The sequence below is a fragment of the Anomaloglossus baeobatrachus genome, chromosome 6, assembly GCF_048569485.1.
Source record: "Anomaloglossus baeobatrachus isolate aAnoBae1 chromosome 6, aAnoBae1.hap1, whole genome shotgun sequence".
In the NCBI taxonomy this organism is placed as follows: Eukaryota; Metazoa; Chordata; class Amphibia; order Anura; family Aromobatidae; genus Anomaloglossus; species Anomaloglossus baeobatrachus.
The window spans coordinates 74629785-74918142 of NC_134358.1; the positions used below are offsets into that span (position 1 = coordinate 74629785).

Below are 288358 nucleotides of genomic sequence, written 5' to 3' on the forward strand. Positions count from 1 at the left end.
CTCCTGCTGCCTGCACATTTAGTTGTTGCTGTCTCGCTGTCACACACAGCGATGTGTGCTTCACAGCGGGACAGCAACAACTAAAAAATGGCCCAGGACATTCAGCAACAACCAACGACCTCACAGCAGGGGCCAGGTTGTTGCTGGATGTCACACACAGCAACATCGCTAGCAACGCCACAAAAGTTGTTCGTTAGCAGCGATGTTGCTAGCGATGTTGCTTAGTGTGACGGGGCCTTAAGGGAAGGAAGGGACAAAAGTGTAATGGCAACACAGATAAAGAGAAACAGGGAAAAAAACCTCAGACACACTCAAACTCACAGTAATATATAGTAAGAGAGAAAGGAGAAAAGCAAGAGCAGTAAGGCAGCAACAAAAAGGCTACAAGGGTTAACACCACAACCGCTCACAGCAATGATGCACAACAACTACCAGTAAGTCTGTATCACAACACCTCACCAGACCAGTATAGGTAAGCTTTAGCTGGCATTAATGGAATAGTCCAGCCAGCATATATAGGAGAGGAGTGAACATGATTGGCTCCCCCACAGCATATGATCAAAGAGACCAATAAGCAGCCCAGCAGACTTTAACTCTTGCTAGCCTGCCCAAGTCTGTGGGTCTAAGCCTGCATCACCCCGGCGCTGATCACAGACCTCAGAGAAGTTAGCAGGCAGAGTGACAGAATCTGTAGTCTCCACGGATCCTGATGCCACCATGACGGTTGGCAATGCCGCAAAAATCTCCTTGTGACTGCTAGCCTCAGATGTTTGAATCTATTGATTTGTCTCAAGAGATAACTCCCATGTCATCCCATGACTCACTACTACTGATGTTCGTATATTGATTTATACAACATCTTGTACCGTAAAAACAGTTTGATAATTGTTTCGCTGTTTTAAAATACCTGTGAAATTTCTGCCTTAGGCACATTGCCTGTAGGTAAATCTAGCACTATTAGGCATTTGGAAATTGGTCCGCCGCTTTCTTTGCATTAGTGTAGACAATGCAGTATTTAGGGGATGATAATCACAAAGTGAGCATCTATTAAAATGCTTGTTCAAATTCTAATTGGCCCCTGTAAGCATGTGTCTCCTATATTTGCCAGTTTTGTTATTTGTAGGTGGAAGATGTTGGCTAAAAAGCTGAAAACTGCTGCACTGGGCTACAAAATATTCCAACGGTAGGCTAAAAACGTTGAGGGAGACAAAAAGAGCAGATAGGGTCTTATCTGAGTAGGGTAGTGAATATGAAGGGATCAGGAAGGCTCACCTCTAATAGTTGTGAAAGTGACAACCACTGGTAAAATGTGTACCAACTATCTGGTGACAGATGATAGGTGCAGATCAGGGAAAGGGTTAAATGTTGCGATGCCGTTGAAGAAAATAGAAGACCAAATGGATAGGAATCATAATCTTTATTTGTCTACGCATTTCAGAGATTATTCTCCTTCTTCAGGACCAAATATCATATGAATGTAATTTCTGGTCCTGAAGAAGGAGAATAATCTCTGAAACACGTAGACGAATAAAGATCACAATTCCTATCCATTTGGTCTTGGATTTTCTTAAACAGCAGAGCACTGTTGAACCCTGTGCTTGATCTGCACCTGTCATCTAACTTGGATAGCATTGTCCTCTCTTGGACTTACCCAATTTCATGATTACATTGCTGTAGAAGAATAGGGCAATCTTTACAATTTAATCCAGGATAAATTCATATAATTATTATTTTTTTAAAAAGCTTTTAAGGCTTTTTTTCACATCTCTATTGAGATATCATTTCATAATTAAAGCCACAAATCTATAATAATCCATCTTACAACAGAAATTGGCATTATCCAACCAACCCAATTCATTATAATGGGGACCATCAGGATTATCCCCATTGAATTAGTTAATTCAAGGCTCAGAAATTGCCCCTCAACAGAAGTGAGAACAGGAGATAAGAAAAATATAATCATATGTTTAAACAATGGTAATATATCTTTGCTAATTTTATTCATTACCATATTCTTCAAAAATGTTTAATCGTGTCCAAACAGTATATGAACTGATAGACTAAATACCACAAAGCACTGAAATCAAAAGGCAGAGGAGCAGTATAACTTCTGTAGTCTGTGAATATGATTTGTACCTATTTTTTCCTAGAAATAAAAAAAATTGTTTTTTTTGCCCAAAAACCTAAACTTATGAGAATTCTCTAATGAAATTAATACAAAAATTCATAAAATTAGCAAAAATTGTATTAAAAATGTCATATAAAGTTAAGTAAAGATTCTGGAATCAGCTGATACTTTTAGCTCTAGACATTCACATAGAGCTGCTCAGGTAAAAGCTATGTAGATCACACCCACCCTATGAATTAATGGATAACTAACCTACTGGGCTGGGATCAGTTCGTAGGATTCATTTACTGTCATTTCCTTATAGTTGCCTATGTTAAGACATATCGGCTCACCCAGCCTCTCCGAGCTCAACTTTTGAACCTTGGTTATATGTGATTCACCAATAGATGGCTTTCTTCTTTTGAGTCAACGTCCAAAGGCACACGTCTCCGGATTACCCTTAACCTATGCCTCTTTCTTTAGGACTTCCATGAAGTAACTTAAGATGTTGAAGCTTAAAGATTTTCTTATTCTATTATGCTGTATTCAGGTAATTATTTTAAACTTTTATATCTGTTTTATACTGTAAGGATTGGCAGGGATTTTTATTCTTCACCTTTAGAGCAGAAAAGACTTTGACCCCACCGTGTCTTTTATGATAATAGGGGTGGATGTGAGCATTGATCTGTCTGTGATGGCTTCCTCAGGTCCTACAGTTTACATAAATCAGATTACATTGAATAATATCACCGCCCTAAATCCTAGATAGACCCATCCTCAGTATAGATACCACAATGAGGTCTTTGAATTGTTTATGACATTTTTTTTTGTATTGCTAAACCTTTGATGAAAATGAAAACTACACTTGGTATATAGAACAATGCCATGGTGGCAAAATTAAGGCATCATAGTCTCTTGTAAGGAAGGCTCAGGATGAAGATGAAAAAAATGGGCAATTTAAAAACATTCTTGCATCTTCTTTTAGACAGCTACCCAAAAATAGCACTGAATCATTGTTTTCTAGAGAGAGGTCAAAGAATGTGGTCTGAATACAAAGGAAATGGTGCAGCACCATGGAAGGTGTTGCCTAAATCAAATATGATCTTCTCAAAGTGGTGGTCTTTAAGAGAGTTCACTATTATTTGATCTATCAAATGGAAAAAAAATTATAATTTATGACTTTTAACTGGGATATTTGTATTTAGAGTTGTGACGTGAAGCCACCAGACCCCAATGCAATATCTGTACCAAGGTTCCCACCTAAAATATGAGGCTTACATTACTGTTGGCTTCTTATGTGACAAAGCAGGGTTTGGGCATCTTTGGTAACTGCTAGGAGCTGAAAAGAGACAGTGTGAAGATAAATAGATGTTTCCTCTATTTGCTATTGCTTTATATATAACACTATTGTATCACGTAAATTAACTACAGGGCTAGACTAAAGTGCGGGAAGCCATATTGATTGACATGATACTCAGTGACTAAGGAGTGGTTGATAGATACTGACTAAGGTGTGGTCCGGTCTTATCTCTTATGTACCCTATGGCCGACTTCTTTTCATTGAATGAACATAGTCTAACATTTTTAATGGTCACCAGACACATGGAATTAAAGAAAATCAACCTATATTTGCATTTCAATTTTCTTGCTAAATATTTGGTGCATGCTTGAAATTTATTCTGCCTTTGATGAGCCATTACCAAATGATCAACGGATTGATGAGAACTCAATTGGTTAGTCATAGAGTTCATTTTATGTCTTTTATTTGCCTACCATGTCAACTAACTGTTATCTGTAATGTTGGTGATTGAACCTGATAAATGGGACTGTGGTACAAATGAATGATCAATTATATTGGACTATCTTTGTTGATTGGGGGTTAGCTGGAACATTGGTAGAAGTTGGTGATCAATCACAAAATTTTTATTTGTTTGGCTTAAAATTTGGTAATCTAAAATGCTGCACATTTAGGCATTTTTACTGCAGTCTCGCCAAGATCTGCCAACTTTTTGAAAAGTAGTTGGAGCTAATGTGGAGTGGGGCGTAGCCAAGTAAGCCCGAGAATTTCATCATAATTTACAGCACAGGAGTGGTGCAAATTACGTCAGAAACAAACCACAGCCCCTGGCTAGAGTACATGTCTGGCGGCACACAGCAGTTATAAGACAAAGGCGGGTGCTTCAAAATGACGAATTGACGCATCTTACTCAAGTGCAAACTTTGTAAAGACTAGGATACAAAACACCAGTCTTGATTACTTGGGGATTATCTTTTTTTGCTTTAGTGTTTTTGAAGAAATATGATTTTATAACGAGTTGGGCACAGGGAGAGGTGTTATGATCCAGTAACCATGGAAGATTACAAAAAACTCCCATTGGTGAAAAAGGACCAAGAGTAGTTGGAACCTGGGCTGACCGAAATCCCTTATCAGACCACACTAGAAGTAGCCGTGGAGCATTCCTAAAAACCTAGACACCTTGTCACAGCCGGAGAAACTAGCTACGCCTCACAGAAAGAAATGAGGAACTCTACCTTGCCTCAGAGTAGTCCCCAAAGGAGTAGATAGCCCCCACATATAAAGATTTCGGTGATGTAGGAAAACACAATACACAGATAGGAAAAATAGATTTAGCAAAGGCGAGGCCCAACTAACTTGATACAATGAAAAGGAAAGGAAACAGATTGTGACCAGTGCAAAATCCCTATAGAAAAATACAAAACTCCTGATAGTAAAAAATGGCCCTGGAGGTCGAATGACCTCACCCCCACTATATCAGGTACTCCTGTAAATAATGGGAGAATAAAATAAAAAAAAAACCCAGAAAAATACACATGAGCAAATAATCAAATTAGACAGGGAGAAAATCCCTTTTCCTGCAGGTGAGCTAGAAAAGGGGGAACCCTCATGCTCACAACACAAAAGAATCCAAACATCACCTGCAAGAAAACAGATACAAAGCAAAACAAGGAAAACAACCACCCTAAGGTATAAACCAGAAAGCAAGGAAAAAAAACTGAGACCTTATCTGCAGAAGTCTTGCTCAGGGAAACAAGGATGGACAGAACTCCAAGCCAGGAACAGAGACTGAGGAAAATACAATTATAACCGTCACCAGCAAAGCAAAAAATGCTCTCCTATATAGACCAGACTTGTCTGCAATAGACTTCCCTAATTCCCAATTAATGCTGACACCTGTCTGAGTTACAGGCTCAGATTCAGCTCCACTGCCATTCTTGGCCACAAGAGGTAGCTGCAAAACAGCACCCACACACACAGACGACATTCACAACAGAGAGGTATCCGTGTAGTGAGTCGCCTTCTGCCTCCCAGACTTGGTTGATTGACAGGTATCTTCCAATGCAGAAATAAAAAGAAGAGCTGTCAACCAAACCAATCTAATTTTAAACTTTTCCTCTAGGCCTTTTAAAAAATTGTGACCCACCTTTACTCACTCTATCTAATAGTTATTCCGACGAAACTTAAGCGGGCTTTACACACTACGATATTGCTAGCAATTGCTAGCGATGTCGAGCGCGATAGCACCCGCCTCTGTCGTGTGTGCAATATTGTGTGATCGCTGCCGTAGCGAAAATTATCGCTACGGCAGCGTGACACGCACATACCTGTGCTGCGACGTCGCTGTGACCGCCGAACAATCCCTCCTTCAAGGGGGAGGTGCATTTGGCGTCATAGCGACGTCACTGCGGAGTCACTAAGCGGCATGAAAATAGAAGCGGAGGGGCGGAGATGAGCGGGACGTAACATCCCGCCAACCTCCTTCCTTCTGCATTGCCGGTGGACGCAGGTAAGGAGATGTTCCTCGTTCCTGCAGGGTCACACATAGCGATGTCTGCTGCCGCAGGAACGACAAACAACATCGCTAATCAATTTTTTGTTACAGGACCATCTCTCCATGGTCAACGATTTTGACTACTTTTGCGATCGTTTAAGGTCGCTAATAGGTGTCACACGCTGCGATGTCGCTAATGGCGTCAGATGTGCGTCACAAACACCGCGACCCCGACGATAATACGTTAGCGATATCGTAGCGTGTAAAGCCTGCTTTAGTCCAGACACTAAGAAGATGTGCACAATTTATACCATTAGTTCACGCCCCAAAGTGCGTTAGCTATATGTTACGTATTAAAAAGCTAAAAGGCAGATGTGATACAACTGCGTGTTAAAAAATAATAAAATGATACCCCCACCCTCCAATAGGAAACAACTGGTAGTCGTAAAAAAAAATGTAATACTCAATTAACACATATTATACTACAAAGAACACAGTTAAAAGGGGTTATCCACTACTAGGAAAACTACCAGTTAAAATAAGACCTTCTACTCACCTTCCATTCTGGCGCCATTCCAGCACTGTTGGTAACCGCGTTTTGGGACTCATGTGACATTGTGATGCCACGCGAGCCTTGAGTGCAATCACCACTGGCTTCTCTCGCAACACCTTGGGACCAAATGACCAATCAACAGGAAGTGAGTGGAGCCACAGCGTCACTTCCTGTTGATTAACACATTTGATCCGAAAGCATTGCAAGAGAAGTCAGCACTGATTGGACACGGGGCTCGCGTGACATCACAATGTCATATGAGCCCGGAACCACAGTTACCGACAAGTGGAATCAGAAGGGGTTGTCCTAGTAGTGGACAACCCCTTTAAATTCCATGAAATTGCACCCAATCAATACACTGATAAGTGTTCAAAACCCAATACCCAAACCCCAAAAGTAACTGATATTGTTCAGGCAATATCCAGCAAAATCCTTATCTGCACGGAAATTAAACACAATTTAATACAAACAATAAATCTACACCATCTGCTTACAAAAAATAAATCGCTATAAGGAAAGGAAGATAGTAGAATCAAACCAAAAGCTTTAAAATAAATTAAAAAAGACCTGTCACCAGGTGCCAAGGTTTAGCTCTTACTTCATTATCGCTGCTCCCCTAACTATTAGGCCCTGTGCGCACACTGCAGGTTTTACTGCGGTTTTGCTGCAGAAAATGTTCAGAACCTTTCTGCAGTCCTTCCCCAGCAAAACCTATGGTAAAAAAAAAAACGCTGTGCGCATAGTGCGTTTTTTTCACCAATGGATTTTGCTGCATGTTTTCTGCAGCAAAAAGAATGAGCATGTCACTTCTTTTCCGCAAGTACGTGCGGTATTTTACCCCATTGACTGTAATGTAATCATGAAATATTGCAGGGAATAACGCAGGTAGAAAATTATGTGCGTTTCATTGCGTTTTCCTGCATTATTCCTGCAGTATTTTGCTTTTTTCGGGACATAACAATCATCACTACCCTGCGTTTTGCAGGGAAGTGATGTCATTAGGAGAGGAAGAGGAAATTGAGCAGAGAGTAAACACACACATATCACACACAGACATATACTGTACATATATAATGCACAAACACATAGAAATCAGAAACATACATTATTAAAATAAAAATATGTATTAAAAATAAAAAACGAAAAAAAAACAACAAAAAAAAAAAATGTGGGCTCCGCCATATCTTTACCGTCCAGCCAAGGTAAGCACACAGCAGCGGCCCGGTATTCTCAGGCTGGGGAGGGCGAGGGCCATGGTTAATGCCCTTGCCTCCCGCAGCCAAGAATATCAGCCCGCAGCTGCCCTGATAATGTCACAACCATTATCCGACAGTCCCGACGTGTTACCGGCTCTTCCCAATTGACGTGATGCAGTGACAATCGGGGTAATAAGGAGTTAATGGCAGCCCATTAGTGCCACTAAGTCCAAGATCCAAGATTAGTAATGGCAGTGTCTATGACACGCCGTCACTAATCTATAAGTGAAAGTGGATAAACAAATACACCGAAAAATCCTTTATTTGAAATACAACACAAAAAAGACCCCTCTTAAACCACTTTATTAACCCACCAAGCACCCAGCTCCGACATAATCCACACAAGGTCCCACGACGCTTGCAGACTGATCCAGCGGCGTCTGACACATAGTACTCAATGCAGCCCCGTGAACGAAGCTGCAGGGGTATTTAGGACATTTCTCACAGTCGGTGATGTCAACATATTACTGCTCGCGAGAACTTCAGGGCCTCACAAGCGGTAATAGAGTGACGTCACCGACCGGCAGTGACCCTGCGAGAACTCAGACCCAAGGTCCCGCAGACACATCAGAAATAAAAGCTGTAATATCTATCAACCTATCCATCATCTATCTATCTATCTATCTATCTACTGTATCTATCCAACTATTATCTATCTATTATCTATCTATCTATCTATCTATCCATGTATCTATCTATTTATCTACCTCTCTATCCATTATCTATCTATCCCTCTATCTATCTATTATCTATCTATCTATCTATCTATCTATCTACTGTATCTATCCAACTATTATCTATCTATTATCTATCTATTATCTATCTATCTATCCATCCATCCATCTATCCATGTATCTATCTATTTATCTACCTCTCTATCCATTATCTATCTATCCCTCTATCTATCTATTATCTATCTATCTATCTATCTATCTATCTATTATCTATCTATCTATCTATTATCTATCTATCCATCCCTCTATCTATCTATTATCTATCTATCTATCTACTGTATCTATCCATCTATTATCTATCTATCTATCTATCAGAAAGAAATGACAACACATATTTTTTTTTTCAATGTGCTTTATTGCATTGAATGCATAAAAACACAGGTACCAACCTGCGGAAAAACCACGGCAATACCGCGGCAAAACCACATGCAGTTTTTGGGTGCGGTTTGCTGCGGTTTTATACCGCAGATGCAGTAATCCTTCAGAGGGTGCGGAATTTCACAGGGTCTATGGTTCCAGAGATTGCTGCCTTTTTATTTAGTGTATTTAATGCTAATTGTTATGATCTTTACAAGGGGGGCATGACTCTTATGCGGGCGTCACACGATGCGATCTATCGTGCGATCGCATGTGCGATCGTACCCGCCCCCGTCGTTTGTGCGTCACGGGAAAATCGCTGCCCGTGTCGCACAAAGTCGTTAAACCGCCGTTACATGTACTTACCTGCTGAGCGACCTCGCTGTGGGCGGTGAACATCCTCTTCCTGAAGGGGGAGGGATGTTCGGCGTCACAGTGACGTCAAACAGCCGCCGGCCAATAGAAGCAGAGGGGCGGAGATAAGCGGGACGTAAGCATCCCGCCCACCTCCTTCCTTCCGCATAGCCGATAGGTGCCGCGGGACGCAGGTAAGTTGTGTTCATCGTCCCCGGGGTGTCACACGGAGCGATGTGTGCTGCCCCGGGTACGATGAACAACCAGCGCCATGAAAAATAAACGATTTTTTAAAAATAAGCGACATGTACACGACTCAAGATTTGTGACCGATTCAGCGTCACTCGGAGGTGTCACACGAAACGACGTCGCAAACGATGCCGGATGTGCGTCACGAAAACCGTGACCCCGACGATGTATCGCACGATAGCTCATCTCGTGTGACGCCCGCATTAGATTCTCTGTGGGCATGTCTCTAGGCTGCTTGGCATAATTCCTCTGTGAGCACCACCCCTTTGGTAAAGACCAAAAAAGGTAGCACTAAATAAAAAGGTCCATATCTGCAGATTTCAAAAACAAAAAAATAAAAATCAGAATACTCAGAGGAGCAAAGAGAATGAGAAAAAAAATAAAGAGCAAAAAACTGAACCCTTTGGACCTGGAGACAGGTGTTCTTTAAGTTGAATGAGTATGTCAAGGGAGGAGAAAACGGGAAGGAGTTCCCCACATGTTCCGCCACTACCTGTGTGGATCTCTTTCTGTCTTTCCTGATTTTGCCATACTTCCCTCTCAGTTGAGCCTCGTTTCAATCAATAATTACACGAAGCTCATTTCCTTCCTCTTTTGTAAGACATTTCGCATACCACATATCCATAAACCTTTTGTCAATTAATTTATAATTCATTGACTAACAGCTGCGGCTTTGCAATTCATAACCTATGTTCAGGGGCTGCTGCAGAACCTCTCTGAAAAAAAATAGGTTGCGGAAATAATAGACTGAAATTTTTGTCCTCCATCTGCAAAAGGAGTTTCAGTATTATTTACATCCACACTATACAGTTAATACAATATATATTCACATACTGTAATGCATATATATATGTATATATATATATATATATATATATATACACACCGTGCTGTGAAAAAGAGTTTGCCCCTTCCTGATTTCCTGTTCTTTTGCTACTTAAATGTTTCAGATCGCCAAACAAATTAAAGTATTAGACACAGATAACACAAGTAATCACACAGTGCAGTTTATAGGTGAGGGCATTATTGTTAAGGGAAAAAGAAATCCAAACCTTCAGGGCCCTGTGTGTAAAAAGTGATTGCCCCCCTCTTAAAACATAAATTAACTGTGGTTTATCGCATTTTTGGGAAGCTGAGTTCAATTCCCTAGCCACGTCTAGACCTGATTACTGTAACACATGTTCTCAATCAATAGATCACATAAATAGGACCTGCCTGACAAAGAGAAGTAGACCAAAAGATCCTCGAAAGCTAGACATCATGCTGCGATCCAAAGAAATTCAGGAACAAATGATAAACAAAAGTAATCAAGATCTATCAGTTTGGAAAAGGCTATAAAGCCATTTTTAAAGTTTTGGGACTCCAGTGAACTACAGTGAGAGCCCTTATCCACGAATGGCAAAAATATGGAACAGTGGTGCACCTTCCCATGAATGGCCAGCAGACCAAAACTACCCCCAAGATCGCAACGACAACTCAGCAAAGAGGTCAAAAAAGACCCCACAACAACATCCAAAGAACTGCAGACCTCACTTGATTCAGTTAACGTTAGTGTTCATGACTCCACCATAAGAAACAGACTGGGCAAAAATGGCCGGCCTGGCAGAGTTTCAAGACAAAAACCACTGCTGAGCAAAAAAAACCCCATAAAGGCTCATCTCAGTTTTGCCAGAAACATCTTGATGATCCCCAAGACTTTTGGAAAATATTCTGTGGACTGACAGAACAAAAGTTGAACTTTTTTGGAAAGTGTATGTCCCATTACAACTGACGTAGAAGTAACACAGCATTCAGAAAAGGAACATCATACCAACAGTAAAATATGGTGGTAGTAGTGTGATGGTCTGGGATTATTTGCTGCTTCAGGACTCGCTGTGGTAAATGGAACCACAAATTCAGTTGTCTACCAAAAATTCCTGAAGGAGAATGTCCGTCCATCTGTTTGTGACCTCAAGCTGAAGTGCGCTTGGGTTATGCAGCAGGACAATGGTCCAAAATACACCTGCAAGTCCACCTTTGAAAGGCTAAAGAAAAACAAAATAAAGACATTGGAGTGGGCTAGTCAAAGTCCTGACCTTAATCTGATTGAGATGCTGTGGCCGGACCTTAAAAAGGTGGTTAATGCCCAGAAACCCTGCAAAATGACTGAATTAGAACAATTATGCAAAGATGAGTAGCCAAAATTCCTCAAGAGCGTTGTAAAAAGACTCATTGCCAGTTATTGCAAACACTTGATTGTAGTTGTTGCTGCTAAGGGCGGCCCAACCAGTTATTAGAGTCAGGAAGCAATCACTTTTTCACACAGGGCCCTGTAGGTTTGGATTTCTTCTTCTCTTAATAATAAAGACCTTCATTTATAAACTGCTTTTTGTGTTTACTTGTGCTATCTTTGTCTAATATTTATATTTGCTTGGTTATCTGAAACATTAAGTGTGACATACATGCAAAAGAATATATACCACTGTATATCTATATCTATATATATATATTCATATATATACAGTGGTACCTCAGTTTTCGTTGACGTCGATTATCGTTGGCTTCGCTTTTCATTGATTTTTTTTTACTAAAAATTTGCCCCGGTTTTCGTTTGTTTTTAGCAGCATTGCCCACATGACTATGCTGCTATTTTTGCGACAACAAAGAGTGATCCACACTGCTCTGTATGGCATTATGTATCACCCTGCTCGTCAGTTTCAAAATGTATGTAGCAAATGTAAGATAAAATGTATTTATTCCTTACATTAGTGTTTTATATTCATTTAATATTCATTTTATATTCATTTTCTATTTTTTTTGTATTAAACACTATCTATATTCTCAATAAAATGTGATTTTGGTATGTATTTTAGAGTGCCTAAAACAAATTAATTGAATTTACATTGAATCCTATGGAAATAATTGCCTTGGTTTTCATTGGTTTCAATTTTCATTGATTCTATTCAGACGGCTTATCAACAAAAACCGAGGTATCAATGTATACAGTATGTATACATATACAGTATATATATATACACTGTGTGTATATATATATATACACATATATATATATATATATATATATATACACACACACACTATATATATATATATATATTTAAAATATATATTTATATATATATATATATATATAGATATATATATATCTATATATATATATATATATATATATCTACCTTCTTGTACTAGAAGGTAGATGTGACCCATCATGTATCTAAATTATATATACATATATATATATATATATATATGTATATATATATATATATATATATATATATATATATATACTGTGTATGTATTCTGTGTGTATATATATATATATATATATATACGGTATATACACATATACAGTGATACCTCGGTTTTTGTTGACAGATCAATAGAATCAATGAAAATCGAAACCAATGAAAACTGAGGCAATTGTTTCCATAGGATTCAATAGTTTATTGTCCGTGACGCCACCCACGGTTATGGTGATTTGTTGGCACCACCGCTGCTCTGTATGAGGATCCCGGGAATGATGGTAGGGAGCAGCTAGTTGTTGTGTTGCCCCTCCGTGGGTAGGGGTTGGTGATCCCGGGGCCCAGTGATGAGGTCGGAGATGCAGGGCTTGGTGGGCGCAGGGACGCGGGGGCAGCGCTGTGCCTTGCGGCACTGTGGTACTCACTCAGCCTGAGACGATGACACAGTTCTCGGTAAAACATACGGCTGGAAAGACGGTTCCCACGGACGGCTGCACTTGCTTTCCCCAGTAGGTGACGGTGATGGTTCCTCTGTCCTGCACCTAAGTTGATAGTGGTTGCGATGGGTTCCCACCGGTAACCCGCTCCCCGGCTTGGATATGGGCCGGAGGAGCCCTACTTTGCCCGCAGGCGCTGGCCCTGAGAAACTGGTGCCCTGGCGGTGGCGGTGTCTCTCTGTAACGGTCGGACTGTTGCCTTCAATCGGGACTTGGTTGTTGGGAGACAGTCGTCCCCTTCACTGACGGATTTGGCAAATTATGGCGACTCCTAGCCTTGCCGGGATCCGAAAGGCCCCTGCCCTGGTGCTGACTGTTCTTCGTATACTGCTCCAGACCACCGGGCCACTACCCGTCCGCGGTCCTTCCAGCAACCTCCGAGCAGTCACCGCCGTCTGCTGACCTTGCTGTCTCTCAGCCCGGGGCACACACCCGGGCTAACTTCAGGCTTTACAAGCTGTTTCTTTTTCATTTTACTTCAGCTTCTCTCCTAAGCTCCACTACCACTTCACTTCTTCTACTTTCACTTCCTTAACTCAACTTCATGTTTACTCCTTCACCTCCCTAACTGAACTAACTGATCTGCCTGGTTCTTCCCGCCTCCAGGGCTGTGAACTCCTCGGTGGGCGGAGCCAACCGCCTGGCCCACCCCCTGGGGTGAACATCAGCCCCTGGAGGAAGGCAACAAGGATTTCTGGGTAGCTTTGATGTTCCTAACTGGGGTGTAGGGTGTGGTGGTGTGATGACCTGTGACCCCTGGCTTGCCCAGGGCGTCACATTATATATATATATATATATATATATATATATACACTAGCTATAGTACCCGGGCGTTGCCCGGGATAGTAACTGTCTCTCTGTCTCTCTCCCAGTCTCTGTCTGTGTGTCGCTGTCTGTGTGTCGCTGTCTGTCTGCCTCTCTGTCTGTCTCTTTCCTTGTCTGCCTGTGTCTATGTCTCTGTCTGTCTATTTCTATCTCTGTCTATATTTCTATCAGTCTGTCTCCATCTCTGTGTCTGTCTGTCTCTCTCTATCTCCGTCTCTATGTGTGTGTGTCTGTATGTCTCTTTCCCGTCTGTCTTTGTCTGTGTCTTTCCCCGTCTGTCTTTGTCTGTCTCTTTCCAGCGCTGTCTCTTTCCAGGGCTGTATCTTTCCAGGGCTGTCTCTTTCCAGGGCTGTCTCTTTCCACGGCTGTCTATTTCCCTGGCTGTCTCTTTGCCTGGCTGTCTTTTTCCAGGGCTGTCTCTTTCCAGGGCTGTCTCTTTGCCCGGCTGTCTCTTTCCAGGGCTGTCTCTTTCCAGTGCTGTCTCTTTCCAGCGCTGTCTCTTTCCAGGGCTGTCTCTTTCCCCATCTGTCTCTGTCTGTCTTTTTCTGTCTCTGTATCCATGTCTCCACCGACATCATATAACCTCACGCATAAGCTTCCACTAACAGTTTATTTTGTTCCTATAGCAACCACTGACAGTTGCTATTAATAACCTATAGCTCCCACCTCCGTTCAGTTTAATGGCGGCAGGACTTTAGAGACTAACTGTAAAGCACGGGGTTACATTTTTCTGTCAAAACATAGTCTACGACACTCCCTGGGTCACATGGGGCGTCTGTGCAAAATTTCGTGATTGTAAATGCAACGGTGCGGATTCATTTAGCGGATACACACACATACACACACACACACACATACACACACACACATACACATACTGGACTTTATATATTAGATATACTGTATATACAGTATATATATATATATATATATATATATATATATATAAAAATTCAGACACACATGTATATACATCTATTACAAGTTGAAACTAGATTATTGATTTAAACCTTGTTATTTTATCTGAAAAAATCGACAGTGAGTAATAGGTAAACAGAGTATAATAACTTTTACAGCCTGACACTACTATGAGGGAGAGGAGAATATGTGTTGCCTTGATACCAGTCGCAGACTTTGAACTTTAGAAGTCTCCAGGCTTTGTCAGGTGTATTTAAAGGAAGAGGAGGCTGCAATAAATTGGTCATCGCCATTACTAAGCTAGTACAAATCGGCCAGAGCAATAAAAATATTTCATATTACGGATAATAAACCCCAGGGGCGGTCATATTGGAAGCGGAACAAGAGAAATGTTTGCTCAACAATAATTCTCTGTTGTGTTGCTATGGCGAAGAGGTTTTTTGGAGGTTGGAAAAGGTTTAAAGCCGGAGAGCCGCAGGGCCGCAGGGCGGGAACAGTACATGGGCCCGTTTCTCCCTAACAGCTTGTGATAGAGAGTTCTCTTATGTCTCCGTAATAATCCACTACTAATAAATCATGAGATGTATAGGCACAGTCCATCTCATGATATATCATCTGAGAAAGTCCCGGAAATGGGGAGACCTCTAGGACTTCTACAAGAATTAGCAAATCTCTAAGGCGGCAAAAAAACCTTCTTGAAAGCAGCACTCCAGAATATTCTTTGCCATAATGCACAAAGGCACATTCAAGGCGTATGGATAGGCAATGGCTTATTGTAAATAAAAGCGTACTCGTGGCTATTTCCATGTCAATCCCCCAATTGCCACAGAGAAGTTTTTAAAAAGTTGTTATGCATGTGTTACATGCAATATAGATAGATAATGGGCTGTAGAAAGCTGCCTTAAATGGAGAAATGGGCCATTTTATCAACTAGGCCCTCAGTTGCCCATGTCACACTTATAGTACGTCGGCCAATACTTCAAACACAGTTTGTATAACACATTTGTAAAACACTTTGGTCCCCATTCAGTAAGTGAGAGTCGTGAAGGAGTAAGATGCGCCGAGTTTGCCCCTTAATAAATTCGGTGCCTCTATCCAGGTGCGTGCTCCTCAGAGACTGGAGTGATATTTCTGGTGTAAGAAATGCCAACACTTTTGTTGAATTTGATGGGTTTTGTGTACCACGGCTTGTAGCCATGCCTTGTCCCACCCACTCCAGTTCTGATATTTTGGCAGAGCTGCTTCAAACTGGTGTAAAAATCACCAAAAGTCACAAAATTCTGAAGCCACTCTGTGTTGCGCAAAAAAATTTACAACCATTCAAACTGTTTTATACTGTTTTTCTAGTGTAATCAATTTGATGTATTCCCCTCAGAATTTTTTATATTTTATTTATCTCACAATTCAGGATTGCCACAAGCACCGATGGATGTAGGTTTTTTTGCGAGGAGGGTGGGATGGGGCACCTTAGAATCATAGATCCTCAGTAATGTCGAGAAAAAGCTTGTCTTCACACAGATTTGGTCCTCATGGTAGTGAGTGTAATGAGAGATCAGGCTTCTTCTTAGGATAGTTGGTAGTTGTGCTCTAATCAGACTTAAGATGGCTATACACATTAGACAGTTGTTGGCCTATCGTTTGATTGCGCTGTCCAGAGTTCTCTATGAAAGAGCCACTGCCAGAATCATCTGGCAGCAGCTTATCTACCCTCTTAACCAAAAGCATTGAATCCCTGGGCTCGATCTTTATGTTCCTTGTCATATAATCTGTTAGTGGCCAGTCATAAGGACCTCATACACATTAGGTGGATGGCCAATCTCACCAAAATCGGTAGGTTAAGTCAACTTTTGTCTAATGCGTATAGGGGTCCTTAATCTGGGCAGATTGTAGGAGATCTTTCGAAGACAACAAACAACCACAAAAGCACCACTTCTCCCTGAATAATGACAACATATAGTAATTGTGAAAACAGATTATTACCTATCCACATAATATGTGATAATTTATTGTGGGGATCTGACCCATGGTAACCGCACTGACTGACTGAACATGGAGCTTTCTAGCCACCTTAGAATGGAGCAGCAGTGTGAATTGCCGACCAAAACTCCATTCATTCTCCATGTACCTGCCGAAATAAGCCGGATGTGTCGCGGGCGGGGAGGAGGGTGTCAGCACACCGCGCTCGCCCCCTTCTGCTCGGGTCCGGCGGCCGCTGCTCAGTGGTGGCTCGAGCCGTAGGCCGGATCCCGGGGGTTTCTCGAGCGGCACTCCTCGCCCGTGAGTGAAAGGGGTTTGTTGGGTGTGGGGATTGTTATAGTTCGTGACGCCACCCACGGTTGTGGTGATTGCACCACCGCTGCTCTATGCGGGGGTCCCGGGGATGGTGATGCGGAGCAGCCAGGTGTTGTGTTGCCCCTCCGTGGGCAGGGGTTGGTGATCCCGGGGCCCGGTGATGGTTTGTGAGGTGCGGGGCCTGGTGGGCGCAGGGACGCGGGGGCAGCGCTGTGCCTTGCGGCACTGTGGTACTCACTCAGCCTGAGACACGGACACAGTTTGTACGGTAAACCAAACGGCTGGTAGGACGGTCCCACAGACGGCTGCACCTGCACTCCCGGTAGTTGACGGTGATGTCCCTCTTCCTTGCACCTATGGTTGACTTGTGGTAGCGGTGGATTCCCTCCGGTTACCCGCTCCCCGACTACAATCTGGGCCGGAGGAGCTCTACACTTTGCCCGCAGGCGCTGGCCCTGAGAAACTGGTGCCTTGGCGGTGGCGGTATCTCTCTGCTTCAGGTTGAGCTGTTGCCTTCAATCGGGACTTGGTTGTTGGGAGATCTACGTCCCCTTCACTGACGGATTCGGCAAATTTGGCGACTCCTAGCCTTGCCGGGGTCCGAGAGGCCCCTGCCCTGGTGCTGACTGTCCTTCGGAACACTGCTCCAGACCACCGGGCACACAGCCAACGGGGTCCTTCCAGGAACTTCCAAACGGTCCCCCTCCAGACAGTCTCCGCCGTCGCTGACCTTGCTGATCTGGCCCTACACAAAGCTGGACCCTTCAGGCTTTCCTTCCTTCTTGTCACCTCACTTGCTTTCCTCCTTTTCCACTTTGCTACTTTCACTTAGTTGTTTACTCCTTTCTAGCCCTCAGCTAGACTTCACTCTTGCCCTGCCTGGGCTTAACTGCCTGGTTTCTCCCGCCTCCAGAACTGTGATCTCCTTGGTGGGCGGAGCCAACCGCCTGGCCCACCCCCTGGTGTGAATCATCAGCCTCTGGAGGAAGGCAACAAGGATTTGTAGTTTAGCTGTGATGTGCCTACCTGGAGTGTGGGGTGTGGTGGTGTTGTGACCTGTGACCCCTGGCTTGCCCAGGGCGTCACATTCCCCCTTAGCAAAATGCAGACCGTCCGCGGGCTGCCGTCCTACACCGGTTTTATTTTTCTGAAAAAGGGGATAACAGGGTTAAACATAACATATTCACATTTTTAATAACTCTTCCCAAGACGGGAGGCACATTTCTTAAACGTTGCAACGGTTTACGGTTACGGTTTCCGCTCTCTCCCACCCAAGCAACCTGGCCCTGATGCTGCCCCTAAAGCCCAGGCAGCACCCCTTGACCCACAGTCCAGCACAAGTTACCCGAGCGGGATCTGTCCTTCCCTCCAGAGGGTAGCCACCGGTTCCTTTGGTGGCTGGGCCCCAGCCTGCTCTGCTGAGGGCCCTCCCTCCAACCTGCCTCTCCAGAGGCGGCACTGCGGAAACGGTAACGGTAACCAACATATTTACAAGCCACTAACGTCTGTGGTTGCCCTGCAAGTTCACGGGCTTGTCCATGGATAGTTCCCATGCATTTTTAAACGGTCCCCACGGGGACAACGGTGCCGGCTCCTGCCGGTTGCAAATCACAACTGACAATCTGGTGAAAACTCGGTAATCATCATTTTCATTTTCAAACTTTCAACAAACAAACAACCACTCTGCACATTCCCGGACCCCTTTTATCACAGAACGGTCTCCCTGTACCTAAGTGGGGGTCTACCTAGGTTGGAACGGGTGGACCTTCGGGGCCCGGTGTCAGTGGTGCTGGGCAGTGGGGCAGAGGGAACAACTGGTTCCACCTCCCGGCTTTCGTGTGGGACAGGTGGAGGCATAGGGGAGCTGGGCATAGGTTCATCCCTGGGCACTGGCATCGGTTCTGGCTCACGGTTTACCTCTTCCACTACTTCTTCATCCACAGGTTGTGGGAACAGTATCACTGGAAGAATCACCGCGCCGTTCTGCATAGGCCAGTTTGCGGGGAAGTCACCCATCACCGTGTGGATCACCTCTTTTTCCTTTTCCGCTGGGGGAGGAGCTGGCACCTCCGGCATTGTCCTCAAGGCTGGTGGGCACCTTTTCAAGTGGTCCCGAGAAACCGTGGCCAAAGTGCCCCCTTGGTCGCGACTGATCTGGTAAGTCTTTCCATTTTCCCATCCGGTGGGCTGAATGACGTAGGGGGTTTGTTCCCACTGATCATCCAGCTTGTGGGTTTTTCTCTTCCGCTTCAACACCACATCCCCAGGCTGGAAAGGCCCGGCAGCCGCTCTCTGATTGAAGTGCAGCTCCTGCTGTTTTCGACTCTGCCCCAGGTTCTTCTCCACATACTCCTGAATCTGTCGGTACTGCACCTTCCGCCGGGCATCCCATTCAGCCGTTGCGGGGAGCGTCTCTGGGGCTTCCAATCCCATTTCCAAATCCACTGGCAGCCGGCCAGGTCGAGCTCTCATCAGATACGCTGGGGTGCAGTTTGTCGAGCTGGACGGGATATTATTGTACATATTGACCAAGTCAGGCAGCTTCTCCGGCCACAGGTTCCGTTCCTCTAGTGGCAACGTCTTGAGGAGACCCAGGACGAGATGGTTCATCTTCTCACACATACCGTTGGTCTGGGCATGGTAAGGAGTGGTCCGGATCTTCTTGCAACCATACAGCTGACAAAACTCATGGAATACCTCCGCTTCAAAGGCTGGGCCTTCGTCGGTGAGCACCCTCTCAGGGTATCCATGGGGCCGACAGAAGTACGCCTGGAACGCTCTCGCAGCGGTACGGCCGGTTAAGTCCTTGACCGGGACAACCACCATGAACCGAGAATAATGGTCCACTATGGTCAGAGCGTAGGTATACCCACTTCGGCTGGGGGTGAGCTTCACATGGTCCAAGGCGACCAGCTCCAACGGTTGGTGTGTAACGATGGGGTGCAGGGGGGCCTTCTGGCTAGCTTCATCCTTCCTCCTCAACGTACAAGGACCACATTCTCGACACCAGGCTTCTACCGATTCCCGCATCCCACTCCAATAGAACCGCTCTCTTAACAGCATCTCCAGCTTCTTCCATCCGAAGTGGCCGGCTCCATCATGGTACGCCTGCAGAATGGTGGGTACATAAGCCTGGGGAATAACCAGCTGGCGGGTCTTCTCGTGGGTCTTCGGGTTAATCAGCTCCCGGTACAGCCTCCCCTGATGCAGGCACAGTCGGGCTCGTTCTTTCCACAAGCGTTGGGCCTCTGCTGGGGCGGCAGGGTCCATCCCGGCGGCGCCTTGCTCTACCAAGTTCTTGACCAAGCGGACCGCAGGCGCCTGATTTTGAGCTTCTTGCCACTTCTGACTAGGTAGCGGATCCAGATTCACCCGTTGTTGATGGACATGGATCTTCTCACCTGATGGCCGGTGGAATGCAGGCAACTCGATCTCGTCGAGGTCATCATCCTTGCACTCACCTTCGGACAAGTGGGGCATTCGAGAGAGGGCATCAGCATTGATGTTGACACGACCGGCCCTATATTTGATGGTGAAGTCGTAGTTGGCCAGTCTGGCCACCCACCGCTGTTCTAATGCACCCAGTTTGGCCGTGTCCAGGTGAGTCAACGGATTGTTATCCGTAAAAGCGGTGAACTTTGCGGCGGCCAGGTAGTGGCGGAACCGCTCGGTGATAGCCCACACCAGTGCCAGGAGCTCAAGCTTGAAAGAGCTATAGTTCTCAGGGTTCCTTTCGGTCGGCCGGAGTTTTCAACTAGCATAGGCAATCACTTTCTCCTTGCCTTCCTGGACCTGGGATAGGACTGCCCCTAAACCCACATTGCTGGCATCAGTGTGGAGAATGAATGGGCAGCCGTAGTCCGGATACGCCAGGACCTCTTCTCCGGTCAAAGCCTCCTTCAGCTGACGGAAGGACTCCTCATGCCTGTCCTCCCACACCAGTGGGGCTGGTCTTCCCCCTTTGGTCTGTCCCACGAGGAGGTCTTGCATGGAGGCAGCCATCTTCGTGTACCCCTTGATGAAGCGCCGGTAGTACCCCACCAGACCCAGGAACTGCCTTACTTCTCTTACTGTAGTTGGTCTCGGCCAGCTCTGGATGGCAGTGATCTTCTCAGGGTCGGGAGCGACACCATCCGCACTCACCACGTGTCCGAGATACTGCACCCTGGGCTTCAGCAGGTGGCACTTAGAGGGCTTCAATTTCATCCTGTACTTGGCAAGGGACGCGAACACCTCGGCCAGGTGCTCCAGATGGGCTTCATACGTCTGGGAATAAACAATCACATCATCCAAGTACAGCAGGACGGTCTCGAAGTTTAAATGTCCCAAACAGCACTCCATCAGCCGTTGGAAGGTCCCAGGGGCATTGCACAGCCCAAACGGCATGCTATTGAATTCGCAGAGCCCTATCGGGGTGGTGAAGGCGGTCTTCTCCCGGTCTTCTGGGGCCACGGCCACTTGCCAGTAACCACTGGTGAGGTCCAGGGTAGAGAAATAATTTGCCGTCCGCAGCGCGGCCAGCGATTCTTCAATACGGGGCAGCGGGTAGGCATCTTTGTGGGTTATCTGATTAATCTTCCGGTAGTCCACACACATCCGCATGGTACCATCCTTCTTCTTGACAAGTACCAACGGAGCGGCCCAGGGACTACAGCTATCCCGAATGACCCCTGCCTCCTTCATATTCCTCAACATATCTTTGGCACACTGGTAATGTGCAGGGGGAATAGGCCGGTACCTCTCTTTGATAGGGGGGTGTTCACCAGTGGGGATGTGATGTTGGACCCCTTTGATCTGCCCGAAGTCTAGTGGGTGCTTACTGAATACCTGTTCATACTCCTGCACCACCCTGTATACCCCCGCTTTGTGATGTGTAGGGGTATCGTCAGTGCCCACATGTAGCTGTTGGTGCCACTCTTTCACCTCCCCCTGCGGTGGGGAAGTGCTGGTAGCAGGTGGGGAAATTGAGGGACTGGTTTCATGGATGGTGTGAGGATCTAGGGTGAGCAGTTTGGCGATGGTAGCATACCGGGGGAGCCTGACCTCCTCCTCCCCACAATTCAACACTCTCACGGGCACCCTCCCCTTTTTCACGTCTACCACCCCTCGGGCGGCTATTACGGTGGGCCAGTGCTCGGAGGGTATGGGCTCCATCATGGCAGGGTAGTCACGCCCCTGAGGTCCTACGGCTGCCCTACACCAAATCATCATCTCACTTCTGGGGGGCACAAGCAACGGGGCCGCATCCATCACTCTCACACCACCAATCTCTCCTCCTGTTGAATTTACATGCTGGCGGTACATCAAGGCACGAATTTCACGCTGCACAGCTCTCTGTCGGCTCCCTGCCGCCGTGGCGGCCAGCTGTTGCAATAGGGCCAACACATCACCCATACAGTGCTCCATCACATTGGTTCCCAGCACTATCTTCGGGTTATGATCACTGGGCTCATTCATGATCACAATCATACCCTGGTGTTGCAGTTCAGCTTGCCCGACTGTCATGGCCACCTGCTTATACCCCACTTGGGTCAAAGGGAGTCCATTGGCAGCAATCAGTGTTATACTAGTATCTGGGGGTGCCAGCTCGTCCGTTCCCCAATACCGCTGGTACAATGTGTATGGTATGGTGGTTACCTGAGATCCAGTGTCCAAGAGAGCCATCACCGGTATACCGTCCACAACCACGGGAATGATGGGTCGAGCTCCGATATACCGATCCCGCCAGTCCGAGGGGCCATGGGGTTCTACTCCTGAGGATTGGCCCGGGGCCCCAGGGGTTGCTTGTTTAACGGGCACTCTCGATAGTAATGCCCCGGCTTACGGCACTTGTAGCAGATGGGAGGCCTGCTCCGCGGGGGATTAGCACCTCTCCGCTGCATCCAGGGTACATCTTCAGGGCTGTCAGCAAGCTGTATCTGTGCCGAAGGCTGAGATCTGGTCAGAGGTTGTAGTGCAGCAAGGATTTTGGCAAGGTCTCCGTCCATACGACGGACCTGGGCTGCCAGTTCTTCCACCGTGCTGCTCGGGGCTGCAGGTATTGGAGAGTTTGGTTTGGCTGAGGCCGCCACAACGGGAGCCGCCTCAACGGGCCACGGGGCGGGTTCCAGAACTTCGGCAGCTGGGGGCTGTAGTGCTTTAATGGCCCGCTCCTTTAACACAGCAAAGTCCACATCAGGGTGTTCCAGGGCCCACAGCCGGAGTTGTTTACGATCCTCAGGGGACCTCATCCCCTGCGCAAATTGCTCCACTAACATCTTGTTGATATCCGCCTCATTAATAGGGTTCACCCACTTCAGCGTGCGGAGGGCGGTCTGCAGACATAGAGCATAGTCCCGAATACTATCCCCAGCTCGTTGCCGGCACTGGTAAAACTGCATCCTCAGCTCAGCTTCAGTCCGGGTCTCGAAGGCAGTCTGTAGCTTCTCAAAGATGGTGGCTACAGAGAGCCGGTCCCCCTCGGCCCAGGTCTCCGCTTCCTACTCCGCCGCACCGGTTAGCTGGCCTAGCACTATCGCTGCACGTGGCTTATCAGTCAGGGGGTACAGCTCTAGCAACGGGTTAAGCTTTTTCCGGAAGGCCTGTAGGGCATCCAGTTTCCCGTCATACTGCGGTAGCCAGGCAGCTCCGGGCGCATAGGGCAAGGAGAACGGCATGACCTGAGCGAGCGCGGGGGCCGCGGCACCTCCCGCCGGTACGGCCGGGACCTGGGCAGGCCCATTCCCATCCACGGGTGCCGCTGCGGCTGCGACCACCGCTCCTCCAGCGGCTCCGTCGGGCGCAGACATCTTGTTTCCGTCCCCCTTAGCTCTTTCCGGCCCTTCCTCTCTCGGGGCGGGGTCTTGGCCTTCGCGCCTCTACTGCTCGAGAAAACGCTCGAGCGGGAACTTTTCGCACCAAAGATGGCGGCTTCTGCAATTTTTCTGCCGGATACCTCCGGCGGTAACAAGGCGCACCTCTACCAGACGGCAGAGCGGTAAGATCCTGTTCGTGACGCCAAGTTGTCGCGGGCGGGGAGGAGGGTGTCAGCACACCGCGCTCGCCCCCTTCTGCTCGGGTCCGGCGGCCGCTGCTCAGTGGTGGCTCGAGCCGTAGGCCGGATCCCGGGGGTTTCTCGAGCGGCACTCCTCGCCCGTGAGTGAAAGGGGTTTGTTGGGTGTGGGGATTGTTATAGTTCGTGACGCCACCCACGGTTGTGGTGATTGCACCACCGCTGCTCTATGCGGGGGTCCCGGGGATGGTGATGCGGAGCAGCCAGGTGTTGTGTTGCCCCTCCGTGGGCAGGGGTTGGTGATCCCGGGGCCCGGTGATGGTTTGTGAGGTGCGGGGCCTGGTGGGCGCAGGGACGCGGGGGCAGCGCTGTGCCTTGCGGCACTGTGGTACTCACTCAGCCTGAGACACGGACACAGTTTGTACGGTAAACCAAACGGCTGGTAGGATGGTCCCACAGACGGCTGCACCTGCACTCCCGGTAGTTGACGGTGATGTCCCTCTTCCTTGCACCTATGGTTGACTTGTGGTAGCGGTGGATTCCCTCCGGTTACCCGCTCCCCGACTACAATCTGGGCCGGAGGAGCTCTACACTTTGCTCGCAGGCGCTGGCCCTGAGAAACTGGTGCCTTGGCGGTGGCGGTGTCTCTCTGCTTCAGGTTGAGCTGTTGCCTTCAATCGGGACTTGGTTGTTGGGGGATCTACGTCCCCTTCACTGACGGATTCGGCAAATTTGGCGACTCCTAGCCTTGCCGGGGTCCGAGAGGCCCCTGCCCTGGTGCTGACTGTCCTTCGGAACACTGCTCCAGACCACCGGGCACACAGCCAACGGGGTCCTTCCAGGAACTTCCAAACGGTCCCCCTCCAGACAGTCTCCGCCGTCGCTGACCTTGCTGATCTGGCCCTACACAAAGCTGGACCCTTCAGGCTTTCCTTCCTTCTTGTCACCTCACTTGCTTTCCTCCTTTTCCACTTTGCTACTTTCACTTAGTTGTTTACTCCTTTCTAGCCCTCAGCTAGACTTCACTCTTGCCCTGCCTGGGCTTAACTGCCTGGTTTCTCCCGCCTCCAGAACTGTGATCTCCTTGGTGGGTGGAGCCTACCGCCTGGCCCACCCCCTGGTGTGAATCATCAGCCTCTGGAGGAAGGCAACAAGGATTTGTAGTTTAGCTGTGATGTGCCTACCTGGAGTGTGGGGTGTGGTGGTGTTGTGACCTGTGACCCCTGGCTTGCCCAGGGCGTCACAGATGCAGCACTCATAAGCTCCATAGAGAATGAATAGAGCGGTGGTCAGGCATGAGCATTTCAGACTTATTCTAATGGGGATAAAAATTCCATGTTCTGCCAATCAGTGGAGTTCTAACGTTTGGACCCCGACAATGATTTCTCATTTATTTTATGGATAGGTGATAACTTGTTTTCACCGAAGAACCTCTTTAATTTAAAGAGTTGTCCCACAAAGAGAAATTATTATTTCTAAAACAAATAAAAGCCAAAAAAATGGGTTAAGACCATGATTGGTTGTGACTGTCAAATGTCTATGTGGCGGGGATGTCATTGCTGTACCAGAAAAGAGTAGTGGGGGAACCAGGCAGCATAAAATGGCACAGGGAACGGATTATTCAGGGTAGAATGTCTATATTACTTTCATACATCATTCTGAGTGGTTGTATAGGTTTTGTTCACTGGATAACCACTTTATTAATTATTTTACCACACGGTTACAGTCAAGTTGCAAATTGATATCCGTGTGCCACTTTTTATAAAAAGGATGGTAATACATGCTGCAATTTTTTTCCAGATGGACCTTAGATCTGTGTGGGCAATGACTCATATGCGCTTGCACTTTGACTAACATCCGTCGGTTTAACTGAAAATATGCTTGTCTGAACTTGGCCTTAGCCTGGGAGCAGCAGGCTGTTTTTACTACAGGTTTTTTTTAGACATGGGGAATTTATTAAAGGGACTCTGTCAGCTGTCTGTTTTTGCTATGTAAGCTGAAACCAGCATGCTGCGAGGGTTAACCTAGAAATTTCAGGGATGCCTGTTTTGTCAAGGTTCAATCTGTTTTATATTTGCTATGTTTGTTTAAGCAGCAGGACCCTTTATCATTGTTTGGACTACTGCACACAGGGCAGTCTGGGACCCCCCTCACTGTCAATGTACAATCTCTATAAAGAGCTTGGTGTGGGCGGGGACAGCTCTCTCAGCTCTGCTACATGGCTAAGTCTAAACATTCTGATTGTGTCAGAATGACTGCACCCAGAAATCTTAATGATAAATCCTTGGATTCAGGATTAGAGATGAGTGAACCCAACATTCAGTGTTCGGTGTTTGCGCCAAATATAGACTTTCCTAAAAAAATAGAGTTCAGGTACCTTACGTATGCAAGCCACTCACGTGAGCATTGCTGTGCTCAGGTACGCTCGGTGTTCGGCCCAGATTGTGGTGTTTGAACAGTTCAGACAACAGCGTGATCAGTTGCAGTGGGAACCAAACAAAAAAAAAAGGAAAAACTCCGCCCTCCCGCCCCAGAAATGATCTCTTTATGGATGGCTGCATGTGGACGAAGACCCAAATTGCCTAATTAGTGACTTCCATTGGGGTTCAAGTCAAGTTCGGGTCCCAAACTGATCTTTAGGCCTTCTTCACACGTCCGTGTCTCCGGTACATGTTTGGTCAGTTTCCTCACGTACCGGAGACACGGGCACACGTAGACCCATTAAAATCAATGGGTCTGCGCTCACATGCGTATTATGCCATGGACCGTGTGTATGTGTGGAGCATACGTGTGCCCGTGTGCTCCAAACGTAGACATGTAAGTTTTTCTCTGGCATCACGGGTGTCACATGGAACGCAAATGGGTCACACGGAACGCAAACGGACCACACGGCTGTGTTCTGTGTGACACGCACCGGAGAAAACACATGTGTCTGCGAGAAAAAAAAAATCTTTACCCACCTTCTCCAGCCCTGCTGTCTCAGCCGCTGCTGTCACTTGCTTCCGACCACCGCTCATTGAATATTCACTTCTCTGCGGCCGGAAGCAGCAGCAGCGGGGAGTCGGCAGTACCGGAGACCGAAGATCAGCACCACGGACAGCGAAGCCAGGGACAGGTGAGTCGAAAGTACCCGTTCTCTGTGTGTTATCACGGATAACACACGGAGAACACTTGTGTGCCATAAACACAGCTCACGAAGGGCAATACGCACCTTTGACACGTCCGTGAAAAACGTGCATGATTTTCATTGACGTGTGAAAGAGGCCTAATCTAAAGTCCAGCTGAACGCGCGGAACCGAATTACAAAGGATCCACTCATCTCTATTCCGGGTCTTTTTGCAAACATTATACTGCTCTCAGATGAAGTAGCAAACACCTGCTGACAGATTAATTTTAATGGCTTTGCGACAGTTTTCTGGCATAATAATGTAGCAAAATATGGTGTAGTAATTTGCAACTTTTTCCTCCTATCTATATTGCAATGTTTTAAAAACTGACCAGTGCTGAGCAAGGAGAGTCATCCCTTCCACAACTTGACTTATTTACTAACATTTACTCCATAAATTAGTGTAAATTGCAGAGTAAATCTGAACTAAGGACTGATATTTTCCATTTTGATCTGGTTATTTATTGTAAATTTATAAAGCAAAATGCACCAAAATGGAGTACGTGATAATCATCAAACTTACTGTGCTGTAAATATTTTCAGCACTTTTATTGACAATTTTTGACATTGTGACTTTGACAAAGTGTCTTGAAAAATCATAAATTATGCAAAATTTATAAACATTGTGCACCATTTTTTAGACTAAAGCCTGCTTTACATGTTACGATTCTGCATACGATATCGTATGCGATTTGCAACGCCCCCATCGTATGTGCGGCACGTTTAATTTGTTGAATGTGCCGCACATACGAGTAACCCCCCGTCACACATACTTACCATCCATACGACCTCGATGTGGGCGGCGAACGTCCACTTCCTGGAGTGGGAGGGACGTTCGGCGTCACAGCGATGTCACACGGCAGGCGGCCAATAGAAGCAGAGGGGCAGAGCTGAGCGGGACGTAAACATCCCGCCCACCTCCTTCCTTCCGCATTGCCGGCGGGAGCCGCAGGACGCAGGTAAGATCTGTTCATCGTTCCCGGGGTGTCACACACTGCGATGTGTGCTACCCCGGGTACGTTGAACAACCTGACGTTCAATTCATGAGAAATGAACGACGTGCGTGCGATGAACGTTTTACCGTTCAATCGCAATCGCACATAGCTGTTACACACTGCAATGTACCTTACGATGCCGGATGTGCGTCACTTACGACGTGACCCCGCCGACACATCGTAAGATACATTGCAGCGTGTAAAGCGGGCTTAAGCATTCTAAAGTTTACCAGCAATGATTTGTTTAAGGGTACGAAAAGCGTATTGGGTGGTGCCAAATTTATAATTTTTCGCAACTGTGTCAATTTTGTACATTTGGTCCAATTTACACAATTTTATACATTTTATGACATTATTAATTATTCCCTCAATTTACTTTAATGGAATGGCAACTTATTATTTTTAATTAGATAGTGTAGCAAGTAAATTATTTGCACCTTCATATACAGTGAATATACAATAAAATTGAAATAATATTTGCATAATATTTTTTTCAGGCAATAGTAGCTTTCGAGAAGGGACCCCTTACAAGCAAGACTTTTCATGTTGAAGAAGGAAGTGGAGCAATAACAATATATCAGGTATTTATGTGACATTTGCATCTACTTTTTTTTATTTCAGTGGTTAATACTTTCATTATTCGGAAAAATCTGTCTAATAATAGGTTTTTGAGCAAAACTGTGCAACATACTGTAAAATACTAAAATAATGTGCCCTTTTAAGGCACATACGTGTGTCAACAAGAATATTGATCATATGTTTAAAAAAATGGAAAAAATTACAATAACCACTTTCCAATGCCTTGTTAAGGCAGATAATATACCAACCAACTCTTTTTTAAACATTTAGAAGGTTCCTGGACAAAAGGGAGACGTTCCAGAGCCTACAAAAAGTTGTCAAATCTACTGGGTGCCATTGAGGTAGCTCCCAGAAAGCAAAACTTCTGGATTGTTTCTGTCACAATGTGACTGCAGGATAGCAAGGGATAGGGGGCTTGTATACTATCCCTCATGCTAGGGGACCCTAGGCTATCCCTAACTTCAGGGTCACCCCTAATGGTGGAGAAGCCAAAATCCCGTGGCTGGCTATTCTCCTGACCTGAGCTAATCTGTTCCCCCCCGCCCAGGGAAGGAAGGGGTAGGGGTGTGATGGGAACACAGATTTAGACAGAGAGGGAAAAAACAAAACTCAGACACACTGTTATCTAAAAGGAACAAACAGTTAGAAACTAAGGAGGAAAGCAAGAGATGTAAGGAAGCAAGAAAAAGACAATGGTTAACACCACAATCGCATACTACCACCAGTGAGTCTGGATCAAACCACCTCTCCAGACCAGTAAAGATAAACTATAGCTGCCACTAATAGAAGTGTCTAGCCAGCATACATAGGAGGGGAGTGAATGTTATTGGCTCTCTCGCAGCATGTGACCAAAGGAGATTAACAAGCAGCCCAACAGAGATGAACTACTTATGGGTTGATGCCCGAGTCTCCCGGCAGTGATCACAGACATAAGAGAAGTTAGCAGGCAGAGTGAAAGAATCTGTAGTTTCCACAGATCCTGACACCGCCATGACAGTCAACGATGCTTTAAAAACCTCCGGTGTGATCCGACAAAACATTGAATCGTGCTTGAACCAATGTTATTCAATGAGGTGCTGCTCATATCTGATTTTGTCTTCAGACCGGGTGATCCAAGGAATAACATAGCAGAATGCAGTATTTGCCCTTGTAAACTGAATGGCACTTGGCCATTGAAGAATAAGGTCTTGTAAAAAAAATTGGATCACACTCTGATGACCTCTTTGTGCAGTCCGTTTTTCACAAACTGACAGAAGGGAGAAGATGGAAGCATTTTTTTTATTCTTTTCCATATCCACGATCAAACTCTAATCAGAGCGTAATTAGCATAATCGGACTCTTTATTTCAGATGGAGAAAATACTATGGTGTGACCCGTCTAGCTCAGAGTATATCAGCCTCACCGTGTTGGGCTAGTCTCCAATAAGGTCTCTGATCATAACCCTTGCAGAATATCTTCTAAGAGATTCCAGCTTGGTTTACGACATTGGAGGTTTTGTAATGTGTGTATGGCCGTTTCATTTATTGGCCTCATAAATGTTGGGCGTGCGAGATCCGTCCTTTCTTGGTGGAGAGAAAAATGTACTGGAAAAGGTATTGAGAAATAGGATTCATAAAACCCTTCCATGTGTTTACTCACCTGTGAACCATCCCTCTTCTTTGGGTGATGGCATTGTTGCTGAAATTGTTCCAAAAATCCCTTTTATAAGTTTGTATAATATGTCATTTACAATTGTGGAGGCCACATAATGAAATCTATTGTGTGATGTAACACACGCTCCTGGCAGTAAATTGGCATTAGATTATACGGTATCTACATCCTAAAAGCTAATAAAAAAGGGTATATGTGTTTTCCTGTACCAGCTGTGAATCAGGGTAAGGGTAGGGTCACACGAGCGGATAAAAAAATCACTCCGATTTTCATCTAGAAAAGTGAGACGATTTTTTTCTTACTTGGCATCCGTGTGATGTTTGTTTTGTTCTGTTTTGTTTTTTCTGTTTTTTTTTTTGTTACGGTAAAAGCTTTTAATAATTTACAGGACCATTTATAGTTTCCTATGTTACGAAACTGCAACGTATCCCAAAAAAATTGGATGCGGGATGCCATACTGTGACATCCGATGTTTTCCCTGCATCCATATACTTGAATCCAATTTCTGGTGAAAAATTGTGTATGGTGCAATTTTTTTCCCACAGAATTGGTAGGTGAAAGAAATCGGTTAGCTGCACTGCCCCTTTGAATAATATTGCACCGAGTGCTGTCCGTTTTTTTCACGGCTAACACTTGGACAGAGAATACAGTTGTGTTAATGAGCCCTAAGGGAAAGGTCAGGGTAAGAATTTGAGCCAAAGGCGTACCGGAGAGACAGTCACATGTATAATAATTAAAATTTATCTTGATCTTCACACTCCCCCATTTTCATGTGGACTGTGTGTCCCTGTGAAACAGACGTGTCCATGTGAACTACACGGGGACATGACGGTTTTCACAGTTGACATTGATCACATGGACCAAAGACTATGTGCCCACAAATTGGATGACACTGCGTTCTAGACGCGAGTGTTCTCCATTCTCCCTTCACAATCAGTGTTCTGGACGCTGCAGACTTTCGCTGTGTTCTCCCCGCTGAGAACACTCATGTCTCCGCAACATAAACTAACATGCTGCGGACATGTGGTGGCTCGGATTGCCATGCTGCAGGTGGGTTTACACTGCTTACAATAGAAGCACAGTGGGCATGGGATGTATAAATCCCTTACATTGTGCTTGTACTGTACAACGCAGCGTTTTGAATGCAGCAACAACACATTGCGTCCAAAACGCTGCTAATCCTGATTGTGGGAACCGGCCATACAAGTCATCGGGTCCGTGAAAAACATGTTCAGCACACGGATGATATCCATGTGATATCTGTGTGCTGTCCATGTGGCACGAACCAGAATTAAATGTATTCAAAGAATTACTGATTTTTAAGTGTTAAATATGCACAAAGATTATAAAAAAAAAAAGATGTGGGGTCCCCTCTATTTTTCATAACCATTAAAGGTAAAGCAGACAGCTTGGGGCTGATATTATCAGGCTGAGAAGGTCCTTCGTTATTGGCTCTTTCCATCCTAAAGATAGCAGCCCTCAGCCACCCCAGAAGTGGCACTTCATTGCGGCTTTTCCCAATTGCCCTGGTGCATTGGCAATCGGGGTAATAGTAGTTACTAGTCATGAGCTAGCGGGCTCGCCACTGCTTGTTACTTGATCAAGCATCGGGGTTCTCAGGCGTGAATCAAGTTCCAAGTATAATGGAAGTCAATGGGAAACTCAAGCATTTTTAAACTTTGATGCTCGATACTAGATCGAGTAATGAGCAGTGGCGAGCAAACTCACCAATCACTACTAATTGGAGTTGATGTCAGCTGTGTCCAAAAACATAGACACACCTATTAAAAACCTTACAAACCCAGTATCTAAAAAGAAATAATCACACACACAGATCCCTGACACTTTCCGTGGTCCACCAATTTATTAAAAAACAAACAACCCATGCAGGTCTGATGTAGTCCAGTGAATCCGACGTAGTTCAGGGAATCCAACGTAGTTCACAAAAGGAAACATGAAAAACATAAAAGAGAGAAATAAAAAGAAGACACTGCCCCTCATTCACCAATTTATTGGAAAGAAAAGTTCCCATGCAGGTTCGACGTAGTCCAGCGCTTACTATGATGTTACTCAACCATTAAAGGCTGTGGTGCATCATTCTGAGGCGCCATAGGTTTGAGCAGCAGCCATTCCCGGCTCACGTTGCGCTCCTCTGCACATCCCCGCTCATCTGAGTCAATGAGTCTCGTGGAGCACAGCGTGAACTGGAAGTGGCTGCTGCTCAAACTTTTGGAGCCTCAGAATGATGTTTTACCTTGCCGGTCATCAAAAATGGGGGGACCCCACATAATTTATTTCCATTTAATTATTTATTTAGTTAATATCTGCACTATCTATCTATCTATCTATCTATCTATCTATCTATCCCTCTATCTATCTATCTATCTATCTATCCATCTTTCCATCCATCCATCCATCCATCCATCCATCTATCTATTTCTCTATCCATCGTTGCACAGTTTATCACATAAGAACCATTATCTTCATTGTCATGCCTTTTTTTGTGTTATGTGTCACATGGACAACACAGTTAAAAAGTAATAAAGATAAAAGCCAGTATGGCATAGGGGACAGTGGACCTACGTGTTTCGAGTCTGCATAGGACTCTTACACATGATACAATTTTTTACTTTTTTCTAGTAAATGTGAGTTTTAATATATCTTTACCTGCTCTGTAAATACTCACTGTGGGAACGTAACCTTCCTTTGAAATGTCATGGTCATACAAACACTAAAAATTGGCTAAGGATCATGCCACGTAGATGACTGGTCTAAGGGGTACTTTACACACTACGACATCGCAGCTGCAATGTCGGTGGGGTCAAATCGAAAGTGACACACATCCGGCGTCGCTGTCGATATCGTAGTGTGTAAAGCGTTTTTGATACTATTATCGAGCGCAAAAGCGTCATAATCGTATCATCGGTGTAGTGTCCGACATTTTCATAATTGCGCGGCAGCGACGGTACGATGTTGTTCCTCGTTCCCCTGCGGCAGCACACATCGCTGTGTGTGAAGCCGCAGGAGCGAGGAACATCAGCTTACCTGCGTCACCGAGGCTCACACCGGCTATGCGGAAGGACGGAGGTGGGCGGGATGTTTACGTCCCGCTCATCTCCGCCCCTCCGCTTCTATTGGCCGCCTGCCATGTGACGTCGCTGTGACGCCACATGACCCGCCCCCTTAGGAAGGAGGCGGGTCGCCGGCCAGAGCGACGTCGCAGGGCAGGTGAGTGCATGTGAAGCTGCCGTAGCGATAATGTTTGCTACAGCAGCGATCACAAGATATCGCTGCTGCGACGGGGGCGGGTACTATCGCGCTCGGTATCGCAAGCATCGGCTTGCGATGTCGTAGTGTGCAAAGTACCCCTAAGACCAGGTCTCCTGTGGTTTCGCCTGGTCCGCTCCCATTGAGTGACAGGTCTTTCCTGATGTGCATATAAAGGAGAGCCCTGTCACTCAAGTTGAGCAGGTGGGGAGAAGCCACAGGGAACCGGCCTCTTGGATTAGTCACCCGAGAAGTGAGTTGATACACACAGCACTCCTGGGGTGGTGCACAAGTAAGGTCCAAAACTGTCTCAAGTAGATGGCACTCAAGATCAATGTGAAAAGTGTTTTTTATTGTGAAGAACTTGTAGGACCAGCACAAGCACAGACGTTGCGGTCAAAGACCTTCATCTGTGTGCGTGCAGAGGGTCCTCAGAAAGTATCTTGAGTGCCAAGTTCTACATCTAATCACCTGAGAAGACACTACGGCCCATCGAAAGCATCTATATTCTTTCACTAGGATCGGAAATGGAAAATTGATTCCTTATTGACCCACATATATGGTACTTTTTAGAAACTGTTTTAACTGGAAGTATTAATAGCTATATTAATTTATGCCTAAGAGGTAAGATCTAATTCCACAAAACAGCCTAATATCTAATAAGAATATTGTTCTTTTTTTCTTCTAGTTTGAGAAAAGCAATTCTAGGTCTGTAACCTTTTTATTGGATGGTGAAAAAGATGATATCATTGAGATTGAGCCTAATAATGGACTCCTACGTACATTGCAATCGTTGAGGTGGGATAAGAGAAAACTCCACACATTACAGGTAATGAGAATAAGAATGTTTTCTATTCTAAGGGTATGTTCACAAATTGAGTTTTTTTTTCTTTCTACTGCAAAAATGCTGCATTTTACAGTACCAGCAAATTATATGTCAAAAGTCTCATGCACGCACGTTTTTCATTCCCCTTGTGATTTTTTTTTTATAGCTGATTGGCGTTTTTTGAAATTTGCAGCATGTCAATTATTTCAGTAGTTTTGCAGTTTTTCACCGATTCTAATGAATAGGAAAAAAATGCAGCCAAACGCAAATTGTGAACAAAAATCCTAACACTGTTTTGTAAAAGTGTCCATGAAATGTATGCATTAAAAGGGTTTTCCTGATTTAGAAACTGTGGGGGAAGTACTGGTTCTCTTTGAATAGATTTGAAGCAAAAAGGAGAAGGGATGGACCCAGCACCAACGAGCGTAAGAATAAAATCCAAGGCTTTATTGGGTCCTCTTAAAAACATTATTCATACAAAGGCTCCATGGTATGCGCCCAAGCATAAAACTTGACGCGTTTCGGACTAGAAAATAAAAACAAAGTCCTTAATCATAAGTCTTATGATTAAGGACTTTGTTTTTATTTTCTAGTCCGAAACGCGTCAAGTTTTATGCTTGGGCGCATACCATGGAGCCTTTGTATGAATAATGTTTTTAAGAGGACCCAATAAAGCCTTGGATTTTATTCTTACGCTCATTGGTGCTGGTTCCATCCCTTCTCCTTTTTGCTTCAAATCTATTCCTGGACTGGCCCGTCCAGTGGACCGCGAGCACTCCAGCTAAAGTCCTGGGACAACTCTATACTGGGTGAGCTGAAAAAACTTTTTCTTCTCTTTGAATAGACCAGCTGAGTAAGAAGTCTTATTAGCAATGCTTCATTGGAAAAAAATATGCAAATTAGCTCTTTTGCAGAACAACAATAATGTATTTCATAAGTACCAACTAGAAATAGCAGCTATCCCATAAGGTAAAATCTGAAGGCTTAAAAGGAATTTTTCAGTAGGATCAACCCTCCTTAGCCATCTATATGGGCATGTAGGTCATGGAAAGTTTAATAAAAGGATCCATTGATATCTACTATCTGATGTGTTATTCTAGAAAAATCCATGTTTTTCTTAATATGTAAATGCGCTGTTAAGCTCTATGGGTTGGAAATAGATCTCCCTGAGAATCTGCTTCTAAAGTTTATTATAAATGAAAAGTATGAGAAATGTAATGCCTGACAGTCTCCTCTCCTGACATACATGTCTCCCACTTGTAAAGCCCATTCATTTATAATAATCTTTGAAGGCAGATTCTCAGGGAGATCTAGGTCCCGCCTATAGATCTTAATAGATCATTTACATATTAACAAAAACATGGATTTTTTTCTGGAATAAGTAATTGAATAGCAGATATCAAGGTACCATTTTATTCAACTTTTTATGACCTGCATACCCATATATATGGCTTAAAAGAGTTAATCCTACTGATGGATTCCCTTTAACAGGCCTTGCAATACGACCAAGTTTTTGGGGCTTGCTCCTCATCAAGGTAAACCAGAGTCTGACAGGTTGAGTGTAACACCCTTGATGTAATATGATAGTATATTGCTCTAGTATGGCATCACATCTTTTTTGGTGGGTTTGTGATTGCCGTACTCCAACCATTGCTCTAGTATGCCATCACTTCCTTATTGGGGGATTTCTAATTGCCGTACTCCCACCATTGCTCTAGTATGCTATTGAGTCGCCCAGGGTTATGGGGTACTCGGTCCCGGGCAGTGTATAACTGGGGAATGTCACATTGGTGGCCATTGCCCGGTCTCGTGCCCTGGGTGCTTTTTAAACGCGGAATATTTACAGGGGATTTTTTAATAAAGTTCACACGTGACACTACTTGTGGTTTGCGGCTATGTGGATGGAGCCGCCGCTGCACAGTTCTCATTGCTGGGGCTGGTGTTAGTGGCAGCCTGGATGTTAGGCCCTCCGCAAGCAGGGCTAGGCCCCAGAGGATAGGTGAGGTGGACGGGTGTTGAAAGAAGGTAGGCCACACAAGGGGTTTCAGTGTAACTGGTTCCTTTACTCACAGTAAGCTGGAAACTGATCACCCGAGGCCAGCTGGTCTCAACCACAGGTCCCCTTATTCCCAGTGCCGGTTTAGTGACCTGGTGGCTTCTTTCCCCTGCACCTGTCTTTGGTTGGTGGGTCCCCGTGGCTTGGAGCGGCTGGGGGTCCCCTCCTGGTTATCTTTTACAGCAGTCCGTATGACGGTAGCGTGAACCCTGTGGGGTTGGAGTCTCTGGTCCTGTCCCCCATTCTCCAGTTACTACTGTGTCCCGAACTTCAAGGTCAGATCAGGTCTGTTTGGAGCATTTGCCTGACCTAGGATTCTGTACCCCGTTGGAGCGTAGTTCCGGGAGTACTCCACCGTACTGCACCGGCAACTAACCGCCTGGGCCCTCAGGTCACTGTTTCACTCGTGTCAGTGCTTCTGCTCGCTTCCTAACTCTGTTAATGACTCCTGCCGACTACTGTCTGACTGTCCACTGTTTGCCCCTCCCATCTGGTCGTCTAGTGGACTGGATTGGCTCCACCTCTAGGTGGCCATCTATTGGTCCAACCCTAGTCTGGTACCATTCTATGGGGGAAAACAGGGATTATCTGGAGTGTTTGTGTTGTTACTGGCACTGGCCTTCTGGGTCCCTAGGGGGTAGGCCCTGCATCCTGGTGGGGATGCAGTACCTTGTAGCTCCCTGATGGCTTCAGGGGCGCTACACTATCACATCCTTACTGTATTATTTCTGACTGCCATACTCCCACTTTGCTCTAGTATGCCATCACCTCCTTGATGAGAGGTTTCTGATTCCTGCACTCCCACCATTTCTCTATAATACCATCACCTCCTTATTGGGGGTTTCCGATTACTGTACTCCCACGATTTCTCTAGTATGCCATCACCTCCTTATTGGGGGTTTCCGATTACTTTACTCCCACGATTTCTCTAGTATGCCATCACCTCCTTATTGGCGGGTTTCCAATTGCCATACTACCACCATTTCTCTAGTATGCATTCACCTCCTTATTGGTGGGTTTCTGTTTGCTGAAATCCCACTATTTCTCTAGTATGCCATCGCCTCCTTATTGGATTATTTCTGAATGCCATACTCCCACCACTGCTTTAGTGTGCCATCACCTCCCTATTTGGGAGTTTTTGATTGCCATATAAATAGACTTCAAAAAAGTGCAAAATATCAAAAACTCAACACCAAAAACGTGCGCAAGAGCAATGGTGACTTTTGACTTGCAAAAAAAGTCGATATGTGGTGGTATTGTCAATAGCAAAATATCTTGTTTTAACAAGGCAAAAAATTGAAAGAGGTAACCCAGGACTTTAATACTAGTGCATCCTTGGATAGGTTAACAAAATCAGATTCGTTGGAGTCCGATTCCACCAATTCACCCACCAGTCATCTGATTTATGGGGCTGCGACACATTAGAAGGGCACAGTACAGTACACTTTGTGAATAGTACTGCAATCTCTCATTGTTTCACTTAATCGAGAAAAAACTTGTAGTACCAGTCACAACCATTACACTATATATGACACTGTGCCAATTCTTGTGCACCACAATCCATTCAATCAGCTGATCGGTGGGGTTGCTGTTATTTGGTCCCCACAATCTAACTGCTGATCTGTGTAGTACAGGGGCTGTGCCCCACTGTGTCCACGTACCATGTTTTATAGATTGTTGAATACTATCTATATATTAGTATCAACGGCTGCCATCTAGCGGTGAGTTGACTTTAGATTAAATGTTATATAAGATAGCGTTAAGGTAGTGGAAGGAAAGAGTGGCAGATGGTAATAAAGAGAACAGGAGGGAAAGCTCAAGAGGGGACCAGTAGAGAATAGGGTTCAAGTGTGAGAAGACGTAGTCTTGGTGCTAGGGCCAGACAGGGAACCCTGACGTAACCTCGAGAGGTTTGGAGCCTACGGCTCACCCTGGCAGGCTTAGAGAGTCGTCCGGCTAGAGAGCCACCTGGGCCCAGAATCGGACAAAGGTGAACGGAGTTAGGGGAAAGGAGACACAGACCCGGAGCTTCAGGACGAGACCCAATATAGCGGGGGACAGGTCGAGGAGCAGTACCCCAAACTGAGAGGAAGGAAGGCATGGAAGGCCATGTCTGTCATAACGGTGTGAAGAATAAAAGTGAACGATTCTGGTTGGCTAAGTGAACTCTGGTGTGGTGTGTGTTACTAAATGTCTATGACGACGACGGCTGGACACCAGCCTGAAGAAACCAGTAAGTGTCATGCACCCCACCCGAAGTCACGCTCGCACACAGAGTCTCCTTGGCGAAGGAGTGCAGCGCCCGAGCGGCCCGGTGCCCTCCTCCTTCACCTTATCTAAGGATGGGCCACTAATATTAAAGTGTCCTTACTGCACAGTCAATATTATCTCTCCAAACAATTTAGTAGATGTATTTCTTCACTATTTTGTATAATTGATTTCTTTGATTCTGTAATTTTGTTGCTGAGAATTTTCTGACTTATGTGTGTTCTTCATCTGTAGGTAAAAACGGTTGACGGTGGAGGATCCACCATTGAAGGTCCATATACTGTTACTATAATTGTAGTAGACATCAATAATAACCCACCAGTATTCAACCAGACTGAGTATCATGGAGCAGTCAGAGAACAGTCCAGGCCCGGTAGGTCAAGAAAGACCCATGTTACTGCCTTAATAATGCCTCTTATTCTGATTCCATAATTAGGCTGTGAGTGTGGGGGTCCTGAGACACCATTTCTAAGGATGGGAGTAATAATCAGCACTCAAGCAATGTGATTGGATCAAATAGCTTAAAGGGGTATTTCCATCTTCAAGATCCTATCTCAATATGTAGTAGATGTATTATCAATAATAATAATAATAATAATATTAGTGAATACCTCTAATTGGAAATATAGTATAGTTCTCCTGCTATAGCTATGTATCTTACCTTATGTGCAGGGCATTGCAGTTAGGTATCCATGGTTACAACCACTCATATAGTTACAGTTAGTTGCTCGTGGTCATAGCCATAGATACCTAAGCCACTGCAATGTCCTACACATGAGGCATGTGACACAGAATTGTAGTATAGTTCTCCTGATTAATTAATTTGAGGTATTTGCTAATATTATTACACCTATTGCTCTGCCCTTAGCCTGGCAGGTGAAAGTGTGCCTGCGCAGGAGTACAATGCATGCCTCTGTGTGGATGACGTAACATGCGTCATAGACATGGGGCTGGGAAGGAGGATAGCGATTACACAAGATAGAGCAGGCACCGTAGTAAGAGCAGTGACACACATCGGACCGGACCGCCCGCCCCCTAGATGAGTATAATAAAGGTCTTTTTACGTTCTACAGAGAGGCCTGGGCTCTTATATACTGTATTCTGGAATACAGTATATAAAGAGCCGAATAAGCCCACACCTTATAGGGGAATAACCTGGTGGCAGGTTCCCTTTAATATCTCACTATAATGGTGGGAGCTTCATTTGTCTGACCCAGAGCTCAAAATCACCTTCATGGAGATAGCTAATATTCTGGCTATTTGTAGCAGTCGGTACAGGAAGCTTCTAGTGCTCTGAATCCCCGCAGGAGCTACATTCTTAACGATATACCTGTCTTTCCAATATTTAGGGATAGGTTTATCCATTGCCGCATTTAAATTATGCTTTCAAGGGCCTCGTTACTTAAAACTTATTGAAATGTGCAAAAAGAAACCAAATCTGTAGATGTTACAGTTCGGAAAATAATTTTTTTTTGTATTTTGACCAATTTAGGTATACCATTTATCAGAGTGTTCGCAACCGATAATGATGACCCATCAACACCTAATGCCCAACATGTCTATAAAATCAACAAACAGATCCCAGACCCAGCCAGGGTCATGTTTTTCCAGATCAACAACGTGACTGGGGAAATTTCCACCACTATAAATGGTACGTACATAACAATCAGTGTGTCCTAAGAAGGCCCCGGGCAGCTTAACATTAAGTCAGACAACAGCTGGCGCTCAATCGCTTCGGCTGCAAAAGGAAGCATTTCATTGATAAAGATTGAGGGTCTTAATCGCACTCATCCTATTATTATATTGCAATGGAAAAATGTTAGTCTTTTTGTAACTAAAATAAGTGCAATGTCTTGAGTATCAGATCTTCTATGTAGCAGTGTAATAAAGCAGTCAAATCTAATGTCTATATTATCCAAGTTGCATTATATATATATATATTGTAGGGCATTAGCTCTGTTAAGCAATGGCCGAAACGCAGAAAACATGCATACACAGGTTTTCAGTCCAAAAATTCAGTATTTTATTCCCACTGAAAACAAACAGAAAAACACAATCTTACTTCAGACAGGTATGCAAAGCAAAAGTGCAGCTTGTCACATAGCACAACAAAGGTCCCGGACACGCCCTTCAGGTATGTTTTCCTCATAAAACCTGCTTCAGCTTTCCCGCCCAACCATCCACTATACTGAGGTGTTAGGGCTATTTATGCTGCCCTAATCCTGCAGCTGTGCACATCGGGTGTTGCCCCAAAAACCCGGACTAGCAGAGAAGGTCCAGGCCTCCTTTCCTGCTGCTTACTACTGTGAAAAGCACTTGCTGGGAGAAGCATTTGTTCCATCCAGCACCCCACCCTTCACTGTTACTATATATATATATATATATATATATATATATATACTGTATATATATTTAATACAAAGGCACTGGATTTGGTAGTCCACAAAACCTGCTTCATCTTTCTAACCCAACCACCCACCATACTGAGGCCATGTGCGCACGTTGCGTACTAGCCCTGCAGAAATTTCTGCAGCGATCTGAAGAGCACACGTGCGCTTCAAATCGCTGCAGAAAATGTCCGTAGAGAAAAAAAAAAAAGCCGATTCCATGCGCTCTGCCTGCAGCTCCTGCCATAGACAGAGCAGGAGCTGCCGGCAAAGCGCACGGAAGAAGTGACATGTCACTTCTTAGAACGCAGCGCTTCGGGCAGCAGCACTCTAAGACACCACGTGCACACGGCCCCTGCACAATCTCCATAGACTGTGCAGGGGACGCAGGACGCATGCAGTTACACTGCGCTACAAAGCGCAGCGTAACTGCATGTATTTACGCAACGTGCGCACATAGCCTGAGGAGTTAACCTGTCGATTTATGCTGTCCTAATCCTGCAGTTGTGCACCTCGGGAATTGAACCCAAACCCGGAGTAGCAGAGACGGTCCAGTCCAGGTTTGACCTCCTTTTCTGCTGCTCACTACTGTGAAAAGTACTTGCCGGGAGAAGCATTTCTTCCTTCCAGCACCCCACCCTTCACTGTTACAATATATTAAATATACAGTGTATATATAGCATAAAAAAGGTCCTGGATGTGCCAGTCCACAAAACCTGCTTCAGCTTTCTAACCCAACCACCCACCATACTAAGGGGTTAGGGCTGTCTTTTTATGCTGTCCTAATCCTGCAGCTGTGCACCTCGGGCGTTGAACCCAAAACCCGGACTAGCAGAGAAGGTCCAGGCCAGGTTTGACCTCGTTCCCTGCTACTCACTAGTGTAAAAGACACTTGCTAGGAGAAATATTCCTCGTGTGGTGTTCCTGGATCTTCTCCCTTATCTCTCACCCTCCGTTTAGTAAACCATTATGTACATTTGATGGACAACTTAAAATTATGTTCTGGGGATACTGATCAAAGGAACTGTATAGGCCGTAAAGATTTTGTAATCAGTGGGCTCAGGTTGGAGAAAAGGAAGGAGGAATTATATATTCATTAAAAGGGTTTTCCAAAAATCTCAGGTTATCAGCTATATTCACAGGGTAGGAAATAACTTGCTGGTAACTGAGAATTTGAACCTAACAATCACTGGGCTCTGAACCCTGAGAATGGACCTTGAATGCAAAGGTAGTGTGCATGTTCTATCGCCACTTTATTCATTGTCTATAGAACTGTCAGAGAAAGCTATTTCCAGTAGTCTCATTGACAATGAATGGAACTAAGGCCAACCATACACACTTTTAGGCGGGCTTTGCACACTACGACATTGCAGGTGCGATGTCGGTGGGGTCAAATTGAAAGTGACGCACATCCGGCATCGCATGCGACATCGTTGTGTGTAAAGCCTAGATGATATGATTAACGAGCGCAAAATCGTCGTAATCGTATCATCGGTGCAGCGTCAGCGTAATCCATAATTACGCTGACGCGACGGTCCGATGTTGTTCCTCGTTCCTGCGGCAGCACACATCGCTGTGTGTGAAGTCACAGGAGCGAGGAACATCTCCTACCGGCATCACCGCGGCTTCCGTAGCATATGTGGAAGGAAGGAGGTGGGCAGGATGTTTACATCCTGCTCATCTCCGCCCCTCCGCCGCTATTGGCCGCCTGCCGTGTGACGTCGCTATGACGCCGCACAACCCGCCCCCTTAGGAAGGAGGCGGGTCGCTGGCCAGAGTGACGGTCGCAGGGCAGGTGAGTGCATGTGAAGCTGGCGTAGCGATAATTTTCGCTACGCCAGCTATCACACGATATCGTACCTGCGGCGGGGGCGGGGACTATCGCGTGCGACATCGCAGCATCGGCTTGCGATGTCGCAACGTGCAAAGCCGCCCTTACTCCGTTCATGGGGCACTAAAAAGCTCTTTTCTCAGCAAATATTCTCCAATCCTAAAACTAAGGGTTGGCTTTTGGAAAACCTTTTTAAGCCTATTTCAATTATTTAGTAAGTTCTGTGGGATGGGAAGGGGAGCTGAAAATTAATTTTGGCCTGTAAAATGAATGGGTCCCGTGATTCTATATTATTGCCCAATAAATCGGGTCCGTTCATTTATTGTAAATGTAAACACATTAAAGTGGTATTTCTTATAGATTTTGCATTGAGACCCGGGAGCTTCACGTTACACCTCTATTTGCAACAGTGGACATTTGCTTTAGTCTGCCGGATGTTTATATTCCGAATTTCTTTCTTGGATACATTTTATTAAATTGAATGTTTACACAAATGGAAGAGATTAAGGTCACAGAGGGATCACGACTGCAGCTGATTCCCAGTTCCTATAATCACAATGTTTATGTTTGTCAGCCGGGTTCTTATTATGTAAATTCTGATTATTTGGAAATGACAAATTTCCTAAAAATTATGATCAACTGTTTTCATAAGAATGGGAAGAGACGTTCCTCAATGAGTAGTACTGAAGAGTCCATGACCAGTATAGGAGATACCATTTCTCTTGGTGGAATCTGGCGTAGAGAGACTTGGGCTATGTACAAACAGAATATTGTCAAGGTATTCGATAACTGTTCAAGAAACAGTCCCTTTTTAAAGTGTTTTGGAAAAGTTTTTTTTTTTGCTGAAGTGCCTTTTTTGTGCAGCCTTTTGATTGGACTGTTCCTTGTTTGAAGCTGAATCCATCAGGATCTGCATCAAAGATGTGACATGCATTTCTTCTTTTCCACCAGGTGTTGTACAAAACCTTAAATAATTGGTTCACCCTTATTTATTATGGGCCACAACAATATTATGATGAGAAACAAGGTTTCTCTCAAATATCTCGTGTTGCCAATACTGCCTGTGAGTGGCGCTATTGCAGTCCGCTCTTCCCATCGCCTGACCCCCGGGCTCTGTGACCTCAGGGATGCGGTGATGTCACATCAACTTCCTCCTCACCTGACATCACCGTGGCCGGCCCCAGTCTATGTGAATGACTGTGCTGTTGGCGGAGTTTCACCGCTCATCACAGCCCAGCGTGTCTCCTGTTTGCAGCGCTCTGCAGTGAGGGAGGAGGGAGCAGGGACTTGATGCGCTGTGCTGAGCGGCGAAACGCTGCCCACAGCCAATCACTCACGGAGGCTGCGGTCAGCCGCGGTGATGTCAGGTCAGCAGGAAGTTGACGTGACATCACCGGATCCTCGAGGTTATTGAGCCCGGGGGTCAGGCATGGGGAACGGTCCGCAATAGCGCCACTCACAGGTACAATTGGCAACACAAGATATTTGAGAGAAACATTGTTTCTCAACATAATATCAATGTGACCAATAATGAATATGGGTGAACCACCCCTTTAGGTGTGAAAATATGTTCTTATGTGACCCAGACCAATATCAATTAATGTATTTGTCACAAACCACCGGGGGGGTCACTCAGAAATCCCCCGCGCTGGCTACCAGTACGTCACAATCGGGGGGTAACAAGTGGGGGTCACCCCTCCTTTATACCTCCCGACCGACAGACAGAGCACGTGACGCGCTCTCTAGCGCCCCTCTTATAGTCAGGCCAATTATGGAATTGCCCGACAATAAGCAAGGAGGCCGCTATACTACTTATGCCGATTATTGAAGGGTCCCCGGTGAGAGTAGGGTATATATTCCCCCGACCTCCGCGGGCGGAATATATAATATCTTCCCGAATCTCACTGGCCTCCCCACAATAATCCTTGGCACAACTCGCTGCCACCAACCGCTTTACGGTAACTATTAGCCGAACACACAGACGTGGGATTCAAGATCGAGATAACAGAACAGCCCAAGATTAATTATATAATTTAATCAGCCTAAAGCACACTAGAAACTACAATATATACAATAGGGAATCTACAGAATATACATATGTCAGAGTACAGTTACAGATAAAGCATGGTTTACAACAGGTATGCAATTCAATCAGTTACCTTGTGCGTCTGGCCACAGGGGGGCGCTGTAGACCAGGTTTCTAGGAACTCCCGCAGATGTTTCCTGCACGTGCCCCCAGCGAAAGAACACTGGAAATTGGCCGAAGTAGGGTTATCAACCTGGGCACATCCAGGTCCCCTCCTACCTTCGTGACCTCACAGGGAGCACTGCTCCACCCCTGGCTTGAGTTATGGACAATATCCCAACATGGAATATGGCCATAACTTGGCCTGGGAGCGTCGTAGGCGGACGCCAATGCTCTCATTGTGACAGTTATGAATTTAGCTACAGAACGAGGGGACTCATGACCTGTCTGCCAGTTCCCCATTGGCTGATATCACGCCTGGGGCATTTCCCAATGTCCTGCTCCCATAAAAAGGGGGTGCCGGCATCGTCCACATGCGGAGACACCATTTTTATGGTTGCCATATTTATCGGAAATATGGCTTGCGAGATATGAACCATTTTTTACTGGAGTCGTTCTGTCTGGCTATTTCCATAGCCTTGCTAACTAGCTAGCAGCTCCTACTACAGGGTGACGGCAGGGAGTCCTCCTGTGTCCATTGTTCCCACATCATCTCATCTCCATATCACAGGACATGGCCATGGGATTTGTTGCTAAACCAGTTGTGTGAAGGAAAGGGGGGGTGACACCAGGAGAGGGCTTCCTGACATACTTGAATATCATGATTTATCGTCATATCTCCGGATTTACCTCACACCTCCCCCCTTTGGAGGGCGCTAGGGGGCAGCACACTCCGGTGTTCCCCCGTGCGCCCGTCCGCGACCTCTCCTTGTCGGGACAGCCCGTCTGCGTTACCGTGGTCACGGCCCCTTTTGTGGCGAATGGTGAAGTTGTATTGCTGGAGCGCAAGGCTCCATCGCAGCAATCGCCCATTCGTCCCAGAGACGGTGTGCAACCAGCTGAGGGGATTGTGGTCCGTCTCCACGATGAAGTGGCGCCCGTATAGATAGGGTTGCAGACGCTGCAGGGCCCACACTATGGCCAGGCACTCCTTCTCCATCGTGGAATAGGCAACTTCCCTTGGTAACAGCTTCCTGCTCAGGTACAAGACTGGGTGCTCTTGGCTCGCAGAGTCCACCTGGCTGAGCACCGCACCGAGGCCGAAGTCACTGGCGTCGGTCTGTACTACAAACGGCCGCGTGAAGTCGGCTGCCTGTAGCACGGGCGGGCTGGACAGGGCGTCCTTTAGGGCCCGGAAGGCTGTCTCGCAGTCCATTGTCCAATCGACTGCAGAGGGCAGCTTCTTCTTGGTGAGGTCCGTCAAGGGCTTTGCCAGGCTACTATAGCATGGAACAAACCTCCTATAGTACCCAGCGGTCCCCAAGAAGGACATCACCTGCTTCTTGGTCCTGGGGGTGGGCCAGGATGCGATGGCTTCCACTTTCTCAGGCTCGGGCTTCAGTGTTCTCCCACCTACCCGGTGACCGAGGTACTGGACCTCGCTCATGGCCAGCTGACACTTTCCCGGCTTGATGGTCAAACCTGCCCGGTGGATCCGCCTGAGCACCTGTGCTAGATGCTCTAGGTGGTCCTCCCAGGTGGGACTGAAGACGGCAATGTCATCCAGGTACGCGGCCGCGTACCCTTCAAGTCCCTTGAGCAGGGTGTTGACCATCCGCTGGAAAGTGGCAGGGGCATTCCTCATCCCGAATGGCATCACCGTGGACTCGTATAGTCCAAATGGGGTAATAAAGGCAGAGCGTTCCCTGGCCTTGCGAGTCAGGGGGATCTGCCAATATCCCCGGCTCAGATCCATGATGGTCAGGTACTGAGCCCCGGCCAACTGATCGAGCAGGTCATCGATGCGTGGCATTGGGTACGCATCGGCGACCGTGACCGCATTGAGCCCCCTGTAGTCCACGCAGAACCGAGTGGTTCGGTCCTTCTTAGGGACGAGGACTACAGGCGAGGCCCAAGCGCTGTTGGATGCCTGGATCACCCCCAGCTTCAGCATCTCGTCAATCTCCTGGCGCATGTGTTGCTGCACCTCCAGGGAGACCCGATATGCTGAACGCCGGATCGGGGGATGATCCCCAGTGTCCACGTGATGGACAGCCAAGTCAGTCCTTCCGGGCTGGTTGGTAAACAACCCCCGGAAGGGGTGTAGGGTGGCCCACAGCTGGGACCGTTGGTCCTCCAAGAGCTGGTGGCCAACCTCCACATCCTCAATGGATCCGCCTGCCCTAACCTGGGCTAGCATATCCAAGAGGGTTTCCGCTTCTCCCTCCTCGGGCAGGTTGCACACGGGGAGCGCACATGCCTCCCGCTCATGATGTGCCTTCATCATGTTCACATGGAAGGGCTTCCGCCTTCCACGGGCAGGGTCCAGGGTGACCAGGTACGTTACAGGGTTGAGCTGCTGGTACACGAGGTATGGGCCTTCCCAGGCTGCCTGAAGCTTGTCCTGTGGTACGGGGACCAGTACCCACACCTTTTGACCCACTTGGTAGGTCCTCTCACAAGCGTTCTGGTCGTACCAACGCTTCTGATCGGCCTGGGCTTGAGCCATATTGTCGTGTACCAGTTGCGTCAAGGCCTGCATTTTGTCCCGGAAGCGCATGACATACTCGATAACCGACACTCCAGGGGTGGCCAAATCCCCTTCCCAAGCCTCTTTCACCAGAGCCAGGGGGCCCCGCACACGTCGCCCGTACAGGAGCTCAAACGGTGAGAATCCTGTTGAGGCCTGTGGAACCTCCCGGTAAGCAAATAACAGGTGTGGGAGATACCGCTCCCAGTCACGCCCATGGGAGTCGACCAACATCTTAAGCATCTGCTTTAAGGTGCCATTAAACCGCTCGCACAGGCCATTAGTCTGTGGATGGTACGGGCTGGCCACCAGATGTCGCACCTGGACCTGCTTACAGAGGGCCTCCATCAGCTGGGACATGAATTGGGTCCCCCGGTCAGTGAGCATTTCCTGGGGAAAACCCACTCGGGAGAAAATCTCCAGCAATGCGGTGGCCACCTTGTCAGCCCGAATGGACGACAAGGCCACTGCTTCTGGGTACCGGGTGGCATAGTCCACTACCGTCAGTATGAAGCGTTTCCCGGAGCTGCTGGGGATGGCCAGCGGGCCGACCAGATCCACAGCCACCCTCCTGAAAGGCTCATCGATGATTGGCAGAGATACCAGTGGGGCTTTGGGGCGTGGCCCCGCCTTCCCCACTCTCTGACAGGTTTCACACGAACGGCAGTAGGCAGCCACATCGGCCCCCATTTTTGGCCAGTAGAAATGCTGGTTTAACCTGGCCTTGGTCTTAGCGATCCCTAGGTGTCCGGCCATCGGAATCTCATGTGCGATCCGCAACAACTCCGTCCGGAACGGATAGGGTACCACCAACTGTCGGTCCCTGGGCCACGCCTCCGGTGAACCCTGCTGGACCGTGGCCCGGTACAGCCGTCCTTGGTCCCAGACCACTCGTTCCGGGTCCGAGTCCGAGGGAGGCTGGGCCGCCTGCTCCTTAAGAGCTTTCAGGCTGTCGTCAGCTTCTAACGCTGCCTGAAACCCCTGACTAGATGTGGCCAGAATCGACGAGACTGTCACATCTTCGGTCAGTACCCCGGGACCTGTGTCCTGGCCTCCACCTGACTCGGCTGCCACTTGGTCAGAAGGGGAAGAGCTATCGGACCTCCGGGAGGCCCCTTGGCTTCCAGCACTCCCACTGCGGGTGACAGCGGCCACAGCCGCTGCGACCGTGGGTCGTGCCTGCTCCTCCTCCGTTCCTGACCAAGTCGCCGGTTCAGGCAGACCGACCTGGCTTCCTGACACCCCGGTTGTGGGGGAACCATGCACCGAGATCTTACCTGGGAGCACTTCCGCTCCTGGACCGGCCCCAATCTCACCTGCCTGTTCCCCTCCTGCAGCAACAGAACCCCGCTGTGAAATCTCTGGGGACCCCACATTTGCTGTGGTAGCCCCCACCCCACACACTGGTCCTCCCCCTGCAGCACCCTGCTCTCTGCTTATCCCTGCAGAGGGCAACAGATCCCAGCTCACAGGCTGGTTACTTGTAGAGGCATTGTCACACCTTTCTCTGACCCCCTCCCCTGTCACAGCTGCAGCTGTGTGTGTGTCTATGGTGTCTGTGCAAGCAGAAATATCAGAGTTCACTCCCCCCTCTCTCACATCATTCATAGATAACACATTAACATTGTCAGGAGTCATGTCCGTACTGGCTGAAGGTTCAGCCCTTGGTTGGGGCCCAAACTGGGAGGTTATCTGCCCCAAATCTGTCCCAAGTAGCACGTTTGCAGGGATCCGATCAGTTACCCCCACCTCTCTCACCCCCCGCCCTGCGCCCCAGTCCACATAACTGTCAGCAACAGGCAGCGCCGGGTCAGTGCCTCCAATCCCGGAGACAGCGAGGGTTTTTCCAGGGATCAAGTCTTGGGGGGACACCATCTCAGGCCGCACCAGAGTCACCTCCGAGGCGCTGTCTCGCAGTCCTATGGTCACAGACCGGCCGACGGTGACAGGTTGGAAGCTGTCCAGGGACCTACCACCACCCCCACCCACACAATACACCTTGGGCGGCCCTTGGGACGGGGACGGAGCCGGGGCCTTGGGACGCTGAGGGCACATGGCCTTGAAGTGTCCAGGTAGGTTGCACTGGTGGCACCGTCTTGGTTCCGCCACGGGCCTGGAGAGGGGAGTTGAGGGGGACACCCCCTGCAGTCTAGGGGCAGGTGGGGCAGTCGCCGAATTCATCTTACCCCCTCTCCAGGTGCTGCTGGTGGCCGCTCTCCTGGCCTCAGGGGCCCGGTTGTTGGTGTAGTCATCGGCAAGGGCAGCTGTAGCCGTGGACCCCTTTGGCTTCTGGTCTCGGATGAACTGGCGGAGATCCTCAGGGCAGTTCCACAAGAGTTGCTCCGTGATGACCAAGTCCAGGATCTCTGGTCCGGTGGAAAGCTGCAGGCCTTGGGTCCAGTGGTCGGCAGCTCGGGCAAGTGCCCGCCTGTGGTCAGCCCAGGAGTCCTTTGGTCCCTTCTGTAGGCTCCGGAACTTCTTGCGGTAGGACTCTGGGGTGAGGTTGTACTGTTGGATCAGGGCCCGCTTGATGGTGTCGTAGCCCTGATCTGCCTCAGCAGGCAAGTCCCCAAGGATATCCAGGGCCTTACCCCTTAAACGGGGGGTCAGGTATTTGGCCCACTGGTCCTTGTTCAGATGGTGCTGCAAGCAAGTCCGTTCAAAAGCAGTCAAGAAAGAGTCCAAGTCTCCATCCTTCTCCAGCACTGGGAAGTCCTCAACACGGACCTTTGGAAGTTTGGTGTCTCGAAGGTCACGTGTGGCTGATGAGGGCCGGAGCTGAGCTAGCTGCAGCTGGTAGTCACGGTCTGCCTGTCGCTCTCGCTCTCGCTCTTCACGCGCTGCCTGCCGCTCTCGCTCCGCAGCCTCACGCTCTGCGTGCCGCTCCGCAGCCTCAGCGTCACGCGCTGCCTGCCGCTCTGCCCTGCGCTCTGCCAGGAGTTCCTTGTAGCCCTTCTGGTCTCCAGCCTGGAGAAGGGCCATAGCCATTTGAAGAAGGCTATCCGAGCCTCCCAGGCTCGGTGGAATGGCACGTGGTGATCTGCGGCACGCTGCAGAGCTAGGCGATTCACTGTCCCTTTCAGAGCGGAGGGCTGGCATCTGGCTCGTTGAGGAACCTTGGGTGAGCTCCTCCTCATCTTGTCCAGCAGTGCCAGGTTGCGCAATGTCCTCGGCAGAACGGTTTTCTGGCGTCGAGCTCCTGGAGGACTCGTGGGCAACCTCCTCATTGCTGTCCACAGCACCGTCCTCCCTCTCTTCGGCTCCTGCCTTAGCATTGGCCAGTTGCATAGCTCTGCTCCTGGTGCCATCAGCCATTCTTGCAGACTTTTGGTCACTGACACAGAACTGACACCTGATGCCTCCACACACCTTACAGTATCTGCACTCTGACACTCTAGTGTTGAGCTAGTCTGAAGACCCCAGCAGCCACAGCTGCTGCAGGCAGTCTTTAGTGTCTGGGAGTATGGGTCTCACACTCACACACACTATTATCTCGATCCCACCGCTATGCCACCAATATGTCACAAACCACCGGGGGGGTCACTCAGAAATCCCCCGCGCTGGCTACCAGTACGTCACAATCGGGGGGTAACAAGTGGGGGTCACCCCTCCTTTATACCTCCCGACCGACAGACAGAGCACGTGACGCGCTCTCTAGCGCCCCTCTTATAGTCAGGCCAATTATGGAATTGCCCGACAATAAGCAAGGAGGCCGCTATACTACTTATGCCGATTATTGAAGGGTCCCCGTTGAGAGTAGGGTATATATTCCCCCGACCTCCGCGGGCGGAATATATAATATCTTCCCGAATCTCACTGGCCTCCCCACAATAATCCTTGGCACAACTCGCTGCCACCAACCGCTTTACGGTAACTATTAGCCGAACACACAGACGTGGGATTCAAGATCGAGATAACAGAACAGCCCAAGATTAATTATATAATTTAATCAGCCTAAAGCACACTAGAAACTACAATATATACAATAGGGAATCTACAGAATATACATATGTCAGAGTACAGTTACAGATAAAGCATGGTTTACAACAGGTATGCAATTCAATCAGTTACCTTGTGCGTCTGGCCACAGGGGGGCGCTGTAGACCAGGTTTCTAGGAACTCCCGCAGATGTTTCCTGCACGTGCCCCCAGCGAAAGAACACTGGAAATTGGCCGAAGTAGGGTTATCAACCTGGGCACATCCAGGTCCCCTCCTACCTTCGTGACCTCACAGGGAGCACTGCTCCACCCCTGGCTTGAGTTATGGACAATATCCCAACATGGAATATGGCCATAACTTGGCCTGGGAGCGTCGTAGGCGGACGCCAATGCTCTCATTGTGACAGTTATGAATTTAGCTACAGAACGAGGGGACTCATGACCTGTCTGCCAGTTCCCCATTGGCTGATATCACGCCTGGGGCATTTCCCAATGTCCTGCTCCCATAAAAAGGGGGTGCCGGCATCGTCCACATGCGGAGACACCATTTTTATGGTTGCCATATTTATCGGAAATATGGCTTGCGAGATATGAACCATTTTTTACTGGAGTCGTTCTGTCTGGCTATTTCCATAGCCTTGCTAACTAGCTAGCAGCTCCTACTACAGGGTGACGGCAGGGAGTCCTCCTGTGTCCATTGTTCCCACATCATCTCATCTCCATATCACAGGACATGGCCATGGGATTTGTTGCTAAACCAGTTGTGTGAAGGAAAGGGGGGGTGACACCAGGAGAGGGCTTCCTGACATACTTGAATATCATGATTTATCGTCATATCTCCGGATTTACCTCACAGTATTCATTTATTTATTTTGGGCTGGTGGGCAATTAGAACTCATGCTATTCGGTCCCATGATTTCTATGTACGCCCCTTTCTCACACTATAGCAATCTACTCAGCACCCTCTGCTTTATAAAATCCCCTCTGCTGTTCTTATAAGCGTTTTTTTTTTTTAAATACTTATAGGAACGGCAGAGAGGATTACACTGTAATGAATAGGACGGGTCTTTCAAGCATTTTTAGACACTTAATATAAAATTTTCGAAGAAAATCCATTCCAAAAACTCCTAAGAAAAACTCTGTTTCTCTCTAGTGCCACCTATTGGAGGTAACTGCGCTTTAAAGCGCACCAATTACCAAGACTTTCCTATATAACGTAAAGTCAGTGCTATACTGGCACTATCCTGCTTAATCTATACATACCTTTAGATGTAAAATAGGATGTATAGGTTTTGAAACACAAGCAAGGAAAGTTTGTAAAGTGAGCAGCTTTTTGAGTGACAACAGGTGAGGATCAGCTGATAGTTGGGGTGGGTTTTCATAGTGATTCCCACCCCCAATGCCTGTCCGTGATCCCCCTGTTATTTATGCTAATTCTGTTATAGAAGGTTTTTACTAAGGGACTAGAAGGACCTGTGCTAATGTCATATCCATGTGACCAGAAGGGGCGGGGCCTCAGCCAACAGAAAAGTAATGTTCCTTCCTGGTATCAGCTATGTTGGCTGATGCTCTACTGCTTCTGGTCACATGGGTATGACATTAGCACAGGTCATTCTAGTAACTTAGTAAAATGATTTTACAATATAATTAGCATAACTAAAAAGGAGAGGAGGACAGGTGGGGGCGGGAATCACTATCAAAACCCACCCCAGCTATTAGCTGCTGCAGCTGCTGCCAATCAAAAAATTGTTCATTTTACAAACTTTACTTGCTACTGTTTCAAAAAATATACGGTACAAGATAGCTGACAACTAAAGGTATGCATAGAATCAGCATGATAGCGCCAGTATAGCAATGGCTTTAGGTTATATAGGAAAATCCTGGTGATTGGTGTGCTTTAAGTCAACATTCAATCCTTTAAAGGGAACCTGTCACCAGATTTGGTGACTGTAAGTTGCGGCCACCACCAGTGAGCCCTTATATACAACATTCTAGAATACTGTATATAAGAGCCCAGGCTGATCTGTATAACATAAAAAATAGCCTTCATAATACTCAACTACAAGGCGGTCCGGTGGGCATCGCTTTCTGGGTCCGGAGCCTTCTATCTTCTTACGATTGTCATCCTCCTTCCCTGCTTCATGTGGATGACGCATCCTACGTCATCACCACAGAGTCCTCTGTTGCGCTACTGCTGCGGGCAGATGTATTGTAATGTGCCGGCACGGGGAAAGGTCAAAGAACACCTGAGCATGTGCACTACAATACTTTGATCTGCCCTCAGTAGGATAGAGAGCAACATGCGTGCGCTGGAACACAAAGGAGGACACTGTGTGCATGACGTAGGACACGTCATCCACACGGAGCAGGGAAGGAGGATGGTGATCTCAAGAAGATAGAAGGCGCCAGACCGAGACCAAAAACACCTATTGGACCGGATCACCCCACAGGTGAGTATAACTGTTTTTTACATTATACAGTGCAACCTGGAATCTTATATACAGTATTCTAGAATGCTGTATATAAAAGTTTACTGGTGTTGGCAGCAGCTTATAGGGGACAAATCTGAGCCTTGCTGCATGATATGTCAAAAGCATATCATCATTATGGATCATTATATAATTGTTATATTTCTATTTCAAGTAATGGTCTCCTAGACTCTTCCCCCTTTAATAATAAAAATGCATTATTGTACATTATACAGAAAATAAAAAAATATATATTCTGGGCAGATACAAGAGAACTTGACACCCCAAAATTGAATATAAAGACTTCATTATACAGGCAATGTAAAATGTAAAGTTTCAACCCCTATATTTGGGTCTTTATCAGACACAATAGATCTCAAAAATAGGGGTCAAAATATTACATTTTTTTACATTTTACATTTTTTGGATTGCCTGTATAATAAAGTCCTTATATTCAATTTTGGTGTGATAAGTTCTCTTAAGCCCGCTTTACACGCTACAATAAATCTTACGATGTGTTGGCGGGGTCACGTCGTAAGTGACGCACATCCGGCATCGTAAGATTGTAGCGTGTAAAACCTCCGTGCGATTGCGATTGAACGTCAAAACGTTGATCGCACGCACATCGTTCAATTCCTAAAAATTGAACGTGAGGTTGTTCAATGTTCCCGAGGTAGCACACATTGCAGTGTGTGACACCCCGGGAACGATGAACAGATCTTACCTGTGTCCCGCGGCTCCCGTCGGCTATGCGTTAGGAAGGAGGTGGGCGTGAAGTTACGTCCCGCTCATCTCCGCCCCTCCGCTTCTATTGGCCGGCTGCCGCGTGACGTCGCTGTGACGCCGAACGTCCCTCCCAATCCAGGAAGTGGATGTTCGCCGCCCACATCGAGGTCGTATGGAAGGTAAGTACGTGTGATGGGAAATAATCGTTTGTGCGACACGTTTAACAAATTGAACGTGCCGCACATACGATGGGGGCGGTTACGATCGCATATGATATCGTATGCTTAATCATATGGTCATATGGTGTAAAGCAGGCTTTAGATATAATGATGGGTTTGATCCCTTCTTGTGCACTCAAAATTCCAAGTGTGCCATAAACCTTACTCCACTTATTACGGGTAGAAGCATAGCTAGTGGTTCAGCTCACAGGAGGCAAAACATCCTTAACTGATTACTCTGATTACAACTATAGCGGTGCACCACTACAATTTTGAATGGCCTTTTCTTAACAATCCTATCAAGGCCACAGTTATCCTCATTGTTTGTGCACCTTTTTCTACCACACTTTTCCCTTCCACTCAACTTTCCATTAATATGCTTGGATACAGCACTCTGTGAACAGCCAGCTTCTTTAGGAATGACCTTTTGTGGATTACCCTCCTTGTGGAGTGTGTCAATGACTGCCTTCTGGACATCTGACAAGTCAGCAATCTCCTGCATGATTGTGTAGCCTACTGAACCAGACTAAGGCCAGTTTCACACATCCTTCTTTTTGCCGGTTTGCCGCATCCGGCGCGCTCCCGTACAGTGAATACAGTACAATGACAGCGCTGTAACTTCCGGGTCACATGCGCCGGTCACATGACAGCATGTGACCGGTGCTTGTTGCGCTGTCATTGTAATGTATTCACTGTACGGGAGCACGCAGGATGCGGCAAACCGGCAAAAAGAAGGATGTGTGAAACTGGCCTTAGGGACTATTTTAAATGCTTAGGAAGCCTTTGCAGGTGTTTTTGGTAATTATTCTAATTTTCTGAGATAATAACTTTTGTGTTTTCATTGGCTGTAAGTCATAATCATCAACATTAACAGAAATAAACACTTGAAATAGATCCCTCTGTGTGTAATGACTCTTTATAATATATAGGAATAGATGCCTTTGTGTGTAATGACTCTCTATAATATATAGGATTAAATCCCTCTGTGTGTAATGACTCTATATAATATATAGGAATAGATCTCTCTGTGTGTAATGACTCTATAATATATAGGAATAGATCCCTCTGTGTGTAATGACTCTATAATATATAGGAATAGATCCCTCTGTGTGTAATGACTCTATATAATATATGCGTTTCCCTTTTTGTATTGAATTACTGAAATAAACTAACTTTTTGATGATATTCTAATTTATTGAGAAGCACTTGTAAGTCTGTGTTTTGGTTTTGTTTATTAGAGCAGATTTGTAGTTTTAGATGCAGTTTTTTAGTTGTTTTTTTTATTGTAGGAACTCAATTTCTGAAGTTTGGAGATAAGCCATATGAACTTGTGTTGGAAGTATCGGACCTTGCAGAGAGACCCTTTAGTCATAATACGAAGGTGTCTATTACCATCTTGGAAAATCTTTGGAAAGCACCAAAACCAATTACCATAACAGAAAACTCCACTGACATACACCCTTACAATATTACCAAGGTACGGACTTGTCAAGTTGTATGAGTAATGATTAAATGGCGTTAAACTTCTACCCTGCCCTATGACATGAATGGACAATGTTTCTAAACTTTCCCTTGTATAAGGGATTTACACATTTATGTACAGTGATACTACCTATACAACTTGCTGCACGGGTCATGCCCCAGTGAATACAACGTAGTGACATATTAAAGGGAATCTGTCAGCAGGTGTTTGCTATGTAAGGCCCCCTCAAATCAAAAAATCAAATCTTTATTTTTATATAGCGCTAGCATATTCCGCAGCGCTTTACATACATCAGGAACACTGTCCCCATTGGGGCTCACAATCTAAAGTCCCTATCTGTATGGTTTTTTTTTTGGAGTGTGGGAGGAAACCAGAGAACCCAGAGGAAACCCACGCAAACACGGGGAGAACATACAAACTCCTTGCAGATGTTGTCCTTGGTGGGATTTGAACCCAGGACCCCAGCGCTGCAAGACTTCAGTGCTAACCACTGAGCCACCGAGCTGCCCTCTTCACACATCAGTGATTCTGGTACATATGATGTCCATTTTTATACGTACCAGACACACGGACATACGATGGGGGGGGCTGGCTGCATTATACATGGAGCGTGGGGGGCTGGCTGCATTATACATGGAGTGTGGGGGGCTGGCTGCATTATACATGGAGCGTGGGGGGCTGGCTGCATTATACATTGAGCGTGGGGGGCTGGCTGCATTATACATGGAGCATGTGGGGGCTGGCTGCATTATACATGGAGCATGGGGCGGGCTGGCTGTATTATACATGGAGCATGGGGGCAGCCTGCATTATACATGGAGCATGGGGCGCTGGCTGCATTATACATTGAGCATGGTGGGCTGGCTTCATTATACATGCAGCATGGGGGGCTGCCTGCATTATACATGGAGCATGAGGCTGGCTGGCTGCATTATACATGGAGCATGGGGGGCTGGCTGCATTATACATGGAGCATGGGGCTAGCTGGCTGCATTATACATGGAGCATGGGGCTGGCTGGCTGCATTATACATGGAGCATGGGGTGCTGCCTGCATTACACATGGAGCATGGGGGACTGCCTGCATTATACATGGAGAATGGGGGGCTGGCTGCATTATACATGGAGAATGGGGGGCTGCCTGCATTATACATGGAGCATGGGGGCTGCCTACATTATACATGGAGCGTGGGGGGCTGACTGCATTATACATGGAGCATTGGGGCAGCCTGCATTATACATGGAGCATGGGGGGGCTGGCTGCATTATACATGGAGCATGGGAGGCTGGCTGCATTATACATGGAGCATGAGGGGCTGGCTGCATTATACATGGAGCATGGGGGGCTGGCTGCATTATACATGGAGCATGGGGGGGCTGCCTGCATTATACATGGAGCATGGGGCTGCCTACATTATAAATGGAGCATGGGGGAGCTGGCTGCATTATACATGGAGCATGGGGAAGCCTGCATTATACATGGAGCATGGGGGGGCTGGCTGCATTATACATGGAGCATGGGGGGCTGCCTACATTACACATGGAACATGGCGAGCTGGCTGCATTATACATGGAGCATGAGGGGCTGGCTGCATTATGCATGGAGCCAGCCTGCATTATACATGGAACATGGGGGGGGCTTGCTGCATTATACATGGAGCATGGGGGGGCTGGCTGCATTATACATGGAGCATGTGGGGGCTGGCTGCATTATGCATGGAGCATGGGGGGCTGCCTACATTACACATGGAGCATGGCGGGCAGGCTGCATTATACATGGAGCATGAGGGGCTGGCTGCATTATGCATGGAGCCAGCCTGCATTATACATGGAACATGGGGGGGCTGGCTGCATTATACATGGAGCATGGGGCAGCCTGCATTATACATGGAGCATGGGGGGGCTGGCTGCATTATACATAAAGCATGGGGGGCTGCCTACATTACACATGGAGCATGGCGGGCTGGCTGCATTTCTACATGGAGCATGAGGGGCTGGCAGCATTATACATGGAGGTCTATGGGGCTGCATTATACAACATGACAGACACCTTATACATGGACTATATGGGTGCATTATACATGGAGGAGTATGGGGCTGCATAACACAATATGAAGGTTTTATGGGGTTGCGTTATAATACATATAGGACTATGGGGGCAACATTATAATATATGGAGGACTATGAAGACTACCTTATACATGGATTTTGGGGGTGCATTATAAAACATGGAGGATTATGTGGTGCAGTATAATATATGAGGTACTATGGGGTGCATTCTAATATATGGAGAACTATGGAGTGAATTATAATATATGGAGAACTATGGGGTTAATTATAATACATGGTAGAGCTATGGTAAATTCATTATAATAATTGGAAGGCTATGAGGGCTACTTTATACATGAAGGACTATGGGGTGAATTATAATATATAGAGGACTATGGGGCGCTGTATAATATATGGAGAACTGTGGGGTGAATTATAATACATGGAGAACTATGGGAAATCCATTAGAATACATGGAGGACTATGGAGGTGCATTCTAACAAATGAAGGGTTATGTGGGACCCTTTATACTATATGGAAGGCTATGTGGGGGCCTTTATTGTATTTGGAGAACTATATACAAGGGGGACAAAGATACAAGCAGGGGATGGGAACGTTTTGTGCTGAGGGAAAAGGGCTCTATCCCTCAGCACCCAGTTTTCCCATGCTCTGCGAAACATCTCTGAGCACCCAGCTTTCCCATGCTCTGCGAAACATCTCTCAGCACCCAGCTTTCCCATGCTCTGATATGGGAAAGCTGGGTGCTGGTGGAAAGTTGTATAGCAGAGCATGGGGAAGCTGGGTGCCGAGGACAAGATGGATATCAGAACGTAGGAAAGCTGGGTGCTGAGGGTAAGAGCCAAGTGTCTGCATCATTATCCCGTACCCCGAGTGTCAGTGTCATTATTCTGTACCCCAAGTGTCGGTGTACATGGAGGGGGGGGAACCCAGGTCCGAACTTTGCACCGGGGCCCATCAAACTCTAGTTACGCCACTGATAATGAGATCTTTAGAAAAAGTATTTTCACAATGCACACCCACACACATCAGATCGCACATCCACACACATCAGACCGCACATCCACACACATCAGATCGCACATCCACACACATCAGATCGCACATCCACACACATCAGATCGCACATCCACACACATCAGACCGCACATCCACACACATCAGATCGCACATCCACACACATCAGATCGCACATCGACACACATCAGATCGCACATACACACACATCAGATCGCACATCCACACACATCAGATCGCACATACACACACACATCAGAGCACACATCCACACACATCAGATAGCACAGCCACCCACATCAGATAGCACATCCACCCACATCAGATCGCACATCCACACACATCAGATCGCACATACACACACATCGGACCGCATATACACACATCAGATTACACACCCACACACACCAGATCACACACACATCAGATCAAACACACATCAGATCACACACACACACGCACACATCAGATCACACACACACACATCAGATCACACACACAATCACACATCACATCCGGCAATACCGATTGCTTCTGGCTAGCAGGGGAACCTGGAATGTAGTGCAGTAGAACGCATAGAGGACCTGCAATGGAACGCATTGATGCCTTCCACCGCCGAGTTCTCCATGCATTCCATCGCAGGTCCTTGCGCTCCACTGCACTGCGTCTCATCTTCCCCTGCTGGCAGGAAGCAATCGGTATCGCCGGATGTGGTGAGTGAGTGTATGTGCTATCTGATGTGTGATTGTGTGTGCGACCTGATGTTTGTGAGATCTGATGTGTGTATGTGTGTGTATGAGTATGAATGTATGTGCCATCTGATGTATGGGAGTGTGTGACGACCGCTGTGCAGCATACCTGCTGGGAGCGCTCGCCGACGATTACAGGAGGACCTGGGAGTGACACAGATTTACGGAGTCTGGGAAGTATGATTCTCCTGGAAAGGGGGATTCTACTTTTCTAGGGGGGGGTAAATGTACCCCCAACCTTGTCTCCCCAACAATAAGACTTATGTGAAAATAAGCCTTAGGGGCACTTTGCACACTGCGACATCGCAGGCCGATGCTGCGATGCCGAGTGCGATAGTCCCCGCCCCCGTCGCAGCAGCGATATGTGGTGATAGCTGGCGTAGCGAAAATTATCGCTATGCCAGCTTCACACACACACTCACCTGCCGTGCGACGTCCCTGTGGCCGGCGACCCGCCTCCTTGTTAAGGGGGCGGGTCGTGCGGCGTCACTGCGACGTCACACGGCAGGCGGCCAATCGGAGCGGAGGGGCGGAGATGAGCAGGATGTAAACATCCTGCCCACCTCCTTCCTTCCGCATATCCTACGGAAGCCGCGGTGATGCCGGTAGGAGATGTTCCTCGCTCCTGCGGCTTCACACACAGCGATGTGTGCTGCCGCAGGAGTGAGGAACAACATCGGACCGTCGCGTCAGCATAATTATGAATTACGCCGACGCTGCACCGATGATACGATTACGACGCTTTTGCGCTCGTTAATCGTATCATCTAGGCTTTACACACTGCTATGTCGCATGCGATGCCGGATGTGCGTCACTTTCAATTTGACCCCACCGACATCGCACCTGCGATGTCGCAGTGTGCAAGGTGCCCCTTAGCACTGTTTTCGATGCAAAAAAAGTATGACAGTGTTTTATTTTTGGAAAAACACTATAGTGTGTAAGCATCTAGCGGATCCCGTGCACTACTGTTTTTTGTTGCGTAAATATCCTATGAGGCAATTTCTTATAATATATCATATAATTATTCTGCTCAACCGAATAAAACCAAAAACCCACATTGCACAATTCAGAACAAATAATTCAATAATGCAATGAGAACATTATCGGGAAGGTACGGGAGATACGTGTTACAGGGAACGTTAACACAGAGTAGGACTGTAGTGTTAGGATATTTCAAAATAGAGTTTGTAAAATAATCCACGCAATGGAAAATATAACCAGACGTTTCAAGAGCCAAGGCGGCTGAACGCTGATTCTAATAACGCTTTGTGAAAAGAACATTATTTTAACCCATTCAACTTTGAAGACAAAATATTCAGCCAATTCATTGTTCACATCATTCCCGGGATGTTTGCTAAACATCATGAGTAGGAACATTTACCAGGAAAATAATGATGTTTGAAATTCGGCCAATTCCTAATTCTATCTATGAAGAGAATCCTTGACTTGAAGGCCGTCCTAGCAGAATAACTAGAAGTGTGAGGCCATGTGCACAGAGGTTTTCAAGGAGTTTTTATCTGAAACATCTGGAAAAAGACAACCTAAAAAAGGCACAGAACGTTTATTGAATTTGTCGCAAATGAAAAAGTCACTAAATAAGAAGTATTCAACTAAAAATAAATGGCGGGGGAAGCATAAATGAGTAGATGAGTTGGGCTCTTGGAGTTCCTGCTCTGAATACTGAGCAAAACTTTGCGCACAGCGTCTTTTTCAGGTGGAACCACATCAAGGCGAAAGATGCTGGCTGTTTCCTGAAGCAACTTTGTAAACTAATAGCTCTGCCGCCGGATTAAAGATGCCATGTGCCCCTAACCATAGCCGCTGAGCTTTGATTTGAAAGTGACTAATTTGAAGAGGATTAGTAACGTACTTTATTCCCACCAGTTTCCAAAACCTCTTCCAGAAAAAAGGCCCAATAACCTCCTCATATGAACAGCAAAGTGAATTTCCCATAGAAATCAATAGAAAGAGTTTTTCGAGTGTTTTGATGTGGTTTTTGAGGAGCATTAAGGAGAGGATCGGTTAAAAAAAAACCTCGGTGCTATAAAAAGATACTGTAAGATACCAGCTGTCAAGGTCCTGGATGGGAGGTATGTGTCATCGAGATGCGTAGCCTTGATGATGTAGGACCCGAATAATTAGGTTCCAACACATACTGTATAGTGCTGAGAGGGTTTTTTTAATGGGCTGGGATTTTTGGGTCCAGGTTTTAGGAGCAGGCAAAAGTGCAGGGTGGGACTGACCACTCCAATACTTCCAGCCCAGGTTTTCCTATTAAAGGCAGCTGAGCTGCCTCAGAAGCTGTCCGTGAGTGGAGGTCATCGAAAGACCTATGGCAGGGCAGGTGTCGGCACCCGGCACAACTGGGCAAGTGCCGAGACAACCAAGGGGGCCCACTCACAATCTTCAGGGCCTGGGATCTTTTCTGCAGCCCCCGGGCTGATTTAATCGAACCACACTTTGCTGGCTGCCAGCCCTTTGACTCCATGCATGTGCATTGTAGGAAGGTATAATGCACCCATTAATGTGTATGACCCCTCAGTAACATGTATGCTGCCCAGTAATGTGTCTACCCCCAGTAATTTATTTGCCCCACGATAACATGGATGCCCTCTCCAGTAATGTGTATGCCCCCATTAATGTACATGACCCCCCAGTAGCATTAATCCCCCCTGTAACGTGTATGCCCCCCAGTATTCTGCATGCTCCCAGTAATGTGTATGTGCCCTAGTAATCTGTATGCCACCCAGTAATGTGTTTGTCTTCCCAGTAACGTGTATGCCCTCCCAGCAACGTGTATGTCCCCCAGTAACGTGTATGCCACCTAGTAATGTGTTTGTCTCCCCAGTAACATGTATGCCCTCCCAGTAAGTTGTATGCCCTCCCAGCAATGTGTATACCCTCCAGTAACATGTATGCTCCCCAGTAATGTGTTGCCCCAGTAATGTGTATGCCCCCCAGTAACATATGTGCCCTCCCTGGTAATGTGTATTCCCCCCATTAATATGTACTGTATGTCACCCCAGTAATGTGTATGCCCCCCAGTAATGTGTTGCCCCAGTAATGTGTATGCCCCCCAGTAACATATATGCCCTCCCTGGTAATGTATATTCCCCCCATTAATATGTACTGTATGTCACCCCAGTAACATGTATGCCCCCCAGTAATGTGTTGCCCCAGTAATGTGTATGCCCCCCAGTAACATATATGCCCTCCCTGGTAATGTGTATTCCCCCCATTAATATGTACTGTATGTCACCCCAGTAATGTGTATGCTCCCCAATAATGTGTATGTTTCCTGGTAATGACTATGCCCCCAGTAACGTGTATGCCCCCAGTAACATGTATGTCACCTAGTAATGGGTTTTGCCTTCCCAGTAATGTGTATGCCCCCCTAGTAATGTGTTTGCCCCCAGTAATGTGTCTCCAGCTTGTGATGTCTATGCCCCCAGGGATGTATTTGCCCCAGCCCCTGATGTGATGTCTATGCCCCAGCCCCTCCTGTAATGTATTTGCCCCCAGACTCCTCTGTGATGTAATGCACAGCAGTGTCAGTGTGCATTGTGTGCGCCATGTCTGTTAAAGTGACAGCCATCATGCAGGCCTCCATGCCCTGTAGAAGCTTGATGTGAGACAAGTAAGGCTTGTTGTAGGCTGTCCCCATATTAAAAATATCTCTAATGTGTGCATGTCTGAGGTCTATATCTATGAATGTCAGTGCATATAGCTGTGTATATACTGTATGTATGTATATTTATATGTATTTGTTCTTCAAATATGTATATGTAAGTAAGCCTGTATGTCTATATATTTTTGCATGTACGTGTCTGTGTGTGAATGGGCTCTATGAGACTCTTTCTACTGGGAACCATGAAAACCTGGAGCCGGCCCTGACCTCTGGTGTTGTGCTGTCTCTGGCATAGATTAAGTATTGGACAATTATCTGGGCAGGTGAGCTCTAGTTATCACATGGACTGATTATTTTTTGTTTGGTGTTTTCTTGCCTTTATGCCGAAGTAAAGGCTGTTTGTTTTCCCTTGTGCTGGAAGTTTAAGAAATCTAATAAAATTTCCTGTTGCACTAAGAGACTTTTGCCTTTGAGGACCTGGTGACTGCCAAAGAAGTGAAATCCCTACAATTGGTGGAGAATGCGGGCAGCAATTCCCAAAGAACACAGGTGATCGTTGTGTGGAAATTGTATGTCCTGGGTAAAGGCAGCTGAAGCAGTCCAAGCATGGTTTGACACAATGGAGGATTTTATTAAGCAACTGGTCCTGAAGCAGCAGGCCCAACAGACCAACAGAGTCCTAATACAGCAGATCCAGCAACAGCGGCAACAAAACAACAAACAAAAATAAACAGTCCATGTAGTGCTCACCGTTCAGATATAATTGTCCAACACTTAAGGCCCTGTTACACGCAACGACGTATTAACGATATATCGCCGGGGTCACGGATTCCGTGACGCACATCCGGCATCGTTAGCGACGTCGTTGCGTGTGACACCAACGAGCGAGCGTTAACGATGCAAAATACTCACCTAATCGTCCATCGTTGACATGTCGTTCCTTTTCAAAAAATCGTTGATTGTTGAGGACGCAGGTTGTTCGTCGTTCCCAAGGCAGCACACATTGCTATGTGTGACACCTCGGGAACGACGAACTACAACTTACCTGCGGCCGCCGGCAATGCGGAAGAAAGGAGGTGGGCGGGATGTTCGGCCCGCTCATCTCCGCCACTCCGCTTCTATTGGGTGGCCGCTTAGTGACGCCGCTGTGACGCCGCACGAACCGTCCCCTTAGAAAGGAGGCGGTTCGCCGGACACTGCGACGTCGCTCGGCAGGTAAGTCCATGTGACGGGTCCTAACGATGTTGTGCGCCACGGACAGCGATTCGCCCATGACGCACAACTGACGGGGGCTGATGCTTTCACTAGCGATGTCGCTGCGTGTAAAGCCCCCTTTAGTCTCTGGCAGAGATAGAACAACACCAGAGGTCTTTCCCAGGACCTGGGTTGGAGGTATCGGAGAGGTCAGTTCTACCTTGCACCCTGCACGTCCGGCCACACCTAAAACCTGGACCCAAAAATCAGAGGCCATTATAAAAAAAACCCTCTCAGCACTATATGTGCTGGAGCATACTTTTCCAGGTCCCACATCAATGAGGTTACCAAATTTGGTGACACATACCTTCTATTCGCGACCTGTCCAGCTGGTACCTTACACTACTTCAACTAAGAGGTTGTATACAATGAAAAAAATATGGATTTTTTTTGTGTTCAGAAGTGCTTGATTTGGTATTGCAGCACAGCATGTGTACAATAAACCTTAGTGGTGAGAATAGATTAGGAAAGGTGTGTGTACTTATGTTATCAAATGTAAATAATTATTTTTTTCAAATATGATTATTGCAATCCGTGTAATATAACATAATAACGATAGTAGTAATAATTAAGAATAAAAGTAATATATACCATACTGTATATAAACATAGGCTCTCACTAATACAAAGGAAATGAGATAACGATGCTTTGGAGTATCTCATTTAAAGATGACCTGTCAACAGGTCAAAAGTTAGTAGTTTTTGCCCTCCTTTTAATCCGATGCTTCTTTCAGTATTATGTTGTTTGTTTGTAATCTGCTATGCTTTCCCAGAAATATATAACTTTTTATTAACTGCTAATCTAATTTTTATGGTCCTTACCAAGGGGGCATTGGTCACAGGGTGATAATGCAGAGCAGCCTAAATGTCACGGGGTATTATGCTATGACAGGACAGGGGCCTCAAGGCTGACTATCAGACTTGAGACCCTGCGCTGTCCCTTATCTCGGACGTAGGCTTGATTGTTATGATCCAGAACCATGGAAGACCACCATAAATCATTGGTAAAAGGTGACAAGAGCATTGGCAACTAATCTGGCCGCCATCCCCTTACTAACCATTAACACTAGAAGTAGCCGAGGGGTGAACTAACATCCTGTGCACCGCGAACCCAGCCGGAGAACTAGCTATCCTAAAGGAAGGAAAGATGAATAACTCTCTGCCTCAGAAAATAGATAAAGAATAGCAAGCCCCCCACATTCAAAAACTGCGGTGATATAGGAAAACACAATACACAGAAAGATGATAGGATTAGCAAAAGGTGAGGCCCTACTGACTAAATAGGACAGAATAGGAAAGGGACTGATGGTGGCCAGAGAAAAACCCTACAAAATTCCAAAAACCTGATAGTACAAAAAGCCCTCAGATGACTAGATCTGAACTCCGTCCTATACCAGGTGCTCTTGTCATACCAATGAACAGAAAGCAGGAATCATTACAAATTCAAGAAGCAACAAACACATAGACTTATAGGAGCAATACTCCAAACATAGCTGCAGGGAGCTTCCCAACTAAGCAACTGAGAGGGAAGATCCCTGCATGCAAATAAACTGAAAACAACCACAGCAAATGACAAACTCAGATAAGAGCAAAAAGCACCAAGCAACAAATAAAGAGCAAAGCACTTATCTGAGGTAGATGTGGTCTGGAGCAGGATGAAGCAGGCTGGTGAACAAAGAACAACTGACATCCGGCATAGCCTGCTATCAGACCAGGGTTTAAATAAGCAGAGAGTTAGCAATGGAAACGCCCATTGCTCAACACATCTGGTCTCTGTCCAAACCATTCCTGGCCACAAGAGGGAGCCTCACAGCAGCCAAAGCATAACTGACATTCACAACACTTGTTGGTAACAAGGTCTGAGCCCCCAGCATGACCCAAACTCTTGTCCAGGCGCTGATCTTACTCCTCCTCTCCCACAGCCTTGGGGTGGGCTGGAAAACACAAGGACAAAACGACACGGACACGGGAGAATGGAAACTTGTACACACTGCACTCAAAGACAAAGGAGAGACAATATGTGTATTGGGGAATAAAGAAAAGGAAAGAAAGTAATGCACAAAGGGGAACGCTCACACCACTCAATATCGCAACACAGATCACCATTAACAGGATAACCACCAAGACCGAGATCACTGGAGCTTATACTAAAGTTATTATTAGCACATACTGGAAGAAAGCCATGCTTTAAATAGGGAAGAGACAGCTGCATGTGGCAATTAGTCACATGAGCTCTTAGGTCCTGCTCACAAGTCTGCTGAAAACCAGTGAACCTGACCCAGCCGACGCCTGGCTCACAATGAACAATCCAGAAACCTTATGTTGCTTGTCAGACTCTGCGGTGTGACAGTGTTTGACGACACCATGCCAGCAGGTGTGTGCAGAGCCAAACATCACATGACACTAAAGATACGCCCCAGAGGATCCAGTGAACACCGCTCCCTTGTAAAGACCATAAAAATGTAAGAGCTCCATAACTCTGACACTATATGCTGATTTAAAGAAACAGACAGATACATTAATACTCAGAAGAGCAGCGGGAATAAAACAAGTGCAGTAACTGGACACATTTGGCTGGATGACAGGTGATGCACACCACAGCTCCTTATATTATCTATCAAAAGTAGCCGAATGCAGGCAAAACTCTGTGGCTTGATCCATCAAAGCATTTCCATATTATCTTGGCGTAAAGAGCTTTCAAAAGTCGCATATGCTTGGTGCAAATATTGGCGTTCAAGCGCCGATAAAGTGGGTACGGCTGAGCTACCGCCGCTTGTCAAATTCATGAATATTAGTGGCATTTGCGATGCTACAGATCTTTCTCCAGTAAGCACTGGAGTAGGATTTTTGGTGACGAGCACACAGAGGTCCACGCCGCTCGTCTATTGTGAAGGACGCCTGTCTTGGATCAATTCAGCCCTATGTGTTTAGTGTGAATAGAAAATGTGAACAGGAAAACAAATGAAATTCTCATTGATTTAGATATATACCTAATGCTGTAAATACAATAGTTTTCTTTGTATTTAGGTCACATGGAATGATGCAAATGTCATTTATGAGCTGCACCAAAGAGAAAAATTTCCAAGATTTCCATTTACTATTGATAATAATGGAACTATTAATGTCACGGAACCGCTGGACAGGGAGGAGCAAGATCAGGTAAGATCGGAGCAAAGCTACAATATTGTAGTCGTATAAAAAATGACGCAGCACTCCGCCGTATTTTTGATTCTCAGCGCAGATAAGGCAGACGGCTTGGGGCTGCCACCCCCATATGCCTGGCTTTACCTTGGCTGGCAATTAAAATACAGGGGAGCCCATTAATTTTTTTTAATTATTGAAAAAAATAATTAAAAAAAAATGCGTGGGCTCCCGCCGTATTTTGATCACCAGTCAGGTAAAGCCAGGCAGGTGGGGGCTGAGATTCTCGCCAACCCACAGCGGCCCCTGGAAAAGGCGCATTGTTTCTTAGTGCCATTTCCAGGTGCTTTACATGGCTCATCCAGCGGTCCTGGTGCCGGGTGGCAAGCTGGGTAATAAAGTGGTTAATACCAGTTTTGTATTCTCAGATGGTACTAAGCCCGAAATTCATGATGTAACGCCAAATTAGATATGGCCACCATGAATTTCTAGTAAACAGTAAAAAAAACACAACACAGAATTTTTTTTTATTAGAAATAAAACAAAAAAAACATTTAGAGACTCCATCTTTATTATAAAAACAATCCTTAGGAAGAGCATTGTTAGCTCTGCTTCATCACACTGCACAGACAGCGTCTATACAGAGCGATAAGCAGAGAGAGCATTGTCAGCTCTTCTACATCACTCTGCACAGACAGTGTCGAAAGAGTGAGAAGCAGGCTGACACTTGCACATGACTCGGGCAGTCTCGCATCGGCATCACCCTGCATGGACTGACACTCTCCGGGCACGAGCGCATCAGCTGCATTGAAAGACATGCAGCCGACCGCTCCTGTCAGCAGAGTGAGATAATACGACATTCACACCTGACTAGTTACATGGCTATGACGTCACGGAAGGTCCTTTTAGTCAGCGATGGTTACCGAAAGGGCACAGCAATGATTGGACCCGGAAGCAGAAGCGGCGGGAGACAGACTCTGCAGGACGCGTCGCAAGACCTGTAAGTATAATGACAAAGTTTATTATTAACTATATTCTTTATTTTACAGCCCCACCTCTTCCCGCCCCATCACATAACAGTAAAGTGCAAGATCGGTGATCGGACGCAAGTTCGTGTTATCTCTATCCCAATCTTGATCTTTACAAAACGATCGGGCGAGTCTCCCGATCCCGCCCAGTGGGGGGATTGACCATCACTACTTGTTTCACTATAGGTTTTGCATTTAGATAGATACAGTGGGGATAATAAGTATGTGATACACTGCCAATTTTTCAAGTTTTCCCACCTACAGTGAATGGAGAGGGCTGTAATTTTTATCGTAAGTACACCTCACATTGTATGATTTTTAAATAATTAATTTGCATTTTATTGCATGAAATAAGTATTTGATACAATAGAAAAACAAAACTTAATATTTGGTACAGAAACCTTTGTTTGCAGTTACAGAGGAACGTTTCCTACATTTCTTGACCAGGTTTGCACACACTGCATCAGGGATTTTTCCCACTCCTCCACACAGATCTTCTCCAGATCTTTCAGGTTTCGAGGCTGTCACTGAGCAGAGGGATTTTAATCCATGATAGTGTGGTGTTCTACTAATGGTAATCCTGAGACTATGGTCCCAGCTCTATTCAGGTCATTGACCAGGTTATCTTGTGTAGTTCTGGGCTGATTCCTGACCTTTCTCAGAATCACTCTTACCCCACGAGGCAAGATCTTGCATGGAGCCCCAGAGCAAGTAAGATTGACAGTCATCTTGTGTTTCTTCTATTTTCTATTAATAGCACCAACAGTTGTTGCCTTCTAACCAAGCTGCTTGCCTATTGTCCTGTAGCCCATCCCAGCCTTGTGTAGGTTTACAATTTTGTCCCTGGTGTCCTTAGACAGCTCTTTGGTCTTGGCAATGGTGGACAGTTTGGAGTGTCATTAAGTGTGTGGACAGGTGTCTTTTATACAGGTAACGGGTTCAACAGCTGCAATTAATACAGGTAATGAGTGCAGAGCAGGAGCTTATTAAAGTAAAAATAACAGGACTGTGAGAGCCAGAATTCTTGCTGGTTGTTAGGTGATCAAATACTTATTTCATGCAATAAAATGCAAATTAATTGTTTAAAAATCATACAATGTGATTTTTCTGGATTTTTTTTTTGGGGGGGGGGGATATTCTGTCTGTCACAGTTGAAGTGTACCTATGATAAAAAATTACAGCCCTCTCCATTCCTTATAGTTGGGAAAACTTGTAAAATCCACAGTGTATCAATACTTGTTTTTACCACTGTAGATGATAGATAGGGCACAAACCCATAGGCCTCTGCCATTTTGTGAACATACAAAACCTTAACCACACACACCTCTTTCAGACTATGAAAATTGGATGGGTGAAAACAGCCTAAGAAGGTTATTTGCTCATCTTTCTGCATAACTCTTTTAGACTTCAATGGAGTGGACCACACATATGCATGGCCACCTCACTTATATGCAGCTGTGATGGGCAACCAGGAAGGGTTTACAAGGAATATGTTAGTAGGAACAACCCTCCTAAGTGATATATAAGGGCATGGAGGTCATAAGAAGCTGAATAAAATGGTACCTTGATATCTGCAATCTGATGTCGAAAGGCCCTGCCACACACACAGATAAATCTTTGGCAGATCTGTGGTTGCAGTGAAATGATGGACATATTGTTCCATTTGTACACAGCCACAAACCTGGCACTGATTGCCCACAATTTCACTGCAACCACAGATCTGCCACAGATTTATCTGTTTGTGACAGGGCCTTTATTCCAGAGAAATTCATATTTTTCTTGTACATGAACTGTTCCAGGCTACGGGACAGACACTGACCTGCATGAGAATCTGCTACCAGATATTATACTCGTATTACATATAAGGAGGCATTTACCGGTATGAGACATGTGACTTACACAGAACAGCAGAACTAAACTTTGCCTTCTTACAAACACATGTGCTGCAGCTCTCACAGCTCTGCTGTAGTATAACAATATTGCAGCAGTGTCTGCCTGCGAGATAGAAGCTGAAGCAGAGAGGAACCTGCAAATGTGTCAGTTATAATCACACACAGCTCTGTAGGAAGATTGGGAGAGCAGAGAACGGCCATCACATAGCCCACAGGTAACGCCTCCGTCTATATAAAATAAGCTCTGAAGACAAATTCTCAGGGAGATCAGTTGCCAGACCATAGCCTGGAAGTCATTTACATATAAGAAAAACATGGATTTCTCTGGAATAAGACATCAGATGATAGATATCAAGGTGTCATTTTATTCAGCTTCCCGTGACCTACATGCCCATATGAACAGCTTAGGAGGGTTGATCCTACTGACAGATTCCCTTTAATTGCAGTTTTGCAATCACTTGTAAGGCCACATCTGGAATATGGGATCCAGTTTTGGGCTCCACATTTTAAAAAGGACATTCAGAAGTTAGAGTCAGTTCAAAGGCGGGCGACTAGACTACTACAAGGAATGAAGGCCTCACATATGATGACAGGATGAAAAAGTTAGATATGTTTAGCTTAGAAAAAAGACGTCTCAGAGGAGATCTCATTTATATGTATAAATACATGTGTGGTCAATATAAAGGACTGGCACATGACTTATTTCTTCCGAAAACAATACTAAGGACCAGGGGGCATACACTGCGAGTGGAAGAAAAGCGATTCCGACAGCTAAATAAGAAAGGGTTCTTTACAGTTAGAGCAGTCAGACTGTGGAATGCCGACCACAAGAGGTAGTAATGGCAGATACTATAACAGCTTTTAATAAAGGGCTGGATGATTTCCTCACTACACAACACTGTTGGTTATAAATGACTTAGGGACAAAATGTAGAACTGGTGGAGGAAGGGGGAACTAGATGGACCTAGGTCTTTTTTCAACCTAAGTAACTATGTAACTATGTAACTATGTAACTATGCAATGAGGCTCCACAATTCTTTTTTGCCTTGAACTTCCACCACCTGTAATTCTTCCCTCAATCTACCCCTTTTATTTTATTTTATTAAAAATTGATGTTTTCTTACCCGTCGATCTTTTCTCAGTCTAATATTAAATCTCTCACGTACTATATGTTCATTATTTTTCAGTATATCTTTTATGCATTGGCAAAAAATTTCAACGGTGTTGCTGTGGCGAAGCCCCTGGAAATTCGAGTAGATGTTGAGGACATCAATGATAACCCGCCAATATGTCCAGCAGCAATGACGATGTCGACTTTTGAAGTTCAGGAAAATGAAGTGATTGGTAAAAAAGCAGCACGTGTACATCTATTATTCTACACACACAGGGACATGGCTAGAGAGCGTGCAGGGAAAGCCTCCTTACTCTTTGGCACAAAAGAAGACACTAAGATTATTAGTAGCACATTGACTATGGGGGCGCTATAACAGAATTTGCAGACAGACCCTTTAATTTCTGCAATATAGAGGGTGAAATAAGTATTGAATCTCTCACCAATTTTGTAAGTAAATATATTTTTAAAGGTGCTATTAACATGAATTTCTCACCAGATGTTGGTATCCACCCATTCAAACTACACAGGCAATGAAAGTAAAGCATAGACGTCCTAAAATTATGCGTAGGAGAAAGTATTCAACATGCTTACTGAACTTTAATATTTCATACAAAAACCTTTGTTGGAGATTACAGCTTCAAGATCCCTGCTGTATGGAGAAACTAGTCGCATGCATTGCTCAGGTGTGATTTTGGATCCATTCTTCCACACTAAGGTGGGCTTTGCACACTACGACATCGCAGGTGCGATGTCAGTGGGGTCAAATCGAAAGTGACGCACTTCCGACGTCGCAGTCGATATCGTAGTGTGCAAATTTTTTTTGATACGATTAAAGAACACAAAAGCGTCGTTATCGTATCATCGGTGTATTCTCCGACATTTCCATAATGCCGGTGCAGCGACAGGTACGATGTTGTTCCTCGTTCCTGTGGCAGCACACATCGCTGTGTATGAAGCCGCAGGAGCGAGGAACATCTCCTACCTGCATCCCGGCTGCAATGCAAAAGGACAGAGGTGGGCGGGATGTTTACGTCCCGCTCATCTCCGCCCCTCCGCTGCTATTGGCCGCCTGCCGTGTGACGTCGCTGTGACGCCGCACGACCCGCCCCCTTAGGAAGGAGGCAGGTCGCCGGCCAGAGCGACGTCGCAGGACAGGTGAGTGCATGTGAAGCTGGCGTAGCGATAATGTTCGCTACGCCAGCAATCACAAGATATCGCTGCTGTGACGGGGGCGGGGACTATCGCGCTCGACATCGCAGCATCGGCTTGCGATGTTGCAGCGTGCAAAGTACCCCTAACACTCTTCAAATCTTGAAGGTCTTGTCAGCTCCTTTCCATAAATTTTCTACTGGATTCAGGTCAGGTGATTGGCTCGGCCATTCTAGCAGCTTTATTTTCTTATTCTGAAACCAATTGAGAGTTTCCTTGTCTGTGTGTTTGGGATCATTGTCTTTTTCTGAAATGTTCACCCTCATTTCATCACCATCATCATCATCATCATCATCCTAGTAGATGGCAGCAAATGTTTATGAACAATGTCTCAGTACATTTGTCGATTCATTCTTTCTTTCATTATATGAAGTTTGCCAGTGACGTATTTCGATAAACAGCCCCAAATCACGATGTTCCCACCTCCAAACTTTACTGGTGGTGTGATGTTTTGGGGGTGATATTCAATGCCTTTTATCCTCCAAACATGTTGTGTATTATGTCATCCAAAGAGTTGAATTTTAGCCTCATCTGACCAGACTATATTCTCTCAGCATTTCACATACTTGTCTAAATGTTGTTGAGCAAACTTTAAACATGCTTTAACGTGCTTTTTGATCAGCAATAGAGACTTGTGTGGTGAGTGTGCATACAGGCCATGGAGGGGGCGTGCATTACTTATTGTTTTCTTTGCAACAATTGTAACTGTTGATTCCAGGTGTTTCTGTAGCTCTCCACAGGGATCATTAGCTCTTGGACAACTCTTCTGATAATTCTTTTCTCTCCACTGTCTGATATCTTGTTAGAAGCACCTAGTTGTGGCTAGTTTATAGTGAAATTTTGTTGTTTCCACTTCCGGCATATGGCCTTAGCAGTGCTCACTCGAACCTTCAGTAATTAGAAACTCTTCTGTAACCAAAGTCATCAGTATGTTTTGCAACAATAAGGTTGCGAAGGTCTTGAGAAACAGCTCACTGATTTTACCCATCATGACATGTATCTTGTGTGGCACTTGGTAATGAGGCACCTTTTTATAGGCCATCAGTTGAACCAACTGATCATATTTTTCACTAAGTGGCAGAATTGCTTTCTAAATACTGATAGATTTCAGCTGGTGCCATGACTTTTTATGGCTTTTTGTAGCTCTTTCTTCATGTGCTCAATATTTTTTCCCTGTGTCATTTATGATTATTACACAACTTAATTTATGGACATCTATGGTTTGATTTGTATGCCTCTGTGGATGAGTTGTTACTGATATCTGATGAAAAATTTGTCTATAGCTTGTTTAGAAATATATTTACTTAGAAAATTAGTGACGTGTTCAATACTTATTTCACCCGTTGTATGCCCCCATATCTATGCGTAAGGCTTTATGAACGCCAATGCCTTCATAAAGAATTGACCTGCATGTTAAGGCAAATTACTGCCCTACTCTGCGGGAAAATCATCACATTACTTTGGTCATCGAAAAAGCATAGACTGTGGCAGATGCTTAGCTGGCATCCGTCACTAGTCTATGGGATCCTTTTTACAGATATGTCATCAGCTTTTATATAATAGATCTGATTAATGGATATCATTATAGCTATAGATGATGGATGACTTTAAAAGGAATCCATGTAATATATTTGTCACAGATAAGCTATAATGGCATTCGCTTAATGGATCCATCATGAAAAACTATTGAAAAGAATTGATGCCTATGACGGCTGCTGTACATTTGTCACCCCAGGATTTCCATGTTAAAAAAACATGATACCTTTAGCACTCTATTCCATACATTCCTTTGCAATATGCCAACATACACCATCCTGACAGATTTTTTTGGCCTTCATTTATCAATAGAGACATGGTGAATACATATTTTGGGAGGCTTTGCAGGGTATGTGCTAAACATAGTACAAAAATGTTATATGAAAGGGCTCTTAGAGCCCCACTACAGTATTTAGGTTTTTTTTCACCTTACACCAGCTTCACCTTTTACCAACGCCACTACGGTTTAGTGACGCCGTCTTGTGACTGTCAGCTTGAATGGCCAGAAATCAGAAGTTATGTCACAAAGTCTCAATACAAGTCTATGAGAGCCAGAACAAGGCCTGAATGAGGCTCTCATAGACTTATATTGAGCTGTGACCTCTGGCTCCATGCAACAATGAAGCTGGCGTCAGGTCACAAATTTCAGTTGAACGACCAAAGTGGCGCTGGAAACAGGTGAAGATGCCAGAAGGTGAGTATAACACTGGGGACAGAAGACTTACATTTAAAGCCCACTCCAGCAGTGTAATTAAAAAAAACAAACATGCTGGAGTGGTGCTTTAAAGGGAACCAGCCAGCAGGATTTTCATATATAAAGTAAAGCCAGTGCTATACTGACGCTAGGATGCTGAATGTAAGCATAACTTTTGTTCTGAGATTGGATGTTTTATTTCAGAAATATGGGCAAGTAAAGTTCCAGCAATGCACTATTTTTTGACAGGTGCAGCAGTAAGGGAATATGTGGGTCGGGTCTTGCTATCTATCCCCCCCCCCCCTGTCTGACTGGCCTCCCTCCCCTGTCGGCATCATAGACATTAGTTCTGGCGAAGACAGACAGGGGCGGGGATAGATAGAAAGACCCGACCCACATATTCCCTTCCTGTTGCACCTGTCAATCAAATAGAAGTGCATTGCTGGAACTTTACTTGCCCATATTTCTGAAATAAAATATCCAATCTCAGAACAAAAGCTATGGTTACATTCAGCATCCTAGCACCAGTATAGCACTGGCTTTACTTTATATATGAAAATTCTGCTGGTTGGTTCCCTTTAAAGGGTTTTTATAGGCTGTAGCCAAATACTGGCAGTCACTCTATGTGACTGTATATTGCCTAATCATGACAGTGTATAATGCACACACTGTCATGATTCCTCTGCATTCCCGCTTCAATTGAAACAGTAAAAGAAACTAATAAGAATCTAGTCACCACATGACTGCAAGTATACAAATGGCATGCTTTCAGTTATGTGACCACCCACTTACACTAAAGGGGGCTTTACACGCTACGATATCGTTAACGTATGATCGTCGGGATCACGGTGTTTGTGACGCACATCCGGCGACGTTAACGACATTGCAGCATGTGACACGTACGAGTGACCTTAGTCGATCGCAAAAGTGGTCAAAATCGTTCACCATGGAGAGGTCATCCTGAATCAGAAAATCGTTAATTCCTTATTAGCGATGTTGTTCGTCGTTCCAGCGGTAGCACACATGGCTATGTGTGACACCGCAGGAGCGACGAACATCTCCTTACCTCCGTCCACCGGCAATGCGGAAGGAAGGAGGTGGGCGGGATGTTACGTCCCGCTCATCTCCGCCCCTCCGCTTCTATTGGACGGCTGCCGTGTGACGTTGCTGTGATGACGCACGAACCGCCCCCTTAGAAAGGAGGCGGATCGCCGGCCAGAGCGACGTCGCAGGGCAGGTAAGTCCGTGTGACGGGTGTAAGCGAGGTCGTGCGGCACGGGCAGCGATTTGCCCATGTCGCACAACCGATGGAGGCGGGTACACTCGCTAGCAATATCGATACCGGTATCGCAGCTTGTAAAGTACCCTTAAGACTACAGGGAAATTGTGGCAGTGTGCTTATTATACACTGTCATAGGTTGACAATCTGCAGTCCCATAGTGTGATTGCAGAAATTTGTCCTTAGCCTGGAAAAATCCTTTAGGAGCCATTTCACATAAACAGTCCATTTTTTCAACGATACTGCCCATACACATTATAATCTAATGATGCAATTCACACCTCTGTGTTTTTACATACATGTCCATTTTTCCCACTATCCGATGGCATCAGTGTACTATACATGCTTAAGATTGCAAAATATAGGAGAAGCTTTGTCATTTATTTATTTCTTTAGTCATCTGTGAAACACAGTGATGACAAGCCAATGGCAAAAATGGACACACGAACCATACACTGATGAAAAGCATTGATTACACCGATACTGTTTTTTTCACGTACGTGTTTAAATACGGACGTGTGAATGAGACTTTATATCATTTGTCAGATCCTGGTTTAGGATCCAAAACTGTGGTTAAATGTTTGTACAAATCCATCTTTTTACCCTGCAGGGAGTGTTATAGGTGTGATCAAAGCCACTGATAATGACCAGCACGATTCATCCAATTCTGTGCTAACTTACACAACTATGGAGCAATGGCCTCAAACAACTCCAGAAATGTTCAGAATCGGCTCGTATAACGGTGAAATTCAGCTGAGTAATAGCGGCGTAAATACCCACAGACAATACAGAGTGAAAGTGAAAGTGTCCGATGAAGGGAGGCCTTGTAAGTATTCTGGAATTAGTTTGTATGTATAAAGTATAACATCTTTTAGATATAGTGTAAGGTATATCAGTGTCATATGTAGGATGATTGTAAGAGAGTTCTGTCCAGTAACAGACAGTAGGGTCAGAACCAGCTAAGTGTTGGGGCTAGCCTACAATGGGAGGAGTAAGGCTGCTTTCACACATCCGGCTTGAGCTCTGCGGCTCAATCCGGCTGTGCAAGCTATGCAACGGATGCGGTGAAAACACCGCATCCTTTGCATAAGTTTTTCCCATGTGGCCCGTCCGGTTTTTGCCGCTTGCGGCATGCTACTGAGCATGCGCAGTGGCAAAAACTGCATGCCGCCGCCGGATGCGTTTTTTGCCGCATCCGGCCGCCATAGGCATGCATTGAAAAATGCGCCGCATCGGCCGAATGCGGCGCAATGCGTTTTTTTTTGCCGCACGAAAAAACGTGCCAGGCAACGTTCCATCCGGCCGCCGCATCGGCTAAATCTGCCGCATGCGGCAAAAACCGGACCGAACGCGAGCCCATGCGGCACAATGCGGCACTAATTAAAGTCTATGCAGAAAAAACGCAACCGGCAGCAAAAAAAAACGGTTGCGATTTTCCTGCAAAGTGCCGTATTGTGCTGCATTGCAGAAACCGGAGGTGTGAAAGCAGCCTAAGGGGTACTTTGCACACTACGATATCGCAGGTGCGAAGTCGGTGGGGTCAAATCGAAAGTGACGCACATCCGGCGTCGCTCTCGACATCGTAGTGTGTAAATCTTAGATGATACGATTAACAAGCGCAAAAGCGTCCTAATCGTATCGTCGGTGTAGCGTCGGCAAATTCCATAATTACGCTGACGCGACGGTCCGATGTTGTTCCTCGCTCCAGCGGCAGCACACATCGCTGTGTTTAATGTCGCAGGAGCGAGGAACATCTCCTACCTGCGTCCCGGCTGCAATGCAGAAGGAAGGAGGTGGGCGGGATGTTTACATCCCGCTCATCTCCGCCCCTCCGCTCCTATTGGCCGCCTGCCGTGTGACGTCGCAGTGACGTTGCACGACCCGCCCCCTTAATAAGGAGGCAGTTTGCCGGCCAGAGCGACGTCGCAGGGCAGGTAAGTGTATGTGAAGCTGCCGTAGCGATAATGTTCAATACGGCAGCTATCACAATCATATCGCTGCTGCGACGGGGGCGGGGACTATCGCACTCGGCATCGCAGCATCGGCTAGCGATGTCGTAGTGTGCAAAGTACCCCTTAGTCTTTAGGGTAAGTGACAGTTTCCCTCTACACTTCAAATAGGGCCCCGCTAGTGACTAGTATGGACATACAGTTTGAGTGGTCCCAAAGCCACATGCATTGGGTGACTCTTGGCAACTGGAACGTTTAATGCAAAAATCTAAGTCCAGGAGCATGCGTGATTACACACTTGATCGTAAAATAAACTAAGATCAGGAGCATGTGTGCTTTGCGCAGACTCTCTCTAGTTAAGTTTCCGAGTGTGCGCAATAATAACCTTTTCCTCCCACAATGTATAAGTGCCTTAGTATCAGGATAACCTAGGCACAGGCGTAATGACGTCATCATGAAAGGTGACCCAGAAATACTCTTTCCCTACAAGAAACAGGGAGAGCAGGATTGGATGTGATACGGAGATAGCAGGTGCAGGCAATGATAGCTTGGGGCCCCTGTGCAAGAACACAGCACCTGAATTCGGACACAGACTTTTTGTTCAAAGTTCGTGATCAGGTCCAAGCCCCAGACACCCAGTGTTCAGATACAAACCCCAAACTCTATCGTTTGGGTTCGCTCATCGCTAGTTGGGGGGACAACTACTTAAATAATTGGTTCACCCATATTTATTACTAGAACGTGGCCCGATTCTACGCATCGGGTATTCTACAATTTACATATTGTGTAGTTAATGTATGATTTTTGTTATATATATATGTTTAATCTCTTTTTTATTGAAAAATTATATATAAAGATGTTGTGTGTAGTTGCCAAGTGTTTGTGCAGGGCGCTGTACATGTTCTGGGTGTTGTCTGGGTGTGGCGGGGGGTGTGAGCGGTGTTGTATGTGTGTTGCGTTGTGTGTGTTGCGTTGTTTGTGGAGCGCTGTGTGTTTGCAGTGTTGTCTGTGTGGGTGTGGGGTGCGTGTGTGTGTTTTGGGGAGAGGTATGTTTTGTGCAATGTGTGTGTTGTGCGGTATGTGCGTATATTTGTGTGTGCCGCGGTGTTTGTGTGTTGGGTGTTGTGTGTGTGCGGCGTTGTCTGTGTGTGTGGGTGTCTGCGTAGGGCGGTGTTTGTGGTTCCCAGTGTGTGTGTGTGTGGTGTGTTGTGCGGTGCGTGTGTGGCGGTGTGTGTGTTTTGGGGGGAGGTGTGCACCCCCCATTGTGCTCCATCCCCCATGCTGCGCACCCCCCATCGTGCTCCATCCCCCATTCTGCGGACCCCCCATCGTGCTCCATCCCCCATGCTGCGCACCCCCAATCGTGCTCCATCCCCCATGCTGCGCACCCCCCATCGTGCTCCATCCCCCATGCTGCGCACCCCCATCGTGCTCCATCCCCCACGCTGCGCACCCCCCATCGTGCTCCATCCCCTATGCTGCGCACTCCTCATCGTGCTCCATCCCCCATGCTGCGCACCCCCCATTGTGCTCCATCCCCCATGCTGCGCACCCCCCCATCGTGCTCCATCCCCCATGCTGCGCATTCCCCATCGTGCTCCATCCCCCATGCTGCGCACTCCCCATCGTGCTCCATCCCCCATGTTGCGCACCCCCCATCGTGCTCCATCCCCCATGCTGCGCACCCCCCATCGTGCTCCATCCCCCATGCTGCGCACTCCTCATCGTGCTCCATCCCCCATACTGCACACTCCCCATCGTGCTTCATCCCCCATGCTGTGCACCCCCCATCGTGCTCCATCCTTCATGCTGCGCACCCCCATCGTGCTCCATCCCCCATGCTGCACACCCCCCATCGTGCTCCATCCCCCATGCTGCGCACTCCCCATCGTGCTCCATCCCCATGCTGCGCACCCCCCATCATGCTCCATCCCCCATGCTGCGCACTCCCCATCGTGCTCCATCCCCCATGCTGCGCACTCCCCATCGTGCTCCATCCCCCATGCTGCGCACCCCCCCATCGTGCTCCATCCCCCATGCTGCGCACTCCTCATCGTGCTCCATCCCCCATACTGCACACTCCCCATCGTGCTTCATCCCCCATGCTGTGCACCCCCCATCATGCTCCATCCTTCATGCTGCGCACCCCCATCGTGCTCCATCCCCCATGCTGCGCACCCCCCATCGTGCTCCATCCCCCATGCTGCGCACTCCCCATCGTGCTCCATCCCCCATGCTGCGCACCCCCCATCATGCTCCATCCCCCATGCTGCGCACTCCCCATCGTGCTCCATCCCCCATGCTGCGCACTCCCCATCGTGCTCCATCCCCCATGCTGCGCACTCCCCATCGTGCTCCATCCCCCATGCTGCGCACCCCCATCGTGCTCCATCCCCCATGCTGCACACCCCCATCATGCTCCATCTCCCATGCTGCGCACTCCCCATCATGCTCCATCCCCCATGCTGCGCACTCCCCATCATGCTCCATCCCCCATGCTGCGCACCCCCCATCGTGCTCCATCCCCCATGCTGCGCACTCCCCATCGTACTCCACAGTCACACACCCGATCGCATACACGCACACACCCGATCGCATACACGCACACACCCGATCGCATACACGCACACACCCGATTGCATACACGCACACACCCGATCGCATACACGCACACCCCATTCGCATACACGCACACAACCGATCGCATACACGCACACACCCGATCGCATACACGCACACACCCGATCGCATACACGCACACATCCGATCGCATACACGCACACACACACACTGACGATATCGCACATACGCGCTCACACACTCCCAACATCCGGAGATACCACATGCTTCCGGCCATCTGATCCTCCGGCAGGTCCTGGAAGGTCACTGCACAGGGCACAGTATCGCCGCCGAGAAGTAAGCGATATCGCCGGATGTTGTGAGTGTGTGGATGCGATCTGATGTGTGTGTGAGGTGTGTGTGAGAGTGAGTGAGTGTGATCTGATCTGTGTGTGTCTGTTCTTATGTGTGTGTGTGTTCCGCCGCTGCAGGACCTTGATGTGCTCACCTGCTCCCGGTCGGCGTCTGGTGAGTATGACTGCGGGGTCTTCTTTCTTCTGTCTTCTCTCTTCTGGGGGTGCCCGCTGCCTATAATGAAGTGTCTTGCAGTGTCTTTAACTCTTTCACCGCTGCATGACACTTCATTATTGCCCGCACCGCTGTACGCTGGTAACCATGATATAGTTACCCGATGTTTATCATGGTTACCAGCGTACACCGGCTCCGTCACGTCCCAGCATCGCAAGGTTATGTCTGGTGTACACTGGTAACCATGATATAGTTACCCGATGTTTATCATGGTTACCAGCGTATACCGGCTCCGTCACGTCCCAGCATCGCAAGGTTATGTCTGGTGTACGCTGGTAACCATGATATAGTTACCCGATGTTTATCATGGTTACCAGCGTACACCGGCTCCGTGACGTCCCAGCATCGCAAGGTTATGTCTCGTGTACGCTGGTAACCATGGTATAGTTACCCGATGTTTATCATGGTTCCCAGCGTACACCGGCTCCGTCACGTCCCAGCATCGCAAGGTTATGTCTGGGCTAGGGGAGTCGGGGCTTCATTTGAATTCGGGGGAAGGGGCGTGGCCGAGCGGTCGATGCGTGCGGAGTGTCGGGGCGAGCGGCCAATCCATGCGGGTGGCGGGGCCAGGCCAAGGTGAGCGGCCAATCCGTGGGGGTGGGCGGGGCCAGGCCGAGCCCGGCGGCCAATCCGAAAGTTGTCACTGTAAGGACACAATTTTGGAGCAAGACATACAGACAGACAGACAGACAGACAGAATAAGGCAATTATATATATAGATAGGCCACAATGATATTATGTTGATAAACAAGGTTTCTCTCAAATATCTTGTGTTGCCAATAGTGCCTGTGAGCGCCGCTATTGCAGTCCGCTCTTCACCATTGCCTGACCCCCTGGGCTCTGTAACCTCGGGGATCTGGTGATGCCACGTCAATTTCCTGCTGACCTGACAGCTCCGCGGCCGGCCCCAGTCTCCATGAGTGACTGGGCTGTGGGCGGAGTTTCACCACTCAGCACATCCCCGCGCCTCTCCTGCTTGTGTGACACCCTGACAAAATCAGGTTGTCACAGAAAACTGCATCCATCTTCCAGATGCAGGATTCCCTCTTCCTTGGCCTTCCAATACAACCACACACAGGTACAAACACCAGCCACAAAAGCCTAGTCACCCCCCAGGACAATAGGGACACACCAGTGGGCGGGGTCAGGCAGATGGCGACGCCCACCTTGGGGTCTAAGGTGTTCTGGAAGGGGCAGAGACAGTTAAGCTGAGACAGTGGAAGTGAGAGGACAGTGAAGTGGTAGTCGGGGATATAGCTCCCGGACTACCAGACTACTTAAGCTGACTAGGTGGCAGACGGCAGAGCAGGGCCACAGGCGATGGAGATCCGGTCAGGGAAGACCTTAAGTGGACTGGGGCAGGGTTGTAGCCCGCCGGTGCCGACAGCGGGAATCCGGTTTGGAGGCTGTGCACAGTCGGGTACCTGAACCCTAGAGCAAGGACAGCTGCAAGCACCTTTCCAATTAACCAGCAGGGGACAAGATTCCAAGTATTGTCCCACTAACAGCTCAGATAGAGCGAGACGGAAGCACAACGAGGGGGATGGGGCGTCTGCAAGTGCCTGTTAAAATCCCAAGGATCAGCTCTCGCGGGCCACAGCTCCCACAGAAAAGTCACCGGGAGTGGACTTTCCCCGTTTCATGCAGACTAGTCAACACACAAGACAACAATACAAAAGTGCAGGAGGAAGGGCCCCTGTTCTGTCTACCAGTGTGCGGGACCCGAGCACACCCCTCCGGAGGCTTCCGGCTACCGGCAGTTGGTTTACTATCTGGACTCTGTGTGACTTTATTCAAAATAGTGAGTACACCGGTATCATCCGGTCCAGCCCTGCAGACTGCGTACTAGCACTCCACCTACACCTGGGCCCCGGGACAACACCTCCCCTACCTGTGGAGGAGATACTATCCTGCTGCCCCGCACCATCAGCCCCGGGCACCCCATACCAAGGCAGCGGCAGTGTCACCATTCATCACCGCAACCCACGGGTGGCGTCACTGACAAACTCTCCCCTGTAAATAAATTCCTTTTTCACTTGTGGGTGTTGGATGGCTGCACGAGCCCGGGTCCGGCTGCCACTCGAGCCACAGCAACCGCCTGGATCTGAGCATCTCGAGCAGCCCCTGCCGTGGTCTGTCCCCCGTCCGCAACACTTGCGCGCTCTGCAGTGACGGAGGAGGGAGCAGGAGGGATGCTGGGCTGTGACAAGTGGGGAAATTTCACCCACAGCCCAGTGACTCTTGGAGACTGGGGCCGGCCACGGTGATGTCAGGTCAGCAGGAAGTTGACATGACATCACCGGATCCCCGAGGTCACAGAGCCCAGGGGTCAGGCAATGGGGAAAAGCGGACTGCAATAGCGCCGCTCACAGGCACAATTACCAACACAAAGTATTTGAGAGAAGCCTTGTTTCTCAACATAATATCGTGGCCAATAATGAATATGGGTGAACCACTTCTTTAAAGACTGACATTTCTCTGACAGTCCTAATGAGAGATGCATTGGAGTAGACGCATCTCTGCCTCTCTGTGCACTAATAAAGCAAATCCAGGCAAGATTCTAGTATGAACTATAGAAAGTTTGGATATCAGCAGAGATCGCATTCGTTATGTCACGCACCACACACTTAAAAAAAAAAAGAAAAAGTAGCAAAAACAACGTAAAAATAAAAAGTTGCATATTTTCCACAAAACCAGTCATGTACTCCAACATTTGTGACTTTTTTTTACCTACAACATATGATTAACTATGTCTAATAATAACTAAAATAACAAGAATCACTACATTTTGATTAGAAAAAATACATAGACGTTATTTGGAAAAATTTATAAAGGAAAGTATTTCTTGGGACTTTTAACTTCACCCCTAGAATTAATGTGTTTTCTCTTTGCAGCTCTGAGTACAATATGTTGGATAGTAATAAATGTAATTGACATCAATGATCACATTCCCATATTTGAGAGTTCAGATGTAAGTATTGTTACAGATCCTAAAAAATTGTGTTGTTTTTTTTGTTTCTGATCTTATCTTTCCTGACATTGGGTATGTGCACACGCTAAGTGTTTTGTGCTGCACCAAAAAATGCACCTTGTGGCAGAAAAACGCATACATTTTTGGTGCGTTTTTGTGCATGAGTTTTTTTTGTGAAATCAATGGCTGAATGGCTAAAAAAACGCAGGAAAAAACACATCAAGAATTGACATGCTGCAGAATTTTTCTGCACTGAAAACTGCAAGGAAAAGATAGGCAACGTGCGCACAGCACTTCAGAATTTTCATTGACTTCGCTGGCATAATGGATAGACATGCAGATTTGGGCCACAAATTGCGCCAAAAAAAACCACATCAAAAACTGCACAGTGAGCACAATGGCCTAAAACGAGCTTTACACGCTGTGATCTCGCTAGCGAGTTCGCAAGGGATAGTACCTGCCCCTGTCGGTTGTGCAACACGGGCAAATAGCTGCCCGTGGCGCACAACCTTGCTTACCCCCGTCACATGGACTTACCTGCCCTGCGACGTCGCTGTTGCTGGCGAACCGCCTCCTTTCTAAGGGGGCGGTTCGTGCGGAGTCACAGCGACGTCACATGGCAGGCATCCAATAGAAGCAGAGGGGCGGAGATGAGCGGGATGTAACATCCCGGCCACCTCCTTCCTTCCTCATAGCCGGTGGAGGCAGGTAAGGAGATGTTCCTCGCTCCTGCGGTGTCACACACAGCGATGTGTGGTGGCACAGGAACGACGAACAACATCGCTAATAAGCAAAAAACGAATTTTTGTTTCAGGACGACCTCTCTGCGGCAAACGATTTTGACCGCTTTTGCGATCGTTTAAGGTCGCTTGTGTCACACATTGCGATATCGTTAATGACGATGGATGTGCGTCACAAACACAGTGACCCCGACGATAATTCATTAACGATATCGTAGCGCGTAAACCCCGCTTTAGTCCTCATGCAGATGAGTATATACATTGGATGCGTGCTATCTGATTTTTGATTGAATAGCTCACAGACAACGCACTGACCCTGCTTATTTAATAGGCCTGCTCAGATGATTGTTTTTTTGTCTTGGCCTGACTGGTCAAGTCATTGGGTGAAAAGAGTCGGATCCCAGATGGAACATCTAATTTTTATGGACACATTTCTAATATAAACCTAGGAAACTGTCCCCGTCATATGGACAGAAAAAAACAGACAAACAGATGAAAATTAGATGAGAATTGCCAAGTTGTCTGGATATCAACAGAAGAAAAAGAAGAAAACAGGTATTTTGCCGCGCTTAAAGACCATAGACTATGATGTCAGGCAAATGATTCTTTTTATTTCATCCTACGCGTTTCGGAGACCACAACTGTCTCCTTCTTCAAGAGTTCCTTTCCCTGAAGGAGACAGTTGTGGTCTCCGAAACGCGTAGGATGAAATAAAAAGAATCATTTGCCTGACATCATAGTCTATGGTCTTCAAGCGCGGCAAAATACCTGTTTTCTTCTTTTTCTTCTGTTGATATTCTACTTGTACAACAGGGCTGCTGCTGGACCTTTTTGGCGCTCACGTTATGCTGTCAAAGGAGTTGTGACTGTCACAACCCGATCAGGTGAGTGCATCACTTTTACATGATCTTTCCCACCCAATATATCGGGTAAGACCCTATTGCGCCTTCTCTCTCCTATTAAGTTGTCTGGATGAAATTCAGACATTTTTCATGCGCTCATCTGCAGCCGGCTCTAAGGAATCATTCAGTGATTTTTCTCATATGCAAAAATGAATCTACAGTATTTTCAGCTGTGTTTTGGATCAGATTTTCATCAGTTTTGGACCGTGTGTCAGTTTTTACTATCAGTGTCATCAGCATTTCACCAGCACCCCCTCCGATCATCTGTCTGCTGAACCGGCGTTGGCAGCCGGCAGCCGGAAATGCTCAGTTCCGGAGCTGCCCCATCTTCTAATAGCGACCGTGGCCGAGTATTGCACATTTGCCTCCTTTCAATCTGAATGGTGCGCGGATGTGCAGTACCCGGCTGTGGCCGCTATCAGAAGACTGAGCAGGTCCAGAACAGAGCATTACCAGTCACTTCCTGCTGGTGGCACCAAGGACAGCTGATCTTGTCTGCCTGCCTGTGTCTGCCTGCCTGTGTCTGCCTGCCTGTGTCTGTCTGTGTCTGCCTGTCTGTCTGCCTTTGTCTGTCTGCTTGTGTCTGCCTGTCTGTGTCTGTCTGCCAGAGTTTGTGTGTGTCTGCCTGTGTCTGCCTGTCTGTGTCTGTCTCTGTGTGTGTCTGTCTGTGTGTGTGTGTGTGTGTATTTCTGTCTGTGTGTGTCTGTTTACCTGTGTCTGTCTGCCTGTGTATGTCTGCCTGCCTGCCTGCCTGTCTGTGTCTGTCTGTTTCTATCTGCCTATGTCTGTCTGCCTGTGTCAGTCTGTCTGCCTGTGTCTGCCTGCCTGGCTGTCTGTGTCTGTCTGCCTGTGTTTCTCTGTCTGTCTGCCTGTATCTGTCTGTTTCTATCTGCCTATGTCTGTCTGCCTGTGTCAGTCTGTCTGCCTGTGTCTGCCTGTATTTGCTTGAGGCCACCTGTGTCTGTCTAACTGACATATACTGTATCTATCTAGTTTTATAACATTTCATGTCTGTCTTTTATTTCCTAGTATGGGAATGTAACCTTACGAGAAGACACTGCATTGCAAACAATAGTGAAGGAGATACAGGCCACAGACGATGACCAGCCGCGCACAGGAAGCTCTGCTATCAATTACAATATAATTGAAGGAGATCCATATAGAAGGTTCATCATTGAAACAAATCCTTTAAATAATCGTGGCTATGTTAAGGTGGCCGCTGTAAGTGACAGATCTGATTCACTTCCTTCTGGATTTTGTAGTTTCCTATTCGCCAATAACCGTTCTTCTCTCTCCCGCAGCAACTAGACTACGAAACCTACAGTGAGCATCAACTCCTGATAGAAGCGAGAAATCCGGAGCCCCTGGCTACAGGCATCAGCTATAATTCCAGCAGCACCACAATTTTAAGGGTTATAGTCACTGACGTGGATGAGAAGCCAGTTTTTGATAATCCAATATACCAAGTACAGGTCTCTGAAGACATTCCTATTGGAACATGGTTAATAAAAATAAATGCATCAGATCCTGAAGGTGATGATATACTGTAAGTAGCTAAGTAACTAATATGCTTGTATTGTAATGCTTTTATGTAGGCACTTTATTAAAGGGGTTGCTCACTTTCACTAAACTATTGCCCACAGGTCAGGTTAGGTATAAAAAAAATAAATGCAGCTTTCAGACAGCGCTGCAGCCAATCACTGAGCTCAGCGACTCTGCCAATGTAGACGGTCACTGGGCACAGTGAATGGTGGACATCACCAATGTTGGGACAAAGTTAGTAGCAGAAACACAGCTCTGGACCAGGGGAGGGTGTGTACAGCTCAGTTTGTTCATTTTTTTCCCCTCCTAATTCATTCTTTAGGCAACAGTTTGCCAAGGGCAGTATTGATGAGGGATCTTCTAGAAAAATGCTTGAGTTCCCCATTGACTTCTATTATAATCAGGTCCTCGAGTCTCGTCAATCCGAATGTCCAACCTGCTTGTTACGCGTATCAAGCACCCAGGCATGGTAGTGCCCGCTCATCACTAGTTCCGAGTATTGAGCACCCGAGCATGGTAGTGCCTGCTCATCACTAGTTACAAATACAGAGCCCCTGATCATGGTAGTGCTCGCTCATTACTAGTTACGGGTACCAAGCACCCGAGCATGGTAGTGCCCACTCATCACTAGTTACAAGTACCGAGCACCTGAGCATGGTAGTGTCCGCTCATCACTAGTTACAAGTACCGAGCACCTGAGCATGGTAGTGCCCGCTCATCACTAGTTACGAGTATCAAGCACCCGAGCATGGTAGTGCTCACTCATCACTAGTTACAAGTACCGAGCACCTGAGAATGGTAGTGCTCAGTCATCACTAGTTACAAGTACTGAGCACCCGGGCATGGTAGTGTTCAGTCATCACTAGTTACAAGTACCGGGCACCCGAGCATGGTAGTGCCCGCTCATCACTAGTTACGAGTACCGAGCACCCGAGCATGGTAGTGCTGACTCATCACTAGTTATGAGTATTGAGCACCCGAGTGTAGTGCTCTCTTAAAGTTTCAGAAACTCACAAAACCAAAAATATTTGTGCAACTTGTCAGTCCCATAGCTGCGGTTTGGCTGTAAAACAATCACGTGACATACTACTTACATTGCAGTCTACTGAGGCAATGTCGCGTGTGACTTGCGAGCAACCATCCAGCAGTTTAACCTTTGTGTCTCAGTCAAGTTATGTCTTAAATCACAACTCAGCCCCGCTGATTGTCATTATATTGTCACACTTTTAGCACTTGTGATCTTTGTTTAAGCCATGCTCTTTGTCTGCCCACTTTCCAGTCGGTCACTTCCCTTGTCCAGCATGTCTAAACAGTGCGTAGAATGTGTCTAAAATACAGAAAAAATGTGGTTCAAATCATGAAAGGCACCAACTAAGGCCGAATTCAGCTGTACGTGTATCACGGTCTGAGGATGGAGCGCTGTGGGTCTTCTGATGTGAACTTGACAGCTTCGTAGGCATGTATGAGGCTGTCACGTTCCGGTCAGGAGACCCGTAGCGCTCCGTACTCAGACCGTGATACGCGGATGTCAGAATTCCACATAAGCCAGATTTCTAGCACATGTAGCATTGTAAATCAGCCACATTGTAACTGTCAGAAAACTTTTTCCAGCTGATAATATTTACTGTAGAGAGCATTGTCAAAACTGAATACAATTATATCCACCTCTCAACTGAAGGCAAAAAAGCAAACACATAGCTATTAAATGCCGTAATAAAGGATTATTTCCTCCTCCCACCCCCAAAAAAACAAACAAGTTATCACCTGTCCTTAGAATAGTTGATAACGTGCTGAATCCTGGGGGTCTGACTTATGGGAACCCGAGTGATCTAGAGAACAGGGCTGGGCAGTCTCGGTGTGACTTAAGCAGAGGTGGGCATGCTCAGCCCCCGCCATATTCATTGTCACTGACTACTAGAAATAGCTGCGTGCAGTGCTTAGCTTCCTCCAGTAGTCCCGTAAACAATGAATGTGCACCAAATGTACACAGTATATACCGGTGCATCTCAATAAATTAAAATATCTTCAAAAAGTTAATATATTTCAGTAATTTGTATATTATTTAGAGTCATTACACACAGAGGGATCTATTCCTATATATTATATAGAGTCATTACACACAGAATGATCTATTTCTATATATTATATAGAGTCATTACACACAGAGGGATCTATTCCAAGTGTTTATTTCTGTTCATGTTGATGATTATGGCTTACAGCCAAAGAAGACCCAAAAGTCAAAAAGTCATTATCTAAGAAAATTAGAATATTATATATTAAGACCAACTGAAAAAATGATTTTAAACTCAGAAATGTTGGTGCCTACTGAAAAGTCTGTACAGTAAATGCCACAATACTTGGTCGGGGATCCTTTTGCATGAATTACTACATCAATGTGGCGTGGCATAGAGGCGATCAGCCTGTGGCACTGCTGAGGTGTTATGGAAGCCCAGGTTGCTTTGATAGCAGCCTTCAGCTCGTCTGCATTGTTGGGTCTGGTGTCTCTCATCTTCCTCTTGACAATACCCCATAGATTCTCTCGAGTTTGCTGGCCAATCAAGCCCAGTGATACTGTGGTTAGCAAACCAGGTACTTGTACTTTTGGCAGTGTGGACAGGAGCCAAGTCCCGCTGGAAAATGAAATTTCCATCTCCAAAAAGCTTGTCGGCAGAAGTGCTCTAAAATGTCCTGGTAGACGGCTGCGCTGACTTTGGTCTTGATAAAACACAGTGGAGCTACACCAGCAGATGACATGGCTCCCCAAACCATCACTGATTGTGGAGACTTCAAACTACACCTCAAACAGCTTGGATTGTGGCCTCTCCACTCTTCCTCCAGACTCTGGGACCGCGATTTCCAAATGAAATGCAAAATTTACTTTCATCTGAAAATTACACCGTGGACCACTGAGAACAGCCCAGTTCTTTTTCTCCTTGGCCCAGGTAAGACGCTTCTAGCGTTGTCTATTGGTCATGAGTGGCTTGACACAAGGAATGTGACCCTTATAGCCCATGTCCTGGATATGTCTGTGTGTGGTGGCTCTTGAAACACTGACTCCAGCAGTAGTCCACTCCTTGTGAATCTCCCCCAAATTTTTGAATGGCCTTTTCTTAACAATTCAATCAAGGCTGCGATTATCCCGGTTTCTTGTGCACTTTTTTCTTCCACTCAAGTTTCCACTAATCTGTTTGGATACTGCCAGCTTATTTAGCAATGACCTTTTGTGGCTTACCCTCCTTGTGGAGTGTGTAAAGGACTGCCTTCTGGACAGCTGTCAAGTCAGCAGTCTCCCCCATGACTGTGTAGCCTACTGAACCAGACTAAGGGACCATTTTAAATGCTTAGGAAGTCTTTGCAGGTGTTTTGGGTTAATTATTCTAATTTTCTGAGATAATGACTTTTGGGTTTTCATTGGCTGTAAGCCATAATCATCAACATTAACAGAAATAAACACTTGAAATAGATCCCCCTGTGTGTAATGACTCTATATAATATACTAGAAGGTGGCCCGATTCTACGCATCGGGCATTCTAGAATTTACGTATTGTGTAGTTCATGTATGATTTTTGTTATATATATAGATGTTGTTGTCTGTAGTTACCAAGTGTTTGTGTAGGGCGCTGTACATGTTCTGGGTGTTGTCTGGGTGTGGCGGGGGGTGAGAGCGGTGTTGTATGTGTGTTGCGTGTGTTGCGTTGTTTGTGGAGCGCTGTGTGTCTGTAGAGTTGTGTGTGTGTGTGTTGCGCGGTTTGTGTGGGTGTGGTGTGTTTTGGGGGAGGTATGTTTTGTGCAGTGTGTGTGTGTTGCGCGGTATGTGCGTATATTTATGTATGCCGTGGTGTTTGTGTGTTGGGTGTTGTGTGTGTGCAGCGTTGTCTGTGTGTGTGGGTGTCTGTGTAGGGCGGTGTTTGTGGTTCCCAGTGTGTGTGTGGTGTGTTGTGTGTGTGTGTGTGTGTGTTGGGGGGAGGTGTGCACCCCCATCGTGCTCCATCCCCCATGCTGCGCACCCCCCATCGTGCTCCATCCCCCATGCTGCGCACTCCCCATCTTGCTCTATCCCCCATGCTGCGCACTCCCCATCGTGCTCCATCCCCTATGCTGCACACTCCCAAACGTGCTCCATCCGCCATACTGCGCACTCCCCATCGTGCTGCATCCCCCATGCTGCGCACTCCCCATCTTGCTCTATCCCCCATGCTGCGCACTCCCCATCGTGCTCCATCCCCTATGCTGCACACTCCCAAACGTGCTCCATCCGCCATACTGCGCACTCCCCATCGTGCTGCATCCCCCATGCTGCGCACTCCCAAACGTGCTCCATCCGCCATGCTGCGCACTCCCAAACGTGCTCCATCCGCCATGCAGCGCACTCCCAAACGTGGTCCATCCGCCATGCTGCACACTCCCAAACGTGCTCCATCCGCCATGCTGCGCACTCCCAAACGTGCTCCATCCGCCATGCTGCGCACTCCCAAACGTAGTCCATCCGCCATGCTGCGAACTCCCAAACGTGCTCCATCCACCATGCTGCGCACTCCCAAACGTGCTCTATCCGTCATACTGCGCACTCCCCATCGTGCTGCATCCCCCATGCTGCGCACTCCCAAACGTGCTCCATCCGCCATGCTGCGCACTCCCAAACGTGCTCCATCCGCTATGCTGCGCACTCCCAAACGTGCTCCATCCGCCATGCTGCGCACTCCCAAACGTGGTCCATCCGCCATGCTGCGCACTCCCAAACGTGCTCCATCCGCCATGCTGCGCACTCCGAAACGTGCTCCATCCGCCATGCTGCGCACTCCCAAACGTGCTCCATCCGCCATGCTGCGCACTCCCAAACGTGGTCCATCCGCCATGCTGCGCACTCCCAAACGTGCTCCATCCGCCATGCTGCGCACTCCCAAACGTGCTCCATCCGCCATGCTGCGCACTCCCAAACGTGCTCCATCCGCCATGCTGCGCACTCCCAAACGTGGTCCATCCGCCATGCCGCGCACTCCCAAACGTGCTCCAACCCCCATGCTGCGCACTCCCCATCGTGCTCCATCCCCCATGCTGCGCACCCCCCATCGTGCTCCATCCCCCATGCTGCACCAGCATCAGCCTCTCTGCCCCCAGCATCAGCCTCTCTCCTCTCAGCATCAGCCTCTCTCCTCCCAGCATCAGCCTCTCTCCTCCCAGCATCAGCCTCTCTGTCCCCAGCATCAGCCTCTCTGTCCCCAGCATCAGCCTCTCTCCTCCCAGCCTCAGCCTCCCCCAGCATCAGTCTCTCTTCTCTCTCTCGCTATATGGAATATACTTAGAAAAAGGTCTTTAGCGCAAAATAACGCAGTACACTAAACTGTTTTTTCTGTGTGGTTGCTCCATTTGGGACTTTCATGGCAGGTTGATAAAATGTGCATACATTTTCAATAAATGCAGCTCCCTCTGCTGGGACCCCCATCTATCTCAAGAATGAGGCCCCACACTGCACTCATAGGATGGAGAGGCTGGCTGGTCATGCATCTTCTATACATTTCTATGAGAGTGCAGAAAATTTGAAGAGCAAGCATACAGGACTATCTATCTGCCGTTTATGGCAGATCCTATTGATATGACATAAATGTTCCAGATAAGACAACCCCTTTAAGTAGAATGGCATTCACTATGATGGAAATCCAAGAAATCTTATTATAATGGGCTTAGTCAGGTGCCAATATTTTGTATCTGAATGGCCCCATGCCACAGTGGTCGCCTCAGAGACTCCGCTCCACCTCCAGGGACACCGCAGGGACTTCTCTTTGGGATATTCTCTGGCAACAGGTATGTCAGGTTCACTTACATAGGAGTCGTGACGCCACTCTCGGTTTGCGGTCAGGGTTATGGGTGACCACCACTGCAGTTTAACAAGCATCTGGGGCTGATGGAATCTGCAGTCTGGTGGTATGGCCTCCCGAGAGTGAGGCTGGCCCCAGGGGCTCGGGTGTGTGTGTGTGTGTGTGGAACCACAGGTCGCAGAATAACTCAAGCACAGTCCAAGGTGTCCTTCAACTTGTTTACTCACTTTCAGTTGGCATTGTGAGGTAACCCGGGCGATGCTGAGATACACCAGGTGGGAACCAGGTATCCGCCAGACTGATGTAGGGGTGACTGTTAGCTCGCCTTCCTAGGACTTCTTGTTCGGACAACCCCTGACTTAAAGTACTGAGGGATTCATCCAGGGAAGTCGCAACTGCCTTTTCTCCCCTTCCTGGCCTGTTTGCTGGCAGCGTGGACCAAGGTGGACAGCTTCAGGCTCGATCCTCCGTATGGGCCCCCTCATTGCTGCTGATGCTCGGACTCTGTGTTAGTTGGTGTGGGACTTGCTGTCCACCCCACCGGCAGGTTTACCAGACCACTAAATTGATGTCTAGCTCTAGGGACCTGTTCCCCGTGCGTGCCTAGCCCTCTAGAAGTCTCCGTACATGACTGTCACAAACCACCGGGGGGGTCACTCAGCAATCCCCCGCGCTGGCTACCAGTACGTCACAATCGGGGGGTAACAAGTGGGGGTCACCCCTCCTTTATACCTCCCGACCGACAGACAGAGCACGTGATGCGCTCTCTAGCGCCCCTCTTATAGTCAGGCCAATTATGGAATTGCCCGACAATAAGCAAGGAGGCCGCTATACTACTTATGAAACCTATATTGACCTCCATATATAAAAATTATGCTCACTTATGAACAGACAATATTGTAAGATTTTGAAAAATGTATTCATATATTACAAAGGGATACAAAAAAGTGCAACACAAAGTGCAATGTGCATAAAACCAAGTGCTGACAGTCAGGGCAGCATGTCAGAATAAAACAGACCACAAAGATCAGGAAGCCTTGCAGGGCATGAGTATAACAGATAGTGTATATAGTTAAATTTCATATAATGTAAGCATGATAATACACACCCAGTTACAATGATAATAAGGCAGCAAATGGGCAACCTAGACAGACACGTACAGTGGTCACAGAGGACCTGACACAAGGCAGGAGTATATAGAAAATTTATAAGATCCAAGTTCATATATAGTAGGCAAGATAATGAACGGCTGAATACATCATGATTAAACTCCACACTTGACCTGAAATAGACATGCTTGTCAGAGAGCTACCAATAGATAGAGGCACATGCAATGAATGATGCAGTAGCCCATCAGAACCATTCATTCGTATGGCCAGCAAGATCATCCATAGTGTAACAAGGGTTAAACCGGGGAGGTATAATAGCCCACCAGGAAAAAACGTAGTAGCCTGCCTGACACGCCGCCCTGCACCTCAGACGCGTTTCGCCACCAGCTTCATCGGTGAGGTGCAGGAGTGACAGTCAGGGCTGCTTATATTGTGAGGGAACATTACTCACCATCCTATCGCGGCGCGCCCTGAAGATCCGATGCCCATCCTCCAGTGCGTCCGGCGTTCAGGAAGCGGGTCTGCGCATGCGCGCATCCCCGCACCCATGTGATCACCGGACACAGAGGGGAGGAGAAATCAGAGCTCCATGCGCGCACAGGATGGCGCCAAATCCACCATATTTGAATGGGGCAAACAGAAGGGCAGTAGTATATCCGGGATAACAATATCAACCATACGTTAAACATTATTTATATGTAGCCGATCCCAATATACAGGCATTGTATAATCCGTTGTTATCCATATGATCATTAGTCCATAAGCCTCCTCTTGTCCCGACGTTTCCATTATAAGGCGATACAAGCAGCCATGACTGAAACAAACAATAAATTTAAAAATATGTTTAAGAATCATTAAAACGGCACATGATAAGCAGTCATGAAAAGCCCCCTAAAAACAAATCCAATGCAGACCATGAGCTAGAAACCTAATCACACCAAAAATGGTTTAAAGCTAATCATATCATTGAGGCCTTTAGGTTTTATTGTATCTAAGGTTATGATCCATTTAGCTTCCTTCCTATAAATGGCATTTTTGAAATCACCCCCTCGCGCACCAAGATAAATTTTGTCAATCCCTCTAAATCTAAGTAGGCGCCAATTGCAGTCATGCCGCTCTTTGAAATGTTTGGGAATATTTTTCAGTAACATAATCTCTTCGGACTTTGTTATTTTGGCCGCATTTCTCACATCCCGGATATGCTCCAGGATGCGGACCCGGAACTCCCGGGTCGTCAGGCCCACATAAATGAGGCCGCAGGGACAAGTTGCCCAATAGATAACGCCAGAGGAACGACAATTAATATAATGTAAGATCTTATATCTATTTGTATGGGATGAATCCCAAAATTCCTCTGCTCGATCCATTTGTGGGCAAGCCCCACAATCCCCACAAGAACGTGAGCCCCATCTAGGACCTCTACTTATCCCAAACACATTTCCACTTTTCGGGATATAGTGACTTTTGACAATCTGATCTTTTAACGTTTTAGACCTCTTTGGTGTCACCGCAGGTCTGGGGGTAAGTATATGAGACAGGTCACTATCAGAAAGTAGCACAGACCAATATTTCCCAATGATAGCAGTCATCTCCCTCCACTGTGCGTGGTAGGGCGTGATGAAACGAACTGTATCATCATTTCTTTTCGGGCGGATGTTTAGCAGGGCATCACGTGGGGTATTTCTAGCTCGAATATATCCATCCTGTATGATTTTATCCTTATAATGCCTCGCTCTAAAGCGTCTTTTTAGATCTACAGATTGTTGCTCAAAGGATTTATCATCAGAGCAAACCCGTCGGGCCCGCAAAAATTGCCCAGTTGGTATAGCGCTAATCACCTTAGTCGGATGTGATGATCGGGCACTTAGAAGTGAATTCACTGCCGTGGTTTTTCGAAAAATATCGGTGCATAGTGTTCCATCCGTCCCTTTTGAAACTCGTACGTCCAGATATTCAATTTTTTCATCGCTGTAAACATAGGTAAGTTTAATGTTATTTGTGTTGACATTAAGTCCCTGCATGAATGCATCCAGCTGATCGATGTCCCCCTGCCATATCAAAAAAATATCGTCGATGAAGCGCAGCCACATGTGGACTGCGCCCATCTCAGATGTTGGAAGATTCAGGGACCGTTCCCAAAAACCAAGAAAGAGGTTTGCGTATGAGGGCGCACAAGACGCCCCCATCGCAACTCCCCTCTCCTGGAGATAGAACCGGTCCCTGAAAAGAAAAAAATTATGAAATAAAACAAATCTCAATAAAAGCAGGAGGAGATCGATCAGCTGGACACTCAAATCAGTGGATCGTAAGAAAAAGTCAACAGCAGCAATACCATCTTCATGGGCTATAGACGTGTACAAAGACTCCACGTCAGCTGTTACCATGATGATATTAGCCTCAAACGTAATGCCCTCCAGACGATTCAGAAACTCCGTGGAATCCCGAATATATGAGGGAAGGGCAGTAACCAACGGTTGCAAATAATAGTCTAGGAACCTGGAAATAGGCTCACATAGACTGCCATTCCCAGACACAATTGGTCTACCTGGTGGACAATCAATGTTTTTATGCACCTTGGGCAGGAAATATATAGTCGGGATGACTGGATGTTCCACCAAAAGTCCCTCAAAGACAGACTTAGGTATGATGTTTCTCTCAAAGGCCAGAAACAGTAAATCATGCAACTCATTTTTATATTGGACTAAAGGACTTGACTGCAACCTGGTATAACAGGAGGTATCATTGAGCTGGCGGAATGCCTCTGCTTCATATTTGTCACTAGACCAGAGAACTATATTGCCCCCCTTGTCGGCCTGCTTGATTACCACATCATTCATATTCTTGAGCTCTTTAAGCGCCAATCGTTGTTTATAGTTCAGGTTATCATGGGTGCGTTTACGTGGCAAACACCTAAACTCTTGCATCACTAATTTAGTGAATAATTCAATTGTCGGACAGGTCGACAAAGGGGGGAACACAGTGGATCTCTTTTTAATAAAAGCAGGAAAGATGGATGGGCTATCATTCTCCTGCTCAGCCAGTAGCGACTCCAATGTCCTCGCTGCTTCCAAATCTTCAACTGCTAAATCTGGGTAAGATCCCATATCCCTTTTCAAAAAATATTTTTTAAAAAGCAGTTTCCGACTAAATAGATTTAAATCTTTGATAGCAGTAAAGACATCAAAATCCGCCACTGGCGAGAAGGAGAGACCCAGTCTTAAAACAGTTAGCTGGTCTTCTGTTAAGATTTTATCTGTAAGGTTTATTACCTGTAATGTGTCAGTCTGATCAGCAGGTCTCTTGGCCTCCTGACGCTGTTTCTTCCTTGCATAGTTTCTGGTCACCATTCTGTTACCAGAAAAGTTGTTATAATTCTGGCCTCTAAAGGGTCCACGGAATTGTGATGATCCTTCCCCAGAGGAGATGGAGTCAGTATTCGATTGTGATCTGGACTGACCCATTGATCCTGCCTTGAAGAATTTCTGCTGATGCCATTTGAATACATTTCCATTCTGGTAATCCTCAATGTCGCGTTTAAACTTCTGCGCTTTTTTCTGCTTAATATCGGTCTCCCACTGCTCAAATTCCTTAGTAAGCTCTTTATCAAATGCAGCGAGATTGGCTTCAGATATGTTTTGTTTAAGCTCCATATCAACTTTCTCAATTTCTACCTCCAGCTCAGTCAATCTTTTTTTATCAATGCCAATAAGTAATTCTAACATTGTCCGTGAACAGAGCTTGCACGCCTCTTCCCACCTACTTTTAAAGACATCATCCTCAACCACAAAGGCTGGGAATGTCTGAATCCGCAGTCCCCTTGGGACAATGTCCCTGCTTAGGTACTGCTCCAAAGAGGCCTTATTCCACCACGTCTTAGTGCGCTTAAATAATAGATTTTTCAATTTTACTTGTAGCTCACGGTGCTGCATTGGAGGTGAGGGACCTGCATGACCGCCACCACTGCCGAACACATCGGTGACCTGTGTTGCCCAATTTGCATCCCGTCCTCGATAATCCATTATAGGACCTATATTCACCAAAGAAAACAAAAGAAAACAAAACTGAATATTCCAGTCCATCCTAGTCATTAAAGACATAGAGTGTCACCAAATATAAACTGAAGAAACCTATATTGACCTCCATATATAAAAATTATGCTCACTTATGAACAGACAATATTGTAAGATTTTGAAAAATTTATTCATATATTACAAAGGGATACAAAAAAGTGCAACACAAAGTGCAATGTGCATAAAACCAAGTGCTGACAGTCAGGGCAGCATGTCAGAATAAAACAGACCACAAAGATCAGGAAGCCTTGCAGGGCATGAGTATAACAGATAGTGTATATAGTTAAATTTCATATAATGTAAGCATGATAATACACACCCAGTTACAATGATAATAAGGCAGCAAATGGGCAACCTAGACAGACACGTACAGTGGTCACAGAGGACCTGACACAAGGCAGGAGTATATAGAAAATTTATAAGATCCAAGTTCATATATAGTAGGCAAGATAATGAACGGCTGAATACATCATGATTAAACTCCACACTTGACCTGAAATAGACATGCTTGTCAGAGAGCTACCAATAGATAGAGGCACATGCAATGAATGATGCAGTAGCCCATCAGAACCATTCATTCGTATGGCCAGCAAGATCATCCATAGTGTAACAAGGGTTAAACCGGGGAGGTATAATAGCCCACCAGGAAAAAACGTAGTAGCCTGCCTGACACGCCGCCCTGCACCTCAGACGCGTTTCGCCACCAGCTTCATCGGTGAGGTGCAGGAGTGACAGTCAGGGCTGCTTATATTGTGAGGGAACATTACTCACCATCCTATCGCGGCGCGCCCTGAAGATCCGATGCCCATCCTCCAGTGCGTCCGGCGTTCAGGAAGCGGGTCTGCGCATGCGCGCATCCCCGCACCCATGTGATCACCGGACACAGAGGGGAGGAGAAATCAGAGCTCCATGCGCGCACAGGATGGCGCCAAATCCACCATATTTGAATGGGGCAAACAGAAGGGCAGTAGTATATCCGGGATAACAATATCAACCATACGTTAAACATTATTTATATGTAGCCGATCCCAATATACAGGCATTGTATAATCCGTTGTTATCCATATGATCATTAGTCCATAAGCCTCCTCTTGTCCCGACGTTTCCATTATAAGGCGATACAAGCAGCCATGACTGAAACAAACAATAAATTTAAAAATATGTTTAAGAATCATTAAAACGGCACATGATAAGCAGTCATGAAAAGCCCCCTAAAAACAAATCCAATGCAGACCATGAGCTAGAAACCTAATCACACCAAAAATGGTTTAAAGCTAATCATATCATTGAGGCCTTTAGGTTTTATTGTATCTAAGGTTATGATCCATTTAGCTTCCTTCCTATAAATGGCATTTTTGAAATCACCCCCTCGCGCACCAAGATAAATTTTGTCAATCCCTCTAAATCTAAGTAGGCGCCAATTGCAGTCATGCCGCTCTTTGAAATGTTTGGGAATATTTTTCGGTAACATAATCTCTTCGGACTTTGTTATTTTGGCCGCATTTCTCACATCCCGGATATGCTCCAGGATGCGGACCCGGAACTCCCGGGTCGTCAGGCCCACATAAATGAGGCCGCAGGGACAAGTTGCCCAATAGATAACGCCAGAGGAACGACAATTAATATAATGTAAGATCTTATATCTATTTGTATGGGATGAATCCCAAAATTCCTCTGCTCGATCCATTTGTGGGCAAGCCCCACAATCCCCACAAGAACGTGAGCCCCATCTAGGACCTCTACTTATCCCAAACACATTTCCACTTTTCGGGATATAGTGACTTTTGACAATCTGATCTTTTAACGTTTTAGACCTCTTTGGTGTCACCGCAGGTCTGGGGGTAAGTATATGAGACAGGTCACTATCAGAAAGTAGCACAGACCAATATTTCCCAATGATAGCAGTCATCTCCCTCCACTGTGCGTGGTAGGGCGTGATGAAACGAACTGTATCATCATTTCTTTTCGGGCGGATGTTTAGCAGGGCATCACGTGGGGTATTTCTAGCTCGAATATATCCATCCTGTATGATTTTATCCTTATAATGCCTCGCTCTAAAGCGTCTTTTTAGATCTACAGATTGTTGCTCAAAGGATTTATCATCAGAGCAAACCCGTCGGGCCCGCAAAAATTGCCCAGTTGGTATAGCGCTAATCACCTTAGTCGGATGTGATGATCGGGCACTTAGAAGTGAATTCACTGCCGTGGTTTTTCGAAAAATATCGGTGCATAGTGTTCCATCCGTCCCTTTTGAAACTCGTACGTCCAGATATTCAATTTTTTCATCGCTGTAAACATAGGTAAGTTTAATGTTATTTGTGTTGACATTAAGTCCCTGCATGAATGCATCCAGCTGATCGATGTCCCCCTGCCATATCAAAAAAATATCGTCGATGAAGCGCAGCCACATGTGGACTGCGCCCATCTCAGATGTTGGAAGATTCAGGGACCGTTCCCAAAAACCAAGAAAGAGGTTTGCGTATGAGGGCGCACAAGACGCCCCCATCGCAACTCCCCTCTCCTGGAGATAGAACCGGTCCCTGAAAAGAAAAAAATTATGAAATAAAACAAATCTCAATAAAAGCAGGAGGAGATCGATCAGCTGGACACTCAAATCAGTGGATCGTAAGAAAAAGTCAACAGCAGCAATACCATCTTCATGGGCTATAGACGTGTACAAAGACTCCACGTCAGCTGTTACCATGATGATATTAGCCTCAAACGTAATGCCCTCCAGACGATTCAGAAACTCCGTGGAATCCCGAATATATGAGGGAAGGGCAGTAACCAACGGTTGCAAATAATAGTCTAGGAACCTGGAAATAGGCTCACATAGACTGCCATTCCCAGACACAATTGGTCTACCTGGTGGACAATCAATGTTTTTATGCACCTTGGGCAGGAAATATATAGTCGGGATGACTGGATGTTCCACCAAAAGTCCCTCAAAGACAGACTTAGGTATGATGTTTCTCTCAAAGGCCAGAAACAGTAAATCATGCAACTCATTTTTATATTGGACTAAAGGACTTGACTGCAACCTGGTATAACAGGAGGTATCATTGAGCTGGCGGAATGCCTCTGCTTCATATTTGTCACTAGACCAGAGAACTATATTGCCCCCCTTGTCGGCCTGCTTGATTACCACATCATTCATATTCTTGAGCTCTTTAAGCGCCAATCGTTGTTTATAGTTCAGGTTATCATGGGTGCGTTTACGTGGCAAACACCTAAACTCTTGCATCACTAATTTAGTGAATAATTCAATTGTCGGACAGGTCGACAAAGGGGGGAACACAGTGGATCTCTTTTTAATAAAAGCAGGAAAGATGGATGGGCTATCATTCTCCTGCTCAGCCAGTAGCGACTCCAATGTCCTCGCTGCTTCCAAATCTTCAACTGCTAAATCTGGGTAAGATCCCATATCCCTTTTCAAAAAATATTTTTTAAAAAGCAGTTTCCGACTAAATAGATTTAAATCTTTGATAGCAGTAAAGACATCAAAATCCGCCACTGGCGAGAAGGAGAGACCCAGTCTTAAAACAGTTAGCTGGTCTTCTGTTAAGATTTTATCTGTAAGGTTTATTACCTGTAATGTGTCAGTCTGATCAGCAGGTCTCTTGGCCTCCTGACGCTGTTTCTTCCTTGCATAGTTTCTGGTCACCATTCTGTTACCAGAAAAGTTGTTATAATTCTGGCCTCTAAAGGGTCCACGGAATTGTGATGATCCTTCCCCAGAGGAGATGGAGTCAGTATTCGATTGTGATCTGGACTGACCCATTGATCCTGCCTTGAAGAATTTCTGCTGATGCCATTTGAATACATTTCCATTCTGGTAATCCTCAATGTCGCGTTTAAACTTCTGCGCTTTTTTCTGCTTAATATCGGTCTCCCACTGCTCAAATTCCTTAGTAAGCTCTTTATCAAATGCAGCGAGATTGGCTTCAGATATGTTTTGTTTAAGCTCCATATCAACTTTCTCAATTTCTACCTCCAGCTCAGTCAATCTTTTTTTATCAATGCCAATAAGTAATTCTAACATTGTCCGTGAACAGAGCTTGCACGCCTCTTCCCACCTACTTTTAAAGACATCATCCTCAACCACAAAGGCTGGGAATGTCTGAATCCGCAGTCCCCTTGGGACAATGTCCCTGCTTAGGTACTGCTCCAAAGAGGCCTTATTCCACCACGTCTTAGTGCGCTTAAATAATAGATTTTTCAATTTTACTTGTAGCTCACGGTGCTGCATTGGAGGTGAGGGACCTGCATGACCGCCACCACTGCCGAACACATCGGTGACCTGTGTTGCCCAATTTGCATCCCGTCCTCGATAATCCATTATAGGACCTATATTCACCAAAGAAAACAAAAGAAAACAAAACTGAATATTCCAGTCCATCCTAGTCATTAAAGACATAGAGTGTCACCAAATATAAACTGAAGAAACCTATATTGACCTCCATATATAAAAATTATGCTCACTTATGAACAGACAATATTGTAAGATTTTGAAAAATTTATTCATATATTACAAAGGGATACAAAAAAGTGCAACACAAAGTGCAATGTGCATAAAACCAAGTTGCAGGCCTTGGGTCCAGTGGTCGGCAGCTCGGGCAAGTGCCCGCCGGTGGTCAGCCCAGGAGTCCTTTGGTCCCTTCTGTAGGCTCCGGAACTTCTTGCGGTAGGACTCTGGAGTGAGGTTGTACTGTTGGATCAGGGCCCGCTTGATGGTGTCGTAGCCCTGATCTGCCTCAGCAGGCAAGTCCCCAAGGACATCCAGGGCCTTACCCCTTAAACGGGGGGTCAGGTATTTGGCCCACTGGTCCTTGTTCAGATGATGCTGCAAGCAAGTCCGTTCAAAAGCAGTCAAGAAAGAGTCCAAGTCTCCATCCTTCTCCAGCACTGGGAAGTCCTCAACACGGACCTTTGGAAGTTTGGTGTCTGGAAGGTCACGGGTGGCTGATGAGGGCCGGAGCTGAGCTAGCTGCAGCTGGTAGTTACGCTCTGCCTGGCGCTCTTCACGCGCTGCTTGCCGCTCACGCTCGGCCATGAGTTCCTTGTAGCCCTCCCGGTCTCCAGCCTGGCGTAGGGCCATAGCCATTTGAAGAAGGCTATCCGAGCCTCCCAGGCTCGGTGGAATGGCACGTGGTGATCTGCGGCCCGCTGCGGAGCCTGGTGATTCACTGTCCATTGCAGAGCGGAGGGCTGGCATCTGGCTCGTTGAGGACCCTTGGGCGAGCTGCTCCTCATCTTGTCCAGCAGTGCCCGGTTGTGCAATGTCCTCTGCAGAGCTGTTTTCTGGCGTCGAGCTCCTGGAGGACTCGTGGGCAACCTCCTCATTGCTGTCCACAGCACCGTCTTCCCTCTCTTCGGCTCCTGCTTTAGCATTGGCCAGTTGCATAGCTCTGCTCCTGGTGCCATCAGCCATTCTTGCAGACTTTTGGTCACTGACACAGAACTGACACCTGATGCCTCCACACACCTTACAGTATCTGCACTCTGACACTCTAGTGTTGAGCTGGTCTGAAGACCCCAGCAGCCACAGCTGCTGCAGGCAGTCTTTAGTGTCTGGGAGTATGGGTCTCACACTCACACACACTATTATCTCGATCCCACCGCTATGCCACCAATATGTCACAAACCACCGGGGGGGTCACTCAGCAATCCCCCGCGCTGGCTACCAGTACGTCACAATCGGGGGGTAACAAGTGGGGGTCACCCCTCCTTTATACCTCCCGACCGACAGACAGAGCACGTGATGCGCTCTCTAGCGCCCCTCTTATAGTCAGGCCAATTATGGAATTGCCCGACAATAAGCAAGGAGGCCGCTATACTACTTATGCCGATTATTGAAGGGTCCCCGGTGAGAGTAGGGTATATATTCCCCCGACCTCCGCGGGCGGAATATATAAAATCTCCCCGAATCTCACTGGCCTCCCCACAATAATCCTTGGCACAAACTCGCTGCCACCAACCGCTTCACGGTAACTATTAGCCGAACACACAGACGTGGGATTCAAGATCGAGATAACAGAACAGCCCAAGATTAATTATATAATTTAATCGCCTAAAGCACACTAGAAACTACAATATATACAATAGGGAATCTACAGAATATACATATGTCAGAGTACAGTTACAGATAAAGCATGGTTTACAACAGGTATGCAATTCAATCAGTTACCTTGTGCGTCTGGCCACAGGGGGGCGCTGTAGACCAGGTTTCCAGGAACTCTCTCACAGGTCTGTCCCAACCAGGCCCCCGAGCAGAAGAACCTTGGAAAATGGCCGAAGCAGGGTTATCAACCTGGGCAAGTCCAGGTCCCCTCCTACCTTAGTGACCTCACAGGGAGCACTGCTCCACCCCTGGCTGGAGTTATGGACAAATTCACAACATGGAATATGGGCCATAACTTTGCCTGGGAGCGTCGTAGGCGGACGCCAATGCTCTCATTGTGACAGTTATGAATTTAGCTACAGAACGAGGGGACTCATGACCTGTCTGCCAGTTCCCCATTGGCTGATATCACGCCTGGGGCATTTCCCAAGCTCCCCCTTCCATAAAAAAGGTGTGCCAGCATCGTCCGCCTGCGCAAACACCATTTTTATGGTTGCCATATTTATCGGAGATATGGCTTGCGAGATATGAACCATTTTTTACTGGAGTCGTTCTGTCTGGCTACTTCCAAGCCTTGCTAATGAGATACAACTCTTGTTACAGGGTGACGGCAGGGAGTCATCCTGGGTCCATTGTCCTCACATCATCTCATCTCCATATCAGAGGAGATGGCTGTTGGAGGTGTAAGTGGGATGTGACACCTTCACAGATGCTGGACATTTGAGCACAAGAAGGGAGGGGGGCACTGCCAGGGAGTGATGAGAGCAATTATGACTTCTAGTCATAATTCCTCTTCATATCCCAGGATTTACCTCACACCTCCCCCCTTTTGAGGGCGCTAGGGGGCAGCACACTCCGGTGTTCCCCCGTGCGCCCGTCCGCGACCTCTCCTTGTCGGGACAGCCCGTCTGCGTTACCGTGGTCACGGCCCCTTTTGTGGCGAATGGTGAAGTCGTATTGCTGGAGCGCAAGGCTCCATCGCAACAATCGCCCATTCGTCCCAGAGACGGTGTGCAACCAGCTGAGGGGATTGTGGTCCGTCTCCACGATGAAGTGGCGCCCGTATAGATAGGGTTGCAGACGCTGCAGGGCCCACACTATGGCCAGGCACTCCTTCTCCATTGTAGAATAGGCCACTTCCCTTGGTAACAGCTTCCTGCTCAGGTACAAGACTGGGTGCTCTTGGCTCGCAGAGTCCACCTGGCTGAGCACCGCACCGAGGCCGAAGTCACTGGCGTCGGTCTGTACTACAAACGGCCGCGTGAAGTCGGCTGCCTGTAGCACGGGCGGGCTGGACAGGGCGTCCTTTAGGGCCCGGAAGGCTGTCTCGCAGTCCACTGTCCAATCGACTGCAGAGGGCAGCTTCTTCTTGGTGAGGTCCGTCAAGGGCTTTGCCAGGCTACTATAGCATGGAACAAACCTCCTATAGTACCCAGCGGTCCCCAAGAAGGACATCACCTGCTTCTTGGTCCTGGGGGTGGGCCAGGATGCGATGGCCTCCACTTTCTCAGGCTCGGGCTTCAGCGTTCCCCCACCTACCCGGTGACCGAGGTACTGGACCTCGCTCATGGCCAGCTGACACTTTCCCGGCTTGATGGTCAAACCTGCCCGGTGGATCCGCCTGAGCACCTGTGCTAGATGCTCTAGGTGGTCCTCCCAGGTGGGACTGAAGACGGCAATGTCATCCAGGTACGCGGCCGCGTACCCTTCAAGTCCCTTGAGCAGGGTGTTGACCATCCGCTGGAAAGTGGCAGGGGCATTCCTCATCCCGAATGGCATCACCGTGGACTCGTACAGTCCAAATGGGGTAATAAAGGCAGAGCGTTCCCTGGCCTTGCGAGTCAGGGGGATCTGCCAATATCCCCGGCTCAGATCCATGATGGTCAGGTACTGAGCCCCGGCCAACTGATCGAGCAGGTCATCGATGCGTGGCATTGGGTACGCATCGGCGACCGTGACCGCATTGAGCCCCCTGTAGTCCACGCAGAACCGAGTGGTTCGGTCCTTCTTAGGGACGAGGACTACAGGCGAGGCCCAAGCGCTGTTGGATGCCTGGATCACCCCCAGCTCCAGCATCTCGTCAATCTCCTGGCGCATGTGTTGCTGCACCTCCAGGGAGACCCGATATGCTGAACGCCGGATCGGGGGATGATCCCCAGTGTCCACGTAATGGACAGCCAAGTCAGTCCTTCCGGGCTGGTTGGTAAACAACCCCCGGAAGGGGTGTAGGGTGGCCCACAGCTGGGACCGTTGGTCCTCCAAGAGCTGGTGGCCAACCTCCACATCCTCAATGGATCCGCCTGCCCTAACCTGGGCTAGCATATCCAAGAGGGTTTCCGCTTCTCCCTCCTCGGGCAGGTTGCACACGGGGAGCGCACATGCCTCCCGCTCATGATGTGCCTTCATCATGTTCACATGGAAGGGCTTCCGCCTTCCACGGGCAGGGTCCAGGGTGACCAGGTACGTCACAGGGTTGAGCTGCTGGTACACGAGGTATGGGCCTTCCCAGGCTGCCTGAAGCTTGTCCTGTGGTACGGGGACCAGTAACCACACCTTTTGACCCACTTGGTAGGTCCTCTCACAAGCGTTCTGGTCGTACCAACGCTTCTGATCGGCCTGGGCTTGAGCCATATTGTCGTGTACCAGTTGCGTCAAGGCCTGCATTTTGTCCCGGAAGCGCATGACATACTCGATAACCGACACTCCAGGGGTGGCCAAATCCCCTTCCCAAGCCTCTTTCACCAGAGCCAGGGGGCCCCGCACACGTCGCCCGTACAGGAGCTCAAACGGTGAGAATCCTGTTGAGGCCTGTGGAACCTCCCGGTAAGCAAATAACAGGTGTGGGAGATACCGCTCCCAGTCACGCCCATGGGAGTCGACCAACATCTTAAGCATCTGCTTTAAGGTGCCATTGAACCGCTCGCACAGGCCATTAGTCTGTGGATGGTACGGGCTGGCCACCAGATGTCGCACCTGGACTTGCTTACAGAGGGTCTCCATCAGCTGGGACATGAATTGGGTCCCCCGGTCGGTGAGCATTTCCTGGGGAAAACCCACTCGGGAGAAAATCTCCAGCAATGCGGTGGCCACCTTGTCAGCCCGAATGGACGACAAGGCCACTGCTTCTGGGTACCGGGTGGCATAGTCCACTACCGTCAGTATGAAGCGTTTCCCGGAGCTGCTGGGGATGGCCAGCGGGCCGACCAGATCCACAGCCACCCTCCTGAAAGGCTCATCGATGATTGGCAGAGATACCAGTGGGGCTTTGGGGCGTGGCCCCGCCTTCCCCACTCTCTGACAGGTTTCACACGAACGGCAGTAGGCAGCCACATCGGCCCCCATTTTTGGCCAGTAGAAATGCTGGTTTAACCTGGCCTTGGTCTTAGCGATCCCTAGGTGTCCGGCCATCGGAATCTCATGTGCGATCCGCAACAACTCCGTCCGGAACGGATAGGGTACCACCAACTGTCGGTCCCTGGGCCACGCCTCCGGTGAACCCTGCTGGACCGTGGCCCGGTACAGCCGTCCTTGGTCCCAGACCACTCGCTCCGGGTCCGAGTCCGAGGGAGGCTGTGCCGCCTGCTCCTTTAGAGCTTTCAGGCTGTCGTCAGCTTCTAACGCTGCCTGAAACCCCTGACTAGATGTGGCCAGAATCGACGAGACTGTCACATCTTCAGTCAGTACCCCGGGACCTGTGTCCTGGCCTCCACCTGACTCGGCTGCCACTTGGTCAGAAGGGGAAGAGCTATCGGACCTCCGGGAGGCCCCTTGGCTTCCAGCACTCCCACTGCGGGTGACAGCGGCCACAGCCGCTGCGACCGTGGGTCGTGCCTGCTCCTCCTCCGTTCCTGACCAAGTCGCCGGTTCAGGCAGACCTACCTGGCTTCCTGACACCCCGGTTGTGGGGGAACCCTGCACCGAGATCTTACCTGGGAGCACTTCCGCTCCTGGACCGGCCCCAATCTCACCTGCCTGTTCCCCCCCTGCAGCAACAGAACCCCGCTGTGAAATCTCTGGGGACCCCACATTTGCTGTGGTAGCCCCCACCCCACACACTGGTCCTCCCCCTGCAGCACCCTGCTCTCTGCTTATCCCTGCAGAGGGCAACAGATCCCAGCTCACAGGCTGATTACTTGTAGAGGCATTGTCACACCTTTCTCTGACCCCCTCCCCTCCTGTCACAGCTGCAGCTGCGTGTGTGTCTATGGTGTCTGTGCAAGCAGAAATATCAGAGTTCACTCCCTCCTCCCTTACATCATTCATAGATAACACATTAACATTGTCCGGAGGCACGTCAGCACTGGCTGAAGGTTCAGCCTTTGGGGCGGGGCCAAACTGGGAGGTTATTTGCCCCAAGTCTGTCCCAAGTAGCACGTTTGCAGGGATCCGATCAGTTACCCCCACCTCCCTCACCCCTCGCCCTGCGCCCCAGTCCACATAAATGTCAGCAACAGGCAGCGCCGGGTCAATGCCTCCAATCCCGGAGACAGCGAGGGTTTTTCCAGGGATCAAGTCTTGGGGGGACACCATCTCAGGCCGCACCAGAGTCACCTCCGAGGCGCTGTCTCGCAGTCCTATGGTCACAGACCGGCCGACGGTGACAGGTTGGAAGCTGTCCAGGGACCTACCACCACCCCCACCCACACAATACACCTTGGGCGGCCCTTGGGACGGGGACGGAGCCGGGGCCTTGGGACGCTGAGGGCACATGGCCTTGAAGTGTCCAGGTAGGTTGCACTGGTGGCACCGTCTTGGTTCTGCCACGGGCCTGGAGAGGGGAGTTGAGGGGGACACCCCCTGCAGTCTAGGGGCAGGTGGGGCAGTCGCAGAGTTCATCTTACCCCCTCTCCAGGTGCTGCTGGTGGCCGCTCTCCTGGCCTCAGGGGCCCGGTTGTTGGTGTAGTCATCGGCAAGGGCAGCTGTAGCCGTGGACCCCTTTGGCTTCTGGTCTCGGATGAACTGGCGGAGATCCTCAGGGCAGTTCCACAAGAGTTGCTCCGTGATGAACAAGTCCAGGATCTCCGGTCCGGTGGAAAGCTGCAGGCCTTGGGTCCAGTGGTCGGCAGCTCGGGCAAGTGCCCGCCGGTGGTCAGCCCAGGAGTCCTTTGGTCCCTTCTGTAGGCTCCGGAACTTCTTGCGGTAGGACTCTGGAGTGAGGTTGTACTGTTGGATCAGGGCCCGCTTGATGGTGTCGTAGCCCTGATCTGCCTCAGCAGGCAAGTCCCCAAGGACATCCAGGGCCTTACCCCTTAAACGGGGGGTCAGGTATTTGGCCCACTGGTCCTTGTTCAGATGATGCTGCAAGCAAGTCCGTTCAAAAGCAGTCAAGAAAGAGTCCAAGTCTCCATCCTTCTCCAGCACTGGGAAGTCCTCAACACGGACCTTTGGAAGTTTGGTGTCTGGAAGGTCACGGGTGGCTGATGAGGGCCGGAGCTGAGCTAGCTGCAGCTGGTAGTTACGCTCTGCCTGGCGCTCTTCACGCGCTGCTTGCCGCTCACGCTCGGCCATGAGTTCCTTGTAGCCCTCCCGGTCTCCAGCCTGGCGTAGGGCCATAGCCATTTGAAGAAGGCTATCCGAGCCTCCCAGGCTCGGTGGAATGGCACGTGGTGATCTGCGGCCCGCTGCGGAGCCTGGTGATTCACTGTCCATTGCAGAGCGGAGGGCTGGCATCTGGCTCGTTGAGGACCCTTGGGCGAGCTGCTCCTCATCTTGTCCAGCAGTGCCCGGTTGTGCAATGTCCTCTGCAGAGCTGTTTTCTGGCGTCGAGCTCCTGGAGGACTCGTGGGCAACCTCCTCATTGCTGTCCACAGCACCGTCTTCCCTCTCTTCGGCTCCTGCTTTAGCATTGGCCAGTTGCATAGCTCTGCTCCTGGTGCCATCAGCCATTCTTGCAGACTTTTGGTCACTGACACAGAACTGACACCTGATGCCTCCACACACCTTACAGTATCTGCACTCTGACACTCTAGTGTTGAGCTGGTCTGAAGACCCCAGCAGCCACAGCTGCTGCAGGCAGTCTTTAGTGTCTGGGAGTATGGGTCTCACACTCACACACACTATTATCTCGATCCCACCGCTATGCCACCAATATGTCACAAACCACCGGGGGGGTCACTCAGCAATCCCCCGCGCTGGCTACCAGTACGTCACAATCGGGGGGTAACAAGTGGGGGTCACCCCTCCTTTATACCTCCCGACTGACAGACAGAGCACGTGATGCGCTCTCTAGCGCCCCTCTTATAGTCAGGCCAATTATGGAATTGCCCGACAATAAGCAAGGAGGCCGCTATACTACTTATGCCGATTATTGAAGGGTCCCCGGTAAGAGTAGGGTATATATTCCCCCGACCTCCGCGGGCGGAATATATAAAATCTCCCCGAATCTCACTGGCCTCCCCACAATAATCCTTGGCACAAACTCGCTGCCACCAACCGCTTCACGGTAACTATTAGCCGAACACACAGACGTGGGATTCAAGATCGAGATAACAGAACAGCCCAAGATTAATTATATAATTTAATCGCCTAAAGCACACTAGAAACTACAATATATACAATAGGGAATCTACAGAATATACATATGTCAGAGTACAGTTACAGATAAAGCATGGTTTACAACAGGTATGCAATTCAATCAGTTACCTTGTGCGTCTGGCCACAGGGGGGCGCTGTAGACCAGGTTTCCAGGAACTCTCTCACAGGTCTGTCCCAACCAGGCCCCCGAGCAGAAGAACCTTGGAAAATGGCCGAAGCAGGGTTATCAACCTGGGCAAGTCCAGGTCCCCTCCTACCTTAGTGACCTCACAGGGAGCACTGCTCCACCCCTGGCTGGAGTTATGGACAAATTCACAACATGGAATATGGGCCATAACTTTGCCTGGGAGCGTCGTAGGCGGACGCCAATGCTCTCATTGTGACAGTTATGAATTTAGCTACAGAACGAGGGGACTCATGACCTGTCTGCCAGTTCCCCATTGGCTGATATCACGCCTGGGGCATTTCCCAAGCTCCCCCTTCCATAAAAAAGGTGTGCCAGCATCGTCCGCCTGCGCAAACACCATTTTTATGGTTGCCATATTTATCGGAGATATGGCTTGCGAGATATGAACCATTTTTTACTGGAGTCGTTCTGTCTGGCTACTTCCAAGCCTTGCTAATGAGATACAACTCTTGTTACAGGGTGACGGCAGGGAGTCATCCTGGGTCCATTGTCCTCACATCATCTCATCTCCATATCAGAGGAGATGGCTGTTGGAGGTGTAAGTGGGATGTGACACCTTCACAGATGCTGGACATTTGAGCACAAGAAGGGAGGGGGGCACTGCCAGGGAGTGATGAGAGCAATTATGACTTCTAGTCATAATTCCTCTTCATATCCCAGGATTTACCTCACAATGACCAACTGATTCCCTTAGTGTCCTCTTGACCAACTGGCTTCCTCAGCGTCTTTCTGTCTAACTTCTGGTTACTGTTCTCCCCCGCCAACAGCCACTACACTTGCAGGGTCTGACTAGCGTGTCTGCGTGCCCGCTCTCCGCTTCAGACTCGGCTCAACTGCTCCTTCTCCTCTGACTGCCACTGCAACACACTAGCTTCCAGTCCCTCCCCTCACCACTAGCTGAGATGTGGAGGCCACGCCACCTCCTGGGTCTACTCAGGGGTCCCCGCTAAGGTGGGTGTGAGACCTGGTCACTATGTGTCTGTGGGTACACACCCTATTCAGCCTTCAGGATTACCTGTTTGCACTCACCCAGCATGGGTGCAGTACTCAGTGGTGCCTGACCAGGTCAGGGGCGCCACATATCATTTGTGAGTTCTCGCAATATTAAAGGGAACCAATCAACAGGATTTTCGTATATAACCTAAAGCCATACTATATATGGCTTGGATTTAGGTTATATAGGAAAATCTTGGTGATTGGTTCCCTTTAATCCTAAAACCAAAGAGAAATATTGAAAGAACTAGCGCAAATTGAACCTTATCTTACAACTGTGGTTAAGGGGTTTATTATATTAAACCAGAAATGTAGCCATGGTTAGGAAATGATTGGTTGGCAGTGACCCAAGGAAACTAACGATCTTTGTTCGCTCTTCTACCATCCATGGTATGTGAATCTATCCTGATGTTCCATGGCTTCTTTTTAGTATACATATATTGCTGCCACATCTTTATTTTACACAATTACTTTTTGGACTTGTATAAAATTTTTACATTCATATCAGATTTCAAAATTTCTCCCCAGGTTTGAACTGAGAGGAAATAACTTTAATTGGCTCAGAATTAATAAAGACACTGGAGACATCTACAGCAATGGCAATCTGGACCGTGAACGGGTTGAGCAATACATAGTGGAAGTCATTGCTACAGAGTCAAGTAAGCTCCACGCAAGGCTTCAGGATCATTATCTAATATATAAAGTTGAATGTGTGTATGTGTGTGTGTATGTATATGTGTGTGTATGTATGTGTGTGTGTGTATGTCCGGGATTGGCATCTGCACCGTCGCAGCTACAGCCACAAAGTTTTGCACACTCACACGTATGGACCCCGAGAGCGTCATAGGCTATGTTTTGAAGGGAAATTTTAACCCCGCGCTTTACAGTTATTCGCCAAAAAACCTGCCTCCATTAAAGCGAATGGAGCTGGGAGCCACAGTGCAGCCAGAACGTCAGAAGAATGCGCAGCCACGCCCTTATATGGAATGTTGGCATGTCACAATGCAGCCAGGGAAACAGACAGACACAGACAGGGAAAGAGGCAGACACAGACAGGGTAAGAAACAGACATAGACAGGGTAAGAGACAGACACAAAGAGACAGACACAGACAAAGAGACAGACTGACAGGGAAAGAGACAGACAGGGAAAGAGAGAGACAGGTTAAGTGACAGACACAGACCGGTAAAGAGACAGACACAGACAAAGAGACAGAGACAGACACAGGGAAACAGACAGCCAGGGAAAGAGAGGGAAAGAGACAGACAGGGTAAGAGACAGACAAAGACAGGTAAAGAGACAGACAAAGAGACAGACACAGGGAAAGAGACAGAGGGAAAGAGACAGACAGGGAAAGAGACAGACAGGGAAAGAGAGGAAAAGAGACAGACAGGGAAAGAGACAGACAGGGAAAGTGACAGAGATAGATAGACAGACAGGGAAAGAGATTGAGACAGACGGAGAAAGAGACAGAGACAGTCAGAGGCAGACAGGGAAAGAGACAGACAGACAAAGAGATAGAAAGAGAGAGACAGAGATATATACAGAGGGGAAGACAGACATTATAATTACATTTATATCTATTTGTTTTGTGGTTTTTATGTGCAGAATACATTTTTGTTAATACTTTCTATTTTGTTAACAGCAGTTATTAACCCGGGCGAAGCCGGGTAGTACAGCTAGTATATATATATACATGTGACACCCTGGCCTATCAGGTCGTCACAGGATATTGTGCAATCTGCCCTTCTGCACGGTATCCACCTCCTCCTTGGTTACGGGTCCCTGGCCTTTGGTGTTGCTAAGAACAAGCTAATCGAAATCCTAGAAACACTCTGCACCACACCCACCAGACACACCAATGGGTAGCCTGAAGGGAATAGGGCCGCCCACTTGGGGGGGTTTGTTAGGGAGTGTCAGGAGCAGTCAGTTGTGTGGTGACTCTCGTGAGGAGAGGTCACAAGTCAGCTGGAGGAGGTTAGGAGCTGGGCTCCTTGTTAATACTAGGTGGCAGACGTTGTTCTGGGCCTGTAGGAGCTGGAACCCCAGTCGCAGGGGATCGTGTCAAGGGGCACAGAACTGTCGAGGAGGGCAGCCGGTGGCCTTGTGCCATCTCCGAGCAGGGGCCAGGGCACGACGAGGTACGTGGACCCTAGGCCCGGGAAGTAGCTTCAAGCGTCCTCGTAATTCACCCGAAGAGGACGAAGTCTTCAGCAATCGTTCTCCACCCACTCCAAAATCGGGGTACTAGCGCAACGAGGGGGATAAGACTTTCCCAATACAAAGTCCAGAAAATCCCAAGCGTGAACCCTGAGAGGAAGCTCACTCCGTACGGGTGAGCGGGACCCGACTAGTTCTAAAAACAGGGGTCAACCAGTAAAGAAGGTGCCAAGGGAAAGGTCACAGGCTAAGAAGCAATACCAAAGGGCACGGGATCCAGGCGTGCTCCCTCCCTGCTGCAGCAGTGCTCAGAATTTTGGTTTAAAAGTTGTCGGTCTCAGCGTTATTGGATTGAGTGAGTACGCAGTGCCCCTCACCTCCCCAACGGCACCCCCTTATTACCATCACCGAGCCCTGGGGCATTCCCCCTTTCCACGGAGGGGTTAAACACCTAGCTGCCATCCCATCGCCACCGGGTGCTCCCAACGGCTGTGGCAGTACTCCACCTTACCACACACCGTGGGTGGCGTCACGAACTATAAACACAAACCCCCCTGTAAATACCCCCCTTTTATTTCGAGTGGCTGCACGACACCTCCCGGGTCCGGAGACCCCTCGAGCCACCGGAGATCTGGATCCGAGCAGTCTTGGCTGCTGACGCAGGGGCGGTACATATATATATATACAGTGCCTACAAGTAGTATTCAACCCCCTGCAGATTTAGCAGGTTTGATAAGATGCAAATAAGTTAGAGCCTGAAAACTTCAAACAAGAGCAGGATTTATTAACAGATGCATAAATCTTACAAACCAACAAGTTATGTTGCTCAGTTAAATTTTAATAAATTTTCAACATAAAAGTGTGGGTCAATTATTATTCAACCCCTAGGTTTAATATTTTGTGGAATAACCCTTGTTTGCAATTACAGCTAATAATCGTCTTTTATAAGACCTGATCAGGCCGGCACAGGTCTCTGGAGTTATCTTGGCCCACTCCTCCATGCAGATCTTCTCCACGTTATCTAGGTTCTTTGGGTGTCTCATGTGGACTTTAATCTTGAGCTCCTTCCACAAGTTTTCAATTGGGTTAAGGTCAGGAGACTGACTAGGCCACTGCAACACCTTGATTTTTTCCCTCTTGAACCAGGCCTTGGTTTTCTTGGCTGTGTGCTTTGGGTCGTTGTCTTTTTGGAAGATGAAATGACGACCCATCTTAAGATCCTTGACGGAGGAGCGGAGGTTCTTGGCCAAAATCTCCAGGTAGGCCGTGCTATCCATCTTCCCATGGATGCGGACCAGATGGCCAGGCCCCTTGGCTGAGAAACAGCCCCACAGCATGATGCTGCCACCACCATGCTTGACTGTAGGGATGGTATTCTTGGGGTCGTATGCAGTGCCATCCAGTCTCCAAACGTCACGTGTGTGGTTGGCACCAAAGATCTCGATCTTGGTCTCATCAGACCAGAGAACCTTGAACCAGTCTGTCTCAGAGTCCTCCAAGTGATCATGAGCAAACTGTAGACGAGCCTTGACATGACGCTTTGAAAGTAAAGGTACCTTACGGGCTCGTCTGGAATGGAGACCATTGCGGTGGAGTACGTTACTTATGGTATTGACTGAAACCAATGTCCCCACTGCCATGAGATCTTCCCGGAGCTCCTTCCTTGTTGTCCTTGGGTTAGCCTTGACTCTTCGGACAAGCCTGGCCTCGGCACGGGTGGAAACTTTCAAAGGCTGTCCAGGCCGTGGAAGGCTAACAGTAGTTCCATAAGCCTTCCACTTCCGGATGATGCTCCCAACAGTGGAGACAGGTAGGCCCAACTCCTTGGAAAGGGTTTTGTACCCCTTGCCAGCCTTGTGACCCTCCACGATCTTGTCTCTGATGGCCTTGGAATGCTCTTTTGTCTTTCCCATGTTGACCAAGTATGAGTGCTGTTCACAAGTTTGGGGAGGGTCTTAATTAGTCAGAAAAGGCTAGAAAAAGAGATAATTAATCCAAACATGTGAAGCCCATTGTTCTTTGTGCCTGAAATACTTCTTAATTCTTTAGGGGAACCAAACAGAATTCTGGTGGTTTGAGGGGTTGAATAATAAATGACCCTCTGAATAAACTTTTCACAATTTAAAAAAAAAAGAAATAACATTCTTTTTTGCTGCAGTGCATTTCACACTTCCAGGCTGATCTACAGTCCAAATGTCACAATGCCAAGTTGATTTTGAATGTGTAAACCTGCTAAATCTGCAGGGGGTTGAATACTACTTGTAGGCACTGTATATATATATATATATATATATATATATATATATATATATATATATATATATATATATATATATAGTATATGTATATACAGTTAGGTCCAGAAATATTTGGAAAGTGACACAATTTTCGCGAGTTGGGCTCTGCATGCCACCACATTGGATTTGAAATGAAACCTCTACAACAGAATTCAAGTGCAGATTGTAATGTTTAATTTGAAGGTTTGAACAAAAATATCTGATAGAAATTGTAGGAATTGTACACATTTCTTTACAAACACTCCACATTTTAGGAGGTCAAAAGTAATTGGACAAATAAACCAAACCCAAACAAAATATTTTTATTTTCAATATTTTGTTGCGAATCCTTTGGAGGCAATCACTGCCTTAAGTCTGGAACCCATGGACATCACCAAACGCTGGGTTTCCTCCTTCTTAATGCTTTGCCAGGCCTTTACAGCCGCAGCCTTCAGGTCTTGCTTGTTTGTGGGTCTTTCCGTCTTAAGTCTGGATTTGAGCAAGTGAAATGCATGCTCAATTGGGTTAAGATCTGGTGATTGACTTGGCCATTGCAGAATGTTCCACTTTTTTGCACTCATGAATTCCTGGGTAGCTTTGGCTGTATGCTTGGGGTCATTGTCCATCTGTACTATGAAGCGCCGTCCGATCAACTTTGCGGCATTTGGCTGAATCTGGGCTGAAAGTATATCCCGGTACACTTCAGAATTCATCCGGCTACTCTTGTCTGCTGTTATGTCATCAATAAACACAAGTGACCCAGTGCCATTGAAAGCCATGCATGCCCATGCCATCACGTTGCCTCCACCATGTTTTACAGAGGATGTGGTGTGCCTTGGATCATGTGCCGTTCCCTTTCTTCTCCAAACTTTTTTCTTCCCATCATTCTGGTACAGGTTGATCTTTGTCTCATCTGTCCATAGAATACTTTTCCAGAACTGAGCTGGCTTCATGAGGTGTTTTTCAGCAAATTTAACTCTGGCCTGTCTATTTTTGGAATTGATGAATGGTTTGCATCTAGATGTGAACCCTTTGTATTTACTTTCATGGAGTCTTCTCTTTACTGTTGACTTAGAGACAGATACACCTACTTCACTGAGAGTGTTCTGGACTTCAGTTGATGTTGTGAACGGGTTCTTCTTCACCAAAGAAAGTATGCGGCGATCATCCACCACTGTTGTCATCCGTGGACGCCCAGGCCTTTTTGAGTTCCCAAGCTCACCAGTCAATTCCTTTTTTCTCAGAATGTGGACCCGACTGTTGATTTTGCTACTCCAAGCATGTCTGCTATCTCTCTGATGGATTTTTTTTTTTTTTTCAGCCTCAGGATGTTCTGCTTCACCTCAATTGAGAGTTCCTTAGACCGCATGTTGTCTGGTCACAGCAACAGCTTCCAAATGCAAAACCACACACCCGTAATCAACCCCAGACCTTTTAACTACTTCATTGATTACAGGTTAACGAGGGAGACGCCTTCAGAGTTAATTGCAGCCCTTAGAGTCCCTTGTCCAATTACTTTTGGTCCCTTTAAAAAGAGGAGGCTATGCATTACAGAGCTATGATTCCTAAACCCTTTTTCCGATTTGGATGTGAAAACTCTCATATTGCAGCTGGGAGTGTGCACTTTCAGCCCATATTATATATATAATTGTATTTCTGAACATGTTTTTGTAAACAGCTAAAATAACAAAACTTGTGTCACTGTCCAAATATTACTGGCCCTGACTGTATATACTGTATATATCATATATATCATATGGGACTGACAAGGTTATATTTATAAATGTAACCCCTGCAACCCAGGAGCTTCTTGTAGAGAAATGCTCCGGCAGATTCATTAAAGGGTTTTGGGCCATCAAACCAAGCATTTCGTTATCTAGCAGGGGTTTAATCCCAAACATGTCTATATCAAAACCAGCATTTGGGTGTTGGAGATTAACTTAGTTTATAAATTACTGGGGGAAAATCCGAACTCTCCTAGACCGCCCCATCCGTACACTTTCACATTATAAGTTCACAGATAGTTAACTCTTTATACTTTATATTTTCTTTTAACAGAAAATCCAAAAATGAGTTCATCCGTCAGCCTCTACTTGTATCTGAATGACATCAATGACAATAGTCCCCGATTGGCCAAGGATTATTTTGGAGATTTTTCTTTCTGTTATCCATTGACAAAACCAGAGTCATTTGAATTCAGCGGTACAGACGATGATCGGCCACCTTGGGGGGTGGCACTGAAATTTCGTCTTGGTGGTAATGAAACTACAGTAAGGGATTGGAACATCCAATATGTGAATGGTAAGTGCCATGAAATCAGCTCGCATGAAAGTGCAGTGAGTCAAACAGCGTCCTTGGCTCCATTTTTTATTAGGTGATAAAGCTTTGTTGTTTGAGTTATACATACAGGACACATCATGAAGTTAGGGTCTCTAAAGTTATCCCCAAGAGGGATTTCTGCTGTTGCTCCTTAAAGCATAACTGTTGTTTTAACTTTTATTTTATTGATCAATAATACACATGAAAATTAGCAACTGCGTAGTATATCTTATCAGACAAATCTGCTTCTTTCTCTGCCAGAATTGATCAGTCATTATCAAAATTCTCAATTGTCAGGAAAAATCTGTAATAATCATTGAAGACTTTCCCATTACTGAGATAGGAGATGGCAGTTGGTGCTGATGAGATTCCATCTTGACTGGAGAAGGGAGGAGCTAGAGGCAGAGAGAGGAGCTAGAGGCAGAGAGAGGAGCTCGAGACAGAGGGAAGAGCTAAAGGCAGAGAGAGGAGCTAGAGGCAGAGAGAGGAGCTAGAGGCAGAGAGAGGAGCTAGAAACAGAGGGAAGAGCTAAAGGCAGAGAGAGGAGCTAGAGGCAGAGAGAGGAGCTAGAGGCAGAGAGAGGAGCTAGAGGCAGAGAGAGGAGCTTGAGGCAGAGGGAGGAGCTAGAGGCAGAGGGCGGAGCTAGAGGCAGAGAGAGGAGCTAGAGGCAGAGAGAGGAGCTAGAGGCAGATTGAGGAGCTAGAGGAAGAAGAAGGGGCTAGAGGCAGATTGAGGATCTAGAGACAGATTGAGGAGCTAGAGGGGGGAGCTAGAGGCAGGGAGAGGAGCTAAAGGAAGAAGGAGGGGCTAGAGGCAGATTGAAGAGCTAGAGGCAGAGGAAGGAGTTGGAGGCAGAGGGAGGATCTAGAGTCAGAAGGAGCAGCTAGAGGCAGAAGGAGGATCTAGAGGCAGAGCTCCACCCCTCCTCCCTCTTCTACCTACATAATATCTCATCAGTATTAGGGAGGAGCTAGAGGCAGAGGGAGGAGCTAGTGTCAAAGCTCTGCTTCTCCCTCTTCTGCCTACATAGAATCTCATCAGTAACAGGGAACAGCTAAAGGCAGAGGAAGGAGCTGAAGGCTGAGAGAGGGGCTGGAGGCAGAGGGAGGGGCTAGAGGCATAAGGAAGAGCTAAAGGTAGAGGGAAAGGCTATAGGCATAGGGAGGAGCTAGAGGCAGTGGGAAGAGCTTGAGTCAGAAAGAGAAGCTAGAGGCAGAGCTCCGCCTCGCCTCACTCTTCTACATAAAAACTGATCAGTAACAGGGAGGAGCTGGAGGCATAGAGAGAAGCTAGAGGCACAGGGAGAAGCTTGTGGCAGAGGGAGGAGACTGATACAAAGGGAAAGGCTAGAGGCAGAGTCCCACCCCTTCCTCCCTCTTCTACCTACATAGAATTTCATCAGTAACAGGGAGGAGCTTAAGGCAGAGTAAGGAGCTTGTGGCAGATGGAAGAGCTTTAAGCAGAGGGAGGTGATAGAGGCAGAGGGAGGAGCTAGAGGCAGAGGGAGGAGCTTGAGGCAGAGGGAGAAGCTAGAGGCAGAGTTTCGCTTCCTCCTCCCTCTTCTACCTACATAGAATTTCATCAGTAACAGTGAGGAAAGAGCTAGAGGAAGAGGAAGGAGTTAGAGGCAGAGCACCCCTGCTCCCTTTTCTACCTACATAGAATCTCATTAGCACCAACTGCCATCTCCTATCTCAGTAATGGGAAAGTCTTCATTGAATACAGATTCTTATCTCAGAATTTACAGTGCCTTGCGAAAATATTTGGTCCCTTTGAATTTTTCAACCATTTCCCACATTTCAGGCTTCAAACATAAAGATGAAAAATTTTTAATGTTATGGTGAAGAATCAACAACAAGTGGGACACAATTGTGAAGTTGAACGAAATGTATTGCTTATTTTAAACTTTTAGAAAAAATAATGAACTGATAATGGTTCCATCAGAGGATATGTTGGTGGGGCAATATAGCTTTGATAGGGCTTGTAAACTTTTAGATAATTCATTGCCAAATATTTTTTTTATGACTGTTTAGTGTAATTAGTAAGTCCACTGCTAACTTATATTGGGATGCACTATAGATCAGGACATCTAAATTTTAGCTGTAGCTGAGGTTCTTCGGCCGGTGGACTGACCTTTTTGCATGATCTTGACCTTATTATATCTAAAAATGATCAAATGACCCCAAATTGTATTCAGTCCGTCAACTGATTATCTGGGATAAACAGTTGGTTTTGCAAACACACACACAAATATTCAACGTGACTTCAGTTTACACAATTTATAGAATCCAAGCATAGAAACATAATTGACCGAAGCCTTCAAACAGGCGGAAGGGGGAATCATTAAGCGCGAAGGATTGGGGTGACTGAGTAGGGGCCGAGGTAAAGATGACATGTGAAGGAGCTATGAGTCTCATTGTATGTTCCTGACCACTTATGGAAAACCTTTAAAGCAATGATATGAGACTAAAGGTTCTTCTATACATTTCCTACAGCTACTACTGCTCGTCTGACCATGCTGCATTCAAACTTTCCAAAGCAAACTATCTATGTTCCAGTAATTATTAGGGATAATGGACGTCCACCATTGGAAAATAACGTTAATGTACCAGGTAAGAAAAAAAGAACTACACTGGGGTATATTTATTACACTAAACAAAATATAATTCTGTTACAGTTGGTGGCAAAAAAACGTACAGACCATGCACTGCACTTATGTGTTGTATATACTTGTTTTCCAAGTCAAATGAGACATGTACAAAAATTTTTTATCTAATTTACAAAATTTTGTTTTAGTCAATAGATCTTTGAATAATATTAATTTCCACAATCGGATGCGTTTAATAAAAATGTTCCTGTGCTGAGATAATCATATATATGCGTCCCTGCTGTGTACTGTGTAATGACCGTGTCTGACCGTACAGGGGCATGGTCTGATCATACCACAGCGCCTGGGCAGTGGATGAAACAAAAAAGTGTACAGACATTACAGCAAAGGATTGCAAATTATTCTTTCTCTGAGGTAAAACATTTTTTTTAAAACAGGGAGGGAAATGTTTTACCTCACACAAAGAATCAGTCGTAATGTCTGTATACATTTTTAATTCCTCCATGTGCCAGAAGATGTGGTATGATCAGACCATGTCTAAAAGTCGCTTTATTGGGGTGACTACTACCGGTATCCCCTAGTTGCCTGCTCCTGACCTAATGGATATGGATCAAGTGCATGCACGAAAGAATTACACCAGAGTCAGATGTAAGCCTCTTCTTGATCAGAGAATGGTGCGGCTTCAACTGTTTTATTTTAACAGAGCCCCTTCTTATATAAACAAGGAAAGGGGGCATGGTTAGCTCTACAGTGAGCATGCTCAGATGTTTTTATTGGTGGTGGGTTGGTCAGTGGGTTAGTCAGTGGGTTGGTTCATGGGTTGGTTCATGGGTTGGTTCATGGGTTGGTTCATGGGTTGGTTCATGGGTTGGTTCGTGGGTTGGTTCATGGGTTGGTCAGTGAGCTGGTCAGTGGGCTGGTCAGTGGGCTGGTCAGTGGGTTGGTCAGTGGGTTGGTCCATAGGTTGGTCAGTGGGCTGGTCAGTGGGCTGGTCCATAGGTTGGTCAGTGGGTTGGTCCGTGGGTTGGTCAGTGGGTTGGTCCACTGGTTGGTCAGTGGGTTGGTCCATTGGTTGGTCTGCGAGCAAGCTCAGATTTATTCATTGGTGGTGGGTTGGTCAGTGGGTTGGTCCATTGGCTGGTCAGTTGGTTGGTCCAATAGTTTGTCAGTGGGTTGGTCCATAGGTTGGTCAGTGGGCTGGTCAGTGGGCTGGTCCATAGGTTGGTCAGTGGGTTGGTCCGTGGGTTGATCATTGGGTTGGTCCATTGGTTGGTCAGTGGGTTGGTCCATTGGTTGGTCAGTGAGCATGCTCAGATGTGTTCATTGGTGGTGGGTTGGTCCATTGGTTGGTCAGTGGGTTGGTCCAAAAGTTGGTCAGTGGGTTGGTCCATAGGTTGGTCAGTGGGTTGGTCCATAGGTTGGTCAGTGGGTTGGTCCATAAGTTGGTCAGTGGGTTGGTCCATAGGTTTGTCAGTGGGTTTGTCTATGGGTTGGTCAGTAGGCTGGTCCATAAGTTGATCAGTGGGTTGGTCCTCTTCTCCCATCTGGACATTCCTTGCATACCAGGGCAGGATGTGCAGAACAAGAAGTGGTGGTCATCTTGGATCTGTGTCACATGCATATCTCTAAACAGGCTTATGTAAGGAGAAATAATTAATTTGATTGTTCATTTCTCATAATCCCCTATGGATCAAATACTTAATTAACCTTGAGACGTAGGGGATTGAGGGAAATGGCCAACCAAATAGTAGAGTAGAGCTAACCATGCCCCTTTCCTTGTTTATATAAGCAGGGGCTCTGTTAAAATAAAGCAGTTGAAGGGGCGCCATTCTGTGATCAAGGAGAGGCTTACAGCTGACTCTGTCTATTGTTAGTCTTTCGTGCATGCACTTGATCCATATCCATTAGGTCAGGAGCAGGCAACTAGGGGACACCGGTAGTGGTCACCCCAACAGCTTTCTCCTCTTCTCTTGTTGGACACTCATGAAGGCTCAGTCTTTCCATGTGTTCATGAGTATGGGGAAGTCGGAGGAAATAGCGGTCTGCCCAAATGACTATTCGGCCGACAGTTGTCTTGCGTATCTGGCCAACTTTAATTATGCTGTCTAAATAGTGGACAAAATTAGCAAATTGCCCCATTTTGTTTAATAACTTTTCTAATAAAATTGCCCAACAACTCATCGAGTCTAGTCAAATAAACCTATCTCCAACACAAAATATTATTTTAGCATTTTGTAGAATAATAGTTATAGCAATATGGGTATAATACAGAAATAATGATGACCTTGTATCGATAAACTGTTTTCTTTTGCAGTCCGTATCTGCTCTTGTACCTCGAACAACCAGTGTGAGATCGAACCATTAGAGTCTAATGGGCTGACAAGTATTGGACTGGCTCTCGGAATATTATTTGGCACTCTGGCAGTAATAGGTTAGTTGCAGTACCTTTATGACTTGCACATGTTTCACCATGCCCCAAATTATCTTTTCTCAAGGAAATACTTGTTGCCTTTTTGTAAAAATCAGATGCATAACACAGAAAACCATGTACTCAAGGCCTTAAAAAGAAAGTTTTATGAGAAAATGACCAAGTTTTGGTGTTAAATTTATCTTCTTTAAAAGATGGTTTTTTTTCAGATCACAATTTATGTTAAAATAAAAATTAGAAATCTTACTCCTTTCACACAGGCTACTGGGGCTTTTTTCGACTCTAACTTCCTGTTGTTTCAGGAAACACTACATGTACATTAGCAGAGCTCTAACTTCCTGTTGTTTCAGGAAACAACACCTGTACATTAGCAGCACTCTAACTTCCTGTTGTTTCAGGAAACACCACATGTACATTAGCAGCACTCTAACTTCCTGTTGTTTCAGGAAACAACACATGTACATTAGCAGAGCTCTAACTTCCTGTTGTTTTAGGAAACAACACCTGTACATTAGCAGCACTCTAACTTCCTGTTGTTTCTGGAAAGAACACATGTACATTAGCAGCACTCTAACTTCATGTTGTTTCAGGAAACAACACATGTACATTGGCAGAGCTCTAACTCCATGTTGTTTTAGGAAACAACACCTGTACATTAGCAGCACTCTAACTTCATGTTGTTTCAGGAAACAACACATGTACATTGGCAGAGCTCTACCTCCATGTTATTTTAGGAAACAACACCTGTACATTAGCAGCACTCTAACTTCATGTTGTTTCAGGAAACAACACATGTACATTGGCAGAGCTCTAACTCCATGTTGTTTTAGGAAACACCTGTACATTAGCAGCACTCTAACGTCCTATTGTTTCAGGAAACAACACATGTACATTAGCAGAGCTCTAACTTCCAGTTGTTTTAGGAAACAACACATGTACATTAGCAGCAATCAACAAACTCTGACCCGATTTTGCATTGAAACAGCTTGTGCAAAGGTCACTGTGAAGGGAGGGGGAGCAGGTGAGCTGTGATATCACCTTTTGTGGATCCTGTGTTATCAGCTGTGAATAGAGGTGTTATTTGTCAATGTAACCCTGCCCCTGCTGGTAAGTAATCTGTTGAAAACTCTGCCCAAAAGAACAGAAAATATGAGTCTAAGAAAAAGTCCCAGCGACCAATTTCAAAATTGCAAGATTACTAACTTTGTTTAGTTAAGATAATGATATGAAAAAAAATTGACAAAAATGTTTAAAAAAATACATCAGTCTGACTGTGCAATTCAATAACTAAGCCCAATATGACCCCTTCCTCTCTCACAGCTGATGTTTGGAAAGAATATTAGCCTGTGTTAGTTATTCAAATGAGCCAGTCAGCCAGCCCCCTTCATACACACGATCATATAGCCACACTGAAAATAGTGTCCTGTGTCCAAAGCCTGCAGATGAAGATTGGGGAATCTATTAGTTGTATAACTTATCGAGTTAAAGGGAATCTGTCAGCAGGATTTTGCTATATGCAGAAGCTAGCATGTTGCAAAGGTTAAGACAAAAAATTCAGGCATGCCTGTGTTGTCACTGTCCGATCTTTTGTTTACTTGCTATGTTTGTTTTAGCAGCCAGACCCTTATCATTGCTGTGGGTAGCTGGCTCTGCAATGTTGTTAGGCATGCCCCCTCCTCTGATTCACATCTCACAGTCAATGTACAATCTCTATCTCTATTGAGAGCCTGGTTCGGGCGTAGATAGTTCTGTCGATTCTGCTACATGACTTAAACTAAAAATGCGTATTGTGTCAGAACGGCTGCAGCCAGTAATCTAAGGGGTACATTGTTGGATTCAGAATCTCTTTGCCCACATCATGCGGTAGTAAAAACCTGCTGACAGATTCCCTTTAAGCACAGTTGACTTTAGCTGGACAACCCATTTAAGGAAAAAGCCAAGTAAGCTTAGTTTGTTGCCTGAAAGTGGACAACTGTAGTAATTTTACCTACTATACATAATATATAGTAAAGGGGATTTCTGAGCTTAATGGGGTAGGTGCACCTTTTGGGGACAATTTTTTTCTTACTTAAATGCATGTAATTGGGTTTCATTACAAATTTTGCACCGTTTGTCTCCTATAGCCACTGTATTACATTATACTGTATATTGATGGCTGCAGAACCAGTTACCATGGTCGGGTCAGACACATTATCTTTATTTTATCTGTGTGTTGGGGACATGATTTTGTGGCACTTACTATTACATAGATGTGACAGGCTCTCCTGCTGCTCCCCTGACTGACTAACTAGCACTCCAGTTCCTAAAATGGCTACTGGTGGACGAACATATGACCAGACCTGTCCATCAGCCTTGTCTAATTGAAAATCTCACAGAAGAAAGCTGCTTTATTGGAGGATAGTGATGGACCGGTCTGGACACATGCTCCTCCACCAGCAGCCATTGTCACGGCACAAACTTGTGGAGAGTCTGGCGTGAGACAAAACACCAAACAAGAGTACATCATGACAAACAAGGTGTGCATTAGGGGCACTTTAACAACGGTGGGCCATAGGGCTAGTTAGAGCAAAGATGAACACCTTCTCCACTTACCTGCCACTGTACCCTGCACTCCTAGCCAGTCCCTATACAGGTTCCTCACCTGTCACCGAGCCGAACCTGAAGCCCTGAGACCCTACAATAATCCCTGGCTAGAGAGTGAGCAGGTGAAGGACACTAGCCCCACCACTGCACTGGAAAAGCATATCTGGTAAGGAAGACAGACAGGCGAAAACACCACAACACACACCTGCAGTCAGCACCAAGCTGGAGCCACCACAACAACTTCAGCAGAGGGTTTCACCAGCACCTTTCACCTCCAAGACCAGCATCTAAATGGAAAAAGAGAATAACCGGCACATTCTGCTGGCAGCAGAGGGTATATAAAGGGACTGAGAGTGGTCCCAAACTGCAAAAAACTGAGTCAGAAGCTGCTGGAAAGTAAACTGACATTAAGGGGTACTTTGCACGCTGCGACATCGCTAGCCGATGATAGCGATGCCGAGCGTGATAGTACACCATCGCACATGCGATATCTTGTGATAACAGCCGTAGCGAACATTATCGCTACAGCAGCTTCACACGCACTTACCTGGTCGGCAATGTCGCTGTAACTGCCGAAGAATCCCTCCTTCAAGGAGGCGGTACGTTCGGCGTCACCGCGACGTCACTGATCGGCCGGCCAATAGAAGCGGAGGGGCGGAGATGAGCGGGACGTAAACATCCCGCCCACCTTCTCCCTTCCGAATTGCCGGTGGATGGCGGGCGCAGGTAAGGAGATGTTTGTCGCTCCTGCGGCTTCACACACAGCGATGGGTGGTGCTGCAGGAGCGACAAATAACATCGTACCTGCGGACGCACCGACATTATGAAAATGACCGATGTGACACAGATCACCGATTTTTGACTGTTTCACGCTCGTTCATCTTCTCTCCTAGGCTTTACACGTTGCGACGTTGTTATCGGCGCCGGATGTACGTCCCTTTCTATTTGACCCGGCGATATCGCAGTAGCGATGTCGCAACGTGCAAAGTACCCCTTACTCTATAACTGCAAGGACAACATGTTTAATATAGAGAGTCAAGAATGGGAATGACTCAAGTCCTGAATCTGTCAATAGTCTCATTATGCAGAGAGACACGCGTGACACCATTTTATTGTCTGGGTAGATAGCTGCCAACCATCCCAGACTCAGCAGGACTGTCCCGATTTGAGGTCTCAGTCCCAGCTTCCTCTCACCTCTCCTTACTGGCATCTTTCTGCATGAACATAAATTAAGTAAACAATTCTCCTTTTCTCTGGTCTCCCCCTACACTTAAATTCACAATTTTTTAGGTTGTAGGCAGCAGCTGTGACAATGAGCCACCACCCACACTGAGGAACATAGGAGAATTTGCTATACTTGAGCGGTATTGCTGGCAGGGCACTCAGAAATCAATTATACAGGTACATAGAGATACATCTTTACATAGCAGTGTATTTCTATGTCCCTGTATTCTAAAGGTGAAGAAAAAGTAGTTTTTTTGTTCCTATAAAACTGCTAAAAATAATGAGAAACAAATACAAAATGTGATAATATAATATATAGTACAGTAAAGCTCTGATTCTGCATTTAAGAATTGAAAAGCATTTTTTTACTTGCATTTTTTTCAGGTTCCACATTGAAGTTTATAGAGGAAAATAAACACCAAAGCCGCACAGTTCAGCAGTGTCTTTAGAGGCACTGAAGGCGTCATTCATGGAATCACATCCGCTTTGATTAGAAATTTAGGTCCTGTTCACATGTAGCGTAAATACTGCGTTTTTTTTCTGCTGCTTTTTCTGCCCAGAAATTCTGCTGTTTAACTATCCAAGCAAAGTGGATGTGATTTCATGAAAACTGCACCCACTGTGCGCCTGAAGATGACGCTGAATTGTGCGCTTTTGGTGCTTTTGTCTTCACTAGATCCTTCTATGTGGAACGTAAAAAAAAACTTCAGTTACTACATTCGAGAGGTATATGTGAGGAAAGCTGCAGGATAAAAACCTGTGATATCTATAAACTAAAAAGGGCAACATGATAATGTGGCCGACTCGACTCCGCTAACTCATTCTGCATCCATCAATATATAATGTAATACAGAGGCTATAGAAGGAAAATGGTGCTATTTTTTATAATGAAGCACGATTGCAAAAATGATTTTTAATCCCAATTGCATTCATTTATGTAAAAAAAAATTGACTTCAAAGACAGACAACTCATTTAAAGGGAACCTGTCACCTGATTTGTCCCCTATAAGCTGCGGCCACCACCAGTGAGCTCTTATATACAGCATTCTAGAATACTGTATATAATAGCCCAGGCCGCTCTGTATAACATGAAAAACACCTTTATTATACTCACCTAGGGGGCGGTCCGATCTAATGGGTGTCACTGCTCTCCTGTCCAGCACCTTCTCTCTCCGATCCAGCGCCTCCTCTCTGCATTGATCACCATCCTCCTTCTACCCATCCCAGTGTGAATGACTTGTTCTACACCATCCACACAGGCCGGCATTGCGGTCCTGCACAGGCGCATTTTGATCTGCCCGGCTGAGGCCAGATCAAAGTACTATAATGCGCAGGTGCGAGGAAAGGTTAAAGACTGACCGCGCATGCGCACTACAATACATTGATCTGCCCTCAGCAGGGCAGAGAGAAGTGCACCTGCACAGGACCGCAATGCCGGCCTGTGTGGATGACGTAGGACACATCATCAACACTGGGCTGGGTAGAAGGAGGATGGGAATCACCGCAGAAAGGAAGCACCAGATCGGAGAGCAGCAATGCCATTGGATTTGACCGCCCCCTGGTTGAGTATTATAAAAGTGTTTTTTACATGATACAGAGTGGCCTGGGCTCTTATATACAGTATTCTAGAATACTCACTGGTGGTGGCCGCCGCTTATATGGGCCAAATCTGGTGACAGGTTCCCTTTAAGACAAAAACCTGCCATCACCCTATGTGACTGCAGACTGCTGAATTGTGATGGCGTATGGTGCACATACTGTCACGTTTCCTTGGAGTCTCCGGTGTGAGCGGGCAGTCACATGACCACATGTATGATACCTGTCTACTTGTGGTCACATACCAACTAGACATTCTGGATGAGCAAGAAACCCAGAAATGTATTTAACTACATCTTTTTTTTTTCAGGTATAATAGTTGGGGCTGTTTTCATATCAATAAACAAAAAGAAGAAGAAGGCGAGCAGTGGTGATGCCACCAATCCAGCAGAGACTGTAAACCTGAGCTCCTGAGAAAACGTTATAGAATTTTTGAAAGATTCCAAAGTCTGAGTTCCCGAAAGTTCCATTTTGATATGAAGCAGCGCGTAAGAAAACTACAAGACTCCCTATGACTGTGCATGTTTTTACTTATTAGAAAGTTATGTGTTTAAATAAATGGAACGTTATTTTGGAAAATAATGAGAACATGTGGATTTTTTTTTTCACCATAATTACAATTTTTCTTGGAAAATATGTTTTCCAGACCTTTACAATTGATGACTTGACTTTAAATTTGAGATGTGAATATTTGATTGAAGTGGTCTGAGAGATGTGAAAGATGTGGTTGGCGGCAAGTGATATAGGAGAGATGTTAATAGCAATGGTACATCACTAATAGAGCCAGAGAGGCAGATTGCGTGGCTATTATGAGGTCCATGAGTTGAACCCCCCCCCCACCATCCCCGCTACGTCTTGATTTCAACAGAAGCCTCAGTCTGTACACAGCACAGAACGGAGTAGTACATCAGTGGAAGTAGGTTTTTTTCTTTTATTTATTAGTCAGTACTAGTGATGAGTGAGCACTACCATGCTTGGGTGCTTGGTACTCAGTATTGGTAACTAGTGATGAGTGATGAGCAAGCACTACTATGCTCCGGTGCTTGATACTCGTAACGAGTAGTTGAACACTGGGACAGGCTCAACACGTGTACCAAGATAATACAGTAGAAGTCAATGGGGAATTTGAGCATTTTCACCTAAAATCTTCAGGAAAAATGCTCGAGGTCCCCATTGGTTTCCTGCTTGTTACGAGTAAGCATGGTAGTGCTCACTTGGGTACACCCGAGCATGGTAGTGCTCACTGGGTACACACGAGCATGGTAGTGCTCACTCGGGTACACCCGAGCATGGTAGTGCTCACTCATCACTAGTTACGAGCACCAAGCACCTGAGCATAGTAGTGCTCGTTCATCACTAGTTACGCGTACCAAGCAGACGAGCATGGTAGTGCTCACTCATCACTTGATACGAGTACTGAGCTCCCAAGCATGGTAGTGCCCGCTAATCACTATTTGTTACGAGTACTGAGCTCCCAAGCATGGTTGTGCCCGCTCATCACTATTTGTTACGAGTACTGAGCTCCCAAGCATGGCAGTGTAACACCCTGGCCTTTCAGGTCATCACAGGGTATTGTGCAATCTGCCCTCCTTTGCAATATCCACCTCCTCCTTGGTTGTGGGTCCCTAACCAATGGTGTTGCCAAAACCAGCTAATCAAAATCCTAGGAACACGCTGCACCACACCCACCAGACACACCAGTGGACGGCCTGAGTGGAATGGGGTCGGCCACTTGGGGGGTTGGTTAAGGGGGGTCAGGAGTGTCAGGAGCAGAACAGAGACAGAACAGAAGTGGTTCCCAGTAAGAAAGGAGCTGGGGAGAAGGAGCTCCCAGAGGAGCTCAGTGTGAGCTTGGGGTCAGGGAGAAGTAGCTCTCAGAGAGAGAGGAGGTCAGGAACTGGGCTCCCTGGAAGTACTAGGTAGCAGACGTTGGTCTGGGCCTGGTAGGAGCTGGACCCCCGGTTGCAGTGGATCGTGACAAGGGGCATGGTATTATCGTGGAGGACAGCCGGCGGCCTTGTACCATCACCGGGCTGGGGCCAGGGTACGACGGGGTACGTTGACCCTAGGTCATGGAGTAGGTTCAGGCAACCTGACAATTTTAGCCAACGAGGACGGAGCCTTCAAGATCCGTTCTCCACCCGCTCCAACATTGGGGTACTAGCGCAACGAGGGGGATAGGACTTTCCACAGATACGGTCCAAGAAATCCCAAGCGTGAACCCTGAGAGCAAGCTCCCTCAGTTAGCCACACTGGGTAGCGGGACCCGAATAGTTTCAAGCTATAGGGACCAACCAGAAGAGAACAAGGTGCCAAGGGAAAGGTCACAGATCAACAGGCAACACCAGCAGAAACGGGGCCCAAACATGCTCCCCCTCAGCAGCAGCGGTGTCCAGAACTTTGGTTTACTAAGTTGTTAGTGTCAGCTTTATAGACTGAGTGAGTATGAAAGTGACTCCTATCTCCCCAACGGCATGTTCCTCCTACCACACCGAGTCCTGGGGCATCCCCCCTACCCGTGGAGGGGTTAAAGACCTAGCTGCCAACTCCATCGCCACCGGGTACTCCCAGCCGCAGCGGTGGTACTCCACCTTACCACACACCACGGGTGGCATCACAAACTATTCAACACATCCTCCCCTGTAAATACCCCCTTTATTCGAGTGGCCACACGACCCCCGGATCTGGACGCCCCTCGAGCCACTGCGGGTCCGGATCCGAGCAGCCCGGCTGCTGATGTGGGGGCGGCACAGTAGTGCCCGCTCATCACTATTTGTTACGAGTACTGAGCTCCCAAGCATGGTAGTGCTCACTCATTACTACTCAATACTTGAGGAGGGCACAGTGGGGCTTCTTAATGAGTATGGGGCAACTGTGTGGGCATCATACTGTGTTGGGGGCACCATAACGCATTTCTGGTACTGTGAGAACATCATACTATTTTGGAGCCACTGCGTAGGCATCATATTTTATTGCAGCCACTGTGGGAACCTCATACTTTGTGTGCGAGAGGTGCTGTATTGGCAAATTGTGTGGGGGAATTCACTGTGGGGGTCATTTTTTGGGCTTCATACTATATGGTGGCCATTAAAGGAGTGTCATAATGTGAGAACACTAAAGGCTGCTTTACACCAGACAATCTATCGTGCGATAGATCGTCGGGGTCACGGTTTTTGTGACGCACATCCGGCATCGCTGGCGATGCCAGCCTGTGTGACACCTCCTAGCGACGCAGTATCGCTCACAAATCGTGAGTCGGGTACTGCTCGCTAGGTTCCATAATATCGTTTAATTTAGTTGACCATCGTTTCCGTGGTAGCACACGCCGCTCCGTGTGACACCACGGGAACGATGAGCAGCTCACCTGCCTCCCGCGGCCGCTGCCAGCTCTATGTGGAAGGAAGGAGGTGGGCGGGATGTTTACGTCCTGCTCATCTCCGCCCCTCCGCTTCTATTGGCCGGCGGCCGTGTGACGTCGCTGTGACGCCGAACGTCCCTCCCACTCCAGGAAGTGGACGTTCGCCACCCACAGCGAGGTCGCACGAGAGGTAAGTATGTGTGACGGGGGTTACTGACTTTGTGCAACACGGGCAGCGATTTGCCCGTGACGCAAAAAGGACGGGGGCGGGTACGATCGATTGTGAAATCGCACGATCGGTCGTACCGTGTAAAGCAGCCTTAAGGGGCTTCAGTAGGGGCATTATTTCTATGTAGGGCACTCTCCCTGTGTTTAAAAAATTGAGATGTATGCCCTTCTCTAAAGTGGTCCTGGTGCAACAGAATTGTTGAATCAGAGTGATGTGGTGTCAAAGATGTGGCAGACCATGCAGGAGATGCCAAACTTGTGTAGTTGGGCTTGAACAGCAATGATAGATGTAGCAGAGTTGGGACAGCCATGACTGATAAAGTAAAGCAGGAACAGCGATGGCTGATGTAGAAGAGCTGGCACAGTGGTAACTGTTGTCTAATAACTCTGTGTGAGCATGCTGAGTTAACGAGTTTTGGTTTCCTCTGTTTTTTTTGTTATCTGTGGGTTCTACCACTCTTGTCCCAGCCCTCCACTGAGTTGAGGGAGAGGAGGGGTATTAGATCAGGGCTGTACAGAAGCAGGGATAGGAAGGTGGCCCTGACATCATCACCCTCAGATGTATCTCTGGGATCAGGGACAGCTAGGTGTCGGTGTGAAGCCCCACAGGTGTTGTGTAGCATTACCTTCAGGGACTCCACGTGGGATGGTCTGGTCACAGTTATCTTCTTTGGATTTTTGTGACGCCACTCTCGGTATTGCGGTCAGGGGACTGCTGCTGCAGGTTAGGGGACACCTGAGGCTGGTGTTGTATGCAGCGGGGTGTCGTGGCCTCCCGAGAGTGAGGCAGGCCCCAGGGTCCGGTTGGAGTGTGTGTGGAACCACAAGTAGCAAAATGACTCAGGCACAGTCCAGACAGTCTTTCAGGGTTTTTACTCACAATTGTTGGCAGGGTGAGTACCGGGCGTAGCTGGATGAACCAGAGGAAACCAGGCACTCCTTCAGGCTGACATGTGAGGGTGACTACCGACTCGCCCTTCTAGCCCTGGCGTTTTTGGGGTGACCCCAACTTGTAGTCCTGCTGGGGTTGCCCAGGGAAGTTGCTGCTGCCTATTCTCCCCTCGTTTCGGCCCGTTTGCTTGTAGCCTGGACCAGGTCACTCCGGCTGCTTGCCTCCTGTGAGCTATGGGCCCTCTCTTTGCTACGTAGCTGTGGACTCTGGTGTTATGGTGAGGGTCTGAAATGCCCCCTCCGGCAGGTTTGGCAGGGAAAACTGAATGAATCTCTGCACTGGGACCTGTAACCCTTACGGGCCTGGTACCTCCCTGGCAGTCCCCGTACTCAGCCACCCCTTTGCTCTTTCTAGCCTTGGGTGGATTTCGGGTGGCACTACCAGGTAACCGATCTCCCCCGTCGGTAGCCACTGCACGTGCGTTGTCTGACTAGTGGGTCCTGCACGTCTGCTCTCTCCGAGCTCCAATCCAGACTCCTTACTACTCCCTCCCCACTGTGCCTGCCTACGCAACTTAGCAACCAGCCTCTCTATCACACCCAGTGCTTTTTTTGCGGTGGTACGCGCCGGTACGGCGTATCGGAAAATCTGGAGAGTGCTGAGGGCCAGCACCTCTGGCTCTATCCACATGGCTAATTTGTAAATTTGCTATATCATCAGCCATTGGCTGGAGCAGGGTGACCTCTGTGTCTCCCCCCCCTCCGATCTGATTGGAGCTAGCATCCATGTGACGCTATCCCTCTAATCAGATGTGGAGGGGCAGTGGGTGCCCGCCCTCTTCAAGATGTTTATGGACGCTGGAGATCAAGGTCACTGCTGGTCACCCCGATCTGCCGCCATCCGGTAAGGTATTTGCTCCCCTCTGCTGTCTTCCACTCCCCCCCGACCTCCGTTACCCCCCGTCATCCGATAACACCCCCCCCCCGACCTCTGCTCCCACCTGCCCTGTAATCACTGTGCTGCTCCTGCCGACGGCTATCGGGTCCCCCAGTGCTCGCCCCCCCCCTGTCCCCCAGTGCTCACCTCCCCCCTGCTTCCCCCTGCTACCACCGGCGCCATGTCCGCTCCCAGCTGCTAAGCGGGAACACTAGAAAAAAAAAATCTCACACTTAACGGTCTGCAGCCTCCCGGGACACGTGTGATCGGCTTCAGGACCTGCCGGTAATCAGCTGATGCAGTCACGCTACGGTATCAGCTGACAGTCTAAGTCCAGTGGCGGGGCCAGCTTTTTACAGCCCAGCTGGTTTAAGCGATCAGGTGATGCTCTGAGGTGACTGCAGCAGCTGATTACCGGCGGCTCCTGGAGTGATCAGTCGTGTCCCGGGATTCTGCAGAGAGGCGAGTAGTTTTTTTTTTGCACTGATGCATCAGCTGATTGTATAACCGGCTTTTATACAATCAGCTGATGTGTGATGTGATTCAGGTCCTTGAACCTGACACATCATCTGATCGCTTTGCCTTCCAGCAAACCGATCACATGATATTGGATCTGGATTGGACGGCTCAGGACATTTGACCCAGGATTACTGCGGAGGGGGGGTTCTTTATTTCAATAAAGATTGTGTTGTGTTTTATTTCTAATAAAAATATTTTTCTGTCTGTTTTTTTTATCTTTACCAGAAATTCATGGTGGCCATGTCTAATATTGGCGTGACACCATGAATTTCGGGCTTAGGGCCTGTTGATAATATACAGCTGGCCCTAACCCCTTATTACCCAGCGAGCCACCCAGCTCCGGGGTCGCTGGAAGAGTTGGATACAGCACCAGAATATGGCGCTTCTATGAAAGCACCATTTTCTGGGGAGGCTGCGGACTGCAATTCGCAGCAGGGGTGACCAGAAAGCTTGGGCACTCTGCGCTGTGGATTCCAATCCCCAGCTGCCTAGTTGTACCTGGCAGGACACAAAATTTGTGCGAAGCCCACGTCATTTTTTTTTTCTTAAATTATTTCATGAAATTCATGAAATAATTAAAAAAAAGGGCTTCCCTATATTTTTGGTTCCCAGCCGGGTACAAATAGGCAGCTGGGGGTTGGGGGCAGCCCGTACCTGCCTGCTGTACCTGGCTAGCATACAAAAATATGGCAAAGCCCACGTCATTTTTTTTACATTTTACGTTTGTGGGCAAAAAACTCCTGCATACAGTCTTGGCTGAAGGATGCTGAGCCTTGTAGTTCGGCAGCTGCTGTCTGCTCTCCTGCATACACTAGTGGATGGAGTATGCTGAGCCTTGTAGTTCTGCTCCCTCTGCCTCTCTCTCCTGCATACACTAGTGGATGGAGTATGCTGAGCCTTGTAGTTCTGCACTCCCTGCTTCTCTCTCCAGCATACAGTACTGTATGTAGTATGTAGTAAACCGTGCACAGGATCTCCCGGCAGCACGACAGCAATGATAGCACTCCCTCCCACTCCTCAAACTCGGCCGCCGGCTGACAGATCCTCCCCACCCCCCCCTCCTCAACCTTGGCCGCCGGCGTCTAACAGCACCCCTCCCCCCCGGGCCCTTGTCTCAGAAATGTGTACCAGCAAATATTTTTTTACAAAAAGAGCACTGACCACACCCATTGAGTGGACATGGAGGCCACACCCCCTCCTGGATTCCCCAGGGGTCCCTATCAAAGGTAGATGTGGGAGACCTGATTACTATGCGCCTGTGTAATCACACCTCGGTCAGCCTTCTGAATTACCTGTGTTGTACTGCCCCCAGCATGGGTGCAGTACTCAGTGGCGCCTGACCAGGTTAGGGGCGGCACATTACGCTAGGTATGGGGGAGTACCAAGCAAATGGTGAAAGGGAAGGGATGGGAACCCTGCGTCTAGGGAAGGGGGAGATGGTGACCGCTGACCAAACCTATCGCTGGTCCCTGGGGTCCCTCACCACCCTAAAAAGGTTCCTCTCCTATGCAACGAGCTGCATACCTGACTCTGGGTATTCCTTGTGCTGACCCTTAATAGGGAATGGGTGGGTTGAGCTCTTCATTAATCCCACTAAACACTAAAGAAGAAAAAAGGAAGACACACAGGGGGGAAATGCAAGAACTACTTATCCATAGATGAGTCAGCCATTAGTTCACCAAAGCTTCAGCAACGATACTACAGATGAGCGCAAGCCACCTGCTTGCAACCAGAGCTTGAATGAACTGAATAATATCACCAGTAGACGTCCAGGGAAGATGAGAGTATTTAAGCAGATGGAGAATACTCATAATCAGCAGCTGGATGAAAGGAGAGCTCCTGTTGGGTCCTAAAGGGGAAGAGATAAAAACCCAGCAGAAAAGCTACCTATTACAATGAATACTAACAGCAGTAACAATAGAACGTCAGAGAGCATTCTGCGCAGGCAAATACTGTGACCTTCTATTGCCAGAAACCACATGACTGTCTGTCACCAATGACACACCCACGACACTAGGGCCCCCCTAGCCTGAGGGTCAGTTTAGGAGTCTAATATGAAAACAGCTGATAAAATAAGAAGATATTTTTAACAGCTGTTGTATGCAGAGGGACAAAAAGTGAAAAAGTTAAAAGAAAACCGATTTCTTCATATACAGTTAGGTCCAGAAATATTTGGACAGTGACACAAGTTTTGTTATTTTAGCTGTTTACAAAAACATGTTCAGAAATACAATTATATATATAATATGGGCTGAAAGTGCACACTCCCAGCTGCAATATGAGAGTTTTCACATCCAAATCGGAGAAAGGGTTTAGGAATCATAGCTCTGTAATGCATAGCCTCCTCTTTTTCAAGGGACCAAAAGTAATTGGACAAGGGACTCTAAGGGCTGCAATTAACTCTGAAGGCGTCTCCCTCGTTAACCTGTAATCAATGAAGTAGTTAAAAGGTCTGGGATTGATTACAGGTGTGTGGTTTTGCATTTGGAAGCTGTTGCTGTGACTAGACAACATGCGGTCTAAGGAACTCTCAATTGAGGTGAAGCAGAACATCCTGAGGCTGAAAAAAAAGAAAAAATCCATTAGAGAGATAGCAGACATGCTTGGAGTAGCAAAATCAACAGTCGGGTACATTCTGAGAAAAAAGGAATTGACTGGTGAGCTTGGGAACTCAAAAAGGCCTGGGCGTCCACGGATGACAACAGTGGTGGATGATCGCCGCATACTTTCTTTGGTGAAGAAGAACCCGTTCACAACATCAACTGAAGTCCAGAACACTCTCAGTGAAGTAGGTGTATCTGTCTCTAAGTCAACAGTAAAGAGAAGACTCCGTGAAAGTAAATACAAAGGGTTCACATCTAGATGCAAACCATTCATCAATTCCAAAAATAGACAGGCCAGAGTTAAATTTGCTGAAAAACACCTCATGAAGCCAGCTCAGTTCTGGAAAAGTATTCTATGGACAGATGAGACAAAGATCAACCTGTACCAGAATGATGGGAAGAAAAAAGTTTGGAGAAGAAAGGGAACGGCACATGATCCAAGGCACACCACATCCTCTGTAAAACATGGTGGAGGCAACGTGATGGTATGGGCATGCATGGCTTTCAATGGCACTGGGTCACTTGTGTTTATTGATGACATAATAGCAGACAAGAGTAGCCGGATAAATTCTGAAGTGTACCGGGATATACTTTCAGCCCAGATTCAGCCAAATGCCGCAAAGTTGATCGGACGGCGCTTCATAGTACAGATGGACAATGACCCCAAGCATACAGCCAAAGCTACCCAGGAGTTCATGAGTGCAAAAAAGTGGAACATTCTGCAATGGCCAAGTCAATCACCAGATCTTAACCCAATTGAGCATGCATTTCACTTGCTCAAATCCAGACTTAAGACGGAAAGACCCACAAACAAGCAAGACCTGAAGGCTGCGACTGTAAAGGCCTGGCAAAGCATTAAGAAGGAGGAAACCCAGCGTTTGGTGATGTCCATGGGTTCCAGACTTAAGGCAGTGATTGGCTCCAAAGGATTCGCAACAAAATATTGAAAATAAAAATATTTTGTTTGGGTTTGGTTTATTTGTCCAACTACTTTTGACCTCCTAAAATGTGGAGTGTTTGTAAAGAAATGTGTACAATTCCTACAATTTCTATCAGATATTTTTGTTCAAACCTTCAAATTAAACGTTACAATCTGCACTTGAATTCTGTTGTAGAGGTTTCATTTCAAATCCAATGTGGGGACATGCAGAGCCCAACTCGCGAAAATTGGGTCACTGTCCAAATATTTCTGGACCTAACTGTAAATGGAACCACATTCAGCTTTGTTGCCATCTCTGAAAACAGTCCAGCTAAGGAAGAAACGAAGCTTGAATTTGTGCCCTACAGTTTTCAAAAAAATCAAATCTTTATTTTTTAAATCAAAACTTTTTTTTATATATAGTGCTAACATATTCCGCAGCACTTTACATACATCTGGAACACTGTCCCCATTGGGGCTCACAATCTAAAGTCCATATCTGTATTTCTTTGGAGTGTGGAAGAAAACCGGAGAAACCACGCAAACACGGGAGAACATACAAACTCCTTGCAGATGATGTCCTTGGTGGGATTTGAACCCAAGACCCCAGCGCTGCAAGACTACAGTGCTAACTGTGACGCCTGGCCGAGCCAGTTAGTCACAGATAGGGCCCCGCATTACACCAGTCCCCTAACAAGGTGACAGCAGCCAAACATTTAAACCCTAGTCACCCCCCTCAGTGCTTGATGGACACACCAGGGGGCGGAGCCAGGCGGTTGGACACGCCCACCGAGAAGTTAGGATGGCCTGAGGCGGGAAAAGACAGTAGATCAGTTTGAGAGTTGAGTGGAGGAGGTCAGGCCTGTGTGACAGGCCTGTAGCAGACTGACAGGTGCCAGGGTAGGAGCCCGGGCACCTTTGGCTAGGAGGCATATGGAGGCGTCTGTCTGCAGGAGCTGGGAAGACGGCTCGGTGGAACCGCAGTGGCCCTGGACAGGGTAGTGGCCCGCCGGTACCGACCCGGGGAACTGACCCGGAAACCGCAGCACAAAGCGGGGTACTCAGACCCTGAAGCTAGGTACAGAAGCTACTGGGGTGTAGCTAATTAACTGATTGCGGCCAGGACTATAGGTCCTGTCCCACCCAAAGTCCCGACTGAAGGCAACAGCCCAACGAGGGGGATAGAAAGCCACCGTCAGGGCAGAAAGATCTCACAAGCCAGCGTCTGCAGGCAAAGGGCGCCTTAGGGGCCCACAAGCCAGGGAGCGGACTACTGTAGTTGCAAGCGCAGGTAGTCCACCATTACAAAACGGGTGCGGGAGAAAGACAGAGACCACCAACCAGGTGGGGGACCAGACTGCAGCCGGCTGCGGGCAACGACCACCATCACCTTCGTTTACCAGAGACTCATGTGTTTACTAATAGTCAGTACATCAGTGCCCTCCGGCCGCCCATCTCCCTGCACCGCCCAAACTCTTCTCCCCAACGGGTCCCGGAGCCACCATCCCTACCCCAGTAGGGACGTAGGGGTTAACAACTTGCTGCGCAACATCTCCCCCGGGTGCCCCGTAAGCAGCGGTGGTGTCCACCTTCACCACAACCCGTGGGTGGTGTCACGAACTTAAACACGGCTCCGGCCGTACACCTACGTCCCCAAACCGCCAACCCCTTTTTTGATCGGAGTGACCGCAGGACCCCCCCGGGTCTGGAGACCCTCGTGCCACCCACTGAAGGTCCGGACCCGAGCGGCTCGGCTGCCGAGCACGGGACGGCACACTAACCACTGAGCCACCGTGCCGCCAGTTTTTGTTGTTTTATCTCAGATTAGTAGTAGGGCAGGTAAAAGTCATTCGTATGCCCATGTGAAGTTGTTATCCTTGATGATGACTATGACCAGACACATCTTCATACCCACAATTCTCCGACACTACAAGAGTAAACCACACGATCTCAGTGTTGTGGAAAATCTTCCCACCAGAGCTCGGCCTCATTAGCTGGATATGAAACTGTATCTTTTCAAACACCTCTGATAGTTTTCTTTAGCTTCATGAATTATTGCTGCGAGGGCGCTTGCCAAGACTTGCTGCCAAATTGCTAAAATGATGAGGCCCATGGAAAGTATGAAGGTTGCAGTCGTGACCTTTCTCACATTTTGAAATTCAGTTCTTCTTTTCTAAATACTTGTAAAACGATTGGGAAACTAAGCACAGATCTCAGAATATGCATTTAAATATCCAGGTATTTCTTTATTTTTTTCTAACAGAGTGAATATAAAAAGTCTACACACCCATGTTAAAATGCCAGGTTTTTTTCATGTAACACAAAAAAAAAAAAATAATCTCAGAACTTTTTCCAGCTTTGATTTTGGCTATAATCTATGCAATTCAATTGCAAAATAAAATCTTTTCAGGTAGAAAAATAACTAAAATAATGTGCTTGCATAAATATACACGCCCTCAAACTAATACTTTGTTGAAGTGCCCTTTGAATTTATGACAGCATTCAGTCTTTTTGGGTAGGAGTCTACCAGAAGGACACCCCTAGAATTGGCGATCTCTGTCCTTTTTTACTTGTCGTAGCTCCAAATCTGTCAGATTGCGAGCGCATCTCCTCTGTACAGCGCCCTCTTTATGTCTCCAACAGATTTTCATTCAATCCAGGTCTGGGATTTGGCTGAGCTATTTCAAAACTTTGATTTTCTTCCGGCGAAGCTGTTCTTTTTTGATTTAGAGGTATGGTTAGGGTCAGTGTTTTTCTGAAAGGAGAAATTCCACTTCATCCTCAGCTTTTTAGCAATGCCTGAAGGTTTTCTTACAAAATTGACTGATATTTGGAATTGTTCATAATTCCATCCACCTTCACAAAAATCCAGTTCCCCATGCTGAAAAACAACCGAAAGCATAATGCTGCCTCCACCATGCTTCACTGTGGGTATGCATCATGCTTCACTGTGGGTATGGTGTTCTTTGGGTGATATGCAGTGTTGGCTTTGCGACAAACATATATTTTCAAATTATGGTCAAAAAGCTTGTTCTAAGAAAAGGCTTCTGCTGTAAAATGCAACTAGGAAAATGGCAGGAAAATCCTCCTAGAACAGCTAAACCTTATGGGTTTAAAGAGAATCACTGTAAATGATGTCAGGTGTGTATGGATATTTACCATGAGTATAAATGGGATTGGCTAAATTTGAACACAACCACATCCTCAATTATAAGAGGGTGTTCACACTTATGCAGACATATGTTTTCCTAGTTTCATTTATCCCCTCAAAATGCTTTCTTAGTGGGTTTGTACAGATTATGGGTGACATTAAAGGGAATCTGTCAGCAGGTTTTTGATATGTAAGCTGAAGACAGTATGCTGCAAGGGTTAAAGCATAGAAGTCAGGGATGCCGGTCTTGTCAAGGTCTGATCTGTTCTTTATTTGCTATGCTTGTTTAAGTGCTGCTCATTATTGCTCAGACTACAATGCACCGTGCACGGCAGTCTGACACCCCCCCTCCTCTGATTGACACCTCACTGTCAATGTACAATCTCTATTGAGAGCTTGATATGGGCGAGGCAGCTCTCTTAGCTCCGCTACATGGCTAAATCTAAAAATGCTGATTGTGTCAGAACAGCTGCACCCAGTAATCTAAGTGATACATCATTGAATTCAGAGTCTCTCTCCCTACATTATGCTGCCTTCATATTAGGTAGCAAAAACCTGCTGACAAATTCCCTTTAAAGGTGGAAAAAGTTCTGAAATTAATCTTCTTGGTATGATTTATTTAGATGACAAAATCTTGGCATTTAAACAGGGGTGTGTAGATTTTTTTTATATCCCCTGTAGTAATGTCTAGTGCCGCACTAGCAAAATGATAAATACATTGTGATTGAGCTACATTATAAATTACATTGATCTTCACAAAACAATTAAATTAGAACAATTAGAACAATTTTAGTATTAGAATAAAATTGTCACTAAACTATGCTATTCACACTAGCGTATTTCTGCTCCAAGTGCTCTCCATAAAAAACAAACATCACGTGGACAGCACTCAGAGCAATGTTATTTAATGGCGCAGTGCAGATGAGCGATTTTTTTTCAAGGACCGAATCTGCATTTGAAAAACTTTGCAGCATGCACAAGTTTCTTCGGTATATGACAAATCAGATTTTCAAAAGTCTATGAGTGTGGAGAAAGAAAATATATCCCATATGAAACATCTATCATCCATATAATATCCATTTTTTTATGAATACATTGCAATTCCTTAACACAAGTGTCCCTCTAGGTATGGCAAAGTACCACATGTACGGCGATAGGGAAGGGAAACCCTATGTCTAAGGAAGGGGGAGATGGTGACCACTGACCAAACCTTCTGCTGGCCCCTGGCTCCCCTGACCACCCTAGATAGGTTCCGCACCTATGTGCCAAGCAGGATACCTGGCCCTTGCTGACCCTGAACTGGGCCCTAGGTAAAAAACGGATGGGATGAGCACTTTGTCAACCCCACTAAGCTCTAAAGAAGACACAGGGACCACAAACAGGGGGAAGTGAACACATAACTTATCTCGAAGAAGACTCAGGGAGATGGACAGCAACAAACAACAATGTTTCTTCAGATGAATACAAGCCAATTCCTTGCATCCAAGCCCTGTATAGGAATATAGCTCGATCACCAGCAAACACCAAGGGGAAATGTTGGTATTTAAGGACACAAAGGTAAGTGATTGTAGGGGGGTTAAGGGTTAGGCCCACCCCTGCATCTGTACCCAAAACACTAATGTTCTGTTTATAACTGTAAATGCCTTGTGTAATCCACTACCAGGTGGCAGTTTTGCAGCACGATTGACCTAGTACCTGGGTGGGGAGGAGGAGAACAGGGACTATATAAGAGAGAGACAATGGGAGAGGGAGGAGGAGAGTCCCCGGGAAGATTAATTAGTGAGAACCCCGAAGTAGAAGATTCGGACCTATGGGTCACCCCTGCCAGGGTCGGCTCCAGGTTTTTGTGGGCCCCGGGCGGAAGAGTCCCAGTGGGCCCCATCCACACACAGACACACACATATGTACACGTAGATATACATATTTAAAGACAAACTCACAAAAATACATATAAACAGACAAATCTATACAGTCATATACACTGACATACATAGATACACATCATACATGCATACAGACACACACAGCTCTGCTGGATACATATAGACAGACACACCCAGCTATGCTGCATACAGACAGACCGACACACACAGCTCTGCTGCATACATACAGACAGACACACACAGCTCTGCTGCATACATACATACAGACACACACTGCTCTGCTGCATACATACATACAGACACACACAGCTCTGCTGCATACATACATACAGACAGACACACACTGCTCTGCTGCATACATACATACAGACAGACACACACTGCTCTGCTGCATACATACATACAGACACACACAGCTCTGCTGTATACATACATACAGACACAACCACCTCTGCTGCATACATAGAGACACACACAGCTCTGCTGCATGCATATATACAGACACACACAGCTCTGCTACATGCATACATACATACAGACACACCCTGCTCTGCTACATGCATACACACAGACACACACAGCTCTGCTACATGCATACATAGACACACACAGCTCTCCTGCATGCATACATACAGACACACCCTGCTCTGCTGCATACAGACAGACACACACAGCTCTGCTGTATACATACAGACAGACACACACTGCTCTGCTTCATACATACAAACACACATAGCTCTGCTGTATGCATACAAACAGACACACACAGCTCTGATACATGCATACATACATGCATACAGACACATACAGCTTTGCTGCATGCATACATACAGACAAACACAGCTCTGCTACATGCATACATACATACAGACACACCCTGCTCTGCTACATGCATACAGATACACACAGCTCTGCTGCATGCATACATACAGACACACACAGCTCTGCTGCATGCATACATACAGACACACACAGCTCTGCTACATGCATACATACATACAGACACACACTGCTCTGCTGCATACATACATGCAGACACACACTGCTCTGCTGCATACATACATACAGACACACACAGCTCTGCTGCATGCATACATACATACACACACAGCGGAGCTGCATGCATACATACATGCAGACACACACAGCTCTGCTACATGCATACATAGACACACACAGCTCTCCTGCATGCATACATACAGACACACCCTGCTCTGCTGCATACAGACAGACACACACAGCTCTGCTGTATACATACAGACAGACACACACTGCTCTGCTTCATACATACAAACACACATAGCTCTGCTGTATGCATACAAACAGACACACACAGCTCTGATACATGCATACATACATGCATACAGACACATACAGCTTTGCTGCATGCATACATACAGACAAACACAGCTCTGCTACATGCATGCATACATACAGACACACCCTGCTCTGCTACATGCATACAGATACACACAGCTCTGCTGCATGCATACATACAGACACACACAGCTCTGCTGCATGCATACATACAGACACACACAGCTCTGCTACATGCATACATACATACAGACACACACTGCTCTGCTGCATACATACATACAGACACACACTGCTCTGCTGCATACATACATACAGACACACACAGCTCTGCTGCATGCATACATACATACACACACAGCGGAGCTGCATGCATACATACATGCAGACACACACAGCTCTGCTGTATACATACAGACAGACACAAAAAATGGAGGGGAGCCAGCACTGCTTATGAATGGCATGCAACAATGAAAAAGTAAAAAGTGTAATATTCACAAATTCATTCCTACTGTAACAATTCAATGAGATTTTTGGCAAATAATTGATCAATGATTTGAGCCCCCCTGCCCCATCACGGCAAATCTCTATAAGGGGGGTCCCTACACTACAGTTATAATATACATACGTACCATAAGGTCTCGTGTAATGCGCAGGACCATATGAGAACATCACCTACCTGAGAAGTGTCAGAACCGCTCCCATGCTGCAAGGGCTGACAACTGCGAGTAGAAGGGCAGTCCAGGTGCCGGTGCGTGCGGCAGAACCACACACACCAGCACAATGTCAGAACTAGCCCCCACAGTGTCAGACCAGCAGACATGGATGAAGGGCGGAACAGCCCCAGGCAGGTGGTGCTTAAGTAATAATGCCTATGGAACAGGAGGCGGTGGCTGTATGTGAACAGGCACCAACATAAATTTTGATGGCAACAGAAGGAATTTGCAAACCACACTGGGCGTGCACGGCATGGTGGCGGTCAACCACCTGACCAGTAAATGAAAAATGGAGGGGAGCCAGCACTGCTTATGAATGGCATGCAACAATGAAAAAGTAAAAAGTGTAATATTCACAAATTCATTCCTACTGTAACAATTCAATGAGATTTTTGGCAAATAATTGATCAATGATTTGAGCCCCCCTGCCCCGTCACGGCAAATCTCTATAAGGGGGGTCCCTACACTACAGTTATAATATACATACGTACCATAAGGTCTCGTGTAATGCGCAGGACCGTATAAGAACATCACCTACCTGAGAAGTGTCAGAACCGCTCCCATGCTGCAAGGGCTGACAACTGCGAGTAGATTGTTGACCGCCACCTTGCCGTGCACGCCCAGTGTGGTTTGCAAATTCCTTCTGTTGCCATCAAAATTCATGTTGGTGCCTGTTCACACACAGCCACCGCCCCCTGGTCCATAGGCATCATTATTTAAGCACCACCTGCCTGAGGCTGTTCCGCCCTTCATCCATGCTTGCTGGTCTGGCACTGTGAGGGCCACTTCTGACATTGTGCTGGTGTGTGTGGTTCTGCCACACACACTGGCACCTGGGCTGCCTTTATTCGCAGTTGTCAGTCCTTGCAGCATGGGAGCGGTTCTGACATTCCCCAGGTAAGTGGTGTTCTTATATGGTCCTGTTCAAGTCATTATATGAGACCTTATGGTACGATATTAATTTATAACATAGTGTAGGGACCCCCCTATAGAGATTTGCCGTGACGGGGCAGGGGGGCTCAAATCATTGATCAATAATTTGCAAAAAATCTCATTGAATTGTTACAGTAGGAATGAATTTGTGAATTTTACACTTTTTATTTTTTCATTGTTGCATGCCATTCACGAGCAGTGCTGGCTCCCCTCTTCTTTGCGTATACAGACAGACACACACTGCTCTGCTGCATACATACAGACACACATAGCTCTGCTGCATGCATACAAACAGACACACACAGCTCTGCTGCATACATACAGACAAATACAGCTCTGCTGCATACATACAGACACAAACAGCTCTGCTGCATACATATAGACACACACAGCTCTGCTGCATACATACAGACACACATAACTCTGCTGCATGCATACAGACACACATAGCTATGCTGCATACATACAGACACACATAACTCTGCTGCATACAGACAGACACACATAACTCTGCTGCATACAGACAGACACACATAACTCTGCTGCATACATACATACAGACAGACACACATAACTCTGCTGCATACATACATACAGACAGACACACATAACTCTGCTGCATACATACATACAGACAGACACACTGCTCTGCTGCATACATACATACATACAGACATACACACATAGCTCTGCTGCATACATACAGACAGACACGAAGCTCTGGGAGGCTCACACACGCTGCTCTGGGGGCCCACATACACGGCTCTGGGGGGCCCACACACGTGGCTCTGGGGGGCCCACACATGCAGCTCTGGGGGGCCCACACACACGGCTCTGGGGGGGTCCACACACGCGGCTCTGGGGGGCCCACACACACGACTCTGGAGGGCTCATACATGCGGCTCTGGGGGGCTCACACACGCAGCTCTGGTGGGCTCACTTACACGGCTCTGAGGGGCCCACACATGCGGCTCTGCAAGGTCTACACATGCGGCTCTGCGGGGCCCAAACACACAGCTCCGGTGGCCAGCGCATACGGCACCGGGGGGGTTGGGCAGGGCATACATCTCGGGGGGGAGAAGCCCATACAGCTCACTGGGGCCCATAAATCGGGGAGGGCACATAACGCTCAAGTCACGGTGGAGAGGGGGCCCACACAGCGCCGGACAGAAGCGCTGTGCTGGGGGTCGCTGGCTGGCACTGCATCTCCTTCATCTGTGGGACTGAGCAGGACGCCGTGCGGTAGCTCCGCCCACAGTTTAAGTTCAAACCAGGAGGTCTGCGCTCCTTAAAGGGACGGCGCCGCAGATTCCTGCCGAGGACTGCGGCCCCCGGAACTCGGCCTGGGGGCAGCAGAACTGATGACTAAGGCGAGTGGGCCCTGGCCAAGAGGCAGCAGAACTGACGATGCCGAGTGGGCCCCCACGGCTCTCCAGGGCCTTGGCATTTGGCCGGGTGTGCCGGGTGCTGACGCCGACCCTAACACCTGTGACCGCGGCACACAGGATCTGGTCTGGTGTGGAGAACCGTGTTCCCCAAGGAGAGCGGTATAGTCAGACGGTCGCAGGCCTGGCGTCGGTATCTACTGGCTGAAATTCAACGAATTTCACACTCATGGAAAGGTCAGAGCACCCTCAGGCAGAAGGGTATATCTGGATGGCCTGGGCACAGTTAGGATAGCCTCTTTGGTGGTGGACCCCCCTGGTGCTAGAATGAAGTGTAGTCTGGAATTTGAAGCCTGAAGTGACAAAGGGTACCCAGGTGCAAATGATACGGATTACTGTTAAATTATGTAAAGTATGGAAAAGTGGATGGAACCACCATGGGAAGAATACTGGTGCCGACGAGATGCAGACCGAGTTGATGCAGAGGGTACCTGTAAGTAAAGTTGGCCTGTTTAAGAAATGAGATTGAGTCTGGACTTTATTTGCTGAATAAAAGTGAAAGTATGTCCCCTGAAACTGACACGGAGTCCTTCTGTGTGTGGTGCGGCGACGGGCAGGCGAGGGGTTAATGACAGGCTGTGCTGTGACCTGTTGTTCTCCTGCACGCACGACTACAATAACCGCTGCCTGCCCCATGCCCTCCACCATATGAGGATGATTAGCAGCTGAAAGGTGAGGCTCTCCGCAGGGTACTAAAAGGAAAGGGATTAACCTCAAGCAGAGATGATACATAGGATTCCATTTACACCACAGCAGGAAGAATAGAATATGTTACACGGTGTTTAGCTCTAAACTCAAAGAGTGTTATGGTGGTATCAGCCGCTATTCAGACCACAAACTCTAACAATTCTCTATATATTTTCTCTACTGCTTCTGAGTTGCACAAGCAGGGTCAGGCATCCACCATCTGTGTGCTCATTAGTGATCTGACTAGCAGGACTTAATTTCTGCTAGCCTGCTGGTTACCTTTTAGATCACATGTTGAGGGAGACCTATCACAGGTACTCCCTGCCTTTTTAAAATAGAGAAATTTGTCTTCCTATGCCAACTAAAGCTTTCTGCTAAACCGGCCCATGTGCTGTTGTTTTCCAGTCTGGTAATTTACTGCGTGTTGCTGGTGGGCAGTGGAATTCCTCCTGTCGTCTGGTTATTTCCTCCCTGCTTAGTTTTCTTCCTTCTCTCTTGTTGTCTGATTACTCTGTGTGAGCGTGCTGTGTGATAGAGGTTTGGTTTCCCCTGTTTGTCTATCACTGTCGGTGTGTCCATGCTCCTGTCCCGGGACCTTCCCCCCCCGGGTAGGGAAGGAGAGGGTAATAGATTAGGGCTGGTCAGGTACAGGGGTAGGAAAGCGGCCCAGACATTGTCACCATCAGACGTATCTCTGGGATCAGGGACAGTTAGGGCTCCCCTAGCCTGAGTGTCATTTTAGGAGCCCCGGTCCCCTGTTATTCCCTGCCAGTCCATGACAGAATGTCAGGGAGCAAGATTGATTTGAGATATTCTTGAGTGAGCAAGTCCAGGAGACAGGGAGGATGCGGGGAAGAGGATAAATGAGATTTCTCTGATAAGATGTATTATAAAGTTTCTTATATTCACCCGTACCATTGATTTAGCAAAGTGTAAAAGTATAGAGCTCATTTTTTTTAATTACCTGTCTCGGGTAGCAGCAGCTCAGAAAAAAACCCAAATCATTGCAAATCATGACATCTAAACATAATAGTAGTCTAACCATACTAAAAATAATATGTACCCCGAGGGCACCTGTATATAAAAAGAACACAGGTGAACTGGAGCTGATGAAGAGGAGGGTAGTCAAAGTAATTAAGGCAATCGGTTGATTATAGGACATAAGATTTTCCTATTCCTGGTTGTTCATTTCTGAGGAAAGAAAGTAATCTTATCACTCCTACCAAACCTCAGCGACATCTTCATTACTTGGCAGCTGTTTCGCTGACCAGGATGGGGCAGAGCAGGATGTTGACATGTCCAATCATCAGAGTTCACGATATATTTTTTTTTAATAATAGCGCCCTTGTTCTCAATAGGCTGTGTCTGGTAGTGCATTTATGAGACAGTGTCCATATACTAGACACAGCCTATTTTCTGAAAAATAAAAAAGTGTCGACCTTTTTTTTTCCAAGCTCGATCACTTTATCACCATACAGGGGGTTGATATTAAAGGGTTTATTACAACCCTTTAACTAAACATAATATCTGGTGATAATTTATACAGATAACTAAGGAAATGGACAATGATCAGATAGTTTAAGTTATCCCCAAAATAAACTTTTTTTTTTCTCTTCCTCTTACAAATGGAAAAAAGGCAGAATTGTTTTGGAAATTATCCAGCCCTTTGGATAACCTTGGATGTTTAAACTGGACTTTACTGAAATATTTTCCATTTCCTTTAAGAAATATTTCAATCTTATGAAGTTCAGGGGATTTTTTTCTGGAAGCGCCATGATGTTATCATTAAAGCTTCCTGTACCATATCGTGCATATTCATGTATGAAGGTATTGGAGATCATGAATCCAGGGCGTCAGGTGGGCTTTATAGAAAATACAGCCCTGAGATGCCGGTAACGACCTGGTCTCTTCTAGGTAGTTTTTTTTCATAATCTCAAAGCTGCACACATTTATATGTAACCAAGATATGATATATATTGCAATATTTATTTATACAAGAATATTTTCATATTATACCCACACAATGCAATCATTCACTGTAAATAATACCGCTATACACTGCCTAAATAATACAGAATACCACCATATCTGAGTAATACTACAATACTATTGTTGAGGAGAGCCATTGGATCAAATACTTAATTAACCTCTGGACATAGGGGATTGTGGGAAGTGTGTCGATTTGCCTTATATAAGTCAGTCATCAGAGATATCCAAGATGGCGCCCGATAACGTCATAGACCTTCCAGCATCACTGCAGATCCACCCAGATGACATCATAGACCTGCCCATCAGCATCACCACAGATCCAACCATTAGTTAACCCATGGACTGTCCCACTGACCAATGGACATAATCCAACATACCTCTGCCCCTAGACTATGTAAGATGCCACACGACTAATAAATGAGCTCTGTGTCTCTGGTTTGGGGCAACCTCTGATCGAGGAAAGATGAACATCCTACAGTGTGTGTCTGATGTCATTTTTCAAGCATGCACTTGATCCTCATTAATTAGGTCAGGCAGCAGGCAACACGTCAACCTTGGTTAAGAGGTCACCCTAACACTATCATATTTACCAAATATTAGGGGTTTAAGTCTAATGTTAAAAATTCTTTGAAAAAACAGCAACACCCATTTTTCATATGATGACACCTCTTCCTTATCCCGCCCCCTGAATGCACGTTTGGACTTCTCAGCTCTTCCGGAAGCAAAAAGTGCGCTCCTGCCATCAGAGAGGTTTCACCAGGCTTCTACCCAAGAGATTTCCCAAGTAAGGAGAGTGGAAAAGTATATATACAATGACCCAAAACACTACAATATAGTTCTAAATCAGTATATGAGAAGAAATTATGCATGTTTGCATATTATGTGATACACTCAGGTGTTATATGTTCCATGATAAAACCGCTTCTTGCCATCCTATTGTCATATTGAACTTCACTCTATAAAGATTAGCACAGTATTCAGCTTCCATTGAGTTAAAAACAGTCTTCAGAGAGCTCCCCCTAGTGGTGGCAGGCATATATAATATTTTGAAAAGCAGCTAAGAGCAGAATTTTGGACCTAGAATTGTAACAATGAAAATTAACTTTAATGATGTTATGGTACATTTGCTGAAGCTGTTATTGAGGTTAATTCTGCCTTTTGCCATGGGATGATTTTTTTTTTTGTTTGGATCCCTAATAGAATACATCATGATTATATCTGTCATGATCCAGGCCGGCTTTTCCTGCTGTGTTTTCTACAAGCTCCTGCCTGGTCATATCAGGGATTAACTGCCCCTGCCTTGTTCAAGATCCTGGGGTGCTGCACCTATGGTACAGCAGAAATGATATTTCTGCCTTGCAGCGTGTATGCTGGCTCTGGATAGTGTTCCTGCCTCCCTGGTACTGTGTCCTGACCTGTACCCTCCCCATTCGTCGCCCATCTCGGTCCCTGACTACCCGTTCTCTGTACAGTCTTCCCCTGGCCTAACTTGTTTGTCCTCCCTTATCTGTATTTGGACTTCCCGGCGGTTGACCTGTATCCTCGCTCGTGACTCTGGCATTCATCTCTCCCCTTTGGTTTGGACGTTACTCTTTGACTTCCGATTCTTTGCTAGCTCCTGACTACGATTTGTCTCTCCCTGTCTTAGACCTCTTGCTGCTGACTCGGATTACTGACTACTCTTCTGACCCCTAGTGGTTGCTTGCTAAACTGCACTCTGAAGCTACATTACCTGCGGCTTCACTAACTTCAGTAGTGCAGTGTGACAATGTCCCTTTATTTTGATCTTAGGGGTACTTTGCACGCTGCGACATCGCTAGCCGATGATAGCGATGCCGAGCGTGATAGTACCCACCCCCGTCGCACATTCGATATCTTTGTGATAGCTGCCGTAGCGAACATTATCGCTATGGCAGCTTCACACGCACTTACCTGCCCTGCGACGTCGCTCTGGCCGGCGACCTGCCTCCTTCCTAAGGGGGCGAGTCGTGCGGCGTCACAGCGACGTCACACGGCAGGCGGCAAATAGAAACTGAGGGGGCGGAGATGAGCGGGACGTAAACATCCCGCCCACCTCCTTCCTTCCGCATAGCCGCTGGAGGCAGGTAAGGAGATGATCCTCGCCCCTGCGGCTTCATACACAGCGATGTGTGCTGCCGCAGGAACGAGGAACAACATCGTACCTGTCGCTGCAGCAATATTATGAAAATGACAGACACTACACAGATCACCGATTTACGACGCTTTTGCGATCGTTTATCGGTGCATCTGGGCTTTACACGTTGTGACATCGTTAGCGGCGCCGGATGTGCGTCACTTTGATTTGACCCCGGCGATATCGCAGTAGCGATGTCGCAACGTGCAAAGTACCCCTTAGAATCAAGAGACAATGAAAAGGGTTAAGCGCTGCAATGTCGCATAAGAAATGAGACCCCCTCCTCAAAAAGAGAACACCCATATCGTTATTACTCAGAGACTCTCCAATGACATTTCCAATGTCTCTTTATTTTGATCTTGAAAGAATTTGAAAATACAACTGCAATAGAACTAACAATACATACCAAAATATAATAGCTGATAATTGTATGATCACTAGGGGTCTAACTACTGGACCTCCACCGATTATGAGAAAGAGGTCCCGAAATCCTCAGTGTGAAGTAACAGTAGTGAGCATGTGCGACCGCTGCTCCATTCACTGGATTGTGTTTACTACTGATCCATTCACACAAGCAACTTTACACCAAGGGGTACTTTGCACACTACGACATCGCAGCTGCGATGTTGGTGGGGTCAAATCGAAAGTGACGCACATTCGGCGTCGCTGTCGATATCGTAGTGTGTAAAGCGTTTTTGATACGATTAACGAGCGCAAAAGCGCCGTAATCGTATCATCGGTGTAGTGTCCGACATTTTCATAATTGCGCAGCAGCGACGGTACGATGTTGTTCCTCGTTCCCCTGCGGCAGCACACATAGCTGTGGGAGAAGCCGCAGGAGCGAGGAACATCAGCTTACCTGCATCACCACGGCTCACGCCGGCTATGCGGAAGAACGGAGGTGGGTGGGATGTTTACGTCCCGCTCATCTCCACCCCTCTGCTTCTATTGGCCGCCTGCCGTGTGACGTCGCTGTGACGCCGCACGACCCGCCCCCTTAGGAAGGAGGCGGGTGGCCGGCCAGAGCGACGTCGCAGGGCAGGTGAGTGCATGTGAAGCTGCCATAGCGATAATGTTCGCTACATCAGCGATCACAAGATATCGCATGTGCGACGGGGGCGGGTACTATCGCGCTCGGCATCGCAAGCATCGGCTTGCGATGTCGTAGTGTGCAAAGTACCCCCTAAGGGCTCATGCACACTGGCGTATAAATCGGAGGTATGCAATTGTGCCGCCCCCGCGCCAGCAGCCGGGCTCCTCGGATCTGGATCCGCGGTGGCTCGAGGGGTCTCCGGATTCGGGGGTCATGCGGCCCCTCAAATGAAGGGGGTTATTTACAGGGGATGTGTTAAAGTTCGTGACGCCACCCGTGGTTTGTGGTAATTTGGGAGTACCACCGCTGCAGTTGGGAGTACCCGGGGGCGATGGAATGGGGCATCCAGGTGTTAGGACCCTCCACGGGTAGGGAGGATGCCCTGGGGACTCGCTGATGGTGTTGGGGGAGGGCCGTGGTGAGCGCAGGGGCCACTCTCGTACTCACTCAGTCCACAAAGCTGACACCGACAACTGGATAAACCAAAGTTCTGGACACCACTGCCGCCGAGGGGAGCTAGTTCGGGTCCTGTCCCCGTTGGTGTTGCCTGGTGATCCGTAACCTGCCTCCTGGCACTAAGTTGCTTCTCTGTTGCTCCCGGTAGTATGGAACTAGCCGCGTCCCGCTCCCTAGTATGGCTAACTGTGGGAGCTTGCTCTCAGGGTTCACGCTTGGGATTTTCTGGACCGCTTTTGTGGAAATTCCTATAACCCTCGTTGCGCTAGTACCCCGATTCTGGAGCGGGTGGAGAGCGGATCTTGAAGGCTCCGTTCTCGTCGGGTAAATTGTCATGTTGCCTGAAGCTACTCCCTGACCTAGGGTCCACGTACCCCGTTGTACCCTGGTCCCAGCCCAGTGATAATGCAAGGCTGCCGGCTGTCCTCCTCGACAATTCCATGCCCCTTGTCACGATCCCCTGCGACCGAGGGTACAGCTCCTCTAGGCCCAGACCACCGTCTTCCACTTACACCGTTCCTAGGAGCCCTGCTCCTGACCTCCTCTCTCCTTCACTTCCAAACTACTTCTCACCTACTCCTGACACTCCTGACCTCCCCTTACCAACCCCCCAAGTGGGCGACCCTATTCCACTCAGGCCGTCCACTGGTGTGTCTGGTGGGTGTAGTGCAGAGTGTACCTAGGATTTTAATTAGCTGTTGGAGGCAACACTATACAGTTGGGGACCCATAACCAAGGAGGAGGTGCATATTGCACTGGAGGGCAGATTGTACAATACTCTGTGACGACCTGATAGTTTAGGGGCATTACACAATGTGAAAAAAAATTGCATTGCACTAGAACCAATGATATTCTATACGGCAGTTCTGATCTGATTTGCGATTGGCAGCATATCACGGATCATGCACATCCAATACAAGTCTATGGGGGCAAGTGAAACATCAGACTGCAATTGGAAGACATCTGTCTGCAGTCCAATATATTCTTGTAAAGAGATGGGTGTTTAGGTACCGCGCCAACGACCACTAATACAGGAGATGAAATTAACGTGACTTTATTCCATGTTCAGTGACCTGAACATGGAATAAAGTCACGTTAATTTCATCTCCTGTATTAGTGGTCGTTGGCGCGGTACCTAAACACCCATCTCTTTACAAGAATATAACTTCATCCTAGGGGTGACTGCTGCCGCTGACCCAGTATATATGTTTGCATAGTGGTTGTGACTTTCACAACTCCACTTGGTGAGTAACCTCTGTGAATTATACCCTATCTGTTTGTAGGGTAAGACCCTATTGCGCTCTCTTTCCACAGTGTTTTCACGTTTGCAGTCCAATATACGCAGAAATAGACAATGGAGGAGATGGAGAGAATAATCTTTCCATCTTCTCCGTACCTGACTGCCAATTCTCGCATGTGAGAGAATCAGAGAACAGAAGAACCTTACTTGGCTTACCCTCAGAGAAGAGTTTGAGCCTCTGATGCTATATGCTAATGTAATCCTGCCTTAGTCTCAGCATCAGGACTCCCAGCGATCATATAGTTAGTATCTAGATAGGTGAAATATTATTTAGGGGAAAATCACAATGCTTTCCCCTATTTGCAGACAGCTGTTTCAGGGCTTTTTCCTCTCATCAGTGGAAAGCTGGATACCGGTTGCTGGATGAAGGAGCCTTTGATGTTGATCTACATACAGTACATACAAGTGCATCTCAATAAATTAGAATATCATCAAAAATGTAATTTCTTTCAGTAATTCAATACAAAAAGGGAAACATATTATAAAGAGTCATTACACAGAAAGGGATATATTTCAAGTGTTTATTTCTGTTAATAATGTTGATGATTATGGCTTACAGCCAATGAAAACCCAAAAGTCATTATCTCAGAGTATAATATAAGACTAACTAAAAAAATGATTTTAAACTCAGAAATGTTGGCGCCTACTGAAAAGTCTGTATAGTAAATGCATTCAATACTTGGTCCGGGCTCTTTTTGCGTGAATTACTGCATCAATGTGGTGTGGCATGGAGGCGATCAGCCTGTGGCACTGCTGAGGTGTTATGGAAGCCCAGGTTGCTTTGATAGCAGCCTTCAGGTCATCTGCATTGTTGGGTCTGGCATCTCTCATCTTCCTCTTGAGAGCAAAAATCCACTCCTTGCGAATCTCCCCCAAATTTTTGAATGGCCTTTTCTTAACAATCCTATCAAGGCTGCGGTTATCCCAGTTGCTTGTGCACCTTTTTCTACCACACTTTTTCCTTCCACTCAACTTTCCATTAATATGCTTGTATGCAGCACTATGTGAACAGCCAGCTTCTGTAGCAATGACCTTTTGTGGCTTACCCTCCTTGTGGAGTGTCAATAACTGCCTTCTGGACATCTGTCAAGTCAGCAGTCTTCCCCAAGATTGTGTAGCCTACTGTAATGCCTGCCTGCATTCACAGACTCAGACGAGCTGTAATGGACAGGCTAGAGGGAAGCCACTCACCAAGCAGGGCCCCTAAACCTGAAACCCTTTAACCCCTATAAAGGGATTTGGAATTACACAGGGCCCAAGGTGATCACTACCTGTGAAAGGCTGCAGTTCGATGGAGAAGTAGTAGTTAGGCAGGGTTGAACTGGGAAATGCAAAACAGGGAAAGAATTGGCAGGCAAGGACGTAATCGGAAAACAAAGCAGAGGTCAAATCCGGATCAGGTAGCGAGGTACATAAACAGCAGGCAGGAGGGTAGTCAGGAAACAAGCAGAATTCAGAATACCAGAATCAGTAAACAGAATAGGGCGGGACAGGAACCAGGTACCCAGAAATATCTCTGGCAGTGGTCAGCAGACAGGAGGGGAAATAAGAATGGTGTGATGTCTTCCCATTGGTTGTAGCTGAGTGATGGTAACTTCAGCTGGAAGACACACGCCACCTACCATGAAACAGTGGTACTGCAGATCCCAAGGAACCCCAGCCCAGTGGAACAGCGGAGCCTGCGCCCACCAGCGCTGCTGGCATCAACTCCTCTCCCATCAACAGCACTATCCACGGAAGGAATGCAGCGTTGCCTGGTGATCGAAGTAGAAGTCGCTGGAGTCTACTCCAGTAGGGATGTAACACCTACTGAACCAGACTAAGGGACCATTTTAAATGCTTAGGAAGCCTTTTGAGGTGTTTTGTGGTAATTATTCTACTTTTCTGAGATAATCAATGACTTTTGGGTTTTCATTGGCTGTAAGTCATAATCATCAACATTAACAGAAACAAACACTTGAAATAGATCACTCTGTGTGTAATGACTCTATCTAATATATAAAGCTCAATGTATGTGTGTGTGTGTGTGTGTGTGTCTGCTAAAGGAATCCGCACGTCGCATTTACAATCACGACATTTTGCACAGGCGCCTCATGTGAGCCAGGGAACGTCATAGACTATGTTTTGACGGGAAAATGTAACCCTGCGCTTTACAGTTACTCTCGAAAATCCTGTTTCCATTAAACTGAATGGAGGTCGGAGCTATAGGCTATTAATAGCAACTGTCAGTGGTTTCTATAGGAACAAAATAAACTGTTAGTATAAGAAGCTTATGTGTGAGGTAATATGATGTTAGTGGGGAGATGGATAGAGAAAGACAGAAAAAGACAGACAGACAAAGACAGATGTGGAAAGAGACAGACGGGCAAAGAGACAGCCGGGCAAAAAAAACAGCCCCGTAAAGAGACAGCCTGGCAAAGAGACAGATGGGCAAAGAGACAGACGGGCAAAGAGACAGACAGGCAAAGAGACAGAATGGGGAAAGAGACAGACGGGCAAAGAGATAGCCCTGGAAAGAGACAGACAGGCAAAAAGACAGACGGACAAAGAGAGAGACGGGCAAAGAGACAGGCAAAGAGACAGATGGTCATAGAGACAGCCCTGGAAAGAGACAGCCCTGGAAAGAGACATCCCTGGAAAGAGACAGCCCTGGAAAGAGACAGGCCTGAAAAGAGACAGACCGGGAAAGAGACAGACCGGGAAAGAGACAGACAGGGAAAGAGACATATGGGCAAAGAGACAGACCTGGAAAGAGACAGCCCTGTAAAGAGACAGACAGGGAAAGAGACAGATAGGCAAAGAGACAGACCTGGAAAGAGACAGACGGGGAAAGAGACAGATGGGGAAAGAGACAGACGGGGAAAGAGACAGACGGGGAAAGAGAGAGACAGACAGACAGACACACATATAGAGACAGACACAGAGATAGAGACAGACAGACACAGAGATGGAGACAGATAGACTGATAAAAATACAGACAGAGAGATGGAAAGAGACAGACATAGACACAGACAGACAAAGAAAGAAAGACACATACAGAGAGACAGACAGACAGTCTCGAGACAGAGAGACAGTTACTATCCCAGGCAACGCCCGGGTACTACAGCTAGTATAATATATATGTTTCCCTTTTTGTAGTGAATTACTGAAATAAATAAAATTTTTGATGATATTCTAATTTATTGAGATGTACTTGTATATTAATTAATCTAACTCAGACTAAAGGGTAGAAACACCTCAAAACACCATTAATAAAGCGTAAAGTCAAATAACCACAAAAGGTGACAAACCATTTTGAACAAAGTACTGGGAAAGGAAAACAGCAACTCAGCTATATACCTCCAGAAATGATGGACCAGGTATAAAAAAGTTCTATACTATATTAAATGTCTGCAAGAAGAAAAAATGTGGATCACACAAGTGCAAGAAGGCGTCAGAATCAATAGGAGGGAGCAGTGAAACTACAGGTGTGGTGCAATAAATTAAAAATATAAGTATAAAAAGAGAAAAATATATTGATGTATTATAAGTTCTACTTCTAACAGTGTAATGCGTTTCTTTCCACCCCGGGGGATGGCAATTATGGATTCCATGCTATTTATATCTTCTGATACACGATATTACTTACTATTGCTTAGTGTTGCTTTATTTATTCTGCATATCCTATCACAGTGCTCATTTGTGTCTGGTTATTGGCATTTATTCAATTCATTACATGTTTGATATTTCTTTCTAGTTCTTATATTGGAGGTGCTTGTACTTTATAATACATACATATATCTTTAGTTATGCTGATGTATATATACTTTCAGTGCATGTTCACATGTGGTGTTTTTTTATTTAGTGTATTTGGGGAGTAAAATACGCATTGTTTTAAGGTTCCAGCATAGTCAATGAGATTTCTGAAATCTCATGTACACTCTGAGTTTCTTTTTGAATTTGTATTTTGAGCCCTGCTGCGTTTTTGTCAAGACACACCATGTAAATTTTTTCAGTGTTTTTAATGCGCTTTACATCCACTTTACACAAGTAAAAACACTGGAAAAAAAAAAAAAGTAGTATAAAAACGTAACAAAAATGCATGCATAGTATATATCTTCCCGACACCACTCTGGATTTGGTGCAGAAAAAAAAATGTTGGAAAATGTAATGTGTGAATGTACTCTTACTGTGCCCTCCTATTGTTTGTAGATGTAGAAACTTGGCACTCAAGATAAATGTGAACAGTGGTTTTTATTGTGAAGAACTTGTAGGACCAGCACAAGCACACACGTTTCTGTCAAAGACCTTCATCTGTGTGCGTGCAGGGGGTCCTCAGAAGGTATAGCAACTTGGCAATTGGCGCAATCAGGAATGACGCGATGTCCACTGCTGTCTATGTGGCAATCATCTGTGCTTGTGCTGGTCCTACAAGTTCTTCTCAATAAAAGACCACTATTCACATTTATCTTGAGTGCCAAGTTTCTACATCTACTTGAAACGGTTTTGGACCCTACTTGAGCACCACCCCAGAAGTGCCATGTGTACCAACTCCTATTGTTTGTGACAGCTTTTTGCACTGTGATCGATGCTTTTATCTTGTTCCATATATTTAATAAAGTATATAGCTTTGTATGCTTAGACTACATTTTTAGGAGGGGGGTGTATGGCCTTTTTTTATTGTTTTCTTCTATGCGTACAGTACATGTGGAACAGAGCCAAACCCTCATAACCTCATCTGCTCCAATATATTTATAATTCAGTCGATAGAGATTTCGAGTTTCTAAGAGTTTTCCATTATTTTCTTCGGAATGTTCTAGAAAGGAATTCCGCTTTCTCTGGAAATTTATTTTGCAACAATGGTGAGAACATTTCTTACATACATTGATAATAGGTTGTATTTTCTGTAGCGTTCTCTTACGAAGTGTAACAAGAACATCATGTCTCGGAGCTCTGTCCCATGATGTCTCTTAACGTTTTCTTCAGGGAATATGAAGGAATCTGTTGTCTCTCTGTACTTTGGATAGGTAATAGCTGCTCTTGGTACATTCTTGGTGTCTCTTTTCATTATTGTGTTATCTTACAGCCAGTACATTTTAAAGCAGTATTATACATACCGGCAGTGAACATGTTGTATCTAATCTTCCTGATAAGGATGATAAACTTGCTTTTCGCTTGTAAGCTGATCCATAAGTGGTTATATTAAATACTAATCCTTTTATACTGTTCTCATACACCCACATAATACTGACAAACAGTGCCGAATTAATACCGCCGTACAAGGACATCATTCTTATGGGAGCACTGTGACTAATACTGGCTGCCATATTGTCAATTATGGGAGCACTTTATATAAAATTAGACAAAACCAGAAAATTTTAGTGTGATTGGCCAATTATCTAATGTGTATGGGGGCCTTTCGGTGCTCCACTGACTGTTAATGCCGGTGGAGAAAAAGATTGGGCAGTTTGAATTCAAATTCGAATTAAAATGCTGATTCTTTACTTCTTCAGGCGGAATAACCGGTGTCAGATGATTCTGCCCCTATAGCGAACATGCGATCGCCCAGCAGAGCATTTATGTGTATGGAGCTGTCGGTTGAGATGGCTGAGGGCCAAATAACTTCTCAGAAATGGTAGAAATGTCAAAGATGTTATGGTGGTCTATTTGTAATGTGAAATGAAGAAAAAAAGACTTCAGCTTACCGTAGGCATCAGTGCTCCAGGACTTGAAGGTGCTCATAGTCCTCCACATAGGCCAAGCTGGTATGCGACTATAAAGGAAAAAGATAGGCCCAGCACCAAAAAATCAGGGATATTAAAACATCAAAATTTTATTGGACATTTAAAATATTAGAGGGGTCGATAAAGAGAGAGGACACGCATAAGGCCATCCTACGCGTTTCAGACAAAAAATAAAAAACAGTCCTTAATCATAGGTGAATATGCATAAAACAGACACGTGTTAAATACCCAGGGGCAATATTATGAAAACGTTTTTCAAAATTTTGCCCCTGGGTATTTAACACGAGTCTGTTTTATGCATATTCACCTATGATTGAGGACTGGGTTTTATTTTTTGTCCGAAACGTGTCCTCTCTCTTTATGGACCCCTCTAATATTTAAAATGTCCAATAAAATTTTGATGTTTTAATATCCCTGATTTTTTGGTGCTGGGCCTATCTTTTTCCTTTCTTCAGTCTATTTGTAATGTGTTTATGGATCCCTGAGGAAGTCACATTTGTTACATACGAGTGTGGCCGCTCCGGAATCTCTTATTATAGAACACAGAATAAAGTTATGGTAACATGTAAATTATACTTCATGCTGAACTCTGGAATAAGAGATTTAAAAACAATGTCGTGTTTTTGTTAAAAAAAAAAATGAAACAGTGACCAAAAAAATGTATTTAACCAAAAATGGGACCAACCTACAACTTGCCCCAGAAAAAAAGCAAGTTCCATCTACAGAAGAATTAAAAAATTATATTTATCATATGTTGACCAAAAAAAGGATTTTCTTTTTTGTACAAAAGTAGCAAAACAATAAAAAACCCATATAAATTTGGTATTGTCACAATTGCGTCAAACCACAGAATAAGGATAAAGATTCCGAACAGTGTTAATAAAAAAATAATAAACAAAATATAGAATTGCTGCAATTTTGTTCTTTTTGCCTCCTGAACAGTTAATAAATAGTGATCAGTCACGTGTAAAATATAAATGCCCCCATGAAGGCTACATGCTGCAAACCAATGATCCCTCATAGAGCTCCACTGTGATTGTGGAGCTTATGGCTCTCAAAATATGTATTCCAGGTCTAATGCAGCTGCTCTCCTGAATCTGGTGTGATTTTTCTTTTTTTACTGTGCCTCTCCGTTCTTGAGATATGACCCTTTCTTTTTTGTACATAAATCGAGGCTTCTTAGGCCACGATCACACGTTTAGTGTTTGGTGAATTTTTACCTCAGTATTAGTAGCCAAAACCAAGAGTGGGACAATCAGAGGAAAAGTATAATAGAAACACGGGCACCACTCCTGTATTATTCACCCACTCCTGGTTTTGGCTCTAAATACTGAGGTAAAAAACTCACCAAACACTGAGGTAAAAAACTCACCAAATACTGAGGTAAAAAACTCACCAAATACTGAGGTAAAAGAGCCACCATATACTCAACGTGTGCATGAGGCCTTAGCCAACTGGCAGTGCTCCTTAGGACTATCACCCACTTGACTTAAAGACTAGATTTACACACAAGGCAGAGGAGGCCATGTCTCAGGAACATAGAGGTGCAGGAACAAATGAAAAACACCGGATTCAGGAGAATAGTGCAATCTACACCAGGTAAAAAGAAAACAAATTTATGACAAGTGACAGGTCCTCTTTAGCTCACTCATGACCTTGAACATATCGATATATCCAAGGTCATGTCACTCCCCTTAATGTGGGTTCACAGGGCAAGCCTGCATATTTCCCAGCACATCATAAAAAAATCAAAAGTTTTTTTGGTTGCCGCCACATTATAATAAAATGTAATAAGGGGAGATTGAAACATCACAGCTATCCAAAAATTGTATAATTAAAAATTGCAACTCAGGATAAAAAAAAAAATAGTGCGTCGCACAGACCCAGATCCCGAAAAAATGAGAATGTCTCGGAAAATGGCAACAAATGCACAAAAAAATGTTGAATTTTGGACAAATTTCAGTTTTTTTTTTCACGACTTAAATAAAAAAAGCACTATACACATTTTGTATCTACAAACTTGTGCTGACCTGAGGAATCATACTGCCAGGTCAGCTTTACCACATAGTAAATATGGCAAATACCCCACCCCCGCCCCCAAATTGTACATTTTTAGCAATTTCACTTGGAATACTTGCATTTTTGTTTCTAGTTTTCCAGTACACTATGGGGCAGAATGAATGATGAAATTCAAAAGTTCAACTTGTCCCGCAAAAAACAAGCCCTCATATGGCTATAGTGATGGAATAATAAAAAAAGTTATGGTTTTGGAAGAAAGGGAGGAAAAAACAAAAAACGGAAATCGATGGGTGGTGAAGGGGTTAAGATTAGGGATGAGCGAACCCTAACTATAAAGTTTGGAGTCTGTACCAGACACCTTGTGGGAACCTGAAGGTCACATCGGGGTTCCCACGGTGTGACCTCTGGCGACCCGACTGTCGGACCCTAGCACTTACTACGATCATTTTACAGTCCAAAACTTCTCGTCCCTATTGACTTGTTCGGGGCTTGTTGTCCGGGGTCAAGTTCAGCTGCCAAACTCAATTTTCTTGTTTTTGTCCGTGCTGGTTCGGTGACGCCGAATATCATGTATCTTAGACTTATTGCTATTCCACTCTTAGTCCTGCAATTTTGCTGGTTTTCTGAAATAAATAAATAAGCTGATCAGCAGCTTATTGGCTGCTGTGGTCATGTGACATTATTTATGTCAGGAGACCGGATGGGGACACAGGACTGGGAGCAGAGGAGTGGTGCCAGCCAAGGTAATAAGTATAATTAATAAGGGGTTGTCCTTTGGTGGACATCCTCTTTAAAATATAGATCAAGGATTAGAATATTACAATGTGTCAAATCAAAGAAATATTTTAGTATTGACATTTTTTAGTTAAAATCAACTCATGGAAAATTCATTATAATACAAAATTAGAGCCCTGACAATAGGAAAATGCTATACTTCAGTGATAGAAGTGTCAAGGAGAAATTCTATAGTTTCGGAATCCTCCTTCATGACAGCGAATGTCTGCTAAAATCTCTAATTAATAGTTACTAAGTGCCGGCAAAGGAATTTAGACCAAACAAATATCTGGTTTAAAGCCTACTCAGTGAGAGCAGGTGAACAAGAGTGACGTGCTTTTATTTTTACCAGCCTTTTATAGAGCAATTAAGGGTTAATTTTTTAGTAAAATTCCTAAGTATATGCCATTGGTTATATTAAAAAATATGCAAAAAGTCTGTGACGTGTATCTATTTTGGAATTTCCTGTGCAACGCCTCCTATTTTTCGACTCCATTTCTGTTCACATAACATCTTTAGCCTTGAATTTGTACTTGCGCAGATAGCCAGTATTTCGTATCACATCTGCATTCCGTTGCTTTGTGTCAGTCCAGCTGGTGACCTTGAGTACACATACTTTTCCTGATATGTAGCAGTAATGCTAAAACAAACTGAAATATATATCAGACATCAGCTGCAGGCTTTAAAACTCCATCTTACTCCTCATGTACAAAAGAAAACTTGGTTATAGAAAGGTATATAGTGGTTATATAAAAAAACAGAGAAATATATATATATATTTTATAAACTAGAGCGGGTGCAGAGAAGAGTCGACAAGGTTAATAAGGAAATGGTGAACTATAATAAATACCAAGACGGCTTATTAAACTTGGGGTTATTCAGTTTGGAAAAACAAAGGGGTGATCTTATTACAATGTACAATTATATGAGGGGACAGTACAGAGATGTATCTAATGATCTTTGTACACATGGGCCGGTGAACGTGACTAGAAGAAATGAGGTTTAAGCATAATCACAGATGCAGATTCTTTACTGTAAGAGCAGTGAGACTATGGAACTCTCTGCCACATAATGTTGTATTGTTTGTTTCGTTATAATTCTACAAAGACATCCTGAATGCCTTTATTGTATATTATTACTGGTTTTGGGTACTGGATTCTGTGATGGGATGTTGATACAGGGAAATAGTCTGATGTATGTGGAGTCGGGAAGGAATTTTTCCCATAACATGTGCCGATTAGCATCTGCCCCATGGGGTTTCTTGCTTTTCTTTAAATAAACATTTTAGTCTATAGGTTGAATTCGATGGACTTATGTCTACCATCAACCTTAAAAACTATGTAAAGTGCCAAGTTGGCATAAGGAGACTTATAAGCCATGCAAGGCTCCTCTGGAAATTGAAATATGCAAATTAATGTTTTAATCTATTAAACAATACACGCTGACAGTTCTGAGCTGTAGGAGTTAAGTTACATTTGTCTGTGATCCCTGTTTATGCCGAGTTGATTTGGCAAGTGAGATCAGAGAATGTCTTATATCAACAAAACCCAATGAACTCAAGGATAATCAGCGCCTGCTGCTCATCTTGGAAAACATGCAACAACATTTTCTACTTAGGGAAGATCCCTCATGGTCAGATGTTTTAAAGGTACCGAAAAGAGGGATTAAAAAAGTTTTATGATTACAAAAAGAGATATTTTTCCCACAAATTGCACGTCTATTGCCCATCAACCCAGTCTAATAATATTGCAACACAAGGGCATGAAGCTGGGCTGCAAACGCTGAATTATGGGCATCGGTGGGATTGTTTCTAGCAAAAAAAAACCCAACAAAACAATCCCCCTTTATTCTAATTTCAATTAAGCCCTTCAAGTTCATCCCTGTTTTCTATGGGATTGGTGGTTTGTTATAAAAGCAGATTATTTTTGGATTGTTGTTTTTTTGGGGTTTTTTTTTGGGGGGGGGGGGGAAGGGGCCACTGTGTGTCAGAGAAGTATGTACATGTGTTCCTATAATATCCTTAGTAGTGATGAGCGAGTACTAAAAAGCTCGGGTGCTCGAAGCTCGGGCCGAGCATCCCAAGATACTCGTGTACTCGGGCCGAGCAACGAGCCCAATGTTATCCTATGGGAGACCCGAGTATTTTTGTGAAATGACCCCCCCGGCAGCATGGAGAAACCCTAAAAATGTCACAAAAGTCTCAGAAAAGTGCTCAAATGACATGGCAACAGCATGGGGAAGACCCCTTGAAGCATTTATCACTCAAAAGTCACAGCTGTGAACAATTTTGTCCGCGTTTTACGCCATTTTTACGGACTCACCAGAAAACCTTCCAAAATGACCCCAAAATGATTTTTCATGGCAGAAATGTTAAGGGCACATACCCAATAGTGAGATAGAGCTGGTGTATGTTACTTTTTGAGATTAATACATGAAAGATTTTACGTGAAAACATTGTGTGGCACTCCGATGTCCCTGAGAAGAGACGTACATGAAGGCCTCTTGAGTCTAATGTGCCCATTTTGAGGAAGTGAGTCTTTGTAGTATTTTCCTTTGCCAGGGCAGTCCAAAATTGTGAGGTTCACCAATGCCCCTGCATAGAGACGTGCATGAGGGCCTGTAAATCTGAAGTGCCCATTGTAAGGAAGTGGGTGTATTATAGTATAGCCCTTTGGCAGGGCAGCCAAAAATTGGGAGGCTCCACGTTGTCCCTGGGTAGAGACGTGCATGAGGGCCTGTAAACTTGAAGTGCCCATTGTAAGGAAGTGGGTCTATTGTAGTATAGCCCTTTGGCAGGGCAGCCAAAAATTGAGAGGCTCCACATTGTCCCTGGATAGAGACGTGCATGAGGGCCTGTAAACTTGAAGTGCCCATTGTAAGGAAGTGGGTGTATTATTGTATAGCCCTTTGGCAGGGCAGCCAAAAATTGAGAGGCTCCACGTTGTCCCTGGGTAGAGACGTGCATGAGGGCCTCAAAACATTAAGTGTCCATTGTCAGGAAGTGGGTGTATTATAGTATAGCCCTTTGGCAGGGCAGCCAAAAATTGGGAGGCTCCACGTTGTCCCTGGGTAGAGACGTGCATGAGGGCCTGTAAACTTGAAGTGCCCATTGTAAGGAAGTGGGTGTATTATAGTATAGCCCTTAGGCAGGGCAGCCAAAAATTGGGAGGCTCCACGTTGTCCCTGGGTAGAGACGTGCATGAGGGCCTCAAAACATTGTTCCCATTGCAAAGGAGCGGGTCTCCTGTCGTTGTAATGTCCATTCTGCAAAGAATGGGCGAAAAAAATTACCACTGGGGGTATACCTGAAACAAAGGCCTAAGTATTGCAATTTGTAACGGTCATCATGGTGGCGCATGAGGAGAAGGAGGAGCAGTCCAGCGATTATCCAAAGTCCAGAAGTGTGTACCCATGGGTGAGTGGAGGTACATGGCAAACTTTAAATTCCGCTCTCATTTGCTGGTGGTGTGGTGAAGTCTGGCCCAATCCAACCCTTGTTCATCTTTATCAGAGTCAGCCTGTCAGCATTTTCAGTTGACAGGCGGGTGCGTTTATCTGTAATGATTCCACCTGCGGCACTAAAAACACGCTCTGACAAAACGCTAGCGGCAGGGCAGGCCAGGACTTCCAAGGCGTAGAGAGCCAATTCATGCCACGTGTCCAGCTTGGATACCCAATAATTGTAAGGCACAGAGGAATGTCGGAGTACAGTTGTTCGATCTGCAAGGTACTCCTTCAGCATCTGGGCAAACTTAGGATTTCTTGTGGCACTACCCAGCACCTCAGGGGCTGTGGTACGTGAGGGGCTGAGAAAACTGTCCCACATCTTAAAGACTGTTCCCCTACCTCTGGCGGATTGGACTTGTGCCTCTCTCGGCTGTACGCCTCGGTTGTCCACTGATTCCTGACCTATGCCGCTAGCGTTTTGTGAGGGGAATGCTTTGCCTACTTCCGTGACTATGGCCTTCCGGAACTGCTGCATTTTGGTTGACCTCTCCTCCACGGGAATAAGAGACAAAAAGTTCTCCTTGTAGCGTGGGTCTAACAGTGTTACCAACCAGTAATGATTGTCGGCCAAGATGTTCTTAACGCGAGGGTCACGAGACAGGCAGCTTACCATAAAGTCAGCCATGTGCGCCAGACTCTTAACAGCCAGGACTTCAGTAGCCTGACCAACAAGATGACTGAACATGCTGTCCTCCTCCTCCTCCTCCTCCTCATCTACCCTGTCCTCTGGCCAGCCACGCTGAACCGAGGATATGACTGGTGTGCATGTCATATCCTCAATTTGGCCGGAGAGTTGCTCCATGTCTTCATCCTCCTCCTCGTCATAGTCCTCCACTGCACGTTGTGATGAGACGAGGCTGGGCTGTGTGTTATCACCCACACCCACTACTGTTTCTTGCTGCAACTCATCGCGCTCCGCCTGCAATGCATCATGTTTGTTTTTCAGCAGAGACCGTTTTAGAAGGCAGAGTAGCGGTATGGTGACGCTAATAATGGCGTCATCACCACTCACCATCTTGGTGGAGTCCTCAAAGTTTTGGAGGATGGTACATAGGTCTGACATCCATCTCCACTCCTCAGGTGTTATGTGTGGAGTTTGACCCATTTCCCGACGGCTTAGGTGATGCAGGTACTCAACAACTGCCCTCTTCTGCTCACATATCCTGACCAACATGTGCAGAGTTGAATTCCAACGCGTGGGGACATCACACACCAGTCTGTGAGCCGGAAGATGCAAACGGCGCTGAAAGCCGGCAAGGCCGGCTGAAGCAGTAGGTGACTTTCGAAAATGTGCAGACAGGCGGCGAACTTTTACCAGCAGATCAGACAGCTCTGGGTATGACTTTATAAACCGCTGAACCACGAGGTTGAGCACATGGGCCACGCATGGAACATGTGTCAGCTGGCCTCGCCTCAAAGCCGCCACCAGGTTCCGGCCATTGTCACACACGACCTTTCCTGGCTTTAGGTTCAGAGGTGTGAGCCAGTGATCTGCCTGCTGTTTCAGAGCTGTCCACACCTCTTCTGCATTGTGAGGTTTGTCACCGATGCAGATTAGCTTCAGCACAGCCTGTTGCCGCTTCGCCGAGGCAGTGCTGCAGTGCTTCCAGCTTGGGACTGGTGTGGAGGGTACAGTGGATGAGGATGCGCAGGAGGAGGAGGAGGCTGAAGAGCATGACATTCCTGAGCTGTAGAGTGTGGGTGAAACACTGACTGAGGTAGGGCCTGCAAACCTTGGTGTGGGAAGGACGTGTTCCATCCCTCGCTCAGACTGGGTCCCAGCTTCCACAATATTAACCCAGTGTGCCGTCAACGAGATGTAGCGGCCTTGCCCACAAGCACTTGTCCACGTGTCTGTGGTTAGGTGGACCTTGGGTGAAACAGCGTTGTTCAGGGCACGTGTGATGTTTTGTGACACGTGGTTATGCAACGCGGGGACGGCACACCGGGAGAAATAGTGGCGGCTGGGGACCGAGTAACGTGGGACAGCTGCCGCCATCAGGTCGCGGAATGCTTCTGTCTCCACCAGCCTAAAAGGCAACATTTCCAGCGCAAGCAGTCGCGAAATGTTAGCATTTAGAACTGTGGCATGTGGGGTGTTGGCAGTGTATTTGCGCCTGCGTTCAAAGGTTTGCTGAATGGATAACTGAACGCTGCGCTGGGACAAGGACGTGCTTGATGATGGTGTTCTTTCTGCGTAGGCAACTGCAGGTGCAGGAGTGGAGGAGGCTTGTTCGCAGGCAGCATGGACAGGGGATTGGCTCGCATGCACAACCAGCGAAGACGTAGCAGTGACATCAGCAAGCACTGCTCCTCGACTCTGTTGTACTTCCCACAAAGTCGGGTGCTTGGCTGACATGTGCCTGATCATGCTGGTGGTGGTCAGGCTGCTAGTTTTGGTACCCCTGCTGATGCTGGCACGGCAGGTGTTGCAAATGGCCTTTTTAGAATCATCTGGAGCCAACTTAAAAAACTGCCAGACTCGGGAAGACCTAACATTTGTACAGGCACCTTGTGTCGTCGTGTTGTTCCGGGGAACGGTTGGCTGACTTCTGCCTGGGGCCACCACCCTGCTTCTTACTGCCTGTTGTGATGCTACGCCTCCCTCCCCCTGTGCACTGCTGTCCTCGCTCTGCATATCCTCCTGCCAGGTTGGGTCAGTTACTGGATCATCCACCACGTCGTCTTCCTCTTCCGCACCCTGCTCCTCCTCCTGACTTCCTGACAATTGTGTCTCATCATCGTCCACCACTTGTTGAGACACGTTGCCAACTTCGTGAGAACGTGGCTGCTCAAATATTTGGCCATCTGTACAGACGATCTCCTCATGACCCACTTCAATATGAGCTGGCGAGAGGCCAGAATGTGTGAATGGAAACGTGAACAGCTCTTCCGAGTGTCCAAGTGTGGGATCATTAATGTCCGAGGAGGACGTGTACTCAGCCTGGTGGTAGGAAGGAGGATCAGGTTCAGAAATGTGCGGTGCAGTATCACGGCTACTGACACTTGACCGTGTGGAAGACAGAGTGTTTGTGGTGGTGCCAATCTGACTGGAAGCATTATCTGCTATCCAACTAACAACCTGTTGACACTGGTCTTGGTTCAAGAGCGGTGTACTGCTGCGGTCCCCAAGAATTTGGGACAGGACGTGCGAGCGACTAGATGTGGCCCTTTGTTGTGGCGAAATTAGAGATTGCCCACGACCTCGGCCTCTGCCTGCACCACCATCACGTCCACTTCCTTGTTCCTTGCCAATGCCCTTCCGCATTTTGCAATGCTGTGCTGACGTGTATTCACTACTTGTGCGTTATATCAAAGTTTGTGGAAATTGCACACAAGTGCACCTGTACGCTGCCACCGACAGGCACACACGTGCGGTTTTAAAAACCAAGCACGGACGCACTAAGAACCTAACAGGTTTTTTTGGGGAGCGACAATTACAGACAAGTCAGACACTATCTGGACTGTTTTAGACTGTGTACACCAGCCCCAGATATGATGAAGGCTGGTATACGGTCACCACTAGGAATGGCTATATATACCCTGCCTGCCTGCCTGCCTGCCTGCCTGTATACTGGTACAATAGTCCTGACAAGGACTCTTCTGGTCACTAGCCTGTATTCAGACCTGGCTATACCCTGCCTGTATATAGCAACAATAGTCCTGAGAAGGACTCTGCTACTGTACTCCGACCTGGCTATACCCTGCCTGCCTGTATACAACTAGAATAGTCCTGAGAAGGACTTTTGGTCACACTGTTTGCAGCCCTGCAACTGAAAAAGCTATAAAGGGCCGCAAAGCTTTCCCTGAAGCAGCGACACTCTCCCTGCACTGACTGTCTGGATAGCTGTGAGCAGAGCACAGCGCGCCGGCCGGTATAAAGGCTCGGTCACGCTGTGCAGGCCGGCCAATCACTGCAATTCCACAACTAACAGGGCTGTGGCATTGCAGTGGTCTGCCAGCCAATCCCTGCATGAGGGCTGGCTCTCAAAAGAGCGCCAACATGCAGGGATGAAGACCACGAGTACAGCACGAGTATCGCGAGATTACTCGGTCCCCGCCGAGCAGCCCGAGTACAGCGATACTCGTGCGAGTACCGAGTAGTTACAAGCATGCTCGCTCATCACTAATCCTTAGCAATAACAGCAGATTGTAAAGGGTCCCAAGCAGATCCAAGTGTGTGAAATATGAGGCCAAAGGAGTGCCCGTAGTAGTATTTGTGCTCCCAAAATAAGACTTAAAGGGATATTACCATCTCCAAGGTCCTATCCCAATATGTAGTAGGTGCAATAAGAATAATATTAGCAAATACCTCCAATTAAAAATGTAGTATAGTTCTTATGATTCACTATGTTGCTTACCTCATGTGCAGGGCATTGCAGGACCTTAGGTATCCATGGTTACAACCACGAGCAACTAACTAATTAACTATGACAGTTTGTTCACCACTTTATTTCATTATGTATTACTCCACCTTTAGTAGAGATAGGATATGTCTCTACTTCTACCTTGTTATTCTTGTACTTCTAAATTACATACCCCCCTTGTATTCCAGGGTTATATTTGCAGAGTCGAGAACCAGGGCAAAAAGCCAAAGTGTTTTCTACTTTTACTATGGCTTTTTCATGTTTTACACGTCATAATAGATGGCTGACAAAATGTTAGTGGGATTACTGGCTTAAGTATGTGTTAAGAACATCAATCACTAACACAAATGGGAAACATAAAAAGGGAACGCATGACCGTGCCAAACTGGTCCCTGTACAAACTAAAAACGCGAGCCATGCAACTAACATCACCGCTTCGGACCTCTCTCCTAAAGGGTCATCAAAGGGCGTCTCATACTTCATGAAGGGCCAGAGGGAAGGCCACAGAACACTGGATACAAGGGGGAGGAAGGAGTGCAGTAACAAACAGAATATCATCCGAGAGAAACTGAAATAGGTTCAAATATGGTGGAAGGATAAGGGGCTGGGAAGAAAAACAAAAGACACTCAACTGGTGTTTTGTTCCAAGGTAAACCCCAAATATGAAGAGCTGGAAATACTAGGAACAAGTTCACAGAGAAATATAAAATGCAGTGAACGGAGAACATATATATATCTATCAAGGTTGGGATAAAACAAGCCAAGAATGGATAATGAAAAACACCTGAAGAAGATAAAGACCAGAAAGAAAAACAAAGGTAATAATAACCATCAGCATTAGACCCAAGAGGAAAAGGACCATAGCTCAACAGATGGAGGGACCGACCACAGAGCAAGAGGTCAATGGATCTAATTGTGGGGTTTCATATTTTTAGAGATCCCAGGTAACCTGACAGAGACTCTGGCACCTCTCCAATGTGCCGATAACTATAACTTGTCCAGATCATAGGTGTGCCAGAAAGGTGTTTTTCATCACAGTGTCCTTTGCAATATCTGCAGTTGTTGGTCTTCAAAGCAGAATCAAATTTGCTAAATAAAAGATACTCTTGATACACCGAGAGCAATACCACAGATCCAAGATCCAGGATGTGGGGCACCTGAAACAATGGATATGTGGCGCCCCTGACCTGGTCAGGCACCACTGAGTACTGCACCCATGCTGGGGACAGTACAACACAGGTAATCCAGATGGCTGACTGGGGTGTGGAACACAGGCGCATAGTGATCAGGTCTCACACATGTACCCATGAGAGGACCCCTGGGGATCCCAGGAGGGGGCAAGCCTTCACCTTCACTGGAATAGTGGAGGGGGTAGAGCCTCCATCTCCTCTCAAGGGGTGTGGTAAGAGAGTCTGGTTGCTAGGTGGCGTAGGCAAGAACAGGAGAGGAGGAGCAGTGAGCCAGTTCAGTGTAGAGTCCAGGGAGCTCAAGTGAGGAGCAGATCCCTGGAGCTGTGCAATCTGACAGCGTCCGCGCAGTGGCTACAGACGGGGGAGAACGGTCAACTAGGAGTGCTGCCTGAAAGCCAGCTTCAGCTAGAGAGTGCAACGGAGTGGGAAGTAAGGAGACTGCTAGAGAGCACCAGGCCCAACCGGGCGGCAGATCCCGAAGCAAGGATAGATCCACCTTTCCCTGCTAAACCTGCCGGTGTGGGGCTCTCAAAGCCCACACCACAACACCACAAAAGCCGCAGCCACGTAACCACAGTGAGGGCCCATAGGTCACAGGAGGCAAGCAGCTGGAGTGGCCTGGTCCGGGGAACAAGCATACGGCGAACGAAGGGGAGAGAGAGGCTGCAGCATCTTCCCTGGGTGACCCCCATAGGGACTAAAAGTCAGGGCCACCCCAAACCACCAAGGGCTAAGGAAGGCGAGTCAGTAGTCACCCTCATAAAGTCAGCCTGAAGGATACCTGGTTCCCACCTGGTTCATCCCAGCTACGCCCGGGCTACTCACCCTGCCATCAAATGTGAGTAAAGCCCTTGAAAGACATTCCTGCCTGTGTGGTTATTCTGCGACTTGTGGTACTACAAACCTACACAGGGCCCTGGGGCTTGCCTCACTCTCAGGAGGCTACTACATCCGACTGCACCCACCATCAGCCCCAGGCGTCCCCTAACCTGCAGTGGCGGTCCCCACTGACCGCAATACTGAGAGTGGCGTCACGATCAAAACCGAAGATTCCCTACCTGTGACCAGCACCAGCTACGTGGAGTCCCTGAAGGTATGCACCGATACAACACCTGTGGGGCTTCACATCTGGCGTCACGAACAGGATAAGGACTAGACCTGTTCAGACAGGTGACCATGTGCCTGGGCGGTCCGCTTGGAAAATTGGAAGCGCCGCCATATTGCCACCATGAAAAGCGCGCTGAAAAACAACAGCAGCCCGCGCTGGGAGAAGTTACCGCCCACGAAGGGGTGTGGCTACCCAGAGATCCCCTGCAGAGTCCTGACCTCGCTGATGAAGAAAGCGGAAGCGTCCAGAGACGGCGGAGCAGAAGAGAAGCCAGCAGCTTGCTAGAGAAAATGGAGTCCAGACGCGGATACCCAGAACCAGGCACTGCTGCCTGGTGGTGCCGGGAGCTTGCTATTTTCTGCGACCAGCTGGAGGCCAGGATTGTGCGACAGCTCAGGGAAGAACGCACGGAGCTCCTGGAGATGGCTGCGGCGGTGCGGACCTACGAGGAGGGAGCCGCGCGGAGCCTGCCGGATCGAGCGGCGACGACGATTCAGACCCCGATGGGTGAGTCCGGTGTTGCCCCGGCTAGAACAAGAGCCCCGACCCTAGCTGCCACACCCGCGGTCCCAGAAGAGGCGCCCGGCGCGGCGACGCTGGACCAGGCCGCAGCCACGCTAGAAGCGGCCCGCCAGATCCAGGCTGCCGCAGCCATGCCCCGCCTGTCCCGCAAAGGTCCGACTACCACTGCGATACTGATCCGTGCCGCAGGCGTGACACTGACCCAGGCTGCCACCCTGCTGAGCCCAGTCCGCCAAGACCCCACCGCAGCAGCGACGCTCGTCCGCGCCGCCAGTGATATGTTGAACCAGGCCGCAGCCCCGCCAGGCGCGGCCCGCCAAGACCAGGCCGCCGCCATGCCAGGCGCGGCCCGCCAAGACCAGGCCGCCGCAGCGATGCCCTGCCCGGCCCGCCAAGACCAGGCCGCCGCAGCGATGCCCTGCCCGGCCCGCCAAGACAAGACAGACGTACCATTTACCCCGGCCTGCAAGGCCAGAGCAGACACCGCTCCCCGGTCTGAGGAAGTCCCTACTAGGAAATCCCTGATAGGTGAAGACTCCGCATACTGGCAGCTGAAGGCTGACCTGGAGGCCAAGTTCCCACAGGAGATGGTGGACAGATACATGCTCCCTCCGCATACCCCCAAGGAGATTCAGGCAACCCCTGCAGCCGCTCCAGAGAGTCCATCGCCCAGACCAGCTGAAGAAAGCCCATCCCCAGCACTGCCATCAACGGAGTGCCAAGAAGAACTAAGGGGGAGAGGAGGCCAGGAAGCTGAGGAGCTGACTCCGACGCCAACCGCAGCAGACCCCTACCCAGAGCCGGAGATGCTGCCCTATTCCCGCTGGGAGGAGGAAGACCTGACACCTTCTGCTGAGGAAGATCTGCCCCAAAGCCGCACCTGGGAGCTTGTAAGCTGCACCTCGCAGAACCCAGCCCGCAAGACACGGCGCAGCAGATCAAAGCGTCCTCCAACACCACAGTCTCCAGAGCAGAGGGAGGTCACAGCCAGAGACCTGGAGGAGAAAAGGTGCCTAAGAAGGTCCGAAGCCCAGGATAGAGGACCCCTTTACAGAGGAATAGTAGAAGACTTCAACCTAAAAAGCGGATACGGCTTCATTGTAGTAAAAGGAATAAAAGAGGGCATATTCGTAAATCGGAGAGATGTTCAAGCCCACCTGCCCAGAGGACATTCAGGCAGAAATTTGAAGATTGGGGACTTAGTACAGTTCACCTTACATCAAGGAGAAAGGGGCTACTATGCCTTAGACGTAGCACCATGTCCCAGACAAGAAAGACAAGAAAGAAAAGACAGAGATACAGAAACAGATGCAGAAAAGGAAACAGACGAAGACCAAGAAAGGAAAGATAAAGAACCTACAGATGAAACAACCACAGACAAAGAACCTACAGATGAAACAACCACAGACGACGACGGAGAGCAAGAAAGTCACAGGTGCAGGTGCCCTACATGCCCACGCCCTAGTGAAATGGAGGAGTAGAGTAGAGAGAAGTAAAGAAATCCAGCAAGTTACCAGTTGAAGTTTTGACAAGTTTTGTTTGCAACGTTTAAGAAATGCGCCCACAAAAACTATTGTGAGAAAACCATAAACCTTAAGGCTATGAACTTGCTATAGCCACAAACTCTCGCAGTGTAAATAGTTACACCAGTGGCACCACCACCAGGGCCAGCCTGTTTAGGGGCTTGGCTCGTCTGCAACCAGGAGGGGCCCGTCCGTATATAGGGCCTTGGCTCACCTGCGACCAGAGAGCACGCCTGTTTATGGGGCCTTGGCTCACCACCACAAAGAGGGTACCTGGTCAGCACCAACTGTGGAGGCCGCCTCTGCATCCTGCCGGAAGAGGCTGAAGGCGCGGATCCACCAGGCCAGGTATACCCTGAAACCACCAGCCCATGAAAGCCGCCTCTACATCCTGCCAGAAGTGGCTGAAGCCGCGGCCAACGGGAGAGGAAGACTGGAGGAAAGGTCTGGGGAAACGGATGGCCCAGACCTGGTTACCAACAGGACCGGTGACCTGCCTCCTGAGAGGGTTTTGGGTGGGTTAACGGACTTGTGGGTGGAGGGTGGTGATGTACGATAACTGGTGATCTTAAAATGTTTTACCATGTTTTAATGTTTTATGCATTTTAAAATGTTGTCTTGCAGCCCGAGGACGTGCTGGTGATAACTAAGGGGGAATGTGGCGCCCCTGACCTGGTCAGGCACCACTGAGTACTGCACCCATGCTGGGGACAGTACAACACAGGTAATCCAGATGGCTGACTGGGGTGTGGAACACAGGCGCATAGTGATCAGGTCTCACACATGTACCCATGAGAGGACCCCTGGGGATCCCAGGAGGGGGCAAGCCTTCACCTTCACTGGAATAGTGGAGGGGGTAGAGCCTCCATCTCCTCTCAAGGGGTGTGGTAAGAGAGTCTGGTTGCTAGGTGGCGTAGGCAAGAACAGGAGAGGAGGAGCAGTGAGCCAGTTCAGTGTAGAGTCCAGGGAGCTCAAGTGAGGAGCAGATCCCTGGAGCTGTGCAATCTGACAGCGTCCGCGCAGTGGCTACAGACGGGGGAGAACGGTCAACTAGGAGTGCTGCCTGAAAGCCAGCTTCAGCTAGAGAGTGCAACGGAGTGGGAAGTAAGGAGACTGCTAGAGAGCACCAGGCCCAACCGGGCGGCAGATCCCGAAGCAAGGATAGATCCACCTTTCCCTGCTAAACCTGCCGGTGTGGGGCTCTCAAAGCCCACACCACAACACCACAAAAGCCGCAGCCACGTAACCACAGTGAGGGCCCATAGGTCACAGGAGGCAAGCAGCTGGAGTGGCCTGGTCCGGGGAACAAGCATACGGCGAACGAAGGGGAGAGAGAGGCTGCAGCATCTTCCCTGGGTGACCCCCATAGGGACTAAAAGTCGGGGCCACCCCAAACCACCAAGGGCTAAGGAAGGCGAGTCAGTAGTCACCCTCATAAAGTCAGCCTGAAGGATACCTGGTTCCCACCTGGTTCATCCCAGCTACGCCCGGGCTACTCACCCTGCCATCAAATGTGAGTAAAGCCCTTGAAAGACATTCCTGCCTGTGTGGTTATTCTGCGACTTGTGGTACTACAAACCTACACAGGGCCCTGGGGCTTGCCTCACTCTCAGGAGGCTACTACATCCGACTGCACCCACCATCAGCCCCAGGCGTCCCCTAACCTGCAGTGGCGGTCCCCACTGACCGCAATACTGAGAGTGGCGTCACGATCAAAACCGAAGATTCCCTACCTGTGACCAGCACCAGCTACGTGGAGTCCCTGAAGGTATGCACCGATACAACACCTGTGGGGCTTCACAGATACAGGAGGCCTGTGGTAGTGTGACGCCCTGGCCGGGCCAGGTAGTCACAAATAGGGCCCTGCATTACACCAGTCCCTCATAGGTAACGCACAGCCAACCATTTAAACCCTAGTCACCCCCCTCAGGGCTTGATGGACACACCAGGGGGCGGAACCAAACAGTTGAAAGTCGCCCACCAAGGAGTTCAGAGAGCCTGGGGCGGGAAGTAGTCAGATAAGGTTCAGAGTTCAAGTTGGAGAGGTGTGTGGGTTGGAGCTGTGTGCAGCTCCAGCAGAGGAGGAAAACCAATTTGAACAGGTGCCGGGGTAGGAGCCCTGGTACCTTTGGCTAGGAGGCAGACGGCGGTCTCCATCTATAGGAGCCGGGAAGATGGCTCGGTGGAATCGAGGTGGACCGGGACAGGGTTGTAGCCTGCCGGTACCGACCCGGGGAAGCGACTCGGAAACCGGAGCACAAAGGGGGGTACTCAAACCCTGAAGCTAGGTCCAGAAGCTACTGGGGGCTAGCTAATTAACTGATTGCTGCCAGGACTAGAAGTCCTGTCCTACCCAAAGTCCTGACTGAAGGCAACAGCCCAACAAGGGGGATAAGCAGCCACCGCCACGGCTCAGAGATCCCACGGGCCGGCGTCTGCAGGCAAAGGGCTCCTTAGGCAACAACAAGCCAGGAGCAGACTCCTGAAGTTGCAAACACAGGCAGTCCACCATCCAACACAGGTGCGGGAGAAAGACAGAGACCACCAGCTGGGTGGGGGACCAGACTGCAGCCGGCTGCGGGCACCGACCACGATCACCTTGGTTTACCAGAGACTCGTGTTTATTAATAGTGAGTACAACAGCACCCTCCGGTCGCCCATCTCCCTGCACCGTCAAATGCCCCCAATGGGCAACGTCGCCCGTGGGGGAAGAAGCCAGCGAGGCAGCTGCAGCTACCGCTCCGACTGCAGGAGCGGTGGACCCCAAGACTCCGGTGGTGACTCCCCGTGTAGCAGCTGGTGGTGACCCGCCTGCCACAGGAAGGATGTCGGCTCCGGCAGTCCGCCCGGCCGCGACGGGGTGGTACCCGTGGATGAGGCAGGTGAGGAGGCAGCGGCAGCTCCCGCTCTGGCCGAAGGGACGGAGGAGCCGGAATGGAACCGTTTTCCGCCGGGGACGGCTGCCTAGTTAGAACGGAAGTTGGCGCGGTTCTGTATCCAGGTGCGGGTCGAATCAATGCAGCAGGTGTTGTGTTGGAATAAGGAGATGCAGAGAATGATAGCGGTGCTGTGGGCTCATGAGAAGCCAGCTCCGTCAGCGGCACCCAGTCAGGATGAAGCAACGCAGACCCTCCCGAAGTCGCTGATCGACTCAGAGGCAGAGCCCCGGACGGCTCAGCCCCAGGAAGAAACGGTACCCCCTGCAACACAACCCCTGTCCCCCCGGGAAGTTTACAGCCCGGGGGTGTCCTGAACTTGGTTCGGAAAGCCCGTCTCCAAGCGGCTAATTGAGCTACCCAGCCCCATCTCACCTGAAGAAGAGTGTTAAGAGGTAGCGGTTCCCGGCTACCTTTCCGCCCGTCCCCGTTGGGACCCTGTTGACTTCCCGTTCCAGTTTACCCCCATTTAAATAGAGACATGGCTGAGAACTTGCAGGCCAACCCAAAAACCATTGGGCCTTGTAAATAGTCCCTGGACCACCCTTTCACAGTCCTACAGTCTCCGGAGAGGCTGGTTGGAGGAAGGGCCTGCGGGAAATTGTAGGCTGAGGTCCTGTCACTAGTGAGACCAGTGACTACCCTCTGGGTCAGGGGTCCCCTGGACGTGGGGCCTCTGAGAGAGACTGCTGGGTAGGGAACTTATTACCCGGCCCAGGTGTGCAACACCCGGACCCGAACCCGTTTCCTGGACTGGGGAAAAGGGATGCTGACCTGGTTTTTAGAGGCAGCATCAGGGCTCAGTTTGCTTGGGTGGGCAAAAGTGAAAAGGACCCGGTCCCGTCCCGTTCTGGTTAATAAAATGGTTTTATTATGTAACGGTTAAGCAAACTGCCTCCCGTAAGGGATGAAACAAAGCCTTCATGAATGTAAATATGTTAGTATAATTGTACATGTGTTTTATCTTTTTCAATTCAAAAGCAAAATAAACCGGTGGTGGTCGGACAGTCCGTGGACGGTCTGTGGTTAACCAAGGGGGAGTGTGACGCCCTGGCCGGGCCAGGTAGTCACAAATAGGGCCCTGCATTACACCTGTCCCTCATAGGTAATACACAGCCAGCCATTTAAACCCTAGTCACCCCCCTCAGGGCTTGATGGACATACCAGGGGGCGGATCCAGGCGGTTGGAAGACGCTCACCAAGGAGTTCAGAAAGCCTGGGGCGGGAAAGTAGCCAGATAAGGTTCAGAGTTCAATTTGGAGAGGTGTGTGGGCTGGAGCTGTGTGCAGCTACAGCAGAGGAGAGAAACCAATTTGAGCAGGTGCCGGGGTAGGAGCTCTGGTACCTTTGATTAGGAGGCAGACGGCGGTCTCCGTCTGCAGGAGCCGGGAAGACGGTTCGGTGGAACCGAGGTGGACCAGGACAGGGTTGTAGCCCGCCGGTACCGACCCGGGGAAGCAACTCGGAAACCAGAGCACAAAGAGGGGTACTCAGACCCTAAAGCTAGGTCCAGAAGCTACTGGGGGCTAGCTAATTAACTGATTGCGGCCAGGACTAGAAGTCCTGTCCCACTCAAAGTCCCGACTGAAGGCAACAGCCCAACGAGGGGGGTAAGCAGCCACCACCACGGCTCAGAGATCCCTCGGGCCAGCGTCTGCGGGCAAAGGTCTCCTTAGGCAATAACAAGCCGGGAGCGGACTCCTGAAGTTGCAAGTACAGGCAGTCCACCATCCAACACAGGTGCGGGAGAAAGACAGAGACCACCAGCCGGGTGGGGGACCAGACTGGAGCCGGCTGCGGGCACCGACCACGATCACCTTGGTTTACCAGAGACTCGTGTATTTATTAATAGTGAGTATAACAGCTCCCTCCGGTCGCCCATCTCCCTGCACCGCTAAACGCCCCCAACGGGTCCCGGAGCCACAATCCCTGCCCACGGAGAGGTTAACAACTTGCTGCCAAACATCTCCCCCGGGTGCCCCGTAACTGCAGCGGTGGTGTCCACCTTCACCACATCCCGTGGGTGGCGTCACGAACTTAACATGGCTCCGGCCGTACATCTACGTCCCCAAACCACAACCCCCCTTCAAGTTGAAGTGACCACGAGACCTCCAGGTCCGGAGACCCTCGAGCCACCCACTGAAGGTCCAGATCCGAGCGGCTCGGCTGCCGAGCACGGGGCGGTACAGTAGCATTTCTTCTGCAGTATTGCTCTCGGTGTGTCAAGAGTGGAAGAAGAGACCTTGACTATTCAACACAATGGGCAGCACTTTGAGCACATCCTTTAGTGGGTTACTGTCGTTGTTCCATGTCCCAAACGTGTCAATAACTCGATAATGAACAAAGCTACCTTAAAAATGAGCACACATTTTTTTTCTTGTGCAATTCTCTATGTCTTTGATGTGTCACATGACCCCCTTCCCATTGAAAAAAGTTGAATTAAAAATGGTGGCTTTGCAGATGAGCATCACCCGGCCTCACATTTTTGGCCCCTCCCATGCACTGATATGTCACAAACGATAAGATGATATCAGCAACCACTTCTATTTTATCAGGGTATATCCTTACTTATGGCCCACCCTGTAGACATGCATTACTGCTATGAAAATCATGCAAAAAATGAGATACTTACCACACAAAAAAGCCCACTTATATGTCAGCCCAGCAGCCAATGGCAAGGTGACCTCTTTTTGTTGGGTCCCTACCAAATTAATGCATCTCTAAAGCCAGCTTTACACACTACAATATATCTTACGATGTGTTGGCGGGGTCACGTCGTAAGTGACGCACATCCGGCACCGTAAGGAAAATTGTAGTGTGTAACAGCTACGTTCGATTGCGAATGAACGGTAAAACGTTCATCACATGCACGTCGTTCATTCCTCATGAATTTAACGTCAGGTTGTTCATCGTACCCGGGGTAGCAAACATCGCAGTGTGTGACACCCCGGGAACGATGAACAGATCTTACCTGCATCCTGCGGCTACCGGCCAGCTATGCGGAATGAAGAAGGTGGGTGGGATGTTTACGTCCCACTCATCTCCGCCCCTCCGCTTCTATTGGCCGGCTGCCGCGTGACGTCGAACGTCCCTCCCACTCCAGGAAGTGGACGTTCGCTGCCCACATCAAGGTCGTATGGACGGGTAAGTATGTGTGACGGGGGTTAATCGTTTGTGCGGCACATTCAACAAAATTGAACGTGCCGCACATACGATGGGGCCGGTTACGATCGCATACGATATCGTATGCAGAATCGTAACATGTAAAGCAGGCTTTAGGGTTAAAAAAACCCCCTACAATTTATGGATGGACAGGAACCTGCAAATGGAGAATTAAAATAGCCTAAGCCTCAATTAGAAGGCAAATACCCTGACATCTAAGAAAAAGACTGATGGCACATCCTGCCTTTCTAATGTGAACAGAAGCAAACTGAACTTTGGTAGGGACCCATCAAAAAGAGGTCTTCTTGCCGTTCGCTGTTGGGCTCACATAAAACTGGTCATTTTTGTGTGCTAAGTAGAGTTGAGCGCGGTTCTAGGTTCGTGGTTCTCCAGTTCGCGGCTCGAGTGATTTTGGGGCCTGTTCTAGATCGAACTAGAACTCGAGCTTTTTTGCAAAAGCTCGATAGTTCTAGATACGTTCGAGAACGGTTCTAGCAGCAAAAAAAACAGCTAATTCCTAGCTGGCTTTCCGCTGTAATAGTGTAAGTCACTCTGTGACTCACACTATTATGAAATTTCAGTGTATAGTGTGCGGGAACAGCGCCTTCAGATCACTGCTGTATGGATAATGGCGATCGCCATTTTTTTTTTTTTTTACTTGTCTTCCTTCCCTAAGCGCGCGCGTGTAGTGGGAAGGGCCAGCATGTCAGCCAATCACAGACACACACACAGCTAAGTGGACTTTTAGCCAGAGAAGCAACGGCATGTGTGATAGGATGTCCATGTCACTTGTCCCTGCATTATAAAAACGAGTATCTGCCCGTCCGGACGCCATTATCTCTTCTGCGTCCTTGGTGTCAGACATCACTGGCGCAGCTCCGTCCTGAGTCCTATCGCCGATACTGCTGTATGCGCTCCATACACAGCGCTGGACAGCTTAGGGAGAGCACTTTCTATCAGTCCTTTTAAGGGCTCGTACCGGCAGGGTCAGAGCCATAGGTGACAGGTCCTGAAAACAGAGACAGCGTCTGTGTAGCTAAGGTCAGGGATTTCCTCGCTGCATTTCCCCATTAGGAGGGAATAGAAAGGCAGGCTTCCATTCCTCTACCCAGAGCCCCACAACCCTGGCACTGTACCCTCCTGTCCTCTGCACACTCCAACTCATTATAACTAAGCCATTATACTAGCAGACACTGAGTGTTCCTAGTGGCATCCTAAACGTGGCTATTGGACTTCTGTATAGTCCCAGTAGTGCACAGATATTTGCAGCACGTCTGCCTGCATTGCACACTCAAACTGATAGTTACTAAGCCATTATACTAGCAAACACTGAGTGTACCTAGTGTCATCCTAAACGTGGCTATTGGACTTCTGTATAGTCCCACTAGTGCAAAGATATTTGCAGCACGTCTGCCTGCATTGCACACTCCAACTCATTATAACTAAGCCATTATACTAGCAAACACTGAGTGTACCTAGTGTCATCCTAAACGTGGCTATTGGACTTCTGTATAGTCCCACTAGTGCAAAGATATTTGCAGCACGTCTGCCTGCATTGCACACTCCAACTCATTATAACTAAGCCATTATACTAGCAATTTATGCTGCCAGTTTAAGGGCCGTAGTTGCATTGTCAGGGATATTTATTCTTTATTATTCTGCTGTTAATAAAGCTAGACCACCGCTGCAATCTACACCACCTCTCAATTTTTACTACCACATTTTCAGTGCACAATCTTGTCGCAATCAACATGAGTGGCAAAATGACAGATGCTGGTGGAAAGGGCAAGAGGCGTAGTGGAAAAGGCAAAAAAGGGTATGTCCGTGTGGAAGGTGGCAAAGCTCCATTATCATCTGCTGAAGATAGACCATCTACCAGCAAAAGTAAGATGTCTACTACTTACCGTGGACAATCCGATGTGCTCCCTTTTTTACGGACACGAACAACAGGAACAAAGGTAGATGATGGCTAAAAAAGGAAAATGCTTGAATGGATCTCAAGTGGTCCAACAAGTGCCCTCTCAGCCACTTCAAGTACCGCATCCAAAAAACACCAGTCCTCTGAGTTGTCATCCCAATCAAACTTGCTTTCTCCCAGCTCTGAAGTCTCCATCAGCCCTGCACAGTATGGTGGAACTGAGATGGCTGAGTCTGCAGAGCTGTTCAGTCACACTATAGCCTGGGAATCAGAGGTCTGCTCCCAAGCTACAGTGAGTACAGACCAGGAAATGGTCTGCAGTGATGCCCAGAACCTTTGTGACTCTGATTCAGGCCGTGAGGACCAAGTTTCTGAGCATAATGTTGACCCTTTGTCACAAACTGTAACACCTGTGGTTATAGACAATGAGGAACATACTGATGACGATGAGACGCAGATACCAGATTGGGATGACAACTTAAATATTCGGTCAGGGCAAGAAGAGGCTCGGTCTGAGGGGGAGGGGAGTGCAAACACAACTATTGATGATGAAGTTCTAGATCCCACCTACTGTCAACCCCCAGTCAGGCACTCAAGGAGGTCAACAGAGGCGGTGGAGGAGGATGCAACCGACGACGAAGTTACCTTGCGCCTTCCTGGACAGAGTCGGAGCACTGGTAGCACGTCTACAACTGCATCATCAGCCACCACTCTGCCTCTGAGCACTAGTCGGGGGGGCTCAGCAGGTCGCATGCCCTCTAAGCCTTGCCTAGCCTGGTCCTTTTTTGACATAGAAAAAGATCGCCCAAATTATGTGATGTGTAAAATTTGTCGTGATTCTGTTAGTAGAGGTCAAAACCTCAGCAGTTTGACAACTTCTTCCATGAATCGTCACATGAATAAATATCATAGGTCCCGGTGGGAAGCTCACCGTGCTGCAATGCGGCCTAGCGGAGCGAACCATCCACGGCCTGCCCCTTCCAGTGCATCCGCGCGCTCTTCATCTTCTAGGACTGTGGGGACAGCTGTCACACCTGGTTTTCCACGCACAACTTCCACCACTGTAACCGCAACAGGCAGTTTGCTTGGTAGGTCATCAGTTGGTTTGGAAGGGGAAACAAGTGAGTGTGTACAGCTCTCTCAGACATCGATAGCACCAACGTTGGATGAAGGCAACATCATGTCTCCGCCTGCACTTTCCTCACAAACCTGCATTTTACAGGGACACCCTACTCAACACCGTCTACACACAGCAGCCAGATCTCTGTCCCTCAGATGTGGTCAAATAAAAGGCCATTTCCTGCGACCCATGACAAAGCTAAGAGGTTGACTCTATCCCTCTGTAAGCTCTTGGCTACCGAAATGCTGCCTTTCCGCCTAGTGGACACACAGGATTTTAGAGACCTTATGTCTGTCGCTGTGCCCCAGTACCAGATGCCTAGTCGCCACTACTTCTCTAAGAAAGGTGTGCCCGCGCTACACCAGCATGTCGCACACAACATCACCGCTTCCTTGACAAACTCTGTGTGTGAACGGGTGCATTTCACCACCGATACTTGGACCAGTAAGCATGGACAGGGACGTTACATGTCGCTGACTGGGCACTGGGTAACTATGGTGATAGATGGTGAAAGGTCTGCTGCACAAGTCTTGCCGTCCCCACGACTTGTGTGTCAATCCTCTGTCTGTCCAAGTTCCGCCACTGCTTCTGCCTCCTCCACCTCATCTGGGTCCTCCACCTCCGCCCCAAGCCTGCCTGGTCAGGCCACCAGCGTTCTCACTGCGCAGAAGGAATCACGCACCCCTCATTACTATGCTGGCAGCAGAGCGCAACGGCATCAGGCGGTCTTTAGCTTGACATGTCTTGGGAATAGGAGTCACACAGCTGAGGAGTTGTGGTCAGCTCTGCGGTCAGAGTTTAATAAATGGTTGTCTCCACTCAACCTGCAGCCTGGTAAGGCCGTGTGCGACAATGCTGCAAACCTGGGTGCGGCCCTTCGCCTGGGCAAGGTGACACACGTGCCTTGTATGGCTCACGTGTTGAACCTTGTTGTCCAGCAATTCTTAACACACTATCCCGGCCTAGATGGCCTTCTGACCAGGGCACGAAAACTGTCTGCTCACTTCCGCCGTTCAACCGCCGCAGCTGAGCGACTTGCATCTCTCCAGAAGTCTTTCGGCCTGCCGGTTCATCGCCTGAAATGCGATGTGGCGACACGCTGGAATTCGACTCTCCACATGTTACAGCGACTGTGGCAGCACCGCCGAGCCCTGGTGCAATACGTCATGACGTATAGCCTGAGCCAACGAGATGCAGAGGTGGGGCAGATCACCCTGATGGAGTGGTCTCAGATCAAGGACCTATGCACCCTTCTGAACAGTTTCGACATGGCGACGAATATGTTTAGCGCTGACAATGCCATTATCAGCATGACAATTCCAGTCATTTACATGCTGGAGCACACACTAAACACTATTCGGAGTCAGGGGGTGGGACAACAGGAAGGGGAGGAACTACAGGAGGATTCATATGCGCAAGGGACAACAACATCACCAAGGTCCAGACGTTCATCATCACCAACGCAGCAGGCATGGGACCATGGGGGACAGGGATCAACAAGGGCGCATAGTAGCAGGCGAAATGTTGTGGAAGGTGCAGGAGAACATGAAGAAATGGAGGACGAACTGTCCATGGACATGGAAGACTCAGCAGATGAGGGAGACCTTGGTCAAATTTCAGTTGAAAGAGGTTGGGGGGAGATGTCAGAGGAAGAAAGAACGGATAGCACCTCTATGCCACAAACACAGCGTGGACTTGGTCCGCATGGCTGCGCAAGACACATGAGTGCCTTCTTGTTGCACTACCTCCAACATGACCCTCGTATTGTCAAAATTAGAAGTGATGATGACTACTGGATTGCCACACTATTAGATCCCCGGTACAAGTCCAAATTTTGTGACATAATTCCAGCCATAGAAAGGGACGCACGTATGCAGGAGTATCAGCAGAAGCTGTTACTCGATCTTAGCTCGGCTTTTCCACCATACAACCGTGCAGGTGCAGGGAGTGATTCTCCCAGTTGTAACTTGACAAACATGGGACGGTCTCGTCATCTTCAACAGTCTACCCGTACCAGTAGCACCGTATCTGGTGCTGGTAACAGCAATTTTATGGAATCTTTTCATAATTTTTTTAGACCCTCCTTTGCAAGGCCACCAGAGACAACAAGTCTGACACATAGTCAACGGCTGGAGAGGATGATACAGGAGTATCTCCAAATGAACATCGATGCCATGACTTTGCAAATGGAGCCTTGCTCCTTTTGGGCTTCAAATCTAGAAAAATGGCCAGAGCTCTCCAGTTACGCCTTGGAGATTTTGTCGTGTCCAGCTGCCAGCGTTGTCTCTGAACGTGTCTTCAGTGCTGCTGGGTGTGTGCTGACAGATAAGCGCACGCGTCTGTCCAGTGACAATGTGGACAGACTGACGTTCATCAAAATGAACAAGTCATGGATCCACCAGGAATTTACTACCCCTGTGTCATCCTGGGGAGAGTAAATGCTTGTGGATTTGGAATGTGCTTGATGCAAATCAAAACATCCTGTTTGCAACTAGGGCACAAGTGCTGCCACTGATAAGGTGTCTGTGTGGCCCAATTTTTGGAAAAAAGGGAGACTCCGCTTGGAGTCACCTTGCGGTGTTTTACATGATTTTAGAAGGGCATGCCATGCCTATATCTGTATAGGATAACTGAAGTGAGCACTAATATATATATATATGAGTGCAAGCCAAAAAATACATACTATATGAGAATAAGGCTGCACATCAAACTTAGATAAAGGTATAATGCCTCAAGCATATGGAAAAATATTGGAATATACAATGAAAAATGCTACTTGCTAATTTGAACATGTGAATAATGAAATGCATACCTGCCATGAATATTAGGAAAAAGGAGATATTTAGCAATCGCATTGATCAATGTAACTGAGCCCCAAGACCTCGTCAAGGTATATCTCTATATTGGGGTCCCTAGCTCTGTGACCCTAACTGTGTGTCATCTCATTGCAATTAAAAACTGCTATGGGTGGAGAGGGGTAACTAAGGACTTTCTTATATAGGAGATGGAAAAAACATGGCTCAGTTACATTGATCAATGCGATTGCTAAATATCTCCTTTTTCCTAATATTCATGGCAGGTATGCAATTCATTATTCACATGTTCAAATTAGCAAGTAGCATTTTTCATTGTATATTCCAATATTTTTCCATATGCTTGAGGCATTATACCTTTATCTAAGTTTGATGTGCAGCCTTATTCTTATATAATAATGCCTATATCTGTGTCTCGTCCTCTTTTTCCTCGTAACGCTGTTTTGTTTTCGCATGAGTATATGTCCTTGTCACTTTCCCATGTGTTTGTGTTGTGTTGTGAGTTGTTTGTCACCTTTTGGACACCTTTGAGGGTGTTTTCTAGGTGTTTTTATGTGTTTGTGAATGCCTGCCATTGTTTCCTATGCAGTTCGAGTTCGGTTCGTCGAACGTTCGACGAACCGAACTCGAACGGGACCTCCGTTCGGCGAACCGACCTCGAGCCGAACCGCGACCGGTTCGCTCATCTCTAGTGCTAACTAAGTATCTCAATTTTTGCGTGTTTTTCATACAAGTAATGCATGTCCATATTCCACTACATTGTTCCACATATCTTAGCAACTGTCCTTTTTGTTATTATGTTTCATGTTCAGTTTGCACCTGTTCACATTAGAAAGGTAAGATGTGCCATCAGCCTTCTTCTTAAAGGGCTAAACAGACAAACAACACCTTTTACCTATCCATAGGAGAAGTGATAAATAAATACCCATTAGGTCCAACCACTGGGGTATGAGAACAGGGGTAGAAGATGTTGGGGGCATACGTAACCGTTTGTTTTCTGTGTATCGTACTATTAAGGACTTTTCCATTAAAAGCAATGCTTATTATCATTACATAAATTGACTGCACATTCTTGCCCTACGTCTAACCTTAAAATGTCTGTAATCCCTCTTCCAATGGGAGCATTGCCTTGAGCCATGTAATGTAATATACTCTTCTGTTTTCACAAAATGTTCTGTTTTCTTTTCCATTAGTTTTTTGGCCTCAGAAAAAGATTATTATTCAATAATGAGGTCCAGTAGCCATAGAAAAATTAATAGATCAGTGCTATAGTAAAGAACACAACCTTCTAGGATAGTTCTAAGGATATCTTCTAGGGTTGCTTTCAATCACAATCCAATCTCTCATAATTCATTGTGGATTCAAGGGGTTTTCCCAAAATCACAGGTTATTCCCTATCCATAAAATAGAGAATAACTTGCTGACCTCTGTAGTTCTGACTGTTGGGACCCCCAGTAATATTGAGAATAAAACTCTGTAAAACCAAGAATGGACTCTGCAACGCTTCACCTTGAATGGAGGATAAGTGCACATGATCTGCCTCTGCTCCATTCATTGTCTACGGGTGTGGCGGAGAAAACCAGGGAAAGTGATCCTCAATTTCCAGCATCCCAATACACAATTAATGGATAGGTACTCTGCAGATCATTGTTCTCAGGGCTCCTGAACCCTATTCTAGGGATTGTTGAGTGTCCAAGCAGTTGGCCACCCAACGATTAGCACGTTATCGCCTTTTCTATACTTCAAATCCCAAATCAGATTTCTGTGAGCCAATTTCATTACCGGTATTGTCTGTGTTCTCAAAATAAATGCCAGCAGGAGCGACCTCACATTAGTGTCAGCCAGTTCCCCATGACTCCTTTGGCCCAATTACCAGCCACAAGGTCCTCATTAATAACAAAAGATCCCTAATTGGCAGTCTTAGTTGACTCATTACTGTAGGAACTATACATGCGAATTTGCTAGCGCTGCCTATAGTATGTAATGAATATGCAGGCCACCACTTTAGAGACAATAGTAGAAAAAAAAGGAACATCAAGAGCAAGGCTGGGAACGATAACATTTTTACCAAAATTAAGATCACAAAATTCGAGATGCTTAAGCCCAACATTAAAGCCACGGGCGAGCTTCTCGAAAACAACTAAGAATGGTCCCAAATGTCTACTTTTTTGGTTTTGCCAAGCTCCATCTTCTTGAGACCCAGAGGAAAAGGATTTTGCCAGCAAAATTAAGATTTTTGGCAAGTAATAGATGTATGTAAGAAACATGTTTAGTGGTCCCTCTGTAGAAATAATTGCAGACCAAAGTTGAAACAGAAGAACTTCACTTTTCCTTTGTTCACAGAAACATAGTGTCAAAAGAAGCTTGTCAAAAAAAGATCTCATACAAGTCCCATGAGCTTCAGGTGGTGCTATTGTTTAAACTTTTCAACATCAGGAATATTGGCTATAAAGCCATCATGGCTGAAAGTGTTGGCACCCTTGAAATTGTTCCATAAAATGAAGTATTTCTCCCAGTAATTTATTGCAATTATACATATTTTGTTATACACGTTTATTTCATTTGTGTATACCTTAACAAAACAAAAAAAGAAAAAAGAAAAATTGGACCTAATTTCACACAAAACAACAGAAATGGGCTGGACAAAATTGTTGGCCCCCTCAACTTAATATTTGGTTGCATGCCTTGTGGAATACATATCTGCAATCAAACATTTTCTATAACCATCCACAAGCTTCTTACACCTCTAAACTGGAATTTTGGACTATTCTTTTGCAAACTGCTCCAGGCCTCTCATATCCCAACAGCATTTTAAGATCGCTCCACTGGTGTTCAATGGGATTTAGATCTGGGCTTATTGCTGCCACTTCAGAACATGTTTTTACAGACATTTCTGGGGGCTTCTTGAAGTTTGTTTGGGGTCATTTTCCTGGTGGAAAACCCATGACCGAGAACGCAAACCCAGCACTACATTGCTACCCAAAATACTTTGGTAATCTTCACATTTCATGATGCCTTGCACACAGTCAAGACACCCAGTGTCAGAGGCCTCAAAACAACCCCAAAACATCTTGGAGCCTCCACCTCATTATACTGTAGGTACTGTGTTCTTTTCTTTGTAGGCCTCATTCCATTTTCAGTAAACAGTAGAATGATGTACTTTACCAAAAAGCTCTATCTTGGACTCATCTGTCCACAAGATGCTTTCCGAGGAGGATTTTGGCTTACTCACATATATTTTGGCAAACTCCAGTCTAGCTTTTTTATGACTCTGTGTCAGCAGCGGGGTTCTTCTGAGTCACCTGCCATAGCATTTCACTACATTTAAATCTTGACAGATAGTTCGCACTGATGCATCCTGAGCCTGAAGGACAGCTAGAATTTCTTTGGAACTTGATTGAAGCTGTTTATTTGCTATCTGGACTAAAGGCTACTTTACACACTGCGATATCGGTCCCGATATCGCTAGTGTGGGTACCCACCCCCATCTGTTGCGCGACACGGGCAAATCGCTGCCCGTGCCGCACAACAGCTGTCACACATACTTACCTGTCCGGCGACGTCGCTGTGACGGGCGAACCGCCTCCTTTCTAAGGGGGCGGTCCGTGCGGCGTCACGGCGACGTCACTGAAGCGTCACTGAACCGCCGCCCAATAGCAGCGGAGGGGCGGAGATGAGCGGGACTTAACATCCCGCCCACCTCCTTCCTTCCTCATAGCGGCCGGAAGGCAGGTAAGGGGAGCTTCCTCGTTCCTGCGGCATCACACGCAGCGATGTGTGCTGCCGCAGGAACGAGGAACAACTTCGTTACTGCTGCAGTAACGATTTTTAAGAATGGACCCCCATGTCGCCGATTAGCGATTTTGCACGGTTTTGCAACGATGCAAAATCGCTTATCGGTGTCACACGCAACGGCATCGCTAATGCGGCCGGATGTGCGTCACAAAATCCGTGACCCCAACGACTCCGCATTAGCGATGTCGCAGCGTGTAAAGCCCCCTTAACTGTGTTGCAACCTTTCAGCAATTTTTCTCTGTCGTCCATGTCCAGAGATATTAGATACAGTGCAATGATTTGTAAACTTCTTAATTATGTTGCGCATCGAGGACAAGGTAACATCAAGATTTCTGGAGATGGACTTGTAACCAAGAGATTGTTACTATTTTTCAACAATTCTGTTTCTCAAGTCCTCAGACAGTTCTCTTTTCCTCTTTCTGTTCTCCATGCTTTGTGTGGCACACACAGAAACACAATGCAAACAATCCGTAAACTTCTCCCTTTATTATCTACTTTCAAGTGTGATTTTCAGATTGCCCACACCTGTTACTTGGCACAGGTGCGTTTGAATGAGCATCACATGCAAAAGTTGTTTACCCACAATTTTAGAAAGGTGCTTAGAGTTTTGTCCTGCCCTTTTTGGGGGATTTGTGGGAAGTTATGTCCAGTTTGCCTTAGTTTTCAGTTTTATTGTGTTATTCCAAAACACACAAATGAAATAAACATGTGTATGACAAAATATGTGTGATTGCACTAATTTTCTGGAAGACTTTCAGGGGTGTCAACACTTTCCACCATCACTGTCCATCACTAAAATGCTCGTTAGTCAAATCGAACGGGTCTGAGTCTACAGACAAGTAGTTGCTAGAGACCTTATCTCAGTCTGAGCCAGATGGAAGGTGGATATAGAGGATGACTCCAGGATCTCTCAAAGAACACCATGTTACCCACTGTGCAGCATCATTACAGGCCCTTTGTCATGGTCTCCTGTTTCTAGCGCACCAACGCTTCTGTAATGTCCATTCCCACCACTGTTGCTCCCCTGATGAAGAAGCCAACTCTGGCCTCAAGTTCAGCTACATTGCAGGTATGGACATCTAAGAGGATCAGTTATGAGTGTGAGACCTAGGAGTCTTCATTCGATACGTCACTCAAGGATGACACCAACTGATTAAGGTTTTAACTGAAATAGGCGTTGATTCAATATAAGGCAACCACTGTACCGATTACAGTCTCTCAATGAGGTTATAATATTGGAGGTTTAAGATGGGAATGCCTACTAAATAGTGAGGTAAGGGAAGTTCTGAATAACGTTGATAAAGAGCCTTATTGGAGAGAGTGGATAGCAAGTTAGAGAGCTCGAGAATCAGGACAGTTCCTGGGCAAATTAGATTGGTATTGTCACACACAGATTTTTACAAACTTCACTGACTGTCATGGCAGGATTGGAATCTGTTCCGACTACTGATTCTGACACTCCGCCTGATAACTTCTCTGCTGTCTGTGATCAATGCAGGCAGACTCGGGGGTCAACCTGCAGAGTGGTAGTTCATAGGCAGGCTATCAAGAGTTAATCTCTGCTAGTCTGCTTGTTAGTCTCCTTTGATCACATGTTGTGGGGGAGCCAATTGCTGCTCCCTTCCTATATATGCTGGCTAGATCCTTCTTTCTAGGCCAATTATAGTTTATCTTAGCTGGTCTGGTGAGGTGTTAGGATCTAGACTATCTGAAGATTGTGGTATCTGTTGCTAAGTGCAGTTGTGGAGTTAACTCTTGTTGCCTTTTGGAGCTACCTTCCTGCTCTTGCTTTTTTCCTGAGTCTCTCATTGTCTATTCCTGTGTGTGTGCAGTGTGTCAGAGTTTTGGTTAACCCTTCTATGTCTTTTTCTATATTTCCCTCTCATTCCTGCCCCTTCCTAACTAGGTGGGAGAGGGGAATCAGATTAGTTCTGGTTAGAAGCATAGCCAAGCATGGAACTCAGGCATCACCACCATCAGGAGTAACCGTGAGATTAGGGTCCCCTAGCGTAAGGGACAGCATAAGAGTCCCTGTCACTCGCTAGCCCACAATCCCATCATGACAGATATGTTTACTAATTAAAATCTGTATTAACATGTTTCAACAGATGAGAAGACCAGAAATAAGCATCCAATACTGCTGGGGCCCAGTAAGGGAGAGGCATGATTACTACCATTAACTGTTATTAGATAGGAGCCCCCTAATTGCTTGTGTCGGCCCCTGCAGTAACATATATACTGTACTTTTATGCAATAACTTAGTCCAATTGGAAAATACATTTTATTAATAACAGGAAAATTATTTGTGCCTCATGATCGTGGTTACATGTCCCTGCGGTATAAATGGGAAATGTCATTGTGACTGAGGTCATGCCACAGATTTGTTAGTAAGACATAAAAAAAAAAACCCGGACAAGGGTGGAAAATGTGACGGCAGCTCATGTAAAGTTGATAAAACTCCCTAATGCACAGCACTCCTCTCCACGAAGCTCATATTAACCTTTCTACTTTATTTTCCGCAGCTGAATTGTTGTTCGGAGCATTTTTTGCAATCAGTGAGCCAAGGTGGAATCAGGGGAGAGACGGCTCTCAGCTGCTATTGACTCAGAGTTTCCATTCGAAAAGGGTCAGTGACAATTAAGTCATATTATCAAAAGCCAGAGTTATGTGTGTCTCTTGGCAGGAAATGCTAATGGAAAGGGAAAATTGCAGCAGGAAAACAGAAAACCTTCATTTTTGCATCAGACGACAGATCCAGAGCTGCTCTTGTGTTTTCCTATGACATCAATTTCATCTATTTTTGAAGCAGGATTTAGATTGAATAGGAACAACGTAAATAGCTGGCGCATTTAGTGGTCATCGGATTATATGTAACCAGAAAAATATTTGACAAGCAATATTAAGGGAGGGTATCTGCATCAACAGCCGTTCTGGAGAAGGAGAGCTCGAGCGATGGCTGTATTGACTGACCTCCATCTTCCTAAGTGCAGAATATATAATGCTGGTCACCTAATTAGCTAGAAGATAGATAGATAGATAGATAGATAGATAGATAGATAGATAGATAGAGGGATAGATAGATAGATAGATAGAGGGATAGATAGATAGATAGATAGATAGATAGATAGATAGATGTGTGGATAAATCAATCCGACGGGATTTTGGCTCATTGCACATGATCCTGGAGTTTGGGTCATGCGCACTACTTCAGTTTGAAGCCTGGACGAGTACACCCGGCTTCATAGTGCGCCTTACCCAAACTCCGGGGTCATGTACACTGAGCCGAAATTCCCCGTTAGACGCGATGGCAGCGGAGAGGTGAGTGAGATCATCCTGTGATGCCGCATATTCATTAGCATGTTAGCACACACACAGGGGTGTCCTAACATGCTAATGGGGGCGACTGGCCAGGGAACTAACGCCCAGGGGGCTAGTCCTCTCGCTCATTAGCATACGGTAAAAGATCTTTAGAAACACTTTTTCTAAAGATCTCTTTATCTATGCTAGTGTATGCAGGGACGGTTAGGCAGAAATTAGAAATATGCACCTGTGACGCCCTGGCCTATCAGGTCGTCACAGGGTATTGTGCAATCTGCCCCTCTGCACAGTATCCACTCCTCCTTGGTTACGGATCCTGGTCCTTTGGTGTTGCTAACAGCTTAGCCAATCAAAATCCTAGAAACACTTTACACCAAACCCACCAGACACACCATTGGGGGGCCTGAAGGGAATAGGGCCGCCCATATGGAGGGTTGGTAGGGGAAAATGAGAGAAGTGAAACAGGAGTGGAAGGAGAAGGAGGTGGAAAGTGACTCTCTTGGAGAGAGAGGTCACTGGTCCGGAGCAGGGCTCCTGGAGACTACTAGGTGGCAGACGTTGGTCTGGGCCTGGTAGGAGCTGGAACCCCGGGCGCAGAGGATCGCGTCAAGGGGCACGGTCTGTCGAGGAGGGCAGCCGGCGGCCTTGAGCCATCACCGGGCAGGGGCCAGGGCAAAACGGGGTACGTCGTTCCTAGGCCGGGAAGTAGCTTCACGCATCCTGGTAATTTACCCGACGGGGGTGAAGACCTCAAGATTCATCCCCAACCCACTCCAAAATCGGGGTACTAGCGCACCAATGGGATAGGACTTTCCCAAATACAGTCCAAAGAAATCCTACGTGTGAACCCAGAGAGCAAGCTCACTCCGTTAGCCATATGGGTGAGCGGGACCCAAAAAGTTTCAAACTTGAGGGTCCAACTAGTGAGAAGGTGCCACGGAAAAGGCCACAGGCTAACAGCAACACCAAGGGCACGGATCCCAGCGTGCTCCCTCTAAGCTGCAGTGGTGCTCAGAATTCTGGTTTACAAGCTGTAGGTGTTATTATTCCTGGACTAAGTGAGTACGCTGAAAAGCCCCTTTTCCTGTACCCAACGGCACCCCCATCACCAACATCCCAACGGGCCCCGGGGCATGCACCCCCTACCCATGGAGGGGTTAAACACCTTGCTGCTATACCACCGCCACCGGGCTCTCCCACCAATAGCAGAGGTGGTACACCATCTTATCACACACCGTGGGTGGCGTCACGAACTTTCCAAATCCCCTGTACATACGCCCCCTCTTCTGTTAATTCGAGTGTCCGCGCGGACCCCCCGGATCCGGAGACCCCTCGAGCCACCGCGGCTCCGGATCCGAGCGGCTCGGCCACTGGCACGGGGGCGGTACATACCCAGAACTCCTTGTGGTTCTGCGTGCATATAGCACCTAACAAGTTCCCTTTAAGTAAAAGCAATAGTTCAAATATATAAACATAGGATACTTAGTAAACATTATTTTCGATCAGAAAAGCCGACTTGACTCCGATATTTTGCCTCATCGTCCGCCTCTTGACTTTGGAATTGATGGGCGGACTTAATTTCATATTCTTTCAACTATCATGATACCCACAGGATGCAGTTTGGCAATTTCCTTGTCCGAGAGACCGCTGTCGATGAGTTAGATGATGTTGTTTTTCTTTTCTTGGGAAATCTTCTTCATGGCTGCTCCTCAATTTGAACCAGAGACCTTTAATTTGGAAATCAACCTAATACCACATGAAGCTATTAGGCAATGCGAGAACAGGTTGTAATTTGTAGTATACAGGAAGAAAAAGATTTTTCCACCATCAAGAGTAAAACAGTAACAATTCAGAATCTGCATAACAAATCATATGCTAAATAGTTGTAAGTCAAATCTATGTATGGAATAGCCAAGATGATTGTCTATAAAATGAAGCTATTCTCATGCTTAAAGCTGTAGTGGACAATGAGATATGGAGCCTAAAAGGCAAAAGTTCAAAACATTGTTACCCTTTTGCTTGTCAGTGTATATGTCAAGGAAAATGAGAGCAGAGATACAGGAATACCCCAGCCATACCCAGGGTGCACCAAATAGCTCTTAGCATAATTAGAAAAGTTGTCCTAAATTTGACCAATGATTTTATGGCGCTGTGTATCTGAAAAGCAAAACTCCGCTAACTATAAAGATATATTACAAATGTAATCAGTTCAGAATTTTTTGACTTAAGGTAAATAATACATAATTCCAGTTAGATATAAGCTTTCTAGTTACTTCCAGTCGCTGGCACGAAGAGACTGAGAAATCGCTTGTGAATTATGGAGTGTAAATCTCAGGTTTTATACAACTGCTAATCATCAACTTTCTAAAGCAAATCTCATTTTTCTCTGCTCCGCTCCTGGCACTCAGCGGGGACTCGATATTGTATAAATATACAGTAGCGATGGTGATAATAATGGAAATGTTACATTACATTATTTCATTGTATGTCACAAGGCAGGTGTCTGCCTGGAAAAATGCATTTCAGGGCGCAATAGCTATATATCACCCTCACTGAACTAAGTGGTACATCGCTCCTAGGTATATACACTATACTCTGTGACATTTGCCATGTATGGATGCATAGGTCAATGAAGAAAAGGGTTTAAGCATTCTACATACCGTAATTACCACATATTTAAAGCCACAGGACCTTTATGGATCCTACCTATACTTATAATGGAGAAAAAAAAAGGAGCCAGCACGATCTGAAATTGGCATGCATCATATAAAAAGTGAAAATTCACAGATTTATTCCAACTGTACTATAATAAAAAAAATGAGATTTTTAGCAAATAATTGATCAATTTTTTGAGACACCCCTGCCAACGTCACGGCAAATCTCAATAGGGGGGTCCTACTCTACATTCTGTATTTCATGTGCCATGCGGCCTCCTAGATAAAGTTAAAAGCAGAACCATAATGGAGCACACATACCTGTAACCTGTATATAACCGCTTCTATGTTGCAAAAGAGGCAATTGTGGATAGAGGCCAGCCCAGGTCCCAGCATGTGGAGCAAGCTCTACACATACCAGGACTATATCAGAACTGATCCTCCCAGTGCCAAACAGCAACCATTGATAAAGGCGAACCAGATCCAAGAATGGTGCTTAATTAGCAATGCCTGTGGAAAGGGTGAGGCAACTGAATGTGAACAGCTACCAACAGGAGGAATATATTGCAAACCAAGATCAGGCATGCATGGTATGGTGATGGTCAGTCACCAGAAATTGTAGCATAACTACAGTCATAACAGTATATATATACTTATAAGGGGTTGTCCACCTTTGTAAATGAAAAAAGACTCTGAATGGATAAAAAAAATAAAATAAAAGCAATAATCACAACACCAATCCTCGGCTGCACCCGTTCCCACATTTGCGCTGCTCCTCCCTATTTCCTGCTTCAGTGTTTACAACTAGTGATGGGTGGACCAAGACTGTAAGGTCGGGACTACTTCGATCCTCGCATGACACTCGGCTCGCGCTGGCAGCACAGCGGGAGCCGAGTGTCACTGCGACTGAGGTCCGATCATGCAGGGGGCGAGTCGGCTCTGACGAGGGGCAGGCCGGCGCTGCGGAGGAGAGGGAGGGATTTATCTCCCTATCGCCTCCATTGCTGGCTATTGCCATTCTTGCTCTGCACTCGCGTTACACCGGTGAAATACGAGTGCAGTGCGATTTTTCTCTCGCCCCATAGACTTGAATAGGTGCGAGAGAAATGACTGTTTTCTCGGTCCGATTAGGGCTAAGAAAATAATCGCTCATGGGTGCTGGCACATAGGTTAATATTGGTCTGAGTACAATTTGATGTTTTATCGCATTCCACTCGCTCCGAGTTTCATGCCGTGTGGCTTAAGCTGGTATCACACATAACGACAACGACAACAACGTCGCTGCAACGTCACCATATTCTGTGACGTTGCAGCAACCTCAACAGCGACGTCGCTGTGTGTAACACATAACAACGATCAGACCCCTGCTGCGAAATCGCTGCTCGCTCCTGAATGCTCCAGGTCATTTTTTGATCGCTGCTATCCCGCTGCGCCATGCTGATAAGCTTATAATCCTTGTGTTTGACACCGCAGCAGGGACGCTACGCTACGTCTGAAACCACACAACGACCGTCGACGTCGCTATGATCGCTGCTCCGTCGCTGCTTTTTATAACATGTTTGACAGCTTACTAACGATCATCTATGGTCGCTGCTACGTCACAGAATATGGTGACGTTGCAGCGACGTCGTTGTCGTTGTCGTTATGTGTGACCCCAGCTTTAGGCCTAAAAGTCCGGATCCGGGCGGGTTACCTAGTACCATACACTTATATAGTGATCGGCGTCCGGCCAGATATCCAGGAAGGATTAATTTTGGGCCTGAAACAGGTTTTTCTTTTTTAAATCCAGTTGGACCCACCAATCCTGGGTATTTGCGGGTTCATCCATCACTAATTACAACATACCGTATTTTTTGGATTAAAAATAAGTTTTCCTCCCAAAAATTTGGGAGAAAAATGAGGAATGCGTGTTATAATCCGAATGTAGCTTACCAGCAGTATTTGGATCCCATCAACCCAGTATTCTCAGATTCATATGGTTTTGAAAAAGTGCGGTGAGCTGTACATCTTTTTTTCCCTTGTTTCATATGAAATTTACCAATTCTATCCTAAATTTAGACATGATAAACCAAGACCAGACAGGCAGAAACTGCACCAAATGTATCACACTGTTGCCAGCTTAATGATAAATGTTGCACATTCTGCTAGACTGGACCTCATACTGATCCTATTAGCAATGCTCATTTTATAGACCCCTTTCAAAAAGTGTTACAAAATAAATTTAATGAAACAAATCAATAGAATTACGTTTGTGGCATTAAATGGCATCATTAATCAGGCACAGGTATTTGGTAACTTTTTAGGCAGTTTTAAATCTTATTGTGAGGATGCCTCTTTTCATACAGGATGGGTGAAAGTGTTGGCACTCTTGAAATTGTTCCAGAAAATGAAGTATTTCTCCCAGAAAATTATTGCAATTAAACACTTTATTTCCTTTGAGTGTATTGGCACAACACAAATTAAACAGAAGGAAAAAGGCAAATTGGACATAATTTCACACAAAACTCCAAAAATGGTCTGGAAAAAATTGTTGGCACCTTTACAAAATTGTGGGTAAACAACTTTGTTTTAAGAATGGGCAATATGAAAATCACACCTGAAACCAGATAAAAAGGAGAGAAATGGACTCTGTGTCTGCGTGTGCCACACTTAGCATGAAGAACAGAAAGAGGAGAGAACTGTCTCAGGACTTAAACAACATAGTTTAAAAATATCAACAATCTCAAGGTAACAAGTCCATCTCCTGAGATCTTGATGTTCCTTTGTCCATGATGCGCAACATAATCAAGAAGTTTACAACCCATGGCACTGTAGTGAATCTCCCTTGATGTAGACGGCAGAGAAAAATTGCTCAAGGTTGCAATGTAGGATAGTCCAGATGGTGGATAAGCTGCCCCAATCAAGTTCCAAAGAAATTCAAGCTGTTCTGCCGACTCAGGGTGAATTAGTGTCAGAGCAAAATATCCTTCCAGATTTGAATGGAATGAAATGCTATGGAGGAGACCCAAGAGGAGCCTTCTACTGACGCACAGACATAAAAAAGCTAGACTGCAGATTGCCAAAATGCACGTGAGTAAGCCAAAATCCTTCTGGGAAAGCATCATGTGGACAGATTAGACCAAGATCTAGCTTTTTGGTAAAGCACATCATTCTGCTGTTTACCGAAAATGGAATGAGGCTTTCAAAGAAAAGAACACAGAACCTACAGTCAAATATGGTGGAGGTTCAAAGATGTCTTGGGGTAGTCTTGCTGTCTCTGACACTGGATGTCCTTGGGTGCAAAGCATCAAGAAATCTGAAGATTTACAAAGGATTTTGGGTCGCAATGTAGTGACCAGTCTGAGAAAGCTGGGTTTGCTTCCTAGGTTATACGACATACTTCAAAAAGCTGCCAGAAATCTATGGAAACAAAGAGCTGGAGAGTTCTGAAGTGGCAGCAATGAGTCTGGATCTAAAGGCCCCGTTACTCGCAACGACATCGCTAACGAGATGTTGTTGGGGTCACGGAATTCGTGACGCACATCCGGCCTCGTTAGCAACTTTGTTGCGTGTGACACGTACGAGAGACTGCTAACGATGCAAAATACTTACCAAATCGTTGATTGTTGACACGTCGTTCATTTCCAAAATATCGTTGCTGCTTTTGGACGCAGGTTGTTCATCGTTCCTGAGGCAGCACACATCGCTACGTGGGACACCCCGGGAATGACAAACAACAGTGTGCCTGCGTCCTCCAGCAACGAGGTGGGCGTGACTTTCATGCGGCTGCTCTCTGCCCCTCCGCTTCTATTGGACGCCTGCCGTGTGATATCGTTGTGACGCTGCACGAACCGCCCCCTTAGAAAACAGGCTGTTTGCCGCCCACAGCGACGTTACTAGAAAGGTAAGTATGTGTGACGGGTACTAGCGATATTGTGCGCCATGGGCAGCGATTTGCCCGTAATGCACAAACGACGGGGGCTGGTGCTTTCACGAGCGACATCGCTAGCGATGTCGCTGCGTGTAAAGCGCCCCTAAATACTATTGACACTTGTGGAGAGATCTTAAAATTTCTTTTGGGAGAAGTCGCCTTCAAATATGAGAGACCGGGAGCAGTTTGTAAAGAAGAGTCCAGAATTCCAGGTGAGAGGACTAAAAGCTTGTTGAGGGTTGTAGGAAGCGAATGATTGCAGATATTTATTCCAAGGGATGTGCAACCAAATATTCAGTTGATGGTGCTAACAATTTTGTCTGGCTCATTTTTGGAGTTTTGTGTGACATTATGTTTAACTTTGCTTTTTTTTCAGGTTTTTTTTTGTATTATTCAAAAACACACAAAGGAAATAAACAGGTGTGTAACAAAATATTTTCTGGGGGACTAAAGGGGGCTTTACACACTACGACATCGCTAATGCGATCTCGTTGGGGTCACGGAATTGGTGACGCACATCCGGCCGCATTAGCGATGCCGTTGCGTGTGACACCTATGAGCGATTTTGCATCGTTGCAAAAACATGCAAAATCGCTCAGCGGTGACATGGGGGTCCATTCTCGATTATCGTTACTGCAGCAGTAACGAAGTTGTTCCTCGTTCCTGCGGCAGCACACATCGCTCCGTGTGACACCACAGGAACGAGGAAGCTCTCCTTACCTGACTCCCGGCCACAATGCGGAAGGAAGGAGGTGGGCGGGATGATACGTCCCGCTCATCTCCTCCCCTCCGCTGCTATTGGGCGGCGGTTCAGTGACACTGCTGTGACGTCGCTGTGACGCCGCACGGACCGCCCCCTTAGAAAGGAGGCGGTTCGCCGGTCACAGCGACGTCGCTAGGCAGGTAAGTATGTGTGACTGCTCTGGGCGATGTTGTGCGCCACGGGCAGCGATTTGCCCGTGTCGCACAACAGATGGGGGCGGGTACCCACACTAGCGATTTCGGTACCGATATCGCAGTGGGTAAAGTGGCCTTTACTTCATTTTCTGGAACAATTTCAAGGGTGCCAAAACTTACGGCCATGATTGTAATGCAAATGTGCATCAACAATCTAAATTTCGACAATCTAAAATTTCAGCTCAATGACTCGCTGGCATTGGGCATCAGAAAATAAGTGTACTATCCTATCACTTACACTAGGGTTTAATTATTACTCTGTGGTTTTTCATGGGGATATATGTCTGTTTATAGAAGTGGTCAGACTACATTGCACTTTAATAAACTACAGACCACAGAGAGCAATTATATTGAGGAGCTGTATAAACTACAGTGACAAAAAAGCTCAGGACGTGATATATGAAAGGTATTTTTACCACTGTAGGTTACTGGAAATGACTGGGGCAACACAGCAGCGGCTACGGGAGCAGAGATGTAATTTTCATACTCCTGGCACTATTAAAGTAAGGTAGTAAATAGTGATGAGCGAGTACTAAAAAGCTCGGGTGCTCGAAGCTCGGGCCGAGCCTCCCAAGATACTCGTGTACTCGGCCCGAGCAACGAGCCCAATGTTATCCTATGGGAGACCCGAGTATTTTTGTGAAATGACCTCCCGGCAGCATGGAGAAACCCTAAAAATGTCACAAAAGTCTCAGAAGAGTGCTCAAATGACATGGCAACAGCATGGGGAAGACCCCTTGAAGCATTTATCACTCAAAAGTCACAGCTGTGAACAATTTTGTCCGCGTTTTACGCCATTTTTACGGACTCACCAGAAAACCTTCCAAAATGACCCCAAAATGATTTTTCATGGCGGAAATGTTAAGGGCACATACCCAATAGTGAGATAGATCTGGTGTATGTTACTTTTTGAGATCAATACATGAAAGATTTTACGTGAAAACATTGTGTGGCACTCCGATGTCCCTGAGAAGAGACGTACATGAAGGCCTCTTGAGTCTAATGTGCCCATTTTGAGGAAGTGAGTCTTTGTAGTATTTTCCTTTGCCAGGGCAGTCCTAAATTGTGAGGTTCACCAATGCCCCTGCATACAGACGTGCATGAGGGCCTCAAAACATTAAGTGTCCATTGTCAGGAAGTGGGTGTATTATAGTATAGCCCTTAGGCAGGGCAGCCAAAAATTGGGAGGCTCCACATTGTCCCTGGGTAGAGACGTGCATGATGGCCTTTAAACCTGAAGTGCCCATTGTAAGGAAGTGGGTCTATTTCAGTATAGCCCTTTGCCAGGGCAGCCAAAAATTGGGAGGCTCCACATTGTCCCTGGGTAGAGACGTGCATGAGGGCCTCAAAACATTAAGTGTCCATTGTCAGGAAGTGGGTGTATTATAGTATAGCCCTTAGGCAGGGCAGCCAAAAATTGGGAGGCTCCACATTGTCCCTGGGTAGAGACGTGCATGATGGCCTTTAAACCTGAAGTGCCCATTGTAAGGAAGTGGGTCTATTTCAGTATAGCCCTTTGCCAGGGCAGCCAAAAATTGGGAGGCTCCACATTGTCCCTGGGTAGAGACGTGCATGAGGGCCTCAAAACATTAAGTGTCCATTGTCAGGAAGTGGGTGTATTATAGTATAGCCCTTAGGCAGGGCAGCCAAAAATTGGGAGGCTCCACATTGTCCCTGGGTAGAGACGTGCATGATGGCCTTTAAACCTGAAGTGCCCATTGTAAGGAAGTGGGTCTATTTCAGTATAGCCCTTTGCCAGGGCAGCCAAAAATTGGGAGGCTCCACATTGTCCCTGGGTAGAGACGTGCATGAGGGCCTCAAAACATTAAGTGTCCATTGTCAGGAAGTGGGTGTATTATAGTATAGCCCTTAGGCAGGGCAGCCAAAAATTGGGAGGCTCCACATTGTCCCTGGGTAGAGACGTGCATGATGGCCTTTAAACCTGAAGTGCCCATTGTAAGGAAGTGGGTCTATTTCAGTATAGCCCTTTGCCAGGGCAGCCAAAAATTGGGAGGCTCCACATTGTCCCTGGGTAGAGACGTGCATGAGGGCCTCAAAACATTAAGTGTCCATTGTCAGGAAGTGGGTGTATTATAGTATAGCCCTTAGGCAGGGCAGCCAAAAATTGGGAGGCTCCACATTGTCCCTGGGTAGAGACGTGCATGATGGCCTTTAAACCTGAAGTGCCCATTGTAAGGAAGTGGGTCTATTTCAGTATAGCCCTTTGCCAGGGCAGCCAAAAATTGGGAGGCTCCACATTGTCCCTGGGTAGAGACGTGCATGAGGGCCTCAAAACATTAAGTGTCCATTGTCAGGAAGTGGGTGTATTATAGTATAGCCCTTAGGCAGGGCAGCCAAAAATTGGGAGGCTCCACATTGTCCCTGGGTAGAGACGTGCATGATGGCCTTTAAACCTGAAGTGCCCATTGTAAGGAAGTGGGTCTATTTCAGTATAGCCCTTTGCCAGGGCAGCCAAAAATTGGGAGGCTCCACATTGTCCCTGGGTAGAGACGTGCATGAGGGCCTCAAAACATTAAGTGTCCATTGTCAGGAAGTGGGTGTATTATAGTATAGCCCTTAGGCAGGGCAGCCAAAAATTGGGAGGCTCCACATTGTCCCTGGGTAGAGACGTGCATGATGGCCTTTAAACCTGAAGTGCCCATTGTAAGGAAGTGGGTCTATTTCAGTATAGCCCTTTGCCAGGGCAGCCAAAAATTGGGAGGCTCCACATTGTCCCTGGGTAGAGACGTGCATGAGGGCCTCAAAACATTAAGTGTCCATTTTAAGGAAGTGGGTGTATTTCAGTATAGCCCTTAGGCAGGGCAGCCAAAAATTGGGAGGCTCCACGTTGTCCCTGGGTAGAGACGTGCATGAGGGCCTCAAAACATTGTTCCCATTGCAAAGGAGCGGGTCTCCTGTCGTTGTAATGTCCATTCTGCAAAGAATGGGCGAAAAAATTTACCACTGGGGGTATACCTGAAACAAAGACCTAACTATTGTAACGGTCATCATGATGGCGCATGAGGAGAAGGAGGAGCAGTCCAGCGATTATCCAAAGTCGAGAAGTGTACCCATGGGTGAGTGGAGGTACATGGCAAACTTTAAATTCCGCTCTCATTTGCTGGTGGTGTGGTGAAGTCTGGCCCAATCCAACCCTTGTTCATCTTTATCAGAGTCAGCCTGTCAGCATTTTCAGTTGACAGGCGGGTGCGTTTATCTGTAATGATTCCACCTGCGGCACTAAAAACACGCTCTGACAAAACGCTAGCAGCAGGGCAGGCCAGGACTTCCAAGGCGTAGAGAGCCAATTCATGCCACGTGTCCAGCTTGGATACCCAATAATTGTAAGGCACAGAGGAATGTCGGAGTACAGTTGTTCGATCTGCAAGGTACTCCTTCAGCATCTGGGCAAACTTAGGATTTCTTGTGGCACTACCCCGCACCTCAGGGGCTGTGGTACGTGAGGGGCTGAGAAAACTGTCCCACATCTTAAAGACTGTTCCCCTACCTCTGGCGGATTGGACTTGTGCCTCTCTCGGCTGTACGCCTCGGTTGTCCACTGATTCCTGACCTATGCCGCTAGCGTTTTGTGAGGGGAATGCTTTGCCTACTTCCGTGAGTATGGCCTTCCGAAACTGCTGCATTTTGGTTGACCTCTCATCCACGGGAATAAGAGACAAAAAGTTCTCCTTGTAGCGTGGGTCTAACAGTGTTACCAACCAGTAATGATTGTCGGCCAAGATGTTCTTAACGCGAGGGTCACGAGACAGGCAGCTTACCATAAAGTCAGCCATGTGCGCCAGACTCTTAACAGCCAGGACTTCAGTAGCCTGACCAACAAGATGACTGAACATGCTGTCCTCCTCCTCCTCCTCCTCCTCCTCCTCCTCATCTACCCTGTCCTCTGGCCAGCCACGCTGAATCGAGGATATGACTGGTGTGCATGTCATATCCTCAATTTGGCCGGAGAGTTGCTCCATGTCTTCATCCTCCTCCTCGTCATAGTCCTCCACTGCACGTTGTGATGAGACGAGGCTGGGCTGTGTGTTATCACCCACACCCACTACTGTTTCTTGCTGCAACTCATCGCGCTCCGCCTGCAATGCATCATGTTTGTTTTTCAAAAGGGACCGTTTTAGAAGGCAGAGTAGCGGTATGGTGACGCTAATAATGGCGTCATCACCACTCACCATCTTGGTGGAGTCCTCAAAGTTTTGGAGGATGGTACATAGGTCTGACATCCATCTCCACTCCTCAGGTGTTATGTGTGGAGTTTGACCCATTTCCCGACGGCTTAGGTGATGCAGGTACTCAACAACTGCCCTCTTCTGCTCACATATCCTGACCAACATGTGCAGAGTTGAATTCCAACGCGTGGGGACATCACACACCAGTCTGTGAGCCGGAAGATGCAAACGGCGCTGAAAGCCGGCAAGGCCGGCTGAAGCAGTAGGTGACTTTCGAAAATGTGCAGACAGGCGGCGAACTTTTACCAGCAGATCAGACAGCTCTGGGTATGACTTTATAAACCGCTGAACCACGAGGTTGAGCACATGGGCCACGCATGGAACATGTGTCAGCTGGCCTCGCCTCAAAGCCGCCACCAGGTTCCGGCCATTGTCACAAACGACCTTTCCTGGCTTTAGGTTCAGAGGTGTGAGCCAGTGATCTGCCTGCTGTTTCAGAGCTGTCCACAGCTCTTCTGCATTGTGGGGTTTGTCACCTATGCAGATTAGCTTCAGCACAGCCTGTTGCCGCTTCGCCGAGGCAGTGCTGCAGTGCTTCCAGCTTGTGACTGGTGTGGAGGGCACAGTGGATGAGGATGCGCAGGAGGAGGAGGAGGCTGAAGAGCATGACATTCCGGAGCTGTAGAGTGTGGGTGAAACACTGACTGAGGTAGGGCCTGCAAACCTTGGTGTGGGAAGGACGTGTTCCGTCCCTCGCTCAGACTGGGTCCCAGCTTCCACAATATTAACCCAGTGTGCCGTCAACGAGATGTAGCGGCCTTGCCCACAAGCACTTGTCCACGTGTCTGTGGTTAGGTGGACTTTGGGTGAAACAGCGTTGTTCAGGGCACGTGTGATGTTTTGTGACACGTGGTTATGCAACGCGGGGACGGCACACCGGGAGAAATAGTGGCGGCTGGGGACCGAGTAACGTGGGACAGCTGCTGCCATCAGGTCACGGAATGCTTCTGTCTCCACCAGCCTAAAAGGCAACATTTCCAGCGCAAGCAGTCGCGAAATGTTAGCATTTAGAACTGTGGCATGTGGGGTGTTGGCAGTGTATTTGCGCCTGCGTTCAAAGGTTTGCTGAATGGATAACTGAACGCTGCGCTGGGACAAGGACGTGCTTGATGATGGTGTTCTTTCTGCGTAGGCAACTGCAGGTGCAGGAGTGGAGGAGGCTTGTTCGCAGGCAGCATGGACAGAGGATTGGCTCGCATGCACAACCAGCGAAGACGTAGCAGTGACATCAGCAAGCACTGCTCCTCGACTCTGTTGTACTTCCCACAAAGTCGGGTGCTTGGCTGACATGTGCCTGATCATGCTGGTGGTGGTCAGGCTGCTAGTTTTGGTACCCCTGCTGATGCTGGCACGGCAGGTGTTGCAAATGGCCTTTTTTGAATCATCTGGATCCAACTTAAAAAACTGCCAGACTCGTGAAGACCTAACATTTGTACAGGCACCTTGTGTCGTCGTGTTGTTACGGGGAACGGTTGCCTGACTTCTGCCTGGGACCACCACCCTGCTTCTTACTGCCTGTTGTGATGCTACGCCTCCCTCCCCCTGTGCACTGCTGTCCTCGCTCTGCATATCCTCCTGCCAGGTTGGGTCAGTTACTGGATCATCCACCACGTCGTCTTCCTCTTCCGCACCCTGCTCCTCCTCCTGACTTGCTGACAATTGTGTCTCATCATCGTCCACCACTTGTTGAGACACGTTGCCAACTTCGTGAGAACGTGGCTGCTCAAATATTTGGCTATCTGTACAGACGATCTCCTCATGACCCACTTCAATATGAGCTGGCGAGAGGCCAGAATGTGTGAATGGAAACGTGAACAGCTCTTCCGAGTGTCCAAGTGTGGGATCATTAATGTCCGAGGAGGACGTGTACTCAGCCTGGTGGTAGGAAGGAGGATCAGGTTCAGAAATGTGCGGTGCAGTATCACGGCTACTGACACTTGACCGTGTGGAAGACAGAGTGTTTGTGGTGGTGCCAATCTGACTGGAAGCATTATCCGCTATCCAACTAACAACCTGTTGACACTGGTCTTGGTTCAAGAGCGGTGTACTGCTGCGGTCCCCAAGAATTTGGGACAGGACGTGCGAGCGACTAGATGTGGCCCTTTGTTGTGGCGAAATTAGAGCTTGCCCACGACCTCGGCCTCTGCCTGCACCACCATCACGTCCACTTCCTTGTTCCTTGCCAATGCCCTTGCGCATTTTGCAATGCTGTGCACTGCTGACGTGTATATTCACTACTTGTGCGTTATATCAAAGTTTCTGGAAATTGCACACCAGTGCACCTGTACGCTGCCACCAACAGGCACACACGTGCGGTTTTAAAAACCAAGCACGGACGCAATAATAACCTAACACAGGTTTTAGGAGCAAAAATTAAGAACTCTGACACTATCAGCCACTGCTGACTGACGTGTATTATACACTACACTTGTGCGTTATATAATAGTTTGGTAAACGCACACCAGTGCACCTGTACGCTGCCACCAACAGGCACACACGTGCGGTTTTAAAAACCAAGCACGGACGCAATAATAACCTAACACAGGTTTTAGGAGCAAAAATTAAGAACTCTGACACTATCAGCCACTGCTGACTGACGTGTATTATACACTACACTTGTGCGTTATATAATAGTTTGGTAAACGCACACCAGTGCACCTGTACGCTGCCACCAACAGGCACACACGTGCGGTTTTAAAAACCAAGCACGGACGCAATAATAACCTAACACAGGTTTTAGGAGCAAAAATTAAGAACTCTGACACTATCAGCCACTGCTGACTGACGTGTATTATACACTACACTTGTGCGTTATATAATAGTTTGGTAAACGCACACCAGTGCACCTGTACGCTGCCACCAACAGGCACACACGTGCGGTTTTAAAAACCAAGCACGGACGCAATAATAACCTAACACAGGTTTTAGGAGCAAAAATTAAGAACTCTGACACTATCAGCCACTGCTGACTGACGTGTATTATACACTACACTTGTGCGTTATATAATAGTTTGGTAAACGCACACCAGTGCACCTGTACGCTGCCACCAACAGGCACACACGTGCGGTTTTAAAAACCAAGCACGGACGCAATAATAACCTAACACAGGTTTTAGGAGCAAAAATTAAGAACTCTGACACTATCAGCCACTGCTGACTGACGTGTATTATACACTACACTTGTGCGTTATATAATAGTTTGGTAAACGCACACCAGTGCACCTGTACGCTGCCACCAACAGGCACACACGTGCGGTTTTAAAAACCAAGCACGGACGCAATAATAACCTAACACAGGTTTTAGGAGCAAAAATTAAGAACTCTGACACTATCAGCCACTGCTGACTGACGTGTATTATACACTACACTTGTGCGTTATATAATAGTTTGGTAAACGCACACCAGTGCACCTGTACGCTGCCACCAACAGGCACACACGTGCGGTTTTAAAAACCAAGCACGGACGCAATAATAACCTAACACAGGTTTTAGGAGCAAAAATTAAGAACTCTGACACTATCAGCCACTGCTGACTGACGTGTATTATACACTACACTTGTGCGTTATATAATAGTTTGGTAAACGCACACCAGTGCACCTGTACGCTGCCACCAACAGGCACACACGTGCGGTTTTAAAAACCAAGCACGGACGCAATAATAACCTAACACAGGTTTTAGGAGCAAAAATTAAGAACTCTGACACTATCAGCCACTGCTGACTGACGTGTATTATACACTACACTTGTGCGTTATATAATAGTTTGGTAAACGCACACCAGTGCACCTGTACGCTGCCACCAACAGGCACACACGTGCGGTTTTAAAAACCAAGCACGGACGCAATAATAACCTAACACAGGTTTTAGGAGCAAAAATTAAGAACTCTGACACTATCAGCCACTGCTGACTGACGTGTATTATACACTACACTTGTGCGTTATATAATAGTTTGGTAAACGCACACCAGTGCACCTGTACGCTGCCACCAACAGGCACACACGTGCGGTTTTAAAAACCAAGCACGGACGCAATAATAACCTAACACAGGTTTTAGGAGCAAAAATTAAGAACTCTGACACTATCAGCCACTGCTGACTGACGTGTATTATACACTACACTTGTGCGTTATATAATAGTTTGGTAAACGCACACCAGTGCACCTGTACGCTGCCACCAACAGGCACACACGTGCGGTTTTAAAAACCAAGCACGGACGCAATAATAACCTAACACAGGTTTTAGGAGCAAAAATTAAGAACTCTGACACTATCAGCCACTGCTGACTGACGTGTATTATACACTACACTTGTGCGTTATATAATAGTTTGGTAAACGCACACCAGTGCACCTGTACGCTGCCACCAACAGGCACACACGTGCGGTTTTAAAAACCAAGCACGGACGCAATAATAACCTACTAACAGGTTTTTTTGGGGAGCGACAATTACAGTACAGACAAGTCAGACACTATCTGGACTGTTTTACACTGTGTACACCAGCCCCAGATATGAAGGCTGGTATACGGTCACCACTACCCTGCCTGCCTGCCTGCCTGTATACTGCTACAATAGTCCTGACAAGGACTCTTTTGGTCACTAGCCTGTATTCAGACCTGGCTATACCCTGCCTGTATATAGCAACAATAGTCCTGAGAAGGACTCTGCTACTGTACTCCGACCTGGCTATACCCTGCCTGCCTGTATACAACTAGAATAGTCCTGAGAAGGACTTTTGGTCACACTGTTTGCAGCCCTGCAACTGAAAAAGCTATAAAGGGCCGCAAAGCTTTCCCTGAATCAGCGACACTCTCCCTACACTCACTGTCAGAATAGCTGTGAGCAGAGCACAGCGCGCCGGCCGATATAAAGGCTCGGTGACGCTGTGCAGGCCGGCCAATCACTGCAATTCCACAACTAACAGGGCTGTGGCATTGCAGTGGTCTGCCAGCCAATCCCTGCATGAGGGCTGGCTCTCAAAAGAGCGCCAACATGCAGAAATGAAGACCACGAGTAAAGCACGAGTATCGCGAGATTACTCGGTCCCCGCCGAGCAGCCCGAGTACAGTGATACTCGTGCGAGTACCGAGTAGTGACAAGCATGCTCGCTCATCACTAGTAGTAAACAATGGCTGACCTGTCAAAAGGAACAATAATATGAGGGTCAGATACAATGTAATGTCACCTCTGGTTCCACTACCCCCAACCTACACTTTGGTTTTTTTTTTTGTTGGAACCAGATCACTTTTGAAAAAGAAGCTCCCACTATCCCCTCACCATTGTCCAAGTCAAAATGGAAACTGTAGTTATACACAGCCGAATATTAAAATGATATATAACAGGGATTATACTGACCCAGTATGGGATGTGAGGGTCGGGGGCTCTCAAAAGTTTGATTAGGATTTGTTATCACACATGGCTGGCCCAATTTACAAAGGTAACATAGACGCTGCTAAATTCTGGGTTTTCCATCTCTCAGGAAAACAAGAGTCTCCGAACAACTGCTTAGGAATCCTGTATGCTTAAAGGAGGTAGAGAAGTGGACAAACTTGCATGGTGCCCTCAACCAAACTTGCATGGTGCCCTCACCAAACTTACATGGTGCCCTCACCAAACTTGCATGGTTCCCTCACCAAACTTGCATGGTTCCCTCACCAAACTCGCATGCTGCTAATGTGACGCCCTGGTGCCGCCAGGTGGTCACAAAGGTACATTACACCCTACATTACACCTTCCCACACACGGGTTCCATCTGCCACAAAATCCTAGCCACCCCTCCAGGGTAAGAAGGACACAGCAGTGGGTAGGACCAGTCGGATTGGGAGCGTCCACCTAGGGGTCTTGAGGATCCGGGGGCGGGAACAAGTCAGATCAGGGCAGATGAGTTTGGAGTTGGAAGTTGGAAGTCAAGTGGAGAGGAGTGACAGTGACAGACTGTCAGGAGGGAAGCTGAGCCTAGTGAGGGTGGACAGGGTAGTGGCCCTGGTCTACTGGCTAGGTGGCAAGCAGTGGACCGTGTCTAAAGGCGACAGGAATACGGTCATGGGAGATACAGAGTGGACCGGGGCAGGTTTGGACCCATGCCCCTATGTTCCCCAGGAACCGGCCATCCCGTCTGAGGGGCCCGGCCCGATCCCGTTCTCCACGTCGCCTCCCTCGCCGCCCGTGTCTGCGGCCGGTGCCCTGATCGGCCCGCTACCTCCAACACCGGCAGCGTAACCCGTCATAGCTACAGAAATGGCCCCAGCCGTGGGGAGCTTGGGCCCTGTCAGCATCCCCGCTCTGACACTCGTCCCGGCCCCGCGCCGGACCACAGTCAGGAAGACATCCCCTCCGCCCCCGAGCCCAGCCGCAGAGCTGATGACGTCATTCCCAGCCCCGGCAGTCCGCCCTGCTGCAGCAGAGATGGCGACGGCTCTGGCAGTCTGCCCGGCCGCGACGGAGATGACGACGGCCCCGGCAGTCCGCCTGGCCGCACTGGAGATGGTGCCCACCCAAGAGTCACCCGCGGCAACCACACAGGTCGTTCCTCAGTACCCAGTCCCGGCTATGGAGCAACCGGGATGTACCTGCAGGGAAGCGGAGAAGGCCAATGAGAGATGGAGCCCTCGGCACAGTGAGGAGCTGGTCGTAGCCGGCACCGAGGGAATCCATATGGGCCACGTCCCCGAGCAGGAAGCGGAGCATGGAGCCCATGCCCCGTACTGGGAGCGACAGAAACGGCAACTAAAAGAAGAGATTGCCACCCGGGAGAAGCGGAAGGCCAATGTGCTGGCGCGTGCCTACCAGGGAAAAGACAATCTTCGGCAGGCTACCTTCCGGGTGTGGGGCCCGACCCACCGAGGACAAGTGCGCCACTTCATCCTCCAAAAGGGATGGAGGTTCATCTATGAACCGGGACTGGATTCCGAAATCTTCGTGTCCCGGAGGGATGTGGCCCCTCATCTACCTACATCACCTGGACCGTGAGTTGGAGCCCGGGGACCTAGTCAGCTATACCCGGCACTGTGGGGAGCGAGGGTGGTTTGCCCTCGATGTAAAAAAATGGGTAGTGGTAAATGAGAAACCCTGACTAGCTTCCCACAGCTTCCTGTATGAAAACCAGGAGTGAAAGGTAGCGGTCCCCGGCTACCTGTTCAGAGTTAAAGTTTGACCCCGTTTCACCATTATTCAATCATGGACCATGACCTCAGGACTGGCGAGGTCAAACCAAAACTTTCTGGGTCTTGTAAATACCCCCACCTACCTTCTTGTTATTCCTCACCACCTACTTTGCCTCTGGAGAGGTAGATTGGAGGAAGGGCCTGCGGTAGAGTAGGCCGAGGCCCAGCCACTACAGAGACCGGTGGCTAGCCTCCAGGCCAAGGGTCCCCTGGACTTGGGGCCCTTGGGATGGACTGTCGGGTAAGGAACTTTTTACCTGGCCCGGAACACCTGTGGACTGGGGAAAAGGGGTGCCCACCATTCTTAGCGGTGGCACCAAGGTACCAGGTTGTTTGGGTGGCGGGTGGGGAAAAACGGGAATGTAATGTTTTTCATGTTATGCAACGTTCAAAAATATGTGCCTCCCATAAAGGGAAGAAATTTTTTACAAATGTTTTTATATGTCTTTACCTTTCCCGTTTCCTTTTAGAAAATAAACGTCAGTGGTCGGACAGTATTCAACCAAGGGGGAATGTGACAAACTGGCGCCGCCAGGTGGTCACAAAGGTACATTACACCCTACATTACACCTTCCCACACACGGGTTCCATCTGCCACAAAATCCTAGCCACCCCCCCAGGGTGAGAAGGACACACCAGTGGGTAGGACCGGTCAGATTGGGAGCGCCCACCTAGGGGTCTTGAGGATCAAGTGGAGAGGAGTGACAGACTGTCAGGAGGGAAGTTGAGCCTAGTGAGGGTGGACAGGGCAGTGGCCCTGGCCTACTGGCTAGGTGGCAAGCAGTGGACCGTGTCCAAAGGCGACGGGAATACGGTCGCGGGAGATCCAGAGTGGACCGGGGCAGGTTTGGAGCCCGCCGGTACCGACAGCGGAGATCCGGTCCGGAAACCTGCACAGGCGGGGTACCTGGACCCTAGTTAGAAGATGGTTGCAAGCTCCTTCTCTAATTCACAAGGCCGGGAGCAGGTTCTAAGTCTAGCTCCAGAAGTTTAGCCCAGATAGAGCAAACCGGCAGCCCACCGTGGGGAATAAGGTATCCAAAATCACCCACTGAAATCCCAAGGGTCAGTGTTCGCGGCCAATGGCTCCTCAGGTACACAAGACAATGGGAGAGGATTTCTCTTATTCCACACGGGTTAAATCAACACAAGAAAATTGCAGGAAGGGACATCAGTACACCAGCCCAGGTGTGGGTCCCGAGTACACCCGAACGCGGCAGCCGGCCACTGACACCTTGGTTTACCAAGGACTTGTGTACAATTATTCCACAGTGAGTACACCAACACTCTCCGGTCCGGCCCGGCGCACCACCTCCGGCCTACATCACTCCCCATGTTTTGGACATCGAGCCCCGGGGCAACCATACTTACCCACGGAGGGGTTAACATCCAGCTGCCATCCCATCGCCCCTGGATGCTCCCCAACAGCAGCGGTGGTACCATATCTTACCACACACCGTGGGTGGCGTCACGGAGTAATTGCAACAATATACGTCCCCTTTTTATTTGAGTGTCCTTGTGACCCCCAGGTCCGGAAATCCCTCGAGCCACTGCGGATCCGGATCCGAGCAGACCGGCTGCTACTAACGTGGGGGCGGCACACTATCACCAAACTTTCATGGTGCTGTCACCAAACTTGCATGGTGGTATTTCCAAACTTGCATGGTGCTATCACCAACAAACTGTAAAATGGCGCTGATTTAGCAGACACATCTCCTATATGTGTATGCTATAAGCAGTTAGGCATGGTCTGCTTTGGAAGGGAAACTATTAGCATGTTTTTATATAAAGAAGTAGTGTTATTTCTATACAGGAGCTGGTTTCTCCATAAACTTGATACCTATTTTGTAGCGATTCGATGTACCAGTAATGAGAAATCTAGCATAGAAGTCACATGCAAATTAGGTTGTAAGTGCCCTTGGGGTGTGTCAATGCACTTGGAATGCTGTCAGGCTTCCATCAGGGGGCACAGAAGCTGAATGGAGATGGAACTCCAAAGGGCAGTTAGACAAAAGCCCACTAGAGGGCACAAGCACTAGAAAGGGTAGTCAGTAAGCCTAAAGGCTGCTTTACACGAGACAATCTATCGTGCGATAGATCGTCGGGGTCACGGTTTTTGTGACGCACATCCGGCATCGCTGGCGATGCCGGCCTGTGTGACACCTCCTAGCGACGCAGTATCGCTCACAAATCGTGAGTCATGTACTGCTCGCTAGGTTCCATAATATCGTTTAATTTAGTTGTTCATCGTTCCCGGGGTAGCACACGCCGCTCCGTGTCACACCATGGGAACGATGAACAGCAGCTCACCTGCGTCACGCGGCCGCCGGCTATGTGAAGGAAGGAGGTGGGCGGGATGTTTACGTCCCGCTCATCTCCGCCCCTCCGCTTCCATTGGCCGGCTGCCATGTGATGTCGCTGTGACGCCGGACGTCCCTCCCACTCCAGGAAGTGGACGTTCGCCGCCCACAGCGACGTCGCACGAGAGGTAAGTATGTGTGACGGGGGTTACAGACTTTGTGCGCCACGGGCAGCGATTTGTCCGTGATGCAGAAACGACGGGGGCGGGTACGATCGATTGTGAAATTGCACAATCGGTCGAACCGTGTAAAGCCCCCTTAAGTCTAAACCGAGATGTAACGTCAATACTGAGGGGAGTGAGCAAGCCATAAACAGGTGGAAGCAAAAAGGTCAGGAGCTGAGAAGTCATGTCAAAAGCCAAACAGGGGAAGCAGAGCCGAGGTCAGGAAATGTTACTGAGGTCAGAGGCCGGGAGAACAAGTAAGTACAAGTAGAAGGAGGAGACCTAGACACAGAACGGGACCGGGGTCAGGTAGGCGGGGTGGACAAACACTACAAGTGAATGGAGGTCAGGGAGAGGAAAGCTGGGTAACGGGACGGATCAAGGCTAACTCACAAAAACCAGTTGTACACGCTGCAGAGCAGGAACTATTACTGGCAGTGTTCCAGAGGAATCCACACCATGTGAGTCCCGGAACGAGGCACAACCAAGCAGACACCTCCCATCAGACTTAACCCCGTCAGCATGCAGCTATAGTCATGACAGTAGCTTAATAGAAAGAAATCTAAAGTTGGTTATATAAGATAGCTGAAGGGATGAACTATTGTTCGGCAAACAGCTATCTCTTTTAACTCCATTGTCCAGGGCTCCTCCAATGTCAGTAAACAAAGACAAACTATAAAGTATGAGAAAGGGTTAATCTTTCGTGCTGTCACACAGTCCAAACGATGTAGATTATAATATGATTTATCAGTCAACGTGTTTCAAAGCCCTCATGGATTCTTCATCAGGACAATCATAAGAAGAAGCCTTGAGGGCTTTGAAACGCGTTGACTAATAAATCATATTAAAATCTACATTGTTGGACTGTGTGGCAGCGCGGAAGATTAACCCTATACTCTACTTCATTGTTTGATCTCCACGTGGGTTCTGCGGCGGCCTACAGGCGTTTATGGTGGTTGTGACTCACACAACCACATGAGGGGAACCTCTCCTAGATACTCTTGACTATTATACATTGGAAAAGACCCTATTTGCCCAATTTTTTTCTTTCCAGCTATAATTGATAGTACACAAGGGCAGATGCACAAAGTGATTTTGGACAACTTTCACTCTTACAACTGAAGCACTGTCAATCAAGATAAGGGACCAGCTTGAATATGCAAATGTAGCGTCCCTGAACCCATCAGGGCACTACAAGGTACTGCATCCAGCCAAAGATTCAGGGCCTTCCCCCAGTGACCTGAAAGACCTCTGCCGATAACAGCAACACACATTATAATCCGAGTTTTTTTCCATCCACACAGACTAGTCACAGACTAGACATGGACCCAATAGATGGCCACCAAAGGGTGGAGACGATCCAGTCCACTAGACAACGACCAGGTGGGAGGGAACAAACAATTAGTTAGAGTTAGTAAGTGGAAATGAGAGGAGGAGGACGCAACTGCTCTGACACGGGAGTATACCGCCCCCGTGCCAGCAGCCAGGCTACCGCTGCTGCTCAGATCCGGATCCGCGGTGGCTCGAGGGGTCTCCGGACCCGGGGTTCGCGCGGCCACTCGATTAAAAGAAGGGGGAAAGATATGTACAGGGGTTTTTTGGAAAGTTCGGGACACCACCCACGGTGCGTGGTAATGTGAGAGACCACCGCTGCCGTTGGGTCTCCGGTGACGATGATGTGGCAGCCTGATGCTTAACACCTCCGTGGGTAGGGGGTTTGTGTCCCGGGGCCCGTTGATGGTTGGGATGGTATTTGGGTGCCGTGGAGGATAGGAACAGGGGTCTTCAAGGTACTCACTCAGTCCTGGAATAACTACACCGACAGCTTGTAAACTAGAGTTCTGAGCACCACTGCAGCCTGCTGGGAGCACGATTGGATCCGTGCCCTTGGTGTTGCTGTTAGCCTGTCGCCCTGTCCTTGGCACCTTCTTCTCTGTTGTACCTGAGGGTATGAAACTCTTCGGGTTCCGCTCACCCGTATGGTTAACGGAGTGAGCTTGCTCTCAGGGTTCACGCGTAGGATTTTTTTGGACTGTAGTGGGAAAGTCCTATCCCATCGGTACGCTAGTACCCTGATTTTGGAGCGGGTTGGGGATGACACTTGAAGTCTTCACCCCCGTCGGGTAAATTACTGGAACACTTTCCGGCCTGGGGTCCACGTACCCCATTGTGCCCTGGCCCCTGCCCGGTGATAGCTCAAGGCCGCCAGCTGCCCTCCTCGGCAGTCCGTGACCCTTGACACTGTCCCCTGCGACCGGGTTCCAGCTCCTACCAGGCTCAGACCAACGTCTGCCACCTAATACTCAGGAGCCCTGCTCCGTGACCTCTCCCTCCCGGAGAGTCACTTCACCTCCTTCACTCTCCACTTTCTGAACTCAACTCCACTGCTCAACTGTCATTTTCCTCACTCTTCCCTTACAAAACCCCATGTGAGCGGCCCTATACCCTTCAGGCCCACCAATGGTGTGTCTGGTAGCTCAGAATGGGAAGTGTTCCTAGGATTTTGATTAGCTAAGCTGTTAGAAAAAAACAAAGTACCAGGATCCGTAACCAGGTGGTCACACAGAATGGGCTCCCGCATGGCACCATCCCTCACCAGGTTACATCATGCCAATAAAAACCCTAGTCACCCCCACCAGGAAAGGAAAGGCACACCAGTGGGCAGGACCAGGCGGATGGAGAACGCCCAACTAGGGGTCTGGAGAACCCGGGGCGGGAAAAGCAGTAGTTGAAAGTTGTAGTTCAAGTGGAACGGTGTCAGTCTAGTGGAGTGGAGTAGTTGAGAGGAGAAAGTGAAGTGGAAGTCAGAAAGAAAAGGCGTCGGGGTTGGAGCCCCGGCGTACTGGCTAGGTGGCAAACGGTGGTGTGTGTCTGTCAGGAGACGGGAAGACGGTTGCCGGAGATCCGAGGTGGACCAGAACAGGGTAGGAGCCCGTCGGTACCGACACCGGAGAACTGACCCAGAAACCGTGCACAGAGGGGGTACTTGGACCCTGAAGCCAGGACCAGAACCAACTGCCTAGCTAATTAACCAATTGAGGGCAGGATTATAGGCCCTGTCCCAACCATAGTCCCAAAAGTAGACAACAGCCCACCGCGGGGGATAGGGCATCCGCCAGGGCCCGGTAGATCCCAAGGGCCAGCGTCAGCAGGCAAGGCTCCCAACAAAAGGACCGGAAGCAGACTCCCGTGTTCCACACCGGGAAGTCCACCACACCGAAAACACTGTGCAGACCATCACCCCGGGTGAGGGACCAGAATACACCCGGTCGCGGCGGCCGGCCTCCAGCACCTTGGTTTACCATTGGACTGTGTGATTTGTTCAATCGTGAGTAAACTAACATCCACCGGTCTGACCGGACGCGCCGGCCCCTGCAATCACCATCCTCAGCAAAGAGACACTGGGCATCCATCCCTACCCACGGAGGGGTTAACATCCAGCTGCCATCCCATCGCACTTGGGTGCCCCATAACAGCAGCGGTGGTGCCACAGTTCCCACACACCGTGGGTGGTGTCACAGAATGTTTACGGCAAGTCCCGTACAAATACGTCCCCTTTTATTCGAAGTGTCTGCGCGACCCTCGGGTCTGGAAGAATCCCTCGAGCCACACTGCGGATCCGGATCCGAGCAGCCCGGCTGTGAGTGTGGCACTCTGGACTAGCCAGGTCGACACAAGTAACACACACACACACCCACCCCCCAGACAGTAACATTAGCCAAACCAAAAACCCTTGTTGCCTCCCTCCAGGGTCTGATGTCCACACCAGGTGGGGCGGAGCCAGGCGGTTGGCCCCACCCACCAAGGAGTTCACAGGCCTGGAGGCGGGAAAAGCAGTCAGTTAGAGTTTGGAGGAGATAGTGGAGGAGGTTGAAGTGAGAGGAGTAAAGTGGAGAGTGTCTGGGTTTGTGGCCCAGGCACTGACAGCAAGGTTGGCAGACGGTGGTGGCTGTCTGCAGGAGTGGTGGATCAACGCGGAACCATAGGACCGGGGTCGGGCGGTGGCCCGCCGGTACCGACCGGGGAGTGAAGTGAAGCTAGCACATACAGGCAGGGCCATCGGACCCCGACCAGGCTTGGAGCCGCCGACAAAAGTCAAATCCGAGTGTGACCGAAACCCCAGGGGTTTCCTAACAACCAAAGACCCGTTAGAAGGCAACTGTCCGCACCGTGAGGGTATACAGCCACCGCCACAGGCTAGAGACCCAAGGGCCAGCGCCTGCGGGCAAAACGGGCTCCTCCGGCATCCATACACCTGGGAGCGGACTACCGTTGGGAACCCATCGTAGTCAAGACAGTACACAAAGGTGCAGGGAAAGACAGCCACCATCACCTGTCCGGGGAGAGACACTGCAGCCGGCTGCGGGACTCGTCCATCCAGCCGTTTGGTTTACCGGAGACTTTGTGCATCTATTGCTGAGTGAGTACACCCGTGCCATTCGGCACCGTGCCGCGCTGTCCCTGCAAACCTGCACCTCACCGACCCTGCCTCCCCGACATACCACCGGGCCCGAGGACCACCAACCCCTACCCACGGAGGGGGAAAACAACATCCCAGCTGCTCCCTACCATCGCTCCCGGGATCCCCGTCACCAGCAGCGGTGGTGCCCATCTTCACCACAACCCGTGGGTGGCGTCACGGACTAAATCCCCAAACCAACCAACCCCCCTTTTCACTCACGGGCGAGGAGCGCCGCTCGAGTCCCCGGATCCGGCCCACCGCTTGAGCCACCGAGCAGCAGCAGCAGCGCCGGACCCGCGACAACTTGGCGTCACGAACAGGATTGAACCCATTTACCAGTACCAGTAGAAGTGCGCCTTGTGGTCTCCGCTGGCGGCGTCCGGCCGAAAAATTTGAAGCGCCGCCATCTTTGGCGCTAAAATCTCCCGCTCGAGTGTCTTCCCCGAGCAGGGAAGGCGCGAAAAGCGAAGCCCCGCCCCCAACAAGCGGAAGTGCTGAAGAGAACCAAGGGGGGGCGGGTGAAAGCCTGCTTAATGTAGCCGAGGCCATAAAAGCAGGGACGCCAGGACTCTGCAAACATTTGGTTCCTGGAACGCTGCTGCGCAAGATGTCCCGTCCGTCTGGCACCGCTGAAACCCCAGAGCCCACGCCAGGAACAGCGGCGTGGGTGGAGGTCCGGACCGCGCGGATGTGCAGCCGCCTGCAGGCCCAAGTGCAGTCCCTCGCGAAAGAATGGATGGCTGACATGGCAGAAGTGGCGGCGGCCGTGCGGAGACGCGAGGTGGAGACAGAGTTGGAGGAGCGGGTAGGTGACCCACACCCCTGTGTCCCCGAGGGACCGGTCGCTGTGGCTGAGGGGCCCGGTCTGCGCCCGCTCACCCTGCTGCCTCCCCCCGCTATCCGTTTCAGCTGCTGCTGCCCCGCCACTAGGCCCGCTACCCCCACCACCGGCAGCGGAGTTCCGGCCGTCCGCCCTGGAGGATCAGCCTGCCAGCGATGTCCGCAGACGACCCGCACCCCTACCATGGAAGATCCAGCGGGAGGTGCCCGTCCGTGAAGAAGAGCCGTCGGCACCGGAAGTGGCCGCACCTAAGTCCCTCCCGGCTCCGGTAGTCCGTCCCATCCAGAAAGAGGCGGAGGTCCAGCCGGTGAGGACCCCTGTTCCCATACCGCAAACCTCGGCTGAGGTCGCGCCGTGTCGCCGCTGTGAGGCAGCACCCCAGGCCATGTCACCGCGGGACCTTCCAAAAAGGGCGCCAGTTGTGGGCAGCGTGAAGGAAGTCTCGCGGGGCCCGACCCGTGCGCGGGGGCATGCAGACGCCCCTTATTGGGACAGGGAGCCGACCCCCGCTGGGCCGGGAAATTGCCGAGAGGGAGTGACAAAGAGCCGAAGTGGTGGCCCGCACCATCCGCGAAAAGGACAACCTCCGCCATGCTACATTCTGGGTACGGGGCCCGGTGTATGAAGGACAGATCTGAAGGTTTGATCCCCACCGGGGGTATGGCTTCATTTATGAACCGGGCCTGGAGGCCGAGGTGTCCGTGGCTCGCCGTGACGTGCATGCCCATTTGCCGACGGGCCACCCAGGCCGAGACCTGCTGCCAGGTGACCTCGTGTCCTACACTCGACACTGCGGGGAGAGGGGCTGGTTTGCCCTCGATGTAAAGGTGAGGGAAGGCCGTAGTTTCCAGGCGGAGTCCCAGTCCCCTCCCCCACCTTGCCAGCAGGATGTTGAGGTGGAGCAGGTCTATGAGGAAGTCGTCACAGCAAAAAAGGGCAACCAGTCCAGTTAGCCCAGGCCAACACATCTAATGCACAAACAGGATGCAGACAAGCCTCTCAACATGATGGACACTTCACAGGTGCAAGGTAAATTGCACACCAGTGGCGCGCATAGGGCACTGTTCACACTTGTATGCGCATGGTGTCCAGCCAGCAACCTATTACCACGCCCTTACTATTAGATTAGGCGGGTTACCCGGACACTACTCACTGCAGCACGTAAGGGACAGAAATTCCACTATGCACGGCCGTATTAAGAGGCCCGGCTGCACCCCGCATAGTCAAAGTGCAAAAAAATACATATAAAATATATGTGAGGTATTAATACCTCACATATATTTTATATGTATTGTTTTGCACTTTGACTATGCGGGGTGCAGCCGGGCCTCTTAATACGGCCGTGCATAGTGGAATTTCTGTCCCTTACGTGCTGCAGTGAGTAGTGTCCGGGTAACCCGCCTAATCTAATAGTAAGGGCGTGGTAATAGGTGGCTGGCTGGACACCATGCGCATACAAGTGTGAACAGTGCCCTATGCGCGCCACTGGTGTGCAATTTACCTTGCACCTGTGAAGTGTCCATCATGTTGAGAGGCTTGTCTGCATCCTGTTTGTGCATTAGATGTGTTGGCCTGGGCTAACTGGACTGGTTGCCCTTTTTTGCTGTGAGTACATTTTATAATACATTTTTGGGGGAGTTTTTAGCTCCTCTTTTTGTTGCTATTTTTGATATCTATGAGGAAGTCGACCTGAAGTAATGGGCAGCGGTCCACCGTTGCAACCTGTTGTCCCCGTTGGGACTCCCAGCACCGTTGTTTATGTGAGTGAATGAAAATTAATCAAACCGAAAAATCATCTGATTACCGTCCGAGAAGAGAACCGTCCCCGTTGGGACTGCAGTTGTCCTTGTTCAGTTAACACACCCCATACCCACATGAGAAACTCCTCATGGACATGGCCGAGAACTGGCAGGTCACCCACGAACTAGTGGGTTTGTAAATAGTGTTGTGGGATGGATACCGTTGCCGCCTCCGGAGAGGCAGATTGGAGGAAGGGCCCACAGCAGAGCAGGCTGGGGCCCGGCCACCACCTGGACCGTTGGCCATCCTCCGGGGGTCAGGGGTCCCCCTTGGATGTGGGGTCCCCTGAAGTGAAAGTCGGGTGCGAGTTACCGTACCCGTTCCCGATCGGGCAGCCTGAACCTGGACTGGGGTCAAGGGGTGCTGCCCACTTCTTAGGGGCAGCATCAGGGCTAGGTTGCTTGGGTGGGAGAGGAGAAGACATCCGTCCGTCTGTGATTAAAAATGTTTTATATGTGCAACGTTAAAGTGACCAAAAGAATGCTTATGTTTTAAATGTTTACCGTTACCATGTTATCTATATTTTTACAGTTGAAAAATAAAACCGGTGATGGACGGGCAGCCCGCGAACGGTCTGCATTTCACCAAGGGGGAATGTGGTGCCCTGGACTAGCCAGGTCGTCACAGGTAACACACACACACACACCCACCCCCCAGACAGTAACATTAGCCAAACCAAAAACCCTTGTTGCCTCCCTCCAGGGTCTGATGTCCACACCAGGTGGGGCGGAGCCAGGCGGTTGGCCCCACCCACCGAGGAGTTCACAGGCCTGGAGGCGGGAAAAGCAGTCAGTTAGAGTTTGGAGGAGATAGTGGAGGAGGTTGAAGTGAGAGGAGTAAAGTGGAGAGTGTCTGGGTTTGTGGCCCAGGCACTGACAGCAAGGTTGGCAGACGGTGGTGGCTGTCTGCAGGAGTGGTGGATCAACGCGGAACCGTAGGACCGGGGTCGGGCGGTGGCCCGCCGGTACCGACCGGGGAGTGAAGTGAAGCTAGCACATACAGGCAGGGCCATCGGACCCCGACCAGGCTTGGAGCCGCCGACAAAAGTCAAATCCGAGTGTGGCCGGAACCCCAGGGGTTTCCTAACAACCAAAGACCCGTTAGAAGGCAACTGTCCGCACCGTGAGGGTACCAGCCACCGCCACAGGCTAGAGACCCAAGGGCCAGCGCCTGCGGGCAAAACGGGCTCCTCCGGCATCCGAGCGGACTACCGTTGGGAACCCATCGTAGTCAAGACAGTACACAAAGGTGCAGGGAAAGACAGCCACCATAACCTGTCCGGGGAGAGACACTGCAGCCGGCTGCGGGACCCGTCCATCCAGCCGTTTGGTTTACCGGAGACTTTGTGCATCTATTGCTGAGTGATTACACCCGTGCCATCCGGCACCACACCGCGCTGTCCCTGCAACCCTGCACCTCACCGACCCTGCCTCCCCGACACACCACCGGGCCCCGGGACCACCAACCCCTACCCACGGAGGGGGAAAACAACATCCCAGCTGCTCCCTACCATCGCTTCCGGGATCCCCGTCACCAGCAGCGGTGGTGCCCATCTTCACCACAACCCGTGGGTGTCGTCACGGACTAAATCCCCAAACCAAACCACCCCCTTTTCACTCATGGGCGAGGAGCGCCGCTCGAGTCCCCGGATCTGGCCCACCGCTCAAGCCACCGAGCAGCAGCAGCAGCGCCGGACCTGAGCGTTAGCGAGCGCAGCGCCCCGCCGCCCGCGACACTGGCACCTGGGCGGCACACTAGCAGTAACGGGAGAACCAGGGACCGGAACGGAACACGGACCCTACAGGGTTCACACTGCCGCCGTACGGACTAGAGACTGAGAGACAAACAGGAGGGGACCTCAAGTCACTCCAAGCCACGGGGAATACCAACTTACCAAGGTGCAATACCAAGGTGCAGGGGAAAGAAGCCACCAGGTCACCAACCGCCACTGGCACTAAGGGAACCAGAGGTGAATACCAGCCTTCCTCCGGGTACCAGTTACCATCTACAGTGAGTAAAGAGAACCAATTAAACAGCAAACCTTGTGTGGCCTACTCTTATTTCTGCGCCTAACTCCATCACCTAACGCCCTGGAGACACGGCCCTACTTGCAAAAGGCCCAACACCCAAGCTGCCATCACATCAGCCCCATCGTAATGACTGCGCAGCGGCGGTTCCATCACTATAACTGCAACCCGAAAGTGGCATCATGACATAAACTTTATTAAACATTCCCTTGTATATAAACCACTTTTAAAAGCGCCCCAAGGATCACAGAACTGGCCACCCAGTGACACATCCCATTAGTTCACTGCCCGGGAACGAGTACCCCATAGCCCTGGGCGTAACACAAATAGGAGGGAGTAATAGTGCGTCAAGGCATAGGCCACTCCAAGGGTGCGCTGAAGCCCCCTCATTTCCATCTAATATAGAAAGCTGAATGTACGTGTGTATGTTTGTATGTATGTATATGTGTATGTGTGTGTCTGTGTGTATGTATGTGTGTCTGTCTGTTAAAGATATCCGCAACATCGCATTTGCAATCACGAAATTTTGCACAGACTCCTCACTTGACTCAGGGAATGTCATAGACTATGTTTTGAGGGGAAAATTTAACTCCGCGCTTTATAGTTATTCAACTATTTAACCAAAAAACCTGCTTATGTAGTGCCCTGGAAAAACAGGTAGTTGTATACGTAGGCCCCTGCACAACACCTATCCCATGAAGGGTTAAATCAGCCGACCTGAAACCCTAGTCACCCCCCTCAAAGAAGGACGGACACACCAGTGGGCGGGACCAGGTGATAGGGAACGCCCACCCAGGGGTCTGGAGAGCCCGGGGCGGGAAAACAGTCAGATAAGATTAAGTTCAAGTTTGGAGTGGAGGTGCCAAGCTGACCGTTGCAAGGGTCGGAGCCCTGACACCTTGGCTAGGTGGCAGACGGTAGTCAGAGTCTGCAGGAGACGGGAAGACGGTTGCGGGGATCCGAGGTGGACCAGGACAGGGTTGGAACCCGCCAATACCGTCACCGGAGAACCGACCCGGGAATCGTGTGCACAGAGGGGGTACTTGGACCCTGAAGCCAGGACAGGCACCGACGGCCTAGCTAATAAACCAATTGAGGACAGGATTTTAGGTCTTGTCCCAACCTAAGTCCCGAAAAGTAGACAACCACCCACTGAGAGGGATAGGGCAACCACCAGGGCCCGTAAAATCCCAAGGGTCAGCGTCAGACAGGCACGGCTTCCAAAAAGGACCGGGAGCGGACTCCCACATTTCACACCGAGAAGTCCTACCTACAACACACTTAGTGCAGAGGAGAGAGACTTTGACTACCAACCCGGGTGTGGGATCAGATACACCCGTCTGCGGCAGCCGGCCACCATCACCTTGGTTTACCACAGGACTTGTGTGCTTTATCCGACCGTGAGTAACATCCCCGGCCTGGCCGGGTGCGCCGGCCCCTGCACTCATTATCCTCAGCATAGAGACACTGGGCCCCGGGACATCCATCCCTACCCATGGAGGGGTTAACATCCAGCTGCCAGCCCAACGTCCCCGGGAGCCCCGCAACGGCAGCGGTGGTGCTACATCTCACCACGCACCATGGGTGGCGTCACAGAGATTTTACAACCAATCCCGTATAAATACGTCCCCTTTTATTCGAAGTGTCCGCGCGACCCCCGGGTCTGGAGAACCCCTCGAGCCGCACCGTAGATCCGGATCCGAGCAGCACTGGCTGCTGGCTCGGGGGCGGCACACCCTGAAACTTAGCGTCACAAACAGGATTCTTACCCATTCACTTACCCGGTGAAAGTGCGACTTGTTCTGGACCGTCAGCGGTGCTCCGCTGCAAAATTTTTGAAAACCACCATCTTTGTTGCCATTTTTGGGCGCGAAAACAACAACAACCCAGCGTCTTCATCCTTGAGAAAGGGTGTGAAGCTTAAGCCCCGCCCCTGGGAACAAGGCGGGAAGGAAAACTCTAAAGCCGAAATCGAGACTAGCAAGCCGCATAAGAGGACTGCTCCTGATAAACCAGGGGGGCGGGCGAGAATAGTGGCATGTGATCCGAGGAAATAAGAGGCAGGGACACCAGGACTCTGCCATGTTCGGTTCCTGGACACCACCTCGAGAGGATGTCTGACCGGTCCAGCAACCCGAAGATGCACGGATTTGCCCCCTTGACTGCAGACTGGGTGGAAGCCCAGACAGAACGGATGTGCCGAAGGATCCAGGCCCAGGCCAATTTTCTGCTAAAAAGATGGACGGCCGAGATGCAGGAACTGGCTGCAGCTGTCCGGGCCCGCGAAGTGGAGATGACCTCAGAGGAGCGGGTAAGCGACCCACGCCCCTATGTGCCACCGGGACCGGCCCAACAGGCTGAGGAGCTCGGTCTGCCCCCGTCTGCCACGCCGCCTCCCTCGCTGCCCGTACCTGTAGCTGGTGCCTCGCTCGGTCCACTACCACAAGCCACGGCAGCGGTACCCGTTCCATCTGCCTGCGAGGGCCCGGCAATGGCGGCCTCGGGCCATGAGCACAACACCGCTCCGGCACCTGTAACAGCCCCGCGAAAGAACAAAGCCCGGAAGACATCCCCTCCGGCCCACAGCCCGGCCGCATCAGAGATGACATCATCCCCGATCCTGGAGAAGGCAGCGCACTCAATGACGTCGGCCCCGGCAATCCGCCCGCCGCAGCAGAGGCGACGCCCGACCGGAAGTCAGCAAAGACGCCGCCCGCTCCCCAGTACCCGTTCCGGCTGAACTGCAGCCGGGATGCACTTGCAGGGTGGCAGAGCAGGCCGCGGATCAACGGAGCCCTCTTCCACTTGTAGCCGGTAGTGAGGGCGTCCAGATGGTACAAGCCCCTAAGCAGGGGGAGGCGGTGTGCGGAACCCATACTCCGTATTGGGAGCGGCAGCAGACGAAGACGGAGATCGTGGCCAGGGAGAAGCGGAAGGTCGAAGTACTGAACAGGGCAATCCGAGAAAAGGATAACCTCTGACAGGCAACTTTCCGGGTGCGGGGCCCGAAGTTCCATGGACAGGTCTGGCACGTTAACCCCCAGAAGGGATGGGGCTTTATTTATGAACCGGGCCTGGAGACCGAGATTTTTGTATCCTAGAGGGATGTGGCCCCTCATTTGCCCACGGGTTAGCCAGATCGTGACCTGGAGCCAGGAGAGCTGGTCTCCTATACCCGGCACTGCGGAGAGAGGGAGTGGTTTGCCCTCGACGTGAAAAAATAGGGAAAAATGGATAAGAAGGGGTGCCTCCACCCCCCTCCGCCATCTTCAAGCCAAGAAAATTGTTACGGTAGTGGTTCCCGGCTACCCCAGTTACAGTTAACCCCGTTATAAGTTCTCACAGTTAATGGACCATGGCTTTAGACTGGAAAGCCAACCCAAAAACTATTGGGCCTTGTAAATTCATGGCTACCTTTCTTGCTCACGGCAGCCACTGGAGAGGCAGATTGGAGGAAGAACCTGTGGCAGAGTCGGCCGAGGCCCAGTCACTACCAAAACCGGTGACTAACCTCCAGGCCAGGGGTCCCCGGACTTGGGAACCCGTGACAAGGACTGCTATCGCGGGCGGAGTAGGGAACGCTGCGCTCTCCCACTGCTCGGGTCCAGCTGCCACTGCTGCTGCGGCTGCTGCTGCTCGGTGGTGGCTCGAGCGGTGGGCCGGATCCCGGGGACTCGAGCGGCGTTCCTCGCCCGTGAGTGAAAAGGGGATTTTGATTGTGGGGGTTTTGATTATTGTCCGTGACGCCACCCACGGTTGTGGTGATATTGGTGACACCACCGCTGCTCTAGACGGGGATCCCGGGAGCGGTGACAGGGAGCAGCTTTGTTGTTAGTTCTCCCCTCCGTGGGTAGGGGGTTGGTTGTCCCGGGGCCCGGTGATGGGGTAGGTAGGGATGGATGGCAGGCGGGTTACGGGGCCTGGTGAGGTGCAGGGTCGCGGGGGCAGCGCTGTGCCGCACGGCACAGTGGTACTCACTCAGCCAATGATGAGGACACAGTTCTCGGTAAAACACACGGCTGAATGGACGGGTCTCACAGACCGCTGCGGTTGTTTATCCCGGCAGGTTGATGGTGACTGCCTTTCCCTGCACCTATGTACTGTTTGGTTCCGATGGGTTCCCACCGGTAACCCGCTCCCCGGCTTGGATATGGGCTGGAAAAGCCCCTTTTGCCCGAAGGCGCTGGCCCGGGGAAACGGTTGCCTTGGCGGTGGCGGTGTCTCCCTCTCCTGGTCGGACTGTTGCCTTCTGTCGGGACTTGGCTGCTGGGAAACCCAGGAGGTTCCCTTCGCTAACAGATTTAGCAAATTCACGGCGACTCCTAGCCTTGCCGGGGTCCGTAAGCCCCTGCCAGATGGTGCTGACTTCTCTTTGTGTACCGGTCCGGTACCGCCGGGCCACCGCCCGTCCACGGTCCTTACGGTAAACTCCGATAGGCCACTCCTGCAGACGGTCACCACCGTCTGCCAACCTTGCTGATCTGTCCGGGCTCCAACCCGGACACCTGCAGTGGCTCAGCACACTTCTACTCGCTGCACTTAACTCTGCTCTGCTCTCAAGCTCTGCCTGAGCTAAACTGACTACAGTTTCCTGCCTCCAGGACTGTGAACTCCTCGGTGGGCGGGACCAACCGCCTGGCCCACCCCCTGGTGTGGACATCAGCCCCTGGAGGAAGGCAACAAGGGTTTTGTGTCTGACCTTGATGTGCCTGCCGGGAGTGTGGGGTGTGTTGGTGTTGTTCTCTGTGGCCCCTGGCTTGTCCAGGGCGCCACACTGCCAGGTAAGGAACTTTTTACCCGGCCCGTGTGGGCGTCACCCGGATCCGTTCCTGGACCTGGGAAAAGGGGTGTGCACCAGTGTTTAGCGGTGGCACCAGGGAACAGGTTGTTTGGGTGGGAGCAACAAGAAGGTGGCCCGGTCTGTCCCATTCCGTTTAAATGTGCAATGTTCAAGATATGTGCCTCCCGTAAGGGAACAAATTGTAAGTATGTTATTACACTCGTAAATTTGTGTTTTTTCTACTTTTACAGTTCCCGTTAAAAAATAAATGGTGGTGGTCGGACAGTTGGCGGACGGCCTATATTCAACCAAGTGGGAATGTAGCGCCCTGGAAAACCAGGTAGTTGTACACATAGGCCCCCGCACAACACCCATCCCACGAAGGGTTAAATTAGCCGACCTGAAACCCTAGTCACCCCCCTCAGGGAAGGACGGACACACCAGTGGGCGGGACCAGGTGGATAGGGAACGCCCACCCAGGGGTCTTTAGAGCCCGGGGCGGGAAAACAGTCAGTTAAGATTAAGTTCAAGTTTGGAGTGGAGGTGCCAAATTGACAGGTGCCAGGATCGGTGCCCTGACACCTTGGTTAGGTGGCAGACGGTAGCCAGAGTCTGCAGGAGACGGGAAGATGGCTGCGGGGATCCGAGGTGGACCGGGACAGGGTTGGAGCCCCCCGGTACCAACACCAGAGAACCGACCCGGGAACCGTGTGCAGCACAGAGGGGGTACTTGGACCCTGAAGCCAGGATCGGCACCAACGGCCTAGCTAATTAACCAATTGAGGGCAGGATTTTAGGTTCTGTCCCAAACTAAGTCCCAAAAAGTAGACAACCACCCACCGAGAGGGATAGGGCAACCGCCAAGGCCCGTAGATCCCAAGGGTCAGCGTTAGATGGGCACGGTTCCCAACCAAAGGACCGGGAGAGGACTCCCGCGTTTCACACCGGGAAGTCCTACCTACAACACACTGAGTGCAGAGGAGAGAGACTTTGACTACCAACCCGGGTGTGGGATCAGATACATCCGTCTGCGGCAGCCGGCCACCATCACCTTGGTTTACCACAGCACTTGTGTGCTTTATCTGACCGTGAGTAACATCCCCGGCCTGGCCGGGTGCGCCGGCCCCTGCACTCACTATCCTCAGCATAGAGACACTGGGCTCTGGGACATCCATCCCTACCCATGGAGGGGTTAACCTCCAGCTGCCAGCCCAACGCCCCCGGGAGCCCCGCAACGGCAGCGGTGGTGCTATATCTCACCACACCCCATGGGTGACGTCACAGACATTTTACAACCAATCCCGTATAAATATGTCACCTTTTATTCGGAGTGTCCGCGCGACCCCCGGGTCCGGAGAACCCCTCGAGCCGCACTGAATATCCGGATCCGAGCAGTACTGGCTGCTGGCTCGGGGGCGGCACACTTACATTAAAGTCAATGGAGCTGGGAGCTACATGTCATTAATAGGAGCTCAGATTGGTTGCAGAGATAGACAGACAGAGAGAGACAAACAGAGAGACATAGAGAGACAGAGATAGACAAAGAAACAGATAGAAAGAGAGACTGACAGAGAGATAAAGGGAGATACAGAGAGAGCTACGGAGACAGACAGAAAGAGATAGAAAAACATGACCCTGGAATTGTAGATTCCGGCCAAAATTAGGCACACACACCCCTTTTCCAATTCTCCCTTATCTGCTAATAACCACTCAGACACCAATTTATCTTTGGATAATTTTGGCCATAGCAGCCATTTATTAAACAAATACATAACATGTAAAATTTTGCATTGTGGTAAGGTCCTTGAAGCTAAAACCCTGGTGATTCCCATAACCAAGCCATATAACCAAATTGCTCCCAGCCGTTACCCACACTGGCTCAGGAGCACCAAAGTGTAAGGGTTATTCCTTCATTAACCACCAAAAACACCCACGGGGGCCCCGACATACCCCGTCGGGATCCCCCAAAAATCACCAGGTGACCAACCATTCTGCCAATGAGGGGATCCATACCCGGATGGGTTCCCCGAACCAATTTAGAACCAACTTCAAGGACCCACCAAAAACCTGCCACCAGGCCACTACGACCCGATAAACTTCCATATCGCCTCCCACAAAACTTGCAGCCCATTGCGAACTCAAAGTCTTTAGGGAGGGCGGGTGGGACTCTCACTGGTGTCCCAGAGCGGGAAAAGTGCCGCTCCTCCCCCAGCTTCACCTTTTTACTATACCCTGACTTACTCCCCCTCCCCTACCCGTGACATCATGACCTCCACTCCAATCAGTGTCATGCTGGCCTCCACACATGCCCGGGGGGAGGGGGGGGTCAGTGCTCCGGCCATTCTTGACCCTGGAATTGTAGATTCCGGCCAAAATTAGGCACACACACCCCTTTTCCAATTCCCCCTTATCTGCTAATAACCACTCAGACACCAATTTATCTTTGGATAATTTTGGCCATAGCAGCCATTTATTAAACAAATACATAACATGTAAAATTTTGCATTGTGGTAAGGTCCTTGAAGCTAAAACCCTGGTGATTCCCATAACCAAGCCATATAATCAAATTGCTCCCAGCCGTTACCCACACTGGCTCAGGAGCACCAAAGTGTAAGGGTTATTCCTTCATTAACCACCAAAAACACCCACGGGGGCCCCGACATACCCCGTCGGGATCCCCCAAAAATCACCAGGTGACCAACCATTCTGCCAATGAGGGGATCCATACCCGGATGGGTTCCCCGAACCAATTTAGAACCAACTTCAAGGACCCACCAAAAACCTGCCACAACGAGGGCACCTTGATAACCTTCAAGTGCCTGAGACCCCCCCTCAATAGCAAAGCTCGCTCAATACCTCCCTGCAATCCAAGTGCCCACCATCAATCCGTACTGCATTCAAATGCACCCCATCCGCCTACCAAAATTCGTCATCCTCTCGCTCCAGCTCAAAAAGCCGAGCTGCGACTCCCACGTTGCAGCCCCCAAATTTTTTGAGATAACCCTAGTAACTTTCACCCGCACCTTATTCAGCTTCTCCACAGACCATGCTTTCCGCCCAAACCCTTCTTGGAACAATGTCCCACCACACAATTATCACGCCTGGAAAAGACACCCATAACCGCAACAAGTCATGCTTAGTATCTTTATCAAAGTCCGAGAAAGCCGCTCACCCAAATAGGTCCCTCGACGCGTAAAACCAAAATGTCAGGGGGCCTGCCCAAATGAGCATAGTTATGCACCCCCTGCAACACCGTATTCCACCCCATACCCCTGATTCCAACCCATCCGACAGGAGCCCTATCCCTCCGACAAAATTTTAGCTGTCTCCTGTTCCTTCTCGTATTCGCTCTCTGTGTTCCCCAGCACACATTAGAATGGCCCAAGAACCAGACCAGGCTGGAAAAACGGGGGGGGGGGGTGTCTGAAAAACAAAGCACTAACAAAATTACCAAGCAGCTCCAATACCACCCCAAAGAATGACACCCCCCCACCCCCTCTCCATCAGAACCAGTCTTCCGATCAATTGCCCCTGAAACATTGCGAACCCACGACTTACAACGCTGAGACTTCCATCGACCAATCTGTTTAACTGTCTTAGCAGGGAGACCACACCCAGAGGTTTCCACTGCCGTCCCAAGACGAAAAGAATGCAACGCAAACCTCGCCAACCAGACCCAATGATTTCAAACATGCCCACAAAACACTAATGAACTAATATCTGGACAAAAAGACCCGTCCTCGAGACATAACAATGGGCCATCCTGACTCGGGTGGACCTTTGCAAAGCTCAAAACGCACTGCCAATGGCACATACCTGATGCCATAACCTTCCCTAAACGAACCCGCCTGCCCCCACTTTATCCAGTTTTGATTTCTGGATCCAAAATTCGATCCCCATGCTCCAAAAATAGGACGTCACTATTACCCAAGCCCCCGGGGCACGTCACCCTGGGAAATACCAATTCGCCAATACACCAAGCCCCGAAAAACCGCCAACGAAAAGCCAACCGCAACAATGATACCTTAATTCCCTACCCAAACATTCCAATAAGCTAAATCACACAGGCCGTCTACCTATGGCCCCTATGCACACCCTTCAACGCCTGGACTACCCAAAAAATTTGTTCCCAATCCTGTACACCTCGCAACCAGAAACCAAATGCCAACCCTGTAATCAAATGACTCAACTTCGTGGAAGACCAACCTGTTATCGCCACTCCCCCGATTTCCCAGGAACAGTCCTAACTGGGAATCCTCATTCATCATGCCACCACCCAACCACCACTCCCAGGAACCCATGTGGCCTAATACGCCGCCCACGTGGTACCAGTCAAACTGCCTGAATCCGTGGTCTTGCTGCTTGAAGACCACGCTCCAAAGCTGCGCAGGGGACTACAAGCTGCTGCCGTCCGCCACTACCGCAAAATCCCGGAAACAATCTCACTGAAACAGGAAAGGAAATCCGCTATTAGGTCCTCTATACCTGGTACCTGAGCTGCTGTGACCCGTATTAATTTCTCAACAAATAAAAACCAACCGCCGCAACACCCGAACAACTTGGGTAAAATATGCCGAGCCGTTATTAATCACTAGCACCACCCCCATATTGTCCCAGTTGAACCGGATCTACTTATTCCACAACTGGTCACTCCCCAAATGGAGTGCGACCATCATCGGAAAAAATTTCCAATAGCGACACATTCCTTGTCAACCCCTCCGCCATCCAACTTTCTGGTCACCAATCTGCACATCACTGACCCTGAAAAAAGGCCCCGAAACCTGAGTCACCCGCAGCATCCGTAAACAATTCAAATTTGAAATTAACCACTACCTCATCCTTAAGCAACGAACCACCATTGTCCTGCTCCCCAAAAAATTCTCCCCAAACCAACAAGGCCGCTCAATGTTCCTCCGACAAACTTATGTAGGGGTGAAGAGCAAGCACTCCAGCTGTCGCGCAAGCTAGCCGACGTGAAAACTCGGCCCATTGACCTTACCCGACACGCAAAATTAAGTTTCCCCCAATAGCGATTGAACCTCCTTTAATTGTAACTTCCTCACCCGGCATGCCCTTGCTACCTCAACCTTAAGCGTGGCAACCTGTCGTCAGGAAGCCGAACCTCCCAAATCACTGAGTCAATTACAATGGCCATAAACTAAATACAGGTATTTGGCCGAACAGTTCTTCCCCAGGTGCCAAAGGCACCCCAAAGCCTCTCGCTATCCATTCCATTGCTGCTAGAATTCTTGTGCCTGTGCCGAAACAGCCAATCCCACACACCGACAATTCATCCCGGTAAGGTACCAGTGATGCCAAACCAGAAACATCACGCCCCCCCCATTCTAAAAAAGAACAAAAGGTTTCAACACATGTGCACGATACTGCACTACCCATTGGCAAGCAGGGGTCTCCAAAACAATTTCCCTTCCAAAAACAAACTAATAACGAACACAATTTTGGATGAACTGGTAAGAGCCGGACAGCTGCCTCAATATCCATCTATTGCCATCAACATACCCCTCCCACAACTCTTTACCTACTTTGTAGCCTCATCAAACGACGTATACAACACCTAACGAAGCTCAGCCAGTATACCATCATTCGCTGACCTACCCCTGGGATGAGACAAATGGTGGATTAGCCGAACTTTACCTGGCTCCTCCTTGGGCCCCCCCCCGAATGACGAAACCACAAATAAGAAAAGGTAGGGGGTGACTAACTGTGCCCCCCATTCTCCCCAACGCCACCTCCTTTCCTAACTTTCCACCTACCAGCGCCAAATGCTGATACACCGAGGGAGATTCCTGGTTGTCCCTGGAACTTCAAAAACAGGGGAAGGAATCCTGAAACCCTCCCCAAAACCCAACCTCAAACCTCAGCTTTGGCCCTAACAGGATCCCTATTTAGGTACGGCAGCATCGCAACTAAGCTCACCGGTGTCTGACCCTTGGACATCCCATGGGATGCTCCGTTACAATAGGTGCGGAGATGTCCAAACAACGACAAGTGGCACTGACTTGCCTTCCCCCTTATTAACTTACCAACACGAACTTGACTTCTAGGACCCTGTCTGTCCGTACTGACCACCGGCACCCCAGCTTCCTGACCGGCCGGGGAACCCTGCCCCGCCCTGAAATGACTGCCCATATCTGGCTGCCGCCATCACCCGCAACCACAAGCCTATATCCTTCTGATCCCATCTTATGGATGGACGGTCGCCATCCTCTGATGACACTGCTCCTCATAACGGATCCAGGTCTACCCCCCATAAATCCTATAGGCCTCACCAATCGAGGCCATATAGCAAAACCACTGAAAACTATTCTCTGGCGCCTGTCGCCAATTACTCTTGCCCAAACTGCAACGCCTTAAACCTATTAGCGTAAGTCTGAGGAATCAAGTGCCATCGCCACTTCTCCCCATCTTCCTTCTTGCTATCGTCTTTTCCCCCTTTGTCAAAATAAATTTTTGCCACCTCCTTACTTCTTTCAGTCTGAACTGCCACTAATACTGGGGAAGAGACACTCCCAACTGGACTCACTAGCCGCAATGACGGACAAATTAACCCAAGCCGCCACTGGCGCCTGGGTTTTCCTGGCCCCTAATCCGGGCCCGCAACTGGCGAACGCAACTTCAATTCTGACAACTCCCCACTCAACGCATTCCCCCTAACACCCGCTGGCACCCCCAAACCGAACCCCAGCTGACCCGTCACCTCCCCTTTACTGTGTACCTAAACAGCATGTGAAGACAAACAAAACATGTAATCATACTCACCAGGCTGCACAAAGGTATAACCTCGCCAGCCGGACCACCTGTATCCTGACGTCCCTCCTGCCGATCTAGCATGACTTGGCTCCTCCCATCCGACTCTGCTCCATTGCTGTTTTAGCCGCGCGGCCCGAGGCCCCGCCGGCCGCATATCCTGGACATGACGATCAGTAGCGCCGACCAACAGGGGGAGCTGCATATTATCCTCACGGCTCTCCAAGCACGGCCCCCCCTGCTCCGCTCCATGTGGCCCCTCTCCCAGACAGGGCCTCTGTAGCCGCAGGCCCTGAATGCCAGGCCCGATGTAGTTCCGACCGCAGCCGCCTGGCTCCGCCCACCTCACAGGGATCCATCCGGGATACTATCGCTGCGGGAGGAGAGGCTCAGGGCGCTCGGCCGGTACATCACCAGAGCGCCCCGCCGCACCGCCGACGTCACTCGCCGACAAGGCAGCAGCAGGCCCCGCCCCCAACTCCAGCGTAGGCCTGCCGACTGCCGCCGGGCCCAGCCGCCCGTCTGAATTCCTCCCAGGCCGGGGCCTGCCGGACCTCGCAGCTCGCGGCGTCCGGCCTGGAGGGTCCCCGGAGGGGGCTTCTGTGGCGACGCTGGGCCCTGGGAGTCAGGTCAGGTGACCGCCTCTCTGCCAGTCCAGACCTCCGGGGGCGCCGCTGTCGCAGGGGTGCCGTCCCTGCCCCCCCCCCGGACTCCCACCGAAGATCCTTGCTATCAGGCTCTGCAGCCACCTGGGGGGATGGTCCCAGCAGCAGCTTTCAGCCGCTCCAGGAGCTGATCCCCGGCGTCCATAGCAGGTACAGGGATGGGGACTCTCACTGGTGTCCCAGAGCGGGAAAAGTGCCGCTCCTCCCCCAGCTTCACCTTTTTACTATACCCTGACTTACTCCCCCTCCCCTACCCGTGACATCATGACCTCCACTCCAATCAGTGTCATGCTGGCCTCCACACATGCCCGGGGGGAGGGGGGGGGTCAGTGCTCCGGCCATTCTGACAGAGGGAGATAGAGAGACAGGGAGAGACAGAGATAGAAAGAGACAGATAGAGAGGGACGGATAGAGAGGAGAGGATAGAGAGTGGAGGATAGAGAGGAGAGGATAGAGAGAGGAGGATAGAGAGAGAGGGAGAGAGACTAAAGGGTGCTTTACACGCTGCGACATCGCTAACGATATATCGTCGGGGTCACGTCGTTAGTAACGCACATCCGGCGTCGTTAGCGACATCACAGCGTGTGACACCAAGGAGCGTCGATCAACGAGTGCAAAAACGTGAAAAATCGTTGGTCGTTGATACGTCGCTCCTTTCCCAAATATCGTTGCTGCTGCAGGTACGATGTTGTTCGTTGTTCCTGCGGCAGCACACATCGCTGTGTGTGACACCGCAGGAACGATGAACATCTCCTTACCTGCATCCACCGGCAGTGAGGAAGGAAGGAGGTGGGCGGCATGTTCAGGCCCTCCGCCCTCCTCTGCTATTGGACGGCTGCCGTGTGACGTCGCTGTGACGCCGCACGAACCGCCCCCTTAGAAAGGAGGCGGATCGCCGGCCAGAGCGACGTCACAGGGAAGGTAATTCCGTGTGACGGGTGTTAGCGATGTTGTGCGCCAAGGGCAGCGATTTGCCCGTGACGCACAACCGACGGGGGCGGGAACGCTCGCTAGCGATATCGGTACCGATATCGCAGCGTGTAAAGTACCCTTTAGAGACACTGAGTTACTATACCGGGCAACGCCAGGTACTACAGCTAGTACTGTATAAAGGTAAATATTTCAGCAAATATTAAGTTAACCTGTATATGCCGGGAATGGTTTTTATAGTCCCCAATTTGAAGGAGGGACAGACTCCCTTTAACTACAATTATGGAACCATACTTTGAGCAAAAGCAGAATATGCCATTTTCTCATATTCATCACTCTGTAAACAGGATGGAGAGAATTCCACAGAAATTGCTGACAGGAGAGAATGTATTTGTCGTCGGCCCATTTTCATAGAACAAATTACATCTACTTAATTCAGTGACTCAGATGAATCCTGTACACAGGCCAATTACAGAGCCAAAAGCACATAGTTTTACCTCAGATGGCTGGAGCTTGTGGGACACGGTTTGTTTCTTGTAGAGATCTTGGGTAAAATGTTTAAAAATTCATTTTTTGAAGAGGGACTGGAACCGTTCAACTCCATCTTGGCTCGTGTATTATTCAGGGCAGACTAGGTGTAAGCAATTCCAATCATCTCAAGGTGAAATATAGTTGACTGCAAAGAGGCCTGGATTACCGTGAGGACATTTATTTGCCGTTTGCACTTAGTATGAGTTCATCAGTGAGTGTGGCGCTATAATAGCTGGAGATAGCTTTTCAAAACCATGTTTTATTTTTCTCATATCCATCCAGGCATCAATCCAATCTGTCACATCTCCTCCTCTGCTTCTGCGGCGTCTACTTCTGTCACCAGGCGCCACTGTATTCATTCTGCTCATGGCGCTGGTGATATAGGAGACATTGCGGCTAGAGATGAGCGAACCCTAAGTTTGGTGTTCTGTGTTCATACTGATCACAGACTTTGCAAAAAAAAATGTGGCGCCCCTGACCTGGTCAGGCACCACTGAGTACTGCACCCATGCTGGGGACAGTACAAACAGGTAATCCAGAAGGCTGACCGAGGTGTGACTACACAGGCGCATAGTGATCAGGTCTCACACATGTACCTTTGGGAGGACCCCTGGGGATCCCAGGAGGGGGCGAAGCCGGTGCGAAGCCTCCATCTCCACTCAAGGGGTGTGGTAGAGAGCCTGGTTGCTAGGTGACGTAGGCAAGAACAGGAGAGGAGGGAACAGTGAGTCAGTTTAGTGTGCAGCTCAGGGAAAGCAGACGTGAGAAGCAGACCCTGGAGCTGTTGCAGTCTAACAGCGTCCGCGCAGTGACTACCGACGGGGGAGAACGGTCACCTGGTAGTGCTGCCCGAAATCCACACACAGCTAAAGAGAGAGCAACGGAGTGGAAAGTAAGGAGACTGTCAGGGAGTTACCAGGCCCAAACGGGTAGCAGGTCCCAGTGCGGAGATAGATCCAGCTTTCTTCTGCCAAACCTGCTTGAGGGGGCACTTCAAACCCCCAAGACAACACCACAGAGTCTGCAGCCACGTAGCCACAGTTAGGGCCCATAGTTCACAGGAGGCAAGCAGCTGGAGTGATCTGGTCCAGGCTACAAGCAAACGGGCCGAAACGAGGGGAGCAGCAACTTCCCTGGGTGACCCCCATAGGGACTAAAAGTCGGGGTTACCACAAACCACAGAAGGGCTAAGGAAGGTGAGTCGGTAGCCACCCTCATCAGTCAGCCTGAAGGATACCTGGTTCCAGCCTGGTTCATCCCAGCTACGCCCGGGTTACTCACCCTGCCATCAACAGTGAGTAAAACCCCTGAAAGACATTCTGCTTGTGTTGAGTTATTCTGCGCCTTGTGGTTCCACACACTTACACAGGGCCCTGGGGCTTGCCTCACTCTCAGGAGGCTATTACAACTGACTGCACCCACCATCAGCCCCAGGCATCCCTTAATCTGCAGTGGCGGTCCCCACTGACCGCAATTCTGAGAGTGGCGTCACGACAATCCTAAATAGAAGATCTCCTACCTGTGACAAGATCCAGCTGCGTGGAGTCCCTGAAGGTAATGCACCGACACAACACTGGAGGGGCTTCACAAAAACATTGTTCGGGTTTAGAGTTTGGGTGCTTTACGTATGCTGACCACTCGAGTGAGCATGGCTGTGCTTGGGTATGCTTGGTGCTCAGCCTAGATGTGAGCCATATGCACAAGGGGAAGAACAGAATTATCGGATGTAGGGTGTCCAAAAAAATAATGGAAAACCCCTGACCACCGTCCTCTGATAGTGATCTGTCTATGGCTGGCTGTATGTGGGCAGAGACCCAAACTGCCCAATTTACTTCCATTGGGGTTCAGGTCAGGTCAAGTAAGGGTCCCAAACCGAACTTTAACCAAAGTCCGGATGAAGCTGCCGAACCACACTTCCATCGGTCAGCTTATCTCTAGTTGGGACTAGAAGCTCTGGGCACCACAGGCTCTGTCAAGCCACTGAGAGTAAGGTTGCTGGTACCTGTAGTGAAATCCAGTTTGGCAGTATGGGAGTGTGTTGTCCATCTGGAGCCATCTATTTCTTGCTTTGGCAAATAGGACAGCACCACACCGTACTTAAACTACCAGCTTATGACTGGAAGTTAACAGATACTAGTTGTCAGTCTTTCCAATTGTTATGTCCCACTATCTGGGAAATAATTTAAAGTTTTGCATTGTCTTGTATTCTATCCCTGTTGCTAGGCAGAAATTTGCTTCCCTCTGTAATTTGTCCCTGCTCACTCCCTGTAGTCCTGTAATGTTTGTTTGTTTGTTTCCTCACTAATTCTCCATTTTGTAACTGTACCCCCATCTGCAAGCATCGTGTACATGTTATCTGGAGAAATTATTTATTTTCACCTGCTGCTATCTTCTTCATAATACAAGATTTTCAGTTTAAAGCAATCCTCTTTTCCTGGAGTCTTCTTACAAGAGATAGTGGCTGAATTTAAACTATCTGAGGAGCCGGTATCTACGTAAGTACTGGTCATACAAAGGGCACATAAAGAGCGGTCAGTTCCATAACGTAGCACATACCCGTGAGTCAGAATTCCCATCATTGTGTAGCCTACTGAACCAAACTAAGGGATCATTTTAAATGTTTAGGAAGCCTCTGCAGGTGTTTTGTGGTAATTATTCTAATTTTCTGAGATAATGACTTTTGGGTTTTCATTGTCTGTAAGCAATAATCATCAACACTAACAGCAATAAACACTGGAAATAGATCTCTCTGTGTGTAATGACTATACACTGTGTGCAGAATTATTAGGCAAATGAGTATTTTGATCACATGATCATTTTTATACATGTTGTCCTACTCCAAGCTGTATAGGCTTCAGAGCCAACTACCATTTAAGTAAATTAGGTGATATGCATCTCTGTAATGAGGAGGGGTGCGGTGTAATGACATCAACACCCTATATAAGGTGTGATTAATTATTAGGCAACTTCCTTTCCTTTGGCAAAATGGGTCAGAAGAGAGATTTGACGGTCTCTGAAAAGTCCAAAATTGTGAGATGTCTTGCAGACGGATGCAGCAGTCTTGAAATTTGCAAACTTTTGAAGCGTGATCACCGAACAATCAAGCTTTTCATGGCAAATAGCCAACAGGGTTGCAAGAAGCGTGTTGGGCAAAGAAGGTGCAAAATAACTGCCCATGAATTGAGGAAAATCCAAAGCTGCCAAGATGCCATTTGCCACCAGTTTAGCCATATTTCAGACCTGCAACATTACTGGGGTATCAAAAAGCACAAGGTGTGCCATACTCAGGGACATGGCCAAGGTAAGGAAGGCTGAAAAACGACCACTTTTGAACAAGAAACATAAGATAAAACGTCGAGACTGGGCCAAGAAATATCTTGAGACTGATTTTTCAATGGTTTTATAGAGTGATGAAATGAGAGTGGGCCAGATGGATGGGCCTGAGGCTTGATCAGTAAAGGGCAGAGAGCTCCACTCCGACTCGGACGACAGCAAGGTGGAGGTGGGGTACTGATATGGGCTGGTATCATCAAAGATGAACTTGTGGGACCTTTTTCGGGTTGAGGATGGAGTGAAGCTCAACTCCCAGACCTACTGCCAGTTTCTGGAAGACAACTTCTTCAAGCAGTGGTACAGGAAGAAGTCGGTATCGTTCAAGAAAAACATGATTTTCATGCAGGACAATGCTACATCACATGCATCCAACTACTCCACAGCGTGGCTGGCCAGTAAAGGTCTAAAAGATGAAAAAATAATGACATGGCCCCCTTGTTCAACTGATCTGAACCCCATAGAGAACCTGTGGTCCCTCATAAAATGTGAGATCTACAGGGAGGCAAAACATTATGTCGCGGGCGGAGGAGGGGACGCTGCGCTCTCCCACTGCTCGGGTCCGGCTGCCGCAGCAGCTCCACTGCTCCATCAGCCTACAGATCTGGCTCCGGTAGTGTCGACAGATCCCTGCCGTTCGGGCCCTCAGCCATGCCGCTGTCCCGGGCACCGGCTCGGTAGCCTCCGCATAACTAGGTGGAGCGGACATTCTTTGCAGGGGTCAGCGGATCGTGGGGTCCCGGCGTCCCTATCTGTATAGCCGTGAGCTACATGCGGCCAGACGCCATTTCGTCCCCCTTAGTTTCTTTCCAGCTCCTCCTCTATAGGGGCGGGGTTTTGGCCTTCGTGCCTCCACTACTCGAGGAGACGCTCAAGCGGGAACTCTTCGCGCCCAAGATGGCGGCTTCGGCAAATTTTCAGCCGGACACCTCCGGCAATAACAAGGCGCACCTCCACTCAATGGCAGAGTGGTAAGATCCTGTTCGTGACGCCAAGTTGTCGCGGGCGGAGGAGGGGACGCTGCGCTCTCCCACTGCTCGGGTCCGGCTGCCGCTGCTGCGGCTGCTGCTCGGTGGTGGCTCGAGCGGTGGGCCGGATCCCGGGGACTCGAGTGGCGCTCCTCGCCCGTGAGTGAAAAGGGGATGGATTTTTGATTGTGGGGGTTTTTGAATATTGTCCGTGACGCCACCCACGGTTGTGGTGATATTAGTGACACCACCGTTGCTCTGGACGGGAATCCCGGGAGCGGTGACAGGGAGCAGCTTTGTTGTTAGTTCTCCCCTCCGTGGGTAGGGGGTTGGTTATCCCGGGGCCCGGTGATGGGGTAGGGATGGATTGCAGGCAGGTTACGGGGCCTGGTGAGGTGCAGGGTTGCAGGGGCAGCGCTGTGCCGCACGGCACGGTGGTACTCACTCAGCCAATGATGAGGACACAGTTCTCGGTAAAACACACGGCTGGATGGATGGGTCCCACAGACGGCTGCGGTGTTGTTTGCTCCCGGCAGGTTGGTGGTGACTGCCTTTCCCTGCACCTAAGTAGTTTGTATGGTTCCAATGGGTTCCCACCGGTAACCCGCTCACCGGCTTGGATATGGGCCGGAGGAGCCCCTTTTGCCCGCAGGCGCTGGCCTTGAGAAACGGCTGCCTTGGCGGTGGCGGTGTCTCTCTCACTTGGTTGGACTGTTGCCTTCTGTCGAGACTTGGCTGTTTGGAAACCCAGGAGGTTCCCTTCACTAACGAATTCGGCAAATTCACGGCGACTCCTAGCCTTGTCAGGGTCCGTAAGCCCCTGCCAGATGGTGCTGGCTTCTCTTTGCGTACCGGTCCGGCACTGCCGGGCCACCGCCCGTCCACGGTCCTTACGGTAGACTCCAATCGGCCACTCCTGCAGACGGTCACCACCGTCTGCCAACCTTGCTGATCTGTCCGGGCCACACACCCGGACCAACTTCAGGCTGCTTAGCTGTCACTTTTCTCCTCTCTTACTACTTTCCCTCCTTCCACTTTCACCTCTCAAACTGAACTGCTGGTTTTCTCGCCTCCAGGACTGTGAACTCCTTGGTGGGTGGAGACCAACCGCCTGGCTCCACCCCCTGGTGTGGACATCAGCCCCTGGAGGAAGGCAACAAGGGTATTGTGTTTTGACTTCGGTGTGCCTGCTGGGAGTGTGGGGTGTGTGGGTGTTGTTCTCTGTGGCCCCTGGCTTGTCCAGGGCGCCACAATTACACCTCTCGGAACAGTGTCTGGAGGCTGTGGTGGCTGCTGCATGCAATGTTGATCGTAAACAGATCAAGCAACTGACAGAATCTATGGGTGGTAGGCTGTTGAGCAGACCTGGGCAACGGGCGGCCCGCGGGCCACATCCGGCCCGCCTGCTCTTTGTGACCGGCCCGCCCGTCTTCAGCCGGTGCAGTGGAGCCGGGCTGCAGCATGCCGAGTAGGGAGAGATCCTGTGCAGGTCCGCACAGTCAGTGCAGGAGAAGGAGCCGCACAGCAGAGCAGACGGAATAATTCATCTTCCAGGACCTGCGATGATGTCACGCCCATGTGACTGTGTGGGAGGAGACACAGGATGCCGGGGAGAAAGCAAGACATGCTGAATGCTGAAGGAGATGTGGACACATGATGACTGGTAATAAGAAAAGAGGGGACATGAGGGGGAGGGGGGCTGCAGGGTGAGTGCATATGAGGGAAGATGGAGCTACAGGGTGAGTGCATATGAGGGCTGCAGACTGACAGAAGGATGTGAAGGGGTGCAGAGTGTTTGAGAGGGGTAAGTTGGGGGTACAGGCAGGGTGAGATATGTGGGCAGGGTGTGTGATATGGGGGTGCAGGCTGTATGGGGTGTAGTGTGTGTGATATGGGGGTGCAGGCTGTATGGGGTGTAGTGTGTGTGATATGGGGGTGCAGGTGTAGTATATTACAGGTGTGCTATATGGAGGTGTATATAGTGGTGTAGTATATGGGGGTATAGTGATGTAGTATATTACAGGTGTGCTATATGGAGGTGTAGTATATTACAGGTGTGCTATATGGAGGTGTAGTATATTACAGGTGTGCTATATGGAGGTGTAGTATATTACAGGTGTGCTATATGGAGGTGTAGTATATTACAGGTGTACTATATGGAGGTGTAGTATATTACAGGTGTGCTATATGGAGGTGTATATTACAGGTGTGCTCTATGGAGGTGTAGTATATTACAGGTGTGCTATATGGAGGTGTAGTATATTACAGGTGTGCTATATGGAGGTGTATATTACAGGTGTGCTCTATGGAGGTGTAGTATATTACAGGTGTGCTATATGGAGGTGTAGTATATTACAGGTGTGCTATATAGGGGTGTAGTGATGTAGTATATTACAGGTGTGCTATATGGAGGTGTAGTATATTACAGGTGTGCTATATAGGGGTGTAGTGATGTAGTATATTACAGGTGTGCTATATGGAGGTGTAGTATATTACAGGTGTGCTATATAGGGGTGTAGTGATGTAGTATATTACAGGTGTGCTATATGGAGGTGTAGTATATTACAGGTGTGCTATATAGGGGTGTAGTGATGTAGTATATTACAGGTGTGCTATATGGAGGTGTAGTATATTACAGGTGTGCTATATGGAGGTGTAGTATATTACAGGTGTGCTATATTGAGGTGTAGTATATTACAGGTGTGCTATATGGAGGTGTAGTATATTACAGGTGTGCTATATAGGGGTGTAGTGATGTAGTATATTACAGGTGTGCTATATGGAGGTGTAGTATATTACAGGTGTACTATATGGAGGTGTAGTATATTACAGGTGTGCTATATTGAGGTGTAGTATATTACAGGTGTATATAGGGGTGTAGTGATGTAGTATATTACAGGTGTATATAGGGGTGTAGTGATGTAGTATATTACAGGTGTATATAGGGGTGTAGTGATGTAGTATATTACAGGTGTACTATATGGAGGTGTAGTATATTACAGGTGTGCTATATTGAGGTGTAGTATATTACAGGTGTACTATATGGAGGTGTAGTATATTACAGGTGTGCTATATTGAGGTGTAGTATATTACAGGTGTAGTATATGGGGTGTAGTGATGTAGTATATTACAGGTGTATATAGGGGTGTAGTGATGTAGTATATTACAGGTGTATATAGGGGTGTAGTGATGTAGTATATTACAGGTGTACTATATGGGATGTAGTGATGTAGTATATTACAGGTGTGCTATATGGAGGTGTAGTATATTACAGGTGTAGTATATGGGGTGTAATGATGTAGTATATCGGAGGTGTATTATATAGTGGTGTAGTATAATACAGGTGTATATGGGGGTGTAGTATATTACAGGTATATGGAGGGAGTGTAGTATAATACAGGTGTAGTATATGGGGGGTGTAGTGGTGTAGTTTATTACAGGTGTAGTATATGGAGGGGGTGTAGTGATGTAGTATAATACAGGTGTAGTATATGGGGGGTGTAGTGATGTAGTTTATTACAGGTGTAGTATATGGAGGGGGTGTAGTGATGTAGTATATTACAGGTGTAGTATATGGAGGGGGTGTAGTGATGTAGTATATTGGGTAGAACTGAGGTAATTATATTAGTCCGGCCCTCTAAACCAATCCCAATTTCTCATGCGGCCCCATGGGAAAATTAATTGCCCACCCCTGCTGTTGAGTGTCATCATGAAGAAAGGTGGCTATATTGGTCACTAATTTTTGGGGGTTTTGTTTTTACATGTCAGAAATGTTTATTTCTACATTTTGTGCAGTTATATTGGTTTACCTGGTGAAAATAAACAAGTGAGATGGGAATATATTTGGTTTTCATTAAGTTGCCTAATAATTCTGCACAGTAATAGTTACCTGCACAAACAGATATCCTCCTAAGATAACCAAATCTAAAAAAAACCCCTCTCCAACTTCCAAAAATATTAAACTTTGATATTGGAGTCTTTTGGGTTGATTGAGAACATAGTTGTTGATCAATAATAAAAAAATCCTCTAAAATACAACTTGCCTAATAATTCTGCACACGGTGTATAATATATGTGTTTCCCTTTTTGTATTGAATTACTGAAATAAACTGTTTTGATGATATTCTAATTTATTGAGATGCACTTGTATATCTTTTCTTGCTTTGGTTCACTCTGGTTCTGTGCGCCTGTTATTTTACTGATTATTCTGTTTAAGACCTTGGCTTGTTTGCTGACCATTATTCTATGTGATGATTGTGTCCCTATCCATACCTCGTGATACCTTCCAGGCTTATATGACCATCACTATCTCAGCTTCTTCCAGCCAGCAGCATGTACAGTTAGGTCCAGAAATATTTGGACAGTGACACAATTTTCGCGAGTTGGGCTCTGCATGCCACCACATTGGATTTGAAATGAAACCTCTACAACAGAATTCAAGTGCAGATTGTAACGTTTAATTTGAAGGTTTGAACAAAAATATCTGATAGAAATTGTAGGAATTGTACACATTTCTTTACAAACACTCCACATTTTAGGAGGTCAAAAGTAATTGGACAAATAAACCAAACCCAAACAAAATATTTTTATTTTCAATATTTTGTTGCGAATCCTTTGGAGGCAATCACTGCCTTAAGTCTAGAACCCATGGACATCACCAAACGCTGGGTTTCCTCCTTCTTAATGCTTTGCCAGGCCTTTACAGCCGCAGCCTTCAGGTCTTGCTTGTTTGTGGGTCTTTCCGTCTTAAGTCTGGATTTGAGCAAGTGAAATGCATGCTCAATTGGGTTAAGATCTGGTGATTGACTTGGCCATTGCAGAATGTTCCACTTTTTTGCACTCATGAACTCCTGGGTAGCTTTGGCTGTATGCTTGGGGTCATTGTCCATCTGTACTATGAAGCGCCGTCCGATCAACTTTGCGGCATTTGGCTGAATCTGGGCTGAAAGTATATCCCGGTACACTTCAGAATTCATCCGGCTACTCTTGTCTGCTGTTATGTCATCAATAAACACAAGTGACCCAGTGCCATTGAAAGCCATGCATGCCCATGCCATCACGTTGCCTCCACCATGTTTTACAGAGGATGTGGTGTGCCTTGGATCATGTGCCGTTCCCTTTCTTCTCCAAACTTTTTTCTTCCCATCATTCTGGTACAGGTTGATCTTTGTCTCATCTGTCCATAGAATACTTTTCCAGAACTGAGCTGGCTTCATGAGGTGTTTTTCAGCAAATTTAACTCTGGCCTGTCTATTTTTGGAATTGATGAATGGTTTGCATCTAGATGTGAACCCTTTACTTTCATGGAGTCTTCTCTTTACTGTTGACTTAGAGACAGATACACCTACTTCACTGAGAGCGTTCTGGACTTCAGTTGATGTTGTGAATGGGTTCTTCTTCACCAAAGAAAGTATGCGGCGATCATCCACTACTGTTGTCATCCGTGGACGCCCAGGCCTTTTTGAGTTCCCAAGCTCACCAGTCAATTCCTTTTTTCTCAGAATGTACCCGACTGTTGATTTTGCTACTCCAAGCATGTCTGCTATCTCTCTAATGGATTTTTTCTTTTTTTTCAGCCTCAGGATGTTCTGCTTCACCTCAATTGAGAGTTCCTTAGACCGCATGTTGTCTGGTCACAGCAACAGCTTCCAAATGCAAAACCACACACCTGTAATCAACCCCAGACCTTTTAACTACTTCATTGATTACAGGTTAACGAGGGAGACGCCTTCAGAGTTAATTGTAGCCCTTAGAGTCCCTTGTCCAATTACTTTTGGTCCCTTGAAAAAGAGGAGGCTATGCATTACAGAGCTATGATTCCTAAACCCTTTCTCCGATTTGGATGTGAAAACTCTCATATTGCAGCTGGGAGTGTGCACTTTCAGCCCATGTTATATATATAATTGTATTTCTGAACATGTTTTTGTAAACAGCTAAAATAACAAAACTTGTGTCACTGTCCAAATATTTCTGGACCTAACTGTATGTAGTCGTAGAACCAATTAATTATTGTTTTTTGCACAGTACTTTTTGCAGTGCTGCATCTTTTTCATTTCTTTTTGATCTATATTGAATGAAAGTTTGTGGTCTAGAGGATTGCAAATACTTTTTTCTAGTTTAGCTGGTCCTGTTTCATTTCCAAGTCTGTATTTCTGCCTATCTAATAATCAAGATTATTTGATCATCATTGCAAATTAGGTTTACTAGCAAAAGGTACAAGCTTTTTTGGAGTTTGAAATAAACCAATCAAACATCTGTTCCATGTCCCAAAAGGAGCAGGTGGGTCACGAGACTCGGCTCTGTGAAGAAGTTGGTCCAGTGCGGCCGAAGCAGGTTGTTTGCTTTTTCTTCCCAGTTTTGTTTTGCGCACATTGCACACTCCCTCCTGGATTGCAGAACTGTGGACTCTGAGAGGGTTAAAAACCCTTCGTCATGGACTGTGCCCTGTGTCCCATGGACTTGGCACTTGGCTGTGTTCCATGGCTGCACTTAAGCTTCTTCGGCCATTCATGGCTCGTTCAGTGGCGTTCCACAACCAAGGCACCCTCCACACACATCAACAGAGGTACCTTCAGCATCTGCAGTTGACAAACTCCTTTTTAAACTTCCACTAACTGTGCTCCCAGGATTCTGGTGCTATGGAACTGGAAGACATGCTCTTCGAAGGTGAACACCCTCTGTAGGACACTGGCCGGGTACAACCCCTGTATTGTTCTATTCATCGATCGATGTCTTGAGGGTGGGGAACATGGGCACGATACCTCCATACATCTGGCCATGTGGATATATAGCAGAATCCAAAGTTTGAGGGGGGTTATCTCTTGGAGTAAAGAGACAATGATGATCGACACTCATTCCTATGAATATTATTTGTATTTTATTCAGACTAAAGCATCATACATGTGATGTGTTTCATCTCACGCTCAGCCTTTTTCAAACGTGGAGTGAGCCGAAACGTGTCATGTATGATGTTTAGCGGCACTTTCTTAGCATGGGAGCTAAATGTCAGCATGTGGCTGACTGTGGATGTGTCCCTGGTCTGGACCTGTGTGCAGGTGATTGGGTTTGGTTATCCACAAAAAATATCAAGCTTAAGTTACCTTCTCTTAAGTTGGCACCTTGTTTCATTGGTCTATTCAAAATTTCTGCTGTCATTAATCCGGCCTTTCTATTGGCGTTTTCAGCTGTGTACAAAATCCATAATGTTTTCCACAAATCTCCTTAAAAGAGATTTATGGGTTTGGGAACCTCTCTTCCAGCCCCTCTACCTTCGGTTTTGGTGGACGGTTCCTTGGAGTTTGAGGTGTCTAGAGTCATTGATTCATGGGTTTACTGCAGTATCTGGTGCATTGGAGGGGTTTTGAGCCTGAGGAGAGGACTTGGGTGCCAGCATCAGATATTCATGCAGAGCACCTGGTTAGGGCTTTTTATCTCCGCCATCCTGAGAAACCTGGGTCAGTGGGCTCTGAGGGCCCAGGGGCCTCTCGTAGAAGGGCAGTTCCTGCCATGCTGTGTCCTGCTCTGCACTTGGTAGGTGTCATGGCGGTGTCAGACTCTGTTCACACTGCAGAGTCTAACAGACAACCTAAGGTCTCTTAGTTGTTCAGCCAGAGCCAGGTGTTGGCTGTTTCATGTTCACTGTTCATCAGTCCAGCAGAAGTTAATCCCTGCTGGCTTGTGGACTGCTGCTAGGAGCTCAGGTTGCTAATGACCACTCACAGCCACTTCCACCCTTTATAAGGTACTGGATCCGGTTCCTCATCGTCAATAATAGTTCCAGTGATTCCGGTCTTAGCGTGTGATCCAGTTACTAGTGATCTATTATATTATCTTGTGTGGTTTGGAAATATCCCTGTTGTCAGTTTATTTCCCCCCTGTATGTTATTTCTTCCTGTGCATCTTTAGTCTCTCCCCTGGGTTTGATTGCAGTGTGTATGTGTTTTGGTTCTCCCCTGTCTACGTTTTTTGTGGGGTTTGCTACTTCGGTCACGGCCATCCCAGGGTACGGGTAAGAGTTAGGGTCATGCTGGCAGTCTAGACGTTGCTACCATCGAGCGTACCTCTGGGATAAAGTCTGAGGGCCAGTCTAGGTGCCCCTGCTTCAGTAACCCATGTCTCCTGTAACATCAGATCCTTGCGATGCAATTGCCGTGAGACCGATGGGTTACTAGGACAGCTGGGGTTCTGCTGAAGACCCCCATTGCTGTCATCTCGGCCTTCCTGTGAAACTCAGCTTTAGGCAGTATTGTGATTGCAAATTCAAATCCCATAAGGGGAGTACCAAATAATGTAAAAAATAAAGAAAACAAGTTCTTAAAAATATTAAAAAAGTTAAAAAAAATAAACATTCAAATCACTCATGACAAAAATAAAAAAATAAACTTATTTGGTAACAAAACTCTGATCTTTTAAAATATGGAATTAATTAACTCGATCACTAAACGCAGTAGAGAGAAAAACATTCAGAAAGCCAGACTTGCATTCTTTGGAGAGTCAACTAACCTTTCTAAAAAAATTGTATTTTTTTTACAATATTGTGATATTTCCTTAATCATTTAAATCAATGTATATTTGGTATCGCTATAAATGGACTGATGTAGACAGTCATGATTACCCAAATGACAGAAGTAAATTTTTTTCATCATTTCATCACAATTGGAATTTTTTCTCATATTTCAGTACGTTGTATGGTATAAAAATGGTGCAATTAAAAACTACAACCCGTCTCGCTAAAAAAATAATCTTACATATGGCTATGTCAATAGAAACATAAAAAGTTATGCCTCTTGAAAAAAGACAAGGAAAAAACTAAAGTGTAAAAACAAAAAACAGTCATGACATGCTCAGTCTTGGAGCTGCCCCATCCTTGAGCAGTACCCGGCGGCAGCCGCTATAAGATGGAGCAGCTCCGGGACTGAGCATTTCCAGCTGCCTGCCACTGCTGACACCGAGAGGAGCTGGTCGGCGGGGGTGTGGGGTGTCAGACCCTGGCTGACCAGACATTGATGACTTTTGCTAAGGATAGTCCATCAGTGTAAAAGTAGTGGACAACCCCTTTAAAGATTTAAACAACACAGGCAATAAGACTGGAATCAATAAGAGATATGTCCCAATACTTTTCTCCATGCAATGTGTATACAACTGTGTATAATTGCATTTAAATGGAATCCTAATTGGATCTAAATATATTTTATTTCAAATTTTAAAATGTGAAAGACGAGCTGGCAGATTTCTTCCAGGCTTCCCCAATGTGAGCACGTCATCTCCTTAGTAGGTAACGCATGTCTTCACATAAGACTAATGGAGTTACGTCACATTTAGGCAGAGCCCGGTAATAATGCTGCACTCGTTAATGACAGTATAAATGGCGACGCACTGCTCTGATGTCTGACAGACGTCTGGATGCTAATAGATGATTGCTGAGGAATCATTAATGCATTTCCCTGTATGACTGTGGATGTCGTGTTGGAATTACATGACTAACACGCAGCGCTCCGGACATATCGCCTGCAGGGCAGTATGGATGCACACTTGGTTTGCTCTTATCCTACTTTTGGATCTTTGCTCTCATCTCCAGCATCTAAATAAAATAGAAGATTGGAAACTGCTTATGCAATTTTGGAAAGAACCCAAGAGTGGCCAGAATAGTGTATATTATAGAGATCATACAAAAGACAGAGCCTCTCTGCTCATTGTCTGAGTCAAGAGGAAATTCCCGTATTCTGCCGTTACACTGGGATGCCCTACGTCTGTCTCTGGTCATTGCCTTTACTCCATAGCTGCATACATGTTCATTAATTGAGAAGGAAAAATGCATGTTTGAGTGATTTTTTATGTTCTTTTTTTTTACTCATTTGATTGTGTGAAAAATGCTGCAAAACAGCTGAAAGAATTGACACGCCGCAGATCAGAAACTGCTTCAAATCTACAAGGATTATGTATGTGCACCAGGTTTCAGAAATCTCATTCATTTTGCTGTGTTTTTTTCAGCAAAAAATGAGCAGAAAAAAAGAAATAAATCACCAATGAATATAAGACCATCATCTTCATCTATCAGGATGCACAAAACTCCATTTACCAGTTTGTTAAATACACTTATTTAATTGGTTACTAGGTCTGATGTGCAGTGGCGTAACTAGAGTCTGATGGGCCCCGGTGCAGAGTTTGAGCCTGGGCCCCCCTCATATGTTCTTCTGCAAAACAACTCCAAAACATCTGTGAGCCTCCACCATATTTGACTGTAGGTACTGTGTTCTTTCCATTATAGATCTCGTTTTCAGTAAAGTGTAAAGTGATGTGCTTTACCAGAAAGCTCTATCTTGGTTTCATCAGTCCAGAAGATGCTTTCCCAGAAAGGATTTTAGCCTACTCACTTACATTTTGGGAAACTGCAGTCTAGCTTTTTTGTGTTACTGTGTCAGCAGTGAGGTCCTCCTTGGTCTCCTGCTGTACAGTGGAGGCACGGGGCAGTAGTTGCATTCGAGGGATTCCCTCCAGTAGGTGCCCTGGCTCCACTTCACAGGAAAAGTGTTGTGGACCTGGCTGGGTGTGTGGATAGGTGAAGTGATGTTTATGCCTTTCAGGAGGTTGCTTCTTGCCATTGTCTTGGGCAGGTCAGGACCGTATCATGGAGGAAACAGAGACAGAGACTGATAGTTCTTATTACACAACAGTTCTTTACTACATAGTCTCTGGATAGCAACTTTACACAAGAGATAGTGGGCGTAAATCTCATAGTACGTCTTATCAGTATCCTCTAAGTTCACCTCAGCTGTTATTATTGTGAGAGTGTTCCCAGTCTTTCTGCCACTGTCCGGCCTAGCACAATGGAGCCGTCTATGAGAGTCAATCCAGCCCCCGTGTGGTTCTACCTCCTCCCAGCAAAAGGGAGTAGCGAAGCTCTTGGATCTGCCACACTAAACTGCATACTTGTCTCGCGTACAACTCCAGTCTCTACCCACAAGTGGGGCGACAGCCTTCGACCAGTACTGGATTTCTCTACTGGTTTTCATGTTGGGATACAATCACCCTCCATGTGTCCATTTGTTTTCTCATGGTACTTTTGTTCGATCTTGACATTGCAGCCTCCACAAGTCACCCAAAGAATGCGACCAAAATGATCTGACGGATTCATACGTCCACATTCAACTCTGGTTGTTCCCCAACTGACCTCTATGATGGAGTCTGTGTCACCCTCAGCACTAGCTCCCTTCCCCCACAGGCTAATCCCAACTGCCAACTGTCTCTGCAGTCGGTTGCCAGGCAACCTATCTTACCAACATTCTATATTATAACCTTATATCACCACCAGCACTGCTGCATCTATACATTTACACTACATCTTATGCATTCCTATACTTTACATTACTTTCCTACATAACTTTACTTTATGTCGCATCACACATATATATTTAAAAACACATTTTCTTCAGGGGTATGAACTCAACCACCATCTTACACCATGTGCAGAATTATTAGGCAAGTTGTATTTTAGAGGATTTTTTTATTATTGATCAACAACTATGTTCTCAATCAACCCAAAAGACTCATGAATATCAAAGCTTAATATTTTTGGAAGTTGGAGTGGTTTTTTTTTAGATTTGGCTATCTTAGGAGGATATCTGTTTGTGCAGGTAACTATTACTGTGCAGAATTATTAGGCAACTTAATAAAAAACAAATATATTCCCATCTCACTTGTTTATTTTCACCAGGTAAACCAATATAACTGCATACATTTAGAAATAAACATTTCTGACATGCAAAAACAAAACCCCAAAAATTAGTGACCAATATAGCCACCTTTCTTTATGATGACACTCAACAGGCTACCATCCATAGATTCTGTCAGTTGCTTGATCTGTTTATGATCAACATTGCGTGCAGCAGCCACCACAGCCTCCAGACACTGTTCCAAGAGGTGTACTGTTTTCCCTCCCTGTAGATCTCACATTTTATGAGGGACCACAGGTTCTCTATGGGGTTCAGATCAGGTGAACAAGGGGGACATGTCATTATTTTCTCATCCTTTAGACCTTTACTGGCCAGCCACGCTGTGGAGTAGTTGGATGCATGTGATGGAGCATTGTCCTGCATGAAAATCATGTTTTTCTTGAACGATGCCGACTTCTTCCTGTACCACTGCTTGAAGAAGTTGTCTTCCAGAAACTGGCAGTAGGTCTGGGAGTTGAGCTTCACTCCATCCTCAACCCGAAAAGGTCCCACAAGTTCATCTTTGATGATACCATCCCATGCCAGTACCCCACCTCCACCTTGCTGGCGTCTGAGTCGAAGTGGAGCTCTCTGCCCTTTACTGATCCAGCCTCTGGCCCATCCATCTGGCCCATCAAGAGTCACTCTCATTTCATCAGTCCATAAAACCTTTGAAAACTCAGCCTTAAGATATTTCTTGGCCCAATCTTGACGTTTTATCTTATGTTTCTTGTTCAAAGGTGGTGGTTTTTCAGCCTTCCTTACCTTGGCCATGTCCCGCAGTATGGCACACCTTGTACTTTTTGATACTCCAGTAACGTTGCAGCTCTCAAATATGGCCAAACTGGTGGCAAATGGCATCTTGGCAGCTTCATGCTTGATTTTCCTCAATTTGTGATGCCCTAGACTAGCCAGGTAGTCACAGGTAGGCCCTTGCACAAACACCTTCCCCTAAAAAGTTACCAGCATCCAACCTTAAAACCCTGGGTCACCCCTCTCAGGACTTGACGTTCACACCCGGGGGGGCAGAGTCAGGCGGTTGGCCACGCCTACCGAGGAGTTCGGAGAGCCTGAGGCGGGAAAAACGGAGAGTTCAGTGACAGAGAGTTTAGTGACAGGAGTAGAGGAGAGTGGTAGCAAAATTTGGACGTCTGTCAGGGATCTGGGTTGGAGCCCGGATACCCTGTGGCCAGGAGGCAGATGGTGGTGGCCGCCTTAAGGAGCTGGGATTACAGCCGGTGGAACCGTAAGGGACCGGGACCGGGTAGTGGCCCGCCGGTACCGAACCGGGGAACCAATTGGAAACCGGAGCACCAGGAGGGGTACTCAGACCCAGTACGAGGCCCAGAAGCCACTGGAATGAGTCGAATTCACTGATTGAAGTCTGGACTTTAGGTGCTTTCCCACCCAAGACCCGACTGAAGACAACAGCCTAACCAGAGGGATAGAAAGCCAACGCTCAGGAATCGAGATCCCACGGGCCAGTGTCTGCGGGAAAACGGGCTCTACCGGCACATACAAAGCTGGGAAGCGGACTACCGTTGCTCAGACATAGGAGTCACCATTCTACTAAAAGTGAGGTGCAGGAGAAAGGCGGAAACCACCAACCTGAAAAAGGGGAAAAAGCGCAGCCGGCTGCGGGCACCGTCCACCATCTTGTTTGGTTTACCAGAGACTCCAGTGTGTCTGTAATAGTAAGTACAACAGTGCCCTTGGGCCGCGCACCGCGCCGCACTGCACCGACACGCCAGCACGCATCCATTCCCAGGTCAGCACCTCCCTCGGGCCCCCGGGACCATCACCCCCTACCTACGGAGAGGCCAACACCAAGCTGCGCAACACCGTCCCCGGGAGCCTAGTCAACGGCAGCGGTGGTGTCCATCCATTCACCACAACCCGTGGGTGGCGTCACGAACTTAACCCCCAAAAAACAACCGCGGCCTCGGCCGTGGACCTCCCCACCGAACACCACCCCTCATGTAGCGCCAGCATCCTTTCAGAGAGCAACGTGACCCCCTTGTCCGGGAGGAGCTCGAGCCACCCACCGACGAGCCCGGCCGAGCCCCGGGGCAGTACAAATTCATGGGCAGTTATTTTGCGCCTTTTTTGCACAACACTCTTCTTGCGACCTTGCTGGCTATTTGCCATGTAACGCTTGATTGTTCGGGGATCACATTTCAAAAGTTTGTCAATTTCAAGACTGCTGCATCCCTCTGCAAGACATCTCACAATTTTGGACTTTTCAGAGCCCGTCAAATCTCTCTTCTGACCCATTTTGCCAAAGGAAAGGAAGTTGCTTAATAATTAAGCACACCTTATATAGGGTGTTGATGTCATTACACCACACCCCTGCTCATTACAGAGATGCACATCACCTGATTTACTTAATTGGTAGTTGGCTCTCAAGCCTATACAGCTTGGAGTAGGACAACATGTATAAAAAGTATCGTGATCAAAATACTCATTTGCCTAATAATTCTGCACACAGTGTACACTGCCATAGCATGTCATTTCAGTCAAATATCGACGAATAGCTCACACTAACACTGATGCCCCCTGAGCCCACAGGATAGCTTGAATTCTTTGCTACTTGATTGGGGCTGCTTAACCACCAGCCGGAGTATCCTGCATTGCAATTTTCTTCAATTTTTCTCTGCTGTCCACATTCAGGGAGATTAGCTACATTAGTTATAAATTTCTTGATTATGTTGCACACTGTGGACAAAGGAATATCAAGATCTCTGGAGATGGACTTGTAACTTTTAGATTGTTGATATTTTTCAACAATTTTGGTTCTCAAGTCCTCAGACAGTTCACTTCTCCCTTTTCTGTTTTTCAGTCTTAGTGTGACACACACAGACACACAATGCAAGATCTGGTTTTAGGTGTGATTTTCATATTGCCCACACCTGTTCCTTCCTACAGGTGAGTTTGAATGAGCATCACATGCTTGAAACAAGGTTGTTTACCCACAATTTCGAAAGGGTACCAACAATTTTGTCTGGCCCATTTTTGGAGTTTTATGGGAAACTATGTACAATATGCCTTTTTTTCTCGTTTTTTTTTGTGTTGTTCCAATACACACAAAAGGAAATAAACGTGTATAACAAGACGTGTCATTTCTATAATTTTCTGGGAGAGATACTTCTTTTTCTGTATGAATTTCAAGGGTGCAAACACTTTTGCCAAGACTGTACATGCAAAAGTTGTCCAATGCAATGTTTTTTTACAAATGTAACGAACCAGTCATTTAAATTTTAACAAAACTCATTCACGTGCTGAGTGTGTATTAAATCTGTAATATATTAATTTGTGCATTTAATTTTCACAGCAGATTTCATGCTTTGCAATACACTGGAGATCAAAATTAGAGAACAATGTATGATCACTTGATTTTTTCTACATCTACATTGATGAACATTTGGAGGTTTTTTGTAAGGTTTTGTAAGGTTTTTTGCACCATGCCACTAGAACAATGTTTTACAAAAGATTCAAAGTTCATCAACATAAAACTTTTATTTTGCCCAAAACGTGATGATGATAATTAGAGAACAGCAGTGACTGTAGCACAGAGAAAGATTATAAGTAATTTTTCTGAAGGTAACAACAGTCACCAATCAGTAGGACGTGTACAGGCCGTCGCTGTGAATTATTTCAGCCATCTGCGGCCACAGGACATTACTAGTCTGTCACACTGCTCTGGTGTGATTTTGGCCCACTCTTCTTCCAGTCTCTTCCACAGTTCTTTGACTGTTGTGGGTTCTTTGACCATAACTTTGTCACCAAGGATTTTCCAGAGGTTTTCTCTTGGGTTTAGATCAGGACTCTGGGCGGCCATTTCATTGTTTCAATGTTTTCTCTTTCAAGGAACTGCTTTACCCCGTTTTGCTGTGTGATAGGGGGCATTTTCCTGCATGAAAATTGCTGGCTGATTGAGCGATGAACGCAAATAAGGAACCACGTGTTGTTGAAGAAGGTTCTGATATACACTTGCATTCACTCTGCCATGTAACTGTATGAAAGGTCCAACTCCTGCTCCAGAAAACATTCCCCAAACATGACACTTCCTCCACCCCCTTTCACTGACTTCTTAACACACTTTGGGTTCAGTCTTTCCCCAGGTTGTCGACAAACTTAATGTTTCCCATCAGACCCAAATAAATTAAACTTGTTTTAAGCACTAAAATGAACTGTGGACCAATTTTCCTCTGTCCACACAACATGCTCCTCACCAAAGGTGAATCTAGCCTTTTAATTCTTTCTGCTAATGGGAGGTTTGGTCACTACAGGGTGGGCTTTCAGTCCAAATGCTCTTTATCATCGTGACACTATGATGAGACAGATCCTTACCCTGTGCAGTGCTGAACTGGAGAGCATTTCCAGCTGCAGTGTTAAAATGATTACCAATGGAGATTCTCCACATTATCCTGTCCTCTCTTGCATTTGTCTTTCGAGGGCGACCAGCCTTCTTGGGGGACTTGAAAGAGTTTGTGCTGTTGTAAGATGCAATATTCTCGAAATCACAGACTTGGAATGACCAAGTTCTCTTGCTATGGCTGATAGGGTCACCCCTTTGGCTTTCATCTGGACAACCTGCTGCCGGAGGGTTTCAGTCACTTTGGAACGGCACACCATTTTTGCAAAGTAAGTGCAAACTGGAAAGTTAGGCTGCCAGTTAAATAAGTTTGTCAGATAATTAAGGAAATTAACACCAGGTGACAGCTTAACACCAATAACTTGCAGGTATCTGAAAGTGTTTTGTAATTTTGATCAGTGTTCTTTTTCATTTATCTCATTTATATTTTCATTATCTGCTTTACAATAAATTCAATTTATGAAATAAGTTTATAATACTGCAAGTTTCCTCATGTTAGAATATAATCACACGACACAATGACCATAACATTTAGGAAATTGTGTGCTGTTCTCTAAGTTTGATCTCCAGTGTATATATGGTGAAATCCATGGCAAATACACATGTAATGTGTACCGCCCCGTGCTTGGCTGTAGCCGAGCCGCTCGGATCCGGGCTCGCTGGTGGGTGGCTTGAGCGTCTCCGGACTCGGGGGGCACTGTCGTCACTTCGATCTGAAAGGGGCTGGCGGTTTAGGGGACATAGGTGTATGGCCGGAGCCGTGGTTAAGTTCGTGATGCCACCCACGGGATGTTGTAAAGGTGGACACCACCGCTGCGGTTTACGGGGCACCCGGGGGAGATGTGTGTCGCCCTGGGCAAGCCAGGGGACACAGGTCACACACCACCACACCCTACATCCCAGGTAGAAACATCTAAGCTAACCAAAAATCCTTGTTGCCTTCCTCCAGAGACTGATGATTCACACCAGGGGGTGGGCCAGGCGGTTGGCTCCGCCCACCGAGGAGGACACAGCTCTGGAGGCGGGAGAGACCAGGCAGTCAGCTCAGGGAAGAGCTTGAGTGAGGAGTAGATAAGCTAAGTGAAAGTGAAGGAAGTAAAGTGGTAAAGGAGGAAAGCAAGAGTGGTGACAGAACAGAAGGAGTGTGCAAAAGCCTGAAGAGTCCAGCTAAGTGCAGGGCAGGTCAGCAAGGTCAGCAACGGCGGTGACTGTCTGAAGGGGGACCGTTTGGAAGTTCCTGGAAGGACCCCGTAGGCTGTGTGCCCGGTGGTCTGGAGCAGTGTTCCGAAGGACAGTCAGCACCAGGGCAGGGGCCTCTCGGACCCCGGCAAGGCTTGGAGTCGCCACAATTTGCCGAATCCGTCAGTGAAGGGGACGTAGATCCCCCAACAACCAAGTCCCGATTGAAGGCAACCGCCCAACCAGTGTAAAAGAGACACCGCCACCGCCAAGGCACCAGTTTCTTAGGGCCAGCGCCTGCGGGCAAAGAGTAGAGCTCCCCCGGTCCAGCTTGAAGCCGGGGAGCGGGTTACCGGTGGGGACCCATCGCAACCAACAAGTACACCAAGGTGCTAGGAAAAGGGACATCACCGTCACCTACCGGGAGAGCAAGTGCAGCCGTCCGTGGGACCGTCTTACCAGCCGTCTGGTTTACCGTAAAAACTGTGTCAACGTCTCAGGCTGAGTGAGTACCACAGTGCCGCAAGGCACAGCGCTGCCCCCGCGTCCCTGCGCCCACCAGGCCCTGCACCTCCCAAGCCATCACCGGGCCCCGGGATCACCAACCCCTACCCACGGAGGGGCAACACAACACCTGGCTGCTCCGCATCACCATCCCCGGGATCCCCGTATTGAGCAGCGGTGGTGAAATCACCACAACCGTGGGTGGCGTCACGGACTATAAACAATCCCCACACCCAACAAACCCCTTTCACTCACGGGCGAGGAGTGCCGCTCGAGAAACCCCCGGGATCCGGCCTACAGCTCGAGCCACCACTGAGCAGCGGCCGCCGGACCCGAGCAGAAGGGGTGAGCGTAGTGTGCTGACACCCTCCTCCCCGCCCGCGACAGATGTTATGCAGCAAGTTGTTACCCCTCCGTGGGTAGGGATGGTGGCCCCGAGACCCGTTGGGGGTGTTTGGCGGTGCAGGGAGATGGGCTGCCATAGGGCACTGGTGTACTCACGATTAGAAACACACACAAGTCTCTGGTAAACCAAGGTGATGGTGGTCGGTGCCCACAGCCGCCTGCAGTCTGGTCCCCCACCCGGTTGGTGGTCTCTGCCTTCCCCCTGCACCTGTTTGTGATGATGGACTACCTGAACTTGCAATACAGGAGTCCGCTCCCCGGCTTGGAGATGTCGGAAGAGCCCTTTGCCCGCAGACGCTGGCCCGTGGGATCTCTCTGCCGTGGCGGTGGCTTTCTATCCCCCTCGTTGGGCTGTTGTCTTTAGTCGGGTCTTTGGGTGGGAAAGGACCTATAGTCCTGGCCATAATCAGTTAATTAGCTAGGCCCCAGTAGCATCTGGACCTAGCTTCAGGGTCTGAGTACCCCCCTTTGTGCTCCGGTTTCCAGTCGGTTCCCCAGGTCAGTACCGGTGGGCCACTACCCTGTCCCAGTCCACCATGGTTCCACCGAGCCGTCTTCCCGGCTCCTGCAGGCAGAGGCCTCCGTATGCCTCCTAGCCAAAGGTGCCCGGGCTACAACCCTGGCACCTGTCAGTCTGCTACAGGCCTGTCACACAGGCCTGTCCTCCTCCACTCAACTCTCAAACTGCACTCCTACTAGAAAACTGCCTCACTCAACTTCCAAACTCAACTGACTACTTTTCCCACCTCAGGCTCTCTGAACTCCTCGGTGGGCGTACCAACCGCCTGGCTCCACCCCCTGGTGTGTCCATCCAGCACTGAGGGAGGTGACTAAGGTTTTAATGGTTTGGCTGCTGACACCTTGTTAGGGGACTGGTGTTGTGCGGGGCTCTATCTGTGACTACCTGGCTGGTCCAGGGCGTCACAAATGTATGCAGATTTTGCAGGGGATTCTTTACAGATTTTTATTTTTTCTTAGTTTACATTCCGTTTAGATATCCTTCTTCTAAACTGATGAAATATAGCTAAAATATTTGGATTCATTTACCATAATTCGTCGTGATCAATATATACCTCGTAAGTTTTAAGTCCTGAAATATTAGCAAGGAATTTTGTTTATTTATTATATGGAATTTCTGTTGTGTAATGCAATTATATAAATCTCACTGGATTCTCCAGAGTATCACATCTACAGCAATTTTCATTCTCCGTCTTTTTGCATGTTTTTATATGTATGGCTATGTTCACACGCAGCATTTTTACTGTGTTTTTTTCTGCAATAAAAAACTGCTCTCTTGGCAGTTTGGGAACCGGACTTGACTTGAACCTCATTGGAAGTCACTGATTGGGCAGTTCGGCTTTCCACCTGTGATGCTAGGTAGTGTACCAAGCTAGCGGCGAAAGGTAAGGGAAGGGGACCCCTGCGTCTAGGGAAGAGGGAGATGGTGACCCCTAACCAAACCTACTGCTGGTTCCTCGGGAAAGTTACCACCCTAGATAGGTTCAGGACCTATGCGCCAAGCCGTATACCTGACCCTAGGTATCCCTAATGCTAGACCCTAAATAGGAAACGGGTGAGATGAGCTCTTTGTCAACACCACTAAGTGCTAAAGGAAAATACAATGAAGACACATGGGGGGGAAAGTGCATGAACTACTTATCTACAGATGACTCAGGCAGAAGTTCAGCAAAGCTTCAGCAATGATACCACTGATGAGAACAAGCCACCTGCTTGAAACTAGAGCTTGTATGAACTGAATAATATCACCAGAACAAGTCTAGGGAAAATGGGAGCGTTTAATCTCACGGTGAATACTGATAATCAGCAGCTGGACAGAAGTTTAGCTCCCTTTAGTCCTAAAGGGGAATAGATGAAAACCCAGCAGGTAAGTGTGACGCCGCTGCGGTAACCAGGTGTCACAAAAACAAGGTAACAACAAGGTACCAGCTCAGGTCCAACATGACTGTGCCAGTCATCACACACACACTATTACACCAGGACATTTACACTCACAACCAGGGTGGGAGACCCCCTTAGAGCCAGGTGACAGGGCTGGGCACTGTGAGCTAGCAGGCAGCCAACTGGGAAGGGAGGGACCAGACCTGGGGGAGGAGAGAGTAACCTGGGAAGTGTGGGTAGACAGCGGGAGGAGTTAGTTAGTGAGTCGGAGAAAGGAAGTGAAAGAGGAAGGAGTAGAGAGGAAAGGAGTGAGACGTGTGCAGTAGTAAAAGGAAAAGTGTCAAGACAGACACCAGACTCTTGAGACACATTGAAAGTAGCAAAGAATCCGCAAAGACCTGAGTAGAAAGATCAGCCACTCAGAGGAGAAAAGTAGCTGGAGAGCGAGAGAGCAAGCTCCAAGGACAGAGGGACCCTGTGGGGTGGACATCCAGGGCTCACAGTACTTTGCACGCACGGGGTGCAGATCCCAGAACAGACAAGGACTTCAAGCCCTCTGTTAACTCTGCCAGGCGGGTGGGTTTCCAGGACTCATTTGCCACCACTAATGTCCGAGGCATCAGCAGCAAAGAGGGGACCGGGAGAAATTCCCTTAAATAGTCCAAGCTGCCTGCGGCAGGACCAAGACACCAGAAAGACCTCCAAGTGCTCCACACCAGGGAGGACCCACATACCCCACAGTGCAAAGGTGGTAGAGTGGCACCAGGTTGGCTGGCACAGCTATAAAGGACACGGGCGCACCTGGGATCCAGCAGGGCGCGAATCCAGTAAGTAAAGACAATCAAATGCACTCCCTGTCTGGACTGACTTATTTCTGCGCGCCTCCACGTTAACAATTAAACCTATCCCTGGGGAAAAGCCCTGCTCGCGGAGGGCTCTACCATCCACGCTGCCCCATCCATCATCCCCAGCGGGAACCCGCAGCGGCGGCCTTATCCCTGGCCGCAAACCGCGAGTGGCGTAGTCGGACTCTTCATTATTTTCTTTTTTTTTCTTTTCATTTAAAACTGGTCGACGGTGCCCCCGGATCTGGAAACCCTCGAGCCACAGACTGTCTGGATCTGAGCAGCTCGGCTGCCCCGGGCCTGCGACAAAAGCTACCTAGCAATATGAATACTAACAGCAGGAACAACAGAAAGTAAGGGAGCATTTTGCGCAGCCAAATTCTGTGACCTTCTACTCCCAAAGACCACATTACTGTCTGTCAACCTACACCCCCCCACATACAGCCAGCAAGAAGCAGGCCATTTTTGGGGGGCAGGTCTTTTCATTTTTTTTTTTGTGTTGGTGCACACTACATGTGACGCCCTGGCTTATCAGGTCGTCACAGGGTATTGTGCAATCTGCCCTTCTAAACAGCATCCAATCCTCCTTGGTTATGGATCCTTGTCCTTTGGTGTTGCTAAGAGCTTAGCCAGTCAAAACCCTAGGAACACTTTACACTGCACCCACCAGACACACCATTGGGGGCCTGAAGGGAATAGGACCACCCACTTGGGGGGTTGGTAGAGGAAAGTGAAAAAGTGAAAGGAGAACTGAAAAAGGAGTGGAAGGAGTAGGAGGTTGAGTGGTGACTCTCCAAAGGAGAGGTCACAGGTCAGGAGCATGGCTCCTTGAGTCTACTAGGTGGCAGACCTAGGTGGCCTGGTAGGAGCTGGAACCTCGGTCGCAGAGGATCGTGTCAAGTGGTATGGATTGCCGAGGAGGGCAGCTGGCGGCCTTGAGCCATCTCCGAGCAGGGGCCAGGGCACGACGGGGTACGTGGACCCTAGGCTGGGAAGTAGCTTCAAACGTCCTGGTAATTTACCCAATGGGGGTGAAGCCTTCAAGATTCATCCCTCACCCGCACCAAAATCGGGGTACTAGCGCACCGATGGGATAGGACTTTTCCCAAAAACACAGTCCATCAAATCCCAAGCATGAACCCTGAGAGCAAGCTCACTCCGTTAGCCATACGGGTGAGCGGGACCCGATTAGTTCCACACTATAGGGTCCAAACAGTGAATAAGGTGCCATGGAAAATGCCACAGGGTAACAAGCAACACCAAGGACACGGATCCAAGCGTGCTCCCTCCTGGCTGCAGCGGTGCTCAGAATTCTGGTTTGCAAGCTGTCAGTGTCAGTATTCCTGGACTGAGTGAGTACGCAGAAACCCTTCCTTTTCCCAATGGCACCCCACTCCTGCACCGCTAACATCGGGCCCCGGGGCACAAACCCCCTACCCACGGAGGGGTTGAATACCTTGCTGCCGTACCATCGCCACCGGGCTCCCCCTTCCCCCAACAGCAGCAGTGGTACTCCACCTTACCACGCACCATGGGTGGCGTCACGAACGTCTAACTCCCCTGTACATACTCCCCTTTTCAAACTTGACTGTCCGAACGAACCTCCGGGTCCAGAGACCCCTCGATCCAACACGGTTCCGGATCCAAGCGGTTCGGCCGCTGGCACGGGGGCTGTACACTACACCCATAATGTTGATTTTACACCCAGTGTGAGCCATTCAGAGACTGAAAGCAACTTGCACTGGACCGAGCACCAAGAATGTGGTCAGCATACGTAAAGCAACCAAACTCCAAACTTGAACACTGATTTTTTTTTTTCTAAAGTCCGTGGTTGGTACGAACACCAAACTTTAATGATCGGGTCCGCTCATCTCTACAAAAATGCAATGTTTCTAAAAGGATTTCCAACTATCAAAGGCATGAAATGTTTTTCTAAAATGGGCCAGAGGAGCCTTTTGATCACCCCTGGGCTCCAAGGTCCAGGGTGTGACAGCAATCCCTGCACTATAACTACAACGCCCCAGGCTGTAACTGAGCATCAGAACAATATAGGCAGGATACGCGTTGATGCAATTGTAGATCTTGCCTTCATCTTACCAAGTCCTGCGTGCATAAGAATATGGCAAGTAATCTCATGCTTAACGAGATGTATTTATGTATATTTTTATCCTGCTCACAAGCTCTTTTGTGAAATTAAATTGATGGATCATACTCGTTTTACAACTAATATAATGGTGAAGAAGACCAAAACTCCAGGATATCAGCCAACGCAGGAAAGCCGTGGTTTTCCTCCACAATAGCTTGTCAAAACAACTGAGAAGAGTCGGTAATTTTACGATTTGATGTCAAATTAATATACTTGAAGTTGCAGCCAAAAAAGTGTTCTGGTTGCTAAGTGATAATTCCAAAACAGAGGCTAACACAGCATTTATGTGTGAAACTGCACGCCGGGGGTTAGCGCTGGAGACAGCGCGAACATCACAAGCTGCGGTTCTTATGGGATTATTTAGAGAAGAGATGGGATGAAGGGAGTCATTATATAGATAGATATTTACACCATGGCTCCAGTTCTTGTAGTGTAGAGTACTGCGGAGTGTTATGCGGGCGTCACACGATACGATCTATCGTACCCGCCCCCATCGTTTGTGAGTCACGGGCAATTAGTTGCCCGTGGCGCACAAAGTCGTTAAACCGCCGTCACATGTACATACCTGCTGAGCGACATCGCTGTGGGCGGCGAACATCCACTTTCTGAAGGGGGTGGGACGTTCGGCGTCACAGCGACGTCACACAGCGACCGGCCAATAGAAGCGGAGGCGCGGAGATGAGCGGGACGTAAACATCCCGCCCACCTCCTTCCTTCCGCATAGCCGGCGGGAGCCGCGGGACGCAGGTAAGCTGTGTTCATCGTTCACGGGGTGTTACACGGAGCGATGTGTGCTACCCCGGGTACGATGAACAGCCGGCGCAAAGAAAAATAAACGACTTTTTAAAAATGAGCGACGAGTCAATGATACACAATTTGCGAACGTTCTGCATCGCTCATAGGTGTCACACTGGACGACGTCGTAAACGATGCCGGATGTGCGTCACGAAAACCGTGACCCCGATGACATATCGCAAGATAGATCGTCCCGTGTGATGCCCGCATTAGTCATGGGCAACGGATTAAGTCCAGACTCCCCAGCACGCTACATTAAATACCTGTGAAAAGACACCTGGTACAGTCAGCAACTAAACCACCAGGTGTCGCTAAAGTACAACCAACAGGATATACTAACAGAGACCCTAGGAGGAGCAGAACCCGGGGGAGAGTAATCAAAACAGGCCGAGGTCAATGAATACAGAGGTAATGTCAGAACAAAAGGGGGAAAACCGAGACAGTGTCAGAACAATCCAAGATCAGTAAACCGAGGAAATCAGTCAGTCAGAGTGTAGGGAAGAGAACGGACAACAGAGATGGGAAAGAAAGGAGGAGGGTAAGACAGCTGGGGATCTATGGAGGGAGTTGGGCAGTACACCGGATGGGCAGAGACAAGGAGGTGACACGAGGGGGTCACAGGGAGGTCAGGGAAAGCAAACACAGGCGGAGGAAGGCAGCCAGGAGAGCTGGAGGAGGGGAGCGATAGAGGGACAGGATCAGGGAAGACACAAGCAAAGCACTAGCTGAGCACTAACCGAAGCCGGAAATATCACTGGCAGTGTGACAGCAGGGTCGGCTCAGCTATAAAGTGGAGGAAGGTCCAAATTGAGGTTAGAAGGACCCCTCCCCCAGGTCAGGGAGAGGCTGAAAACCCGGAGGGGATCACAAGGGGTAAGCCAGCTCTGCAGGGAGCTGGCCAGCAGAGCAGGGCGAGAACCTGGCTCTGCAGAACGACGGGCCTGCAGAGCATGGTCATGACAATACCTGTTCCTGGCTGGTTGTGTGGACTTTCAGCGTGTGGGCTGGGAACCCCTGGAGGCCACATACTGCCGCTGACTTTGGATGGCCAGAATCGGATGATGACTCACACTCACAAGGAGACCAAAAGTTCACTTTAAACAACATTTCTTTACTGTCACAACTTCAAGTTCCAGATAGCAGGCATACCATATTTTTCGCTTTATAAGACGCACTTTTGTTCCCCCAAATTTTGGGGGAAAGTAGGGGGTGCGTCTTATAATCCGAATATATGGAGGGGTTTTTATATATATATATATATATATATATATATATATATACTACAGAGTCCAGGGGAGGTGGGGGCAGCTCTGGAGTGCTGCTGGTGGCTGGTGAAAGCTTCAGGAGGCAGCATTAGATCTCCTGCTCCCGCTCATATAATATGCACTGCCGCTGTCCATCACCGTGGTGCTGAAACCGCACCGCGGTGATGGGCTGGGGCAGCGGCGCATATTATATTTGCCTGCGCCCCCCTTTGATGGCACATGCCCCCCCCCCGTGTTAGATATGGCCCCCATGCTGCTGCCCATAGTAAAATAAAAAACTCTTTATTTACCTCCTCCAGCGCTGATTTCCCGGTCTCCCTGCTGCCGCTGTGATCAGGCACACAGAGATGCTATCACTCTGCTGTGCCGATCACATGACCGGCACCAAGGACCAGGAAGTGCAGGAGCTCAGCAGCACGGAGGGAGACACGAGGGAGGACAGCGCTGGAGAAGGTAAGGAAAGAGTGTTTTATTTTACTATGGGCAGCAGCATGGGGGCCATATCTAACACAGGGGGAGGTGTGCCATCCATAGGGGGCCATATCTAACCCAGGAGGAGGTGTGCCATCCATAGGGGGCCATATCTTACACAGGGGGAGGTGTGCCATCCTTAGGGGGCCATATCTAACCCAGGGGGAGGTGTACCATCCATAGGGGGCCATATCTAACACAGGGGAAGGTGTGTCATCCATAGCGGGCCATACCGAGCACAGGGCGAGGTGTGCCATCCATAGGGCACCATATCTAACACAGGGGGAGATGTACCATCCATAGGGGGCCATATCTAACACAGGGGGACATGTGCCATCCATAGGGGCCATATCTAACACAGGGGGAGGTGTGCCATCCATAGGGGGCCATATCTAACACAGGGGGAGGTGTGTGTACCGCCCCGCGGCCTCGGCTGCGGCCGCCGAGCCGCTCGGATCCGTGCTCGCGTTCTACAGGTGGTGGTTCGAGCCTCTCACGGACCCGGGGGTCACGTCGCTCTGCAAGGGAGGTTGGCACTACGCGCGGGGGATGCGGGTATTTGGTTTTGGGATGATTGTTCGTGACGCCACCCACGGGTTGTGGTGATGGTGGGCACCACCACTGCAGTGAAGGTATGGGAACTCCCAGGAGCGGTGTAGTGGCGCAGCTAGGTGTTGACCCCTCCGTGGGTAGGGGATGTTGGTCCCGGGGCCCGGTTGGCGAGGGCCGGGGGTGCAGGGCGCAGTGTTGCGGTGCAGCGCGGTGCGGTGCCTGAGGGCACTGGTGTCCTCACGATTAAACCACACATAGTCACTGGTAAACCAAACGGGGTGATGAACGGGGCCCGCAGCCGGCTGCAGCTTCCCAGTCTGGTTGGCAATGTCCGCCTTTCTCCTGCACCTGTGTATGTATCTTGACCACTGTGCCTGAGCACTGGTAGTCCGCTCCCCGGCGTATATGTGTCATAGGAGCCCGTTTGCCTGCAGACGCTGGACCCTTGGATCTCTGGTCTTTGGCGGTGGCTCCTATCCGGATGGGTTGGGCTGTTGCCTTCAATCGGGACTTTGGTGGGAATGAACCCCTGAGGTCCAGACCGCAATCAGTTGATTTGACTATGGTGGTGGCTTATAGCCTAGTTCGGGGTCTGAGTACTCTACCTGGTGCTCCGGTATCCAGTTGGCTCCCCGGTTCGGTTCCGGCGGGCCACTACCCTGTCCCGGTTCCTTACGGTTCCACCGGTCGTATTCCTGGTCTCCTGCAGGTGGCCACTACAGTCTGCCTGCATGACTGATCAGGGGTCCTAGGCTCCAACCCAGGCCCCGCGCAGAACTGTGCTCCTCTCTCCAACTCAATCTCGAACTCTATCTATCTCTGCTTGTGTTTTCCTGCCTCAGGCCAGCAGATTCCTCGGAGGGCATGTCTATCCACCTGACTCCGCCCACCTGGAGTGCCTGTCTGACTCTGAGGGAGGCAATCAGGTCTTTGGTTGACTGATGGTACCTTACTAGGGTGGGGGTGTATGTGGTGAGTGTAGTGACCTGTGACCCCTGGGTGTCCAGGGCGTCACATGTGCCATCCATAGGGGGCCATATGTAACACAGGGGGAGGTGTGCCATCCATAGGGGGTCATATCTAACACAGGGGGATGTGTGCTATCCATAGGGGACCATATCTAGCACAGGGACAGGTGTGCCATCCATAGAGGGCCATATCTAACATAGGGGGAGGTGTGCCATCCATAGGGGGCTATATCTAACACAGGGGGAGGTGTGCCATCCATAGGGGGCCATATCTAACACAGAGGGAGGTGTGCCATCCATAGGGGCCCATATCTAACACAGAGGGACGTGTGCCATCCATAGGGGGCCATGGGCAGTACAGGGGGAAGTGTGCCATCCATAGGGGGCCATGTGCAGCACAAGGGGACGTGTACCATCCATAGGAGACCTGTGCCAGCTGTAGGGGATATGTGCCAGCAATAGGGGACGTGTTCCAGCACAGGGGGACGTGTGCCATAAATAGAGGACGTGTTCCATCAATAGGAGACATGTGCCAGCAATAGGGTACGTGTGCTAGCAATAGGGGACATGTGCCATCAATGGGGGACATGTGGCATCACTGGGGGACGTGTGCCAGCACAAGGGGGCTACATTCAATATAAGGGGGCCATATCCAGATTAATGGGGCTAATTTTAGGATGGAGGGGCTATGAGGGACATATACCTTATATGGTTTGTTAGATGGACACTGGAATTATAAGACAGACCCCATTTAACATTAAAAAAAATCTCTTTTCCTTCACCAAATTTGAAGATGCGTCTTATAATCAAGTGCGTCTTATAAAGCAAAAAATACGGTAAATCTTCCAGCACGTTAAAAATTGCACAGCATTATCAGACACAGTTCAAGCTCCCATTGGGTTGCTTCAGATCTAACTAGTCCTGTGAGTCCCAGAGCAACCCAGTCCATGTTTCCATGTTACAGAACACACTGACGGTCACTGGCGGACACAGACATAAAAAAGCCCCTCTGCAAGAACAATATAGGGGCCCTTTACATTTCAAAAGCTAATAAAAATACCCAATTCTACTTTCTTTGGAGGTAGACAAGGGCCCCCTTACCTCTTGGGCTCCCGTGGGGCAGAACCAATGATATGTCCACCCATTGAGACAGTCACTTTCCTTTCCTTTCCTGCAGTCCCACATCCAGACTCCTTAAGGTCCCATTGTGACTGGAGTAAAGCTTTGCACTCCTGGACGTTTAGAGGGAAACCACTCGGGTAATAGACGACATTCACACGCCAATAAGGGTAACCTGGTACCTTGACGGTTAATGGGCCTGGCCTCTAGAGACCTGTCCTCTGGCTTCTATTGTCTGGAGCCACACCATTCGAGATCCAATCTCACTTTTCAATGCTGTTCACACTCTATGTCTCTGTCAATGGTCAAGGTTTACCCTATCTTTCCGTCTTGATCACCCTACTTCTCTATTGCTGCCACAAACCAGCCACAGTATGTAACCTTCATGACCGACTGACTATACGTCCATCACTTTCGCTCACTAGGTTTTCATTGACTCTTCCATAATGAAGTCTCACTTTCACTTGACCCCTCCCATGGTGGGCTAGTCCCAACACTTAACTGTTACTGACCCTACAGTCCGGTAACTTTCTAAACAAGTGCTATGCAAGATACTAGAACATGCAATACTTACTAGACATTATACCTTGCATCACATTATCACTGCTATAGATTACACTTTATACTCTATCACAATACAAATCATGTGACAGAATATTTACATATATGCAAACATTATTCACATTACAAGACAATGATTGATGTCTTCAGGGTAAGAATGTGACAGCCATAGTCCAGCACCGTTAGGCCTTCCTTCCAGGGGTGGGATTCAGCCGGTTCTGTCCGGTTCGGGCGAACAGGTTGTTAAAATAACAGCCTGTTCCCTGAACCATCAAGAAACGGCTCTGGCGATCCGGTTCCTTGTATTCACTTGTGTTAGCGTCTTTAAGACACTAACACAAATGAATCTCGGTACCTCCGCACCGCACTTCCAGGTTCAGTGGAGCCTGTCTGTTCCCTTACCCGGCGTGCAGTGACACGCTGACACTGGGTCACGGCAGTGTGGGGAGGTAGCTCCTCCTGCTGCCTGTCAGCGTCAGTGTGCTTAGAGAGTGCCGCGGAGGATGGAAGACAGAGGAGAGGCCGCCGGTGCTTGGAGCAGGTAAGCACTCAGTGAGCCAAAGATACAGGGAGAGGAGCCGCATAAGATGGAAGCTATATGGGGAGAGGAGGCCGCATAGATGGGAACTATATGGGGAGAGGGGCCGCATAAGATGGGAGCTATATGGGGAGAGGAGGCCACATAAGATGGGAGCTATATGGGGAGAGGAGGCTGAATAGATGGGAGCTATATGGGGAGAGGGGCCGCATAAGATGGGAGCTATATGGGGAGAGGAGGCCACATAAGATGGGTGCTATATGGGGAGAGGGGCCGCATAAGATGGGAGCTATATGAGGAGAGGAGGCTGCATAGATGGGAACTATGTGGGGAGAGGAGTCCACATAAGATGGGAGCTATATGGGAGAGGAGGCTGCATAGAATGGAACTATATGGAGAGAGGAGGCCACATAAGATGGGAGCTATATGGGAAGAGGAGGCCACATAAGATGGGAGCTATATGGGAAGAGGAAGCCACATAAGATGGGAGCTATATGGGAAGAGGAGGCCACATAAGATGGGAGCTATATGGGGAGAGGAGGCCACATAAGATAGGAGCTATATGGGGAGAGGAGGCCACATAAGATGGGAGCTATATGGGGAGAGGAGGCCACATAAGATGGAAGTTATATGGGTAGAGTAGGCCACATAAGATAGGAGCTATATGGGGAGAGGAGGCCACATAAGATGGGAGCTATATGGGGAGAGGAGGCCACATAAGATAGAAGTTATATGGGGAGAGTAGGCAACATAAGATGGGAACTATATGGGGAGAGTAGGCTGCATTAGATGGGAACTATATGGGAAAAGGAGCCATATGGGACAGGATCTGCAGGAGAAAAGGAGTACATGGGATAAAATCTGCAGGGAAAAGAAGCCATGATGGGATCTGCATGGGGAAAAGGCCATAATGGGAAGGGATCTGAAGGGGAAAGAGGCCATAATGGGATGGGATTTGTAGGGGGAAAGGAGCCACATGGGATGGGATTTGTAGGGGGAAAGGAGCCACATGGGATGGGATCGGTAGGGGGAAAGGAGCCACATGAGATGGGATCTGCAGGTGAAAGAGACCACATGGGATGAGGTCTGTATGGGGAAGGTCGTCTGTTCCAATTTTAGCAGGGCTCTTTTAGTAATAATTTTTAAAAAATTGTAGAAAAACCGTTTAATACAATCTGACTGACAGTGACTGGAACAACTGCTGCTGGACAGGAGAGTGAAGGTATAGGAAGCGAAGAAGGGGAAAGAGATTTTACTTTAAACTATTTGGATTTTTTTGGTTCAGGAAAGTGCATGTAAATGGGTGTGGCTAACAAAATGGGTGTGGTTACAAAATGGGTGTAGTTTTCAACCAGGCAGGGTTTACATAGAACCTGTTGTTAAAAATTTGAATCCCACCCCTGCTTCCTTCCTCTGTCGCCCTGATAGACGTTAATTCTGGCGCAGGCAGACAGACACGGGCGGGAATAGATAGGAAGACCCAACCCATATTCCCTCCCCTGTTGCACCTGTCAATCAAATAACAGTACATTGCTGGGACTTTACTTGCCCATATTTCTGAAATAAAACATCCAATCTCTGAACAAAAGCTACGCTTACATTCAGCATCATAGCACCAGTATAGCACTGGCTTTACTTTATATATGAAAATCCTGCTGGCTGGTTCTCTTTAAGTACACACATGTTAGCTCACCCAGAACATCATACCAGAAATATTCAGGCTCAATAATGGAAATTGGTTGGGGTCCCTGAATTGTTTATTTCATCAATCTCCATCTTATACACTATTATGGACTTTTCTGGACCCCTGAGATCAGTTGTTATGCTTCTTTTTAAAGTGAATGTGTCATCAGAAAATGACCTATTGTTTAAAACCTTAATGACAATGGGAGGAAAAAGAATAATGCAGAAAAAGTAAAAATGGCCAGCTCCTTAAAGGGTTAAGTCAGTGTACACCCATATACACCGATATAGTAGGGCCTATAAATTGCATCAGGCTTTGCAGGTGCTCAGTCCAAAAATAGGACACCTCCATAATACGGTCATGTGCATGAAAGCGAAAGCTATTCTTTTTTTTTCTTTACCCCGACTCTTTGTGTCATTAGAATGGCAGCACTCTTATGATGAGCAGTCTTCTCAGATTTTGGCTCTCATAACATATACACTCCAATCCTTTAGATTTCATGCCAACTATTACTCAGTGCTTTGCTTGGACACAATCTAGTGACTGTGGAGGAGATATTCTCATCCGTGATGATTGCTACACGACATGATGATTTGTTGTCACTTAACTCCTTTATTTAAAAAAATAAAAAATAAAAAAAAATTGCAGTGTCTTGATGCTAAGCAGCGCTCCACAGGTCCCCCTAAAGTTTATTTAATTTACATACATGTCATAATGTCTTGTATTCCAAATAAATGGGTTTCTAAGTCCCCATTCTCCCATTTAGGATTGCCGTGAAAGGACCTGGCAAATAAGCGGCCCGAGTACACCTCACCCACCTCTGGTTGCATGGAACAATTAATTTAGAAAACAAAAGGGTCCTACTTAATAGACAAAAATGTGCAAACCTGGTTGAGAACAGCATGGGGAAGTGGGGAAGATGCCTAGACACATCGGTGACTCCCAGGTTGCTGATAGGAACAATGTTATCAGAGTAATACGCCACTTTTATGGATTGACATAGTTTTACAAGAAAAATGTTAGGAAACATTATAATGACTTGTATATAAGTCAAATTTAACTAGAGAGTAAGGTTGGCTTTACACGCTACGAGATTGCTACAGCGATCTCGTTGGGGTCTCGGATTTTGTGACGCACATCCGGCCTCTGTAGCGATCTCGTTGTGTGTGACTCCTAGGAGCAATTTTGGATCGTTTCAAAAACGTCCAAAATTGCTCCTCGTTGACATGGGGGTCCATTCCCAATTATCGCTGCTGTCGCTGGGGCGAAGTTGATCCTCGTCCCTGCGGTAGCACACATCGCTACGTGTGACGCCGCAGGAACGAGGAACCTCTCCTTAATTGTCACACGCCAGCAATGAGGAAGGAAGAAGGTGGGCGGGATGTTCGTCCCGCTCATCTCCGCCCCTCCGCTTTGATTGGGTGGCCGCTTAGTGACGTCGCTGTGACGCCGAGCGAACCGCCCCCTTAGAAAGGAGGCGGATCGCCAGTCACAGTGACGTCGCCGAGCAGGTAAGTACGTGTGACACTGCCGTAGTGATAATGTTCGCTACGGCAGCGATCTCCACATATCGGCATAACGATAGGGGCGGGTGCTATCACGCTCGCCATCGCTAGCATCGGCTAGCGATGTCGCAGCGTGTAAAGCCCGCTTAAAACCACCTCCTCCACCCCTTAGGGCAGGGGTGAGGAACTTCTGGCCGGCAGGCTGATTGCATTTTCTGCAACCCCCGGGCAGGCAAATTCACGGGGACCACAGTGCATTGGCAGCAGCCATGTCTTGCTGGCTGCCGGCCCTTTAAACCCAAATATAAAGCTGCACCTGAAAGGTGATTGGGCAGGTAAATGAGTAAATTATTATACCTGTTACCCTAATGAAACCAAAGCACGAATAACAGGAACTAAACACCAAAAGAAGAGGTAAATCTACTTTGGTCCGGCAGACAGAGAACCAATCCACAGTGCGCAGAATCAAGGGTTTGAATCCAGATGCATGACAGGAAAAAGGTGGACAGCTGTTTACCAGAGCACCCACACATGGTAAGTTCCCAGGGCAAGGGTTAGGTGTACTTTTTTTCTGGTGTATTCTCATGCATCCCCTCCCACTCAAAAATGGTATATGGTTCATTATTTTTCTTGTACTCCTACATCATATAAACAGGGCCTTCATGCAGTTCTTGCTACAAAGTTTTAGAGGGCCACCAGGTGGCCCTCACTCATAAATTTTGTAGGGTCTTCAGGAGGCCCTCACTCAACTGAAAACTTTGAAGAATCAATCAAGATGGTGAGTGGCGATAATACCATAATCAGTGGAACCATCTCGCTTCTGTGTCTATTCAAACACTCGCTGCTCACAATTAAAGAGGAAGCTTTGTATGTGGACCAGTTAGAGATGGAGAATGTACACAGGGTGCTACGTGTTTGCATATCCTGACTTCTTGCCCTAGAAATGTTGCTGTTTAGGCTTGTGGACTCTAAGACTTTCTGCAATGGGCTGGTAGCCAGGTACGGGCAGAACAGGACTGGAACCAGGTGCCAACAGACAGGTTGGGGCTGGTAGCCAGGTACAGGCAGGATAGGACTGGAACCAGGTGCCAACAGGCAGAACGGGCTGGTAGCCAGGTATGGACAGGACTGGAACCAGGTGCCAACAGGCAGCACGGCCTGGAAGCCAGGTACGGGCAGGGACAGGACAGGAATTAGGTTCCAATAGGCATGACGGACTGGTAGCCAGGTACGAGCAGGACAGGACTGGAACCAGGCAGGACAGGACGGGACCAGACAGACAGGGTGAACAGACAACTGACTAGACAGAACAAAACTGACTAAACTGATAGTGTTGAACAGGCAACTCCCCTAGTGGGAGCTTGCCTTAAATACCCAGTGCCTCTCAGCGATAGGCTGAAAGGCACTTTCTAGGGGTGGTACCCTGGCCCTTTAAGAGAGGGGAAGCAGTGTGCACGCACTCCCTAGAGGCAGGAGGAGGAGAAGCCGGGCAGGGTCGAAGGAGCCAGCCATGGCGTAGAGTGATAACGCGTCCCTGCAGGAGGAGGAGAGCATGGACGCAGCATTACACATTGTAATACTGTCTGTAATGTTTATGAGACTGCTGAAAAGTCTTCTGTGCTCCTGTAAAGAACACCAAATATGAGACTTCAGGCCAACTGTGATTCAATCCTCCCTGTTTAGCACATCCCCTGTGTGTTTGATTGACATTTATTCAGCCCTGCTGATGACAGTGACATCGCAGGACTGAACAGATGTCAATCAAGCACATGGGGGAGAGGAGAAATAATTGTTCGGATCGATGCACGTACTAGACAGGAATCGTCCCACTCTAGGTGCAATTGGAGAGTTGACTTTCTCTGAGATGAAATATTCTTTTGTGGCCATGAAGGTTTGCTTGATCTTGTGTGTTACTACTCCACACATCAGTGTGATTTATTTAATGGCCCTAATGATTCCCTTTAATGGCAAATTCTTCAGAATGGCAATCAATATTTCAGTCATAGAAAACCCCTTTGAAGTTAAGCTCTAGTCAGACCCCATGCCTTCGGGGATTCAGCCAAGTATAGAAAAAAAATGTTCTCTTCTTCTGCTCATCTTCTAAAAAGACAATGAAGAAAACGTATGGGACCAGACAACGGCTGGATAGTATTGGCCAATGGCCATGCACTTGCACATCAGTGGAGTGTCACCTACTTTATGAAGCCTTGCCACATGATATCCTACAAAGGGGGCAAGCGAGTAGGTCAATCCTTATAGCATAATGTATATTCTCCATTCCCATTTTTCTTTGATCTGAGGCCAAACTGCTCTTCTAACATCACTTTAAAGGCCCGTTCTATATCCAGTGGAGAATCTTATGCATTTTTCCATGAATTCTGTAACCACATTAAAGTATGTAACCGCTGTAATACAGAGGAAGTCTTTTACAATCTGTGAGTGTTCTGGAAGTAAATATTAAGTCTTGACTTGGCGTTTTACAGCTTTTCTCTGGCATATTTGTAATAATTGAATATTCCATAATAACCCAGTATATCCACTGTACAGTGGCTTCAGTGGAAAGTTCAAGATCTGTTATTGAAATCTTTCCATACAATCCATGATGAAAGGATAATGTGAACACACATCTTAATGAAGTGCCTCAGGCAAGTATCTGCCTCGTCTGCTCATCTCGTTCCTTGGAGCTTTCCCAGATCGTTTTTTTTTTCTTTTAGAAAATATCTAGAGAAAAGGTTATTAAAGCATTACACTGTATCATAAGGACCTGATTCAAGATTAAATACTGCGGATGGAAAACATAGTTTATTAATTGATCTTCATGTTCCTATCAAAGGGTAATGTCCGAAAATGCAGCTTAAAATAATCCTTTAAAGAGGACCTGTCACCAGGACAAGAGTTACCAGCATTTGCTGTTATTTTATTCCCCCTGAGTATTCCATTTCATTTTTTTTAATCCGCCATATGGTTCTGTAAAGGGGTAGCCAATAGAAGATATTCATATTCCATACTCCACAGCATTTGTAGGCTTAAATCCCACTCTGCCGGTAAACCAGAGCAAAACAGGAATGCCGCTGAGACACCATCACATGTTTCTCAACGCTGGCAGGAAACTAGCCAGGTCTTTCACCGGGAAGGAACAACCAAGGGAAGAGCAGTCTCCAGTCAAGGAAATCGCCTATACCAAAACATGGTATCCATCCACAGACAGCTGTTTCAGGGTATTTGCCCCTCATCAGTGTAGAGTAGGAAACTGGCTAGTGGGAGCAATGCCTAGTAGAAGACTACATAGGTAAGGATGGTTGACCTCGGGGAGATCAACATCCAACATCACGGAGACACCATCACATGTTTCTCAACACAGTGACACTAGAACAAACCCCCCGGGAAAATATGCAAAACAGGAATGCTGCGGAGACACCATTCACCCTTCCCGTGGTTGTTCCTTCCCGGTGAAAGACCTGGCTAGTTTCCTGCCAGTGTTGAGAATCATGTGATAGTGTCTCCGCGGCATTCCTGTTTTGCATATTTTCCCAGGGGGCCTTGTTCTAGTGTCACTGCGTTGAGAAACACGTGATGGTGTCTCCACGTCGTTGGATATTGATCTCCTCGAGGTCAACCATCCTTACCTAGGTAAACCAGAGCAAACCGGAACCAGTTTGGGAAGAGTGTGTTTACTCGAAGGAAGGATTAACATAGAGCGCCAGGTCAGCTGACAACTGTGGGATAGTTACGAAATATAAAAGGCCGAACCAACAGCAGGTAGGTGGAGTTGGCGCTAATTCTACTTGAGTAAAGAACAAACACACCACAAACTGGGCCCATGTCGTCTGCAGTGGAAACATCTGGAAGTGTGCTGAGAACAAAAAGGCATACGTCCCACAGTCAGCTGAGGAATACGAAGACCAAATACCCAATTCCATTGCCGAGGAACCTGAACACCGAACATCATCATCAGAAGAGGGCCTGACCACTCGGTCAAGTACCGAAGCCAGAATATCAAACAAAGGAGATGGAAGGACAGACATTTCAAGTGAGACAGACCGTCATTTCCAGCTTTGTCTTATGGTACCGAGAGATTACCATAGTGGAACGGCTAAGTGAACATTTGTAATAGAACCAAGTCAGAATTAGGTGAACCACTAAGAGATAGATTTGGTTAGAGCCTAAGGTTACTTGCTACTTCCTTTCTGTGATGATGAGTAGGGCGACGCAAATGTTCCCCTCCAACTCCCCCGATAAAAGGATCAGGATTGAGATATCACAAAGGGGATTTTGCTTGTAATAACTGAACAGTGATTGCATGCCATTGATTATTGCGTCTCACAGACACTTCATCTCCAACCTATGCAGATATACTGTATTCTTAATATAACACCAAAAATGACATAAAAAAACAGATCATATAGGTATACAATAGGCAAAAACAATAAATGACAAATGTGCTCTTTCTGTAAATGTCATAGGGATTTTTTAACGTTACTTGGTTAGATACCACAAACAAATAATATTTTTTCAACTGAAACCATCCACTAGAAAAGCTACTGTGTCTAGTTAGTGCCATCATAAATAGATATGGTGCCCTCTGGTCTTTCTATGATTTGCTCTCCGAAGGTCCATCTAATGTGTAATGCTGGTGAAAAGAAGTCACTTTTCGAGCTTTGATTCTTATTGGCCTGCACATAGGGAATCAAAAGAACACCAGTTTGCAGATTATCAAAAAAAAGGTGACAGAAATGTGTTAACTAGTGATGAGCGAGCATGCTTGTCACTACTCGGTACTCGCACGAGTATCACTGTACTCGGGCTGCTCGGCGGGGACCGAGTAATCTCGCGATACTCGTGCTTTACTCGTGGTCTTCATTTCTGCATGTTGGCGCTCTTTTGAGAGCCAGCCCTCATGCAGGGATTGGCTGGCAGACCACTGCAATGCCACAGCCCTGTTAGTTGTGGAATTGCAGTGATTGGCCGGCCTGCACAGCGTCACCGAGCCTTTATATAGGCCGGCGCGCTGTGCTCTGCTCACAGCTATTCTGACAGTGAGTGTAGGGAGAGTGTCGCTGATTCAGGGAAAGCTTTGCGGCCCTTTATAGTTAGTTCCGGAGCAGGGCTGCAAACAGTGTGACCAGAAGTCCTTCTCAGGACTATTCTAGTTGTATACAGGCAGGCAGGGTATAGCCAGGTCGGAGTACAGTAGCAGAGTCCTTCTCAGGACTATTGTTGCTATATACAGGCAGGGTATAGCCAGGTCGGAATACAGGCTAGTGACCAGAAGAGTCCTTGTCAGGACTATTGTAGCAGTATACAGGCAGGCAGGCAGGGTATATATAGCCATTCCTAGTGGTGACCGTATACCAGCCTTCATCATATCTGGGGCTGGTGTACACAGTGTAAAACAGTCCAGATAGTGTCAGACTTCTCAGTAATTGTCGCTCCTAAAAACCAGTTAGGTTCTTATTGCGTCCGTGCTTGCATTTAAAAACAGCACGTGTGTGGCAGTCGGTGGCAGGGTACAGGTGCGCGTTTTGCACAAACTATTATATAACGCACAAGTCTAGTGTATAATACACGTCAGTCAGCAGTGTCTGATAGTGTCAGACTTCTCAGTAATTGTCGCTCCTAAAAACCAGTTAGGTTCTTATTGCGTCCGTGCTTGCATTTAAAAACAGCACGTGTGTGGCAGTCGGTGGCAGGGTACAGGTGCGCGTTTTGCACAAACTATTATATAACGCACAAGTCTAGTGTATAATACACGTCAGTCAGCAGTGTCTGATAGTGTCAGACTTCTCAGTAATTGTCGCTCCTAAAAACCAGTTAGGTTCTTATTGCGTCCGTGCTTGCATTTAAAAACAGCACGTGTGTGGCAGTCGGTGGCAGGGTACAGGTGCGCGTTTTGCACAAACTATTATATAACGCACAAGTCTAGTGTATAATACACGTCAGTCAGCAGTGTCTGATAGTGTCAGACTTCTCAGTAATTGTCGCTCCTAAAAACCAGTTAGGTTCTTATTGCGTCCGTGCTTGCATTTAAAAACAGCACGTGTGTGGCAGTCGGTGGCAGGGTACAGGTGCGCGTTTTGCACAAACTATTATATAACGCACAAGTCTAGTGTATAATACACGTCAGTCAGCAGTGTCTGATAGTGTCAGACTTCTCAGTAATTGTCGCTCCTAAAAACCAGTTAGGTTCTTATTGCGTCCGTGCTTGCATTTAAAAACAGCACGTGTGTGGCAGTCGGTGGCAGGGTACAGGTGCGCGTTTTGCACAAACTATTATATAACGCACAAGTCTAGTGTATAATACACGTCAGTCAGCAGTGTCTGATAGTGTCAGACTTCTCAGTAATTGTCGCTCCTAAAAACCAGTTAGGTTCTTATTGCGTCCGTGCTTGCATTTAAAAACAGCACGTGTGTGGCAGTCGGTGGCAGGGTACAGGTGCGCGTTTTGCACAAACTATTATATAACGCACAAGTCTAGTGTATAATACACGTCAGTCAGCAGTGTCTGATAGTGTCAGACTTCTCAGTAATTGTCGCTCCTAAAAACCAGTTAGGTTCTTATTGCGTCCGTGCTTGCATTTAAAAACAGCACGTGTGTGGCAGTCGGTGGCAGGGTACAGGTGCGCGTTTTGCACAAACTATTATATAACGCACAAGTCTAGTGTATAATACACGTCAGTCAGCAGTGTCTGATAGTGTCAGACTTCTCAGTAATTGTCGCTCCTAAAAACCAGTTAGGTTCTTATTGCGTCCGTGCTTGCATTTAAAAACAGCACGTGTGTGGCAGTCGGTGGCAGGGTACAGGTGCGCGTTTTGCACAAACTATTATATAACGCACAAGTCTAGTGTATAATACACGTCAGTCAGCAGTGTCTGATAGTGTCAGACTTCTCAGTAATTGTCGCTCCTAAAAACCAGTTAGGTTCTTATTGCGTCCGTGCTTGCATTTAAAAACAGCACGTGTGTGGCAGTCGGTGGCAGGGTACAGGTGCGCGTTTTGCACAAACTATTATATAACGCACAAGTCTAGTGTATAATACACGTCAGTCAGCAGTGTCTGATAGTGTCAGACTTCTCAGTAATTGTCGCTCCTAAAAACCAGTTAGGTTCTTATTGCGTCCGTGCTTGCATTTAAAAACAGCACGTGTGTGGCAGTCGGTGGCAGCGTCAGGCTCCACGTTGTCCCTGGATAGAGACGTGCATGAGGGCCTCAAAACATTGTTCCCATTGCAAAGGAGTGGGTCTCCTGTCGTTGTAATGTCCATTCTGCAAAGAATGGGCGAAAAAATTTACCACTGGGGGTATACCTGAAACAAAGGCCTAAGTATTGCAATTTGTAACGGTCATCATCATGGTGGCGCATGAGGAGAAGGAGGAGCAGTCCAGCGATTAGCCAAACTCCAGAAGTGTGTACCCATGGGTGAGTGGAGGTACATGGCAAACTTTAAATTCCGCTCTCATTTGCTGGTGGTGTGGTGAAGTCTGGCCCAATCCAACCCTTGTTCATCTTGATCAGAGTCAGCTTGTCAGCATTTTCAGTTGACAGGCGGGTGCGTTTATCTGTAATGATTCCACCTGCGGCACTAAAAACACGCTCTGACAAAACGCTAGCAGCAGGGCAGGCCAGGCCTTCCAAGGCGTAGAGAGCCAATTCATGCCACGTGTCCAGCTTGGATACCCAATAATTGTAAGGCACAGAGGAATGTCGGAGTACAGTTGTTCGATCTGCAAGGTACTCCTTCAGCATCTGGGCAAACTTAGGATTTCTTGTGGCACTACCCCGCACCTCAGGGGCTGTGGTACGTGAGGGGCTGAGAAAACTGTCACACATCTTAAAGACTGTTCCCCTACCTCTGGCGGATTGGACTTGTGCCTCTCTCGGCTGTACGCCTCGGTTGTCCACTGATTCATGACCTATGCCGCTAGCGTTTTGTGAGGGGAATGCTTTGCCTACTTCCGTGACTATGGCCTTCTGGAACTGCTGCATTTTGCCTGACCTCTCCGCCTCGGGAATAAGAGACATAAAGTTCTCCTTTTAGCGTGGGTCTAACAGTGTTACCAACCAGTAATGATTGTCGGCCAAGATGTTCTTAACGCGAGGGTCACGAGACAGGCAGCTTACCATAAAGTCAGCCATGTGTGCCAGACTCTTAACAGCCATCACTTCAGTATCCTGACCGACACGATGACTGAACATGCTGTCCTCCTCCTCCTCATCATCTACCCTGTCCTCTGGCCAGCCACGCTGAACCGAGGATATGACTGCATGTCATATCCTCAATTTGGCCAGAGAGTTGCTCCATGTCTTCATCCTCCTCCTCGTCATAGTCCTCCACTGCACGTTGTGATGAGACGAGGCTGGGCTGTGTGTTATCATCACCCACACCCACTACTGTTTCTTGCTGAAACTCATCGCGCTCCGCCTGCAATGCATCATGTTTGTTTTCTGAGCAGAGACCATTTTAGAAGGCAGAGAAGCGGTATGGTGACGCTAATAATGTCGTCATCGCCGCTCACCATCTTGTTGTAGTCCTCAAAGTTTTGGCGGATGGTGCATAGGTCGGACATCCATCTCCACTCCTCAGGTGTTATGTGTGGAGTTTGACCCATTTCCCGACGGCTTAGGTGATGCAGGTACTCAACAACTGCCCTCTTCTGCTCACATATCCTGACCAACATGTGCAGAGTTGAATTCCAACGCGTGGGGACATCACACACCAGTCTGTGTGCCGGAAGATGCAAACGGCGTCTTAAGGCGGCAAGGCCGGCTGAAGCAGTAGGTGACTTTCGAAAATGTGCAGACAGGCGGCGAACTTTTACCAGCAGATCAGACAGCTCTGACTATGACTTTAGAAACCGCTGAACCTCGAGGTTGAGCACATGGGCCAAGCATGGAACATGTGTCAGCTGGCCTCGCCTCAAAGCCGCCACCAGGTTCCGGCCATTGTCACACACCACCTTTCCTGGCTTTAGGTTCAGAGTTGTGAGCCAGTGATCTGCCTGCTGTTTCAGAGCTGTCCACACCTCTTCTGCATTGTGGGGTTTGTCACCTATGCAGATTAGCTTCAGCACTGCCTGTTGCCGCTTCGCCGAGGCAGTGCTGCAGTGCTTCTGTGTCGCCCTGGACAAGCCAGGGGCCACAGAGCACAACACTTAAACACCCCACACTCCCTGCAGGCATATCATAGTCAAAACACAAAATCCTTGTTGCCTTCCCCAGGGGCTGTTGTCCACACCAGGGTGTGGAGCCAGGCGGTTGGTCTCCACCCACCGAGGAGGAGGGAAAACACAGGCAGTGAGAGTTAAGCTAAGGAAGTGGAAGGAGGAAAGTAGTAGAGAGGAGAAAAGTGACAGCAAAGAGCCTGAAGTTGGTCCGGGTGTGTGGCCTGGACAGGACAGCAAGGTTGGCAGGATGTGGTGACCGTCTGCAGTGGAGGCCGATTGGAGTCTGCCGTAAGGACCGTGGACGGGTGGTGACCCGGCCGTACCGGACCGGTATACAAAGCGAAGCCAGCACCATTGGCAGAGGACTTTCGGATCCCGGCAAGGCTTGGTGTCGCCGTGAATTTGCCAAATCCGTTATTGAAGGGGACCTCAGGGTTTCCAAACAGCCAAGTCCAGATAGAAGGCAACCGTACAACCGTGAAGGGGAGACACAGCCACCGGCAAGGGCAACCGTCTCCCAGGGCCAGCGCCTGTGGGCAAAAGGGGCTCCTCCGGCCCATATCCAGGTCAGGGAGCGGGTTACCGTTGGGAAACCATCACTACCAACACTTAACTTCGGTGCAGGGAGAGACAGTCATCACTAACCTGCAGGGAGGAACAACCGCAGCCGTCCGAGTGACCTGTCCATCCAGCCACTTGTTTTACCCTGAACTGTGTCATCATCATTGGGCTGAGTGAGTACCTCCGTGCCGTGCGGCACAGCGCTGCCCCTGCGACCATGCACTTCATCAGGCCCCGCAACCCGCCTGTCATCCATCTCTACCCCATCACCAGGCCCCGGGACAACCAACCCCCCTACCCACGTAGGGGAGAAATAACAACAAAGCTGCTCCCTGTCACAGGCTCCCGGGATCCCCGTCCAGAGCAGCGGTGGTGTCCACACAATCACCACAACCGTGGGTGTCGTCACGGACAATATCCCCAAAACCCAAACCACCCCTTTTCACTCACGGGCGAGTAGCGCCGCTCGAGTCCCCGGGATCCGGCCATCGCTCGAGCCAACGAGCAGCAGCAGCCGTAGAGCTGCGTCAGCCGGACCCGAGCAGTGGGAGAGCGCACCGT

The 288358-nt window shown here is 48.0% G+C and overlaps 1 protein-coding gene across 1 annotated transcript; it reads left to right on the forward strand.

Annotated features, from left to right (window-relative positions):
* Nucleotides 1–2447: 2447 nt before the first annotated feature.
* CDH17 (cadherin 17) lies at nt 2448–131204 on the forward strand. The gene is made up of 17 exons (XM_075353043.1): nt 2448–2657; nt 28828–28911; nt 34515–34655; nt 39211–39349; nt 40469–40627; nt 56549–56736; nt 68483–68614; nt 72704–72860; nt 77959–78174; nt 85339–85415; nt 88087–88278; nt 88359–88603; nt 113958–114088; nt 119923–120165; nt 122679–122795; nt 125106–125222; nt 130933–131204. Exons 1-17 carry the CDS (start codon nt 2613–2615, stop codon nt 131034–131036), a joined length of 2487 nt encoding a protein of 828 aa, XP_075209158.1. The 5' UTR covers nt 2448–2612; the 3' UTR covers nt 131037–131204.
* The last annotated feature ends 157154 nt before the right edge of the window (nt 131205–288358 follow it).

Coding starts and splice junctions, on each gene's coding strand:
- CDH17 (XM_075353043.1), top strand. CDS start 2,613: ATGTTGAAGCTTAAAGATTTTCTTATTCTATTATGCTGTATTCAG. Junction 56,737..68,482: donor ACCCTTACAATATTACCAAG/GTACGGACTTGT, acceptor CTTTGTATTTAG/GTCACATGGAATGATGCAAA. Junction 122,796..125,105: donor AAATAACGTTAATGTACCAG/GTAAGAAAAAAA, acceptor TTTCTTTTGCAG/TCCGTATCTGCTCTTGTACC.